General features: G+C 38.1%; 1 protein-coding gene across 1 annotated transcript; it reads left to right on the top strand.

The window, feature by feature from the left end:
* The first annotated feature begins 9,038 nt into the window (after positions 1 to 9,038).
* Positions 9,039 to 182,552, top strand: CCDC171 (coiled-coil domain containing 171). The gene is made up of 25 exons (XM_063295043.1): positions 9,039 to 9,182; positions 11,666 to 11,828; positions 14,053 to 14,182; positions 18,245 to 18,419; positions 22,386 to 22,576; positions 34,089 to 34,235; positions 37,663 to 37,755; positions 39,185 to 39,345; positions 41,605 to 41,743; positions 62,363 to 62,465; positions 70,240 to 70,346; positions 72,455 to 72,544; positions 72,961 to 73,161; positions 75,514 to 75,681; positions 77,770 to 77,958; positions 89,977 to 90,484; positions 92,799 to 92,915; positions 98,384 to 98,610; positions 99,180 to 99,362; positions 101,185 to 101,370; positions 115,346 to 115,491; positions 116,977 to 117,031; positions 129,942 to 130,073; positions 156,166 to 156,318; positions 182,278 to 182,552. The coding sequence occupies exons 2-25, from the start codon at positions 11,788 to 11,790 to the stop codon at positions 182,491 to 182,493; spliced, it is 3,858 nt and encodes a 1,285-aa protein (XP_063151113.1). The 5' UTR covers positions 9,039 to 9,182; positions 11,666 to 11,787; the 3' UTR covers positions 182,494 to 182,552.
* The last annotated feature ends 46,891 nt before the right edge of the window (positions 182,553 to 229,443 follow it).

Below are 229,443 nucleotides of genomic sequence, written 5' to 3'. Positions count from 1 at the left end.
AGGTTTTAGTGTGGCGTACTTGACCCTGTTGAAAAAAAAACACCTTGTCATATTTATTGGGTTGCACATAAGGCTCTGTGGACAGAACATAAAATGTTTGCATTCAGCCGGATCCTGGGTATACTTCGTGAATAAGTCACACTGCCTTTGATGGAACTTGCTCCAGATGAAGGTTTGCAGAGTACAATATGAGTAGGTTTCCACTAGGAGCCCTGCTCAATTTTTTACAGTTTTACCATTTTCTCCTGAGGTCTCCTGTAAAATAAAGCAGTGAAATGTATCAACTCTTGCATGAGATCTAGGGGAAATGCTGTCAGTCTAAATAAGGCAGGTTTCTTATAATTTTGGTTAAGGACTTACCTATTTAGACCAAAAAGTAAATACATAAATAATATGGGCTTTAAATTGCACTGTACATCATGATGACCTGATTAAAGAACTGCACTTCTTGTTTATTCGTTTAGTCGCTTCCGACTCTTCATGACTTCATGGACCAGCCCACGCCAGAGCTTCCTGTCGGTCGTCAACACCCCCGGCTCCCCCAGGGACGAGTCCGTCACCTCTAGAATATCATCCATCCACCTTGCCCTTGGTCGGCCCCTCTTCCTTTTGCCCTCCACTCTCCCTAGCATCAGCATCTTCTCCAGGGTGTCCTGTCTTCTCATTATGTGGCCAAAGTATTTCAGTTTTGCCTTTAATATCATTCCCTCAAGTGAGCAGTCTGGCTTAATTTCCTGGAGGATGGACTGGTTGGATCTTCTTGCAGTCCAAGGCACTCTCAGAATTTTCCTCCAACACCACAGTTCAAAAGCATCTATCACCCTTCTCTCAGCCTTCCTTATGGTCCAGCTCTCACAGCCATATGTTACTACGGGGAACACCATTGCTTTAACTATGCGGACCTTTGTTGTCAGTGTGATGTCTCTGCTCTTAACTATTTTATCGAGATTTGTACTAGGAAACCAAATTCAGATTTCCTTTAATGTGTGTTACCAAGTGGAGTTTTAACTGATGCTGCTTGTCATGCAACGTTTGAGAAATTTCTTCTATGTAGCTTTTAATACAATAGCCATGTAGCTATTAATACAAAAAAATGACTGTTCATTCAATATGCTGTCTGATTTAAATTTATCCTTAATTCAGTTTCATAGTACAACATACGGACTCACAGTGGCTGGGTTTGCATAACACTAAGCCGAACGTATTCTACCTTGCTTGCTTGTTGATTTATTTATCAAATTTATATAGCTGCCCATCTAATGAATGTGACTCTCTTATGTGTTTATTTTAGCTAACATGGGTACTAGCTAACTGGTATGACTAAAGATACTTACTCACTTCACTTTTTTCAAACTGACTATGGAATTGTGAGTTCAAATCCTATAATATTCTGTGCCAAAATGCAGCAAGGACCTGTCTCTATGTTTGCATAAAAAGCATAATAGAATGTAGACTTTTCAATGTTTATTATTTTATATGTATTGTCTAATTTATATTTCATCTTTCCTCCAGGAGCTTGAGGCACATATATAATCCTCCTGACCCCATTTTTGCCCTACAAAACAATATGTGAGGTAGAAGGAGGAGAGTGACAGGCACAGAGTCACAGTGGGCTTCCACAGCAGCAATGGACTTGAACCAGTCCAGTATCTTAATCACTACATCACTCTGGCTCTTTACAGTAGCAAAATAACTGTAATTAAATTTTTACTGCTAGGTTTGCATAATACTCTAGGCTAAAATGTAGTCAATTTGTGGCTTTGTGTTGTAAAATGCAGCCAGTGTGGTTAGTTTTGTGTGTTTACTGAATTAATAATTGGATTAATTTGGTATCCACAGTTCATTACCTTTAGAGTATAAAGTCCATATAAAGCAACACTATGCCTCAGATAACAGCATAGGTGTGAGGGGAAGAGATGATGGCATGTGGGATGACAGAAAATAACCCAACCCTACTTCTGATTTTCCAGAAGCATTTGCTTGATTGCTGGGAGAACAGAATTATGGATTAGCCTGATCTTGATTTAATCTAAGGTAACATTTATGTATGGGACACGGTGGCACTGCGGGTTAAACCGCTGAGCTGCCGATCGGAAGGTCGGCGGTTCGAAACCGCGCGGTGGGGTGAACTCCCGTTGCTAGTCCCAGCTCCTGCTCACCTAGCAGTTCGAAAACATGCAAATGTGAGTAGATCAATAGGTACCGCTTCGGCGGGAAGGTAACGGCGTTCCGTGTCGTCATGCTGGCCACATGACCCGGAAGTGTCTACGGACAACGCCGGCTCTAAGGCTTAGAAACAGAGATGAGCACCGCCCCCTAGAGTCGGACACGACTGGACTTTACGTCAAGGGAAACCTTTACCTTTACCTTAACATTTATGTATCTGCCATAAAGTCAAATCCATATTCAGTTAGGAAACAGGTGCTTTGGAACAATTTTTTCCCCTCAGTTGAATTGGTCATAGGCTTATAATAACTTAAATACTGCTATGAGCTTCAAAAAGGGAATGGTGAATACTAAATGCAATAAATCTAGTGCCCACATCTTGTAAATAATATCAAATATTGCTCTTTCCTCATGAGTAGCTTTGTGCATATGACACTGGCTAGGTTTGCACAATACACCAAGATTAAACACAGATGCCTACTTTGTGACTTGGTGGACACTGATTTGTGATTTCAGTAAACATTGCCATATTAGATAAAATTCTATGTTCCATGTTGAAAACTACTACAAAGAACAAAAATATGTGTTACAAGAGTTCAGAGTACCATTTCATAGCCTAATTTATCTCATATACAAAGACAGTGACTGTAGTTGCATTGAATGCTAACCCATGGTATACCTAATGTGTTGTTTTAGAAAACAACTATTTGGGCTTGTACCATATAAACCTACCACACTGATTGGATCTACACAACACACACTAAATGGCAAACTAGCTAGCCATATTTTACCCTAGCATATATTGCAAATCCAGTCAGTGATAATTTGGGTGAAACCAGGAATCTTGCATTCGTTAATGAAATTGGATGTGCCTTCCAGTCAGTCTTGACTCCCTGTAACTGCTTGGTGAGTCCCTGCAGTTTTCTTGGCAAGATTTTCCGAAGTGTTTGCCATTGCCTTCTTCCTAGGGCTAAGGGGTAGTAACTGGCTCAGAGTCACCCAGCTAGCTTTGTGCCTAAGTCAGGACTACAACTTAGTCTCCTGGTTTCTTGTCCAGTGCCTTTAACCACTACACCTAACTGGGTCTCTTAATGAATTTAATTAATTAAATTAATATAGCCACCCATCTCACTACTGTGACTCTGGGCAGCTCACAAAGTTAAAAATCCAGAAAACAACACAAAATCAACCAAAAAATAACTGCAAAAATAATTAAAAACATTAAAAACAATACCACTATTAAAATATAACATGGTCAGGAGAGCACCATTCATTTTCCTAAAAGTACAACCACTTAGCAGGTTCTCCACCAACATTACCAGATCCCCAGGCCAGATGACAAAAGCCACGTTTTCAGGTTCTTCTGGAAGGCCAACAAGATTGGGGCCAATCTTACCTTGGGGCTAACGTTCCAAAGGGCAGGCTGTGAGGCAGAAAAGGTGCTATTCCTGGGTCCTGTCAGCTGACATTCCTTCATAGACCGGGCCTGCAATGTGCCCTTTCTGCCAGATCTGATGGGACTGGTAGATGTGATTGGGGTGAGGTGGTCTTTCAAATACCCCAGCCCATGCCATGTAGGGCTTTATAGGTGATCACAAGCACCTTGAATTCAACCCAGGAGCAAACTGCTAGCCAATGCAGTTTGCAGAACAGAGGTGTAATGTGTGCTGATCTAGGTGTGCTGTTTTACAGTTTTGCTAATGTTTTTATCCTGGAGGGAAAACTTTTTGATTTGAGCTAAATTGCTTTGGGTTAAAAAAAAAAAACTGTTGGTGCTATCCTTTTAAAAATGGTAAGTATTTGTGCTGTAAGGGAAACACCTCCCAGGACTAGACTGTATTTTAAAACATGTTAACAAGGGTCAGGATTATATACCAACTATGACAATAATAATAATAATAATAATAATAATAATAATAATAATAATAATAATAATAATAATACTGATGGTTTTCCTGAGCTGCTGCATTTTGCACTAGCTGAAGCTTCTGGATGCCTTCGAAAAGGAAGCCCCATGTAGAGCGCAGTACAGTAATCCATCCATCCATAAATTATGGGATACAAATATAAGAAATATATTTGGTCAAGTGGTTAAGGTGCTGGAGTAGAAACCAGGAGACTTAGAATTCTACTCCTGCCTTAGGCATGAAAGCCGGCTGGGTGACCTTCGGCCAGTTGTTCTCTCTCAGCCCAACTCACCCCACAGGGTTGCTGTTGTGGGGAAAATAGGAAGAGGAAGGAGTATTAGGTATGTTCGCCGCCTTGAGTTATTTATAAAAATAATAAAGGCAGATTAAAAATAAATAAATAAATAAATAAATACGTTTCAAAAATAAAAAATACTGCTGTCAACTATCTGGGTGTCTAGATGTCCAAATCAGATACACAAAAAGCAATATGCTTAGAACAATTTTGAATTCATGTTTTTCAGGAATGATCTTAGCAATATAAAGGGATTAGACCTGTCTCAAATCATTTGCTGGCTTCAGCGCTCTCTGCTATTCTGACTCTTTTTAGGGCAAAAAAGGTAACAGTCTCTGCATGCTTAGCTTTGAATAATAAAAGCAAGCTATCTTTCTCCTAAGCAAATTCAAATGCAGATTAAAAAGAAAGCAGGTATAATAGTATCCACTTAGCTGTTTTACAGTTTTGCTAATGTTTTTATCCTAGAGGGAAAACTTTTTGATTTGAGCTAAATTGCTTTGGGTTAAAAAACAAAACAAAACTGTTGGTGCTATCCTTTTAAAAATGGGAAGTATTTGTGCTGTAAGGAAAACACCACCCAGGACTAGACTGTATTGTGAAACATGTTAATAAGGGTCAGGATTATATACCAACTATGACAAAAAAAAAAAGAAACTGATGGTTTTTCTTCCATTTCACTGTTTTTTTCTATCCCCAACCTTGGATGCTTTCTCCTTCAGTTTCCAACAGCACCATCTTCAAAACAGGAAAAGACAAGAGTAGAAGAATATACTGTACAGTTAATTAATACAATCCAAGTAACAGTTGTTTTACAGTGCAGGAAACAAAATAATGTGTTTTAAATTATTACTAATAAAATTGGAATCTGCTGGTCATACAGAACTCCTTTGTACACCTTGAATGCTCATAAGAAAAAATCTAAAGTTTGTATTGGAGCTTATGTGTTGTATCCATAGACAAGTCCTGTTCAAATCAGTGGACTTTGTAAGAAGATCTATTTCATTGCGTTAATATTAGTGAGACAACTGTGACTAAATTTAATAAATCTATTATATAGGATTTGGGAATATTGTTTCCTAAAGCTTCATTTCATTGTGTAAACTTTTGATGGAAAATTATAGGCTGGATTAAATGAAAGTATATCGTTATTATCTTGCTTCTCAAACAATGAGATGTTTCAGCAACAATTATTTCCCTCTTGTACAAGAATGAAGTGAAAACCTACACTGTAGTGACTATTATGTTTGCTTAAAAATTAATAGTAAGGCAAAGCTGAGACAAACATTCATTTGACAAACAGCATAGTTGCATCAGATCTCCCAAAGAGACCAATTGGGAGGACCAATCAAGGATATTTCATTTCAGCCAAATTAGAGCTTCATCTTAATGCTTTCTTAATTCAAACTGCTAAGTAATTCCACCAAATGTGAAGATCTTCAGATTTTAGAAAATCATTTTATTCTAAGATAGCATTGCCTTGAACAGTTAATTGAAGTATTTTCCAGGGCACATAAAATAGCTGCTCTGAGTCAAGGACTTCTCTGTAAATGCATGAAGGTAAGTACACAACCATTCTAGGAAACACAGGACAACCACACAAAAAATGGTTACCTCAGTTCTGAAAATAATAATATGCTGGTGATGGACTCCTTTCTGCATCTACCCCTTTTAGTAATTTTTTTGTTTTCACTTAGTTTAGTGAGTCTTTCAGTTCTAGTTCTGTCAAGAATTAATATTCCTTGAGGCCCATGCAAATGCTTTCAAAGTCCATGACTGTTCAGGAATTCCTTGGTTTTTAGCAGTTGATATATGTATATATGCATTAATTTGATATGTATCTATCAAGAATGTGTTATATCATGGCCATGTAATTGGGAATCTTCTGTCTTACATAATTCCACAGTGATTCCTCTCTTCAGAGTATTTGTTCAAATATTCTGTTCTAAGGCTAATCGACTCTACCTATATAGAGAGGAAATTTGGTTCTAGCAAGGTACCAAATGCCTCTCAGCAAAAGCAACATTTTATGGCACATCTATAGGCCTCCTCCCCAACAATTGAAAGCCTCCTGGATCTTAACAGTGCTAGCAGAAGCATGGACAATCCAGCCATTCTACAACTGTTTAGAAATAGATAGGTACGGCATGCAGATTGTACTAACTCTTGGCATGGCTCTGCTTTAGTTTAGTGTATCGTGTGTACCCAGCCATTGTGATTTGTAAAACATGATTTATGGCTTAGTATGAATTCGGTCAGTTGTCATTTAGAATCATGTTTAAGCTCAAAATGTGGATCTAAACTATTATAGTCTATCATCTAAATTATAAAAGCATGAATGAGTGAGGATGCAGCCTTGTTAGAATTACTTCAGGTTCTCAATTTAAGCCACTACTTACTAAGTGGCCACAATGATACAATGATTGCCCGATCATATAACATACTGAACCAGCGCAAAACAAACCATTTTGTGACAGAGTACAGTGTGTGATGTTGGCGGTGGTTAAAACATTAGTAAGGGTGACTTTTTTTTCAAGTATTTAGGTATGAAGTTCATGAATAACCATGAAGCAATTTTATTTATTTTTTATCCCACCTTTATTATTTTTATAAACTCAAGGTGGGGAATATACCTACTACTCCTTCTTCCTCCTCTTTTCCCCACAACAACAACCTGTGAGGTGGGTTGGGCTGAGAGAGAGCAACTGGCCCAAGGACACCCAGCCCACTTTCATGCCTAAGGCAGGAGTAGAATTCTAAGTCTCCTGGTTCCTAGCCCGTTGCCTTAACCACTACACCAAACTGGCTCTCCTATGGCAAAATTGGCAAATTTGCCAATTCCTATGACAAAGTTCCTACAATATTGCTGAGCCAAAATATTGTTTGTCTATTTATGGTTTAATATATTTTGTGATCTCAGCAGCTTATGATTTATTCTACAAACCATGGTTAAATAAATCAAGGCTTAATGCTGTATTTGAACGCAGCCCTTTTTTAAATCAGACATGCTCTTAAATTTTTGTCAAGATAAAATGGGCAGGAATATCGAGAGCATGCTTGCATGCTAATCCAAGTTTAGCATTAACCAAGTTTAAGAAATTCACCAACTGAATACCCCTAGGTGACACAACAAACTACAGCAGTGCGCAATCTGGGTTTTTTTCTAGACTCACAATTCCTGCTTGAGGAGCAGGTGGCAGTCGTGGTTAGGAGGGCCTTTGCGCAGCTTCATGTTGTGCACCAGTCATGCCTTTCCTGGACATGAGGCTCTTCTATTCAGTTATTCATGCCCTGGTCACCTTCAGAGTGCATTACTGTAATATGCTCTGCATGGGGCTGTCCTTGAAGTGCATCTGGAAACTGAAGCTGGTGCAGAGTGCGGCTGCGCAGACACTTACATGAGCCCCTAGGATGGCACACATTACAACTCTGTGAACTGCATTAGCTGCCAGTCTGCTTCTGGGTGCACTTCAGTCTGGGTGCTGGTTTTGACCTTTAAAGCCCTACACGGTATGGGACCAGGTTATTTGAGGGACCACCTCTCTCCAATTACATCTACCCATCCCATTAAGTCCAGCAGGAGTGGTATGTTGTGGCTCCCATCGGCTAAAGAGTTCCATCTGACGGGACCCAGAAGACGTGCCTTTTCCGCTGTGGCTCACCCCCCGAAACATCATTTCCCCCAAGGTGAGATTAGCCTCATCCCTGTTAGCCTTCCAGAAAGTCCTTAAAACTGGGTTTATCCAGCAACCTTGGGGATCTCATAGGGAGCCTGCAAGGTGGTTATATTACATTAGGTGATTGTTTTTCTCCTGCAATCTTGCTTTAATTTTTTTTAATGTTCTATGAGTTTAATGATCGTTATATTGTTTTAATTGTTATTGTGGTTGTATGCCCCCCAGACTCTAGTGAGATGATGCTGCTCTGTAGGAAACTAGGGCTGCTTTCAGTAATCATATACAGCAGCAGATTAGGCTAGCTGTATTTTGTGAAGACAGTGCAGGACCAGAAGAGAGATATAGATGTTCCATCTGGGGTTTTGCAACATCTTGAAAACTAACAATTTATTATGGCATAAGGATTCAGTAAACAAAATCCATTTATTTAAACATTTATATCCTGTCGTAATCAAATGACGCTCAGCAGGACTGCTGTCTGGAGTTGGCAGTATATATTCTAATAAAATTTGTAACGTAAATCCGAGGTTTGTTTTTAATTTTGATTATTACAATCACTATTTAATAAAACGCAATTGTAAAATTATGTAAACCTACTTGGAAATAAATTCCACTGAATCCAGGAAGCTAACTTTTTTAGTAACCATGCATAGTACTAGACTACTTAGTACTGCAGAGACAACTCACACACCTATTTTCCTCCCCATCCATTATTAATGTCAACTCGTTAACAGCACCTATAATTTCTTAAAGCGGCAAAAAGAGCGGGAGCGAGCTAATCACTCACAACCTACTCCCTCAGCGCATGCTCTGTTTAGTCGATTGACGCAAACGGCGCGGGCGAATAATCCTCCAGTTTGGGACGCGTCACGTCACAATTTCACAGTCTTCCAATGGGAAGTCTAAGACCGGAAGACGAGACGAAGCCGCTGAGCGAGCCGCTAGTTGCTCTCTAACCGGAAGTAGCCGTTGTAAAGTCTCTCTGAAGCTAGCATGAATGTCCGGGCTTTCCCGTTATTCCCTGGGTCCTAAAGCCCGCCTGGCCAAAGCCAGGTGCCCTGAGGATTGTGGACTGCTGGTACCGGATAGCTTGGTGATCTCACGACTGCCGCTTTCAAATACAGGGGCGGCAGACAGGTATGAAGATGGGAGGCGGCAGATTTGGACCGTGGCGCTACGGAATATTGGTGGGAGGGGAGAGTTGGTAGGGAAATAATTGGAACACAGGAGGAGGGGGATGCTTTGCTTGGGCTGGAGAGAAACAGACAGGCTGAAGATGTTTTGCAGAGCTCCGTCGGTCAACCCGGGTTGACCAGGGAAGTGTGCAGCAGGGATTACAGCAGCGGTAAAGCAGGCAAATTCTCCAACGGTTGTTGTCCTTGCAAGGAGGAACACTCGTTTTACAGGAAGCGGGATGAAAGCAATGCAAATTCACTTGGTCGAGTCTTTGCTAGCCTTGAGACGGTATAGCGAGAGAACTGCCACTTGTTGGACCCTTTGCAGTTATTATAAAGCTCAGCTAGTGTCCTAGGTGTGTTGAAGTTATCTCAAGCCTTGCCCTATGTGAACTTGCTCTGTATAAACGATAGACACTTGACAACGTACAAATGACATTTCTTTCCTACCAAGTTTCACATTTCTCTTGCAAGTGTGCTTTCCTGGTAGATCATGTAAAATCTTATTCAATACCAATAGACTTAAGATGGTTCAGATTTGTCTCAACCATTTAAAAATTTATTTAAACAGTTAAATAAGGTCTGTCACTAGGCAACTTGAGCACAGGAATGAAGGTGAGAGCAGCTTGATGGCAAAAACAAAAATGATGTGATTCTTTAACTGCATATGATTTTGCCATCTGTCTATATCTAGCAAACATTAGGGAGATGGGTTGTACAATATTCAGAATTTCACCCTGTCAGCCCTTTGAGATAGGCTGGGTCTGGAAACAAGGATCCCAGGAATGCTCCTTTATCGTTGCACTGTGTAATAAATGAATCTTGAAAGTCTGACAGATTGTCTCTCACCCCTCTTCATATCAAAGAGAATCAAGGTGGAGCTGTCCTGAGTGTCTTTCTCATTCCCTTTCAGGGATAAGCTGGTGTTTACATGTATATTACATGTTTCATGTACCTTCCTCAAGGCCATCTTGTACTCCTCTACTCACACACCTTATATCAGGGTTTCCCAAACTGTCAGTTGTACCTCCCTTGGGGAGGTCCAGAGAGAGTCCAGGGGAAGTGTGAAGAACCTTTTAGTTATACATTGTTATAATAAATCCACCTTTACCAAGGTTTCATTATATTGTTTTCATGGTTCATTTGTGTTCATTTTGATATTTGGATTTTCAGGGGAGGTGTGTACATTAAGATTACACTAAAGGGAGGTGTGATGGCAAAAAGTTTAGGAACCCTGCCTTGACAATACTGATATGAGTCAGACTTCGCATATTGTCTAGAAGGCTTTTATCTGGATATAGTTTTGAGTCCTTGCCCTGTGTTTGAGTAGATTATTGTAGCAATAAGGAAGGCCAACTACATGTTTTGTCACAAATACTAGATAGTTAACAAAGAACTAGAGCTTGCATCAGTGTAATTAATTACTTATTTAGGTGAAACATAAAATGAGTTGGTTTGGTGGATTTGCTTTCCTCTAAGTGATAAGTGTCTAGGATACTGTAACATTAAGGGAGCTGTTTTTGCTGATTTCTCTGTTAAAGAATCTAAAGATATTCATCACTGAATCCTAGTTCATTGCAAAAAAATATGGACATATACTGGGCCAACGTACCCTAAATTGGAGTCCTCTAGATGTACTGGCCTTCTCGAAATCTCCAGTCAGAAGGCTGGCTGAGGATAATGGGAGCTATGCACCTGGGTGATATGAAAAGTAGGGAAAGGCTGTTTTAGGCATTAATTTTTAACAAGTGGATTGGGAACCGCTTGGTTGAAGGTGTGTGCCAATTGTGCTGCCACCATCAATTTCTTTTGTTGCTTTGTTTAAACTGAACAATGGAAATAGTATATTTATTTTATTTCCTATATTTATATCCCATATTTTCTTCAGGGCTCAGGGCAGCTTGCATTGGAATCTCCATTTTATCCCTACAACAATGACCTTGTGGTAGGTAGGGCTGAGAGAGAGTGGATGATCTGGAGTTATCCAGTGAGTTCCTGTTGCTAAGGATGGTCTCCCCAGTCCTCGTCCAACATTTTAACTGCTACAATCACATTGGCTGATTTATTGATTGTAGTGCCAAATTGAGAAATGAGTGGGCATGCAGGGAAAACACAGCCTGCTATTCCAAAAGGCACTTCTGAATGCCTCCCAAATGGCCTTTATTTTTGTGTAGTTGACAATACTGTTTTTTTTAAGCCATTACAATCTAATCTTGTAACATGCAGATAGGTGGAGGTGGGAAGAATAAAGTTAATAAAGAAAGTTAAAGTTGGTTTGGATTTTGGATTATTTTTGGATTATCACTATTGGCTTCAGTAAACTATTGTGTAATAATAATTGAATATTTTAATAATAAAGAATTCTACAATTTGTGATTAAATCCAAATAATTACTATTGCAGAAATAATGTGACTGAGATGTTTATTTAAATGTGTGTATTGCAGGTTTTAATGTGACTTCAAGAAGTGAGAGAACAAGTGATATTTGAAATCTTGTGGTGCAAACAATGTTACATATGAAAATAGCATTAATTGTTCAGAGAACATAAAGCAGAAAATTAGTTGTAATGGATTCTCAAGTGAGTTACCCAGCCTCTGAAATGAAACGGTAAGTTTAATTCCTTTCATTAACAAAAATACAGTTATGAGAATTTCTATTCTCTGAGTAGTAGTCTTGACTATGAGAATTTCTGCCATTTGCTAGTTCTGAAAAATATACCTATGAAATTTCTATTAGAATGTTTACTGCAGGAAATATATATATTTTGGATTTTTTTTTTTAACCCCAGACGACAATTTAGAATTTACAAATAATGCTGTTAATACTTCATAATTTTAGATTTCACAGTTTGCAGTAGTGTTACAATAGTCTTGTGCTACCAGATAATTAACCCATCCAATAGAGCTGGTATCTTAGTGGAAGTTCAGCTTTATGTTAGCTTACTGTTACTGCTCTTTAAAATAACTCTCCACAACCCCATCACAAAATCATTAGCAGATTTAGATTTTCATTGGATTGTGCTATAAATGCATCTAAGCCAATATCTCTTGATAAAACCTTCCTGCAATTTCTTTAATTAAGAAAAGTAAAATATTTTTAAAAGTTGCTTAATTTTTATGTACCGTATATTATTTAAAACAAAATGCTATTTTATCACTCTTCCTCAGCTGTCAATGCAAGAAAAAAAGGCTTTGTTGTTTCATGTGGGGTGGTTGCCATAGTTACCTCAGTAACAAAGGTATAAGATCTAGCTGCAATTTTGTTTCATGAACCTCTCCCTTTTATTTGAGAACCTCAGTGAGGTTTGTGAGGTAAGAATTATATGCAACTTCCAGAAAGTTTATATTTTTGGTGCATAAAAAAATAACATTGAGAGAGTTGTGTGCATACATCTTCCAGTAATAATGATTTAATAGTAATTAGAGTTGAGGCTTTGTTCGTCAGGGTAAACTTATTTTCCCTTGACATCAGGGAAACCAGTCAGCATCTTTCTCTGTTTCTCATTAACTGAATATATGCAGCTGTGACTGGCCAGATGCAAAACATCTATACCTTGAAAGTTATGCACAGGAAGAAATTTATACTGTTGTAGCTATCATGATAAGCCAACCCTCCTGGATTTTCCCCTTCTACAAAATTATTAAAGGTGGATTATTAATGATCAGTGATGCCATATTTTTCTAAGTAGAAATGGAAAAATGCTTGCTGAACAAAATAAATGTTACTTTTAATTTTATTCTATCCTATCAAGAGAGAGAAAGAAACAGATGTAAGGTTCGAAAGAGATTGACTTTTATTATGGGTGGCATCACTTGTATTTAATTAATTTCTATCCTGCCTTCATTTTTGGGGTTACCCACAACCCTTTAAAACAGCCTTTCTCAACCTTTTGACCCTGGAGGAACCCTTGAAATATTTTTCAGGCCTCGGGGAACCCCTGCACATTCAGGCTCAAATATAGGCCCAAAGTTACAAAATTATTATATTTGTTTGATGTGTAAAAGGTAAAGGTTTCCCTTGACGTAAAGTCCAGTCGAATCCGACTCTAGGGGGCGGTGCTCATCTCCGTTTCTAAGCCTTGGAGCCGGCGTTGTCATAGACACTTCCGGGTCATGTGGCCAGCATGACGACTCGGAACGCCGTTACCTTCCCGCCGAAGCGGTACCTATTGATCTACTCACATTTGCATGTTTTCGAACTGCTAGGTGAGCAGGAGCTGGGATTAACAACGGGAGCTCACCCCGCCGCGCGGTTTCGAACCGCCGACCTTCCGATCGACAGCTCAGCGGTTTAACCCGCAGCGCCACCGCGTCCCTATTGTTTGATGTGTAAGCCTGTGTATATGCATTAACAGTGTTCTTAAACTAAAAATAAAGAAGGAAACTTACCTCTTTAATGTGAAGTTGCCCAGATTTGAAATACTTTCTTAAATAAATTGTGAACTCCCAGGGAACCCCTAGTGACCTCTCGTGGAACCCTGATTGAGAAACCCTGCTTTAAAAATATAACATATAAAGCAGAACTTTTAAAATCAGTACAATTGCAATTAAATATAAAAAGTAAATAATCTTTAAAATGTCCTTCAGTGATCTGTAGATGTTGTGGGTGTAGGTAGTTTCAGATACATTCCTGAGTGCAGTGCTTGTGATCTGGGAGCAATGCAATTCCATTAATAGCCAGCTCCATAGTATATTACCTTGGAAATAAATCTTATAAATTGAATGGGACTTAGTTCTGAGTAAGAAATTTAACCTTGCTGCCTTGATTATTTGAAAATTCAGAGCTTGTCTGACTGAGACCATTGGTAGTGAAAAGTCCTCGCATTTTAAAGCAGGCACTCTGGAAAGGCAGTTTTCCACAATCGCTGTGAGGCTGATGCGGAAACAAAGGAAGATCTGAGAAGAAAGCTTCATCAAGCCAAGAAAGAGAAACTTGACATAACTACTAAACACAATGCAGAGGTAACAATTTCATCCATATGTGCAACATTCTTATACAAAGTGCTCATCCTGTTGAATGACAGCCTTCCCCAACTTGACACTCTTCTTATGTGTCTGTGAAAGACTACATCAGCCTTCCTCAATGATGCTAGTGAAGGGGTTTAACATTAGGCTTGTGCACTCCTGGACCCTGATTTAGAAGGTCTGCTCTCAACCTTGTGCAAGCCCAGCGTCTTTCTGGTATTAAAGTTAGTGAATCTCTGAAAGCAGCTGCAGCAATTTTTATTTTTTTTGCAGGCTCACATGAAAGCCAAAAAAAAGAGGGAGCTGCTTTAATAAATAGCAGAGGTGCTGTGCTTGAATGAGATCCAAAGCGCTTCTAAATCATAGTCAGAACATGGACAACCCTATTTAAGATTCTTCCCAAATGTTTCTCTTTTGCTTTGATTCTTTTCCATCTTGCTCTGCTTTTGGAATGAGAAGCCAGAGGCACGGTATATTTATCTTGGGAATAAAAGGTCATTTTTTAAAAAATGGTTTAATAATGACAGGTTGTAGGGGTTGAAAAGAACCCAATAATCTACTTTATTGGTGTCTTCTGGGTTAGATGTGTTGGGCTTCAGGGTTTAGTGACCATGCTCTAGGACAGGGCTCCTCAACTTTTGCAACTCTAAGCTGTGCGGACAACTTCACAGAGTTGCCAAGGTTGAGGAACCCTGCTCTAGAAAACAGATTTCCTGATGTTTCACCAGCAACTGTGGCTGGCATCTGCGGAGGCAAAGCAGGCCCTTTAGCCTCTGCAGATGCCCGCCACAGTTGCCAGGGAAACATTCGGAAATCTGTTTTCTAGAGCACGGTCACTAAACCCTGAAGCCCAATGCTGCCCAAACGGTATTATATCAGTATTAACTATTATTTAAGATGTTGATATTAATAAACGTGATTATTTAGCTTCTACATCCAAAGCTGAATGTAAGGGGACTGTTGTTTAAGAAATACAAGTCAAAAGTTCCCTAGGTCTCATGGAGCTAATTATGTACTCAATGAAATTCTTGCTGTAGTTTCCATTTTGCTTGTAATATAATTTTTGTTGGACGCTGAAGGAGGTTGGAGATAATGCATATCTCTTGAATGGATGAGCAGCCTGGAGGCTGCATGAAGCTTCCAGCTCAATGAGATTGTTCTGCATAAATTCAGCAGCAAAATGGCTAAATTTTGATGGCTCAATTTCTGCCTGTTTTCAAGGCTTTGGGGTAGTTCTAAAGATAGGAATGGAAGCTGTTTGCCTCCATGAGACCTCCTAGTCCTACCTTTAATCTTCCCCATGTAAAAAAAAGAAAAAATAGCTTGAAAAATTGAAGCTACCTACCTTTTCTTAATGTCGCAAATGTGACTGGATAGACTCCTGCAGTCCTTACAAAGTTGGGATGATGAGATGTACCCCTAACTTTTCAAAAGTGGAACACTTTAAAACAAAGCAATGGGGTGAGCAATTTCCAGTGTTATTTCACCCTTAATTACATTACAGTCATGACTGGAAAGTGGTCATACAATAGCAAGAGTACAGGACTGGCTTGTAAATACAGGTACCCCTCACTTTATGACTGCAGTTGGGACTAGTAACCACATCACTAAGCAGTGCGGTCATTAAGTGAAATACCACATGACCATGGCTGATTTAAGACATCAGTTCCGCTGCGGTCATTAAGCGAATCATCTGCAGTCATTCAGTGCGATGACACGTGACCACAACTTGCAACTTACTGCCAGCTTCTCCATTGACTTTGCTTGTCAGAAGCCTGCTGTGAAGATCACAAATGGCAATCATGTGACCACAGGATGTTGTGACCATTGTAAATGCGTGCCCGTTGCCAAGCACCCAAATCATGATCATGTTACTATGGAGATGCTGCGACTGTCGTAAGTTCAAGGACCAGTCGTAAACCTACCTTCTCAGCACCGTTATAAGTTTGAATGGTCACTAAACAGGGCAGTCATTAATCAAGGACTACCTGTATAAAGTGATTTAGAGCAGAAAATGAAAATAATAAAGAGGTTTGAAGGAGGGCAAAGGCTATCTTCCAATGCATATGATCTAAGTCTTGTTAATTCAACAATGAAGTAAGTACTTCAACAATGAACATGTGAAACGTTTGGCACCAAATCAGCTGTGATAACAAAGCAGCATTCAGATGAAATGAGCATTTGAGAGGAAAAAGTTACTGACATTGTGGATGGAAGACCAAATTTAAGGCTGTGTGCAATATAGCCGAATGATGATTCAAAATAAGGCTAGGCAATCTTTTTGAAAAGGGAGAGGGGAAGTATGGGGAACTTAATGCAAAGTTTGTGGTAATTTAATAGACTTAGGCAGTGCTCTAATTTTCATAATGTGAAAATGAGTTGTGAAGTTGATAGTGGTAATAGAAAAGCAGAAAGATCTGCATCCTGATGTTAAAAGAAATTATCAATGACATTGATGATACAGCACAGTAAATCCTTAGCTTTGATGGGACAGAATTGTTCTGGAAGAGAATGCCAGAAAGAATATACATTTCCAAAGAAGAAAAGACAACGTAAGGTTTTAAGGCTGTGAAAGCAAAACATACGCTTTTGTTTGGAGCTATTGTAGCAGGAGATGACAAACTAAAACTATTTATCATTGGAAAATCCTTGTGCATCAGAAAGGCATCAGAAAGACTACCCTTTCTATGCATTACTGTTCAAATCTGAAAGCTTGGAGCTCAACAGCTCTTTTTTTAGACTGGATTCATCAATTATTTTATTCCTAAGGTGGAAAAATACTGCAGAGAGGAGGGCATTCCACTCAAGATTTTGTTTGGTCAAAAGCATTATTATTATTATTATTATTATTATTATTATTTCTGCGACTGAGACAATCATCATCAAAATACTAAGCTTGTGTTTCCTCTGCCAAATATGGTATCATTCATTTGGATCATGGATCAGGAGCTTGTTGCACATTTTCCTACTGTCTTCCCACAACATTTGCTCAGGCATTAGATGCAACAGAGAGAACGACAGGTGTCATATCACACAATTTCTGGGAATAGCATAATGCCAAGTCATCAGAAACATTGCTAAGGCCTGGGCAGAGTTTTCCCAAACCTGTTTGAATGGAATATGGGGAAAAAATTGCCCTCAGTTGGTACATGGCTTTCAAGATCTTTGAGAGGGACAAAACATACAAAAAGATTACAAAATTATGAAGCTTGCTTAGCAGCTTGAACTGGAGGTTGATGCCCAAAATGTTAAAGTCCCATGGAGCTGAGTTATCAAATGAAGATCTAAAGGTGTTAAAAGCAGCAAAAGTAGTAGACAATGATTGCAGCTGAGGCTCAAGACGAACCATTTGAAGAGCCACACCATCATCAAAGAGATGGCAACTGTATTCCAGGAGAGTGCATCACCAGTGGCACAGTTTAAGAAAAAGATGGGCCCCAATGGTACATGATTCTTGAAAGTGAACAGAGGGACGAAGAGTATTCTGGTGTATAGAGAGATATGAAGAGAGGGAAAAAGTCAGTATATAGTCAAGGAAGGTTGAACAACATAGGTATTTCAACTAATCAACTCCCTCTGTAACTTTGTGAAACCCAATATTGTAATGCTTGTCTTCTCTTCTTCTTCCTTATTTAACAAGTAAGCCCTTCACTTTCCACTGTGGAAATCCCATCTTCAGGTATTATGTATGTATTGTATCTTGGTTTTGGGGTCACTTGGTCCAATTCCAACTTAACACAAAAACTGGATTAAGCAGAGATTTCTCGAACATAATGGTTGTATTGCATTTTTAATATTTTATAGTAAATGTATTAATTATCAAGTATTATGAGATTACGTAATTGCTAATAATATTAAGGCATTTTGGCATCTTACCAATGGGTGAAGGAAGAAAAAAAATTGAATGTCAAAATAATTTTCATAAACCTGTCAACCTAATTTGTTTCAAGGCATCTAATTGTAAATAATTTCAAAAATTTGCATTACATAATAGGGGTATTAAAAATATTTATGAACAAAGTTATCTGTAATTTTTTAAAAAAACCATTCCATTTATAGCTATCAAACTATGAAAGCCAGATTGCAAAACTGCGAGCAGAAGTTGAGAAAGGTGAAGCTTTCCGACAAAGCCTGGAGTATGAATTAGCTGTGGCAAGGAAAGAATATGGGATAGAACGGTATTCCTCAGAAGAAAAAATAGGTGGAGCAAACAAACAAATAGGACAGCTGCAAGGTAAAATTCAGAATATTTACAATAAAGAATGAACAGCTTTGTGAACATTTCCCATATGAATATAAGTCAATAATAGTATTTTCCTACTGCCAAAGTTTGGCCTCTGCCCTGTGGAGGTTAAAACCCTTTTTTTTTGTCAATGAAAGAAAAATCCTATGTGTGAATGGTGTGGTATATTCAGGAAGTGTATATATATTCTCTTTATTTTTTAAAATTGTATGTTGTACAGGTAGGTCTCAATTAGTGCTAATAATGAATCCCATGAAATGATTGCATTATTTGAAGTTGCACTATTTGAAGTGATACTTCTATTGAAAATAGGATAATTGGTTTTAGTTTGGTGGAAATAGGCAATGAAAATTTTTAAACATAATTTTTAAATGTTTATTAAGGAAATATAACAGTAAAAGATTAAAAGAATATACTTACAACTTAAAAATTTATTTTTAACAAAGTCACAGAGTAGTTATACAAAGCAAAATGAAAAATGAAAAAGATTCTAAGTATCATTCCTAGCTATCTTCTAGATAGATAGATCTTATAAATATTTAAAATAAATAAATCAAGTGAACAAAGGACAAGCTGGAGGATAAACCCATAACCAAAGCGTACCTGCCATCTCCTATATTCTGCTGGAGTTCTTCAAAATGAGCCTCTTCTTTTTTGAGCTTTTCTTGATCAGAATCTTCCTTTTCTCCATTCTGCACATTTAGACAGTGATTAGCATCTAAAACCCCAAATGCAGCTGTGCATGTGCTAGCCTCAACTGTGTGCACGCTAGCCTCACATTAACTGAATTTTGGCTTGCATTAAACACGACCTGGTATCAATTTATAATTCTCACTAAATCGAATATCTGACTGTTCGAACTCTCACTAATCGGGACCTAGCTGTGTTTCATTCTTACTGTATGCTTTGAAATCTGAGACAATAGTCGGCTGTGCTCCTGTGTGCGGGTGACGCAGCTGTTCTCTCTCTCAGGTCAGCCTCAGAAGAAGTCTGCAGGCCTTTGCAGATTATTTCTCAAGTACTTTTAAAAAGCTTAACTAATATGACCAAAAGATTTATGGAGAAAGGACTTGGTGTCTTTGAAACCAGATCGGACTTCCTTTCTGTTCGCTCTGCAATATGTACACTCTGATGATAGATTTTTTGTGTGTGATTAGGTAACTAAATAAAGTCATCTATCTTTTCATGTCTTGATTTGGACAAATTTATCCTCATGCTTGAACAGTAGATGATCAAAGAACAGCCTAAGAGAATTGGGCTAATACATTTTCATCTTGTCCAAACTTCCATATTTTCCATGGTTTTAAATAAGGTTTTATTGACCCACCAGCCAATTAAATTAGTGATTGCTCTGAATGGTGGACAGTCAAAAACTAATTCACTCTGTACCCTTTGTACATTTTTAGACTTCCTAATGCTATGAATTGTCTCAGTTGCAATGTGTTAAAATGATATTTCAAATTTGGTATTTTCAAACCCACCTTTCACTTAGGTTTATATTGAACAACTTGTCTAATTCTAAGGAGTTTTTTATAATAACACATAAATGACAATATTGTTCTATATAGTCCACTTAATCAATAGAAGGCACTGATATTGGGAGTATCTGAAAAAGAAAAAACATATTAGGATTAATAATTGTTTTTAACCATTGCTATTCTTATTAATAATGATAAATATTGTTGCCAAGTTTTCATTCCACCATAATTTTACATAATACAAGTTCATGATTATATTTTTAATTGTTGCCAATACTTTATTCTAATTATTCCTGACTGTTTAAATCCACCCAGTCTAATATGAATTATGTAATTCTTGTAATGCTCCATCTGTTATTGACCTTACAGATAGTTGTTCAAGATTTACTTACCACTTAATAGAATTTATCCAACCTTCAGCTGGAATATATCTCCATCCAAGATAACCCTATCATATGCAAACAAATACTGTAAATTGCATGATCTGTTATTGTCTTAAAATGCTGAACATTCTTATTGTTCTTAATATTTTGTATTAATACCTCTATAATCAAAATAATTAAAAGAAGTAAAAGAGGGTATCTTTGCTTTGTGCCCATATTAATTTCTTTAAAAAGAAATATTCAGTTGATAATTATTACCACTGCTAAGGAAAAGGTAGCTGCTCAATCATATAGTAAACTGCATCCAAATTTTGATAGCAGTTTTTAAAGAACTTTGTTTTCTACCCTATTAAATGCTTTAAAAATATCTAAGAAACCAAAACTATAGGTTTGGAGATTATCAGCAATCAAATTCATTTCCATGAAGTAGGTAGTTTTGCACCTTTAAGTATTTCATTATATAACTGGCATAAATAGGGAGTTAAATTATTTTGGGAACACCTTATAATATTCAGGTCTGAATCTCTCTATCCTGAGTCTTTCTCATTTTGCTACTGTCACTGATTGGTTAAGATCATTTTTATGTTCCTTGATTTCTCAAATTTACAGTTTTTAAACTATTTGATACTTTTCAGTGATCATGAAGATAGAATCTATTTCTATAAAATGTAATACTTTAAAAATGTACTTATATATCTTTTGGCTTGGTTAAAAAGGATTCTATTTGTATCAGTGATACATTGAATTTTTTAAATATTTTTTGTTTTCTAACAGCAGTTGTAATAATTTAGAAGAATGATTTTTAAGAATGACATTTGTAATATCTACATTTCATAAACCATATATTTGTAATACTTTCTTTATTGCCCATCACTAATACCCCTTATACTTTAATGCAATAAAAACATCAGAATTATCTGTCTTTCTTGCTTATGTTTAATAGAGTAATATGAAAAATGATTTCATAGCATCCCATGTTATACATGTTTCAATTTCTACCTGCTTATTAATTTGGAAATATTTCTGAATTTCTTAAAAGATTTTCTCTTTAATCCCATTCTTTTGTAATAACCAGAGACTCAGTAGTTATATAGACAAGTGTCTATATAAATTAAGGGGGGAAAGATATTTTATCCTAAAGTCCCAGCAAAACTGGTACATAATCTGAAATTGTTGTGGATTCTATTGGGTGCTCATCATATATGAACCTAATTGAAAAGATATTAACATAGAGATTATGTTATATATTTGGCTGAATATCAAGTTTAAACCATAGCTAGTGCATTACTTGTCTTCCAAGTATCAGTAAGTTGGTGCCATTTAAGCAACACCATAATTTACATATAACTTGAAGCGTTTTTTCCCCCTTTAAATTTACTCTTTTCCATGAATCCATTAAATACACCATTCTCATTCCTGGCCAATATTAATTGTCTCTTCCTATATTCCTTCAGTTTTATAATACTATGTAGAACAGCCATATGTCTCTTGTTGGGGCTGTAGATTGGCCCCAGCGTGTATGTGTGTATCTGTTTTCTATTGTGCTTTTAACAAGACATTGCAGGACAGTATCTCTTTAATACATCTTACTTGTGGCCTTTGCCACTTAGAGATAGACTGGTGGTATCTACAAGATTTATACATTATCTTTTTAGCTTGATTGTTTCAAGGGTTCTTAGATACTTTAAGGAGGCCATTGTGAAGATAGGCAGGAGACTGTAGAACACTGAGTTCTTGGTGTTTTAGGCTATATTTGCAAGCAATCAGCTGTTGGCAATTTCAGGGAATAATTATATTTATGGATTATTTACAAAACAATTGATACGGGGTAGCATGTTGCTGTGTATATGGTATAAGAAAACATCTTCACTGATAGATATGGCTTTAACCCTGTATCTTGTGCTGTTAGTGTAAAATGGCAAGTTTGGATGGATTGTTGTATAAATGCCTTTATTTCTAATAGAACAGTATTGCAGTGTTCATTGTAAAAAATCTGCTGTTCTGTTGTTTTTTGCATGTTTTAGGAAAAGAGCCTGTGCTATTTTGATTCCTATTTAAACTGTATTTGAGAATCACCTTGCATCTCTTCTCAACAGAAACCATCAGAGCTCTTCAGCAGAAGTTGAATGAGACAGAGAAAACATTTCACATCAGTAGATGTCAGTGGGATGAAAAGCAACGAAGACTCATCAACGAGTTATCAGAAAAAGAGTTAATTATTAATACCTGTCACACTGAATATGAATCACTTTTGAAGGAGAAGACGAAATTGGATCATATTTTGGAGGTAAACCTTTATTCAGCGGTGTCTTCAATGAGGTCCCAAAAGGCAAGATGATGGTCATGATTGGAGTCCCACCCCTTTGTGTGTGTGTCAACATAGCACATATGTACAGAGGGGTGGGGCTTTGATAACACAGTTATGATTGCCATTTTTCTTTTTCTCCCTGTGGATGTTGCTGTCTTTATTGAAGCTATAAGTTTCAGAAAAAGAATTGCAACAGTCGTAATTTTGGGCACAGTTGTAAGGCCATTTTTTCAGCACCATCGTAATTTTGAACAGTTGCTGAACAAATGGTCTTTAAGTGAAGACTACCTGTAAGCTTTTGTCTTGCTTTTGGGGGGATATCTTAAATTCAGGATCATCATCTTGGCTAAATATGGTAAGTCTTATTTTCAGGCAAGGCACAGAAGAGGGAAATAAACTCCATAAAGCTAAATGATTAAGTGGGGGGCTGATTTTTTCTTTGCCATGACAGTGTTCCTTGAAGTGAAGGGAAAGCTTTTTGATGGCTCTTGGCCAGTGAAGAGACCAGAGTGTAGTGCTCTTTAAGTTTCAATCCCTGCTTTCTCCAAGATGTTCAAGATGGAGTATGTAACCCCCTACTCATCAGAGAGTGTAGGCTGATATTCTTTTAGGAGTGGGGTGTTTTTAGCCAAGCCAGATGTTTAATGCAAATGTTTGCAGTCTGGTCTCACTAGAGAAAATACAGTGATTTGTAGCTAAATTCCACAGGGTGACCTGGAGAGACAGAAAGGGTAGGGGCTATCCACACATTAAAAATTAGTCTGATCCACAAAGCAGAGATGGGCAACGTGTGTCCTCTCAGTAGTTCTTGCTCTGCAGTTCCCATCAGCACTGCCTGTTCACTGTACAGAAAAGGCTTGATGGGAGTTGGAATTCAGTAATGTTTATAGTGACATCCATTGCTGTCCCTGCTGTAATTACTTGCTTAAAGCAGAATTTCAAACCTGGATCAAACAGAGTTTAGGATTTTGGTTTGCAAGTAGAATGGTCAGAACTGTGGTTTGTTTAGATACAATGGCAGTTCTTCCTACTGGTTAAAGAAAGATGCCTCATTTCCCCTCCCTTCAGTGCAGGAAAAAAGGGGAAGATGCAATTTTACCTTAAATTCAAGTAGTTTTGACTGCTATATCTGAATAAAGGTAGAATCCATTTGAAAAGATACACTGAGTACCTAGGGAACCCTGTCCATGAAGAAAAGGTCTTGGGTAAATTGGTTTCCTCCCCTCCCTGGTAAGGTTAGGAAATGAGAATAAAATGGATCTGCGATGCAGTGTTTGATAGTTTTAATTAATTTCAGTATTTATTTATTTATATCTATCTATATTAAGTTAATTTTAAACTGTATCTATATCAAGGAGACTTTGGAATGCCAGAAGGAACAGAAGAATGTGTTAGAGTCAGAGATCATGAAAGTGGCCGCAGAGGAGTTTAGATCTCAGGCAGAACATTGGAAATCAGAAAGAAATGAACTCCAATTTTTGTTGCAGGTATCTTTTGTTGTGTTAGGCAATGCGGCTAAACTAGAAGTAGTCGTGTCTGTATTATAAGTTAAAAATAGTATCCGATTAATTAATAAAGTAATGACAGGGCCATTATGTTCACATAAGTTTTAGCCCTTTGGAAATTGAAAGCTGATGTCTCTTCTGACTTATAACATGGTAGTCAATACTGTAAAGGCTAGACTATTTCTGCCTCCTAATTTTTTTTTGAAGGATAGCCATCTTTTCTTACAGGCATCCATCTACACCATTTTTGGCCAGGGATATCCTGGTCATAGTAATTCATGCGCTAGTAAACTCAGAGTTAAAAAGAGTGTGATACATCTTAGGTGGGAGTGCCTGTGGAATTAGAGCACAAGCTGCAGCTAGTGCAAAGTAATTAAGGAAACAGCTTACTGCAAAAATATTTTTGCAGTTCAGAAGGCTAGTATGTCATCTTCATGATGCCATATCTCTAGAAATTTGCTTTACAGTCTCCTAAGAGAAGGTATTCTTGACTCTGGTAATGGATGTCTCTCCCTGCTCAGTTATGGTTGGCATCAAATTTTGTGCCAACTGAAGACTTACTTGTGCACCCAAGTTGTGAAATGTGTGTTACTGGTACTAATGATATTTTTGTTGTTCGGTAAAATGGTTTTAATCTATATCTGACTGGTCAGACTATAACTCCCCAAGTTACCAGCCACCACACACTTACCCACACTAGTTGCAAATTCTAGATATGTTATCTAATATATCTGAAGGGTTGGGAAAGGCTGATCTGTGTGTTCAACTCTTTTGCTTCCAAATTTTTACTCTGATAGTTTCAGATCCGTTCCAAAATCCATTTGAGATTAATCTCAAATCAATTTGAGATTAAAAAAATAGAATTCAAACTTCAACTTGTCCTGAGCATTTCATAAGGGCAGGCTTTATAATAATACCAATTAATAAGAAAAAGGAAAGAGGAGAAAAGAAAGTGAGTAATGTTCAGGTAGTGGTGTTTGTATTTATTTATAGTCCTAGATGGACTGTGATGGAAAACTTTATTAAATCCATGTGATTTGCATCTATTTTCTCCTATTTGTCTTTATTGTTTCCTATGGTGCAAATGCTACTATTCCTCTGTCATTTTGTAGTACTGTGGTGGCTTGCGTGTTGCTATGATGCTGGAAGCTATGCCACCAGTAGTCTACTACCAAAAGGGTCACCCATGGTGGACAGGTTTCAGCAGAGCTTCCAGACAAAGAACAGGTTACAGAGCAAGGCCTGGCAATCTACTCCTGAAAACGTGCCAGTGAAAACCCTATGGATTACAACAGAATGTTTTGCGATATAGGGCTGGAAGATGAGCCCCTCAGGTTGGAAGGCACTCAATATGCTACTGGGGAAGAGCTGCCTTCTCAAAGTAGAGCCGAGTTTTCTGATGCAGATGGCTTAAAGCCTCCGGGACCTTCATTTGCTGATGTGGCATGACTCAAAATGAGAAGTAACAGCTACGAACATCCATTAATAATTGGGACATGGAATGTATGAAGTATGAATCAAGGAAAATTGGAAGTTGTCAAGAATGAAATGGAACGCCTAATGAGCGACATCTTAGTCATTAGTGAGCTGATGTGGACTGGCATTGGTCACTTTGAATCTGACAGTCATATGGTATATTATGCTAGGAATGAAAAATTGAAGAGGAACAGCATGGCATTCATCATTAAGAAGAATATTTCAAGATCAATTCTAAAGTACAATGCTGCCTGTGGAAGGCCTTATACCCCTACAAGGAAGACCAGTTAATATTACTATTATTCAAATTTATGCACCAACCATGAATGCTGAAGATGAAGAATTGAAAACTTTTACAAAATGCTGCAATTGGAATTGATCAAACATGCAATCAAGATGCTTTGTTTATTATTGGTGACTGGAATGCAAAAGTTGGAAACAAAGAAGGCTCAGTAGTTGGAAAATATGGCCTTGGTGACAGAAACGATGCTAGAGATTGCATGATAGAATTCTGTAAGACCAATGATTTATTTATTTGCAATACTTTTTTCCAACAAGCAGTCAATGACTGTATACATGGATCTCGCCAGGTGGATTACAGAGAAATCAAATTGATTATGTTTGTGGAAGGAGACGATGGAGAAGCTCAATACTATCAGTTAAGACAAAGCCAGGAGCTGACTGCAGGACAGGTCATCAATTGCTCATGTGCAAGTTCAAGCTGAAGCTGAAGAAAATTAAAGCAAGTCCAAGAATGCCAAAGTATGATCTAGAAAACATCCCACCTGAATTCAGAGATTACCTCAAAAATAGATTTGATGCACTAAACACACTGATGACCGAAGACCAGAAGAGTTGTGGGAAGACATTAAGAACACAGTATGTGAAGAAAGTGAAAGATCATTAAAAAGGCAGGAAAGAAAGAAAAGGTCCAAATGGATGTCAGATGAGACTGGAACTTGCTTTTAAATGCCGAGTAGCTAAAGCTAATGGAAGAAAGAACAAAGTAAGAGAGCTAAATAGAAAATTTCAAAGGGCAACTTGAAAAGTTAAAGAAAAATATTATGATGAAATATGCAAAGACCTAGATTTAGAAAATCAAAGAGGAAGAACACGATCAGCATCTCTCAAGCTGAAAGAGCTGAATAAAAAATTCAAGCCCCTAGTTGCAATCCTTAAAGATTCTATGGGCAATACATTAAATAATGCGGGTAGTATTAAGAGAAGATGGAAGGAATATACAGAATTTGTCCTGACTAAGCAAGGACCACGCGGAGACGAGGAAGAAGTTTCTAGTGTTTTATTACTGCTATTGTAGACAGAAAATCCTACCAAACTGAAGAAGCATGGGAAAACCCAGACAGATAAACCCCAAAAGTCAAGGTGGGTCTGTTCTGGGTTTCTTTGAATGACAGCTCAAATTAAACTACGCATGTGTTTTTCCCCCTGGATAGGGGCCCCCTCCTGCTCACCATCAGTACTCATGACAGAATCACTGTATAAAAAAGAGCTAGTCAATGTTCTGTTGTTTCAGGAGGTGAAATATGATCAAGAACCATTGATACTGAAGGAAGAAGTTTAAGCTGCCCTGAAGGCATTGGCGAAAAACAAGGCTCCAGGAATTGATGGATTACCAATTGAGATATTTCAACAATCAGACGCAGCAGTGGAAGCACTTACTTTTCCATGTCAAGAAGTTTGGAAGGCAACCCAGCCAACTGACTAGAAGAGATCCATATTCATACCCATTCCAAAGAAAGGAGATCAAACAGAGTGTGAAAATAACCAAACAATTTCATTAATTTCACATGCTAGCAAAATTTTGCTGAAAATAATTCAACATTTGCAGCCTTACATTGACAGAACTACCAGAAGTCCAGGCTGGATTTAGAAGAGGACACGGTACGAGAGATATAATTGCTGATGTCAGATGGATCTTGGCTGAATGTAAAGAATACCAGAAAGATGTTTACCTCTGTTTCACTGATTATGCAAAGGTGTTTGACTGTGTGGACCATAACAAGTTATGGCTAATATTACAAAGAATGGGAATTCCAGAGCACTTAATTATACTCATGCAGAACCTGTACACGGATCAAGAGGCAGTCGGTTGAACAGAAAACGGTGATACCGAGTGGTTCAAAATTGGAAAAGGTGTGCGGCAAGCTTGTATACTTTCACCCTACTTATTCAATATAATTTGAAAAGCAGGAACGTACAAAGAAGAACAGGGTATCAGAATTGGTGGAAGACTCATTAACAACCTGCGATATGCAGATGATACAACTTCACTTGCTGGAAATGAAGAAGACTTGAAGTACTTGCTGATGAAGATCAAAGATTGTAGTCAGCAATATGGACTACACCTGAATGTGAAGAAGACGAAGATTCTCACAAATGGACCAATAAACAATGTCACAATAAATGGAGAAAAAATTGAAGTTGTCAATAATTTCAGTCTATTTGGATCAACGATTAATGCCAAGGGAAGTAGTAATCAAGAAATCAAACGATGTATTGCGCTGGGAAAATCTGCCATCAAAGACCCATCTAAAGTTTTCAGAAGTAAAAATGTCAGTTTAAAAACAAAGGTGTGTCTGACTCGTGTCATGATCTTCTCAATTGCCACATATTCCTGTGAAAGTTGGACATTAAAAAAGGAAGATAGAAGAAGAATTGATGCATCTGAATTGTGTTGGCGAAGATTACTGAAAATACCCTGGACTGCCAGAAGAACAAACAAATCAGTTTTAGAAGAAGTACAACCAGAATGTTCCCTAGAGGTGAAGATAAGTAAGCTTAGACTCTCATACTTTGGGCACGTCATCAGGAAAGACCGATCGCTTGAAAAGGACATCATGTTTGGTAAAGTAGAGGGCCAGCAGAAAAGAGGAAGACCTTCAGTAGGATGGATTGACACAATTACAGTAACAGTGGATGCAAACAAACATTGGAACAGTCAGGCATATGGTGCAAGACTGAACAGCATTTTGTTCTGTTATACATAGGTTGTAAACGATTCGACGGCAACTAACAAGAACATGGTGCAAATGTAAATCTTGGTAGTCAGATTCATCTGTATACTAAAGTACGGAAGATGTGTAGTTAACTGAAAGTCTGATGAGATTTTTTTTCAAAGTAATTGACTGTTAAAAAGATAAGCAAAATCTCCTCTAATTTACAGAGAACAGTGAAAGCAAGGGAATGGAAAGCCAATATTCTGATATTCTTTCAAGAATCTTGTTTATTTGAAAATCAAAGGTATTGTGGAATGATAATGGAAAAAAAGCATTTAAAGAAGAGAGGATAGCCATAAAAGCTGGTAGCCAGTAGCATGGATAAATCTTAAAAGGAAAAAATTCTCTAAGAAATTGTTAGTGAAGAGCTTTATAACCTTACAATGTATTACATTCAAGTTGCAAGGAGTAACTTGAATGTAATAAAGTTAGTAAAGCTCTTTACTAACAGATTGTAGAAGTGGACAATCGGTTGCTGCTTTCTTTCTAAAAGAAGATTGGAGTTTCTGTAACCAATACAACAGCATCATCTTGTGGCTAATAGCACAACATTGCATGGTATACTTTTAAGTTTACTTATAACAGAGGGATCTGTACTTTAGTTAGACACACATCGCCCTATTTTAATTCCACTGGAGTTGTGAGAATAAACTACTGAAATCAAACTCCTTTCACATAGTGAGGCTGGATTGTGAGAAATAACTACATTTTATACTTGCTGTGCTTTCAAATGCCATTCTAATATAGCAGTGTCATATAATAGTCACATTTCAAGGATCATGACTTGCTTTAATAAGCTGAAATATCAATAAATCTTTGGGGAGCACATGTAATCCCTTCCTTTTTCCCCCTTTGCATAAGTAAAACATAGCTTATTTCATCTGAACTGGAAAGCTATGATTTAATAGATTTAGAATGCTATGAACCTATTGTTTGCATAATACGTTGGTTTGTTAAAGCCGTAAATCATAGTTTTCTGATTTGGATGAAATTGGCTTGCTCCTGCATAAAGGGAATAGCAATGTATCATTTATGCCTTGGCTTATTAAGCAGATATATGATCAGCTTGACATGTGCTACCAAGCCATATTGTGATTGATTCCTCTCTTCCACTTCTTAATATATCCGTAAATTTAATTTGGCAGTTATTACTTTAACTTATATTTCCATTCTTAATTGCCATTTCAGAAATTTAATATATTTTGTTACCCATCTGACTGGTGTCAGGGTACTTTGCTCTATAGGAACTGCTTGTCACTCCCATTTTTTAAAAATAAATTGTATTAAAAGTTTTAAAGAAAACATAAAAACTAACACGAACTAATACAAGGAAGGAAGGAAGGAAATAGAAGCTTCTGATTTTCTCTGCAGCAAATATAAGTATGATTACAAAATTTTGTCTTACTCTATGATTACAAAAAAACCCTCACTTTTTTCTATTATCCATTTTTCCCCTAATCATCGAAACCACAAGTCATAAGTACATTTTTTTTCCATTTCATGCAAAAATTCTATAAGGAGTTTCTAGTCAGCCATAAATGTAGACGCTGTCTTTTCTCTGATCAGGAAGCTTGTCACTCTCAATTTAGATGGGCATCAATATTTGGCCCTCTCTTCTATAATTTTGATGACTGGACATTTTAAGTGGCAAAATCTGCATCAATTTCATTGCTTAAAATTCTCAAACCACTTTCCAGAACAGGCTCTGATGCATCCTACTTTGCAGGTATGGCCTTTGACATGGAATCAAAATTTGGTGTAGTCCTTGACTGATGTCCCATACATATTTTATACTAAAGTAACATTAAATTGCAACAAAATAGAATATAATTTTACTTTAAAAAGGCTGCAGAAACTTTGGTTTAAATGCAATTAATGGTATCTGCATAAAAACAAGTATTTTCCATTAATACAACATGAAGGCATCTCCTACATGAGCTCAAGAGACTGACTGTGGCTCATGGAATTCCTTCTACCATATTTTAAATCTATCATACATATTTTATTTTTATTTACACAATACAAAATCTACGTACTTATAGCATTTGTACATTGACACATTCACAATGGGTTTCTGGCAGTTTACCTGAGAAACCATCACTATGAAACCAACATAACATTAAAGCATCCAGGGTAAAAACTAATCAGTGCATTATTATTAATAAAATGCCAATAACCATAAAACAGCAGATAATTGTTTCAGTTAAACCCTAAATGCTCTCTGGAAAAGCTCTGCCTCAGTTTGTTTCCAGAAAGGAACTGTTAAGTCCTGCATGGCAAGCAGCCTAAGGAAACAAGAACCATTTGGATGTCTGGAAAGATCTTTATTTCCAGTAGAGTAATATAACAGAATTCTCCAGCTCAACTTATACCTACCATAATTAAGCCAGTTTGGTCTAGTGGTTAAGGCTCCAGGCTAGAAACCAGGAGACTGAGAGTTCTAGTCCCACCTCAAGCCTGAAAGCCGGCTGCGTGACCTTGGGCCAGTCAGTCTCTCTCAGCCCAACTCACCTCACAGGGTTGCTGTTGTGGGGAAAATAGGAGGAGGGAGGCGTATTAGGTATGTTCGCTGCCTTGAGTTATTTGTAAAAATAATAAAGGGATAGAAAATAAAATAAATAAAAATAGTTGCTCTGAGTCTCTTTCATGCTTCCCCCTTCCCTGGACGCAGATGTGTCTTTTACAACAGTCCTGTTTCTTCCTCCACTCTGCCAGCATCTGTTAGATGTTCCAACCCACAAATAAAGGTGAGGCTAGGCAAACCTCAAGTGAGACTAAACCACAAAACAAGCAGCACAACTAAAAATTGTAGGCCTCTGTCTCCCTCACCTCATGGAGGTGGGGAACAACAGGCAGCTTCTCCCAGGATGATTAGATTAGGGAAGAAGAGTAGAACCACCGAAGAGCAGGGCAGCCCATAACAGCTGACAGGTTGTTGCACTGTGAGGCAGCAGAGAGTAAGCCAGCTCTCCTTCCCTGTGCAGCCCCTACCCCCACCAGTAAACTGCTGATCAGGTTGATCAACGTATCTGAGCTGGGGAGAGCCTGTTTTGAAAGAACCAGATGCTGGTGCTGTCAAAGTAGAATGGCCCTGAAAGACAGAGCCCAGAGACCAAAGGGGAAGCATTGGGTCTACACCTTTCTGAAGTGGCCAGTAGGTGCTTAATCGATTGCACCAACCAAATGGCAGGAAAAAAAGGTAACTGCCACAAGAAATTCATGCTGGTTTAGATGAAAGTGGGGAAAGGTCTTAACTTTGCCCACTGAGCTACATTATTACAGTGGTTTGTTTGGTTGTATGTTACATGGGAATCCAGTCACATATTATGATTAGTATTAAACCATGGTTTTGGGTGATGCGTAGATTCAGAGGTTATCTCCTAGAGTTCAGTAGGAGAGGGGCCTGGCTGAATTCAGTTAGAGGGAGAATGTATGAGGTGGCTGTTGATACTTAGTACATAATGAAGCTTGATGAAAATAAGGGGGTTCGATCCAACTTGGTTCTGGGTAGTAGATGAATAGAGGTGGTAAGATTAGAAAAGTTTTTTTAAAAAGAAATATTAGAAGATATCCTACTGTTAGGCTAACCAGCAGGGATCAAGCTGCCTTGTTCTAGTACATCAAGCTGTCACAGTGATTGGATTAGAAGGCTAGTTGTTCTACTGTAAGACTGCAGAGCTAGTTTTAATTTTGTCTTCTTTGAATAGTCTGATTTTTGTGAGCTGTGACTCCACAATCACCTTTCCTTCATTGGCCTGGAGTCTGGGATTAAGACTGCAAACAGTGCTTCAGGGAGAAGAAAATTACTAGTTTTAAATGTAGCTTTAAATACCCTGATCTTGCTGCTGAATTCTTATCAGGCAAACAAGCTAATTATATATCTTTTCTCCACTCACAGAGGAGTTGTATACATCTGTGCTAAAACAAGACCAAGAAGCTTAGAAATTAATGATGGAGAAAGCATTGTGTTGGGCAGTTAAGCAATGGCAGTAAATACATGCCCCACTGAGATCGTTTTGACTGATGTAGCAAAGGAGTATGTGGAGTACTCAGGCAGACTAATAACCAACCTGCCATGTTCCCTTTTCTAAATTGATTTAATGTGTTGCAATAAGAAGTTGCAGGTCCGAAAATCTGTAGTCTCAAGACCTTTGATTTTAATTTCCATAGTGAAGCCCTTTTTGATTATGTTTTTCAGTGGTTAAAATACAGAACTATTGAATGACTTCTGGATTGGACTTCCTTTATACCACAATATTCTCCTCCTTTCCTCCTCGTCACAAATGCCATTTTGTATAAAAATTGACCCAGAAAAGCACACAGTGTCACCAGTTAATAAGATGATGGGCTATTTACTGAAAACAAAGCCTAAAGTCAAAATATCTCATTCAAGTTTTGCAGTTGACTTTTATTAAGGTTTGACATCCTTTGTACTGAAAAACAATACACTCTGTAAATGTAGGACAGCACGCCCTCTTTCAAGCTAAGGGATATATTTGGCTGAGCATGGTGTTGGGGCAGCTGTCTAAAAACGGGCCGAATCAGGCAACAAGGAAGGTGAGACAAGGACAAAAGCAAAAATGGATAGAATGGAATGGAATTTTACATTAACTAAACGCAGCTAAGATGATTGCTCTTGTTTGCATCTTCTGCAACAATAAAAACCACTGCGTGGCGATAACTTTTTGAAGGACCCTGGGACTACAAGTCTCATGATAAGCACATTTGATCATATAGTCTGGATGACTGTGTGGATGTCTGTTGTAAGGAAATAAAGGGAGCCAGCAAGGAGTAATGGTTAAAATGTAGGATTCGTTGTGGAGATATCCAGATACAAACCCCCACTGAAACATGAAATTCTCTGGGTAATTGTGGGCTATTTTATTTGTACAGTTTGTAACTGCCCAGAGTCACTTTTATAGTGAGATGGGCAGTGTATAAATTTAATAAATAAATAAATAGTCTTCGACTCAGTGCAAACTGGCACTTACACTGAGTGGCAAACATTGGGTGGGTGGGGAGAGAAGCAGAAACACTGGCTTGAGGCCTGTGGCAGAAAGGTGGAATATAAAAGAAAGGAATAAATTAAAAAATACTACATTATGGATGGAATAATTTTGGGTCCTGTATCGTATTGTATGTAAGCCTGTAACAAATCTGAAGTTGAAACATTTAAAATGACAATGTGAGCCTCTAGATTTCATAAGTAAATGGAAGTTCCTTAGGTATTATAGAAAAAACCTAAAATATATTTACTCAGAAGCCTTATCGATAGAGCGGAACATGCCTCTAAGTAATGGTGCTTGGGGCTACTGCATAGGAAACAACAGTGGGGACCCTGACATGGACAACTATGCCAATTGATGTGTGGTTCTGAATTGTTTGAGGCCTCTTGGTCCTACTCCCAGATTTAAAGGCCAAGAGTAATTGTCTTGGAGTCTTTCTGTTTTGGGAAAATGCTGAAGTCGGAACTAATTATTACTGTTCTACCAGGAAAGCACCAGCACAGTGCAGAGCGTTCACAAAAAAGTACAAGAACTAGAACTAGAACACAGTGGCTGTTCAGAAGCCTTGAGGCGACAGGCCAGCGAAATTGAGTTCAGCGCTGAACGTGAGGCTCGACTTAAAAAAGAACTTGAGGTAAGAACTTCACCAAGAAATGATGTTGGTTTCTGATAGTTACCTACCATTCTGTTCCTGGGGTTTGTTTCATTGCAGAGAAGCTGCTAATAAGGAGAGATTGTCAAGGCTCTTTGGAGTAAAGGGTGATAGGGTAAGACCTTGGAGATACCAGTGAAAGGCCTAAAGGAAAGAAAAATGCTTTAAAAAGCAGTTTCTTCCGTAATTCAAGTAAGATAAAGGAGGCTTTTCTCTTGTTTGCACAGCTTTAGTGAAATCAGTTTATAAATCCCTGTAAGAGGCTGTGGACTTTGGCCAGAAATTTCCAGTCACATGAAAGTAGATTTTGTCAGCTCATGTTTGCTTTGCATTGTGTTATATTAATAATTGGCTTCATCCTGATCCGCCCTTGTATTGGTAATTTTTAAAGAAGGGATTTTATTTCAGAGGTTATTTGTGTAGTGCTTAAGGCGTCAGGCTAGAAACCAGGGGACCGTGAATTCTAGCCCCGCCTTAGCTACAGGGCCAGCTGGGTGACTTTATAGATATAGATACAGTTATATTCAACAAAATGACCAAGAAAGTGGTACCCATCGGCCATCTGAATGGATTCTGTTGGTTGAGTGAGGCCTCCCTTTCCCCACGTACCCTCCCAGATCTGCTCCAGAGGAAGTTGTTGCATAAGCAGAAATCGGCTCAGTAGATGTGAGCCCATAAGGCAGCCTTCTCCATTGTGATGCCTTTCAGATAGCAGCCCCCATTATCCACAATCAATGAAAATTATAATCCAATACATCCAGAGTGTGCCAGGTTGGGGAAGAGTGCCAGGAATAAAGTAGGAAGGGTGGATATAGAGATAGGATCCACCCCAAATCATTAGTATGCTGTTATTTAACATCCTTTATTTCTTAGGACACAGAGAAAAGGGGTGGCTCCTAAAGTCTGTTTGGAAATAATTTACAGAGTCCCTGGAGAGCTCTTAATGAGCACCTTGTTTGCCATGATGGCCTGTGCACCTACAGTCCAGGGATAGTTCAGACAAAAGAACAATCATTAAAAAAAACCCTTTCTTATTATGTTAATGTTGAATTAGGAAAAACTTTATAGTCTGGAATTACAAAGGAGATGAAATTAAACGGCTTGTGGTTTTAGTGAGGAGCAGAAAAGATTAACAAAGGCATTAAATAAAAATCCTAGCAGTTTGAGATATTAGTTCTCCCCCAACCTTATGTTTAGAGTGGGAAGGTCCTCTAAATTTTCTGAGAAGAGGATAATCTGAGTATTGGGTATTATTTTAAATGCTCAGTTGTTTTCCTTGTAGGTAATTAAGGTATTTTTAAACAAAGCACAGGTCATTCTGTTGCCAAAAGGAAATGTTGCTTTAGTGTTAGTGTTCCTTTAGTGCCCTCTGGTGGTTTTAAAGGTCAATTGTAGAAAATTTAACAGTAATCTCTGTATCCTTGATTCCTCAGTTTGACATTTTTTCAGCCTAAACATTTTCAGGCCTCCTATCACTGTTAGAACCAGAAAATTGGTGATATGCAATTGCATTTCTTGGTATAAAGCCAGATTTTCACACTTTCTTGGCTTAATTTTTTTTCTTGTTGGTTTTGTCCCATAGCTTTATTATGTATGGACTTAATACGTAAGAGTGATCCCAAGTATTGGGTGAAGAAAATATTTAAAAAGTCTATGGGGTAGGAGATATGAATTTATAGTCTGAATAAATTATTAGGTTATTATGTTCTCTGAATTAAGAGGCTACTAGCTCAGTTATCTGGAACTGTGGTCCATAACCTGATTTATTACCTGCCAAAATCCTATAAGTGAAATGTGCTGTAAATAGAAATACCCTGCCGGGCTCCCAGAGCTTCTTTTTATTGGAGTTAGCACATGCTGCCAAACAAATTCTACATTGGCTTTATAGGTAAGTCTTTGTTTTCTTCCAATGACTTCCTAGAAATGTTGATGGTACCAGTGGTATTGATGTTACATTAGGAGCTGGGAGAAGTAATGGGCCTTAATGTGTTTGGATGAGTATGTTTAACTAGTGTGGATGTTATCAGTGTCAGAATAATTTATTTGTTTCTTTAGAAGAGGCAGAGAATCTTAATTTTTTAAAAAAACTAGGAATAAATTTTTAAGCAGTCTATTCTGGAGATGTGGGTTTTGTAGGAAAATAATGACAAAGTTTCTTCATTCATTAGCTCATTTGTTTGTCTATTTGTCTGACTTTCTACAAGAGCACAGGTAGTCTTTGTTTAACGATGGTAATTGGGACTGACAACACCGTCGCTAAGCAACACGGTCATAAAGTGCGATGTCGCATGACCATGCCAACTTATGATGGCTGTTGTGGCAGTCCCAGTTGCTGTTGTTAGGCAGATCCAGTGCATTTGCAGCATCCCACTGTCACGTGATCACCATTTGCAACCTCCTGCAGGTTTCCCCCTTGACTTTGCTTGTTGGAAGCCAGCAGTGAAGGTCTCAAATGGTGATCACATGACTGCAGGACGCTGCAATGTCATAATTGTGAGCCAGGTCCCGAGCACCCGAGTCACGACCATGTGACCGTGGGGAATGCTGTGATGGCTGCAACTACGAGGACCCACTATAAGTCCCCCTCATTCAGCACTGTGATAACTTTGAATGGTCACTGAATGAGTGGTCATTCAATGAGGACTACCTCTATCCAATATGGATTAATTACTAAGGCTGTGTAAAATAATTTAGAGGTGTATTCCATGGAAGCAACTCTCCAAACTTACTGTTTAAAGGGTCTGAAAGCAACATCCTCTCATAGGGTCAGGGCAGCCACTACAAGGGCCGCTGCATGTGATGAGCATATAGATTCAGGGTAATTGACACGTTGACCATGATTGCTGCTGAAGTGAAGTGTGCTTCAAGCAGTGGACTGCATTTTACTGGTTCTCTGAAATGTCCCTCTGGATAGTGTTGCACAGCTATTATGTGCAAAGAATTTATATTAAAAAACGGAGAGATTTCAAAATGTGGCAACAGTAGAGAAAGTATCACAACCATGGTGATCTAGAGGCCAGAGTTAGTCAAAATAAGGCATCCTTGGCTACCTTTTAAAATGGACTTTATGAGCAGCATATTTGTATGATACTGGATTCTTGAGTATTCTACAGCTGTGGCACCACCAACTGAGAATACCTCACTCCAGGCAATAAAGTTCTTGTGAAACAAATATCTGGATACTTATATATGAGAAGACCACCTGTTTGGTACAGTATGCTGAATATGGCCCTTGTAAAACTTCACAGAACAAGATAAACTTCATGAATCAAAGTGGAACTAGTTAGGAGCCAGTGCAGTTGAGCAAAGTTTGGCTTGATATTAGATGGTACTTTTAAGCTGAGAGTTTAGAGGAGGACTTGAGATGTGTGCGTTGTTAACCTCTTATTAACTTTTTTCTTTTTTAAAGCTAGCTATGGTCAGAATAAAAAAACTGGAGGAAAACATTGAGGCAGAGAGGGCGTCACATCTGGAATCAAAATTTAATTCTGAAATAATTCAGGTAAATTGGAGAAAGGTACCATATGGAACTGATAAATGCATCTCAGGCTCTTTTTGCACCTGGATTGTTAGCACATGTTTAATTATTTTACATTTAATTTTATGTTTTTGTGTATGAAATTTAGTCATCTTTAGAGAAAGTTTCCTTGAAGGTATTTTGACAATTGGCTTGTAACCAATTAACTAACAAAATAGAATATGCTGGGCATCCAGAGGGTTTTATGCCTCAGTGGGCAGGGCATAGTGAAATTTAAACACCCCAGGTTGGTTCATAAATTGGTGCAGCATCACTGATTATCTTACTGGACTGGATCAACAGTTATTGCTCCTAAGGTTAAATCTGTAAAATTTGATTCAAGGGTGATAAACAGAGGTTGGAGTAGGCTGTAGGATTGTATTTCTCGCCATTTTCAGCATTTGTCTGTCTTCCCCTGACGATATCAAAATTCATCCTGAAGCAGATTCCTCGTATTTCAAATTCTATAACTAGCTGCACACCCTACTTTCACGTCTAGGAACTGAATTGATTCTTATGGCTGATCTGGAGAAAATGGCAAAAGAGTGCCTCTAGATGGACTATGACTTACAAATGTTAGGGCAAAATGATGCCCAAAGGATACAGTGTCACTTTTCCATTTTAGTCATGAAATGTATATGTTTCTGAGCAAGTAAATCTTAGAAGCCTGCCATGTTGATTGTACACGCTTTCTCAGTTCTCTGTCAAATTCTGAACCAAGGCCCTATGAAGAAATGTATTTAAAACCGTGTCCTAGATCATTTATATCATAAGATCTTTTGCTCTACTGCCAAGAAGCAGAACAGTGTACAAAACACTAACCTAAAGTCTAATGGGAAATCATCTGTGCACTGTTTATCCATGATACCCAAGAAAGATATATGTTTCCTGAACAAACAGCAAAGAAATGCTGGTAGACCTTTTTCCCCATCAGTTTTTTCATAGTTTGTTTGTTTGTTTTTTGTTTTCATTTAGAATCCATTGGATCCAAATGATTCCTCTGGAATCTTTTGAATCACTTGCAGTTTTGTGGACGTGCATCAGTGCTTTGATTTTTCTGTTGATCATGTTCCAGCAGAGTCATGGTTAAGGGCAGCAAAAGCTCATCCTGATTGGGCAAGTAGGACTGGAGAAGATTACACATGACCCTGAATTCACCCATGCCCTTAACCACATTGTGATTGCCTGTCAACATTAATCTGAGTTCATCATAGCCAGCATTTCTTTCGCCTAACTATGGTTACAGGGTGGGTGGAAAGGTACACTTATCCTGGCTTTATGTATATAAACTTCCCTCTGTATGTGTAGAATTATTTCTGCCTTCCCGTTTTGTCTTGCCTCATTTTAATCTGACGTAGAGCGCAGCCCTCCAGCCTCTTATAGTCCTGATTGTTGTTTTCCTGTCATTTTGCAGTTACGGATACGAGACCTTGAAGGAGCTTTACAAGTGGAGAAGGCCAGCCAAGCAGAAGCTTTCTCTGAGTTGGAAATGTTCAAAGGCAAATTTAGAGAGGTAGAAAATGCCTACGAGAGAGAGAAGCGTAGTGCTCACGACAGCTTGGAAAAACTCAGCGTGTGAGTGGCTTCTTTCCTGATTGAGAACTGGTATTTCTTTAGATGAAAGGCTGGCACAGTCAATGAAATACTCATCTACCTATTGCCACATAGCACAGAACAGATTATAACTTTTAGCGGGTGGATGTGATACGGAATTAATTGACTTGCTGTGTGATTTGGCTTTTATGTGGTCATTTTTACAATCTTAGAAGAATTCCATGTCTATGAATCCCTTTAAAAACTTGGGCTGCAATCTTTTGCCAAGTGTTTTGGTAAAACTTGGACATTACTTGGTGAGCACGGTGGTGCTTAAAAGTTTGTGAACCCTTTTGAATTTTCAATATTTCTGCATAAAGATGACCTAAAACATGATCTGTTCTCCACACAAGTCCTAAAACTATATGAAGAGAAGCCAATTAAACAAAGGAGTCAAAAATACTATGCTTGTTCATTTATTTATTGAGGAAAATGGTCAAAAGCTTAATTGGATTCCCTGATCATCTCATGTACCCCTTGGAGTGCCTTTTGTAGTCACACTAAAATTAGATGGTACAGTGTTGAGCATTTTGGGTAATATTTAGCTCCCTGAAAGCATTAAATGTTAGTCAGATTCAATGTTCGAAAATATGGAACAATTTTATTAAAGCAAGATGGATGGATGGAGGGATGGTTGGTCCTGGTGGTAAAACTCTTATCCTGAGTAGGTTGGTTAATTAGCTACTCCTGGTTTAGTATAATGGGCAAAATGAGAACTCAAGACAAGCCAGTGTTAAAAAGTTTCCTTGCTTGCTTGCTTAGGAATGTTAAAACAGATTCTAGTTCTTCCTCCTGCTTGTAGGAAGAGTTAGAAGGGCTGAGCTAATTCACACTAGGCCAGAATTGGGAAACATAGCAAATAAAATCAAAATAAAAAGTGCAGTAATGTGCATTAACATACTGAGTAAATCTTCCTGAATTTTCCTGTTTTCATCTGAAAAAATGGCTTCACACCACAATAGAAATCATCTTAAAGAATTCTTTCTTTAAAATATCCAGTGTTAAAAAGATACCACAAATTTCCTCCATATTATTTTATTCTTATTACAAATAGCCTAGCTAAAATATTTCATATGTAATATCAACCATCAGTTTTTCTTACATCACTCATAAATTATGGATCAGATTGTTCTTTTCCAGGATGTTGATTTCAAGCTTCAGACAAAATATGATTTATTGATTCTTTTAGATTTCAGTGTGGGTCTGTTCATAATTTTCAGTATCTTAATCCAGTATTACCATATTATTGAATGTTCACTGAGTGATGGGTGATGGGTATGCATATTGCAGTAGAATTAAAAAAATCCCCATAAGAATTCTCCTTTATAACTATACTCCAAATGGTTGCTGTCTTTTCATCAAAATATCCATGGCATTTCACTACTGAAATACATCAAAGCAATCCCACAAGTGAAGAATATAACATTTCTTAGCCCTGCTGGATTCATGTAGGTAGTGGAGAAGGAAAGCAAAGCTGGTTATGGTTGCTGTTCTCCTCACTTTATAATTCTTATTCTTTAAACAAAATTTTCTTCAACTTTGTTCTGATATTGGAGAAGCACCACCAAGCAGAGTTTGCCATACTAGCTAGGAATAGGATGTGAGGCGAGACCTTCCTGTTGGTGAAGCCCTCCCTAAATCCACTGAAAGAGAGAGAGATCTGCCCTATTGTACAGACCCTGGGTTGCTTTCACTGTATTTGTAATTATAGCAAGACCTGGGAAAGCAGTATTAAATTTGCACATGTGATGTGTAGATGATAGTACATGAGCCTATATGCTTTTTCTTAATCCCCTCTTCATAGTTTAGAAATTTGGGTTCCTACAATTGGATTAAATTTTCTCATGTTATTTTGAACTGTATTCATTGTAAAGAACTTGAAATGAACATGAACCAAGATCATGAACAGTTTGTTATTTCAGATTCTATATTTTAGTTAGTCCAATGTCTTTGATGCAATTCAACAAGTTTAAATAACCTGAATTTGATTATTCACGGAAGTGTTCCTGGGTTATTGGAACAGATAAATGGTACCACATCTACTGACTTGTTGTGCCCAATTCACCCTATAATTTATGACTGCAGCATGTGTGTGTCTATTGGTATCTCAGCATTTCTTCAGATTTTTTTCTGGTTTTCTGGTATCATTAGTAAAATGATAGCATAGAAATATTGTTGGTTTATCAAGAAAAGTATACAGTGTACTTAAATCTTTCCAAAAATGCTGGTGTGTCTTTTCAGGTTGGAAAGGGAACATCTAACTATAAACAAACGGCTAAACGAAGAAATGGAGGAAAAGAAGAAAGTAATTAAAGACCTCTCTGAGAGACTCCAGGATAATGAAAAAAGTTACAAAGAATTACAGGCTGAACTTCTCCTGGTAAGAGAGAAACCCTGAGGCATTTCCTTTATTGGTCCAAAAATGCTTTGTTTATTGCTAGATGCTTCTCTGTTTTCTTTGGGAACACCTTCCTATAAAGAAAGCATTTAAAAGATACCCTTTGCCTATGTATATCAGACTTGTAACCAAATCTTTTCTTCAAATAAGTGAATATGTTCAAATTGTGGCCAACTTGACTGTATGAGAGTAGAGTCTGACAATGGCAGCTAATGGCCAATAAAATAGATGTTGTATCTAGGGAAGGAAAGAGTATTCTTTCTATCTATCTATCTATCTATCTATCTATCTATCTATCTATCTATCTATCTATCAAATTTGTCACTGCCCATCTCTTCCCACCGGATGTGGATGTTTTGCCTTGAGATACTGGTTTTAGAATGAGCTGTATGTTGCCCTCTGCTCTGTGTTACACAACTCTTCACATGCTATAGATATAATAAATTTGCATGATCACTAAACCTAACCTTTCAACTTGCAACTTTTATTAGACATTAAATAAATAAGAGAGTTTTTTAATGGTTGGTGGTTCCATTTTTTCACTGAGCTGCTTAGGTATTTAATATACAAGAGCAAGACAGAATTTGCTGCTTCCACATTTATACTGGCACTATGGGAAATTGGTGAGGAGTTAGTAGTGTGGGGCCCCTTTTTCTCCTTGCCCATGCAAGAAGTAACAGTGCAGAAAGTATTCTTTAGCAGATGGAGGCGATGTGTGTATTCCTCCACATGTGTGCTTCAAAGAAGTTACTTAGCAGAGCTTTGTTTTGTCAATGCTGCTTTGTATCTGTATTTTTACTTGTAACCATTAAGGTAAAGAGAACAACACCAGCTCTGTAATCTAACACCTTCCAAGGGGAAGGGGAACAATACCTGTCTAAGAGCAATGTTCTCATAAACAAAGAGTCACTTCCCAAGGTATAGAATCAGGCCATCTGCAGGTTCCGTCTGCTAGAGACCTCGTCTTCTACAGAAATATCCTTGCTGGAGGGACCACTGTCTAAAGTTGTAATCGAGTTCCTGATAGGATATTTTACCATTCCCAGGTGTTATTGTTTATTCTCCCTGTTTCTTAAGAAAAGTATAAAAAGATGGCAGAACAGTTTGAACCTTGGCATTGGGAGGGTGCTATGCACTACTGGCTTCAGGGTGTGTGTCTGCTGCTATTCTTGGGGTTCCTGGCATGCTGAAGGGATGTGGGTTACTATATATTTCTCTGTTAAGTCTCTTAATATTAATTCAATGAAATCCTTTTTGGCAATTCACCCTAGTTTGAGTCTATTGCCTTGGAATCCTAACAAATCCTGACTGGCCGCTGGGTTGCCAACGCAACATTACCCTCAAATTACAACTAGCTTTACTCCTTTTGCAGATTAGTTTTTTCACAGTTTTATCTTGCTATACTGTATGAGCAATAAAGTCTATTTTAATTTTGGATTTTGAAGAGAAAAAAATGTATTCCTTTGCTTTGTTGGAAAAAATGTTCAAACTTTAAACTGAACAATGTAAAGCTCAAGTAGATTCATTGTTGGAAAAGATTTAAATGCACTTCTCTGTTTCAAGAACCTTCTGTGGATCAAAACTTATTATGTGCTCTCTTGCTATTTTATCAGCCCCAGCTGGTATTAAACCTCTTTGCGGTCTCATTCACTGACCATAATTTGGATACTCTTTAGCTGCTTCTAGACTATTAAGTATGGAAGCAATTTAAATTCATATACTTTTAAGACCAGTTAGGGGACTATTACAATTATCTAGTCTGACCTCATATGCATACTGGCTACAAAATTCATCCTGGTTGAATTGAAGTATACCTTCCATAGAGATTTCATATTTCATTTAGAAACTCCATGTAGTAAGTTGTTTGATAAGTGGTTCGCTGTAATCATGCACAGTACTGTGAAATTGAATCTCTTTATTTATTCGTAACTTTTGCTTTCAGGGATTAAAATGTGTTTCACACTGTATTTGCATTGCCAAGGACTCCGATTCTAATGCAACCCTAAAGCATGGTTGAAAGATATAATTAGGCCACAGGATTAAATACTTGCCCACCTTTCTGTAGGTGATTTGGCCATGATTAAAGGTTATGTTTTTACTGTTGTTACTTATGCCTAACACTAAATTCAGACTCTAGTTAACAAGGTGTGATGACTATTAGTAAAGTGAATGGGAAGAACTGAAGTGGAATAAGGCATGGTTCCAAGGCCATTTTCAATTGCTTCAGTCATAGTAAAGGAATTATTATATTAAATACACTATTTAGTCTGCATGTGAGAAAAACCTAGACCTAGAAATAAGCTGACTGAGTGGTTGCAACCAACCCGGAGATACTGTCCTAACAGTTAGGAATCACGCTAAGATGAGGAGTAGGTCTCTAGTGTTTATTGCTGCTACATAAGACAGAATCCTAACAAACTGAAGAAGTGTGGGAAAACCCAGACAGATAACCCCAAAAGTTAAGGCAGTTCTGATCTGTGTCTCTTTGAATGGCTGCTTAATTCCTCAGTACTACGCATGCGTTTTCCCCCCTGGATAGAGGCCCCCTCCTGCTCGCCATCAGTACTCATGACAGATACTGTTGGAAGGCTAATTTTCTAGATCCATTTCATTCTAACTTCAGGTTCAGCTTTGGGACAGAAACGGACATGGTTGCCTTGCAGGTAGATATTTATAAATTATAAATTTATGTATTATAAAACTTATTCTGTATGGTATTTAACATCTACACAAAGCTGATGGGAAAGATAATAGAAGAATGTGGGCTGAATTTGTCATCAATATGCAGATGACACTAGCTTTACCTCTCTATTTCATCTGATTCAGGTGAGGCAAATGGATGTCCTGAATCAGTGACTGGGCATGGTAGTAGACTGGATGAGAGCTAGTAAATTAAAGCTCAATCCAATCAAAACAAAAGAATTGATATGGGTGGCTTCTCTGCCCAGGTGAGTTATTCTTGTTGGCTTAGGCTGCCCAGCTACAATAATTGCTGGACACTGATAGCCAGACATTAGAGATTCTGGCAATTGCCTGGTTGGATTCTGGACGCAGTTACCTTTGAAAATATTTCAGAAACTCCATGTAGTTAACAATTTATTCATTTAGTTAGTTAATTTTTAACCTGCGTTTCCTCCAGGAGTTCAAAATTGACAAAATCCTTTTATACCAGTGCCCTAAAAGCTGTATTGGTTGCTAGTCCCTTTGATGGTCCAATTCAAAGATTTGATGTTAGTTTTTAAAAGCTCTGAATGGCTTGGGACCAAAGTATCTCCAGAAATGTCTCTTCCCTTATGTATGTGCTAAAGCTTTTTGGTCATCTTCTGGAGATCCCCATCTGGGTATCTATCAAGTAAACTGAGGCAGGCAGGTAGGTATAAGTAGAAGGCCCTCTCAGCTGTGGGGCTTTGTCTATGGAAAACCCTTCCTTGGAAGATATATTTGGCACTAATATTAATGTTTCTTCAGACTAGGCAAAAAAAGTTCCTCTTCTTCCATATTTTTGGGAAAAAAACTATGATTTTTAAAATAGTTTTTTATATAGTTTTGCATATGATTTGATCAAACTTCCCACTCTACACTAGAATACTGTATTTTAGGTTTCTGTACAATTTAATAATTGCATTTTATTGCTTCTCTTTTTTCTTTTTAAAAGTTTTTAGAAACTTTCAGTGTTTTAATAATGTGATCCACCCAGATTACATTGGTTTATGGGCAGGCTCTAAATATAATGAAACATAAAATCTGCATTGGTCTTAAAAATCCTGGCCTAGATGACTATTAGTAGATAGTATATCAATTCTTAATCTGAGATGCTCAGTAAATTGAGCAGAATTTTTGAGGTTTCTGTATGCTGATCTTTTACTAAGCTCTCTCTCCCACCTTTATCATTACAGTTCTTCAGGGTTAGACAACTATGGTCCTAAAACTATTTGTGGCCATCAAGCTAGTTGAAAATCCCCACGTAAGAGATAATTTTAGGCTTCAGGTAAGCACTGTGTCTTCTGCTTGGAAGAGATGAAAAAGGAGAATGCAGAATTCATACCTGAGTGATACCTTTATTAGGACTGATGAACATACCAGGAAGTAAGCAGACTTTCTTCAGAAATCTTCATCAGGCAAGATATTGAAGATACTGTTTTAAAAAGAGGGTAGGGAAGAAGCAAGAAAGTCCATAAATTAGGCCTGTGTTCAATCCATGAAGTTCATAGCAGATCAAAGTCATTCTCAAAATGGAATTTGCAGACTGAGTGCAGTGTTATTATATATTGTTTGTATCTGATTATACCTAATATTCAGGAACACAAGAAATGGTTGCCCCCACCCCAAGTTCTGGAAACACAAAGATCACAATCCCCCATCAATCCTTTTCCCCACAGATGCCTCAGCTCGGCAGAGGGCAGAGAGTAACAAGACGGGAAAAAGGGGGAGTATCAGAAAAAAAATGATGTCCTCATCAGTCTTTGATCAACCTGTGAGAAACAAATTGCCCAGAAATGTTCTCCACTGTAGAACATTAGTAGTTTGTCTCAGAATTTTAGTTTTTGGGGAGGCCCCATTTTAGTACTGACATATTCTTCTCAAACTACTATCCATCCCCCGTGTAAATACTATTTGAGTAGAAGGCTGGATTTCTTTTTCTTCTTTTCCCATGTTCATCCCATGAATTGCTGGGAGCTTATGTTAAGGCCATTACCAACTGTGATCTCTAAAGTGTTGTCCAGAAAGCAGCTTTCTCATGTCTGACTTAGTTCAGTATTGAAAGTGACAGCTAGAAAGGGAGGATTATCCCATGCAGCATGGGAGTTTTGCACAACAGTTGCTGTTCTTGATTATATTGCTTGCACTTATCCTGATAGTTCCCAGATTGCTGCGTGGGCTAGTAGGGATCAGCACTGGGAATTGGCACTGTCCCCACACAGCCTCCAGATCATGTATGTATGTGTGTGTCTGTGTGTGTATCTGTATAGCCAATGACACTTGAAAACCCTTCCATCTGGAAGTATTTAAACACTTTTCTGAGTAGGTTTCTGCTAAAACAAGTCTTCAGAATTGTGAATGATTATGGATTCTTTGTTTTAAGGTGCATAAAGTTACATAGGCAATCACTTATTGAAGCTAGGCAAGTTTGATTGGAAGACTGGGAATCCTATTTATGCTGCTAAAAAAGAAATCAAGATGTAGATATAAATCATATCTAACTTGCATTAAAAGATTTGTTACCTGTTTTAAAGAACAAAAGTATTTCAGAGTCCTCTTTCACCCAGTTATTTATTTTATAGTTTTTTCACGTCATTTATTTCTGCATTACTGACAAACCTTACCAATTAAGATGCTATATTTTTAGCTCTAACTGGGCCAATATTTCCCTGATTACCAAAGGTCAAAATTAAACACAGCACTGCTATATTATTAGTATCTAACTGATTATTGCCCAAAGACAGTGCATTAGATCCAAATTAAGCTGAATTTAGGCCCTCCTGAAAATTTAGTCATGGCTAAACTTTCATTACAGTAGTTTCAATAGGAACTAAATTCAAAGTTTGTGCAGATTTAATTGTTTGTGTATTCTCTTCCCTTTTGGAAATTTATACTAATCAATGTAACTTTGCTGTCATGTTTTGGAAGATGCCTCTTCTGCCCAGTTTTAATGCCATTCCTCCTGGCTGATCTGATAGTCCAACTTCAATAGTGTTTGTCTTGTTAATCCATAACAACAGAAATATTATTGAGGCATTTTTCAAGGTCGGAATGAACTGCTATAAATTTTAAGCATGAATAGATTCAATATTTTCTGGAAATTATCTGGACTAGATAACCACAGTGGTTCAAGAAAATGTCATTTAGGTATAGATGGTGCCCAAGAAACTGATTTAATAAATGCAATATTTTGGATAAAACACTGATTGGTGGGATTCAGCTAGATCAGAACACTTTGGATAGAGATAACCTTGTCATATATTCAGCCTCAAATAATAAATTATGTAGATGAATGTTATTTTGTCTATCCTTTTTAAAACCTTTCTCTTAAAAATGTTTTCTTGCTTTCTTGAATGCAAGCTATGCTCAGTGAAAGGTGCATGTTTCTCTTGCTTTTTATGGTCTCTGGTGGGCTGGCTAATTTGTATGTGTGCAAAGAAATAGTAAGCTGAACAAATATTCTCTGTACTATTATGAAAATTTAAAATCCCCTAGTGAGCTTTCACACATGATAATTTATATTTTAAGACTCATTCATTGACACTGCAACTGCCTTCTATTTTCCTAGTAGTCATATAAGAAGTGGAGATGGAAATAATTTGGTGTATGCATGTTGCAATGACTTGCTTTTATTTTTGTTACTTGCCAATGAGGGGTAAGTAGGTGATTTCCTATTGCTTTCTGAAGTGATGTGTTTTGCTTGTCCCCCCCCCAACTCATCTGTTTGCTTTGATCTGCACAAAGGCGTACAAAGAAAGCTGGGATTATAGACAGTTTTTTAATCACTTATTAGTTTTGCACAGTGAAAAATGTCTGCTTTTTCTTTCCCAAACAACTAGAGGAAAAAAATACGAATGAAACAGAAAAGGTCAATCTCCTTTCTTTTATGGCTGGAATAAAACAATTGCTTTTGACATCCCACCTTATGAGTGTAATTCAGCTACCCAAAGCAAGGCAAATGCCTTAGACCAGCCTTTCTCAACCTTTTGACCCTGGAGGAACCCTGGAAATATTTTTCAAGCCTCAGGGAACCCCTGCACAATCAGGTTCAAATAGAGGCCAGAAGTTACAAAATTATTGTATTTGTTTCATGTGTAGGCTTGTGTATATGCATTAACAGTGTCCTTAAACTAAAAATAAAGCATGAAACTTACCTCTTTAATATGAAGTTGCCTGAATTTGAAATAATTTTTTAAATAACTCATGATCTCCCAGGGAACCCCTAGTGACCCCTCGCGGAACCTTAGGGTTCCATGGAACCCTGGTGGAGAAACCCTGTCTTAGAGGTATAGGTTATATGCCTTGGGAAGTAAATAATAATTTAAAAATCATTGGGAAGGGAAATTGGGCATTCAGGAGTCAGTGAGTAGGGCTAATGTTATGCAGGACAATTTTTTTTATGTGAGTCATGTAAACATTTGAAGGCTTGTAAAGTTACTTAATCTTTAAGACAACTATCTATCTATCCATCTAGTTAGTTTACCATTTATTTATTTATCTATCTATAGGGTGTATAACCTCCCTTTCCTCTAGGAACTCCAGGAAGCGTACATATCATTCCCTCCTCCAATTTTGCCCCACAACAACAACCTGCGAGGCACATTGAGCTGTGAGAGGATGGCCTTGAACTTGAGTCTCCCCAATTCCAGTCCAACACTTCAACCCCTACACCATGCTGGCATTGTGTTCTGTGAACCTGCAAAACACGTATACCTGCCTTAACATAAAAAAAACACACACACACACCTTTGCCAGCACCTTTACCATTTTAGGTAGCTAAGTGAACAAAAATGGAAATAGGTAAAAATCTCTGATTAGGACTAGAGTCACAGTGGTTTAATGGTCCACCAGAATTCTTGGTTGGACTTAGGAAGCAGATTGATCTTGAGGTAGGGAGGCAGAGTCAGGGCTGAATTGCACAGTGGCAGAGACCTGGAATGGGAATGCAAGCAAGCAAAGAAAATGTCAGGTTGTTAGTCACTCTTTGAGTGAGATGGGCGGTGACTAAATGTGAAATATAAATAAATAAATAAGTAAATAAATAGATAGATAAATAAGGAAAGTGGTAGATGAGGGAGTCTAAATAGAGAGGGGAGATGAAAGGACATGTTGGCAGCTAGCAGCATTGAGGTCCAGAGTAGGGAGCCATTCGGACAAGACCAGATTCTAGCTTCTGAGTGTGGAAAAGCCAGATTAAACCCAGAAATATTTCTCTCCAAGTCACACCAAAAGAATCCACCAGGAACTACGCAGGAGCCTCAGAACAAAATATTATCCAATCCCCTTTCCTTGCTACAGTATAAATGGCCCAGTTTATGCAGCATTAGATGGACTCATAGGAAGACAGGCAGCTGCTATATACCAGATGAGTTCAGTAAATTAACACTTTGTGAATGGCTGCCTGTCATTCATTCACCAGGCGACTCTTTCAGTATTGTAAATGAGCAAGTTCGTTGATACCTGTGTTAGAAATACCAGCAGTCTTTCTGTAATGCCACCCTGTGGCCAAAGGACCACACAGCTTTTCTTGCCAATCACAGCCAGTCAGCACTCATCTGTGCTAAAAAGTGCCTGTGTCAATAAAAATACATGTACTGCATCTTCAAATGCATTGCTAAATATTCATAGATGCTTATATTAAAAAGTAGTAACTTATTTTTATATCATGCTTGGCACTTTTGTTTTGACTCAAAGTGCTTGGTAAAATTGAGTTGATTTATACAATTCTAATAATGCTAATAAGCTCATCTTCCAGAATAAATAACATCTCCAATTTAAATCTGGTATATAAATTAAAAGACTGGGGACAGCAGGGAGGGTTGATGGCAAGATTGCTCCATGCTTTAGAAAGTGCTTAAGTTTTTATCAGAACTAAAGCCCATGTTTGCAAGTGAAGCTAGATATCCCAACCATTCTGGGGGAATACTTATTCGCTAAGATATATGTTACATAGCTAACTTTTGTACTGATATCTAGGGCAATAAGCAATCTTGTTTTTGTGAACTGTTTTACTACTACAGTGGTCTCTTCTGAGCCTATAACTTTTTAAAAAACTTTATCCTGTTTGGGCAGCTGGTCCAAAATGATGGTGAAATATCTGTGAAAGTTTTGAGAAAATTAAGATAAACTGGGCTTGTGGCAATTTTATTGCTGTCTGCAGATGTAAAAGATAAACATATGGGAGCAGGCAGCTTATGTATGAGCTAATTTAGCCATCCAAAAGGAAGAGATTGCTTCATGGAAAAGGCATACCTCTAGATATAGAGGTATTGCTTCTATCTTTTATCAGCAGTGGGTAGCTTGCTTCAAGGCGTTTGTGATGTTTTGTGTTTTACTTACCTGTCTTGTGTGGGTTTTTTTTTAAGCTTTCCATAAGGTATTTGACTGGATAATTGCATACGAAGGTATAGCAGCCTCCCCTAATCTGGGATCCTTTGGGAGTTGTTGGTACTAACTCCAAGAATACCCTAGCTACAGCTTAGGAGTATTGAAGTCCTAAGATACATGGAAGGCTATAGGACAACAATAGAAAGGAAAAAAATATTGTAGTACAGGTAGTCCTCGCTTAATGACCATTTGTTTAGTGATGGTTCAGACTTATGACGGTGCTGAGAAAACCGACTTACGACCGATACTCACACTTATGACTGTTGCAGGGTCCCCCCAGTCACGTGATCACAATTTGGGTGCTTGGCAACTGATTCACATTTATGACCGTCACAGCATCCCATGGTCATGTGATTGCCATTTTCGACCTTCCTAGCCAGCTTCAGGCAAGTAAAATCAATGGGGGAACCTCATGATTCGCTTGACCATGCGATTCGCTTAACGACCATGTTGATTCACTTAACAGCCGCTGCAAAAAAGTTGTAAAATCGGGTCAGATTCACTTAATGACCACTTCACTTAGCAACTGAAATTCTGGTCCCAATTGTGGTTTTTAAGCGAGGACTACCTGTATAGCTCTTTGTTTTTCTTTCCCAGTTTCCTTTCCACTTGTATATAGTAGGCTTGAATCTGGGATTGCATTGCCTTAAAGCTGAGTGAGAGAAGGCCCTGAAGAGTGAGGTAACAAATTGTGGAGTTCTTGGTGCTTTCTGAGCTTGGTTGTTTGCTTGCAGATGTTTCATTACCCAGCTAGGTAACTAGATAGCATCATCAACCAAATGGCACAAACAACCAAGCTCAGAGAGCACCAAGAACTCCATAGCTCAACTCTGAGCTACAGATACTCTTTTCTATTGGAGATTAAAGATGGCTTCCCCTTATACTGGACAGCAAGTAGAGATCTTTATCTCAACATATGCAGCACTCCTTTGACTCTGAAACCGTTGCTGCTTTTTAATTATTTAATTTTCTTTTCCATAAAGTTTATTTTCTATTTTTGCAATAGTATGGGCTGCAGCAATAAAATAATCTCTAAGACTAACATCAAATTTAGTCATGACAGAGGGAGATCAAGTATAGTACAAACAGAGGTAAGTCTAACAAGTGTTTGTTTGTAACACAAATAGATCAAAATCAAACCCAGGGCACCACTTCAGACACTGGGCTTCCTTACAGATCACCTTATTTTTGGATTTAAAATATGGGAAGGGTTTGTGAGTTTAGAGACCTGCCTACATTTGGAATCTCTGCAAATGTTCAAAGCTCTCCAAGCAGCTGATTGGGCAAGAACATTTGGGGTACAGCTTGCATGCACGTCTACATCCCACCCTTGGTAGACTGAATGGTAGCAGTGAAATCTTGATGAATCGCAAACAGTTGAAAAACCCTGCTAAAACTAACGCATTTCAATACACACCTAAAAACCTAAGTTGGAAGGCTGTTTTGCATCTTTGGCTGTCACTACTGAAGGATATACTTTGAATGGCTGGGGAACACGAAGAACACGATTCAAAACCCCACGTTTTTGTCAGGTTTTCAAATTGGAAATAAATACAATTCTGCTACTGGAGAAGACCTTCAAATTTGCTGAAACTGCAGCTTTACTTACTTTGATTTCTGTTCTAAATCAGTGGGTGTGGGAGTCACCCATACTTGGTATTATTAACAATGAAGTGATGATTGGTTAGCAACTTGGTGCAGCGAATTGCTTTTTATATCCCCTATCCCAGCGGTTCCCAACCTTTTTGGCACCAGGGACTGGTTTCATGGAAGACAGTTTTTCCATGGGCCAGTGGGGGCGGGATGGTTTTGGGATGATTTGAGCTCTTCCTCTTTTTCACAACCTTTTTTTCTTTTTCCTTTGCGCCGTTTGGAGATAGCAGCCAATGGGCTTGCTTTCTCTGACAGGAGGTGGAGCTCAGGTGGTAATGCGAGTGATGGGGAGCGGCTGTAAATACTCAGGCTGTAAATTTGCTTGCTCGCCCACTACTTACCTCCCGCTGTGCGGCCTGGTTCCGGGGGATTGGGGACCCCTGCCCTGTCCCTTTTTTTCACCCTTTTGGAAGTGGGATTCTTTTGAGGGGACATAGCTATGCCACCATGTTTAGCCCTGTCTTGGAGTTGACACTCCTAGTATTTTGGGGTTCACATTCCCAGAATTTCCCAGCTAGTCTGTTTTATGTCTCCCCAGCACATTTCAGGAAAGGCTACAGGATTCCTTTTCGTTTGTTACACTGAAGGTTATCAATGCTGTTGTTGCCAAGTGCGTCACCCTCGTCTTTCTATTTATTGGTACAGGACATGATGCTTAAGAACCATATAACAATCAAGGATTCCAATAGGGAAATAAATTACTTTTTAAGTGGGTGGCAGGCAAGACGTTTAATGAGCTACCGACTTTGAAAGTCACTTTGCAACAGAATGAAGATCACCGAGGGAAACTTTACAGTAAAATAAGGATCACTGACTGTGCTTTTATTGAAATGGCTTCCCTTGTAGTGCTGTGTTTTCATATGGAGAAATCTCTGAAGGTTAGAAAGAACAGGAAGCGTTGGGATTAATGTGGCTTTCTGTCTACTTAGTTTCTGCAGCAGTTCAATTGTTCTGTTATTAGTATGCTTGGTCTTTAAGATTAACTAGTACTGTCTTCTCTGATAGAAGTTCCACTTCAGTCTGTGGCATTTTTATTTGCAAAATAAACCTTTGATGTGAGTAATCTCAGATCCAGAAAACATAGCCTATTTTATATGTGTATCATGGCCCCAATAATTTTTTAAAAGATATAAAAGTTGGTGGGACAATGACGTGGCTCAAAAAAAATTATATATATTGTATATAGTTCTTCTTTGTCATTACGCATCCTTGAGTTGGATGTGTTTACAGTTTTACCCATCCTTTCTCAACCTTTTGACCCCAGAGGAACCCTTGAAATATTTTCCAGGCCTCAAGAACCCCTGCACATTCAGGCTCAAATATAGGCCAGAGGTTACAAAATTATTGTATTTTCTTTTCATGGGTAGGCCTGTATATATGCATTAACAGTGTTCTTGAACTAAAAATGCAGGGCAGCCCTCTGGGAAGACATATAGCTCCTCAGTGGTTGCATGCATGTGCTCCTATCTTGGTGCATGTTGGATAGGGTTATGATAGGGATTAACCCCATTGTTACGCTCACCTCTGTTCTGAACTCACGCCTTAGGTATTTTAATTTTTTCCTATTCCACTGTATTTCAGAATAATTTTACATGGGATCATAGTTATTTCATAGGAGTAACATCTATTTGAGCATCAAAATAGGACTTTCTAGTTGTTAAAAATTCTAGTCATATCTTTGCTGATGATTATCTTTGGTTATTCAGAGATCACTCATTGGAATATCCAAGAGATCACAAGCTTGCTGCTATATACTGTAGTTTACATGGTTGCTAGTTTCCCAGATATTGCTCCAAAAGATTTCTGTTTCTGTTTCCCTCTGTTTCATCTCCAGCTTAAACATTTGAACATACAACAAATCATAGGGCGAAATGAGTTCACATCTGAACTCATTGGAAGAAAGACTGAAAAGAACTTTCTAAATTTATAATTTATCCTCCCACCACATTGTGTAGCCTTTCTCAGTCTACATTCCTCTAGGTATGATGAAACTCAAAATTTCCAGAAAATAATAAAAAATAAAAAGGACAAAAACCTTAAAAGCAAGCAAAAGAAGAAACAACATATATGAAATCATTCTGGTCAATCTTTAAATACATCTTTAAACTGTGCCATACAGAATAATATTGATTAGTCTTTTTATTGCTTTGGTAAAGAGACATTATTAAACAAAAAGCGAACACATCAGTTTTCTAAGATGGTAAATGTAAGATTACACTGTCTTTCAACTTTGAAGAGAAATCTTTTTGGCTGCCTTCCCCATACTCGATAAATACAAAATACTTCATATAGTGATAAATTCCACTTTTTGTTATATAATTCAAGAGTACATCCACATGTTTAAACTATATTGATCTTTGTAAGATCATGATAACAACTTTATTGTTATTTAAACAAGATGGAGCAATAGTGGGATAACCTTTTGAGCTAACATTTTTTAACATTCTATGGAATGTCCAGTATATGTGATTTTTCTGCTGTTGTTGAATTAACTTTAACAGGATCATAAGAAACATGCCTAATATTCTTTGAGGCCATTGATTTTTTAAATAGGAGATATTTGACTTCTTTATTCCAAAGTCCTGGCAAATAACTAATACTCACTTTAGCAAAATTATTTGTTTATTAAATTTTAATTTAACAATTTAAATAAAATTAATAAACATTTATTGTTTATTTAAAAATGTACTCTTAGAATGCTCCAAAACAAATGTCCAGTCCTGACAATAATTTAAGAACTTTAGACTGTTATAATGCCTCTGGACCAAATTGTGAAATAATGTTTTAATTGAATGTTATTTATTTATTGATTGCCTCTGTATCCCACTGTGACTCTTTCAGTTCTTGGTGGCCATTTTGCAATTTTAGGCATTTCAAATTGCTCAAATGATTTAAAAACCTGATTTCAATAAGATGATTCGAAGTACTAATGCCCCTTATCTAAGTACCAGTTTAATATTTTTGTCTTTCAATTTTAGGGCTACTGTATCTGGGCTGCAAAAAACTAGATGACTATAACAGCAAAAGGACACAGAAATACCTAACATTCTGCCATCTTATGTCATTGAGATTTTTGCAGCCCAGAAATAGAAACACTAATCATTTATTACAGTATTTCTATTTTACCTTTCCTCCAGGAGCTCAAGGTGGGGTACACAGCCCTCAGACCCCCAACCCTGCAAAATAGGCTAGGCTGTGAAAGACTGGCCCAAAGTCACCCAGCCAGCTTCCATTGCGAAGGCTGGGCTTGAACCTGGTTTCCTTTATTGTAGTTCAGCACCTTAACCACTAGACCAGAATTGATAGGGATTTTACTATCAATTGGATTCCAGATAATATCATTTTGGGTTCTTAGTCTAGGGCATGGGATCATTTTGAGGACAAAGCGAACATCTGAATAGGGAGTGGCATGCTAGGCAAACAGGCAAGTTTAAAGAAAAAAAAACAATTCAGTGTTATGTCATTTAACTAAGTATGGTTAATACCTCCAAGACTTTGAGGGACTAGTGGTTTGGCAGGTGTGTTTTAGGTTGGCCCATTTCAAGGCACACTCCTGGACTCTTGGTAGTTAGGAAGGCATTTCCATACAAATTGAGTTCCCAAGCTTGACAGGCTGCAACAGAGCAGCTCTTTGATTAAGTAACAGTAGAGAAACCCAGGGCTCAGCTGCAAATTACACCGAAGTCAGGCACTCTCATCTGTATGTTCCTCTTGCACCTTGCTGTCAGGAATCTCTTGCTCATATACCCTTTTTTCAGAGGATCAATATATGTTGGACAAGGGGCCAGAGTGCTGCCAAGAAGAACCAAGCATAGGCAGCTCAGTCTGAGTTTCTCATTGACATTGTCAGGAAGCTCAGATATGAGGAACCGCTTTTCTTAGTGTTCTTCTATGTCTATGTTATTTTAAGTTGCTCTCAAATCTCCTCCAAATGGAAGGGAGATTTGGGACAGCCCCTTGCCATTGGCAGGGCTTGGAGGAGAAAAAAATGGGCAGGCAAGTAGTTGGCTGGAGCTAGACTGTAACAGGACTGCTGGGAAATCTGAATGTATATATAAGTGTATGTCCTGTGCATGTCTGTATACATGTGTGTGTATGTGTGTGTGTTTGTATACACACACACACACATAGAGAGAGAGAGAGAATTTGGAAAAACCAAGTGGCCAAATGTGTCTAAGAAATGGCAAACATGAATGAAACATGTAAATGCAGAAAAGTAACATCAGCATAAATATTGGTTGATAATATTTATGGTACATAAATATTATGAACCAATATATTACAACATAATATATGGTAGATTAAAAATGAAATGAGAGCCAGTTTGGTGTAGTGGCTAAGGCACCAGGCTAGAAACTGGGAGACCATGAGTTCTAGTCCCACCTTAGGCATGGAGCCAGCTGGGTGACCTTGGGCCAGTCACTTTCCCTCAGCCCTAGGAAGCAGGCAATGGCAAACCACTTCTGAAAAACCTTGCCAAGAAAACTGCAGAGATTTGTCCAGTCAGTTTCCAGGAATCGGACACGATTGAACGGATTAAAAAAAAAATCTGCATGAGAAGATAAGCTACTCTGAGCCATTGAGCAGCTTGCCCAAATCTTTTGTGCAGGAAGAGATTCTACAATTTGAGTATCTGCTGCTTCAAATGCTTACACATGCATGAAAATATTTACCTTATTGGTGTGACATTGCTTTCTATGCTATTCTGTGGCATATGCTTTTTCTGTGGGCATGGCAAAGTAAGGTTGACAGAATTGTAGCTCAGCATTCTAGTCTATTTATATCCTGTAAAAATTGCATACATTTTTATAATTCTTTTTGGAATACCGATGTTTTAGGAAGAAAAATCTCGGCATGAGAATTCCATTGGCACTGGAAATTCTTTGTGATGTATAGTACTAACCATCACACAGGGAAGACCATGTAAATGCTACTGGGGATCAAACGCTGAAATGTATATGAATAATATATTAGTAGATATACAGAACATATAATTAAAATTGAAATGGTAGAGCAAATTTATAAAATATTTAAGCAGAATGGTGGGGAACACAGAAGAGATCCGCATACATTGCTTGTCTTTGAGTCAGTCATGATCCACTGTTGGCTCATAATAGAGTTCAGTTAACAGAAAAAATATGTTTCTCACCATAAAAACCCTGAATCCTTAAATCTTCAGGCTGACTTGTTGTTATGGGAAGTGCTGATAACTCAAAAGTTAAGATGGCTGTTACCCAAAGTTAGATTGCAGATCACTAAAGAAGAGAAAAGGGGAGTTTTCCCATATAGAGGTTTTAAAAGGTTGATATAAATTTAATTTACATATTTTTCTGTCCCATTTAGAACAAAAGTTGATGACCTATTTTCTTTCTTTTTTTGCAACTGGAAATAAGTTGCCTATTAATAAATTTTATTTATTAAAATAATAATAAAATAAATACACTTTATTTCCAGTCAAAGAGAAAAATAGTTAAAATACAATCTAGTTAAAGAAATGTACATAACAAAAAGGAGAGGTCTAACAACAAGTATAAAATGCTACCAGACCTTTTGATAATTAATTAGCACTTCCAATCATAAACCAAACGGAGACCGAGTATCTTCTAATATCAGTGACAACTGACACATTTTGGCAACTTTCCTGGAGATTACCGTAGGCTAATCTGCAAATAAAAAAGTGTTCCCTTCGTTATAGACCATCCCACATAGTTAGTTAAAATGAGAGTTATTAAATTGTAACGATAGGTATAGTATAGGTGCAGCATAAGAAAATGTGGGAGACCATCTTAATGTTCTTGTCCAGATTGCTCACATGCTGTAAGTTATGTTCTGGTTTTGAGAAACAGTCTTATGTGTCAGTGCCTAGCCAACCTCAACTATCTCAAAAAGCTCAACAGCTTCAGGCCTAAGTAGTACTGAGATAGGATACCACCAGAAATCACCAAGTCTGTAGTCTCTAGGTGTGAGCCCCACCAGACAGGCCACAGGAAAGCTAAGACTATTTTTATTGAGAGTGATGTTGCAAGTCTGATTGTGTTGAGCATCTTCCTCCTTATACCCACGTGAATTAGAGAGGTGTCTGTCTAAACTGCTTAAGTATACTTTCTGCTTGTTCTGGACTTAAGATATTTAAGAGGAAGTGGACAGTGTTCTCATGACAGCGAGCTCGGCTACTTGCTCCTAAGATCCATGCCACTCCTCGCTAACTAAGACTGCCTGGCAGGGTGGGCGGTGATGTGTGGTTGGATTTTAGCGGTGGTTAAAGTATCCTTGAGAGAGGGGATTGTTCCTCTACCTCTTAAGGAGGCTTTGGTTCGCCCACTCCTCAAGCCATTGCTAGATCCCATCATACCGGACAACTTTTGTTCCCTTTTTTAGGGAAGGTTGTTGAGAAGGTGGCCATGCAGCAGCTTCAGCAGACCCTGGATGAAGCGGATTATCTGAACCCCTTTCAGTCAGGATTCAGGCCAGGATATGGGACTGAGACAGCATTGATCTCACCCTTGGATGACCTCTGGGGGTAGCGGGATGGGGTAGTGTGTCCATCCTGGCTCTATTTGATCTCTCAGTGGCTTTCGATACCATTGACCATGGTGTAAGAACTGACACCATGAGTCCCAATAATGACCTGACTCATGCACAGTTGAAATATGTAGAATTCAGATTTATTGAGATTAGTGTACAGATCAAGAGAAAAGCTGTGATTGAAAGCTTCCCACCTAAACTAGCTAATTACAGTAAAACGTTCCAGTCACCCCACTCCCCCTCTCCTATCTCTTCCCACCTAATTCTAACGGTCAGCCATACCGGGCACATATGTCTTCTGGCAGTATGATCTTGACTTCCACCTTTCCAGCCCAAACAAAAAAGATTCACACTCCTTGCAATTCCCCCCTCCCATCTGGTTCTTGACACACGTTGACTCATCATGGCAGATGAACACGATCAGACGATTCAGCAGTTATTTGATTGTGGAGTCTGACACATGGTATCCTTCTGGATCAGATCTGGGGATTGGGAGCAGGCAGCACAGTATTGTGGAGGTTTTCTTCCTTCCCTAAGGGGCTGATACCAGTCACTGTTGATTGAGAGTGAGAGATCCTGCCCTTGGCCCCTACTATGTGCTCTCTCCACTCCTATTTAACATCTTCATGAAACCACTGGGGGAGATCATCTGTTGCCATGGGATGAGGTATCTATTTGATCTCAAGAGCAGCCTCAGGACCATGCTGCTTAGTTTGCCAGGGGCAGAGAGATATAATTGAGTATCATCAGCATACTGATGATACTCAATTATATCTCTCTGCCCCTGGCAAACTAAGCAATGCTGTGGATGTCCTGTCTTGGTGCCTGGAGGCTATGGGGACCTGGATGGGGAACAACAGGCTTCAACTGAACCCTGACAAGACTGAGTGGCTCTGGGTTTTAGGCCTTCTGCACAATCTGGGGGTCCTTCTGGACTCACGGAGCAGGTGGGAGTCGTGACCAGGAAGGCCTTTGCACAACTTTGTGTTGTGCACCAGTTATGCCTGTTCCTGGATTGTGAAGCTCTGCTCAAAATTACTCGTGTCCTGGTCACATCCCAAATGGACTATTACAATGTGCTCTACATGGGGCTGCTCTTGAAGAGTATCTGAAAGCTTCAGCTGGTGCAGAATGCAGTGGCACAGGCAGTTATGTGTGCCCCTAGAAGGGGAAGCCTTACACCTCTGCTCTGTGAGCTGCATTGGCTGCCGGTTTACTTCTGGGTCCAATTCAAGGTGCTGGTTTTGACCTTTAAAGCCCTACGTGGCCTGAAGGACTGCCTCTTCCTGATTACATCTACCCGTCCTATCAGGTCTGGCAGGAAGGGCATGTTGTGGGTCCTGTCTGTGAGGGAGTTCCATCTGACAGGACCCAGGAGATGAGCCTTTTCTGCTGTGGCACCTGCCCTCTGGAACATCATCTCTCCTGAGGTGAGGTTGGCCCCAACCCTTGTGACCTTCCGGAGAGCTCTTAAAACCTATTTTTTTCAACAAGCCTGGGGATCCCCTGGTGAGAGGGAGCCTGCACACTGGTTATATTATATGTAATATCTCCCCGCTTGCTTTATTTATTTTGTTTTTATCCATGTTTATTGTTTAACTGAGTGTATTGAATATTTTAATCTCTGGTTTCATTGTACTTCACCCAAAGTCACTTTGCGTAAAATGGGCTGCTATACAAATTTGATAAAATAAAATAAAATAAAAGATATGCTTTTCCCCTTGTGACTTTGGTAAAGTACTTCACCTATCTCTGTCATGGTAATCTTCCTTACTCTCTATACTAAGAGTAGAATTTAACTTAAGGGAACGCTATCTTTTAACCTGTGTAATGACCCTCCAATGGCTTCAATAATGTGGTCTTATTTTGGGGTGATGAAATGGAAGTGACCACAGATTCTCTCTTGCAATCTGCTTTTGCACTGAATTCTGTTCTCCTCTGATTAAGCTGCTTTAATTCCTCCAATGTTCAAATATGTGCTTATGAACTAAATATGATTCTGAAACAATGGGATGGGTAAAAGCAGTTGTATTTACCAGGTGAGTGTGGGGAGAAAACAGTTGATGCTTCCTGTGACAAAGCAGGAAGGAGGATATTTTAAAACTCCCCTTGTGGAGCCCTTCTTTAGAGGGGTCCCCAGAAAAAGACTGGACCTGCTTAGTCTGCCCAGCTGGTTTGCCTTCTCTGAAAATTCTATTCTATTTGGCCCTTCTCTAAGATGCTTTGGATCTTCCTACCCAAAGCACCACATTATAGAACTTAACCGTGTGCCAATTGTGAAGCACAAGGGGTAGCTACAGTATACACCTGCATAGTTTTGCATGTAGAAATGGGAAATATAAAGAAAAAAATCAATAAGGAATTTTATTCTAAAACCAATGAAGCCAAATCTCTAGATATGAAAAGGTAAAATTAGGGAAAACAGGGAAGGAAACAGCCGCACACAGAGAATTATGGGTAAAATCAATACAGCCAGTTACTTGCTATGTCCTTGAGTGAGATCTTGGGCTTCACATGTGTTCATTGCAGAGAAACTGGTTGAAGAAAAATCTTCTGGGTTTCATGTTTGGATGTCTGTAGGCAAGACCTTTTGGTTCCTCTTCCTTCCTTCTTTCTTGCCTTGTTCTTTTTCTGAATACTTATCCCTAATCTTCTAGAATATGAGTGAAAGCCAGCAGCCTCTTTGGAGAGACTTGTTGCTTTGCCCAGTCAAGGACTACACTTCATCTTTGTTGTCCTTCATCTGGACAGTAAATCAGAAATTACCTAGAGGCTACTTTCCTAATTATAAAAGCACAATCTGGTTTTCACCAGCTGTAGCTTCCTATAGGTGAAATTACACAAAAGAAGCTATTTTGGAAAATCAAAGCTGAATTCCATCTACCAGGCCTCTCAGCATACGACCAATTTATCAGATTTCTTGAGGGGCACCCTGGTGCCATGCCAAAATTAGGGATTTGTCACACTTCCCAACCAGGATACATTTTGCAATAGAGGAGAAAAATATGAATGGCTCCTGGGTAAATTTTAGTTCGTTCCTGATGGGTTACTGTTACTTGAGTACTGCTCTAGCAGGAGAAAATTAAAATGATGCAAAATCCATCATTTATAGTAACCTGGAAATGCAATCATGATGGGATTACTTGCTTGAAATACTTTCAACTTCTCTCTTTAATTGTGTTATTTTGCTAATAAGAAATTCTTCAGATTTGATTTTGTTTTACTTAAATATTAGTCCATTGTGTGCCCTCCAGCAGCATTGGTGGTTATGAGTTACTCTTCTATGCCTTTAATATCTGTATTTTTTTGCTTTCTTCTCCCTCCTGCCAAATGAAGGCCAAGAAACGCCAGACCTTCCTAACAGAGACATGTGAAAACAATGTGAGAGAGTTGGAGTCACTTCTGGATAGCTTTACTATGTCAAACCAGTGGACAGCAGGTTAGTTCAAGCTATGAAATGACAGATGCATCTGTCAATGTTCCAATGTCGCTAAGTAGGGGAATTCTGCAGATGCCTCATACATTCCCTCTTCTCAACAGGCTTTGATTTGATGACATGATAAGAGCAGCTCTCACAGCAGTTGAGTGGCCTCTCTGGCTGAGATGGCGTGACTGAATGCAGACCTGCTGTTGCCAGCCCAAAACTTGATTTACAAGCGTTGGGTTGTTTGTGATTGGTCAGGAAAGGGCTAGCTAGCTGTGCGCTAAAGCCAAATGAGAAAAACGTCCTGACAGTGGACTTACCAGGGGAACAGATGTTTTTGATTGAACTGAGCCAAATTCAAAGGCAACCTTCAGCTACTTAAAGGTTATGCATTTAAAAAAACTCATGTAGGACACAGAGTTTAACACGTTACTCTTTACAGTGTTAGTTTAAAGTCAGCTCAGGGGTAATCATTGCAGTTATGCCAAGGCAAATTCCACCCCAACCAAAGTGCAGAAATGGCTTTTTTCTCCTCATTGTCTGCCCTGTGTCATCAATGATGTTAATTCCAAATGGAGGAAAGTGCTGAAAGAACTTTCAGAGATGAAAGGTCTTTTTTCCTCATTCTTTTGAGATTTGTTGTTGAGCCCCTATAATTCCATCTCTACACATACAGTATCTGACTTCCTTTCCAGTTGGTCTGCTTCTGGTAGCCAGAAAGGTAACCAAACTCACAAAGGAGAGCTTAACCCTATTTTACTTTGTGCAAGCACTTGCATTTTACAGAAGCAGACAATATGCATTAAAATGATCTCATAAAACTATATCAAGCAGTCTTAAGCATAGCCCTCCCCTGCTCTTTCTCCAAAAGTGAAAAACAACCAAACTGAATTCCCCCCTTCCTCTCTTTCTGCATAAATCTGTCCTATCACTTGTATTATTTTTCAAGACTTTGCTGCCAGCTGGCCACCCACATAAAGTCAGAGGGGAAGTAATTCTAGACAGAAATGATCCTGATAATACACATTTTACAATGACAGAAGTGGCATGGAAGACTTCCTAAGCTAGTTCTGTCTCAGTTCCATGGTGATACAGCCACAGTTTGTATTAATCACAGTTTGGAAGCTGGGACTTTCCCACTACATACTTGAGATTTGTTTTCTTCTTTCACACAGCAGGGCTTTACTTGCCATTCCCTCTTGCATTTCAGCTTTCTCCATAAATGAGTATTGATGTAATTGCCATGGATTTTTCATGGTTCTAATCCAACCCAGCCAAAGATTTGGAACCAAAATCCGATCTGCATCTGGGGAGATAGGGAGATACAGGACAAAGCTTAGAGAAACCAGGGAACTGAGACTATTGAAATTGGCTAGGAGCACTCTTCCTCTTTTTCAGAAGCACTGAGTAAATTTCTGAACTGAGCAATCTGGAACAACTTGGTTAGTGCAGAGGTTTTGGCAAGGGAGACTGAGCGGCCTGGGAAAAAGAACCAAGGCAATAGAAGTTGAAAATATTTATTCACATGAAACATATGCTTTTTGTGTGTAGGTGTTATTTTTAGTTTTAATGGTAGAGTGGTCTTTGTCTTCTTGGGGAAAAAGATGACAGTGGAAAATATGCCATATCCTAGTTTCTGGGACGATTCCTTTCTTTTCTCCTTTCTACAGGCTTAACATTTTTGTACAATGCCACCACATCAAGCCAGACTCAGACTAGAGCATGCCTTGAGGCTGAACAGAAGAATAGGCTGATATTCTGCCCTGCTTCCTTAAGTTGCTTGAACAGGGTCATGTCTTGTTTTCAGCACATGGAGACTAGAGAGATCAAATGAATGATTATGGCCAAATATAATAAAAAAAGGTGACCCAGTTTTTCTGTAAAGTGATTCCCAAATTAAATAAATAGTAGCCCTCTTCAGAGCTACTCACAGTAAAGTCTCCTTGGGTGTAGCTGGACTGTACGGCTTCATGTTTGAAGGGCTGAGCATTTGGCTGTACAGTCTTCTCTGGGTAATATTGAAAGGCTACTAGTATGGTAACTACTGTGTTTGGGAATAGTTTGGCTTTAGGACTACAAACCAGCAGGAGTGTAGCACTGGGGGAGGCAGAAATGCAGGCCAGTGTTTGTGCCATAGACAGATCAGTGGATTTGTTCTCTAAGGAGACCACAAAACGCTCACCATCCTAACTGCACGATGATTAACCATGGGCAATACAGAGTAAAGGAAAACTGCCTTACCAGAACATAGGAATCACAGAACTGGAATGGAATTCATACATAAGCTGCCTCGCTTATGAGCTGAGAAGGTTTGTTGAAGATTTAAACAATTAGAAAGAAATATACAGTGTAAGAGGCGAGCTGATAGCCATCAGTTTAGCCACTCTATGCATCTGATGAAGTGAGCTGCAGCTCATGAAAGCTTATGCCTTTTATTAAAATTGGTTAGGTGGAGGAGGTGCTACCAGACTGCTTCTAAACAGATATGTAGGACATGCAGTTCCTTTTTACATCCTGTATCTTTTTTCGCATCTTTTAACGTCTTACCTATTACGTTTATTACTCCCTCTGAGGACCCTAGAAAGCCTCTCATCCCAGATAAAATATTATTACATTTTAATATCAAGTGACTTAGTTCAGGTTATCCTCTCTATCCAATATCTTTCTTGTAAAATACCTCTGCTTGACACATTTATTTAACATTTCTTAGTGTGTTACTTTTTCTTGAGACAGAGGTTAATTTAAAGACTAATTATTGGTTTGCTACTGATCCACTGGAAATGTGTACAGAGGGCTTTCCCACACTAACAACACAGACCCAGGCTGCAATGCATGCACGTGAGTGTACACACACACACACACACACACACCTCTATGAATTTATATCTGGGCTCCTAAAACAGCGTCTGTGAACACCAATGTGTCCTCCTTCAGCCCCTGCCAAGTTGCTTGCCCCACCTGAGTCTTTAAATGTTTTGGAAAATAAATATGGTGGTAGTGGGTGTGAGAGGCTGCAGCCCAGTAATTTGTTTGAAAGTATTCCTATCTGCCCTGAAAAAAACCCCAAAGCTGGGCTAGAATATGAGTGGGAGACTCCTCGTATTTCGATTCCTAGTACATTTTGTCATTAACAAAATGCTAGCATTGGAGCTATTTGAAGGTAGTCATTTTGAGAGAACGCCATAGCATGTTCTTGACATTTTAGTTGTGACTTTAGTTCCCAGTGGTGAGAGACCCTGGGCTATAATGACTGGTAATGGCTTTTAGGGATTCACACAGAAGTCTCCTTCAATCTTATCTGGAGAGACCAAGATATAAACTGAAACTGTCCATGTACAGGGCATGTCTTCTATCACTGAATAGTAAGTAAGTATCCTTATTGTGGTCAAAGACCAGTACATAATGAAACTCAGTAGTCTAAAATGGGATATACTCTGTGTGTGTGTGTGAATAAACAGATTGTAAAATTTATTGGGCACATCAATGTGGTTGCACATTTCACATATGACATTGCAGATTTAGCTGCACTTAGGGTAGCTCTATCATTAAGCCATTCCTCAAATTCTAGCTTTCATATGTTGGGGTCTCTGCCTCTGCTATGGTTGCTTCTAGCAATATTAAAAATGTCTACCTGTGGCTGTGCTTTCTTGAATGTTTATGTAACAGGGAAACAGTTAAAGCTTAGTTTTTGGGCAAAGATAGTTATCTAAACACCTCAGCCTGGTGGTAGGAAATGCCTGTGATTAAAATAGATATGAGCTTTAAAGTTTTATTGGGGTTGAGCTCTTCTGGAGATACTTTGGAAGCTAGAGTTTCTTAGAGCAACAGTGTCAAAAATGTCAACAACCATCACTTAGCTCTAAGGCTGAGAAGCACAAGGCAAAATGTCCATTTAACTATGGAAAGATTGAAAAAAGCAGTGCTGTAATTAAACCATTGTGAGCATAAGAAGAGTTTCCCCTTCATGTTGACAGAGAGCAATCGACTCTTCAAACTGGTATACAGCAGCCCTGCTATATTGAGTGTTTGGATAGCTTCTGCCCAGTTCAAGTCAGGGAGCCTGACACTGGGCAGAAGTGTTCACCTCTGGTAGAGGATGAGTCTTCTCTAAGTAAAGGGCTTAGCATGCTTTAGAAGATGTCAACCCTGTTACAGTCCTGAGAATAAAAGATGATAATGTAGTTGCCTCAGGACTTTGAGGTATTCAGAAACTTCCATCCCAGTTGTATCATACAGGATCAGTTTTGAGACAAATCCCCTTTCTTCCTTTGATGATCCTCCTGAATCTATAGCCTCATCTTCCAATGAAACTCAGGACCATGACCATACCAAAGAAGGAGATTCTTGTAACATACAGATCCAGCCAGCTGTAGGCCCTACTAAACCTGCAACTTTGTCTTCACATATGAGAATATAGTATGAGATAGGTAACCTCCTTGGGTTTGCACAGGGAATGGGGAGTGGGAAAACCTTGTTCCTTGGATAGTTTATGTTTTGTTCATAAAACTGATGATATAAACTGTGTAGGAAAGTTTTTGGGGCAGAACTCATATCCCCCAGTTGTATACAGCAAGCTAGGGTTGAAGTTTGAGGAAATGGAGTGACTGGCCTGTAAAAATTTCATCTCATTTACCAGATACTTTATGCAGTAGTTTGCCAGTTTTGAGTGCATGTTGCTCTCCCAGGTGGCTGGGACAGTGTGAGGATACTGTTGTGTACCATCTACTTCACTACCTAATAGTCCCTGAGACTATTATGAGATTATTATTATATGAACCAGGCTGATTTCAGTCATGGAATTGAATTATCCTAGCCTTTTATTCTGGGGAAATTTAGTGTCCATGCTTAGTTGCTAGCCAGGAGTGGCTGAGGACTTGATGTCCTCCATGACAACCATGGACTGGAAGCAACTGGTCCTAGCTAGTATATAGCCTAGTGTATGCAGCAGATCACATGTTGGATTTGGTGGAGGAATTCTGTATGGCCGTATTGTAATTGACAGATCATTCCCTTGTTAGTTTTACACTGATCCTGCTCTTGAAGGCATAGTTTTATCTTGGTTTTGTTGCTTTCATTGGTCTGTGTTCAGAAAATGGGGTTGGAAGATGATTGTTCTATATCAAGGCTCTTTGCTTCTGGTCTCCTTAGGGTCTTATCTTGTTGCCCAGTGTTCAACATTTGCATGAAACCACTGTGGAGAATTATCTGGAATTTTGGAGAAGTACCCTTGAATGTTGCTTATATAATGGGCTAGATAAAGGAGAATGAGTTGAAATTAAATCAAAACAATTTGAAGGTGTTGTTGATGAAGACAAAACTGAACTCAAGGATTGAAATTCATCTGGTTTTGAGTTTTGTGAACTCCCCCTGAAGTGCAGGTTTGCAGTGATTCTTGATCCTTAGCTGTCACTGAATTTGATGGCTATAGTGAAGAACAGTTTGTAAGTTATTTGTACAGTTACCTGTGAACTCCCCCTGAAGTGCAGGTTTGCAGTGATTCTTGATCCTTAGCTGTCACTGAATTTGATGGCTATAGTGAAGAACAGTTTGTAAGTTATTTGTACAGTTACCTGTGCCAGCTGTCTCTCTTCATGAGCTGGTTGGGTTCAGTAATGGTTACATCCTGTCTCAGTTATACCCTTCTTGATTATTGCAGAGCACTATATAAGACTATCCAGAAACTCCAGTTGTTACAAAACACAGCATCTAGGCTGCTAACCAGTGCAAGGTAAAGGGATGATATGATGGCTATACTGAGAAAGATCTGTACTGGTTGCCAGTTGCTTGTTAACACACTATTTAAAGTATTGGAATTTATCTTTAAAGTCATAAACAGCTTTGGGCCTGATGCTCTTAGGGACTACATCTTTTGTTACAAATTGATCCACCAGGCTTTAATTTATTATATGGTGTTTATTTCATTGTTAATTTTAATTTCTAACTTATCTTTTATTTTTTGTTTGAAATTTTGTTAACAGCCTTGAACGCTTGCCAATGCTGTAATGCAGGATAGAAATCAAATAAATAAAATCAAAATGTTCTTGAGTTAAGCCCTCTCATCATTCTCTCATTTCAGTAGCTTTATTTTACTTTAGTTTTTGTACTTAAGTTTTCATGGCAAAGAGATTGGAGACATCCAAGGAAAAAGGCATTAGAATATTCTTTGCCACAAGTTGTTAAAGTATCTGACTTTCATGGTTATTATCAAAAATAATTGTGGCTATGGCAAGCAGAAATTTTGGTTGCAATAACAACTATGAGTGGATGAGAAACAAGAGAGGGTTCAATTTAGACAGAGAGCACATTTTGGGCTGAAGCTCCTTGGAGCTGCTTTTCCTTCAGAATAAAATTGGCCAATTTAAGAGGTTTGTTTGTTTGAGAAAAGAAATGTGAATAAAGTGGTATGTCCTTGGCTTGTAGGGTCTTTAGTCTTTAGAATGAAGAATTGTGCGGGCATCATATTTATTTATTTCTCAAGTATTATTTTTATAGATTCCTTTTTTTTATATGAGAATAGGCTTTGAAATGTGAGATGCAGAACTGATGGCATCCAAATCCAATATCCAAGGAACAGCTCTCTTAATAAAGGGTATACCTTTAATATCTCGAAGAAACTCAAGAAATCACAGTGGTCTTGAATCATCTTCAGGAAGTTATTTGCATATTCTTTTAGATACCGTTCAAAAATATAAATTTATATAGAAGCTAACAGTGGCTCAGTTTTGGAAAGTTGTTATAGAATTGGAGATTTTGGAAACATCACTTTTGCCATCATGTGGCATAAGACCTTTGCCATATTTTCAAATCATTTGCACCCATGCCTTTTGGAAAGTGCAATAAAAGGACAATGGCTAAAAGTACATCCCAATCTTGCTGCTTCCAGTAACTTCTGAAACTTGTTTTTAAAATGAATAACACCCATTCATCCTACACATGTGTATGCTGTGTACAATTTCATTTTGAGTGCCAGTTTTCAGAATTAAATCAGTTACGATAGGCTGAACTCAGACATTTTGCTTCCAATGAAGTGGCCACTGTTTTAAGTATTAATTTTATATTTGGTTGCAAATCTTCAGAAAGCATCTTGGCTAATGGCATGTTGAACCATGATTTGAACTCTTGATTCAGGTCTGCCATGACCACTTAATTAATGAATAGTCAAGAGGCTGGATTTGAGGAAAGAGGATTGAGGAAATGCCATGATTGACAAATGTGGCCATCAGTTAAAATGGGTTAGATAATCATTTGGGATTTATTTTTTATTTTTTTCTATACAGGGTATGAAAAGAAATAATATTTTGAGGTTTCAAGTGCTTTAACTTGCACCCAGGGAAAATAGGAAGCCCTGTGGTCCTTGGCATAGAAAGAAAGTTTCTTTCCAAAATGTATGGCAGAACATGAATCACTGAAGGCACGAATGCTCTGCCCCTGAAAGCCAATGTTTGTTTCATTTGGAGGACGATCATTTTTGAACGACACGTAGACTTGCAATCCTTAGATACCTTTAAACAAGATTGGAGGTAGGCCTCAAGATGTGTAGGAAAACAAGCTAGAGTTCATATTTTTTCATGTGGTGAACTGTAGCCACAGTGCAAAAATTTTTCTTCAGCTTTATTTGATATTAAAGAACAGATTCACCAGCTTGCCTTGGAGAAAACACAGTGGTTGTTCAACATTCTGTATTGTCACTGGAGCCCAACTGATTTAAATACCTCTGTTGCTCTTGGAGAAGTTTTTCTGTCTCTGTTCAACTCTAAGGGCTTTGTTTTGATTCTGTATTTTACTTCAGGCATTCACAAGGACAAAGATAAACCTCCAAGCTTCACTCTTGTCCTTGAGACTTTGAGGCATACCTTGACAGATTACCAGAACAAGCTAGAAGATGCATCTAATGAGGTAACAGTTGCACTGTTCAGCTCCATATATATAGCCTTCAGCCCCCAATACTAGAGATTCCTTGCTTGTTACAGAGGTCAAAACGCTGGGAATGTTGAGTTGACAGCTTTGCAGATAAGAAGAAGAAATAATTTTTTGTCACAGTTCTTCCTTTAAGCTTGCCCTATGGTCATGATTCACTTAAACTAAGAATGTGTTTAGCTCTGTGTATGTATCTGTGTGATTTTTTTTACACTGAAATGCTGTAATACCCAATTATTTTTAGTTAAGATATGTGTGTGACTGATTTTTATTATCCATTTAAGATTTAGCATACATTTTAAAATATACAATTATGTTTACATAGTTTACTACATGTGTTTCTATCCAGTACAAATTGATAACTGGTGAATAAATGTATATATTTAAACATGAAGAAGAAAAAGTGTTAGAATTTGAGTTCTTGCTGTCGTGATATATGTAAAATGTATGCATTTTAAGAAAGATGTTTGTGGTGCATTTTTGTTAACATCCTGAAAGTAGAAATAGTTAAATCTGGTTTTAAGTTTGTTCTTAGTGTTTAAAATTAATTAAATAGATCCTTGTCCCTCCACAGTGTACATTTGCAGGCATTCTTGGATTTATGTCAGTTTGGATTGCAATGTTATATTCACTACTCAAGAGTAAACCTAATTAAACTTTATAAGACTTCTCACAGCACCATGCGTCTCATTACCTTCTCAGGGTGTTAAGTTTAACTGGGCTATTGCTCAGTTAAGTAGTTCAGTTTAACGGGATTATTTCTAGAGCTATAAAACATGTGAGTTGTATACAACTTAAATACATGAAAAAGATTGTTAGCTTTTTAGCTGTTACAATTTTGACTTAAATATAAGTTTAAAATATCAAATTCTTACAAGGACTTTAGAATGTGTTTGATCCGTTATAATACTGAAAACAACAGTTAAAATTTAAATCTTTTTGCAGTCAAGTCTTTTGTGCTGAGGGCCACCAAATAAGTTACGAGGAAAGCAGTTATATGTCCTGGTACACTACCACCCTTACTTAGTCTCTTTTGTTAATAACCCAACTGTTTAGTGGCCTTTTGAGACTAGGCCCTTAATATCCACTGTGAATTGTTATTTGGGAGGATGAACATCACCTGATCTTCAGCACAACTAAAAAGCCAACTCAGCAGGCTTTGGCTTAGGAGCATGTTTTGTTGTGAACTGATGCCAGAGACAGCAGTGGGAGAGACCAAAGGGGTGACTGTTAAAAAAAGCAGAAAGAATATTCTGTCAGCAAGAAGAATGAACTGTCAAGAAAATAAATCGGAAGCAGTCCTGGGCCAAAACAGATGACCTGCCACAAGGCTTCCCAGTAGGGCTGAATGGGCCTAACCCTGAAGTTGTCATATAGCCAGAGACCACAGCATATCCTTCTGATAGGCAGATGGGTAACTCTGTGCCCTTTCTTTGCTTCATTGATAGCATTCCTGTCTTCTGATGTCCTGTTTTTCTTTGCACTGTAATTGATAACTAAACTTTTTTGAGCAATTAAATAATGAGATAATCAGAGCCATATTCAGAAAAAAAAATTCTGTCTTCATTTTGCTTGTAAACTTTCTTCAGCCATTTAAAAAATATATACATATCATAACCTTTTTCTATTAATTTGTTCAGTCAGAGCAACTTAGTAGGTATTTACATGTTTTACCATATAATCCAAGTCAGGCTGAGACTGTGAGGCTAAACACAGTTATCTATATGCCCCATTGTACTTAATATAATGACTTGCAAGTAAATATACACGCAACTGCTGCATTGAATTGATAATTTATTTGGGGGAATCCAGGCCTTGTGGATGGAAAATATACATAAGGCAGCTGTAGATATTGATATATAGCAGACAGGGACACCACAATGAAATAAAAGCAGCAACCTCTTAAATTTGAAGAATGTCTAGTGTCAAGTTGCCCATTGCAATAATATTTGCCAGTGTGTTCCCTGCGTTTTACTCCCAGGAAAATCAGTCTGCATCAAATTTTGGCTTTAGCCTGTAGGCAATTAGGCTGAAATTTCATTGCTCTTGAATCTGATACATTGTTTACTACATATTTTTTTTACTAGCTAAAGAAAATGACAGTTATTTCTGAGAAGATGGTGAAAGAACTTGAGGCTTCCCAGCACCAGCTAAGATCTCAAACTCAAGAACTTCAGGTATCTCTGTGTTTAACATGTCTGTTAACTTCAACCCAAATGTCTATTCTTCTAATAGGTTTAGCTTTTGATTGTAGCTATAACACTGAAAAGTTCTTATGCAGGGATTTTGTTAGCTGCAGCAGGATTCCTCCAGAATAAATGGTTTAAGACTAGTAATCTGTGATGATGGTTTTGAAAAATGCTAGCGTGACAAGCCTAAAAGTAAAACAACAGTTCCACCTGACTCATTCTAGTGGCATTTTTTAATAGTAAATTCTGCAGTTTTGTTATTGTAGTTAACCATTGGAGTAAACGGCTTGTTTGTGGAGCATTCAGACACATACAGTATATCTGAAAATAGTTATCAGATAAAGAACGTTGTGCTTTATTGCATGAAGCCTTTATCTTTCCTTTTGTTTATGTACTGTTTTTAGGAAGCACACGATAATCTTACTGATGCCAGCAAGGAGTTAAATAATCTGCAAACTAAGTATACAGACAGAGAATCTTTAATAGCCACATTAAAAATCGAACTACAAAACGTACTGCATTGCTGGGAGAAAGAAAAAGTGTGTTGTACAGAATATAAAAATGAAATTCAGAAGCTTACACAGGCTTATGAGAAGGATACAGAGGTATTACCAAAAACAAGATGACTGTCAAAAATAATAATCTTTGCCTTTCATATTTTATATATCAGATCATTAGTTTGTAGATTCAGATTTATGCTACCACAATAAGAAGTCTAAATGATTGCTTTCCAATGTCTGTGTGAACTTTTATTTCTGGCATTATATTTTTATTTTATTTTTCCACTTAAAATATAAGAGTAACCTGGGTTACTCCTTTTAATCTGGCTTGTTTTCCAGTTTGGTCATCCTGCCATCTTTACCCTTTTTTTGTTTGCTTTCTCATTTTTAACGTTTGAATCAATTTGTAAACCGCCTAGAATTGCTGGGAGTTGGGTGGCATATAGATTTAATAAATTATGATGATGATGATGATTTAAAAGTATTAACTGCTGAACTGCTGAAATGTAAATGATTATTTACATTTAGAGAATATCATTGTTCTCTTGAGATGAGAAATGTAAATGTTATTTAAAGAAAGATGCCTAAGGATTTTTTGGAAGTTAATGTTCAGCTGAATGCAAATGCATACATTTGAAATCTGTCTGCATTTGGAATAGATTAGCTGTTTAATCCCTTGGCACCAATTCCTATTAACTGTTTCAAATGTCAAGTCCAAGAGACGAGTAGGATCTCAGTCATTTTACCCACCCGTCAACAAAGTCAACTTAGCTTGCCTATTCTTGGGATAGCAGCTGATTATAATATTGTGTACAGTAACTGTTTCATGAAGTGTTATTTTGAAACATGCCTTCCACCATGTTTATCCTATTTTAAAAATACATAGTTTGCTTGTGTTTAGAGTTTCATTTTGTTTTGCACTCACAGCTTTTCTTCACTAGGTACATTAAATGTATTCTTTATTTCAATTGTGCTGCATATTGAGCTCATTATTCTAACAAATATGAGAAGGAATGCCAAGCGAGTAAAAAGGAAACATTCTTTCCACCCTTCTTACAGTCTGGGATTTAAATTGTGTCCATATGAATCAGCTGGAATTGTTCTGCTCATCAGATAGTGATTAAAGTAGAGGAAACTAGAAGCCTGACTATATTGTAAAGTCAGCATGTCTACAGTATTGTGGTTGGGTTCAACATGTGTGAATTGATTCTAGGTCTTTGGATTCCTTTTCCAGGCCAAATGGATGATTACTATGCTTGGTTTATCACAGCCCAAGCAAAAAGGACACAATGGCGACAGATTAAATTAACAAGAAGTGAAAGATTGGATGGAGATGCTTTTGTTACTATTTCACTCTGTGTTGTTGGTGTTTTCTTCTGAGTGATTTAATCACCAAAATATGGTTGGAAAAATCACAACAGTAATTCCAGTTTTAATGCCTTTATAAAGCTTGTTTGGAAATGTCTTGGGTTGTACTGCATCTAAGGCATGCTAAAAGCTGGGGAAATCTTTTCATTGAAGACAGTGTGTTTTGGATCACATCCTCAAGTTTTGGTTTGGGATTTGTAGAAAAGTTCTAAAGCCCTCTGCATTAAGCAAACGATGCACAATGGGACTCTTTTCCCACTTACATTAATGAAAAATGTTTCAGTGTCCAAAGTCAGTAGTATACATATTAAATGAACTATTTTATTTTCCAGATATATTTCTACTTCATTTAAGGAGTTGGATACATGTAGTTTTTAAACAGATAAAACAATACAATTTTCCTACATAACTATATTTAATTACTCCTGGCTCAAAGAATTTAATGAAGTTGTAAATAAGGATGAAGGAGACACTGAACCAAGCATGAAACACTCTCAGAAAACAGAGATTCTATTCTATGTCATGAAGTCAAAATATTTTTACATAGCCCTGCTCATATTCCAAATTAATCGTTGCATATGGTATAGAAAAAGATGGCAGATAATAACACAAGGAAAAACCCTGTGTGTGAAAGAGGGGAGAAGTAGAGCTGAACAAGCAGTTGCTTTTTCAAGAGCTGCCCCACATATATCACTTAGTTTACTCCCTGTGTAAAATGTTAGTATGATCTTTTTTATTCATTAAAAAATTACAGCCAGCATTCTATTAATAGATACAATAATAAAAATAGTGCAAGGTCTGATTCTCCATATCTTTAGTAAGCTACTCATTCTACTAAAGAAGGTGAAATCCCTCACTGGTTAAATAAAATGTCTGCAGGATCAGTCCAAGTGAAAATATAACAGGCAATTATCTATTTTATGATTTTGATTAATTATTTGAGCATAGGTTATTCCTTTGGAAGACTCATTTGTTTTTATTTATGGCATTTCAATGAGTTTTAGAAATATTTGCAATTAACTCTTTCTTCCCTCTCCCCTTCCTTTCCCTTTCTTTTCTTTTTTTCAAAAATTGAACTGCATTTTGTAGGAGAAGCTAACTTTCCTTCATACTTTATACCAGCACTTGGTAGCAGGCTGTGTTCTTATAAAGAAATCAGAAGGCATCCTGGATAAATTCTCTTGGCCGGAGCTTTGCACCATCTTGCAGGAGAATGTTGATACCCTGATCTTAGACCTCAACAAGGCTAATGAGAAGGTACTGTCCTAAGGCACCAGACGCCTCTATTAAATTCAGTGACATTTGTCCACATCACAATATTGTTAAAAAGGACTGACATTCATCTTATTTCAAAAAGAATTTGGATGTTAATAATTCAGCACCGTTAATTATGGCTTGTCTACAGCTCAGTTTGATTCCATTGCTGTGGGCATGTAAATGTGACTGAAGTCTGTATGAAATCTCTAAGCTCCAGCTTCTGTTCAGGACTTGCTAATACTATTAGCCAGTGTTAGCCACAGGGACCTAATTAAAAGAAAATAAATTAATCTTACTGATGAAGCTATTCAAAGGACTGAGTCATTTACACTAATAAACCAACTCTTTATCTCAGCGTAAAACAGAAACAAAATGCACTTGTTCAAGGAACATCATCTTTAAAATATTTGCTTGTGAGTAGGAGGAATTATTTGAGGAAGAAAAAAATGTTTCCATGAAATGCCAGATGCTCTTTGATAGTTTTGGATTTGTAAATACAATATAGAAGTTGTAAATCTATACATCATGACTTTAAAGAAGATAATATTTTTCTTTAAGGAAGGCTTAACAAAGAAGTCCATGCATACGTTTATGGGAATTGACTCGTTAGCTGAAGATAATCTTGACTTTTTAAAGAAGCATTCTGTGATGTACAAATAGTTCTGCAGCCTGTATTTTAATACTTCCATACATCCCCATTCCTGGCTTGTTCACTGAATTACTGGTTTTCTGTGACCTAGGAGAATTCCAGAGTTTGGTCCTCACTCACATTAGGCTCTCCAAGGATAATGAAATTTTTTTCATATGAAAAGCATTTCATATGAGCTGAGCTATTCATCTCACATTCAGGATTAAGGCAAGCCATAGGAAGTGAACTCTAAGGAACTTTATTTTTAAAGTTTAAGATCTCGTTAATGCAAAATGATAACAGAGAGTGCAATCAGAAATTCTACCAATGCCTTAACCTAGAAGAAACCTGATGATATGAGCTTCTGGGCAAATTCCTCAGTGGGCTAGAGCAAGCTTCTAGGAGTTGATGGGAGGGTTTAACTAGAATTGTGTTATTACCTAACTTAAAGCAAGTTCAGTTATTTTATTTCTAGTCTGCTTTTTAGTCCTGTTAGATTAATAAAGTAGAGTTCAATTCAGTTTTTAACAGTGGAAATAAAATTAGAGGCACAAAGGCAAAATGAAATCAAGGACTTATATTAAACCAGCAAGCCTTAAAAAAGCCTGCTAAAATAATATGGTATTGATTCCCTGCTTAAAAGTGACTAGGTCTTTGTTTTGAAGGCCTCTGAATTATCTATATGAAAACTGCTTTTGATACCTTTTAAAAATTGATATTAGCACATTAGTTATTAGCACCATTTTGTATGAAAAGTTTCTTCTGTTCCCAGTACAAGCAATTTGTATAGTTTAGCTGACTGCCAGTTCTTTCTCCACGAAAACTTTTTGCTGCTGCTGCTGCTGCTGCTTCTGCAGCAGCATCTAGCTTTGGAACAAATTTTAAACAACGTTATTATCTATAAAAATGTGATATTTAAGACAAACAACCACCCAGCAACAACCCTTCATCAGCTGGGCTGCTTTACTACACAAATGTATTACTGTTTGGATAACATCTGCTTTATATAGTTTCTGTTTTAAAAAAACATTACTAATTGGCTTGGTTTTTTTTTTTTAACCTGAGACACAACTCTTTTAAAGCTGTAGCAGGAGTTACCAACAACAAAACCAATAACTCACACAGAAATAGGTCAAGAATTGCATCCTGGGAAAAGCCAACTGCTGTGCTCACTTTCAGATTCATGTTCCATTAAAAATAGCTGGACTGGTACAGAAACTTGGTACTGGAACTTCCAGTGTTAGAAGGGTTAGTCAGGTATAGATAGTAGATGATCCAGGTCACAGGCTATAGAATTTGACTGGTGGTTTTCATTGTTAAGAAGTGGTACTTAATTCCTTGTGGGGTATGGGGTCAGTTATAGCATCCTGAATGTATTATTAAGCATCCCATTTTAAAATAGAACTGTGTATATGCATTAAGAGGATTGAAGGATTTTTTTTTTAATGCCAATCATGCAGATATCACACCTTGAATATGTTTGTAAAAATAAGTCAGATACAATGAGGGAGATTCAACAGACTCAGGAAGACACTTTGAACAAAGTTGCCAAACAGATGAAAGCTCAAGAAAGCTGTTGGTTAAAGCAGAAGAAGGACTTGGAACAGCAATATTCTGGACTCCTTGGGGAAGTTCACACAAGGGCACAGGTACAATATGTCTGTCAGGAAACTATAAACTTTTAAATGTATTCTTTAAATGTGTAGGATATTATTTCAGTGGTTTTGGTTCCGATGCATTTTTATATTGCTTGGGAATTTTACTGTGCTTTGAGAGTTTTTTTTTAACAATTAACTTCTACTTTCTTTAGGATGTGCATGGATTTATGTGAAGGCATTCTAGAACTTACACAGCTTAATGGAATCCTGCAGTTGTATTTCCCATTTAGTTACCATGCAAAAGTTACCTACAGAGTAAAAGCATTGCTTCTTTGTATTATTACACTGAATACCAGATGCTTTCCCCCCATGATGACTACTTTTTCTATGGTTTCTAGCAATAGTTACTGAAATTCACTTTAAGGTGAACAGTGTCTCAGGGATAAGCTTGTAGGCAAGATAGTAACAATAATAAAAAGATATTCAAAGACAAATCTTCCCAATTAGACAGGAAAATAAATTAAACTGATGGTGTCCCAGATAATCTAATATCTAGTTCACTTTCTTCCTGAACTTTACAAAGGCCAAAGGCCACTGCCTTATATTTTTTGTGTAAAGAAAAGTCCTTCTAGGTTGGATATTGTAAAAGTCTACAACAAGTGTTCCTTTTTAAATCCTCATTATTCTTTGCATTCGTTTAAGACTCGGAATAAAATGGATCACTAAACCAGTTAATTATGTAAGACCTCACACATTATGGATCAAAAAGAACAGATGTATCTTGTCTTTAACATCATCATGGGCAAGTGCCTCTTTCAAATGGACTCCCACTTATTTCTGACCTTGGGACAAGAAAACTTAAATAGGCACAGAGTTACTTGGGAGTGGCAAGGTGGATGGACTAAATTACAATGGGGATGGCTACACCATTGGAAGTTCAGAAAGACCAAGTTGGGGACAGATTGTAGTGGAGAAAATATATCTATTTGATTACTAGGAGTCGACAACCTGATGGCACATAATAAATCAATACTCGTGGGTGGAAGAGGGGAAGAAAAGGATAAAGGGGAGTGTTAAGAGAAGAACAATCCCATCTCTCATTTTTCCTCTCACCATTCTTCTTTCTACTCACTCTCCAAATAATAGTCACCCGCATGAGAACAGGTACTGTGTTTTCGAGTGCCACAAGCTTTTTCATTGTTGTAATTGTAAAAAAAAAATTCCTTCTGGAAAAAAGTACCTTGTTGTTATTGACACTTCGTTTATGATCTAAATCAATTCTGCCTCTTTTTTAATCTCCCCTTTTACCAGTCTCTTCACTTCTTTTTTTAATATAATTTTATTGAAGATTTTAATTACAGTAGTAAAAGCAAATTCAAACTAAACTCAGAGAGAGAAGGGGAGCTAGAAAGCTAGAACAAAAAATGTAAAAATAGAAAAAGAAAAGAAATATATAAAGAAGTGACTTCTGATCTTCATCACAAGTATAAACAACCATAATAACTCTTCACCCCCTATAAGAAGAGATACAAACAGATATCTCTTCTTCCCATAACCCATCCCTTATCTATATGCAAATCCATATATCATCAACTTTTCAGTCCTAGTGTCAGCAAAAAGTCTGAAAAGGATTACCAGAGCTTTATAGAAACATGTCTTATTTTAACAGTGGTCAAACAAACCAACTTTTTATTCCTTCCTTTTACTTCTGATAATTTTGATCTTTAATTCATTCAGATGTTGTTGTAGGATTTGGTCCTTCAATTTTTTTCCCCTCACCCCAAAGGATTCTTCGAGGCTTTGGCAAATCTCTTTTGTAAATCCAGTAAAAGTCATTATCCAGGTCATTTTCTTGGTTTATCATTTGTATTTCCACTTTATCTTCCTTCTCTGTCTTATAATCCATACTTTTTTTATTATCCAGTATTTCTGGTTCTAATATTTCTGCATCAGGCAAAATTTGTTTCACATCTGTCATTCCTTCATTTACATCTTTTGGACATAGTCTATCCATAGAAGCAGACATCGTTTCTGACATTACTGACGTTGTAGCTGCCAATTTCTGGCCCCATTCTTTGAAAATCTCCTGGAGTTTACACTTTTTCCCTTTTTCTTTTCTGTCTGAAGTCTTTAGTCCCCTCTAGTGCCCAATTTCTGAAATCATAAGGTCTCCAATCTCTGTTATGACTTGAGATAGACAAAATAATTTGGTTCCCACGAAAAGCTGTTTATTTTATATAATTATTTCCAAAATCTTTTAGTAAAGGTCTCAATATTCCAAATTTGTCTGGACCTTAATTTGTTTATAACTTTCTTAGATCAAAGTCTTATTTAGCTTTTTGCCATTTATTTCCAATTATTTAAATTGATAAACTTTTGGTTGATTTTTCTTTTGTTCAAGAATGAAGGCAAATTCATCAGGTGGCTTTTCAAACTTGTTGTTCCAAAGGTCTTTAATAGCCTTAAGATAGCTGAACAGGCAATTTCCGAAAGTGATTAGCAAGTGAGGTTAGCGAACCCAATGTCCTTGGAAAGACTACGCTGCGGTTGCAGTCATGATGGATTGATCCTTTTGTCTTCCGGCACTCAAATCCACTGGAGACTGCTTTTCTTTGGTCTCCTTGTGAGGAGCAGCTGTCCAGAGCACATGTGGGTAATTTTCTGTCCTCTCCTTGTCCCGAGAGGTTCCAAATAACCAGTCTACTTGCCTGTTCTTTGGTCTTTGCCACGGTCATCATCTCCGCTCTTTCAGAGATGTGCTTATTTCTCCATGCCTCTCCTGAAAGTCACAGTCTCTTCACTTCTTTTCCTGGTTCCAAATTCTCCCTCCCTTAAAACAACTGCTTTTGTTTCCTCTCTCAGGATTTTCACTTCATATACCTAATGGAATGAACTGAGATTCATGGAAGCTGATGTGATAATAAGCTGGCTGGCTATCTGATTGATATACTTCTGATTCTTACGAGACATGGGGGTTAAGATGCCCCATAGCTACACCTCTAGAAATTTAACAGGATGGCAAATTACTTGAGAGGGAAGTTTGACACACACCCTTTTCTCAAATAATTAATTCCTAAATTAGTTTAGCTTATTTACAGTGCTAGAATCTTTTCTTGGGCCATGGGCCTAATACAGGCCAAATGATATCATGGTGAGTACCATGGATAAAATTTCCTGATACCTGGCATTGGGAAACCTTTTTATTTAATCTAAAAGGGTAATTATATTAATGACTGAGGCTGTCCAGAGCTCAGAAATGATTTTCAAAAAGTGCTCTGGACCTCATGCAAGCACTGCTATTCGTAAAAGCAGCTCAACCTTTTAAAGGCTTTCCTACAACCCTGAAAAAAAGTTTTGGCTGTTCTAAGAATCAGATTAATTTGAGTTGCCTCCTTAAAGCAGCACCCTCTGTCTCTCAGATTTGCATGGAAATCTGTGGGAAAAAACAGACTGCTTTCTGAATAACACTGCTTTTGTACCAGTTCCAAAGCATTTCTTCTGAATCATTTTTTTAGTAATCACAGTCCTACCGATAACTAATACATCTGAAGTTACCTGAGAAATTGTGACAAGTATTTAATCTATACAAAGAATAATTTCATTATTAGCACAAATCATATTTTTGCATCAAGAAACAAGAACAAAGAAGATAGAAATCTATGTATAAACATGTTAAAGTGAGTAAGTCCATTAAGGAATGTAAATAACAAAAGTTAACCAAAAAGAAAGGCAGAAAAATTCTCTACAGCCAGGAATGTCACCTCCTTTGAAGTACTGACTTGTTCTATTAAGGAGCAGCACTGATATCAGAACAGGTGAATTAGCTGAAACCTGGATTCTTCAGTGTTATCAACAAGAGGGTTGTAAGAGACAAAAATAAAATATAGTTGGAATAAAGTGAAGTCTTTCAAAGTCCAAATGTCATTAATTCACAGTTTGTAGTCCTGTCTTCTTGCCAACCTATAGATACAGACCCAGCAAGAAACAGGATAAAATAGAGTTGTACTTTCTGGGGGAGTGACTAATTTTTTAAAACAGGTCTTGAAGTACACAAAGCCCTCTAACCCAGCAAGCCACTCCTCAGGGCTTCTCCATTCCAGACAATCTGGCTGACTGTCTTTTAAGGCAAGAATCTTGCTGTTCTTTTCAAGAAATTGTGCTTTCAAGGTTTAACAGAAACATTTAGTACAATATAGGCTGGGACAGATTTCAGAATAGGAAATAAAAGCTGGAAAAGTGCAATCAAGTCAACCAGGATAATTTTAGGTGCAGTTTGTGGAACAAATCCTGAATTACTGGCATCAAATAAATTAGTCGAACTATCGGAAATTTTAAAAATGGGAAGAGAGAAGAGATATTATAAAATGACATGGACATGGAAAAAGATAGTCCCAAAATTTCAAAGAGGAAAAGATCCATGTGGCTTTCAGAATCAGCTATCGTGTTAGTCAGAGAAAGACCTGATTAAAGCCTTGGGCAACAAGAAGGATGTAGCTGACTGAATGCAGAATTTAACTGTCAAACAGGAAAAGACAAGAAAAGATATCTCAATCATATAGAGGAATATTACAAGAAAAGGAAAATGAGAATCTTTTAAAGAAGATCAGATAAATCATAGGCAAATTTACAGCTACGATAGTACTTAACAGTAAAAGAGACCAGATAGAAGAAATGAGATTAAAGGAAGATGGAAAGGCTGTCCTGAAACCCTTTACAAGTGGGATTATGGAGCGATAGAAACATTTGTAGGGAGATTATATTCAGGAACCAACCTGACTAGAATGTAAGGTATGACAGAGAGCAGACCACCAGCCACAGATGATATACCCACTGAACTTCTAAAGCTGCAGGGAAAGAGGTTCTTTAAAGTTTTAACAGCTCTACGTAACAAATACGAACCAGGGACATGCAGTTGAGAGATTGGAAAACAGCATCTGCAGAAGCTTGTTGTTTTTGCTAGTGTCATACCATAGCAGCAGAAGCTCCATCCCGTTTGTATAGGCATACAAACCGCATGCTTGTGTTGCGATGCTGCAACACTGTTTTTTGTCATTCTGCCCTCCCTTTGTCCTTCACCTTATGGACACCTGTTGGAAAATATAGGCACATATACCCATGCTAAAAAGGAAAATGTAAGAGAATGTGCAAATTAGTGAATCACTACTAATTTCTTATGCAAACAACACTTTGGTTAAGATTTTCAAAAATGAATATCGTTTATGGAGAGAGAAATGCCAAATGAACAGGCTGCTTTCAGAAAAAGGCAGCAGGCAATGAGATCAGATAGCTAACGTTAGATGATAATAGATAGGGCAAGAGAAATATAAAGAAGAAACTTATCTTCATTCATTATAGCAACACCCTCAATAGTGTAGATCATGCTGTAATGTGGAACATACTATATTAAGGGTAATGGTTATGACAGAACACGTAATTTCTTCTGAGGAATCTTCAGAGTAAACGAGAAGCTACTGTAGGAATGGAGTTTGGAGAAAGACTGGATTAGGCAAGGAGGTAAGAAAAGGATGCTTGTTGTCCCCATATTTGTTTAACCTACACAGTAAAGAATGGCAGCATTAGAATTGTGATAGCTGGAATCAAAATTGGAGGCTGAAACATTAACAGTTTGAGGTAATGCAGATGGCACCACTTTGTTAACTGAAAGTAAAGCAGATTTAGAAGAGCCACTTATGAAACTAAAAAAAAAAAAAAGATCTGAGTTAATGTTAAATATTAAGATGTCATTGAAATGGTTTTAAATTTTAACTGCATTTTATTGTAAACCGCCCAGAGTCCCCCATGAGGTGGGGATGGGCGGTGAATAAATTTATAAATAAATACATAAAAATAAATAAACCTCAACCAGCATGCTTAGTGAACTGATGAAGTGACAAAGTGAAGATGGTAGATAGTTTTGTTCATTAGGCCCAAGAATAGATAAAGATGGACAGTGTGCTGAAGTAGTAAAGAACAGCTTAATCCTAGGGAGGAAGTCAATAACAAAGTTAAACAGGATCATAAAAGGATGAAGGATATTCCAATAGCAATAAATATTAGAATAGTTAAAGCAGTAATTTTTTTCAGTGATACTTGGAGTGGGGAGAGGAAGAGCCATTCCTGGGGCTGGTTAGTTCCCTAGCCCTGCAGGGAGCAGCCTTATCCCTTATGGGCTGAATTGATCTGCCCTTATTTGGATTTTATTGTATTTTATATTTATTGGAATATTAGTATTATTTATAGTTTTGTTGAATTTTGGATTGTTTTTACTGTGAACCGCCCAGGGTCCCCCATGTGGGGGAGATGGGCGGTGATAAAAACCTGATAAACAAACAAACAAATAAATAAATAAAACTATATGGTTGTGAAAGCTGGAATCTGAGAAAGAAGGAGAGAAAAAAAATATAGATGCCTTTGAATTATGGATTTGGAGATGGTTACTAAGAGTAACATAAACTATAAGAAGAATCAGTCAACTGGTCCTGGATGAAACAAAGACTGACTGCCCTCTTGAGACAATGATCAGCAAGCAGAAACTTTCACACTTTGAGCATGTGATGTGAGAAGATGAACTGGAAAAATAAAGATTGGCAAATTGACAGAAGTAAAGGAAGGGAAAGGCAATGGATAAAGTAGATGAACAGAACCAAAATGAATGCTCTTGGAAGAGCTACAGGTTGTTCTAGAGACAGGTCAAGATGCTGAACATTTCTTTATGGAGAAACCAGGAGTCAAACCCAACTTGATGTCACCTAATTAGTTAAACTTGGGGCAGAAAATAGTTAACAAAAGTACTGGACAGGAAAACATTCATCTCATCTGCTCATATGGCAGTGGGAGGATTGTTGTATTTATTTATTAAAAAAAGAATATTGGGCCTTCTTTCTTTTAAGTACAAAATCAGGTTTTGTGCCCTGTCCTGGAATCTATATTTACTTCCTAACTTTTTGAAGGTTTTTTTTTCCTAACTATATTGTGCTTTTTGAAATAGAATTTAGGAAAGGTATGTAATATAGTACATTTACAGAATCCTAAGTATAAATGAGAGGGACGCGGTGGCGCTGCGGGTTAAACCGCTGAGCTGTCGATCGGAAGGTCGGCGGTTCGAAACCGCGCGGCGGGGTGAGCTCCCGTTGTTAATCCCAGCTCCTGCTCACCTAGCAGTTCGAAAACATGCAAATGTGAGTAGATCAATAGGTACCGCTTCGGCGGGAAGGTAACGGCGTTCCGAGTCGTCATGCTGGCCACATGACCCGGAAGTGTCTATGACAACGCCGGCTCCAAGGCTTAGAAACGGAGATGAGCACTGCCCCCTAGAGTCGGATTCGACTGGACTTTACGTCAAGGGAAACCTTTACCTTTACCTTAAGTATAAATGAGAATACATTAATGTAAAATTAGACCTTGGATTTCTGTCTAATAGGAAATACTAATATCCAATCTGTTTGCAGTTTATGTATTCATTAGGTTTGTGTGATTGTGGATTGTCCTCATTCCTGATACAGCTTTTTTACTTGTTTTATTATACATACAACCCAGATCATATTTCACACATTTCTGCAAAGTTGTTCTTCTTAATAGTCAGCCTCCTTCCGTCTTCTTTATTCTTTTTCTTTTTACAAAGCATACTTGTTTTTCTTACAAAAACCACAGCAATGCTCAAGCATGCTCTCCTGAATGGAACGTTTGCTAGTACAATTACGGAGAGTTGCAGTCAAAATTTCATTTTATGCTACAAACTATTTTGCTCCACTTTGTGTATTTTTTTTCCGGTCTTGTTTAAGAGTAGCTGTTCTTGCTTAGGAATTAAAAGCGGTTTTTAGAAATAGGAAATAGGAATACTTTTAAGGCTTTAATGGAGGCAAACCATGTAGTCTTTAGGAGGGACCATTGACTTTTTTTTCTCCCCCAAACAGCTCTTAAGTTTTGGAGAATAGCACATTTCAAGTTGGTTAGAAGTGGATGATACAGAAATGAATTTGGAGATATGATCTTAGAGTCACATGTGGCCTCCAGAATCTTTCCAAAACTCTCTCTGAATTGTAATATTGAATGTAACAGAAGATGAAAATTATTGATATGGGAAATCATTAATAAGTTTAATTAATATGTAAATCCAAACAAATTTTGTTTTTGTTCTTCATCCACTTTTTCACTTCTCAAAGGGGTTCAGTTGTGGACTCCACTTGCATTTCTTCTGGTTGAGTATTTAACTGTGTTGTAAAATCCCAGTCTGTACCTACTCTTCCAAGCAGAAAACGAAAAGTTTTGACCCAGGAGAGGATTTATTTACAGTGCTTGAATCTTGCAGGACTTCATCAGTTTCTTCTATAACAGGTGAACAGGGAAAGTAGAAACTACCTCTGTTCCTCCATCATACTTCTACCATTTATTTCCAAAATGCAAGCACACTATGTAACAAAGGGAGAAATAATAAAGGGGTTTACATTCCACCTTAAGAGAGTGTCAGCCCAAATTTAATTTTTTATGGTTGATTTAAAAAAAAAGTGAAAAATCACTCATACAAATTCAAGAGGCAATCCTCAGCCAACTAACTGGTATTTAATAAAAGAGGAAATCCTGTTTCTATAGGCCCTGTTTACAGCAAGCTATAGGTGATAGTATAAAGGTTGGAATGTTGGTTTTGGTTTTGGTTAATAAAGATCCAAATCCCAGTGTTAGTTATAAAAATGACTAAATAGTCATGTCATGATTTCAAAGTTCATGTTGTGTCCCAAGTTGTTAAAATAACAGGAGGAAATCTTATCTACACCGTCACACTTTCCTTGGAGTCTAGCTAATGAGAGAAACAGTCAGCAGGTGTACCCTAACATTCAGCAGTTGTCATTATTCTGCTCCTTATCAATTAGAAGCAGGGACTGCCGACATAGCAATGATTTATGATGGAGGACAAAGGAATGGGCCAATGCAAATCAACCTTGGACATTAATGCTCAACATTTTAAATTGTGAAGAACTGTAGTGTTAAGCAGTCATCATATCCAGAGCTACATAGTCTTGCCTGGCAGCCAGAATAGTTTTTTGATGGTTTATGATGGTTACGCAATTGCCATTTTTTGGTTTGGCTAGTGTCATCATGAAAATAATCCTATGCAGTGAGCTGCTGCATAGTCAGCACAAGCAGATGCACTTGGATTTCATTTATATTAACTATTTGTACAATTTTAAATGCTTCTTTTGACTATTCGCATACGATAGCTGAAATCTGCCCAGGTTTTGCCCGCATGGCAGACATGTTCATTTAAATGGAGGGAGGCTTTTTGGTTTACTCTCTGACACTCTATTTCATAACCATTTCTATGCTGATTTTAGTTGTAAGAGCTAAAATCTGGTAAAATCTGAAAATTGACATGCTCTGGGTCCCATCTATTAATTATGACACTTTTGGGGATCAAGGAGGTGTGCCTTCAGTGTTGTGGCACCTGCCCTCTGGAATAGCATTTTTCCAGAGCAGTAGTTCCTAAACTGAGGGTAATCTGGGCATATCCTGGTGTTAATGGGGCAATCTGTTCATTTGTGAGCCAAGGATCCAGTTTGGGACTGCCAGTGCCAAGACCCTTGCGTAAAACAACATAGTCTGATTTTGGGGGGGGGGGGTAATGACATTATTCAAGACCAGAAAAAGGGCTAATTGAGTCAAACAGCTTCAGAACCACTTCTCCAGAGGTTTAAGCAGTCCTGTCTCTGCTTTCCTTCAAGCGAGCCCTGCAAATCTAGCTGTTTCCCCAGGCCATGGGCCTGGGGTGTGTCTCCACTAAGGGACTGATTTTGCATGCAATTTTAGCATTATGGCTATTCCTCCTGTTATGACCATCTTTTGTGGGGAGGGGTTTCTTGTTCTGAACTGGATTGTTTTTAACTTTGTACGCTACCCAGGATCAGTGATGAGTTGGGTGGCCCTAAAAATCTGAATTAACAATTTTTTAAAATATAACAACTAGGCAGCAACCATAGTCCCCCAAGATCGTGCCCCCCCCATTCTGTAGCAAATTCCCAAACGTGGTCACCATTCTCTGTGGGAGAACAAAACAAAACAACCAAGTGCTTGAGGACTTCAGAAAGGCAAAATGCACTTTAAACAGCCTCTAATCCCTTACAGCTCTGGAGCAAGATTAAATAACAAAAAAAAACCCCCTGTAGTTGTGTCATGGGGTCTTTACCTCCAGCTACTGAATGTAACAGGGAATAAAAGGAGAAAACCCTGATCCCTAACTAAACGGTTACTATTCCATACCTTCTCTTCCCTTGAATGTAGAAAGTAAGAAGCAGTATTTTATAACTTTACTGGGGAATTCTTAAGAGCTCCTCCCAATAGGAAGTTCCACTATGATTCCAACAGGGGTAATAATAGTGAGGACCATGGGGTTTACATGGTTACAGCCAATTAAGATTTCATTTGGATCTTGAAGAGTATTCCTTTGAGCAATTCTTGGATTGGAACTGATCTATGCTTTGCAGTTGTGATCAGCTCCCACCTACATGGATTGAATTGAGAAGGTGATTTGGGGCATTAATAGGGCTGTAGTTTTGAATAAAGTCATCCATTTGGTATTCCTTGAAAGATATATCTGTAAAATATGTTCTCTCTCTCGTGCTTGAAATTAATATTGTCTTTACAGTTAACATGCTTTAAGGCTTGATTATATTCATTTTTCAGCTTGTGGGAGTAGCAGGTTTATATTTATGAAAAGTAAAGCAATGTGTGATTGATAAAATAAAACAAAGAAGAAGGTTCTCTTGAAAATAAAATTCTTCCTGAGACATAATTAATCTGTGAATATATAAGTAGGGGGTTGATTACAAAGTAATTAAAAGATCACCTTTACTTTCCTCTTTCCAGCTGTTACCTATCTATTTCTGTCTCTGCAGGTTTTCCCTAGCTTACTATTCTGTTTTGCTAAACTAACTTATCCCAGCTATGTGTCATCTTTGAAAAGCAGAATAATTGTTCTTCTGAATCATAGATCTTGCTATTCTGTACAGACAACATGGTTAAAGGTGCTGCACTCTTTGATTTTACTAGTCAAAAAGTTTAGCAGGAAGGAATAATGGACACTTTCTTGTAATAAGCCAGGCCATAGCTTTAACTGAGTTAAGTTTTGGCTACATTTTTCTGATTGTGGCTTTCTAATATTGCATATAGCGGCTTTTTCAGTGCTACATGGAGATGCTAAAGATTAAATTTAGTAGACGTCTTTGTATACAAAACAGGTGCTTGATCACTGAACAACAAGCCTTTTCCATTTATTTGCAAAGGCTCTAAATGGGAGTCTTATGGGCTGGTTTATGTGAAGGCTTCCCCTTACATCGCTTGAACCAAAGTTCTGTTTCTGAACAAAAGGTAGCAGTGGCCAAGTCTCCAATGCAGAGGGGAGAAAAGAGCAACAGAAGTTTAATTTGGTCTCTGTAGGATGGATGGGATTTCAAGCATCATGTTCCTTCTTTTAAGAACTGTCTCCTTCAGGTCTGTTTTGACCACCTGTTCAGGGAATGGTGGGTCAATATTGAGTTCGGTCTTCTTCTTTGAGCACTCTCCTGCTTGAAATAGCTTCAGAACCAGGATTCATTATCATATCACTAGGTACAAATAAGTTTCTTTATTGGAGAAGGAGAAGAGACTGTGGTATACATTAAATATTATAGCAACAAAACAAGTTATTGTTGCCGTAATGTTTAAGGTCTGTTTTGTTTCACAGATGTGCATCTTGACCATTGCAGCTTAGGACAACTATGTGATTTTTCCAGGAGATGGGATTTATGGATAGTTTACTGATTGTTATGTTGGCCTTGAGGCTGAATATCAAGATCTCAGTCATCTATTGGTAGAAATATGTTTTGATACAGCCGATGTGATATAGAATGTTAGACCTATTTTCAAAATATTGCTTGGCTATGAGAATCACTGGGTGACTTTGGCCTATTCAACCAACTCTCAGCCTAATATATTTTACAGAATAAATGTAAGGAAAGTAGGTCAGCTTCATTTACTGTAGACTGGTCAGTAGTTCATTTTCATTCTGTAGTTAAAATCTTTTTCTTTCATCCAATACAGAAATATCAAGAAATGGCAGAAAAAGCCAAAGAGAAGTTCTCTGCTATTGAAAATATTCAAGAGCAATTACTCCTTGAGAATTCACACCTTAAAGCTTTGTTGACACAGACTCAGAAAGAACATACATCTCTTCTAGCAGCGTGTGCACTGTTGTCTGGGGCGCTGTATCCCCTCTACTGTCGGTCGTGTGCTCTATCTACCCAGAGAGACGTTCTTCAGGATCAGGTCAACACCTGTGACATTTTCAAGCAGGAGATCAGGATACTGGCCAGTGCATTGTGTGAAACTGAGGAAAGGAAGCTAAGCAACAGCAAGGTGAAGAAGAAAAGACATTCCAGAGGCTGGATACACCTTTTCCGCAAAACTGTTATTGCAGTGCTGGCTGTCAACAGGCTTCAGATTTTAGGCCAGTCATGCAACTCCCTTTTCTCCTGGGTAGATGGCGTCAGAGAAGGCATAGGAATCTTAGTCTGCATTGGAGATTCCAAGGATGTGCATAATCTGTCAAGTAAGATAACTAGCTAATGATTTACATATTTTGTGTCAAACTGCACTTTTAGTACTTAAATAACTATCATATTAGGCAAAGGCAATGGGAGGCAGAAACATCACAATTTGAGGGGAGAAATTATGTTTAAACTGTCAAACAAAGTTTAGTGCATTAATTAAAACAGCTAATGCCCCCAATGGTGACGTTATGTACAGGAACGTCTGTTATTGAATTGACAGTAAACTGGATCTGAATTAAACTGCATTTGGCTGGAATCACATACTAAGTAAGAAATCATGGTTCATAAACCATGGTGCTTGGGTTCAAATGTCACACTAAACCACAAACAAGCAAATCACTTTGTTTTTTTAATAGTAATTTTATTAAAAGTTACAATTAAAAAGATAAAAACTAATACAAACTAAAAGAAAAGCGAGAAAAGAAAAAAAGAACGAAAAATAGAAAAGAATATAGCAAAGAAAAAGAAAAGAAATATATAAAACTGACCTCCCTCTTCACCACAAGTATAAACAATTTTAGTAACTTATCACCTTCTCTTAGTATACAACAAATGATATCTTCCCATATCTACAAACAAATCCTTAAAGCCTCATCATTTCGGTCCTGATCAGCAAAAGTCCATTAAGGGTTACTAGAGATAACAACATATCTATTTTAAACTTGATCGAATAAACCACATTTTATATTCCTTCCTTTTACTTTTAACAGTCTTGATCTTTACTTCCTTCAAATAATGTCCTACAACTTGATTTCTTTTCCTTTTTTCTTTGTCCCGTCTCACAAAATTCTTCAAAGCTTTAACAAGCCTCTTTTGTAAATCCAATGTAGGAAAATTATCCAAGTCACTCTCTTGGTTTGTTATTTGTATATCCCTTTTCATTATTAAGACATCAGCTGGTTTGTTTTGTATGTCCTGTATAGCATCTTTTTCCATATCATTCCTGTAGCCTATCATTTTTAAATCCACTTTCAGATCAGCCTCAATCTTGTCAGGTGAAACTTGTTCCTCTTTCATAACATCTTTTAGACGTAGTCTGTCTATAGAGGCAGACACTCTTAAAATTAACTTCTGGGTCCATTGTTCAAAAACATCCTTCAGTATGTCCAGTGTTAGAAAATTTTGCTTCATTCTGTATTAGTAGCTAAAATTTAAGTGTTCTTCTCCTTTAATTGTAATCTTCAGTTCCTTCTGATTCCTCTAGTGTCCAACCTTCAAGGTCTCACTCTATCATGTTTCTTTTAAACAGAATTCAAAACAAAAGCATTTTTCCATGGGAAGTTTATAATTAATTCCAAAATCTTATTTCAAATCCATCTGGATCCTTAGTCCATTTGTAACTTTCCAAAATCAAAGTTCTAATCACCCTTTTTCTGTTTATTCCAAAAGAAAAAAAAAAGCCCTTAAATTTGTATTTAAAACCTTTTTTCGCTAAGGATTGAAGGAAACTCATCTGGTGCTGTAAAACTTGTCAATCCAAAGGTTCCTAATGGCTGAAAAGCAACTATTAAGAAGCAATTTCCTTTTTTCCCCAAATAATTTTATTAAGAATTATAAATGAAAAGGATAAAAGCCAATACAAAAAAAAATACAAAGGAAAAGAAAAAAGTTTGAAAAAGAAAAAAGAAAAGGAAGAGAAAAAAAAGAAGTAACTTCCCTCTTCATTCTAGCAAGTAAAAACAATCTTAATAGCTTATCACTATCTCTAAATACAACATAATCTCTCTTCATCCCATATCTCATCTATTGAATAAAAAAAGCAAAATCCAAATGCCTTGTCAGTTGTTCTTTGTCAGCAAAATTCCAGTAAGGCCATCCAGCTGTCACTATTTTTCTCCTTTCGCCCTGGTCGAATAAGCCAACCTTGTATTACTTCAGTTGTTAAAAATATCTTTTAACCCCTTCAAAAAGAGTCCCAGAGTCCCTCGTTTTCTGTTCATCTGTGTTTCAAGCCAGAACTTTAACAGATTTCTTTTGTAGATCCAATAAGTAAAGTTTGTCCTTTTGTTTGTCACTTCTAATAAAGTCCTTCAGAACCTTAATAGAGCTCTTTTGTATATCCAATAAAAAAAATTATCCAAGTTAATTTCGTGGTTCAGTATTTGTACATCTCCTTTTGGGAATAGGTCATCCATCAGTTCCATTTGTGTGCCCAGAGATTTTAAAGTATATGCAAATTTATTATATTAAAAACAGAATTAAATGTGTTCAGTTCTGATTTTATACCAAGCTATAATGAATTATCTAAATAATAGATATTTATTTCTATAGGATGAATTGGATTCAATTTTTTCCCTCTCTTTTGTGATGCAGGACATCAAAAGGAGCAGTTTCGCTGCCTTCAAGCACTCAGTTGGTTTACTAGTTCTGACCTTCTTGCTGCAGTTCTTAGTTCTATGGTTGAGCTACAAGAAGTAATTAATAAGGCAGGTAATGTCTTTCAGTTTCTTTGTTGGTCTGGTCTTGAGAAATCAATTCCTTTAAAAAAAATGGTCCTTGGAGAAACTGTTGGTAGCACAGACCACTGTTACCTATAAATAAGTGAACTGGCCATAGTTGCAGCCTGATTTTCTTATGGGTATTTTGAAGAACCAGAGTGCCCAAGTCAGTGCAGAGTTCTACCAATAGCTACAAGGAGAAGGTGAGTGAAAACTGATCCTAGCCTAACTCATATCAACTCATAGCTTGGTTCCCCCTTTCTGTTTAGGCTAGGATCAGTTTTCAGTTATGACCACTGTAGCTTAAGAGGAAAATTGGAGGAAAATTCTGAGACTGCAAGAAGGTCAAACCAGTCCATCCTCCAGGAAATAAAGCCAGACTGCTCACTTGAGGGAATGGTATTAAAGGCAAAACTGAAATACTTTGGCCACATAATGAGAAGACAGGACACCCTGGAGAAGATGCTGATGCTAGGGAGAGTGGAGGGCAAAAGGAAGAGGGGCCGACCAAGGGCAAGATGGATAGATGATATTCTAGAGGTGACGGATTCGTCCCTGGGGGAGCTGGGGGTGTTGACAACCGACAGGAAGCTCTGGCGTGGGCTGGTCCATGAGGTCACGAAGAGTCGGAAGCAACTAAACGAATAAACAACAACAACAAGCTTAAGAAAGGGGTTCTCAGACTGTCATTTAGGACTCCCTGACAGGTTGTGAGTAACTTAGAGTGGGAGACACTTTTTTTTTTTTAAATCAGGCTTGCGCAGGAAGAATGGAAGTGCTGCCAAAATTGCTTGGACTTTGCTTACCCCATTGCCTGTGCAAGCCAGCTGCAGACGTGCCTAAGCAACATGGTTCATTTTGACAGTGCTCCTACTTTGCTGGCACAGGCAAAGCAGGAAGGCTTTGGAAACTCATTCAAGCTTTGCCTGTGCAGATGTGCGGTCAGTAAGTTATGTTATAGTACCACAATGTTTGAGAATCCCTGGCTTAAACCATTATGTCACATGTAGGCATAAAGTCCATTTACAGAGTCCTGCACTGACTTGTTTAAGAGATTGTCAATATTCTTTTTTCAAATGCATTTTAAAACTGAGGGTTTGAAAAGTAAGGAGTTGCAAGAGAAGATGTGACCATCATGGTTCCTGTTTCAATGTTCTTGTGAACATCATAACCAGTTCCCATGCCATGCTGGTGCTGACACATGTTACTGTGCAGGAGGGCGCTGCTCTTGTTCTTTGTACCAGGCACTGATGTAGAGACTTTGGAATGTCTATTTGGGTTATCTCACCTGTTCAGGGACACTTTCCCAAAGACCGGCAGGAACCGTTAGGAACACCTGCAGGCTGCAGGGAGTGGACTCTTTCGGACTCTGGGGGGAGGGATTGGAACTGTCTAAGCTTTAATTGATTGAAAGACCCGCGTTTTTGCCATTCTCAGCTTTGCTCTTGAACTTGCATACTATCCAGTAATAAATCAGATATCCATAAGCTTCTTGTGTGAGTCTGGTTGGAAGCTTGGGTAGGCGTCCATCACAGTGACTTACTTTAGAAATATGTCTGGTTTTAATAAAAGAGCTGTATAGAAAGCGTTGGTACATAACTTTGCTCAACTACTGCATGTAAAAGTAGTTGTGATAAGTGCAGTGAGAGTAATCATGCAAGAATGTTCTACGCTGCTTTCATTCAGCATCTGAGCACCACTGTGCATTACAACTGGCAACTTTTAAAGGCAGATACAGCAATGGTATACATGACATCTTGTGCTCATTCACACTTTCACACTATACTTACGATCCATGAATGAGCTGGGAAATGAATGTCCCATATGCCCAAGCTTGAGGGATGTAAGAGAGAAAGAGATGAATTTGATGTGAAATTAGAAAAGCAGATACTGAATAAGGCAGTAAGTGCTAAAAATTCCAGACTAGCAGTAAAGGCCATAGTCCGCTATAGGTGCTGAGCATCTAGCAACATCTCAAGAATGTCTTGTTTGGGCCAAAGGCCTGTGGACTAGAGGTGGTGTCTCAGAGGCTGCTGACAAATATTCACATATATTAATCTGCATAGAACTCTTTCTGCCCACTTGGCCTGTTCTTTCAGTTCACTCCTGGAAGCCATATTTTAGGTGACTATGATCTTACTGCTTAAGAAATGTTGTGTCTTGGCATGCTGGTGCAAGGTGAAAAGTGTTTACGCCCTGCATTAGCTTTATTTGGTCAGAATGCATTCCTTGATCAGCTTGTGGGGGGTTCTGCAATTTGTTCAAGCAAATTTGTGGGCTCTAGATGGCACATCTTCAAAACCATCTTCAGTAAGGCAAGGAACAAACCTTACTATCTTAAGTTAACACATACAACAAAAGCCATGATTTGAAGAACACCGCAAGTAGTTTCAAGCATCAAAGGGTACTTGGGGCTGGTTTTTAAACCTCAGCCAACTGTGTTTGACCACAGCTTTTGAAACTGAGAGTGATTGCAAACTAGCTAGATATGATGTTGAGGCCTGCTGTTCAAAGACACACATAAACATACAACCCCACTGGGCATGTGCAACCTCTAGAGTGCACATAAAGTAGCTTTTTGGAACCAGGCCATGGAATTTATTCTTACATGAGGGCTATTTTTTAACACTACGGTAGAGTTTAGAGGGAAGCCAGCATTACGTTGATTTGACAGAGTGATTCTGAACATTTGCAGTTCTGAGTTTCAAAGGTCCACAGTGATCTTTTTGGCATGTAAATATCAAAAAGGAATTTTATCCTCCTCCTTATTCTCCTTTGTGAAGAAGAGGAAGAAAAATGCATGCCATTCTCCTGTCACTGGAGTAATATTTGTCACTTTTCATTGGGTTTTGCTTCACTTGCTTTATTTGTTTGTTGCTCTTTGTATTGTAGCTGTTTGTATAAGACATTTCTCACACGCTCATCATAACATAAATTATTTAGTGCTTTTACTGTAATTCCTTGATATTTGTGGCCAGGTACTTAAAGTGTATATATTCTTTTCCCTCTGGTTATAGATATAGCAGAATACAGTACCTTCTGGAATTGTGTTGTATTCTCATTTCACCCCTCAAAGCCATGAATGATTCTAACTCATACATTTCTTTGTTTTAGTCAAAACCATTATTCATTAAAAATTAACTAGAGGTGATGCTTTGCTTTTAGATGGTATATGCTTTTCTGTTCTCGATAAGTTTTCTTTTTTTCCCTGTCTCTTTTTCCCCCCCTCCAAATCTGTCTGGCAAGCCTTAAATATAAGATTTTCATGATATTAACTCGAAAATTGTGTTTATCACAGTCTGAGCTTCTAATTTTAAACAGAATGATACAGTTCAGTACTACAGTATTTCAACTAGTGTGATTCTAGTGTTTGACCAGCTGATAATTTTATTTAAAACTCTTGCCAAAAGAAAATGGAAAAACATTTAAAACATTGTCATAGTTTATTATTTAATTCAATCAAACTCCCAATCTCTGATTCCATACAATGGCAAAAAAACTAGCAATTTTACATAACTGTTTTGACATTTCTATTTGGTATTTAAGGTCACCTTCCAGCAGTTGCTGCTTTCCAGATGCATTTGGGCCATGTCTTACAGAATTCTAGAAGTTGTATTTCCAGAGTGTCTGAGGACCACAGCTTCATAAAAGCTTATGGACTCAGAGAAGAACCCCTTCCATGTCACCTTGACCACCATTTTTGAAAAGAAGATGACTTTTGAAACCCAACTTGTAATGAAGCACTAAGGGTCCATAATTAAAAGGAGATTTCTCCCACAAACAAATGAATAAGTAATTCCATCCTTCCCCCTGAGTAAGCCAGCCAGGACCCTTTGGATCCCTGCCAAGGTGACATGAAATTGGAAGAGATTATTTTCTGTGAACAAGTTTTATACATACTAAGATTAAAAAATGAATGCTGCTCTTATTGTTTCATAGAAAATACATTGATTCAGCAGCACCTACTTTATTTAGATGATTCTTTGGTAACAGATGGAAAGAATTTTCTGGGAGTCATATTTCTGTTCTATTTTGCCTAGAAAATCAAAACGTCTTCATTTTCATTCTTAGCAGTGTGTGCGTATGAGTGTGTATGCCTGCAGGAAGCTGGCTTGCTCTGAAAATATGCCTTGAGAGGATTTCTACTTTAAACTTCAGAACAAATATTTTAATTCTCTACAGCAACAAGAGATCTGGTATTCTCCTGAATGAAAATAAGATCTGCCATGGTTGTCATCTTACCCTGATAATATCACAAGACAAGTAATGACAAATTAAGACCTGACTTGCAGGGGGAAACTAAATTACAAGACTTTTATTAAGGATAAATAAACCTATTAACCGTTATCTAGAATACCAATTAGTAGAAGGAGCACTGACAATTTTATTTATCAACATTAAACACAATTATTAATTACAGACCTGATGAATCTAGCAGTAAGCAGAACATGTTGGGTGTGCTGGAGGCTTAAGCCCATTATATGAGAAGGATGATTACCAGAATCCTATGGGGAAATAAGTAATTGTAGTTGTAAAATTTTAATTGCCTTGGAATAAGGTAAATTATATTCTCTTGTCTTAGAATATAAATAGTATGGCATTAAGGTACAAGCCTCAGTAGTTTTAAGCAGCAAATGATTTAGACATCTAAGCTATAAGGAAAGAAAAAGAAACACACACACACACACACACACATATATATATATATTTGTAGCAGTTACTTACCTTCTGTTTTGAATTAGTAAATTCACTGATACTGATAAGCAGCTTTGAGTCTGCTTCCCCAGCAGGTCTTGGGTGTCATATATTGTTACCTTTGGATTAATGAAAGAAAAAAAAATGCTGCAGGGTTGCAAAAGAGCATACAATTGTTTCATCCAGTCCATTGTTTCTCCTGAACCAATGTCTGTTACTGCATATGAATGTGCACTTTGGCTGTTAACAGGAATTTAATATCTCTGTCTGTGAAGCTGAATGAGATGGAGCAGCCTTTTCACCATCAGCACTACCTTGTTGCAGATTGCTGCTGGTCAAGGTGACATAGCTCCAAAGTGACATGAACCTCCTATTCTAAGAATGTTTGTGTCACACCTTTTAACAGGTTTATCTAGAAAGTTATGTTAGGCCTTTTCCAAAATTCAAATACTTCCATGAAAAATATTCTGCAGTGAGTACCTGGTTTAGTAGATTAAACTGCTTGAAACTTCTTCTCTAGAAGAGATTCTGAGAAGTCAGCTATGGGGTAAACAATCCTGCTTTCTTTTCACCCCTGAGTTCAGTCAGACCTTAATCAGCTTTCAGTGAAATTGCTTAGAACGGGAGCTTTAAGAAGGCTCTACCCTATGCAGGAACTTGTCATTCTATTATTTTCTCCATTAGATATTTCCAAACTTTTTTTTTAATGTATCCACAGATACAAACCAACTGTATTAATAGACTCTAGTTCTTTTTCTTTCAAAGATCTGAAATCCTGGCTTTCAGGACATTTGCTCACCAACGCAGCAAGAAATTCATTTTCAAAACTCATGGACAAACTTTGCATCGTGATGGAAGTTACTCCAGTGGACCACAGCAGGAATATGACTTATGTAGAGAAAGACTCCTTGGTTCAAAGACTGGCTCGTGGGCTCCATAAAATAAATGCACAGACACTCGAAGCAGGCATAACTAACCGGACCCCTGCTATGGTTGGTATAAGTATGAACAGATACATTACAGTCGCTTTCCCATTGTTTCAGATTTTAAAACGTTAATCCTTTCTTAGTTTCTGTAGCGCTCATCAAACTGCTCAGCTTTCTAAACAGAAATTGAGGAGGTGCAAGAAAAGAGGCAATATTTTTCAAGCTTTGCCTAAAATTGATGTTATTTCAGTAATTCTTTTCTAAAACCTTTTAGCCTCCTTTCTGTCATTTGCCGCTCAAGGCAATGTGCAGTGTTCTCTTAAAATACCGCTGTAAGGTAATGGATGATTTTAATTTCAAAAACACTATGATTACCCACTGCATGTTCAGGATGCATGCTGTTACCAAAAACATTTTCCAAAAATACAGTAACAGCTTCTCTTGCTTATTTTCATTTTCAGAAAATACCCTCTGTGTATACTTTTTTAGAATTGCTTTTAGGATACTTTACACTTATGTGTGAATTTAGGAAAGGGGAACTTAATCTTAATTTGCTCAGGTATTAAAAGCTATTGATTTATTGCCCAACCAGCACATTTTTTAGCTAACGATATTGTTCCTGTTTTTAATACTAGAAAAACATAGCAACCTTGCAGAAGCAGATATTTGAATTTACACAAAGGCTGCACACAGCAGAAGTAGAACGGCGGTCATTGCGCTTGGAGCTCGCAGAATTTAAACGGAATTTGGATGAGACAAAGAAAGAGGCTGACAAAGCCCATAGTTTGCAAGAGCAATTAAATGTGTTTAAGCAATCTGTAAGTATATTTGATTAGAAAGAGGGGGGAAAATAATCAGATTTAAAGGAGGGAATTATATTCTATTTAGTGTTCTTTAAAAAATCAGTGAAAAACCTCTACGTTCTTAGGTAGGATTCTTACATTCTTTCTTCCCCTAACACATGCACAAAACCACTCTCTATGTCTTGTAAATCTGTCCCAACTGTGAGTCAGGTATATTAAAAAGGAAGGCAAAAGTGACTTCTTGTACAATTAGTCCATTGTGTTGCAGAATAAGGTAGATTGGGTAAATAATCAGTTCAGATATTCAGAAAAGCTGAATTCTTAGTCTGTTAAATTATGTAGTTTGTGCTGTGGGAGAACTGGAATTTGAAAACTCAAATGGTGTATTGACAACATAACTCAGATGGTATGTTTTATATATACATTCTACTTATATTGCATGCTGTATTTTGCAACCAGCCTCTTGTTGAACAAAGCAAGTCTTCTGTGCATGTTGCAAAAGATCCACATTTCTGCCCATGTCCACATTAGATTAAACAGGTGATCTAATGGGGAGTATTATGTGGCAGCTGCACAGGAGGGAGAGTATTTGCAGTGGTCAGTATTTGCTGCTACTTCATGCAACTGGAGGTGATCACCATTCACAAAACCCCACATCTACTGTTGTCACATATAGCAGCTTGGGCTTCTAAAGCCTTTTCATTTGCATGTCAAAATTGTTTGCATCCAGGAATTCTGTAAAGGCCACATGTCTTCCAGAAATAGTCTAAATTTCTGGGAAAGGAAGAATTAATTTGACAAACACTAAAAAGGATAGAATATGTATAGAATAATTAAGTCCTTTCAACCTGTTTCAAAATATGACTTCCTCTAAGTAGTCATTACTATGCGTAGAAGAATTTAGCTCATGCCTTGAGAAGAAAGGAGAAGTGAAATAGTTACTCAGCCCTGAGAAAGTAGAAAGTGAGAGGAAGAGACTCAGAACAGCCCCACCTTGACTTTAAAAGGATCCATAAAAAGGGGCAATGAAGGTCCTTAAAAAGAGTCCAGCTTTCCAGATTCTGTTAATAAAGTACAGCAGAATAAAGTAGCGTTCCTGGAATCCCTGCCATGTCTGTTCCTTGATGAAGACTACCTTGAAGGGCTGACACTTCTGTGATGTCATCCAATGCTTTGCTTGGGATTTCTCCGTTCCTTTTTATCTGTGGTTGGTACAGATGTAAATATCCCTCCCTGCAGAAGATGGAGATGGGCAAGTACCATTTCATAAAATCACCTCAGAGCTTGGATGCTGCCCCAGTAAAACTGTAGTTTGATCTCCTGAATTAGCTGTTTTAGCTTTTATCTATTTCATTTTGTTTTGTAACATGCAACCAGAATGAATAAATAAGAACTAGGGTTCTCTAGATTGGTATTCAGTTTTTCCAGAATATTTTATGTACTGCAAAATAAGGCATTAGGTAAAATCTGTGTGGCTCTGTGGTTAAACACAAAAAACAGTGTGGAAGTTCTGTTCAAATTAACTCCTTTTGCATAATCATAATCATAATCATAATAAGTTATATAACCTCTTTCTTGGGATAATTTGAAAGAAAAGCTTTCTTTATGTGTGTGCTTATGCTTCAGCTTTTTGAGGAAATCTTGTGAATAAAAATCACCTGGCACTAACATTGTCTAATGGCCCTGGCTTGGAGAGGAGAGCCCCCAGGGCAAATATATTGAGCGTTTTAAAACTTTTACATTAGAATGTTGCATATTGGCAAGTGGGATACTGAAAATCAAGTGTATAAACAATGCTGCTGCTTCATGACAGAACACAATTTATTTCCTTTATCAGAAATTGATCACCCACGAGAGGTTTGAAAGTGCATGTGAAGAACTAAATAATGCATTACTCCGGGAGCAGCAGGCACAAATGCTTTTGAACGAACAGGCGCAGCAGCTCCAGGAATTGCAATATAAACTGGAATTGCATTCTTCCGAGGAGGCAGACAAAAACCAAACTCTCAACGATGCTGTAAAGGTAGGATGGTGTTTGTTCAAGAGTAAAAAATAAATAAAAAATCCGATTTTCACCTGAAAGCAATGTTTGGGTTTGGTGGTCCATGGAAGCGTTATAAAGAACAGCACTTCAAGGCCACTCAGGTAAACCAAGACTTCTGGTGGAAAAGCCACTTTGATAAAAAGAAGAAAATGGCCCACGTGGATATCTATCAAAATGGAGGGCAACTACTGTTCTTTCTTAACATTAAAAGAAGTATAAAGATACAGCCTCTGCTGGTTGTTGAGAAAGCAAAACGACAGAGGTCCTCTGCATTCCCCCCCACCCCCCAGCATGTTGAATTAAAAATGCATTTAATAATTTATTTCCTCCTCCTGACATTGTTCCAAAGAATTAGTCTGGACAGAGGGAAGTTCATAACCAGAGAGGAGAGAGGCTCATATTCTTGTGGTCATTCCAGATCCCTAAACCTTGGTTATTTTTCTTTTTGGTTCTGCAGAAGGCCAGGGATACAGTTAATTGGCCAGTTGCTCTACAATTTTACAGCATTTATTACATATGCATGTTTTCCTCTGGAAAGCTGTGCAAGCCATGTAATCAGTGCATATTCATATCTAGCCTATGCTGTTCCCTTACTTCTTCCTGAAAAAGGAGATATAACAATATTTAACAATATTAAAGGAGATGTAACAATATTTAAAAAACCCATTTGTTTACATTCTCGAAGCACTAATTTTAATATTCAAGCAAAGCTAATCTCCTCTGGTGATCTACCCAGGTGCATCAGCAATGGACACCCTGGGTTTTCCTCTGAATTATAATATATGTGGGGGCCAATGGTGGCTTTATTGCTGCAGCTCATGATAGTTCCTTCCCATATGGTCTTTTTCTCTTGTCAAGATGGAAAGGGGGTGGGGGGAAGGAAATAGGGCTACTTGTATTGCTTAAACAGTTTTAGTATGGCAAGATGGTTTCATTTCAGGAGTACCAAAATCTCTGCAGTTTTGTAATGCCATTGCAAGAGTTCTGCTTGGAAATAAAGTTGATGCCTACAGGATGGCAAACTAGTTTCCTGGCAGAAGTGGGGAACACCTCACTATCTTTGAATGGTCACACTCTGTAAAGTGGGTGAGTCAGAACTAAGACAAGATGAGGCCACAAGAAAAATGTAATTTGATTTATCGAATAAGTTTAAGCGGGGAAAACAGATTTGATTAAATTAAATCTTAATTAAAGTTAATCTAATTAGATACAGTTAATAAGGTTCATCTCTTCATAATTTGATACTTTCCCCTTCTGTTACTTTGTCCTGGTTACCATTCCTAGTTTCAACAGGGTGTCAATTGCAGATGCACCTGGGTAGATCACCAGGGAGATTAGCTTTGCTTGGATATTGAAATTAGTGCTTCAAGAATATAAACAAATGGGTTTTTTAAATATTTCTCTATATAAACAGGATCAATGAATGACCTATCCAAGATTCATAGAATTTTTCTATGCAAAGCAGAATATAAATAAATAAAGAATAATTAGCAATAACATTCAAAACTTTATCCAGTTTTTTTCTAGAAAAATGAGCTATAGATACTAATAAGATTGTTCAAAGATGACAAGCACATAAAAGCACATAACTTCCAATAGATGTACAAAATATATTGATTCATAAAACAATGTTTGGAGGAACAAAATAAAACTTGCTAATTTATTCATTGAAGTAGTTTTTAAGAACCTTTAATATTAATGATAATAAAGGCATCAAAGAATAAAGTCAATAATTATACACTGTATACTTTGGTTTGGAAGATATATAACATGTGTTAGTAATTAGGCAATATTACATCATTCTGTTATTTTCATCCAGTAGTTTAAAAACTCTGTTGATTAATTTTGCAGCTTTATCGGTTTTAATTATAATCCCATATATTTTTTTTATCTACGCAATGGTATATCCCATAGAGACAGGCATGCTTGCCAATTATGTTTCAAGGTCAGTCAGCGCTAAGCATAGTTCTTAGATTATTTCTTATATTAGGCAAGAAAAGATAGTAGCCTAGCTTTCCCATTTTGCAACAAAAATTTATTCTTACAGGAGCAGAATATATATTGTTTTGCACAATAAAACTATCTGGTAATTTCAAACAATAAAACATACTGTTCGAAACATTTTCTATGTCCACAAATACTAGAAACACCTAGGGTTTTTTTGGTGGGTTTTTTAATGCATGGTCATTCATCTCCTCTAAAAAGTATGGCTGAAAATATTTCAAGAGAGAATTTTTGGAAAGTTTTATATATTGATCTTAAGCATATATCATCCATGCAGACACTCAAGGCTCATAGTCATAAAAATAGCAGGTGCATACATCAAAATTACAAATCAAACAGCAAATAGCAACATTCAAAAACAGGAGCAACCCAGCCAGAAGAAATCATGATAAGAGGACTAGTAATCTACTGACCCAACAAAAAGCATGCTGAAATGACAGCATCTTCACATCTGTTAAGACGACTTGCTGGATATTTGGGGACAAAGAATTCCCCAAAGTTGGTTGAAACAATCTTTGGTTCTATTGCTCATTCTAATATGCTCCATGAATTTTTGCAGCAGTGTCTAGGGGATTGAGCCCATCAAGCATTACCATTTGATTTTCTTCTGGGAGGCTTTGTGCCCATCACGATTAGAATTGTGCTTTACGTTATAATCTACAAGATCACCTGCTCCATTACAATCTAGAAGAGAACTGGGAAGGCATTATTAAATGCCTGTCACCATCCTCAATGTCAACCCTTTGAGTCCAGTCAAGAGGCACAAACCATGAGTACTAACACTACCTTTATTGTAAGGTTACATTAACAGAATCTTTTAAGTCTGAAAGTACATCTCTTCCCCCCCACCCCTCACCTTTACGGTCCAAGAAACTAGAGAGGGTCCCTTCTGAGATGCTTCCCAGGTCCCCATTGCTTCTGTGGGCTCAGCTGCCTCTTATCTGACCGTTGCCTAGTCTGTGGCTCCTCCTCCTGTCTCTCAAGGATATTCTCACAGACCATTATACTCAGCCAGCATGGCCAATGATAAGAAGAGCTGGGAGCTGAAGTTTGGCAGCTGCTGGAGAGCTATAGTTTCCATGCTCCTGACCATAAGATCAGTTGAAAGTGCTATTCTTAAAATAATCATAAATGCATCATGGTAAGATTGCAAGATTGTATTGGGAAGTATTCTGAGTGATTACCCCATAATTGTGGGATTCTCAATGAACAAGGTAGAGGAATATGTCACTACAGCTTTTATCTATTATCTTTATGTGCAAGGACTATGAATGGATATGTGTAATTTGGTACTAAACATATGATAAACCGAAACATCAGCATCTATAAATTTGGAGAGAGATGGTAAAGCATGCATAATCTCAAACTAGTGCCTATCTATATTACATTGCTTTCCCCTTCTCCACCCAGTTGATTGAAATACTTTCAAGCACTGTGAGTATAACAATAACGTAACATAATACTGAACTCTGTATATGCCAAATGTATTTGCTATGAAAGCTGTCTTAAGAATTATCAATCTTATTGTCAAGCGTAATCAATATTTGCTAGGTGTGGCTGTCTAGATTGTTGTAGTGTTCATTTGTGATTTTCTTTTTTTCATCCTTTTAAAAAGAGTTGATGAAAGGCTGAGATGAAAGTAAAATACTTGTGGATATGTTTGCTGTAAACTCAGAAAATAAATTTGGGGGTTTCATTTAGCAATTCACAGAAGTGTTTCTTTTTCTTTTGCCTCTAGAGAAACAGGCTAGATTTAGATTGCTCAAAGGAGCCTTGATGATTGCCAGTAACTGTGTTGTCACTTTGGCAAGAAAGAGCAATTCTAAACACTATCTATTAAATTAAAAGCTGTTGTTCATTAAAGAACATAATGCAACTGATTATTCATTAGTGTACAAGTTAATAGTAGACTGTTAATCAAATGTATCATGTTAAAGCAAGCTAGAGAGAGGACAAGAGATCCCCTCTGAATTGTTTGGAGACTAAATTTCATAATTCATTAATTAGTTAAAGGTTCTAGTTGTTTAAAAGTTTTGTATAATGTGTATGCTCAGCACCTAAATAATTAATAAAAACTGGAATTAAACAGAAATTTCCACCTGCCCTTCTGTGAGTAACACAGATTCTTATTGATCCTGTGTTCTGCATTCATAAGAAACAGCCGTTCTCATGTAACATGGCAGTGTCTTTGGTAGATAATGTATGTGTAATTATCTCTCTCTCCAAACATTTGGATGAGAGGGGAAAAAGATGTATTATCTGATGTTTTATCTGTGTTCACAATCCAGAGTTTTGCTTTCTCCCCATTGCTATCTCCATGCTGGAATTCCTGGAGAACCTTTATCAGAGAATTGAGCTTGATGAAGTAGCTCACTTGTATCCTGCAGCATCCTAAGTTTATATTGGTTGGGGTGAAGATTTCTAATAGAATCTACCATACCATATGAAAAGAAAACATATACCAGTGTATGAATAGAACATAACAAATGAAAATGTGCTTTGATGGCCTTCCATGTTTTTCTTAAATTAAAAAATATTTTCTGTTCCTATGTTTTTCCTTTTCCACTTCAATTTTTTTTTAAAGCCTGTCACTGAAGGCTTAATGGAATTGCTGCTTTTTGGTAATTATACTAATAAACACCTCTGTCCATGACCTTGAGATGTAGAGTGCACTGGAAAAGGTTTATTGATATGGATATTTCAGGGGAGGGTGGGTGAGATGAGATTATTTCATGAGTAAAATGCCAAGGTGTACTTTTGTATAATTTATCTCAGATATTTGAGAATGTTTATGTACCTTTAAGATTTTATTCAGAATACAAGAAGGCTTGTTAAATCCAGTTTCCTGAGAGATTTTTGTTAGAGTACTGAATGAACTACAAAGCAACTATATTAGCTTGAGATGTACAGAGGGAATCAATAGACCTATAAAGTTGTATAGAAGGTTTTTTTTAATGGCTTAAACCCTATTTTTTCTAGTAGCTTGAATATCAATACCCAGGACTTTTCTTTGGCTTCTGATACTGAAGTCCTTTACACTTAACAGATCTTGTTATTCTTTGAAACTGGAGTGTTAATGCATCATGCAGCTATTTCTGTGGATGTCTTTATTAATCTTAAGCAACTTTTCCCATGATCTCCTTTCCTTTTGTATGGAGCTTGAGTTTATAAAGATATTTTTAAAGTTCCTATAAAACCATAATGACTGTTCAGATAGAACTGGGGTTGTGGAATCCTTGGTGCTTTCTGAACTTGGTTGCTTGCTTACAGACACTTCACTACCCAATTATGTAACATCATCAGTGCGAGCGAATATGGAGTTTGCTCCCTGTTTATAAAGAATAGCTTGCCCTGCCAGTTTTGGTGGAGGTGTGGTTTTCTCCTTAATAGTTCCTTGATTAGGGTATTGTTTTCTGCTTGATTGTTTGCCTGGTATTAATCCCTGCTTATCTGGGTGTTGGCTGCTGGAGAGGATGTGTTCCAGTCTTTTTGTTTCCTTCTTAGCTTTTTTATTGTCTTGTTTGAATGGTGCGTAAATATGATTTATTTCTACGTGTCTATTGATGGCTGATTTGTCTGAATGCCAGGCTTCCAGGAATTCCTTAGGAAGCTTGGCATTCAGAGGAACTACCAAGGAGAAAACTACACCCCCACTACCATGAGAAACTTCCCCACTACCAAGAGGAACTAAGAACTCCACAGTTCAATCCCGAGCTACATATATTGGAGTGGCTTTGGATGTCTCAATAGTATGAAGCTAACAATAAACTCTATACTAATTTGTATTTGACCTTGTTCTTTTAAACATTCTACCCTGGTTAAGACAGACTGTGGAAGCTTGAATTTCTTCCACTGTTGCCCCATTCTAATTAATTATTCCATTGAATATGTAATTATTACAGTTTATATCAGGATTACTTCTAACCATAGATTTTGTAACATCTGAGTATCGTATAATTCAGATCTTGACTAGTTCATGGTCCGTGAATGGTGATATTTCTGCAAATTCATTAACTCTTTGCACAGTGATTCCATGTTGACTTGGATTTTGAGTTTGAATTTCCCTGTGTCCACCCTTAGAAGCCTTCCTGGAGGATGGATAAATCATCTAAAACTAGATGAAGAATTAATTGGTGTTTCTGATTTAAGTTGATTCTCAGTTGTTCAGCAGCATCCATACTGTATTTCAGATGTGGACAACGTATTTTGAGGCTCTGCCTGGTTGCCTGTGATCCAAGCTATTGTGTTATACTATATGAACAGTGCAATTTTTAATGTGATATTTAGAATGTTGTTGAAATGTTGTGACAAAAGAACTTCCAGAGAAAGATGGGACAATGGGAAATGCAAGTTATTACAGTAACTTTAGGTCAACTAGATTACCTACAGTGGCATTGGCTGAATTCACAAGCCATAATGTGTCTTATAAACTATGGCTTATTCCTTGTTCAGCAAAGTGTGGTTAAAATAATCTATGGCTTAGGACTCTGTGTGAGCTAACCATTGAGATGTATTCTAAACTGCTCCATTATGTTTCAGAAAAGGAAGTCAAGTAATAGTTATAGTATTATCATTTATAGACTTTCCAATTGCTTTTATCAACCTAAGTTGCAAAAATTTTTGATAGAATTTATACTTCAAAAGATAAACGTATTGTACATTTCAGCAGCTATTTACAGGTGTAAACACACTGCATTAGTCCCTAGGTTGAGCTGCAGAGGTGGTAGACCTTCTTTGGCTTTCTTTGATCAGCCTTTGAGGTAGGCCAGGTCAGGAAACAGACTCCACAAGGACTACTGGAACTCTATTGTTGCAGGACAACCTTGTCTTTCTTTCTCGCTCCCTCTTCCCTTCCAGGACTAAGCTGGTGTTTACCTAATGGCTGTTGAATACCTTCTTCAAGGCCATCCCCGTAGTTCTCTATAGATTGCTTCAAATGAATGGATATTTAGGATTGTTATGCTTTGATTTAAACTTTTTGAGAGCCCTGTTTGCATCACCAGAACGATGGGTGGGAATGGAATCAGTGTAAAATATCCAAAGATGCCTGTCAGAACAGCCTGCTGATAGTTGTGCTACAGGAACATGATCAAGTAGAGCAGTCAAAGCAATATACGCATGGGAAGAGACACCTGGACTAAGTCTGTTTGGACTCCTCTCCCTCTGGCTGGAAGAAACTATTTCCCAACCTTTAATGGTACCTGACAAGCTGCCCTCAAAAGTGCCTGGCTCATGCTTGAGGAGAACTTAGTTGCCTGGCCCAATCTCATTTTGCTTAGCATTAAGATCTCTAAACTGTGCCAGTCCTGTACAGTACTTTTCAAAAGGAATAGCAAGAAATTTTGCTGGGGCAGGGCAGGGCTGGGTTTTTCCAGCGCTGTGCTCAAGGGTATGGATAGTTGTTTTGTGCCAGCTGCTTTTCTTTTGTGTAGAAAATTATTTATCAACATGCGGTTGATAAGTATTAAGGCAAGGTCTCCTTTAAGTCCATCTCTACTCTGGAGAGTTCACGAACTCGTCCACGTAGTTTTCTTGGTAGCAGTACAGATTTTGCCATTGCCTTTGTGCAGGATTTTTTCATTATTATTATTATTATTATTATTATTATTTCCTAGTTTGCCCTACGGCACTGGGATTTCCTGATGATCTTCTTTCCACGTATAAACGAAGTCTGATCCTGCTTAATTTTTTTAATTAGGTGGATAAATGTAAGAGTAGTGTTAGCAAGGTGTTTGGGTTGCTGTCATTCCTTGTATTTTGCTTCCTACAGTATTCTTCTAAAGATTTCTTGGCAGAACGTACCTCATGCATCGGAGTTTGGTGAGACTGTAAACGTTCGTAACTAACCATATTGCAAGTGGCCATGGCGATTGTGATGGTCGAAATATCAGCTGTGTCTAACAATAGAATAATTGGGCTTGCGTAATTAAAACGAGTTTTAAAAGTTCTTCACACTGTCCAAAAGAGCGCTCTGCATTTCAGCTATACCGCAGGCAAGCAATCTGGAATGGGGTTTTGTTTTCTTTGGTTTTCAGGCTCCTTATTCATCTTCAACTTTTGAACAGTTTGAACTTGTCTGTTGCTGTGTTTCACGATAAATGTGTTATCAAGCTTTGAAATTTTCTTCTTTTTGTAAATATTAAGGCCCAGGGAGCAAAATAAAGGCTATATTGTGGATTAAGTGAAATATCTCAAGGCTGTTCTTTTCTGATAAGTGAACCTGAAGTGACCTTTCTCAGACACAATTACAGAGCTGTATGTTTTGCCTTTAATTTCATCAGGGGTTTAATTAGTATACAAATAAAACTTCTCTTATCTTCTTTTCTACCTAATTGGCTTGTCTTCGCTTCTGTATGAAGCATGTGAGAGTGGGCTGTAATTAGGGTGACTGGGTTAACCTTTTTTCCTCAAACGCACTCCTGCCTCCAGGCCTCCAGGCCCAAAAACAGTGCTTCGGATTTATTGCTTTGCAATCTCGGTGATTCTCCCATAGGCTTTCTCATGAGCAGAAGGGCTCTGGGTGCTGCCAGTTCCCACTGCTTAACGGGGATCTTCATTCGTCTCCCCTCTAAATGTTTATTGATTATCTCACTGTTCCGCATGCGGCCTCCAACAACTTAATATCAGGTGACAGTCAGGAGAGTTCTCCAAGTAATTAGAGTTGAGCATTGGGGGAACAATTAGGACCAGAGTTATTAAACTTGATTTATCCTATTCTCTCCTGAACACTTTCTGGGATAGCAGAACATCACACTTCCACAATCTACCCTGGTTGAGAAATTAGTGGCTAACCTGCTGCTTATCATTGTTTCCTTGCTGCCTTGAGGCACACCCTCTTGGTTTCAGCCGTTCAGCTGGAAATATTCGAGTCCATAAAGTTTATCAGGGGTTTTAATTAGATCAATCTGAAGAAAATGGTGGTGGAGGGAAGGAGGAGGAAGATTTAGCAACAGAAAATATATTACTTTAAAACACTCCAGACTGTGGTTCAGCAGTTTTAATGGCTTATCTTTAACCCCTGAAGATCAAGACTTAAAAGTAAAGAGGAAACTTTCTTCTGAAAACATTCATGGAGCAGTATGTGTGACCAGAAAGAATTTGAGGCCAGGAAATTATTCTCTGTTTATATCACAGAAGCTGTAGTTGCTCTTATGTTCTCACTTGGTGGCCTTTTAACAGCTTGTGTTGATGCCCTGTTTTCAAAAGCAGTTAACACTTCATAGAAGACCAATGATGAAAATAAATATCTGATGCCTCTGTATCTTGTCAGATGCAACTTGGTACACTAATGGCAAAAATTGGGTGCAACAATAGCAAGAAATTGTTGGCAGTGACTAATAGGAGTCCTTCAAAGAGGCAAACAGTGATTAATGTGTAATACTAAGTGTGGTTTAATTTGTATTATATGGCCTCAGGTTTACACATCTCCTGGAAGTTTCTGCTTGTTCAAGTGAGACTACAAATCATGGCTGGATTATGATATATAATTCTGATTTGGAGCTATGTACCATAAGCTAGAGTTTGCCAGTTTGATTGTAATACTTTGCTATGGTTCTTTCAAGACCTGAGAATTCTAATCATTAAAGCTTACACTGCTGTATATTTTCTTGGATCATATATTAGATTGAGTCAGAATTACCCGGGCCCAGTATTAAACTACTTTTAGATCTGGCTTTATACTTGCTTTTAGTAGAAAGACTCTACTTGGTTTCCCTTTTTTAAAGAACAGTGAGAAAGTTCAATTTTGCTAATTTCCTTGACACTCTTCATGTTTTCAAAATTATTTACCATGGAGCATTTCTGAATAGATCCTCTGGATTTCAGCTTGAGTCATGGTGATTAAGGTAGCCCTTTTTATTCTTCTCAAACCAGGAGAATGTTGGAAAGAAATTTTGTAAAAGGGCTCAAGACTCAGGATAACTTTAAAAACAGAATGGAATGGGACCAAATTTGGTATTGTGGGAGAAGCTGTCAAAAAAAAAAAAGACTGAATTCAAAAACAGTCCAGATTTTATTTGGGGCTGTGAAGAAAAATACCAGTGCATCTCTGTGGGAGAGAGAGATGGGCAGTGGCTTGGAATGCTCAATTCTAAGCCTCCTCCTTTCTGCCTCTGGTTACATGACCCAGAGCAGAGTGTATGCAATCTGTCCTGTGTTTCCCAGTGTGTGTGTGTGTGTGTGTGTGTGTACACACACATGCATGCACATGCAACAGAAAACATACACATAGACACTATGTGTTCCTTTCTTACACAGAATTAAATACAGATGCCTCCAATGGCCATTGCTCATGAAGGGATTAGAAAGAATTCAAGAAGCCATGCTCTGCATCCTTTCCCTAGCTTGTTTCTGTTTGGAAAGCGATTCGCAGGAGGTGGTGCTGTGGGATTTGTGGTCAAACCCTATATCACTATGCTTTAGAATCCCACTGGTTTAAAGTCTGTCTCCTGTACTTTACATGATATCTCTTGATGATATGTTTGGAGTTTTGGAGTGAGTTCAGTTTGGATTGAGATGCAGAAGTGTATTTTTTTCAAAATCAGTCCCACTGAATAAGTAGAAATACTAAAGTGCTGTCACATGCATCTGCAGAAGAGACAAAGGGGCAAGTGTTGAAATGTGTGCCATGCCACAAAAGTTGCAAGATACATACTTGTGTCAGATGCTGGGACACAAGTATGCAAGGGGGGAATTTGTGTCATGATATCATTCTATAATTGTCTCAATTTTTAAGAAAGGTGATAAGATGGATTTGTCTTAATTTTTAGCAGTTAACCTCTTAAGTTTTATTGGTAAATTATATGCTAGGGATCTACATGGGAAATTTGTTTATTGGCTAATTCAAGTTAAGGTGAATTTTACAAATACTCGTACTGCATCATTTGGCTGAAACATATTCTAGTCGACCATGAGAAACTCTTTACACTGTCTTCATTGACTTGAAGGCAGTCTTCACCTTGATATCTCAGGAGAGTCTATGAGCTAAATTGGGGTACACAATTATTGATGGCTGTCTTCTCTGATTAATTATGACACTGGAGGTAAGCACTTATATGCAGGTTAGGTGCTTCACTTTAGGAAATCTCTGCTTCAATACCTATGTTAAAAGAAGTTATGCAAGGATGCATACTTGCTCCTTTAATTTTCCATTTTTATATCAATTTCATCATTCCAGCTCTGTCTAAAAGTTTCACCCAGCAAAGGTGGCTAATAAACCCATATCCATCCTCTTCTTTGTCAGTGATGCAGTCACTGTATCCGTGACACAGTGTCTACAAGGCAGAACTTACAATCCTAAAATATTTTGCAGTGAAGAAAAATTGGCTGTTAACTATTCCAAAACAAAAGTGGTTCTACTTACTAAGAGGCATGCTAACTATTCTCACAATTGGCACATAAATGGTTTCTGTATTGAATAAGTCAAGGATTTTAAATATCTAGGTGTTTTCTTCTAATCCTCTACAGTTTTGAAGAAACGAAGTCCAAGCTGAAAAGATCTCTAATTGGCAATAAATTTGTCCCAATAATAATTCAGGGATAAGATGTTGAGGTTTGTACTTTATTGTCACTGTCTGTATAGTGACAATGACACAGGAGCCTCAGAGGTAATGTAATCCAAATTCTTAAGAGCTATACCATACATTCCCTGATGTGTGTCAAATGCTCTTTTGCATTTGGAATCTGGCCTTCCCTCATATGAGACCTTGCTGATTAAAGTCCTGGATAAAATTAACCTTTATGAAAGGATTTTTGGCCCAATTAGTCCTAGCAGTTAACTTTGTTTAGTCTTGGAAGAAAGGTGTAACTGCAGAGAGCCAATCTGGCCTAGTGGTTAAGGTGCTGGGCTAGAAACCAGGAGACTGAGAGTTCTAGTCCCACCTTAGGCATGAAAGCCAGCTGGGTGACCTTGGGCCAGTCACTCCCTCTCAGCCCAGTTCACCTCACAGGGTTGTTGTTGTGGGGAAAATAGGAGGAGGAAGGAGAATTAAGTATGTTTGCTGCCTTGAGTTATTTATAAAAATAATAAAGGCAGGATAGAAAATAAAATAAATAAATTAGTGTGGTCTGTTACTCCAGTTCTTGTTGTTGTGATTGAAGACATCCACTTTAGAGACATAGTGAGTCCTTGACGTGGACCTACAGTACATAGAGATAAAAGTAAAGCTTCTCACTACTCTAATTGTGGCTTCTATAGTAAACTTTTTATATTCTCTAACCACCTTAATAACATCCCCTCTATCTCACATAGGAGAGCATTCTCCCTGGCTAGATTGGCAGTGTTCTGCAATTCGTGCTTCTGGAAGGAGGTTTAATAAAATTCCATCCCAAGATTGCTAAACCTCTGTTGAGTTGGGACAATCAAGAAAGTATCACATGAACTGCTGTCCTTCCCTCTATATAAGGCACCAATCTAGAACACCTCTGCCTTATCAGGACTCATTCTTGGTATATTGGCCCTTTCTTCAGCCCATCCAAAGACTGATCCAATACTTGCATAATGTGTCACTTGACTCATAGAACAGGAAGAAGGAGAGCTGGTTATCATCTGCATACCAGAGGTACCCAACCTCAACCCCAACTGCAAATCTTTGTTGCTTCTAGTCTACAGAAAGATTGCCTGCAGATGCAGTATCCCCTCAGATATGTACTCACGTCTTTCAAATGGAAAATGGGAATGGTCCTTACAATCTCCATAATCTGAATAGGGCTTTTGGGCTTCCACTGACCTGTTGAATTTTGGAAATGAATGCTTGCTCAGCCTTTCTGAAAATCATTATCCCAAATTTCTTTTTGCTTTTTGACATTTCAGATTCTCAGATGGAAGTTGTTAGGAGGAGTTACAAAGCATCATAAATATATATACAATTCCTGGCTCCATTATGAAGGTTATACAGTAGCTTTTTAATTTGTCAACAAAGCATACAGGAAACTACTTCTGCAATAGAAATACTTTAGTAATAAACATTGTAGTAAAAAACAAAAAAACAAAATTCATTTGTGAAAAAGTATCTTTAGAAATTAGCTTTACGCGCAGGTAAGTATAAATGCAATGCAGAAAAAGTATCTTGCCGAGAAGCAGATATAGTGCTGACATTAGAAGAATGTCTGTAACAATTGTCAGATCTTCCAGTAGTTGAGAAAGCCAAATAAAAAAAAGAGCTGGATTGAATTGAAATTGCACCATAGCAGCTCAGAAGCCTTTGGAAATGTGACCGTAAAGCAAATCATATAAAAGATTGTTTGTATTTTGCAGGCAAGTAGTTTTAGCTGTTCCTCATTTGGGGAATTGTTTGCATTTTTATCCATCTGAACTACTTTTCTACTTGAAGCTTGACCATTAGTGACTATCTTGGAGCAACCTTGAAGGAATAGAAATTATGTAATTCATTTTGGAAACCACAAGACGCTGTATGACATAATGTTTACAATTCGAACTTTACTGAACAGTTAAAAGAGCTGTAGGATAGGTGCTTTTTGCTATGGCATCTTCTACTCCCTTTTCAAACAGCAGTTTTCTTTCTACCTACGGATCCAGGTGCTCTGGGTTCCTTTCTGTGAGGGAGTGCTGTTCTCCTCATGATCAACTTGTAAGCTTCCCACAGCAATCTGGCTGTTGCTCTTGCACCAAAATGTTGGGCTAGACAGGCCTTTGGTGTAACCCAGCATAGCTCTTCCTATATGCTTACCCAGCCCACTTTAATGAATCCTAAGATAATGTATATTTATCATATATGATTGTGTACAGATCAAGATGGTTTTTATTTGTTATAAAGCAGTTAAATCTGCAATGTACTGTATGTTTAAGAGGAAATAAGTACTATTTTTCTTCGAAAATAGCCCCAATCTATTTCACAGTCAGTCTGTATTCCTCTTTGTTTAATAGCCTATGGCATAAATTGAAGTTAATTATCAGAGCTGACAAGTAACTCTGTTTTCTGTCTGCTCTCAGAGTCTCTCCGAGGCAAAGATGGAGCTGAGAAGAAAAGATCAATCTCTGCGTCAGCTCAATAGACATCTTACCCAGCTGGAGCAGGACAAGCGTCGACTGGAAGAGAGCATCCACGATGCAGAGAGTGCCCTCCGCATGGCAGCAAAGTGAGCACGGGGGCCTTGGGGAGATCACTTGAAACAGACAAAAGATCAATTCTTACTTTCATGCAAAGGGTTTTAGTCCTGGATAATGCAGCACTGGAAAACAAAAGTACAGCTGCCTCTCTTTGAAATGGTAGTAAAAGATCCTCTTGAAGAAAAAGAACTTAGTTGAACATACTAATGGTCCATTTCAATCATTTCAATGTCCATGGACAGGCATGATTAACAGACGCAGCGTACATATCTCGAGTTTTACCCCTAATATCCACCTGAGTTGAGCCAACTATATGACCAAAGAGCAAAGTGGCTTTGATGGGAAGAGATACTAGTATATGGTGGTATATGATAGTTGAGCAGTAGAGCACATATATCAGATGTACAGGAATAAAGAAGCAAAATACACATGGCACATTGGCCATGAGGCTGTAACAGCACACAAGTATAGTCATTCATGTATCTCTTGACTAAAAGCTCAGGACTTGGCAAGTAATAAATGCATAGAAAATCAAGTAGTCAGCCCACCACATAAAATTCTTCTAAGGTAGCCAAGACAGCATATGCCCAGAATACACACCTACAAAACTTTTACATGTGACAAAACAAGCAACTTTTCAGCTGCATTCACACCAACAAAATAGCCTTTTAGATACTGTCCTCAAAGCAAGCTTTTCTTCAGATTTAAATGGATAAAAAGACATATTCCTAGAGATTAGTGTAGCTGAAAACTGCATGAGGTAATCACCATGAATCACCATGTAGAAAGGTAGGTGTTATATAGATGTACCAACATGCTAGCACCCAGAAGATGCTACACAGTTTCCAGAGGCTTTCAAACATAGATCTCTGTGTGCTGCCAAATATCCTATGAGTGAAAAACATTCAAAGTTAGAAAGGTTTCTTCATCTGGACAAAATGGATTGTTTTCTTCTTTGACCACCTTGCTGTCCCCAGGCTGCTCCAGTTCTTTCAGTGGTGCCAAGAAAATTGAGGTTACACAGCCATTGCTATATCTGCCAGTTTTTTTAAAAATGTATTTAATTTGTGGATTGTGATGATGAAACAACGGCATTTTTTATTCTCAAAATTTCTTACTGATTTGTACTTGTGGATAATTCTAGAATTTTCTCAACCATATTCTGAACTTGTGGAAACATATGCAAAAGTTCAGTAACAAAACATAGAAAGACACTAATCCCTTCTAGTACCATCTCTGATACCTTTGGTAGATGAGACCTGTTATCGTCCCTCACATGGAGAAGTTTCATTGGTCAACTGTATACAAGGAACATTATAGAGCTGACTCAAAAGCAGCAGAAAAAGAATGGAAAGTATTGCTTATGCTAGTCACTTTATTGTTAACTTGGCTAAAAATTTTTGTATATGACATTGGAATTACCCAAGGACAACAAATCTTGGGGCAACAAAATAAAATAAACCTTTAAAAATAACAAAGTAAAAGAATTTGATTTTTTTTAATTCATTCAACAGAGACAAAGAATTAATTGCTAGTCATATGAAATCAGTGGAATCTACCTTTCAAAATGTAAGTAATATTTTTTGATAATGCTTTACCATCTAAAGCTGTAATTCAAGGAATTGTACTTTGGTATTGCTTTTTCTGCTGGAAATGCTGGTGGAACTTGAGAAATATAATAATCTATAAGATAATAACCAGTCAAAATATATACACAAAAGATCTCAATATTATATCCTAGCAAATATAGGTCTGTTTCCACAATTAAAAATCTAGAAAATAAACTCTTTCTGAATTTTTGTGGCAATGCTCTCTCACTGTTATACTGTAGAAAGACCCCAAAATAATAGTATGCATTAATATTTTAGTCAGTTACTACTCTGGCCTGATTTTCCAGATTGCTTGCAAGAAAGTGTGTGTGTGTGTGTGTGTATGACGTTATAGATAATGTTTCATTTTAAAAAACCTTCCAATCATAGATTCTGTGTGCTTTGATAAGTCATTTCCCAGCCATATTAAAAACAAAAATGAATAAATGAATGGAATGGAACAGAATGGAAGGGAATAGTAATAGTAATAGTAATATAACTTTATTGATTAGTCAGTTGACCATATCAAAGGAAGGGAATAATATAATACAAATGTTGTACATATAGGCTTGCGTTTGCATATGGAGAAACACTGACCTAGTGAAGGTAGAAGCAAAAGCAAAGGAATGAACTAATCTAATCTGCAGTAATAGTTGACACTGAGCTTTTGACTGTGCTGCTTCCCCCCCTCCTCACAATGGATATACAGTACAACAGATATTCTTCAAATGAAAGTACTTTAAACTGCTCCATCCTTTAAATGAAATTATCAAATATGTGGTACCTCTGGTTTCTGACCTCTGATGTTGCTGTCAGTTTCCTCACATCATTGGTGATAGTGGTGAAATTATTTTCAGTCTTAGTGTTCAGAAAATAATTTGTGGTTCTTTCCAATAAAGGAACATGTATTTATGCACATGCTCACAAGCACATACTGAGGGATATGATGGAATACCTCCCCCGCCAGCTATCCCAAAGATTGTGGTGGAAGGGCTTAGGGATTCCACCTTGAAGAAGCCAGAGGAGCCAACCTACCATGTCCCTGTGCATGAATGCACTAGCACGTGCTCCACTGTATATTGTAATATTTACTTGTCATAAATTCTATGTTATGGAAAGCCAAAAGAGAACAATAAGAAGGCATACTTCAGAAATAATCTCAAACCAAATCTTTAATCATTTGCCCTATCAGATGAGTTGTACTATAATTTGGGAAGCTCAAATAAGTATTTAAAATGTCTTAGCAAGCTTAGCAGAATCTTACAATGCTTATTTACCAAAGTAGCTTATATTTTATATTTTAGAATGAAATGAAAATCTGTTTTGCCAAACTATTCAACTGAAGGAGGAGTTTCTCATTCGTTTCGGATTTAGTGCTTTTTCCCTTCTTCCCTGGTTCTAATCTAGCCTTCAGTCTACCATTCTCTGAATTCCTGCTACTGCAGCCAAAAAATCATGCTGGCTGGGAATTCTGGGAGTTGAAATTCCAGTACATCTGGAGGTTACTACATTGGGGTACGCTGTTGGAATCCTTTATGCAGTTCCTTGCCAATGGCTAGTATGTTGCTGACACATCATATATATATATATATATATATATATGTATATGTATATGTATATGTATATGTATATGTATATGTATATGTACATTCATTCATTCATTCATTCATTCCTCTTGACGCAGTTCCTTGCCAATGGCTAGTATATTGCTGACACATCATATATATACATATATATATATATATATATATATATACATATATATATATATATATATATATATATATTCCTCTTGACCAGAAATATGGTACCGCAAACAGATATAACTAGAATTAATAATGTTGGTCCTTGAGAGAAGACTCCCACCAGTCAGTAACTGACTTGTAGAGTCTTCCATCTAAGAACTTTTGTATGTTCTATATTTTTTGCTGCTTTTTGAGCTTGGCTACACAATATACCCATTACATAAAAACATGCTGTAATGGGTAAGAGAGTTCATTATCTGCCATTGCCAGCACTTTCCAACTTTGGAAGTCCCTTGCCTACTAATATACTAGATCCTACCCACTGAGTCCAAAGTGTTTCCACCCACTTGGCATAATTTGGCTTGGGGATAATTGCCATCTCTACACCATCAGTCATCTCACGTCTTGTCTTGTCTGCTGTTTTTCATCCATCATCGATAGGTAGAGGTAGAGGTACAGATAGATACAGATACAAATACAGAGATACAGATGAAAAATAATTGTTCTGTTCGTTTGTCTGTTTATTGAAATGATTTATATGGCCACCCATCTCAAGATGGTGACTCGGGGGGGGCGTTAATAATACATAAAAATGTAACAAAACATAATATAAAATAAACATAGTAATTTAAATATCAATAATAATAAACACACATAAACAGTAGAATACCATTGAAACTTCTAACAAATTGTCTAAAAACAAAGCCCAAATCAACCTTACATACAGGACTCAACAGACTCTTCTTTTTCCAAGAAGACTCTTTGTTTTTCAAGTCTCTTCCCCTTTTTCATTCTATCCAAGCAACTTCCTTTTCAAATGTACTGACAACAAGCATGTTTAAATTCCCCCCTAAAGAAAGGTGTTCCAAATTTCTGGTTTTGAGGTTTGCCCTTCAGAACGTATGGATTTCAGACACTTGTTCTTCATGTTGTTACAAGTGTGTCTACTTGGAAGGATGTTTAATTGAAACCAATAGACCTACTCAAAAGTAAGTGTACATAACCTTACAATGTTTGATTAATGTTCAACAAGTAACTAGTTGAATGGGAGAACAAGGTTAGTCTTCTAAAGTTGATCAGTACATATGTGATTTCTTAACAATATCTTAATGGTTTAATGGTCTATACAGCAAACTGAGGTTCTGTTTCAGTTCTCACTGTTGACATAATTTGGAATAACTGCTGAAAACACCTGTTTTGCCCAAGGGCCATGTCATTTTTCCTAATATAAAACTTCGTAGTGTATCACTAAGAGAAGGAAGGTATGAAAAGTAAAGCAGAGGTATGTGATGGATATTATATGTGTTGGGAACCAGCTTCCTCATGCATGTATTAGGATGGAAATAAATTCAAGAACAATGCCCCCCACATTACATTTGATCTACTTTCCTGAAGAGAGTTTTTATTTGCCTATATTTGAAAAAGTTATTTGCTACATAGTCTGAAGCCAGGAGGCACTGCCCATTCACATATCTAAGCATGGAGAAGAATATGACACATGTATTTGTCTTTCCCGGTTAAGCCTTGTATCTACTTAAGATGGGGATTTGTTTCTATCTGAAGAATCATAGGTATAATAACCCATTTAAAAACCCAAGGCTTCCTGTTCTCCAGCAGAGAATATTCAGAGAATTCTGATTTCCACACTGTATAATGCAGCCTAGTTTATCTTAATGCCATAAGGACAGCACCAAATGTAGCTGTATCAACAGAAATGCTGTTTGGGGGTACTTCTGGAGCTCAGAATGGAGGCACTACTGTGTTATTTTAGTATTCATTTTGTGCCACTAGTGTCTTCAGCAGTGTATTGAACCTTGAAGCAGTGTTGAGGACTTGAATTATCCACAGCGAATACAGATAAATCAGAACATCCAGATCAATCAAATTTTCTAGTAAATTAAAATGTTTAAATAAAAGGGCCAGGGAACTTTATTTCTTTTGGATTAGGCACAGATGTACTTATTGTTATTCACTGTTTGTTGGTACAGCATACTAGCTTAGTGACCTTGTACTTAAGTATTCCTCTTATTATACCTTATTTTTTTTAGAGTTATGACCTTGTTTTTACTTGGGCTGGAAATACAGAATGCAGTGCTCAAACAGCACTAGCAGGAGAGTAACAGGATTTGGAGGCTGCTCTTAGGTGATTGAACCCATTCTTGGCTTTTGTCTATCAACCTGGCACCTGTCACAAGTGTAATGGACCAGTAGGCACAGAAACCAACAGGAAAACAGCAAACATTTTTCCAACAGTTTGAAAGCATGTTTTGTTGTTGTTATTAATTTTTAAGTTCATCCCATGGAAAAAAAATATTTGTATCACTTTTTTTTATCTTAATAGATTAATGCTGATTACATTGAGAGATTCTTTCTCCCCCTTTCCTTTGAATAATCCTTTCTGATGTTTAGACTGCTATTTTGCAAATACTTTAAGCGTCTTCTTTGTTTGGATCCCCTAATAACCTGATTTTCTTGATCTGTGTTCCTAAGGATCAATTGTGCAGGACATACAGGTGTTAGCACAGCTGGCTTGCTGATGACATCTCTGTCCAGATAGCTGTCTAGTGTGTCATCACTCATATTGTTCAGTGTCATTCTGACCTAGCCAAGCTAAAAATGGCACTCTAGCTCAAGAGGGATTTAAAAACCTTGACAAACTAAAGATAAAGATATTGCAGAATGTCATATCCATGTGTTTAACTGTTTTAGCTGACACATATCTAAGAAACTAATGGCAGAGCCCGTCTGTCTTTTTTTTGTTTTGGAAACCTGAAGGGTTTTTTGTTTTGTTTTGTTTTTAATGCATGTATATTGTATACTTTGCCTTAAGTGAGGAAACATCCTTGTGTGGAGTACTGTGAAATTAGTTAATGCGTTATTTTCTCCAGACATGGGTTCACTTCCAGCTCAAGGTCAATGAAATCTGTTCATCAGGGACAAATTATTGTGCACATCCCACAGATACAGAATAGCTTTGGCATAGTATGTACTGTTGCTTAAAAGGGCCTGGATCAAATTATTCTTTCATCCAACTGATCTCAGGCTTTCGTGTGTTCTGTTTTACATGCTAGGAAAATGTTCACAACATTATATTATACTGAATTTTCTGTTGATGAATAATAGAAAACTACCTCCTTTTTATTTTGGCTGAAAAAAGTTGACACTGCAGGCATACATACTGTATGTCTACTCAGAAGTAAATCTAATCAGTTGCAGTTAGACCTATGTCCACAAAGATTTGCACAGGATTGCATTATTATTCTTGTAAAATCTTTTTTTTTTAAGCAGCCTATTGACTGAATCATGCAGTGATATTGCTTTCTCACTGCAATCCTATACTTCCTTACCAGGGAATAAGTCTTACTGAACACATTGGGATATTTCTGAATTAATGAAAGCTGGACTGGATTGGACTGGTGTGTAAATGCCTGTATACTGAGGAATTGGAAGTTTGGAAGAAATTTGAGGTCACTCAGTTCACGCCATCTCCCTGGGGTAACATCCTCCAGGTACCAAATAAATTCTCTACCATACATCAAATCTGTTACAGATGAATTTGTCATTATCTGGAGGCAAACTTAAAAAAAGGATGACAAAAGTGCCTCTTCGATGCAAAGATGAGTTCAGCAAAATACCCAGGAAATTTCAGGCAGTGTTTTTGCCTAAGCACATTTAATTAAAAGAGAGGATAATAATAATCCAGCAGACTTGTAGCTGATTTGTTCTAAAGAACAATTCCTTCCTAATTTCAGCAGTGGTCATCAGATGCCAAATGTGAATCAAGGTAATTGTTTTAGACTTTGCACAATGTTATCTCTAGATACGGTTACTACGTTAACTCACATGAATTGGAAATACTTACAAAATAGAAGTGTGGCAAAATTGTTTTGCAGTAAGTGGAATGAAATATAGCAATAGATTAAAAACATAAAATACATGGCAAAATCCAGCCAAATTTAAGCACTTTCATGAGTGACCACTTGAAGTGGAAGAGTTAAGCATGTGCTTAAAGCTCTCCTGTTTAATTCAGGGAGACATGGACTCTCTTTAGTGTGTGCATGTGTGTGCGTGTGTGTGTATTTAAAAATCTACTTTTTTCCATCCTTGTCTATGAGGAACACTATTGTGATGAGTTTACAGAAATAAACATCTAAAAATTAATTTGGATTTCCAACTTTAAGTTATTATGGATAGTTTAGACTTTAAACTTGTCTTCAATATGCAAAATTCACCTTTTCTAAAATACTAAAATCTGTTTATAAAGTAATGGCATTTATTTTCATCTCCTCTTTCAGAGAGACTACAATAAAACAAATGAAAACAAAAGCATTTTAAAAGGTGCTATAAAACAGCAGTAATATTAAACAAAAGCTTCTGAAGTAAAAATAATACTTCAAACTGAGCTCAGAAATTAACTGAAAGCCAATTTTGTTGGCAAACAGAAGAATAATAGTCTAATTTGTATATTTTGAAATAATTGCTATTTCTGAAGAGCTTTTTGGTAACATTGGACTTTGGCATCTGAAACCACTGGAAAAACCTTTATATGTTGACTTGAACAATTGACTGAACAGGAAGTTAATGAAAGCTCTCCCTCTCTTGATCCACCATTCTTCTACTTAGTTGAGCAAAAGAAATCAAGAGTATGTCTTCAATATATGCTGGGTCAGTAACATATTGGAATATTGTCATGATTGTTACAGTAGTTAAAGAGTCTGTACTGCTTCTGGAAGGGGCCTTAGCCTTCCATAAATTTTCTTAATTTGGGTCACAATATTTAACATATTTTGGCATTTAATCATTGTAATAGCTAGCCATTCCTCCCCATCAGCAGATTTTCCCTAAGTCCAATATTTTGAGTTTTTTCTCACTTTAGCTCTTATATGTGAAATAGGCCATGTTGATCTTTCTGATGAGTTCTCTAAAGCTGATTTTAGAGATTACTGATGATTACATTTTTATCCTGCCAAACAGATCTGGCCATTATATATGAAAATCTTCCCTCACTCTCTTCTTTCTTTCCAGCAACTCTGTGAGGGTAAGTTGAACTGAAAGATGGTAATTAGACCAAGTCACCCAGTGAACTTTTTAGTTGAACGAATACATGAATCTGATTTTTATGAGCTTCCATTATAGCAATGCTTTATTCATATTGGTTAATTTTCAGCACCTCTTGTACTAAATACCAAATCTGCATTTGAAATTTGTTAACTGCTTGGGAATGTGGTACAATAAATGCCTGATCTCAGAGTTTTGGTTTAGAAAACTCCAACTTCACTCGGGCAAGCAAAGATAGCATTGCAGAACATTGTGTCATATTTTTAAAAAAAGTTCTACCTCCTTCCTTCCATTTACAAGGAACAGTTCTTTCTTCTAAATGAAATATACAAGGGTGGAAAACAGAGACACTTATAATTTATAAGGGTGGAAAACACAGATACACTTATTATTTCCAAAGCACATAAAATATGAACAAATATATTAATACATTATAGTACCTAAAGGTCAACATGCGTGCCCAGGAAATGTCAACAATTTTCTACATTACAGTGGATATAGCTATAATCAACAGATTTTAACTAAGCATTGGAATCAACTTTATCAGTTATAAGCAAAGAAATTAGTTGGTGTTAAGCAAACAGAACAAGTTAGAGTCCTTGGACCATTTTCAAAAAGCTGGAATTAAGAGCTGTTAGCTCCTACAATGTGTCTTGTAGTCTGTAAACAGAGAAACAAATTCCCCCAATGGATGAGTTAAACACTAAATAATTAGACGTAAACTTATAAACATGTTACTAATTCTAGATGTTCATTTGCCTAGTTAATCAATTCCAATGTACAACTGAGACATCAGCCTAATTGGATCTAGGCCCTTTGGTCAAATGTATAATGTTTATATCCTTTCCTGATTTTGCTTGCTCTAAAGGCTTTAATAACATTTCTTTTCAATTTATGGGAATTTACATTGTATGTGTTATTCAAATTCAGTTAAAAAATGAGAGAGTATTGAAACAGCCCATTTTTAAAACTGCAGCCACTGCATATTTATTGCTTTGTTTTGTAGCATCACGGAGTGTCAGTGATTTCTAATCCATAGAAGTGTATCATGTCTTCCAAGTTAGCCTGTGATCCCCAGGGCCTTCAGTGGAATGTCCTTAGTCTTTAGTTTTCCTTATGAAAATCCCATTTTTATACATAGTTTAAAAACTTCCTTGGGAGTTTATAGAATAACCTTGTCTTTCTCTTTTCTTTCTGGCACTCAGGATGCCCCATCATTCAGCTGGGAAAGCTCCCATAAAGGAGCTAAAGATTGATAAAATAGAATGATAAAACCCAGATTCCTTGCCTTCAGGTTATAGCCTTAAAAGAATGACAGAAGAGGGTGAAGGAAAGCAAGATAATTCCAGCACCTGCTTTTAAGGTTTCGTCATTCTTAGAGTGGCCTGCTATGAGGAAAATGGCCTGCTCACCATGGCCCCCATGTCCTGCTGCTGTGTTGCATTGGGCAGTACCTTTTGAGGAGGGAGGAGGGGTCTCAGCCCAGCTGGCCACAGTAACAGCAGTGTGAGATGGCAGTTCCTTATTGTTTGCTTCATATAAAAATATTTTATATTTTTATAGCATATGTATAATTTTTTTTGAATTACAGTGAAAAGAAAGGATTTTAGCAATGGCTGCATATGCAAAATTCCCATGCCTATCATAACTACTGCAGACAAATCTGCCTTTATTGTATCTGTATACATAAATCATCTGGAAAATGTTCCCAGATGCACCATCAAATAGAAAATTTTAATTACAAGCTAACTTTTGACACCTTTATTCCCCTCCTTTTCTCACCAAGAGTCTCATCTCTGTTTCCACAGAAAACTGCCTCTATTTCCAAAATGTAGAAATTAGAAGCAAATAAACATACATAGTCTTTACACTTTTGAGACTTTCTCCAGTGTTACCTTTGAATATATTTACACACACACACACAATTATTTTCCACATGTGTGACCTGATTTATCAATAAAAAATATCTGTGTCACACCTAACAACTGGTTTGTGAATAACCACTGTGTATGTTTAGTTGCTGTCACTTTTTTTTCCCAATTACCTTTCACCACCACCAAAACCAAGGGTGTCTATATACTGTCTCAGGATAATACACTTTGTACAACAGATATAAAATAGTAGGTGAGTTTTTAAATACATGTACCTATGTTTGGATGCATGAAAAATAAAGAATCTCAGATTTAGTTCTTTTCAGATGGAAAATAGAACCTTCAGATAGGACATAATAAGCTTTGGTCTTCTACATATTAGAATATATTTGCAGATTTTAGAAATACTTTTACAGTTTGTACAGATAGAGATGGCAGTTTGGCACTGTATTGATCACATCCATGTTCTGGAAATCCTAAAGAAAGCCTGGATTAAGTTGAGCAATTTCCACAACAGCATATTCCTATCAAAGTAGGGAGATGTCTTGTCTTCTTTAGAGGAAAATAGATTTCTTTGTATAGACAAAAAAAATTCAGTGCTTTAATGGGATATACATTATGTAGAGTTACCATAGCCCATTCATTCCATATTTTCTTTCTTACAGTTCTGTTTTGTTAAACAGTTGCTTTTAGTTTTGAGGGATTCTTCTGCGCCTCAGACAGAAAGGACATTTGTACAATGTCCTATCTTCTTCCCACAGCTATGAAGTCCTTGAAAACCTACAGTTTATATGTGGCATACCAGACTTTAATCATACACTTAGGTGCTTTCTTTTTTGCTACAGATCAACATTGTGGGAAAATGTGTGAATAAAAACAACTGAGGAGGATGTTCTTTTGTAAGTACACTGAATTAGTGGGCATTAGTGGAATTGTAAAACCTCAAATATCTACTTTTCCCTGAGCTGTGCTATTACATTGCAGACTGCAGTAAAGAATGCTCACACAATGGAAATGTATCTTCCTATTAAAAAAACAAACATACAAATTTCACATGGGTACTTAGCATGTCAGGAAGGAAAGCAGGGTAAAATCCTTCTCCTTTACATGCTAGTTGTCCACGTCAGTTGATTTTATGTTATAATAGCAGTATTCAAAGATGTTAGTCCCTAACTGCAATCTGAAATTGCACACTCAATGAGAGCTGGGGAAAAAGTGAAAAAGGAGCATTATGTATAAAGCATTTCTCTTTCTCTTGTCCATATAATGTTTGAGCTTAATAAATAACTTTGAAAATAATCAGGACAACCTCCCCCTTTTTTAAGTAGTTAAACAAAAAAAGAAAAATAAATGACTAACAACAACAACAACAAAATGCAGCCCTTTCTATCTAAAATAATTAAAATACTAGGATAAATGCTTGGAACTTACGTTATCTAGAGCTTTACGTCTAAGGAATGTTTACATTCCTTTCTGATGATGGCCTAGCCATATACTGCATTTTGAGGATATGTTCTTTCTTTTACTGCCCAAATTATGTTATAGCATAATGGCAAAGGACAGAAGCAGAAATAAATGGAGGTGAAAGGACTTGGCTCTGCCAATGTTGTATCTCTACCGCATCTGTATTGTTTATCTCTGACTCTCTCGCCTCACCCCCTCTTTTCCTTTGCGCTGTTCCTCCCCTCCTCCTTCAGTATTAGCAATCTGCTTTGGTACTTTGACATCAGGGGTTTCCCTGGTGAATTTTGTCACAGAAAAAAGAGAATCATCAATATCACAGTTAAACTTGACTTTCAAAGCTAATAGTATCTCATTTGGGGGCTCAAATTTAATAAATTTTCTTTGATTCTGGGTGCGTTTTTAAACATCAAACAATGAATTGGCCAGGGTGCCGTAAAATATTTAGATCTATTGACTATGGTTCAGAAGGGTAGAAGGCAAAACACTGGTGGTTTGATGTTGATAAATTCTTAGTACCTTAATCCACATTAACACTTTCTTTTATCTGGGTGCACATTCGCTACAATGAGAAACTGAAAACTTAACATATATAGTCTATAACAAATCAAGTGAAATATGCATTATTATAGATATAGTAAAATGACATTTGTATTACATTAGACAAGATGACTATCTGAACAAAATTACACATACCACAGAAAGCTTAAGAGATGGCTTTTGTTCCTCTGGACTCTCTACCCTAAACCTAGAATAGTACAGATAGAAGTGTGTGGAGGGCCCATACTGTTATAAAAATTGCATTATAGTGCATATGTTTGACAGCTACAGGTATTGACAGGAATTCTTTATGTCAACTAGGGAAATGTAAGACTCCCTATTCCCACAGACTAGAGTGCAGAGTATATAGATCTCCATCATTTCATTTAACACTTGCACTTCATATCTTCAGGAATGAATATATAGGCATTAGTAAAGAATTGTAAAAGGAATACATTTTTAAACATTTTTCACAACTTACAAGGTAAATGTATAGGCACTTAATCTTTAATACGAAAGACTCTTCTTAAAAACTTTTGGAATGCAGTGATAGTTTTTATGGTTGTGTTAATGTTTGTGTAGTAAACTATTATATCAATTACTAGCAGGGCAGGAGAATGTGCCTGGAACTATTTATATGTCTGTTTCTGTTCTAAAACATTTCTACTGTATATTGCCTCTGAGATACAGGATGATACAGTTCAGTTTAATTCATGCGATATTAGAGTTTGCGAACTAAGAAGACAGAATCAGATGTGCACCAACCGTTCTCTCCCCAATAAAATTAAAAGATCACATTTATGTATAGCACAAGGCTGCCTGCTTGGAAGGAAGCCTTATTCTTTGTGTTCCAAAGTCGTCATAAGTTATGGTCCTTTGTACTCTGCCTCTTTCTCCTCTAGGACGACAGAGATGAGGAATTTCTATGCTTCTGTGTCCATTCTTAAAAATCTTGTGCAGTTTTGTTCAAATCCATCAAAATCCAATTTCAGTGATTAGTTCAAAACACACTAATAAGCTGTGGGTAATAATGCTAAAGTATATTAAATCAGTTTAACCTAACCCATATTTTAGAATTCACATGTAATACTAACACTTGTTCCTTAAAAGTAGAAGCAAATGCTTCCAGTCTTCTAACTGCCAGAGATGAGCATGCCTAAGCTCAAGGCGTAGTTGTGTTTTTCCTGGTATGGTTACAGATCTACTGCGACAGGTACCCTGTCTAATGGGCTTATTCTCTAGTATTTATGTATAGAGTCAGATTTTGTATAGATAGAAACTAACAATTAAAAACTATTTATAAGTATTGCCTGTTGTGTTTTTATAGAAGGCATAACGAGTGAAGGTATTGTTCATCTTAACAGAAGGTGGCAGTACAATACCAACTGCATAAGATTATAGTTGTCCACAGGAGTATATGGATCTCTCTCATTTATGGTGCTCTGTGTTTTGTTGTTCCTTAAACATTGTGCCATCTGAAATACTTTTAAATACCAATTTATTTATTTATTTAATTTTTATCCTGCCTTTATTATTTTTATAAACAGCTCAAGGCTGCAAACATACCTAATATGCATTTTTTTTTCTCCTTTCAGATTTTTTTTTATTTGTCCAGCTAGTCCTTAACACTAAAATACTTGATATTTGAACTTAGTCTTTTCACAGGCACTTACGATCACTTCTAATTAGCGGCTTTTGCAGCTGAAGTTTTAAGAACATTTCCATTATCTGATCTAATTTTGCTACTTCACAGCTTAATTAACTTAAAAGTGTTTTCTTTTATGAGAATAAGATATTTATGTGAAGGTAAGAGCTTTATTTAAAGGGAAAAAAAACAAGAGGTCCACTAGTGGCACATTTGCTGAAATTAATGTGGTGATGGTGTCCATCTTACATCTGAATTTCTTGAACATAGACCTTCTGCATAGTGTGTAGAATTGTGTGCTGCCCCACTTGGACAAGGAGCCTTAAGTGACTTTCTTTCCTATCTCATTTCAGTCTAGAGAGGAGGAAGCTTTTTCTTCTTAACATTCTCTCCCAGCACTCTGAATTAGAGATTTATTTGCAACGAAAAATCAATTAGTCCTAAATTTATTCATGGATTTCAGGTCCAGCGATCAATGCAAGTCCACTCAGTGGACTCAAGGGGACCCACTTCATCCCAGTTAATGTGTCTGAAGGGGAATTACCATTGATACTGTTTTTTCCCTTTTAGGTCAGAGATCAGATCTCACTGTCATGGACTGCGGCAGGCAGGAATGACTTCGCCCTGCAGCTGCCTAAGCTGCACCTGGAGACCTTTGCAATGGAAGGGCTGAAAGGAGGGCCAGAGGTTATAGCGTTCCAGGTCAGAGTCTTCCGTAACCTTTCTTTGCCACCAAATGTCCCTAAACATTAGCCAATGCTAGAAATGAAGGTTTCCGTAAGGTAGCTGTCAGTGATTGAGAAATGCCATTTCTAACTACTGCTTAAACCAAATCATTTTGCTAGAAAAAAAATATATTTGTGTGTTCTAAATGGACTATTGAGGAACTGAAGAAATGATTCAGCAAAGAAAAGTATGCATAATATGTATTCAAGTGTGGCTACAAGGAAGAGACTCTGCCTTGGACTCCTTTTTTGTTTTTATTTTGGAAGAAAAATTCCAAAACTATTCCAAAGGGGTCAGAAATAGGAACAATTGCTCTTATCAGCGTCGCGGGATGTCATCGGCATTGTTTCACATAGGAGAAACAAAATGAGAGCAAGGTGCATCACAGTGACTGATTGTTATGCCAACTAGAGTTGTTCAACTGCTGACAAAGATTCTAGGGTTTGTTTTAATCTTTTTAGGCCCTTTGTGAATGACACTTTCTGGCACTGGCTGATGACAGAGAGTATTCTGACATATGAAATGGACAATGAATGTAGATGCTAAGGTGCTTAATCAGAAAACAGTGCTCCTAAAATTCAAGTTCCTTCTTCTTTTCCTGTTTATTCAGAATGATCCAGCAGAATGTGTGTTTTAAATGTCCGTGTGAAAGGATTCATCTTTCCATAGGCATAGTACTGCTGTTTAATAAAACGCTGCATGTTGCGCCCAAGCAAACATCCATTCTGTGGGCATCAGTGGGGTGGGGTGGAGGGTAAGGGATATCACAAGTGTCATGGCATCATTGCACAAATGATGTCAATTACATAATTCATTTGCACAATTATGTCCTGATGCATGTGAAGTTATGCTGCCTTGTTCTGGACGCCTATGTCCATTTCCTAACACAAATTGTGGTTTCAGCAGAAAAATCATGGTGCAAAAGTATTCCTTTGGGAAGAGGCCTAATGTGGGATGTGTATATGTGTGACATTTCTGGGCCTCTTGTCTGGATAATACTGAAGTGCATGTATTTGTTTTGGAAATGGGTATCATAAATTTAGATCCAAACTAGGTCTGGCAACAGGATATCCACAGTATCAGGCACAGGGAGAAAGGAGTAAACACCATCCAACTATTACAGAAGAGTCACACCTGTCCTGGGTCTGCTTCTAGCATTGTTAAAACAAACATTTGTATTTGTACCATCTTTTAAAAATATCTTTATTTGGAGGTGGAGAATGCCTGAGTATCTTCACGTCTGTACAACCTTATAAACAGTTAGGTTCCCTTTCTGCTAGCACATTGGTTCAAACTTTGAATATTTGCTTCAGTTTCCAGCAGCTGATTCCATACTTAATAATGGCCACATTGCTAAGGAATATGTGCAACGTTTCTTTTTTGAGGTGACAGCATATATATTGACCCTATCACTTCTGGTATTTTTCCAATGTATGTGTGTATATGATTGACATCTAAATTGTATAAACAAGAGAAAGCAATCGTTATAATGTTGATTACATTTGGTTGCTTGTTATTTATGTACAGTGCATTAGTTATCACATGGCTGGCTGGCTGGCTGGCTGGCTTGATTTCTATCCCACCTTTCCTCCAGGAACTGAAGGTGGCATACATAGCGCTCCCTCCTTCTGTTTTTACCGTAACAACTACCTTCAGGTTGGGTTAAGAATGAGAGACTGTCCCAAAGTCTCCTTAGTCCTAGGCTAACACCTTCGCCCACATTGTAGCTATTCAAATTTCTTTCTGAAATTCATATTTACTGTTTATTGTATTGCATTTCATTTGTCTCCATGTTCAGAAATTACAGAAATTCTCATTTTTTTGATAAGCACTCTCAAGGGGTTGGGGGTGAAAAAAAAGGCATTACCTATCAAAATAAAATGAAGGCACCCTATTATGGTGCAACTAGGCTTGAAGAACTATCCGCCAGTTTCCATTGATATGGAGCAAACTCTTCCTCTGCTTTCCCAGCCAGTCTTCCCATTCCCCAAGTTCCTCTTCACTCCTGCCAACTTTTTGTTAGTTGTTCTCTGTTCCCCCTACCGTACCAACAGTGGAAAGGAAGTTGTAGTTATTGCTTAGTCAAGGAACAGGCTCACATGGCTGAAGGAGCCAGCTGAACTGGTACCTTAAATGGAAAAAGTTGTACTTGATAAGGGGAAGACAGCAAATGCTAGGACACCACGGTCATGCTTTTGATCCTCTGAGAAACAGTATTAGGAACAGCTTTATTTTTATACTAAAATAAACCTTTTTTAATGGTAGATATGCTGGAACAAGTCTGGCTAATGCTTAGCTGTAGAATTTACTACCACTGCCATTTATTAAAAAGAAGAAAAAGAAATCCTTTCTTATCCAAATGTTACCTGGGGAACTGGGAAGGTGAAATGGTGAGATGAAGGACAGAACAACTTTGGTCATTTTGTTCTCTCACTTTTGAGTATTAAGTGGGATACAGAACAGGGAAGAGTTTGTTTTATCTTTTCCTTGAAAATAAAAATAGAAGTGTTTGGCAGGCATTGTGCTCAGAAAAACACTTCTGAACACAACTGTAGTTGTGTGCATCCAACGTCACTATTGTTCCTCAGAATGCTTCTGAGGCCTACCTAGAAACAGACATGTGCTTGGCCTAGTAGATGCTTGGGTACATAGTCTTCTTTCCACTGCTAAACTATTTTTCTTCCTTTCAGTGGTTGGGGGTTAATAGTATGAGTGAACCCCTAATACAGAAGCAGTCATAACTGAACAAGACAACATCAAAAAGAAAAAAAGATATTCCTATTTCACTCTCCCCCAACACATACTTGCACTGAGATTGGACTGTAGTGGTGTTTTGATTATAAACTGTGGCATGACAAATGATCTCCAATGGCCAACTACTAGTATAGTCTCACTGAACTCATTTTTACATACTATCCATTTCCTGTCTCATTTGCCCAATACTCCATTATACTGTAGAGCAAGAGTGGCCTTCCAGATACCCTTTGGCCTTCCAGATACTATTAAATTACAACTTCCATCAACACCAGCCAACACAAGTGGTCAGGATTATGGGATTTCTCACCCAACAACATTTGAAGGGCTACAGTTCCCTGACCCTGCTGTGATGTGACCACAAAACAGAAACTTGCTGTGCACATTGGGAACAGCTTCATTTTTAAAAGCTGGAAGTCATCAGAAAATGGGAGAGCTTTTTGCTTTTAGGCAATGGGTTTTACTTTCTGCTGTAATTGAAGAGTTATCATTTATTCCTGTGAACCATGTCAGCCTCCCCAGTTATGAGTAGGGTGAACAGGTATGTAGAGTGTAGCTGGGATTCACTGAAGAAAAGGTTCCTGCATACTCAAAAAAGGCCTCTGACTTGTATAATCATTACACACTCCATGACTCATAGACCATTTCCCCCCCACTGCAATACTTATTTATTTTCCTTGGGATTTAAATGTAATTTTACAATTGTTCCCATTGTTTATCTTATCAAACCTTTTGAAAAACAACTACACTAAGGACATCTCTCAATCCCAAACTACTGTCTATAGGGCTGAATTATCATACTGAAGCAGAGCCAAGTTTGGGTTTAGAAGTTCCAGGGCTAAGCTTTCTTGTTACACAAAGTTAATGTACATATTTACTTCATAGAAATTCCCAAATAAGTGTGGACAGAGGTACAGTTGGGAATCTTACTCTTTCCTGCTCTAGGAGATAGCCTACTGGCTGTGACAGTTGTAAAATGCTTTTTATGGTGAAAAGTTCATAATATAATCAGTCATTCAGCAATGCTGAAAATACTGCTGCTCAAGAATAATTAAAAATTTGGTGTCACTGCACAACAAAGTAACTGCCATGTGGGATGATGGAATGTTGTCACATATACAGTATATGTAACAGAGAATCCTAACTTTTTAAAATTTATTTTTATTGCTTTTAAAATAATAACAAAAAAAGAGAAAAATGGAAAGGAACAAAACACAAAGATATGTACACTGTCAAAGAAATACATTACAGGTGCTTAAAAAATAAGTGAAAAAATACAACAAAAAAAATATAAAGTATGATAAAGTATGATAATATACTGATATTATAACAGCAAACAGTTACAATTCTATATATAGTTATATAATCAAATATTATGCAAGTATATGTATATATATTTATTTCTAATACACTTACAAACTATCGTGCTTTTTTTAATGTATAAATGAGTCCCATATTTCATTATACTTACCTATACAAAGTCTACATCTATAGGCAATCCACTCATAGGTGGCAAGTATAATCAGGTCTTCAATCCATTGAGTAAATGGGGCCATACATTTATCTTTCCAATGCTGCAATATCAGAGAATCCATTTACGTTGTCTGGTTGTTAAATTCCCTGTACTAGGTATGTAATTCAAGAGAATATTATTCTCTGAAAATTTTAGCTTTTGTTGCACAGTCACATTTATATGGTTCACTACTTTCTCCCAAAATTGAGTAAGTATATGACATTGTAAAAACATGTGTTTTAAAGAAGCATTGTCCTTATTATATCTCCAACAAAATACTATCTTAGACAATCCTTTTTTATACAAACGTAATGGAGTTCAATAAATTCTAAATTTATTTTTTGTTGTATAAATCATAGTTTAAGGTCCATTGATACTCTTGCTATAGAAGTTAGGATACTCTCCCCTTGTCTAGGCAACATAGGAACCTCTGATTCTTTATTCCACTCATCTCTTAGCATCTGCATATCAAATTGATTTATTGATAACAAATATCTATAAAACTAATAGTAGGTTTTTTAGTTTTAAAGGATTTAACAAGTTGTTCTAGTATCTCAGGTGTCTCAGAAGCTAAAAATGCTGCTGGTCCAAACAATGTTGTTAACAAATGTAGCTACAAATACTGCCATTGGGTTACATCTGATAGATAATATTTATCTCTTAATACAGCATACAGTATGTTAAAAATTCATCTTCAACATCTATCAATTGGTCCAAAGTCAATATCCCCGTTTCCATCCAATTTTTCTATATCGCCATCTTTTTTCCAATTTTTAATGTTGGGTTTCCCCAAAAAGTAAATTTAGTATGGGAAAAAGGATCGAATCTTTTTTTATTAGATATTACATTTCATAGCTTTCTGACTGATAATTGTTTCCAGAGATACTACAGTTCTATTGTATTTAGATCCCAATACTGTCAATCCAACCAAAGGTGCCAAAGGTGCCCAAATCAGAGTCCCTCTTTTGGGGGAGATGGGCAGTAATTAAATTTGAATAATAAATAAATAAAATTAACACCAATTATTGGCTTCCAGTATTTAATACTTGATAATAGGTAAGCTTGATGATATAGTTCCAGATTCGGAAAACTGAATCCTCCTTCATTAATTAGAAATTGCATTTTCTGTAAAGATATTTTCAGAATTGAAGAATCCTGTAGAAATTTTCTAAAGAAAGAGTTTATTTTCTGAAAATATTTTCCAGATATTTGAACTGGAATTCCTCTCAGAATATAAATTAATCTGGGAATAATATTCCAGAGAATCTTCAAATTAATAGAATATTGATAAATGACATTGTGAATGATTCAATTATTTTGTTATTAGCATGTCATATTATGAAAACTGAACAAAGTGCAAAGACATACAGACCTCTGTGATCATCATCAGATGCAATCAACAAAACAAATCAAAGGTCATTTTCACCATATACCATGTATGACACCAGTTATTCTTTGTGTCATCTTCTTTTACTGTTTGCTGTCCTTGAGTGATGGAACAGCCAGATGATTATGATCAAGGACCTTCTCCTGTCTCATGTCCCATGGAAGCAAAGCAGCACTGTGGACAGGGAGTAGAGGATGGGAAAAGGCAGAGATAAGGGAATGCCTAATCTACTAAATTTAGTTTTTCACTTCCCAGGTGTCAGTTGAACTTAATGAAATTTACCCTGGGGATAGTCATCACCAGAGCCTGTCAGTGCATTTGTGGAATTAGGGTATTGTGCCCCCACACAAACCACTCTGCCCTCACACTGAACTTTGTCAACAGAACGTCAAATAAGATTCAACTGAACATAAGTCAGCAATGTTATGAACACTTGGCAAAGCCTTCATGCACACAAACATGCATGCACATCTCACTTTCGCAAAATAAATGTAAACTATATGGGATGTAAGTGAATGGTGAATAACCAGAAAGAATCTTAGGATTGTGGAAGATAATTCATTGAAAATGTAATCTTATGCTGTGGTAGTGAAAAGGAAAAATAATCCACAGTAAAGGTTATTAATGATAGGATAGAAAATATATAAACTGAATTATATACACATATTGAGCTGCCAATAATTTGAACAGTTTTAGGCATCCCACTTAGAAAGCATATCAGTGATAGAAAAATTTCAGAAAAGGGCATCTTTTTCTTCAAAGAAAACATCTTTCTCATGAGGAACCACTGGAAAAACAATTAGATAAAAGATGATGAAGTGGGGTGGCAATACAGGAAAGAATTTTATAACATTCAGCGGGGTGGGAAGGTAGAAAGTATTTTTTTCCCCTCCTACATTGAACTTCAGGGTTGATTAGTAGAAGATTCAATTAGAAAGTACATATTCATAGAACATAATATTAACTAAGAGAATCTATTAATTGAGACCTCCCCCAAGATGTAGGGATGAGAAATCTCTTATAAGCTGCATTAATAAATTGGTTTCTGGATTGTGTTTTTGGGTGGGGGGAAGAATTACTGCCTTGATGCATGTAAGCTGATTGTAAACTTCTTTCATCTATGTTGATCAATCATGCTCCATTGGTGCCCTTACTATGCATATATTTATTCAGGTTTTTAATAGCCAACAATTTGAGCTCAAACTGTTTTGAGCTAGGAACAGTCATTTAGTGTATTCTATGCTTGAAACAAAACAGCTGGGAGATTAGTTTCAAGCACATAACAATGCATCAAAGCAAAACCCTAGTAGCCACTTCTGGTGACACTTCCTTCAAGTGCTCCTAAAGTTCTGGGTAACTGAGTGTTCTCTCTCTCTCTCTCTCTCTCTCTCTCTCTCTCGTTCCTGGACCATTATAGCAGCAGTACCCATTACCATTCCTGATGCTAATCCCAGTGGGGTGATGTGGGGTGCGGAGTGCTGGAGCAAAGCAGTGGGCTTTTAAGCAGCATATGTAAGTTAGTGTGGAGCCATTCTGGGAATGTAGTGAGTGGGTCATTAGAGGACAGAGAGAGAGAGAGATTCTGCATTCCCACCCCATTCATCTTAACCCTAACCGTTCCCAAATAAGTCCTGCTTGCTTTGGATGGGGGGGGAATAATTCTTTCAATTAAGTGTTATGTATATACTTGCGATGAAGCACTTCAGTGTTGCTTACTGTTTCCAGATATGCATGAAATAACCCCTCATATCTTTTAAATAGCTGTCCTTTTCCAGTTTAAGACACATTAATAGCTATATTGATACTATTCCCCCACCTTTCTAATAAAACTCCACTCCCAAACAAGCCATGACTGAAGGCAGAAAGGGATAGTCAGACTGAAGGCCGTGTTAAGATCAGCTGAATGAGGAAAGAAGGTGATGACTGCTTCAAAGAGTCTTGATTTTAGTAAAATGCTTGCTTCCTGTGTGGTAGCAGTGACACCATCATCTGGCATCATAGAAGGGGGCTTTTTCTTGGCACAGGAAATAGTATGCGGCCTTGTTGCTTCTTCATCCAGCTCCCCCCTCTTGAATCTGACTCTGAAGTTCAGGCCCGGATATGGAACGGAAACAGCATTGGTCGCACTTATGGATGATCTCTGGCGGGAGCGGGATGGTGGCAATGCATCCATCCTAGCTCTCCTTGATCTCTCAGTGGCCTTCGATAACATTGACCATGGTATCCTGTTGGGTCAGCTCAGGGAGTTGGGGATGGACGGCGTAGTTTTATGCTGGTTCACCTCCTTTCTCCAGGGCCAGTCCCATCGGTGTTAGTACAGGAGGAGAGGTCGGGCCCATGGCCCCTCCTCTGTGGGGTGCCGCAGGGTTCAGTACTCTCTCCCCTCCTATTTAACATCTACATCAAACAGCTGGGTGAGATCATCCATCCCCGTGGGGTGAGGTATCATCAGTATGCTGATGATACTCAGTTATACATCTCCATCCCGGGGGAAGTAAGTGATGCTGTGGCTGCCCTTTCCAGGTGCCTGGGGGCTATTGGGGTCTGGATGGGGAACAACAGGATTCAGCTGAACCCTGGTAAGACGGAGTGGCTGTGGGTTAATGGCCCCTCAGCTCCTAGGAATTTGCCATCTTTAGTTCTGGATGGGGTTGCACTGCCCTAGACAGACTCCGTGCGTAACTTGGGGGTCCTCTTGGACTCACGACTCCTGCTCAAAGAGCAGGTAGCAGTCGTGGCCAGAAGGGTCTTTGCACAACTTCGTGTTTTGTGCCAGTTACGCCCCTTCCTGGAGCGAGAGGCCCTTCGAATGGTCACTCACACCCTGGTCATCTCCCATATAGACTACTGCAATGCGCTCTACATTGGGCTACCCTTGAAGAGTATCCAAAAGCTTCAAAATGCGGCCGCGTGAACAGTGATGAGTGCTCCAAGATCAGCACACATAACACCCTTACTGTGCGAGCTGCATTGGGTTCCAGTTTGCTTCCGGGTCCATGTTGGTTATCACCTTTAAAGCCCTACATGGCATGGGTCCAGGTTACCTACGGGACTGTCTCACCCCCATTACATCAGCCCATCCCACCTGATCGTGCAGAGAGGGCATGTTGCGGACCCTGTCTGTAAGAGAATTCCATCTGGCGGGGTCCAGGAGGCGGGCCTTCTCTGCAACAGCTCCCACCCTTTGGAACATCCTTCCCCCAGAAGTGAGGTTAGCCCCCTCCCTCCTGGACTTCAGAAAACAGCCGAAGACCTGGTTTTGTCACCTTGCCTGGCATAGGGAGGGGAAGAGTCATTCTTAGGGTTGGTTTATTCCCTAGTTCTGCGGGGACCAGTTTTATGCCCTTATGGTTTGAATTAGATCCGCCATGGCTTGGATTTTATTGCATTTTATGCTAACTGATGTATTGGTGGTATTTATGATTTTATTGAAATTTTAATTCTTTTTATTGTGAACCGCCCAGGGTCCCCCGTGTGGGGGAGATGGGCAGTGATAAAAATTTGATAAATAAATAAAAATAAAGTTGGTGGTGCTGGTGGTGATCCACAGGAACCAATAAATAACTTGACCCTCCACCTAAGTGGACACGTTAAAGCACCATAATGATCCAGCATTCTACTGCCTGCAGCCATTGCAAGGTATCCGTCAGCAAGGAAAGGTCACTAAGTGTTTTTCAATTTCAGCAATGCATAAGTATCTGTTTAGGCACTGTCTCATTGCCTCTAACTAGTGACAACAACCTTGATCTCAAACACTCTTGCAGAAGTTGAAGCAGCTATCAGTGAGCAAGCAGCAGGATGGTACAAAAAGAAGTGAAACTTAATGTGTGCTATTGCACAGATTACAGTATATACATGGAGGATGCTGGACTCCTGGGGTCTCCTCTGTCTGATTGCCCCCTGACCACCAGATTCATTTGCATCTAGTTCAGTCAAAATGGCATGCCTTACTTCTTTGCACTTACTTCTTCCTCATCCCTTTGTGATGAGGGAGATCACAAACTGGGGAGGGTGAGGAGAAACTCCATTTTGCGTATGCTCAGGAGCCGTAGTGGCACATGTGCAAGCGTAGACAGGTAACACTCGAAGTATCTACAGTGTACCATTGTGGTACCACTCTGATTTTCTTTTGTCTGAAAACTGCTACACCACTGGAAGGCGGGTGTTACTCGTTTTATAGTAGCAGAGGGGAGTGTTGACAGTGCTTCTGAGTGATAGAGTATAATCATTATAAATTTATAAAGGCCTTACGTCCTCCATTTATTTTATGTAAATTATGCATCCATGTATGATGTAGTCATGGCTTATCATATCGTATTGTACAGAGAAGCAAAAGATTGCTCTTCTAATCAATTGGGCAAAGATAAATGTAACATAAAATGTTACATTCCTGCTGCATTTTCTGCTTCTTTCAATAGCACTAGTAGGTCTGCGAAAATAAGCATTCCGGACCCAGGGGGAAATATCTATCTACAAATACAAAGATAATTATGTTGTTTCTTGTCTGTTCAGAACATTGTGGCAAATGCTGCATCTTAGAAAATGTACTCTACAAGACTTTTGAAGGCAAATAGAAGTGCTTTTTCCAGGTGGTAGCACTCATTATTTTCCATTCAAACCGATGGCGTGCAGACATGTAAAATACACAGATTTCCACCATCAACACTATAGAGCCGTTCTGAAGCCCATATACTGGCTCACCCTGGACAGTTTTAACACAATTTATTCTTGCTGAAGATATAAATACAATATTGTTAGGTCCCAAAACATTCGTGATTTATATATATCTCTTGCGCATTCTAAACCGATCTACAATGAGATTGTTAACTGGTCTCTGGCACCAAGAGGAGGCTATTCCCGTGCAAATTAATCTGCATGAATTCCCACTCTTTCCAAGCACAATTATAGGTATTGACCCATAAAGCCCTAAATAACCTAGGACCAATATACTTGAAGGGTCCTCCTGCCCTGTACAAAACTGCCTCCTTGCCAAAGCCTGTTTTCTGGCCTTCCTGGAGCGTTTTAAAACAGGGTAATTTAGGGGAGAATTTGGGGTGGAAGTGTGTTTAGTCTAGCTTTGTTGTTTTTTTCTTCTATGAGATTTTAGTGGTTTGATCATATGGTGTTTCACTGTTTTTCTAAATTGTGCTGGGCTTTTGGAAAGGGATACAATGTTTATTTAATATATATTTGGGGAAGGACTGGGAAGGGACATACTTTATGTGTAGACAGATTGCAAGTCCAGTTCTTGGCAACAAATTAGAAGAAGTAGAAGAAGAAGAGGAAGGAGGAGGAGGAGGAGGAGGAAGGTAGCAACTAAGGTGATGGACAAATAGTGTAATTTGATACAAGGCAAATTTTTATTACCCAGTTTCATGTTTATGTTTCTCCCCAAAAGGTAAAGTCCCCTAGAGTCAAACTCAGCTCTTGCTGGCTTTGTGGACATATTCATGTTGTTTTCTGGGCCACAATATGGGAATGGTTGTCCACTGTCTTTTTCCAGGACGTTACCCTTTTTCCCCATCTTCTCAGTCTAGTCTTGCTTAGCTTTTTGAGATCTGCCAAGGTCAGCGAGGTGCTGCTGCTATCCAGCTAGGCTTGTCTGCAAAATGAACTATAATTTTGGCTGGTGCTTTGAGGGTGAAGGTACTAGTTTAGGGGAGGGCATGTACCTTCCTTTTTAAATCACTTATTTACATCCCCTTTGATTTTTTCCTGCATTTAAAATGTAAAGCTGTCAAGGACAAAATAAGATCTCCAGGCAAGGTGGCATGTCAAAAGTTTGGAAAAAAGGGGAAATTTTCTGATGTAGCACATCTTCTGTATGTCTTTAGTTTATTGGTTATTTTATTTTATTTTATCCCACCTTTATTATTTTTACAAATAACTCAAGGCGGGGAACATACCTAATACTCCTTCCTCCTCCTGTTTTCCCCACAACAACAACCCTGTGAGGTGAGTTGGGCTGAGAGAGAGTGACTGGCCCAAGGTCACCCAGCCGGCTTTCAGGCCTAAGGCGGGACTAGAACTCACAGTCTCCTGGTTTCTAGCCTGGAGCCTTAACCACTAGACCAAATTTAGTTTATTGGTTAAAAAACAGTTATGTTGGTAAATACAAATACAAAGGATGTATGAACTCCTAGCCTTAATGTGAAAAAAGATTGAGCTAAAATAAAATGTTTGCTTTCCAAGTGTAAATAGCAACCATGAATAGGAAAAAAATAAAATAAAAATCCAGCAGTATAGATACTAACTAAAGAATTCTGATTTCTTTTGACTTTTGTTCTTTAATGTTAAGAAAAGGCAAACAAATAGTTTTTACGGAAGGAAAAATAAAAGCGGCTCTGAAGAAGCTGCAGAATGCTATCAGGAAGCTGAATGTTTATATACCACTAATTGCTCTGAGGTATCAAAAATCTTTATTATCTCTATAACTTCTCCCTTTTTTGTTCCATTTCCTTCCAATGGCATATTTTCTTTCTTTTTATCCAAAAGGTATTTGTTTCTATATGTTCTTCATTTTGTTTTGAGCTGCTCCTTGATACTCACATTTCCATACAAAATTTCTCTCCACATCTCCTCAAGTGTGTGAAAATAACTTTCCCATTTCCCTGGGAAAACATTTTTTTTATTTTTGATGTTTTATACATTGCTATTCATAATACTGTGTACAGTACCATGCACATTATAGATGGACAGGAAAAGATATATATGAATATAGTCACATACACTGCAAATATTTTATGGAGATGAACTAGTCTTAAATACTGTATATATATATTGTACCATGTGTTACTGTTAATATATTGAATCAACTAACTGAATATATTGAATTGCATTGTAGCAGTGATCAGGGCCGCAACTAGGGGGGGCAACCGGGGCATGTGCCCCGGGCGCCGCGCTGGTGGGGCACCAAAATGAGCACTGGGGGGCACCAAAATGGGCGCAGAATCCATGTTTGCCCCGGGTGACACAGACCCTAGTTGCAGTCCTGGCAGTGATACTACACATTTTTTTCCAGAGATTTATTTTATATAGAGATAGAAATAGAAATAGAGATAAAGAGAAAGAGAAAGAGATATAGAGATTTAAAGTGACCAAAATCATACAGATGAAAGTTACATTACACTTTGACATAAGCAGCAAGTTACATTAAATACTTCCATGTAGAGAAAAGTCAAACGTTCCCACATTAGTTCTGAAAGCTTTCTTTTGAGGCTTAAATGGGGAAAGAGTCTATTTTGACAGAAAGTTTTGCATGTGAAAATGAGCAACTAAGGTCACCATTGAAGCTCCTTAAAAATCAATGTGAGAATATTGACTAACAGACTTGAAAAGGTTGAGGAATGAACTTTTTCAGTCTTGCCTTTGACTAAGGACAGATCCAGTTGTGTTTGCGTCCTAACTGCATATTCAGATGCCTGCTTTTTAAGGCTACCTGTCTCAAGCAGCCTTCATTGATACTGGATTTCTTTTCTTGTCCTTATAAATACTTTTGAAAGTCAAAAGTTTATATGAAATTTTATAATGTAGTAATAGTGGACTTGGCAATGGAACTGTCAGCTTTTTTGGAGAAGAATATAATTTGATGGGATGCTGAGGTGGAGGTCTGGAGAAGGAAGGGTTATCTGCAACTTGAGCGAGTTTATTATGGCTTAGTGATTTAGTGATTGATTTCATTTGCTGTCAGTTAAGGCTCTCTTAATGTCAAGTTTTTTTGCATAATGCATTGAAATAAAGACTGATGAAGTTCTTCAGAATGATACCGCTTACATAAACTGACCCTGATTTGCCCTGTTCTGCATGACAATGTAAGTGACAGCAGTTAAAGGAGAATATAGCAATGAATATGCAACTATAGTATTAAGGAAAATGCAGGGTAAATGGCTGAGAATATAAAACTGCATCAGAAACTGGCTAGACTGCTAATACCATAATTCTTCTATATTGAGGAAATAGACTGTTACGGGTCAAGTGATATAGGGTGTTACGATACCACAAGAAAGGGGGGAAAAGTTTAGGGGGAATTTAATACCAGCCTGTATTCAAGATGTCTGCTAAATGTTTGCCTTGCTTGGCAGTGTAGATTTTAAAAGTGTACTAATTTTAAATCTGTGAGCCTTTTGAGTTTTTTTCCCCCCCTTTTAGGCTGTCACAGTGTGTATATAAGTGCATGTGTTGTTTCTGGTCTGCAGAATGGATTGGTGATCTAGTGGAAATAAATGGTTGATAAGATCAATGATTGAACCCTAGTACAGTTTATTAGTAGCTTGCAGCATCGGTCTTCAGGAGGCATAAATTTTGCTACTTTTATGGCTTCAGTAGAGGCATATGTTAAGAGTGTCACGTTCTTTGTTCCACAGAGTTTGGATAACAGACTCGAGACTGGTTGATTCCATTTCGGTCCTTTACCATACCACTGGTGTGTACTGTATCACAAAAATGGGAATAGTTGGGAAGATAGTGATTAAAGAGGCTAGTTCAAAAATGGCTGGTGTCTGAAATAGAGTCAAGAAATCTTCAACCTTTGCACAGTATGATAATGTGACCTGTTCTGGTGAAAGCAGGACTAGTTTAGAAGGAATGTTTAAAGTATTAGCCTTACACAGAGAGGAACAGAAGCTGACGTTTGTTTCAGGCTGCAATCTGCTGACTTTATAACTATAAGACAAAGGTATTGACATTAAGAACATTAAAATGACATGTATATAAGAGTTTTCAAAAAAATATGAAGAATACTGTGGTTAGCTTTAACTGTTATCCTTTGTGCATGAGTATGAGTGTATGCCTGAACGTTTTAGGAAGATGTAAGCTTTTGTCCTTTTTTTCAAATTAATAAAAGTTGTATTTTTAATATATTCCCTTTTACATGAAACTTGCAGTGATAGTTGGACATTATATTTTAAATTGCACTTTTTCTGTGATATATTGCTTACTCCCAAAGCTGAAATGATTCCATGTTTTTAGCCAATAGCATAAATTACTTTAATAGAGAGCTCTGATCTTCTTAATGCCGTCATTTCTTATCAAAGTGAATGGAAGAGAGGTGTGTCATGGCAGTAATATAGTCAGAGATATGGTTAACTTGTAGTAATATAGTCAGAGATATCGTTAACTTGTACTACAGTTTAGAGAACAATTCCCAAGATTTTTAGAAGTATGCTTGGCTTATTTTGCTTATAATTTGTATATTCTTAAAAGCAATTAAAAGCACAAGGATACTTTTCAGGGACATAATTGTGACCTATGGTCAGACCATTACCTAATTTTAGTGCACAAAACAGTATTTGAACTTCCAAAGGTAAAAGAAATCTTGGATTAGGACACCTACTCAAAACCATCTTTAGTTTGATGATGAACAGTTGATGAACATTTTCTCAGTATCATTTTCAAACCCACTGTGTATTGATTTCTCATGCAATCCAGCCCACACTTAACAATTTGGATTTCCTTCCCCCCACTTCCCCCCAAGGCAGAGACATTTGCCCTTTTCCAGTCTTCTAGTACTTCACCTGTACTCCAGTATTTCCTGAAGATTAAAGTTTGGCTAAACTATAAAAAAAAAGTTCTGAAAGATTTGGTCAGAGCATCAGCAAGTTTGCAAATTCCTTAAAAACCGTAGAGTGCAATCTAATGGTCCTGGAGATCTAATCTGCTTCAAAATAAATAGGTAACCCCTGTCAAGATTAAAGATAGACATTTTGGGCACAGTGAACTGAAATGGACTGGAATGGGCCACTTCACATCAAATGACCACCAGATCTACTACTGTGGACAAGAGGACCACAGAAGAAATGGAATAGCCTTCATAATTAGTAGTAAAGTGGCTAAAGCAGTGCTTGGATACAATCCAAAAAACGATAGAATGATCTCAGTTTGAATTCAGGGCAAGCCATCTAACATCACAGTAATCCAAATATACGCCCCAACCACAGATGCTGAAGTAGAGCAGTTCTATGAGGATCTGCAGCACCTACTGGACAACACGCCTAAAAGAGATGTTATTTTCATCATGGGAGACTGGAATGCTAAGGGCACCTGTAATTCCAGGTGTCATTTGGGCAGTCAAATGACACCTGGAATTACAGGTAAGCATGGCCTGGGAAAACAAAACGAAGCAGGACATAGGCTGATAGAATTTTGCCAAGACAACTCACTCTGCATAACAAACACTCTCTTCCAACAACCTAAGAGACGGCTTTATACATGGACTTCACCAGATGGACAACACCGAAATCAGATTGACTACATCCTTTGCAGCCAAAGGTGGCAGACATCTATACAGTCAGTAAAAAAAAGACCTGGAGCTGACTGTAGTTCAGATCACAAACTTCTTATGGCACAAAGGATCAGACTAAAGAGATTAGGGAAGACCCACAGATCAGCTAGGTATGAGCTCACTAATATTCCTAAGGAATATGCAGTGGAGGTGAAGAATCGATTTAAGGGACTGGACTTAATAGATAGGGTCCCGGAAGAACTCTGGACAGAAGTTCGCAACATTGTTCAGGAGGCGGCAACAAAATACATCCCAAAGAAAGAGAAAACCAAGAAGGCAAAATGGCTGTCTGCTGAGACACTAGAAGTAGCCCAAGAAAGAAGGAAAGCAAAAGGCAACAGTGATAGGGGGAGACATGCCCAATTAAATGCAAAATTCCAGAGATTAGCCAGAAGAGATAAGGAATTATTTTTAAACAAGCAATGCGCGGAAGCGGAAGAAGACAATAGAATAGGAAGGACAAGAGACCTCTTCCAGAAAATTAGAACCATCGGAGGTAAATTCGAGGCCAAAACGGGTATGATCAAAAACAAAGATGGCAAGGACCTAACAGAAGAAGAAGAGATCAAGAAAAGGTGACAAGAATATACAGAAGACCTGTATAGGAAGGATAACAATATTGGGGATAACTGTGACGGTGTGGTCAGTGAGCTAGAGCCAGACATCCTGAAGAGTGAGGTTGAATGGGCCTTAAGAAGCATTGCTAATAACAAGGCAGCAGGAGACGACGGCATCCCAGCTGAACTGTTCAAAATCTTGCAAGATGATGCTGTCAAGGTAATGCATGCTATATGCCAGCAAATTTGGAAAACACAAGAATGGCCATCAGATTGGAAAAAATCAACTTATATCCCCATACCAAAAAAGGGAAACACTAAAGAATGTTCAAACTATCGAACAGTGGCACTCATTTCACATGCCAGTAAGGTAATGCTCAAGGTCCTGCAAGGGAGACTTCAGCAGTTCATGGAGCGAGAATTGCCAGATGTACAAGCTGGGTTTAGAAAAGGCAGAGGAACTAGGGACCAAATTGCCAGTATCCGCTGGATAATGGAAAAAGCCAGGGAGTTTCAGAAAAACATCTATTTCTGTTTGATTGACTATTCTAAAGCCTTTGACTGTGTGGACCATAACAAATTGTGGCAAGTTCTTAGCGGTATGGGGATACCAAATCATCTTGTCTGCCTCCTGAAGAATCTGTATAACAACGAAGTAGCAACAGTAAGAACAGACCACGGAACAACGGACTGGTTTAAGATTGGGAAAGGAGTACAGCAGGGCTGTATCCTCTCACCCTACCTATTCAACTTGTATGCAGAACACATCATGCGACATGCTGGGCTTGAGGAATCCAAGGCTGGAGTTAAAATCTCTGGAAGAAACATTAATCATCTCAGATATGCAGATGATACCACTTTGATGGCTGAAAGCGAAGAGGAACTGAGGAGCCTTATGAGGAAGGTGAAAGGAGAAAGTGCAAAAGCTGCCTTGCAGCTAAACCTCAAAAAAACCAAGATTATGGCAACCAGCTTGATTGATAACTGGCAAATAGAGGGAGAAAATGTAGAGGCAGTGAAAGACTTTGTATTTCTAGGTGCGAAGATTACTGCAGATGCTGACTGCAGTCAGGAAATCAGAAGACGCTTAATCCTTGGGAGAAGAGCAATGACCAATCTCGATAAAATAGTTAAGAGCAGAGACATCACACTGACAACAAAGGTCCGCATAGTCAAAGCAATGGTGTTCCCCGTAGTAACATATGGCTGCGAGAGCTGGACCATAAGGAAGGCTGAGAGAAGGAAGATCGATGCTTTTGAACTGTGGTGTTGGAGGAAAATTCTGAGAGTGCCTTGGACTGCAAGAAGATCCAACCAGTCCATCCTCCAGGAAAATTAGCCTTGAAAAAAGCTGGAGGGTAGAATGTGATAGCCTCTTCAAACATCTGAAAGGATGTCACTCAGAGGAAGTTTTTCATTGTTCCAGAATGCAGAACATGAAACAATGAATTTATATGACAGAAAGGCAGATTCTAAGTTAATGCTAGAAAACATTCCTAGCAGTAAGAGCAGTTTGAGTGAGAGTAGAACCAATTAACCAGAGACTTGGAGTTCAGTGAAATGAACTGTCTGAAGGCAAAATAGTAGTTAACCATCTGAGAACTCTTTCCTCCGTGTATACCACCTACACAGAGAGAGTGCTAATAGTTAAGCTCAGCTGGCCTACCCAGAGAAGTAGTGTGTCTCTCCCCCTGCCCCCCAGTAGATTTTTACAGTCCATTGGTAGGGATGCTGTAGATCGACTTTCCACATCAAACAGGCAGACTCAATGGCCCAGATGCCCCTTTCCAGGGAAAAACCTATTGTTGCAGTGAGTAACTCTGCCAGTAATACTACCTTCTAAAAGCGATTGCTAGGCCTTATTTAATTATTGAAAATATATCCACTTCGACTATTGCCTAATCATAATAAAGCATGGGCTAGATCCCTTTACTCACAAACTGTGTGTGTGTGTGTATGTGTATCCATTCCCTGGTAAGATATTTAGAATTGGAGGGAGGCAGTGTCAAGCCACTAAGCCCAGCCCTCTGCTCAAAGCAGAAATTCAATTTAAAGTGTTCCCATCAGGTGGACTGTAAGTTTAATTTTAGAATGTAGTATTACTCTTAGGACAGCTATGCTTGGCAATAAATGCCATGATGGCTTTTATATGCCAGTCTGTTGTGATTTCCAGTAGAAGCACTTTCCGTCCCATCTGTCAATTTTCAACGATTGCTCCTTCAGGTTTTTTTCCCCCATAGAAAATCCTGTCGTTACTGAGAGCTTCATCTCCTTGGGGTGTCCACCAACATCTTATTGTGGGGGGAGGGGGGGAGAAGAGAGACAGAACTGATACTGAAAATAAAATGGCTGGTTGAGCCTAGTTCTCACAGTCTCAGAATGGGAGACTAATCTAGTGCCACGTTGTTCTCTGTTCTGGTGTCTTCAGATTGCTTTTTGCATATTTAAATGTAGCCTAGAACAGAGTTGGGATCAGAAAAAATCTGTCAAGTGGGGAATACCAGATAACAGCAAAGAACAGTTTTGTCAGATGAGGTTCCCTTGAGACCCCCAAGCATTTTTTGCCTGAAAACACACAAGACATTATAGCCTGTTCTGTAGCCACTACAAGGCTGAAACCTGAAAGGATTTTTACAAATACATTTATGGGGAAATTAAAATTCTGCGGCTCACCTACAGATTCTTTCTCTCGTACCTTAACAATAAAATGATGCATGGAACCTTCATTTCCTTTGTGTGTTAGCTTCATCTGTTAGCTTCATCTCTGTTGGTTGGGGAAAAGTTTCACATAACTTTGCACACTATTCAAGAAAACTGCCGAAGAGGGGGGAACAAGTGGCTTTGAAAAAAAAAGAAGCTAACGAACACTTCCATTTAAAATGGCAATGAAAGCCAGATGCCTTCTATTGGCATTATTCTCTGACATGTTATATTAAGCATTACTAACTGCACTTCAAGCATGGTGGGTACTTTACACAGAGCAAATAAAGCAAAAGACCCAAATTGCAAAGAAAATGCTTGATGGTGCCCTGTTGAAGGAATATACAATTTTCTACCAAATACCCAATTTAAGTGGGTATTTTATTTTGAATATATCTACATTAAACGTTATTTGCCTGTTTCACCTTTTGGACCAATTTCATACTGACTTTAGTATCTGTAGTCCCTTCATATTGTCATCCAACTATTTTACTGCACTTTCATATACTTTTGAAGTCCATGTATTTGGCTCTTTTGTTCTTTTTCATTTCTTCATATACTTCATATAAGTTATATTCTTCATATAAATTAACCCTTGGGTTAATTTATTATCTAGTAATATTCATTTTTGTTCAGGAATTTCCTGAACGCTGAAAGCCTAACAGACAAATATTAATTTGGATATTTCTTCTTTTTTCCTTACAAAGAAACCAAAGGTTTTTAATGGAAGATTTTTTTAAAAAATCTATATATTATCTTTAATTTCTGCATTGCCTTCTTATTCTTCCTTTCCTGCTATAATTTTATAAGAACCAGCTAGCTTGGAGATTTTGTATTTGGGCTTCATTTTTTATTTTATTTTTTTGCTTCCTTATATGGATACAACTGTATCTGGACAAAAATATAAATACTCATATAAAAAAAAATTCCCCTCTCACCCCAAGGGTGGTATGTGTCTTCTTCAACCTCCGGTCCTCTACTAGAGGCCTGGGAGTTTGAGGGTTCTGCACAGTATCCTAGCTATTCCTAGCACTGCACTCTTCTAGACAGAGGGCTCTGATATTGTTCCTGGGATCTGTTGGAGCCACTCTCCCAGCTTAGGACTCACAGCCCCGAGTGCTCCTACCATCACTGGGACCACTTTGGCCTTCACTTTCCACATCCTCAGTTCCTCCTTCACCCTAGTTCCTCCTTCAGGCCCTGGTACTTCTCCAGCTTCTCATATTCCTTCTTCCTTATGTTGCTGTCACTTGGCACCGCTACATCTATTACCAGTACTGTCTTCTGGTCCTTGTCTATTACCACGATGTCGGGTTGATTGGCCAGTACTTTCTTGTCTGTCTGGATCTGGAAGTCCCATAGGACCGTAGCCCTGTCAATCTCCATGACCTTGTGTGGAATCTCCCATCTGAATTTGGGATGGTCTAGCCGTACACTGTGCAGATGTTCCTGTAAATATACTGTATATCTAGTTCTAGATCTAGATCTAGATATCTTCAAATTTCTTGACCTGTGTCACAAACTATAATAGAATCAACTTTTAACATGACACATTTATATTAAGTGCTTGCTCTTTTTTCTCTCTCATCGATACACACAGGCACACATACTCATATACACATTACACAAATATTTGGAGAACAGACTTTCATAAAAGACTGGAAACCTCTTATGGACTTTTTGCTGAAAATGGAAAAAAAATGAATTGGTGATTTATGGATTTGCTTATTAAAAAGGGTTGAATGTGGGAAGAAGGAAACGGTGTAATATAATTGTAAAAGGAAGGAAAGATAATAGATTTGCTTGTAACTGCTGTAAAAAAGATTGGAAGTCACTTCTTTATATAACTTTTTCTTTTTTCTTTTTCTATCTGTACCGTTTCTTGCACTTTTTCTTTTTTCTTTTTCTTAATTTCTTTTTATATATTTTCATGTATATCTTTTACTTATGTAAAAATTTCTCATGAAACTTATATATATAAAAAAACAAATGTTTGGAGAACAGCTCCAGCAGCATTTGGGAACCATGATTCCTTCTTCCCTGCTTAAGACGTTTCTATTGCAAGTTCCCATGCTCACATGAATTCCTCTGATATTTATTTTCTTTTGCAATTTGAAACTACCTATATTATTGTATATATTTGGCAAGCGATTGCGTTTGGAAGTTGGTTTTGCTAATGGGCATTTTCTTCAGTTGGCAAATTCTCTAGGAATCAGTTGTGCTACCACCACACTAACTGTGGTTATATATTCTTAACCAATGTATAATAGGAAGGTAAGAAGGCTAAAAAGACAGGAAGCAGGTCACTCTGGAAATAGATGTTTTTTCTCTTCATTTTCTGTATTTGGTTTCTCCTGAATAGTGTGTTATGTTTCTACTGTAAAATTGGCAGCCGTATGTATGTTTTAGATGTTATTAATGTACATCCTGCATTTCAATTTAAAGTGGCTTCTTAATGCTTAAAATTAAAATTCTTCAGCCTTCAAAATGGCTGTGGCTGTATTTCCAGCTCCAATGGCAATCTTAGAACAGTCTCTTGTCTGGAAAGGATCTTGGTTTTAAAATGTACGTGCTATATGAATGTTTGTGGGTTGTAAAAACTGCTTGCCATGTAATAGCTGGTAAGACTCAACTGCTTTTTAATAAAGAATACTATAACTAGTATATCTGTTCTTTTCCTGTTATTTATAATGATGTGGGCTAGTATCACATGTCCTTTTGTTAGTTTTCCTGTCACCATATTGCTTGTTCAGAAAAAAAAATCAAGATATTGCATACTTATGACATTACATTCCTTTTCAGACATCTGTTTCAGTTAAACTGTGATATCAGTATCATGGTGGTATGTTCCAAAGAAGATATCCCACCTCAGCCTTCTTGCTATATACCCTTGGGGTTCCTGAAAAGTTGTTCCTAAAGATTATTGTATTCAGAATGTCACAGCACTTGGAAGAAGAATTCAGTAAAAATCAGTAGAGTCAGGCAGAAATTAAAATCATCATCATCATCATCATCATCATCCAACACAGACCTGGAAGGCCATGGAAAGGCCATGCAAGGCAAACAAGAAGAAGTTTTTTGAATAGGTCATGCTTATTTATTTTATTTTATTTTATTTATTTTTATCCCACCTTTATTATTTTTTTATAAATAACTCAAGGTGACGAACATACCTAATCCTCCTTCCTCCTCCTATTTTCCCCACAACAATAACCCTGTGAGGTGAGTTGGGCTGAGAGAGAGTGACTGATCCAAGGTTACCCAGCCGGCTTTCAGGCCTAAGGCAGGACTAGAACTCACAGCCTCCTGGTTTCTAGCCCATTGCCTTAACCACTAGACCAAAGGTGAATTGATGCTGTGCTGGCTGTGGATCTCTTTGTAGCCTAAAACCTAAGCCATGATCCATACAGAAATAAATTCAGTGCAGAAGTATCTGAAGATATCTGTAGAGAGAATAGAGAGTTCCTTTTATTTGCAATCCTGGACAGTTTGTGAGCTATCCCTCTCTCCTCTCCATTGTTCAGTAGAATCAGGAATTTGTGTAGTATTTATTTTAGATAAAATATAAGCTGAATTTGAACATGGAAAGCCAAGAATCTTTCTTTGCTACTTTTGGTGGCTCTCCACTTGCAAACATGGAATGTCAAGACAGTGTAATAAAATGGGCTAAAAAATTTGGTTGTAACATACAAATGGAACAATGGGAGAATATGTGGATGAAAGGACTGAAATTTACATTATGTTATAATCTTAAAGAGAATTTTTATAAAATGTTGTATCGTTGGTATTTGTCGCTGGAAATTGTCTAAATGTATAAAGATACTTTGAATTTATGCTGGAAATGTGAACAAGAGACATTTTATCATGCTTGGTGGACATGTAAAAAAAGCTAAAAAAATTGGGATCCAAATACATACATTAATCAGAAGTTTTCAAATATTAAGATACTGTACAACTGAAGCCTGAGATGTTTTCTTTTGGGACTGATTTACAAAAAGCTGGAAAAAAAACTCATGGAACTTTGTTTTTATATATGATAACAGCAGTGAGACTTTTATATGTACAATGGTGGAAAGATTTGACATGATCCGCAATGGAAGAGTAGATGGTGAAGATGATGGAGCTTGCTGAGATGGCTAAATTGATAGCCTTGATTAGAGAAAGTTTAATGCTGATTGGAAACCTCTTTTACACTTTTTGCTTGAAACAAAAAAAAATGAAATTATGATATATGGGTTTGATGATTAGAAAAAATAGTAGATGATAGAAAAAATGAAAGTTACGTTGTAACCATAGGGTAAGAGTTCAATTTAAATTTATACCTATAACTGTTGTAAACTAAAATCTGAAGTCATTCTTTATATTTCTTTTTTCTTTTTTTTCTGCACTTTTGGCTTCCTTCCTTCCCTCCCTCCCTCCCTCATCTTAAATATTCGTTTCTGTTAGTTTTTATCTATCTTAAAAAAATTAATAAAGTTGTTATTAAAAATTTAAAAAAACAGTAATTTTATTTCTCTTTTGTGCAGATGATAGAAATTAGCAGTACATTGTTTGGGATTCTTTCATTTTTTTCCCCCTCAGACACAAGTTTAATACTTTTTAGATAGAGCACTGTATGACTCCTAGGAAAACATTTTTTCCATTACATATAGAACTATCCACACATAGAATTATTCTTGCCACTAAACTCCACATCAGAATTATGTTCCACTATTTAATTCCATATAATACTAGTTCTAAATAATGTGGTAAAAATATTAATCTCTGTAGATTGGAGAGAATGGCCCAGTGAACCTCAAAACAGAGAGACTCTGGGCTGTTTTTTCATCATCATGAAGAACTACATGCTGTAAAGATATGTCTTCTTCATTGTACAATTAATGGACATCTAAAATTTTCACAAGCTTGTTGTGTGGTATTTACAGAACAAAAGTAGAGCTTTGTATTACAAGTTCTATACACTCTTTGACCCATAGTCTGTAGTAAAGCGCTTCTCTCTTTTTCCTAAACAGGAACCTTGATTTTTCTTAATTATCCCATAGGATATTTTATGCTGAGTCAGCAATAAATCAGTTCTTGGCAGCACACTAATAAATACAGTGGACTACTGGAAATACCATCTTTCCATTGAGATTTAAATATGAGGCTCTGAGCACTTGATACTGAAAATTCCATGGTTCCTTTTGGGAAACTAGGAAATGTTACCTCAAAGAACTTGTCCAAATTAAAATGTATATAGCCCTGTTGAAATTTCACTTGGGAGATTAAACTGGATTATAACAAGATTCATAATAGCTATAGGGTTTTTTAAAATTATTATTGCATTAAGATGTTGCGCCTAGTGCTTTATACTTTTGCATAACTTTTTGCTTTTTGCATAGTGTAAAACACTAATTTTAACCTTTTATGTATAAAAAGGAAGATTCACCTCCTGGGGGGGGGGGAAATATATGACAAATGTTTATTTTTTCCATGATACATGAATGTACTTAACCCTTGACATAAAGTATTTTAGATTATTTATTGCTCTTTTGGTAAGGGTTCAGCTTTTTCCACGAGCATTTTTGTAAACTGGTGAAAACAATACACGTGCTATATTGTTGACTACAGTCAACTTAATTACGGCTTTTTGCCATGCATTGACATCATGCACAAGTGATGCATTTCAAATGCAAGCTCATTATTGGTACCATGTGTGAAAACTGTGAGGTCTATTAACATTTAGTAGCAATGGCAGAATCTGTGCAAACTGCTTTCATTTTGTCTGTGCAAACTGCTTTCATTTCAGCTTTAGCAAGAATAACACGTTGTGGCCTTTTGGTTATAATTGGGCACAAAAGGGCTTGGAGAAGTAAAAATGGCAGTAATGCATAAATACTGCAATCTGTTGATATACATCTGCAGGAATGAATATTCTTCTGTTTGTTTTTTGAATTTTGTCCACATATGAGTGAAATACTGAATCTTAAAACTATTTCAGGAATATGTATGGATGAACTTGGTATCTTAAACAGGAGCATTTATGTTAACCAGCCTGATTATTCTCAAACCCTGAGTTGCTTTATTTGAGAAAACATGGCTAACAGTCTTCACTTATTCAGTGAAGTTTTTTAATCAGCCTTAATGCTGTTCTTACATTTGAGAAATCACTGCAGGTCACTTCAGAAGGAAACTATAACCTACAAAAGTGATTAACCAGTTGTAAAGAACTCCAATAATCCCAGCACTGTTAGACTATTTGGGTCAGATATCAAGTTACCAACACTGCCGGATCATTTATACTCAATTGTGCTGTTAACTTTATTATCATTCAGATCAATATTACACTGCTGGGACATTCTTCTTCTGTATACCTGAAGAGAATTATTTTCCCAGCTATATTGTAATCAGATTATTTATTTTCAGAGGTCTGTTACTTTCTTTAGGTTCCATGCCAAATTAAATCCAATTCCTTTTAAAGGTGAGCTGGGAGAATTAGCAACTCCATTCATTTTCAAAATGTTCATAGTTACCTCTGATGGTATTCTCAGCTTGGCTGAATAAAATTAACTGAGAGATGAGTTTAAATAGAAGCAATAAAGCTCTATTTACAAATCAAAATGCAGTGTTTATTTAAACAATTTAGTAACAAACTACCATTTATAATATTGGCACAAAAGCATACAGTAAGGTATATTTTAAGATAATAATTTTCTGTTTAAGACTGAGTTTAAGGTTTTGTGCATGTGTGTGTGTTTATATATATATATATTCTATTTACATATATAAAGAGAAACATACATATGCTAAAAGATTACATTTTCAGAAATGTGTAACTCAGCAAAGATGGTACATCTTTTATACAGAAGTATAATCATTCCTTTTGCTTTTCCTTTAAGGCTATGATTATAAGTTTCATAGATGTCTATCATCTTGCATGCTCCAGAGTCTCCACATTAGAAAGAGAAATAACATCCCATCGGCATCACATTGCAGCTCTGAAATCAGAACTCCAAACAGCTTGTCTTCGTGAAAATGAAAGCTTACACTCAGTAAGTGTCTGATTTACTTGTTTTCATGTAATCTTTTTTTTTTAATGTACATTGACACATAATTCTCTGGAACCCTCCATTTGCTTACATACTGTAACTGGGTCAGTAAAAGATATGTTATTGGGTCACAACATATTTTCTGATTAAAAAAAACATTTTTAATATTTTCTTCCCTATACTATAAGCCTATATCCAGTTTAAAGATAATGTCAGGTCTGCACAGTATTGCTCATTAGTAAATTTGGACTCATACAAGCCTAATAAATTACTTTTCAGATATTTCAAGGGGACTCAATATTAAGGTGATTAGTTTAACACACACTTCCTTTCTCTGTTTCTAATATATGAACAAAAAGAAGAAAGACATTAAGCAAATACAAGATTTTTTTTAATGTCCAGAAAAAATAGAAAATTCACAATAATACATATTGGAATAAATGTATATGAAACAAAAATCCCAGATCCTAAACAGCAAATTAAGCCTTGGCCAAATCAAGCAACACTGATCAAAAACCAGTTCATATACAGGGGTCATTTGTGACATCACAGCACATGCTCTGCCTCTTAGTACTTGCATGCAATGTTGCAATGCAAGTATGAAAGGGGTGGAGTTTGCACTGCAACTTTGCAGTGCACATTTTGTCATCCCCCCCAACATTTTCATATTTAGACAATAAGTGAACACATGACTTCAGTCCAGGGATTTAAATCAGGCATAGCAGACTTTTCCCACTGAAATAAAACTTTTTTTGCCATAGACCACACACAAGAAATCCAAAGTTCTGCCATTTAATGGATTCCAAATTTGTGGTATATAATTTAATAATACATTCACATCTTTAAACCTTGTATGTCTTCCCAATACCATATTAACAAACCTATAAATATTAAGCTAAAATACATTTCTAAATCTACTTAAAGTTACATATGTATGTGTGTTTGGTTTTTTTTTTAATACAAGGTTATATCTAAAAGTGGGATGAATCCTGCTGCCAGGAACTTACTTAGAATTCATTCCAAAAAAAAAAAAATCATGTTTTTTCTCATGATTTTTGGGCAAAAGCATCTTGAAAAATATGTCACCTGGACAAATCAGTATGGGAACTTTACTTCCTCATACTTTTTTAAAGAATTACCTACCTGGTCAACATTGCACAGTCATCTGATCATTCTCTGAAAAAATAAAATGAAGAAATAAAGTCCCCATGAAGAAAAAGTAAGATAAGGCTTGTGTAGAGGGCATAGCGAATGGCAGTGAAGAACAGGAGGAAGAGTTGCTACCAAGGTAGCAGTCAGATAAGAGGGGCTTGAGTCCAAGCCAAGAAAATAACTTGAGAAAACATCTCAGACTAGCCTCTCCCTGGTTCACATGAAGATAAAGTGGGGGGGGGGGACACATACAGGCTTGCAAGATTCTCTTCTTATAGCTGTTACAATAAAAGTAGTCCTGACCTAAATGGCATTGGTTTCTTAATCTGGTGTACCTTGTGGGCTGACAATTTCTCTCCTCTCTCCAGGCCTCGTGATTTTTATCCACACATAAAGTTTCTATTTGTTTCCCTTTCATCCATTTGCCCAGCTTGACAATCAGGAGAATAAAAAGGAAGTGAAGAGTTTGAATGTTATGTGCCCCTCCTGTGTTTTGCAAAATTGTTATCATACTGGTAACAGGAAGTGAATTGTCATTAAGGCAACAAAGCTCACACACCTAGGACCAAATAAAAATATGCTTTCATGTTTTTGATTTGCTACTTCTAAATTCTCATCCCAGATTTTGAGTAATAAGAGTATGTTGTTGTTGTTGTTGTTTTGCAGTGATTAACTTTTTATAAGTTTCTGAGGTCTTAAGACTAATGGAACATGTTTAAATACATTTTTCAATAGTTGTAATCTTTGAATGAAGGTATTTGGCTCTGAAAAATTCTATGATCCATTCCTGCTTGATTGATTTGGAAATAAGAAATCAACCCATAACCAGCTAACTTGAACTATGACCTTCACGCTACTAACTCTGTATGTAACTTCAGAGGACTTAATTTCTACTGCATGAAAGTCTGGCCTAATGGCTAATCAATAATCAACTATACCACTACTGCCTGAAAGTCAGCTGCGGTGCCAGCTTAAAACAACTGACTCTAACTTCATAGCCATAACTTTGTAAACTATGATGTGACATTGATATAGTCTAAAGTATTTTAGTTGAAACACTGCTTTTCTGAGCTTTGACAAAGTGGAAAGCTGTGGTTAATCTACAAATGGAAGCAAAAGCTTCTAAAGTTCTCATAGTGACACCTTAGGAGCATGGATTGTCACAAATTCAGTAATTGTGACTAATCATTCTCATAAAGCTAAACTGCCAATTCACCACACACAATTGTATCAGTTCACACCAAAAAAGGTCACCATTTTCCTTCTTTCCATTCCAACATTGCAATGATATGCTTATTTATATTCATTTATCCAGGAATAAGTCACCGCTGGACTTATGTTTGCATAAGTTTATGCTACTTACCCATTCCTTCTGTATCTGCTTTTCTGCTACTTCAAACATGCATGCTCACATGCAGGCCCATCTCTCAGTAAGCTTGTGCTGTGCTACTCTGTCTTGTCACTTACCTTCTCCAGTTGCCTAGAGGAATAGAAGGTTGAAATAGAACAAAGCATGTGCTCACTTTTAACTTGGAGGGGAAAGGAAACCATGGGAGTTAGAGTGGTTTGAGAGAAGAGCAACAAGGAGAGAGCTTATATTATTTTGTGATGCATTATTTTCTTGAGGACCAAAAGGCAAGACTGAGCCTACTCCTCTTTTCAGCAGCTATCAAGCAAAGACAAACTTTCTGGATTAACAGGTACTCTCATACCTTGGGGATAGCAGCTGCTCCTCATCTTGTTTGTTCTTCTCTTTCAAACACACCAATATATTTTTATTGTCTCAGTCAGTGAATTGTCACTCTATATCTTCCACTGTTTTCAATCCACTAGCTGCTAGCTCCAAAACTATTCAGAGGGCTTACCTATATTCAGTTTGGAGTTTATTTTTGTTTAGTTAGGTTGGAGTACAGGTCCCAGTGTCACTAAGAAGACTCCTTATGTGTAGCTCATGAATGAAGGAACCATCATGATTAGTATAAAAAAATAGCGGAAGTTGGAAGAAGAGTGATTGAGCTGCACACAAAGAATATTCAATATACCTGCTATCATTTCACTTCCTTGTGTCTGAGGAAGGCTTGTTTCCTTTAGAGGTATGTGACTTGATTTTCTCCTATCCTTTAAATGGCTTTTGACTTGGAACAGTTGCAAAGGACTAAAAAGTGGGGAGGACCAGCTAGGGCTTGGCCTAAGAGAGGTCCAGCTATAGACAGACTGTAAGTAGTAAGGAACTAGTCTGTTTGAGGAGAACAACAAGTTATGGCATAACTTCCTCTGCATTCAAGCCTAACGTGGAACATTCTTATTTTTTTATCTTTGCTAGTCAAAACTGAGATCCCACTGTACACCATAATTTGAGCTTCCACATATAAAACAGGTGAGTCTTGATGCAGGAGTCATTATCTGCTTGTTTCCCATCTGTTCAAAGCTTAGAATCATAGGTTCATAATTTTATGTTGATCTCCATGATGCAACAGCTTTTTGAGATAGAACAATGGTCCTAACTGTCAATGGCCTGAATTTAGACAGAGTGAAATATACAAACCTCCCTCAGATTACATATCCAGATTGTGGTTTGTTGCCTCCTGTGGTGTCCATATATTTAAATAAGCCATGGTTTCATTCAATAAAGCATCATTTAAGACATGGTAGCCTTGTTTGGACAGACCACTAGTACACACTGTTGGCACTCTTGTAGTTTCTGATTCTGAGTTTTGCTAAGAATAACAAAACAGAGTTTTTGGTTGGTGCTATCTGGCTTTGTTAGTTATATCCACTAAGAGGAGGACTGATTACTTTATGTGCCATCAAGTTGTTGCCGACTCTTAATGACCACATAGATTTTCTCTATGATGATCTGTCCCTAACCTGGTCTTTCAGGTCTTCCAGTGGGGCACTCATTGCCACAGTAACTGAGTCCATCCACCCTGCTGCTGGTCATCCTCTTCTACTCTTTCCTTCCACCTTTACCAGCTTTAAACCCTTCTCCAGAAAGCTATGTCTTCAGATAACATATCCAAAACAGGATAATTTGAAGCCTCATTTGGTCATTTGTGCCTCGAGTGAGAACTCAGAGTTGATTTTTTCAATGGTCCATTCAATGTTTTCTTGGCTGTCCGTGTTATTCTCAGGAGTCTTCTCCAACACCAAGGTTTAAAAGCATCAATACTCTTCCTGTCCTGCTTCTTCAAAGCCCAGAAAGGAGGAGCTAGGGTAGTATTCAGAGCAGAGTGCAGCAGCATGCTGCTCACTTTCTAGTAGCTTACCATTTTGTGCAAATGCAGCACCATTATTTTGATAGCAGGATGCAAGTTAGGGTGCTGCCAAAAATATGAACCAGGGGAAATAGCATGCAGTACATGTACAAAGTTTAGGATCAGAATCTTAATCTACTTCAATCCAATTAAATCCAGCCCCTTAAGTTTTTATAAAGTGTTTTAGTTATCTTGCTCAGTTCACATGTTTATTCTAATTTCTATGAGTTACTCCTTTGATTCAGGTTTTCTTCTTCCTACTACCAGTGTTTATCTAGGGAGCTGGTTTTCTTTGGTCAGAGAGTGCTCTGAATAAAGTTCATTGTAACAAATCCTTTTGAGATATTGTTTGGATCTGCTTATATAAATACTTCTAATTAAGCATATTAATACTTCCAATATGTAAATAGCCACAGTGTGTAAAAAGTGCATTACTGTAGCTGCGGGTTTTTGAATATAAGTGTATTGAAACTGAAAACACTGAACTATGTTATCCACCTTTTAAAATTAAATCCAACACTTTATGGATTAATGCCTAAATTATTCCTAAATATAGGGTTTTTTTTATTTCTTGGTATCATATAAATGTGTTGAATTGAGTCAAAATGTGGTGCTTGAAATTAGTTTCATAACAAAGGTTATTCCAGCACAGAGCACATGATGGGTTGTGAAGGTTTCAGTGCCTTTTCAAAAATAATTTGGTATTCATATCCAGCTACAGCAAGGAACCTACAATGAACTTGCATTTTAGAGACGTAATTGTCTGTGTGTGTGTGTCCATGTGTATGTGTGTAAAGACAATAGGCTTGTCAAAGTCATGTAAGTATTTTAAAAAGTTGGGGTAGTGACTTTCTGATTGTTACAAAAGTCCAAAAGAGAACCTTTATTTATTTATTTAAAAACAAAAACAAAAAACTAGTCTGCTTTTCATCAGAAGATGCATGAAGGAAATTATGTTTAAATGTTAGGGGAAAAAAACCCTTCCTAACAATAAGAACAGTTTGATAATAGAACCAATTATCCAGAGAATGGTAGACTCCCTTCACTAGATGCATTCAAGTTCAGGCCAGAGAGCCATCTGCCTGAGGTACTTTTAGTTCCTCCACTGAGCAGATGATTAGTCTCTTTGACCTAAACTGTGCCTTCCAACTGCTTAGTTCTGTGAAAAGTAATCCCAAAGCAGGATACAATAAAATAAACCAGTGAAACTATACAACATTCAGAAGTTGGAATCATCTCCTGGGAGTCTAGATTGGTATACAGTCTGGGACTCCAGATTGGTATATACAGAGCCACGCAAATGTAATTTGGTGGCCCAAGGGACCACTGAAAAGTAGGAAAATATTTTTCTGATTAGAAATACTGGGAATTTTGATCTCGTATTCTGAGATCAGAAAGAAACACAGGATGGACCAGTCAGAAGTGCAGAATTCTGAGCTTTGGGTGACTTGTTCTAATGTGAACTATGCTGAATTGAGACCTTTTAACCTTCTGTATTATCCTTCTAAGTTTATTTATTTATTTATAAATTTATTCACCACCCATCTCCACCTCATGGGGGACTCTGGGCGAGTTTACAACAAAATGCTGTTAAAATTTAAAACCATTTACAATAAAATAAAAATATAATAAAATCTAAATGGCAAAAGATTTTGATCAGTCCGTGAGTGTAACAGGCCCCTCAAAATCACTTAGGGTACTAGCCATCCCCAGGTATAACTATTCCCCCTCCCATTCCAAGCCTGCTGACAAAACCAGGTCTTTAGTCTTTTTCGGAAGTCCAGGAGCGAGGGGGCCTGTCTGACCTCTGGGGGGAGGATGTTCCAAAGTTCTTTGTCTCCCACAAGTACTGTAAAACCCTAAAGCAGCAGATCATTGATTTGGATCCTATCCCAAGATTCCTTGCTTACCTTCAGGGGCAGGCTTGGGCTTGCTGGCGGGGTATGTTTTTGATGTAGACAACATGTGTTCAACATCTACCGTCAATCATGGAAGCTCACTGAGTGACACTGGGCTATTCATTATCTCTCAGCCCAATGATTTTTTAGGATTATTAAGGAAAAAAGATGAAAGGCAGGAGTGCTAAGTATATTGCCTTGAACTCCTAGAGAAAATATAAAATATATTCTGCCTTTTAACCATATTTGAGTAAATAGAATGTGCAAGCTGCTTAAAGTCAGTTTTGATTGTAGATGTCATGAGTACTGATGGTGAGCAGGAGGGGGCCCCTATCCAGGGGGGAAAATGCATGCGAAGTACTGAGGAGTTAAGCAGCCATTCAAAGAGACACAGATCAGACCCACCTTGACTTTTGGGGTTTATCTGTCTGGGTTTTTCCCACGCTTCTTCAGTTTGTTAGGATTTTCTGTCTAAAGTAGCAGTAATAAAACACTAGAGACCTATTCCTTGTCTCAGCGTGGTTCCTGACTGTTAGGACAGTAGCAGCATATAAGCCCAGCAGATAAATAAATAAAATGGTAAGGCATAAATTGATATGAACTAGCCCTCTAGTTCTGCTTTGCTTACCTCTTCACGTGGTTTCAAGTCAATGATTGAACTGCTGCTCAGCTGAAGTTATGAGTAGTGCCATTACTTTGGGGGTGAGGTTCAGGGTCTCATAAAACTGAATGGACAGAAGGGCTTTCAAAGATAGTAGAAATATCCAATATTATTTAAAGAGGGCATTCTAAAATGATGAATTCCAGAATCTAATCTAGCTTAGATGTTATACTCACATTTTGTCCATTTTAATAGTAGAGCATCATTAAGTTTCCTGAAGTTCAGTTCAGAGAATTGCTGTTTGATTCAGAACGCTGTTGTTGCACTACAGTTCCATGCAAAAGTTGAGGCATCCCTGGTCAAATTATGTTTCAGTTAAGTGAACAGAACCTGACACAATCTCTTCATGGTAAAAAAAAAAATTAAACACAACACCTCTGCAAATTTGAATGCATGCTTACTATATGTGCAATTGTTTAGAAATTCTGAATAAGGAAAAAGTGGATATGATAGGTGCAGAAATGTTTGACTGGGTTGCCTGAATATTTGCATATAACCATTTTATTCTAAAAATAAGAAACAATAAACTTCCTTGATGAAACTACTGTATATATTGGCTATCTGCATAAAAAGTTGTTTTATCTAGAGGAGATTCCCTTGTCATGCCTTAAGTGTTGTTCTCTTGAGGATAAATTTAATGTATTCAGAGCTCTAAGAACAAGTTGGAACACCTTGGATCCTAATCTTCATTCCTTAGAAAGTCTTGTTCCCTCTTTGTTTTACTCCTGCTCTTAGCACAGATAATGGGGCTTATTGTAAACTCTAGGCAATTTTAGTTATAAATATCTGTATGAGCCCAAAGAGAAGAAGCAGAACACTGAAACCTTTTAGCAATTATTAGAAAGGAACCCACCTGGTGCTAGAACTATGTAAGTATATTGGGAGAAATTCCCAGTAGTTACTCAGTCCTTTGGAATTTAGATTGTATTAGAAAAGAGAGGCAAGGGGAAATAGACAAAAAAGAAGAGTTGGGGGAATGCCTGAGAGGGAGAACCTGAAGAGATGGGGGATCACATGAATACACAGAGATGGAAATTTGCTAAGGTCAGGAGGACATATGGCTTCAGATGAAGGAGGGAGAAAGAATAATGAACCTCAGGGGAGGCTGCAAGTGAGATAACAGCTGGAGAAAGAGTTGGGCTGTCAACTACCTCAGAAAATACCAAGAGCTGTTGTTTTTGGATGAATGTATTCACTGATGCTGTAATCCAATGTAAGTTTCTGTCATTAATACATTTATGTGGTTTTGTGTCCGATATTTCATTTGTTTCAGTGATATGTCTTTGTGTTGAAATACCACATGTTGAGCAATGAGTGGGGTAGAGATGACATGAGTCAGTAAACTTTTAGATAGACAGTTCAGAATAGTCTGAGAATATTTCATCTTTGGAAGCAATTCCAAAGAATACATCTGTGGGTCTTCCCAGATCATTATAAATACAGCAAATGTAGTTCTTACTCATTTGTTGGAGGGGTCCTGACACATGTCTTCCAGACAGTTCTGATTGTGGGGCACTGTATTTTCCCAGCATTCAAATGATACAACTTTCTTGCTGGAAATTTTGTTTACTAGCTATGTCCTGCATATGGTGTGGTTTTTCAGGCGAAGGGTCTAAAATTTACAGCAAAGTCAGTGAACAGTTCAATTAGTTGGGTTAGCAACAAGTAGAATCAGAATCCACAAGCTATGTTTAGTCCAAAACATAAAGGCAAGTAAAGGATGCAGGAAAATTCAGGTAATGAAACTATACAGTCAAGAGCAGCTGGGAGAAAACTGAGGGCTTACAAAGCAAGCCCATAGAACTCTACTCATGTTCCACCTTCCAGTTATTAAGCTTGTCAAAAGAAGCTACTATTCAAGAGTATGGCTTTACTTCTGCATAAGTCTTTGTTCTGTGAAGCCTGTTCTTCAAGTGTGCATTATATCTCTAGATGTATACCTGCAACACCATCACTTGTTTCTCTTAAGATTTGGCAGGGCTTCAATCCCTCCCTCTGACTCAAGCCCAAGCTCCCCAAATCTGGAGCTGATAAAGCTGGTGCTGAGTTTCCTAAGCCACTCCCTTCTGAATCTAGGCAGATAGGACTTCTGTTCTATTTGGGGGTTCATCTTAATTCTCTGATGAGGAGTTTTTCCCAGGAACGTGACAAGCTATTTCAGTTTGGACTGCTATATGAGGAATGCTTGAGTGAGTGCTGGATACTTACGTGTTGACACTGAATCAGCCAATGTACTTCCTATATCAGTGTCCAATTATTTTAAAAAAATCTTTCCCAACTTGGCTATCTCTAAATCTATTGAAATACAACTCCCATCGGCACTGGCCATGCTAGAATAAAATACATCTCTACAACATTAATATGGGAAGGACCAGGACTTAGACTGGTCCTACACTGGGGCTCTTCTGAACAGAATGCTAATCTGCAAAATCTCCTACAAAGAATCTTGAATTTAGAACTAGATGGACAGTGCGTTCAGAGAATGCAATGAACTGGTGGCAATAAGCCCTACTAATAGGTTAGTTAATTGAAGGGTGCCTCTTGAAAAAGAAGATGTTCTTTGTATTACTGCAGTTATTTTGACTCGATGTTCATTTCTATGGGGGTATTGTTTCTCTGGTCTCTGCTGTCCTCTTTACTAACCAGGGAAAAGCAAAGTCCTCCTCAAATTGAGATCAACTCCTGGTGACCTCAAGGACATTACCTTCTTCTGGGATTGTTTTTTCAACTAGCGTACGAAATAATTTCAATTAAACAAAGCCAGAGAGTACTATGCAGGGTAGTATAGAATACGTCACTTTCTTAAACTCCCTAGTGCATGGTTGGATGAGTACAGTTTTGCAACTAATATGCTGTTGTGGTTTTACAGGACCATAGGCATTTGATATAATGCCTTGCCAAAGTGATTTGTCCATTGCCAATGTTTTTATCTTGCTTCAAACCCAGTCTACAATGGGCTAGTAAGTTTCAGTTTGCCTTATCAGAGTTTCCTGCACTGAACTTTCCATCCATGGGGTTGTGTTCTTCAGAGTAGACATGATAATTCCACTCTATGCACTGGTCAGACCATACCTGGCATACTGTGTTCAGTTTTGGTCACTGTAATATAAGAATGATGCTGAGGAACTAGTAAAAATGCAGTGAAGAGCAAAAAAGATGGTGAGGCGTTAGGAGACTAAATCCAATGAAGAACAATTAAAAGAACCATTGTATTTGTCCTAAAGAAGAGAAGGCTAAGGGGAGACGTGATACCAGTTTTAATGGTATGTGGGAATGACCTTGTTAGACAGGGCAAAGAGACTCAGCCAAGGGAATGGTCGGATAAAAGGCAGGAATGTGGGCAGGGCAAGAGGCTCAGAAGAGACCCTCCTTAGTTTCTTGGGCTGTAAAGGAGATGGGGGGAGATATACTTTCAGACTTGCAAGATTCTGTTAATCTAGCATTAGAATGAAGTAGAATAGCTCATCTGGTCAATTTTCCTGTCTGGTCTACCTGGTAAGACTGACACCAGTCTTCCAATAATTGAAGGGCTGTCACAGGGAAGATGGTGTGGATTTATTTTCTGTAGTGCCCAAGGGTAGGACAAGAACCAGTTGGTGGAAGCTTTACAGAGAGGGGTCCAAACTTGAAATAAGGAGGAATTTCCTGATCATGAGAGCTATTAAGCAGTGGAACAGCCTGCCTCCTGGACGGGTGGTCCATCACTGGGGATTTTCAAAGATTGGACAGACATTTGGGGTGGTCTGAGGATTCCTGCCTTGAGTAGGAGGTTGGACCAGAAGACCTCCAAGATCCCTTCCAACCCTATGATTCTGTGTGATGCAAAGGATCCTATCAAGACAGTGAATTTGGAAGGTTTCCAGTTTTTGGATCTCTGGCTGTAGAAGTGTCTATGATTTGGCCCCATAGGGTAGCATTGGTAATATCATTGACGAAAAGATTTGCATTTTGGTATATGTAGTAATGTTAAATTTCCACCATAAGCACCTGATGTATGAACTAAAAGCTGTAGTGGTGGCAGCATCAATTTGTTTTTTCACCTCAGCTATCGAACAACTTTCTTTTCTTTTATGATGGAGCTGAGATATTTCAATTCATGAATTTCTTCTAATTATACTCTGTTTACCTATATGACCACTAATGAGCCCATGAGTAGTCAATACTCTCATCTTTTCCACACTGACTAGTCCCAAATGGCTGTGTTGTATCCTGTGAGGATATCAGTACCTTCCACTTCATTATCAGCAGAAATAATGTCATTTGCATACATGAAGTCAGCGATGAACTGTCCTTAGCCAAAATCACACATCTGTTTGTAAAGACTTTTCTCATGATGGCATCTACTACAGTAGTGAATAGCAATGGGGAGAAGATGCATCCTTGGCATACCTCAGTGCATGCAGATTTGGAAGCCTTCTGATAGTCCCCTGCTAATTAAGCCATCACAAGTGTGCTGTAGGAGCCATATGATCTTACTTGGCATTCTCTTAGTGGCAAGTGTTTTCCAAAGGGTGGGTTAAAGGCAGCTGCAAAACCAATGAATACTATGACTCACTCATCTCCTTGGATTTATTCTTCCATGATTTGTGTAGTGTAAATATCTGGTCACAGCAATCTTGGATTGGATGGAAACCAGCCCATACTTTGTGGACCATTTGTTCTCTTTGTTTGTGTGTTCAGGGTTGGATTATTCACATGAATATTTTATTGATCATGGAGAGTAGACTGAACAGTACGATGTACAGACATTCCACAAGTATTGCAAAAATTATCACTGATGCTATGCATACGCCCTCCAAGATGCCACAACATGGTGCACGGTGTCTGGTATTCTCGGTTTGCAGCTTCTTATAATTCTGCAGCAATATTATCCTATACTGTCTTCATTCCAATTTCAATTGACAGCAGATGGCATGGTGGAGTTGTCAGTATTGGGATTCAATGACTAATTTGCATCTCTTCCTTTGGTCATTCGTGTCCAAACGTTCATCTGATATCCAGGCCTGGGTGCATTTACGGGGAAAAGGGCAAGAGACTTGGTGCATTCGCTTACAGTTGTAGCAAAGCAATCTGCAGCTTCCTCAGAATTTTCTGGTTCTGTAACCATTTTGAAGTGGTTGGATAGGGCCAGTTGAATTGTTGCTTGAAGGTAGGGTCAGTCAGTCAAGACCATTCTGTACGGTGTGAGAGTTCTTTAATTATATGCTTCACATATGGTTGTATAGATACATTCTATGCATATGAATCTAAATTTTCTCCTGGTACTACAAAATAGCACAATGATTTAAAAGATGATGGTTTTATTCATAAAGGTAGGAATTTAGATAATAACTAGCAATTAGCCACCGGCTCCATGCTTAAAAATACGCTCAGTATTCAATAGTTGAATAAGACCTTGCTGTGTTTACTGCAAAACTAATTATTCTAATCAAGAATTATATAAAACATGTAATTTAAAATACTTCGGATACACTCTAGTTCCAGCTGATTTAGATTCAGAGAAATATTAGAATTATTCTTAGAGAAAAGGGTTTGCTTGCTTCTTCCCTTCAGACCTTCCCAATTTGGGGGCCTCCAATTACATATCTTATGGTTAGAGATGTAGTCCAGTCTTCTTCACCTGGAAGAAAGAAACTAACAGCAGCTGAAAGTGTCTCCTACTTGTGGAAGAATTTCCTTGGCTTAATATCAATTACTATAAAACAAAATTCATATCACAAATGATATAATTGTTATCTGCAAAAGCTTGCAGAACAGTATAGTTAATTTTGTATGGCAAAGATGACCAGGAAGACCTGTGCCAAACCAGGAAGATGGAAAAAGAAAGAAATATGGTGCAAATATACCTCAGATGACTGTTGTACGCCTGCATCATACTTTTTCCTTTTTCATCCTCTTAATTGTTAAGATGCCACAATATGACTACCACTTTGACAGTTAAAAAAACAGAGAAATGTAATCAGATAATGAATCTGCATCCTTGATTTATATATACACAATATTTCCTTTTCTATAGAAAACATTTTAAAAAGCAGAAAAGCATGTGAACTTTTACCTTGTCAAGCTATTGAAACATATTTGAAAATTACAGTAATTTGATTTAAATGTTGCCTATAAGGCAAAAGGAGGGTTTAATGGGATCCATGTGCAATTAAAATGCAGAACTAAATGTAATCAGACCCCAGTGACTAGGGCCTTCCTACTGATAGCCTTATGGTGGCCTCAGAGGCTGAAAGTTTATGTTAAAGTTACCAAATCCACTTGAATGAGATGGTAATTTAGTGGTTATTTAATTTAAACAACATACTTTAAGTGTTAGAAGCAGTAACCAGTTTCTAGACTTTGAAGATTACACAGATATCCTCCTTAACAGATGGTAAGAGCATGTATCTTATGCTCTTCTCACATTGTGCCAATTGAAGAACAGGACTCATAAGTTTCTTGAATAAACACTTAAGGATGAAGGGGCCTCCTGTAGGAATGTTTTCAGGGTCTTTTAGATCAGTATTTGTCTATATCTCTGTATATGTGTATAAAAATATGAATGATTATTTCAGAATTCATATTAGAAGACTCATCTGAAAGTCATAGATAGAACTCTGTGCACCAAGTCACCAAAATGTATGCTTTTAAAATTATCATTGTAATCATCACTATCATCATCATCATCATCATCATCCTGAATTTAAAAGAAAATAACCCCAAACCTATTTTCTCTGGACAGTCTTAAGAGTCAACATCCTGTGTTGGAGTTCTCTAATCATCACAGCACAATTTACAAGCGGAACACACAGAGAGCCAGTTCAGACCAGCTCATCTGTTGATCTTGGCAAAAGTCCGTATTCTCACTGCGCGCAGCTGCCACTCAAGAGATGGGGACTCGGCACAGAGCTGAAGGAGGGTGGGTTACAGAGTTAGTGAAGGCATGAACACATAGTACTGCTTCTTTTCAACAGTTAAGAGCTATTTTCCATTCCCCTCTCCACCACCAAAGAGCATTTTTCCTCCTGCCTCTTTAAATGTACATACACAGAAATTAAATGAGGACTTCTTACAAGCCACTGTGCTCCAAGTGTAAGAAATTGCAGTGTCTGGCTTCCAGAAACTCTGCCATCAAAATGTGCTTCTGATTAGGTGGCTTAATTACAGCTGTGAAAACAGTGTTGATTTAGGGCTCCAGATTCCAGAGCATGTCAGCCGTTATTAGCTAGCCTTGGACTGAAGCCACCATTCTCTGACTTTGCACTGGGAAAGTTACACGCTACCTTGACAATTTTTTGTGAAGGTAGAAAAGTTGCCAAAAGGAAGACACTTTTGTGATTCTTGGGGTGGGGTGGAGTGGATGCTTGTGTGTGTGCAGATTTCAGAATACAACCCAAATGATAGTGATGAGGTAGACAGATCTTATTGGGCGTTGTTGAATTCCTACATTTTTCCTACCAAATCTCGCAACTTTAAAATAGTTTTTGAAAAGTTTGTCTGACATGGCATAATACTTAACTTTAATTGATTTAGCTCACTTTTAGTTGAAATCCAGTGTGTTGATTTAATAGGATAGCTTTATTACATCTAATTTTCCTGACAGTTTCATTTGCCGTCAGGAGATAAAATTGCCATATTTGCAGCATGGGAAAAATAGCTAGTTTCAAATCCAGTAAGTTTAACCTTCCTTTGCCTCAGCAGGGTAAGATACCTTGAACTTATTTTGGGGGGAGTAGAGAGGGTTAGGTCATTTATTTAAATATTTAAATATAAATAATTTTCAATTCAGTGGGTGATGTAATTAAACTCACGCATTTACATCTGCAGAGAATTAGTACATTGTAGGAACATTTCCCTATTTAAATCTTTCAGTCCATTTTCAGTATCACAAGGAAATATCTGAGATGCTGAAACTTCTCCTTTGGATGTCATACTTGAGGAAGTTCTCTATTAAATGCTTTTGTGAGAGCTCTTTAGAAAAAGTAAATGCCCATAATTACTTCAGTTGAAACAAATAATATTGAATAATCAGACATTTGGATTTTTGTCTGAAAGAAAGAATTGGCAGTAGGTTGATTTATTTCAGAAGGCTTGGGTGAATCCTGCTCTCTGGTTCATGATACAGTAAAAGCTCGAGGAAGAAAGTGATTAACAGCAAAGTTCCAGAAAGATAATTAGGTCTTACCAGGACACTGAAGACAGAGGTGACAGAGAAATCTTGAAATCTTAGTTTATTTTTCAATTACTGTTATAAAAATGTAATTTATGACATCTTGGCCAACATATGTCTTTGGAACTAACAGTTCATAACAAAACTACAAGTATTAGCGAAGTAAGCAAGTAAATGCTTAGTCAGACCACCATGATGATGATAAAGGATTGTACTGCTATTTTTTTCTGGAAGTCAATGTCAAAAATACGTTTGGCTTCACCTCCAAAAAGGCTCTCTTGACACCAACTGGGATCAAAAATGGAGCAGGAAGATAACTGAATCCCTTTCTTCAAAGAATATTAAAAATTGTCTATCAATATCAAAGGATCCCTCATAAAAATAGTATTAACCAAAATCTTAAGCAGCACAGTTTCATATTGCCCACTAAAGAGACCAGCCCAGATTCCAGGCACAAAAGGCAATTGTAGATACACTAGGGAACACAGAGCAAGATTCTGTAAAATTCAGATTGCATCACTTCTAGCACTCTTATTAGTTATAATCTGGACGTCCATTGGCACAATTGGGGTACCATCATTAAGAAGGCCCTTTCCTTCATGCTAACCCTCTGCACCTCACTTAGTAGAAATATACAGAGAGGGATCTTTGATTAAGATTTTCAGGACAAGGTGTGTGTGTATACTACTAAAACTCATGTCTGTTTGATACTTTTTAACCTTGAACTGAGTGAAAAGGTACATCATGGGGCAACAATTTTTGAACTAAGGTACCTCAGATAGGCCAACTTACAGAATTTGTCCAAAATCCGGGACCCATGGCTTCTGTGAAATAGAAATTTGGCAAATTTTATAAAACATTTTATGACATAAAAAGTATCATAAAACATTTTATGACTTAATACAAAATGTAATGAAACATTTCCTATGGTCAGCTTCTGATGTTTGACTGAGCTACAGCTATACAGTAGTTCAACATTGGCTACTTTCAAGGCAGATACGTCTCTGAATGTCTCCCTGAATTTTTAAGAACATTTCCAGTATATTATAAGCTCTGCCATTGCTGAAGGCATTGAGGAATCTGGTAAGGAAATATCTCTGAAACAATGACCCAACGGGTCACAGGTTGTCTAATGTGTGTGTGTGTGTGTGTGTGAAATTATACACAATCCTTAACAATATTTTTAAGTATACTGTACACTTAAAAATACATGTATACTGCCCTTTAAAACCAGGTTTTCCCAGGGTTGTTTTTAATAGACTAAAATCAACCAATAAATTCTAGACAACTAAAATATACAATAAAAGACAATAATTAAAATACATCATATCAATAAAATAATAAAAGCAGAGATAATAGAAATAATAGCAATTTCAGCAGAGTGATCTGACTATAGAGTGTCAAAGAAATATTCTTAAACAGATTATCTCCTTGTCTATCTGAGAATATGAAGACAAGAGTTTATCTTATCCCACGTGATTGATCAGTGTCAGGCTGGAAATCCATTAAGTCCTGAGTAGCCTTGGAGAAAGTAACCTCCACTAGAACATTGAACATAGGCATCCATTGAGTTATTTGTTCATTCAGACTCCCTTTATGTGTGAGTAGGACCACATGAACTTCTGATCACATTCCTTGGCACAGATGCAAACATTGAGAAAATCCAAAAGGAACAACAACTGCATTTCTCTGAAGTAAGCATAGTATGTAAACATTCACTCCCTAAGCATGGTTATCAGAATTCAGATTAATTTGTTAAATTCTGGGGATTCACTGATGAGCACTGTATAGTATCAATATGTGATTCTATCTGATATCAAGCAGTCTGGACCCAGTTCACCAGTTCCCACACTAAGCTTCTGCAGGAATTCTTAGCATTTTGTGGATTGTGCTGAATTGTACAATGAAATGGAAAAAAAAATACCCTGTACTGTATACTTTGAGAGAAAAGTTATTTTCAGCTAACAGAGGCCTAACTTTAATCAAATCTTGAATATAAAAAGAATGATATGTGGTGCAATTAACAGGCATGCAACCATAACTTAGTTTTCTGTTTTCATTCGTTATATTCCCTTTCCTCAATCTGCCTTCATCCCATTTGTTTCCAAGTGACAGTGTCAGACACATTGTTATACAAGGATTCAACAATACCGCCTCGATTGCAGTAGGAAGAGTGGAAAAGCTGCTGTGTTGAAAACTAGATCAGGATGTTTAACCTTGAGCAGAATTTTTTTTTTTACAAAGAATAGAGCTCAGAATATAATTGAACAGGCTTTGCAGAAGAAAAGAACAATTCTATACAAAGGTAGATACATTTACTTCTTTCCAGACTCAGACACTTTTATTTAGGTATTTCCCCCTTCCTTCTGAAGTAACTGTTTCAAGATAAAGAACATCCATTATTCAGTGCTAAACTGGAGGTTAAACACAAAAGGATGGCAGATTTGTTCTGAGGTTATGAATCAGCTGAGACTTTTGGAAAGAGATTTTAAAAAACCTATATTGAGTTTTTCTACTCAGGTGACACCTGAATCAAGGGAATCCAAGTAGCCTATTCATGCTAATGCTACTTTGACTTTTCCTTCCCCCCCCTTATGTCCCAACAAAGCAGCTGCATATAAAACCAAGCACTCCCTTATTTGTAAAAGTACTGTTTCTGAGATTCCGCAGTACCGTATATAGATGTGGAAAGGCCACTTTACATCCCACAGCAGAAGAGAGAGCTCTGAATTTCACTACCGCTTGGCCATACTACAAAAATGTGATAGTAATTGACATGTTTCGTATTACGGAATAAATGTATCCTCATGATCAATATTCATCTGTACCTCTTGGCATATGCATATTCTTGGCTGTCTACAAATGGCCTTTGATCCTAGTCTGGATCAGATAGAAATGCTGCTGATTGATCCAGGTAGTAAGAAGGGGTTTCAACTTTTTTCATTTGTTAAACATATGGCCTCAAATCTCTTCTGGACTTAGATGTCAGAGGTCAGCTCTGGCCACAAGTGCTTCAACTCAGGTCTAGCTGGTTGCTCATCTGGTTGCTGGTTGCTCATCTGCAGCCACTTCCAGTACAGACTCTGCCTTTGATGCAGTTGGTACTACCTTGGCGGAAACTATTTTCTTATGCCAGAGATAAGTCTGCCCTTGAAAACCATTCAGAGATTTCAGCTAGTACAGAATGTCTCAACTAGAATTTAGAGTGGAGCAAAGTGCTGGAATCGGTGAGCAGAGAGGTCTCACTAGAACCCACAGTTGCTTTAAACAAGCAACCCAGCCACAGGGGTGAAGGACTAAAACTCAAGGAGGAACACCTGGCAATCTACCTGACTATTCCAGTTAGGAGGATCAGATAGCAACATGACAGAGTCACAGAAGCTTTACCTCAGGAAGAGACATACCTAAGATGTGTGGTTTCTCTCTCTCTCTCTCTCTCTCTCTCTCTCTTTTCCCTCCTTAGCTGGAAAGAAACACCTTCCTGTAATTTCAGTTGGTTTACAGTTTTAATGTCAGGTCCTTTATTGTTTATGGTATTGTTTGTTAGATTTTTTAAAAACTATACATTACAGTATGAACTTTAGTTTGGAGAAGTGGTATGAAATTATTATTATTATTATTATTATTATTATTATTATATGTTTAAAGTTTATTCTGTACACGCAGTCATGAAAAAGTAAGCTTCCACACAGCTCTATCCTGCATAAAATAGTTTGAGCAGGGATTCTCCCATGTTTCAGGCCCAGCAGGACGTGTGGAATTTTGATGGTAGGTCATGGGCACGCTCACAAAATAGTTGGTGTGTCCAGTCACAAAATATCTAGATACCAGGAGGCAAACTAAGCCCTGAGTTGCAGCCATTCACCTTTTCTTATTTTCTAAGAATTTCTCAAGGGTTTATAGGGAGCTACATTTGGTGGGCTCTAGGTGGCCGGCCTTTTCTGCTGTGGCGCCCGCATTGTAGAAATTTCTCTCCCTGAGGTAAGGTTGGCCTCATCAAGTCTGAGCTTCTGACGGTCCCTCAAGACTTGGTTATGCCAGCAGGCCTGGGGACCCTAGGGGACAGGTGAACTAGTGAGGTGGCTCTGTTATTATTAACATCCCTTCATCTACTCTTTTGTTTGTTTGTTTTTAGTTCTAATGGTTTTTAGTTCTAATGGTTTTTAATAATAATGATACTGGTTTAGGTGTTTATTGATTGTTTTAGCTTTATTGTAGGCCACCCAGAGTCGCTTGTTTTGTGAGGGGGCACCTGTATAAATTCAATCAATCATCAATCAATAAAGGGCTCTGAGAGATTATTGGAAAGAGAGGATAAGCTTCAGGGCGTGTCTTGACTTCACAGCATGCTAGTTCCTCATTCATTTTTTTTTTATTAAAAAGACCTTTAAAAAATGAAATTAGGTGAGGCAGGGAATTTGGCAGGAGCCAAGGAATGTGTTGTGGTCACATCGCCACTCCTGGGCATAATGTTGGGGACCCAGAGCTAGAGGTTGGCCTGGGACCCAGAAGGCCTGAGTCCAGAGCCCCACTTAGCCAATCTTATTTTCAGACGGACATACCACCCAAGATGGTTGTGAGGTTAAAGTTATAGGAACATGAAGAGCCACCTAAGTTACTTCAAGCTCTGTAAAAGAGAAGTATATTATAACTGTAATAAATTCAATGTAAATATAAATCAATAAGATTTGTTTCCTGGAACTCTTATCTGTTTTTAAAAAGATTTTCCCTCATGAATACTCTGAGCAGATTGTACATTTATACCAAAGGACAACAGTCCATTAATTTCTCTTTAAAACATAAGTTCAACTTAGCAAGCTGTAGGAATGTAGAAAATATTGATTTCTACTTGTTTAGGGGCTTTTGGTTTATATGACAATTTCAGGAAAAAAAATGATCTTCTGGTCCTGATAGCTGTCTTTAGTGACTGAGTGTATATACAGTTTTTCCTGAATTATTATCCTTTTTATTTAGATGCAACCAGAAGTATAACCATAGATATGAATGAGGCCAGAAACAATAGAAGCTGTAACCTTAGCTCACCCACATTCAAGTTGTTTAGAACTGATAAGCTTGGTTTCTTGCCTAGTTAGCATAATTTGAAGCTTGCAGGCATGTTAGACATCAACTGAAATTGAGCCTAAAGTATGACCTTTTCACCTCCTGGCCATATCAACGAAGGTGAATTCCCCCCCTCCCCAATGCAAGGTCTTTGAAAAATAAATTTATTTTTCTGGCTAATATCTGGTTTTATAAAAATGCACATGGAGGGTTTTCTGTTTGTTTAGGTTTTGGCTTTTTTGGTTTTTTTCCCCTTTGGACCACTTATATCAGGAAAAAGCTGGATCAAGGTCAGTACTGTTACACTTATCCAAAATTTGTAGTATGTGTAAAATCTGAACCAGGCCGAAAGACATTTGAATGCATCCAGGTTTAATTCTTGAAACATTCTCAAGTATACTTCACAAAATTAGAAATTCCAGCTTCTCCTTCTCCTATCATTTTGGATGAGACCTCTTATCTTTGAGTAGTTCCTATTTGGATCATACGTAATAGAATAAAATGTTGAATGGCCTGCTTGCTGTTTCTATGACAGAGAAATTCACTGAACATAGCATGTTATCTGATGGATTAGAAAACAAGGCTAAGTGTTTTAATTTTTGTATCCAACAAAATGCAAGACACATTTCAAAAAAATAAGAATGAGTGATCTTCAAACATACTTAGTTTAAACATTACATTCAGTATCTCAAAAGTATCTGGAAGAGTATCTGAAATCCCAATATTTGATTTCAGAATAAATTTCATATAGCCATCCCATCAAAAAAGGTTGTCTACGTACACAGCAGTTTATCAAAGGTCTAGCCTAAGTGCTATTGTTTCTTTTCTGCAGAGACAACATTTCCCAGGGTAGCATAGTTCTATTATGAAAGTGTTAAATACTGCTAGTTTGAACAAAGGAGCTAGATTTGCTGGCTTATGTGAGCATGGGATGATAACCTATAGATAATCTACAGCAGGGTCAGAAAAGTGTTTTGAATATGTCCGCAACTCAGAACCCACTTACTGTGGAACCAATTCATTGACTAGAATCAAAGTTTTCAGAAAGAACTAAGCTGTATATTGCAGTTTGGGTCTACTATACTTTATACACACCCTGACATTTATTTTTGTTTTGGAGGGATGGATGCAGTAGAGTTATGTTTGTGAGATAGGTGGCCATATAAATTTGATAAATAAACAAACAAACAAAAATAGGTTTGCTCTTTTTGACTCCCTCACTAGAACTCTGTGGCATAGGTATCTTCACTATCAGAAAAACCCCAGCTACACAGGTGCCCCCACAGAGATGATAGGTGTGCATCCATGCTGATTGATTATAATTTGGGTGAATATACAATTCTTGCCCTTCCTTCTCCCCCTCTCCAACCCCTAAATCACTCAGCAGCTCAAATCTTTTTAAGATGTCATCCTACTAAAACTCTCAGAATATGTATTTTTAATTTGTTCAATAAAATACTTATTTTTAATATCTTGTTCAACTACAATCTTATGTGTATCATACTGCCATAGGTATATGTTATCTCTATCTTATAGCTTTCTTAATGTATGGATCTGTACTTCAGTTCACAGCATTCCATACGATACAAAATTATTTGCATGAATCTGAATTTTTTTTAAAAAGTGTGTGTGTTGGGGGGGAGAGGGAGAATTATCTAGGCAATTGAAAAAATAAATATCTTAATGATAACCATTTAAAATATGCTATTTCAGTTATTGAATGTTATATATTTTCCCAATGTTCTGCATTTACTTTCTTTGATACATATTTTAGTGATGCATATTATTTTTACTTAAAATGGCACATGTAATAACATTCATTATTCAAATGCCTACTGATTTTTCCAGTGAAAGAAGGCTGAAACATAAAGGTATAAATACATCTGACTTTTTTTTCACTAACCCAAAACATTACTATGGTAAATAATTATTTTGATCCTTCTCCCCATCCCCCCATGTCTTTTTCTAATTTTCAGCAAAGCTTTCAATAAGCTTTATTTTTAATGAAATTTCTCTGATGGTTTAGGGTTCCTGTTGTTTGGGGGGGGGAGCTTTCTTTACAATGAAGCTTGAACAATGTGGCTTTGAAGCCACCCTGCTTTGCTTGCCCACTTTAGTACGCTTATCACTGTCATATTGCTTCTGAGCAAACTGGCAAAAAGGAAGATAGTTAAACATCTTGCCGTTTATGAACAGGGAGAGGGCAAGCAGGCACCGTTGCACCTTGACCACCTATTATGAAGCTCTTTGCTGCAATGTCAAGTGAAAGCAAGTTAATTGGGTGAAGCTGTAGAGCATGTTAGGGGCATAGTAAAGGGATGCTATCTGACAGCTGAGTGTCAGCAAGAGCTATTCAACTGTGGCTGAGAGACAGAGACCTGTCACAAAGTTCACGCATGCTGCAGCACAGTTAGGGAGTTGAAATGTGGTTCAGTATCACTTTCTCCCTCATTGCATTCCGGCACCTTAAGATTTCACACTGGATGTGTCAACCCTTGTTCTCTAAGCTGTTTTCTCCTAACCCTTCTGAATTCAAATGATTGGACAAAAAGATGCTAATGTTTGGCAAAGTGAATGTAAATATCATATTTCGCTTTCACTCCACTCTCCCCCTTCCTCTTCCTTCCAAAGCGGGGATCTACACCAGGCTCCAAGACTCTGACAAAAATTAGACTGCTGGAAGGGCAGTAGACGGACACACATCTCCATAAAGGGATCTGGAGCCTGGCTATTAAAGCTGCTGATTAATGGTCTGGGCAGCAAAACTTTTCCTCTTCAGATCCTTCACAAATGAATCTCTTACCAGAGGTTCTGCAAGCAGGCCACTGTTGGCCACACAGTCTCTCTTCGTTCAAATATACTCCTTGCTCCAGCCCTAGCAGTTGAAATAAAGGTAGCAAGTGGGAAAACAGCTCTGGGAGTGAAGTAGCAGAAAGCTGTGAGAAAGGATGTTCATTAGAAGGAAGTTTAGGGCTAGCTTAACCCAAGCAATGCAAAGCAAACCTGTAAAAAAGAGGAAGAAAACCCCCTGTCAACAGCATTTCAGTTGTAACTTTTAGAGCTATATTACAGTGCACTCACTTGGAATTATTACTCTATGAAACAAGGAAATGCCTGTGATCTTGAACAGATGCTTAATGAGAATGATATATTGCAACACATGCATGCCCTAAACAAAAACAAAACACAGAATATTCAAGATGATGTGCCAGCGTTCTTAATCTGGTTCCTCCAGATGTCTTGAGACCAACTCCTAAAATTCCCTTTGGTTACAATGGCAGAGAAGTCTGGGAATTGCAGTCTCAAGCCAGCAAATGCAGAGAAGGTTCTAAGGATCTGTTAAAAACAAGTTCCCTCCATGCTCCTTTCAGGCAATCTTTTTAAGAACCCTAGAAATTCTTTTACAAGCCAGGGTAAGTTAATCAACATAGGTTTGGCATTATTTTTTTAAAGGGGCTGCTCTACAGTATTTGCTGTAATATTATCCTTGGAGGCTGTTTCAGTAAAGGCAATTGTCTCTCCGAAAGTTGTTTACCATCCCGGCATATTAACCATTTGGACTGTCCCAGTACTTCTCTACAGCTAAGTGCACCAGTCCTGTCCAGTGCCAAATAGCAAAGGAAAATGGGAATACTGAAGAAATAATCCATTTTAATCCAAAGTTGTATTTCTTGAGTTATTCCAATGTAGGCAACATTTTTTAGAGATTGCACTGTCCACCAACCCACAGTTTTGCTTTATATATGGCAGTTGAGGACTAATAGCAGTCAAGGCCATGCTAGGCCTGATTTCCATTCCATTTGTTGGTTGTTATTCTACCTGAGCTACCTAGGAGAAGCAACTTGGCCAGAGAATGGAAACTTAGCTACCCACCCACCCCCAGCACCTCCACCGAACACTGAAGCCTTTTCACAGTCTATTGACTAGCTGCCAATCCTTACATTTCATACTTCTGTTGAGTGTGGCTCTCCAAGGAAACTAGATTTTTTTTTAATCTCTTCCCTCCTTCTTTGGGCTTTCGAGGTTGTTTTCTTCCTTCTTGTGTTCTTTTTTATTTTTCATTTCTTAAAAAATGGCTGGTTTTTGAGGTGAAGAAAATGTGAGCAACAAAAATGTCTTAACTAGGAAGAAGTAAGCAGGTTGATTTGGAGAGAGATAATAGTGCTAAAAAAACATGCAAATTTAGCTGCCCTTTAGCTTCCACTATTTATTGATGTCATTTACTTAAGCAAGACATTTAGCTTGATTCTTGTTCTGCAACATCATTTAAAATACAGCGCACATTTGTACAAAAGATTGTACTTCACTTGAAGTAAATGAAGACATCCCGATCTTTTTATTGTTTCTATGATATTGTGTTTAAATATTCTGATAAATGTATAACTTGCTAATTAAAATAATAGATGTGCAAATACTTGATTTTAATGAGAGTAGCACAGCTGGGCGCTGCTGGATTAAAATCCAGTAGTCCTGAAGAATACATGTTTCTGTCTACAAATTCTTTTTTAGAACCGAAGCTCATTGCAGAACTGAAAGTATGACTACTTCTAAAATATCTCCTGGGGGTGACCTTTTGAAATTGCTGCCATATGGGTGGTTCTTAAAGGTCCAACGTTTCACCGAGCTCCAAGATGCCTTGTGCAATACCAGGAAATCAAAGAGCCAACATCAAAGAAAATTGCTGAACTGTGTGTCAGATATAGCCATTGATTCCCCCCCTTCCCACTACCAGTAATAGAGCTGGGGAGGGAAAGCTCTAAAAAAAGATCCCCCAGAGTTCACAGTAGCGGAATTCCAAATACTGCCTTATACATAGCGACTTTACTTATTTATTTACCCACCAAATGTATGCCATGGCATTTTGACAATAGTGCATTGTGACTGGCCTATTTTAAATCCTTCTGTGTGTATATTTGATTGAGATTATGTGTTTTAAAGCCCTCCTGTGTTCAAAAAGCCTTAATATACAATTTGGAAAATTTGCCTGGGTTTCTCGATATTTCTAAACAAGAATTAAGTTTGCAAATAATTTCTTTTAGTGTGCATGGACCATTAGTTTACCGATCCTCAGAACTGTTCTTGTGGAAGGCAAAAGATAGTGATTGACCACTTTTAAAATAATCCAGACAAAGGATGGTATAAATAATATTAACTGATAAGTATTTAAAGCTCAGGGCCATCTCCTCTTCTTCTCAAGGTTTTAGTGAACACTTTTGTTTTTTTTAATGTTTGTAAGACTTACTTTAAATTTAAGAAATCCATGTAGTCAGATGTGCAAATAATTGTAAACTTATGCATGAAAGGAGACTTTGTAACTATATTCAAATCTTTAAAGAAGAAGGGGTGATCCAAAATATGTCCTCAAAGCATCATACAAGCCAAATAATTAACTGCACTTTTAGAAGTTGTTATTAATGGGTGCAATCGATGCATACAGTATACTTAAATCTCTTTGAAATCAGTGGAGCTTAAAGTTATGTATATTACATGTAGTCTTCATTTAGCGACCACAGTTGGGACCGGCAGCTCGGTCATTAAGCAAAGTGGTTGCTAAATGAAACTGCAGCTGTGCTTATGATCATACTTCAGCGTTCCTTTGCTTTACAGACCTGTAAATGCGAGAATTGGTCATAAAGTTACTTTTTTATCACTGTCATAACTGCCTAAGATCGCTAAACAAGGCAGCTGCTAAACAAGGACCACCTGTATACATTCTAGAATATCTGCTGTTTTTATGAACTGATTCATGGCAAATGTGTTTATTCTCTTATTATTATTTTCCAGGGTTCACGAAACACTTCAAGCATCATTACGGTCTCAAGTTCTTTACCCCAGCTAGATCAAGGCTGTGTTCCAGGTTTTTTGCCACTGAAGGCTGAATCAGATTATGATCCATCTTTTACCTTGGCACATAATACACCCTATTCTCAAATTTCATCATCCTTTTCCTCAAACCTACATGCCACCTCTGCCAAAAGAGCAATGCCAAATGGATGCTAGAATCTAGTCATTTTGTAAGCAGCTGAAAGAGAATTAATTAAAGTCCGATTTTATTAGGATGTTTTTAGCCTTTGAATTGAAGTTTGTTCTCTGTGCATTTCTATGGCATTACTTTTACATTCTTCACTGCAGGGAAGGAGGGGGGGGGGCGTGTTCATACATGCTGCACATCACATGCCCAGCATACTAGAAGGGTCATTTAAAAAAAACAACAACCAAAAACTTTTATTTATCATGGTAGCTCATTTTTATGTAATATATTTTTAAATGTTAAAGAATGACACATTTGGGGTAATTTTCCTCAGACTTAAAAAAATCAATAAGCCATTTTAGTCTCTATCTATCAAAGTTGTTTCATACTTGTCTATTTTAAAACAGGGCTGCAATACTTTAATAGGATTGAGAGAGCTATTTGAAATGTATGCCAATGATTCCTGTCATTTCATGGCAGCCCTGCCATGGTTCACTGAGCCCCCTCTTCTCTCTTGTCAGCTCAACTGAAGACAAGCATTTAGTTGCAAACTTTAAGCAGGTTGTGCAAAACAGGAATGATGTGACTGCTTCTCCTCCTGCACAATAATGTCACTCCTGGTCAATGTGAGAAGGTCAGGTTGCGCCTTGTAAAGCTACATGATACCATTTGCCCATTTGAACAAGTTAAGTGCAGAATCCAGTCCCTAACGGCCTCTTTTTATCAAGTCGGCATTTGATAAGAAAGTAGAAACAATTGTGTAGGGAGATTTGGAGATGATATGTTTATGTGCAGTTTTATAAGGGCAGTTCTCAAACAAGCATCGCAGGTAATAAATTTAGTCTGAGTTTCAAGACTTTAAAGTAATGGCTGCTCTGACCTTCAAAATAGGTTCCTTTCTTTGTTGTTGTTGTTGGTAGGACCCAAGAGTGACGCCCATCTTTGATGCTGACAGAATTTAAAACAAGGCCATTGCCCTGCATTTTCTGCCTTGTAGCACACAAAAGTAAAATTGTATGTCAGGCCGAGATGTCGGGGAGCTGACAAGATGCCCCAGTGACATTTCAGCTGGAAAGAGCAAGTGTCTTGCAACCAAGTGGTCAAATATCAAATAATAGGTCAAGCAGGAAGGAGCTGAGTTCTAACCACAAAGAGGTTTCTGGTAACTTACTTGACAAGCTTTTGGGCGCTTTGTGGCTTGACAAAGTGATGTTCTGTTGGGTATCGCTAGACAGTCTGTTCTTTATTGCCTTCAGAAGATCAGACATTGACATTGATTAAACTCTTTAACCCTTAAAGGTTAAATTCTGGCTGTATGCATCATTATGAGGAAAGAACAAAAGAAATTTTATAATATATACCATTTGTTATGGTATTAATCACCCCAACTCCCCAGCGCCATTAACATTTGATGTGTGATGTAGTTTTTGACAGGGTTATTGAATGCAAAATCTATATGTTAGATTGCTTCTCATTATAGATCAGAGATACATTAGAAAAATAACATTGTGCTTTGTGGAATTTGTAATTTCTCATGCTTTGATAAGAGTAGGGTTTGATTCCACAATCCTGACTGCTAATGTTTGTCTTTGTCCTATCATCCCAGAAGATATAAATTTGCATATGTAATACACCGACCGCTATAAGTAAAATCATGTAAATTCCTGACTGATGTATTCCAAAGCCGCTCTGAAGAACTTTGAAAATTTTCAAGTATTTCTTATTTTAAATTTTCAGGAGGGTTTTCATGCCTGCAGTTGCCACCGTATCCATTTAAATGTGAGCAAATAATTTCTTAAAAGGTCTCTTTTTGTAGCATGTTATCTCTAGATTACTTAAGACAACATTTTTTCCCCTCTGACTATTTCTTTCAAGAGAAAAACTGAAAAAAGAAGCATTCATTATTCCAGTCATGGATTGCTTATCCTTTCCATGTGGATTTTAACTGTTTTGTGCTATATTCCTTTTTTTAAAAAAATTACTACAGCACATGCTTAGGCTTTTTTTAAAGAGGTATAATATGCAAGTCTGATAAGACTTTCTTATCACCAGTGTGACAAGTCACATTTTGGGATTAAAATCATAAAATTATAATATAAACATTATTGGTTTTGGAGAATTGGAACAGATTAGAATTGCCTTTCCTGCTGAGCACCTAGAAGTCCATAAGGGTGTATAGATATACCTTTCACAGGCAATGAGTCTTAATATTTTTAAACTGAGAGTTTACAAAGCAGGGTGATCACAGCTAGTATTCTCTGTAAGTATTTACGGCTACATCTTTGAGGAGATGTTAGAGCAGCAATCTTAGATCATTTTATTGCAGCATTTCCCAAGGAAATAGTATATACTCAGTAAAATTTGTTCCCATTGCTTTATTCCCTGCTGCTCACAGCAGTGTTTTCTTATCTAATTATAGATTTGCACAGTTCTGCTTATATTTGATATTTATATGAAATACATCAGTATCCATGAATTCATATATAAAATTCTCCCTCCCAATATTTTTCCTATTTTCTGATCTCAGTCATTCAAATGCACCATTCAGGAGTTGCGTGTGCGTGGAGATGTCAGGTTTTATTAGCTCCACATTTAGAAGTCTAATTATTATAACTGCACCTAATGTAATGAAATGACGGTTCTATCATCAAACTTTCTTTAATCCATGACATGCTTAGGCATTTATACAGTCAATGATAATATTCGGAATTTATCAACCACGTGATTAGAAAGCACATGCAAAACTATTAAATGAATTCACCACTAAATCTTAGTACACCCAGAAATATTCAGCCAGGTAGATGAATCAGATCCACAGAATCTGACAATCTGGTGAAAATGACAACACGAGTGTCACAGCAGCATGTCATAAACTCCACCCCTTTTCCACCATGACATCAGGGTGCATGTGCAAAAGTGGCAGAGCCTACAGTGTGGCATTATTTTGTCATTTCCCCTGCACACACACCCCCAATGCCTTCAGGATAAATATGGGTATATACTTAGTCCTGCTTGTGGAGATTTTGATGCTTTCTTAAATCCTTGCATCACATTGTCCTTAATTACTACAAGGGAAGTCTCTCCGTTGTTGTTTCAAGAGCTCTTGCTAACCAATAGTAAATTGCATGTTGTTTTTTCATTGCCCAAGTCAGCTTGTACAGTGTATCAGTTGAATGGCACAGTATAATGATTAGGAATATCCCTGTATTTGCATTGGCTGTTTGATTCTGAGATAAAACCTAAATGAAAATACTCATCCAGTCTTTTTGCCAAGAAAAGTGTTTCATTGTCTTGTCAGCTTTTTTCTTCCTTTGTGACAGTAGCATAGTTGATATACACTATCATCCAAAGATTGGTTACATCTAAAAAAGTGTGTAAGATAAAACAGATTTAGAAACACCTCCTAATGAAGTTTTGTTTTGTCAGTTTCAGTGGACAATTTTTCTTCATAGTTTATTTGATCATTACTACTTAGTACATTAGTTTATTTCAGAAAAACCAATGTTACAATTTTTATAAAGAAGCATCAAGATGGCCACATAAAAAAATAGATACTATTTCACTATGTTCAAAGATTCTCATAGCCACAGTGTGCAAAAGATCCCACCCTTACAGCTCCATCCTTCCATTCTCATCCAACCCTTGACTAAACACAGGACAAGCAGATAAGGGTGGTAAGGAAGAAAGAGGGATTGATTCCACCAGTCCACCAGTTCCAGTGATGGATGGACACCATTAGATGAAACACTTAATTTCTCATATTACTTGGTTGAACATATTAGTAAATGTATATAAAATTGTATCACTTCAACATCTTTAACATACGTTTTTCATGCAGTCCATAACTTAAATATAATGAAAGATTGTAGTACTTTTCAAGATGGGGAACATTATCCATGTCCTTACAGGATGGGATGGTTTCCTCTTCTTTCATAGAGAAAATTTGCTAGCATTTCTTAATACAAATAAGAATTGCAATCCTAAATGTAATTTCTTATTTATTTTTCAAATTTTTACTTACATGCTCCAGCAAAGCAAGCCCAGACCAGTTTTTTGTTGTTTATTCGTTTAGTCGCTTCCGACTCTTCGTGACCTCATGGACCAGCCCACGCCAGAGCTTCCTGTCGGTCGTCAACACCCCCAGCTCCCCCAGGGACGAGTCCGTCACCTCTAGAATACCATCCATCCACCTTGCCCTTGGCCGGCCCCTCTTCCTCTTGCCCTCCACTCTCCCTAGCATCAGCATCTTCTCCAGGGTGTCCTGTCTTCTCATTATGTGGCCAATGTATTTCAGTTTGGCCTTTAATATCATTCCCTCAAGTGAGCAGTCTGGCTTTATTTCCTGGAGGATGGACTGGTTGGATCTTCTTGCAGTCCAAGGCACTCTCAGAATTTTCCTCCAACACCACAGTTCCAAAGCATCGATCTTCCTTCTCTCAGCCTTCCTTATGGTCCAGCTCTCGCAGCCATATGTTACTACGGGGAACACCATTGCTTTGACTATGCGGACCTTTGTTGTCAGTGTGATGTCTCTGCTCTTAATTATTTTATCGAGATTTGTCATTGCTCTTCTCCCAAGGATTAAGCGTCTTCTGATTTCCTGACTGCAGTCAGCATCTGCAGTAATCTTCGCACCTAGAAATACAAAATCTTTCACTGCCTCTACATTTTCTCCCTCTATTTGCCAGTTATCAATCAAGCTGGTTGCCATAATCTTGGTTTTTTTGAGGTTTAGCTGCAAGCCAGCTCTTGCACTTTCTTCTTTCACCTTCATCATAAGGCTCCTCAGTTCCTCTTCGCTTTCAGCCATCAAAGTGGTATCATCTGCATATCTGAGATAGTTAATGTTTCTTCCAGCAATTTTAACTCCAGCCTTGGATTCCTCAAGCCCAGCATGTCGCATGATGTGTTCTGCGTACAAGTTGAATAGGTAGGGTGAGAGTATACAGCCCTGCCGTACTCCTTTCCCAATCTTAAACCAGTCCGTTGTTCCGTGGTCTGTTCTTACTGTTGCTACTTGGTTGTTATACAGATTCTTCAGGAGGCAGACAAGATGACTTGGTATCCCCATACCGCTAAGAACTTGCCACAATTTGTTATGGTCCACACAGTCAAAGGCTTTAGAATAGTCAATCAAACAGAAATAGATGTTTTTCTGAAACTCCCTGGCTTTTTCCATTATCCAGCGGATATTGGCAATTTGGTCCCGAGTTCCTCTGCCTTTTCTAAACCCAGCTTGCACATCTGCCAATTCTCGCTCCATGAATTGCTGAAGTCTACCTTGCAGGATCTTGAGCATTACCTTACTGGCATGTGAAATGAGTGCCACTGTTCGATAGTTTGAACATTCTTTAGTGTTTCCCTTTTTTGGTATGGGGATATAAGTTGATTTTTTCCAATCTGATGGCCATTCTTGTGTTTTCCAAATTTGCTGGCATATAGCATGCATTACCTTGACAGCATCATCTTGCAAGATTTTGAACAGTTCAGCTGGGATGCCGTCGTCTCCTGCTGCCTTGTTATTAGCAATGCTTCTTAAGGCCCATTCAACCTCACTCTTCAGGATGTCTGGCTCTAGCTCACTGACCACACCGTCACAGTTATCCCCAATATTGTTATCCTTCCTATACAGGTCTTCCATATATTCTTGTCACCTTTTCTTGATCTCTTCTTCTTCTGTTAGGTCCTTGCCATCTTTGTTTTTGATCATACCCATTTTGGCCTGGAATTTACCTCCGATGGTTCTAATTTTCTGGAAGAGGTCTCTTGTCCTTCCTATTCTATTGTCTTCTTCCGCTTCCGCGCATTGCTTGTTTAAAAATAATTCCTTATCTCTTCTGGCTAACCTCTGGAATTTTGCATTTAATTGGGCATATCTCCCCCTATCACTGTTGCCTTTTGCTTTCCTTCTTTCTTGGGCTACTTCTAGTGTCTCAGCAGACAGCCATTTTGCCTTCTTGGTTTTCTCTTTCTTTGGGATGTATTTTGTTGCCGCCTCTTGAACAATGTTGCGGACTTCTGTCCATAGTTCTTCTGGGACCCTATCTACTAAGTCCAGTCCCTTAAATCTATTCTTCACCTCCACTGCATATTCCTTAGGAATATTAGTGAGCTCATATCTAGCTGATCTGTGGGTCTTCCCTAATCTCTTTAGTCTGATCCTAAATTGTGCAAGAAGAAGTTTGTGATCGGAACTACACTCAGCTCCAGGTCTTGTTTTTACCAACTGTATAGATGTCCGTCACCTTTGGCTGCAAAGGATGTAGTCAATCTGATTTCGGTGTTGTCCATCTGGGGAAGTCCATGTATAAAGCCATCTCTTAGGTTGCTGGAAGAGAGTGTTTGTTATGCACATTGAGTTGTCTTGGCAAAATTCTATCAGCCTATGTCCTGCTTCGTTTTGTTTTCCCAGGCCATGCTTACCTGTAATTCCAGGTGTCATTTGACTGCCCACCTTAGCATTCCAGTCTCCCGTGATGAAAATAACATCTCTTTTAGGCGTGTTGTCCAGTAGGTGCTGCAGATCCTCATAGAACTGCTCTACTCCAGCTTCTTCAGCATCTGTGGTTGGGGCGTATATTTGGATCACTGTGATGTTAGATGGCTTGCCCTGAATTCGAATTGAGATCATTCTATCGTTTTTTGGATTGTATCCAAGCACTGCTTTAGCCACTTTACTATTAATTATGAAGGCTACTCCATTTCTTCTGTGGTCCTCTTGTCCACAGTAGTAGATCTGGTGGTCATTTGATGTGAAGTGGCCCATTCCAGTCCATTTCAGTTCACTGACGCCCAGAATGTCTATCTTTAATCTTGACATCTCACCAATAACCACATCCAATTTGCCCTGGCTCATAGATCTGACATTCCAGGTTCCAGTGGTGTGTTGATCCTTAGAACGTCGGATTCGCCGTTCACCACCAGCACCGTCGGCCGCTAGCCGTCCTTTCGGCTTTGAGCTAGCTGTGTCATCATGTCTGGGGCTAGTTGAACTCATCCTCTGTTCCTCCCCAGTAGCATTTTGACCATCTTCCGACCTGGGGGTCTCATCTTCCGATGGTATACCGACATATCTCTGGTTGTACTGATCCATTTAGTTTTCACGGCAAGAATACTGGGGTGGGTTGCCATTACCTTCCCCAGGGATCGCATTTAGTCTGACCTCTCATGACCTTCCTGTCTTGGGTGGCCCTTCACGGTTTAGCTCATGGCATCATTGAGGTGCTCAAGCTCCAGCACCACGACAAGGTAACGATCCTTTGCTGAAGCCAGAAGCCAGACCAGTTACGTTTGAATAATAACTGAAATTGGATAAGATCCATCTTCAGTGTCTAAGCTCATTCTATGTCTAGACAAATGATAGAAGGTGTTTTTTTGAAGCCTTCTCAGCCACTTTTTCCATAGAACCTGTTAATATCATGGGGCTATTTTATGTGAATGACATGGCCTAATTGGTATCACAGTAATAAAGTTTATATTTAATTTTTATCCCGTCTTTATTATTTTTATAAATAACTCAAGGCAGTGAACATACCTAATACTCCTTCCTCCTCCTATTTTCCCCACAACAACAACCCTGTGAGGTGAGCTGGGCTGGGAGAGAGTGACTGGCCCAAGGTCACCCAGCCGGCTTTCATGCCTGAGGCAGGACTAGAACGCACAGTCTCCTTGTTTCTAGCCTGGTGCTTTAAACCACTAGACCAAACTGGTCTATTACTAATTATTACTTATTACTACTTATTATAATAATTACTAGAATTTTCAGAACATTTTAAAAAAATTATCTTCTTGAAATGGGTATCCCTATTTTAGTTGACAACAACCTCTCCACACCTTTATTTGGATGTTAGGTTGGGCTGCATAAGATAGTAGCCTAAAAGGCTTTGCATTCCAAGGAGCTCCATATCTTTCTGCTGAAATTACAAATGTACAAAATAGAAAACGATTAGTATGTTCCAGTGTGGTGATGTTATCAGCACCATGTGAATTGTACATTTGGGGGCTGATGAAGGATGGTAAGCAGAAGGAAGAGCATTTCAAGGAAGTGGACTTGACCATATTATACCTCTACCAATCTTAGCAATGCAGTAGGTTGGATTTGGCACAAAAGTAAGCTTCTATTAAATTAAGCTTCATTCTAAGAAAATACTTCGGTTTCCAGGCTTAGTTCCAAATCTTGCCAGAGAGGTTTTGCCATAACACTAACATATTTTTTCTTATCTATATCGTTTACTTATAGTCATCTAAGGGTCCACATATCCTTTTCAGAAACACAGCTTCTTGCTAAAGGAAATACTTGTGTACATCTGTTTTTGATATGTGAAGCTGTCCTTGACAGTGCACTGAAAAAAGGCAGCCTTGAAGGAATGCAAGATTTCTATTGGCATCTCAGTTTATGTGCATCCAAAGAAACTTCTACTGGAGCTAGTAGGCTCCACTTTTATATGCTCTTACCTGGATATAAGCTCCCATTCAACCCAGTTCAAATGATTTCTCAGTAGACAAGCGTAGGATTAGTTAAGGTATTAGAAGAGCATTCAATTTGTGATTGCTCACCTTAGGCTCAGGGATGTACATATTTTCTACAAAAATAAATGAATGCAAGAAAGTCCCTTTAGTTTTTGTGATACGTCTTAGGTTACGCCTGCAGTTTTTAAAAAACCGTTTTCATGCTTTTCTTATAGAAAATATCTTCTCTGTCTCTCTGTCAGTTTTTTTAAAAAGCAATTTACGTTTGATTATGATAAATTGTGGAAGTCATGAGAAGATTTGACAACAAGCAATGGTGATGGCAGAAGCCATCACCTCTATTTAAATCAGGGATACACAACTGGGAAACAGAGCTGCAGTCGTCTTTGCAAGAGTAAGTCCCATTGAAGTCAATGGAATTTACTTCTGAGTTAGCTTTCATAGAATCACACTGAACAACTTGGTCTTAAGTAGGTCTCAAATGCTCAGTTGTGGATTTGATGAGTGCAAGCCATAAATAAAAGGCTGGAACAAATATAAGCACCATATTAAGAACAGAATTGGTAACCTTAAGCAAAAGTGTTATTTTTTGTCTCTGAGTTGAGATAAAATGATACGCTGAAATGATAGGTAACAAAACTTCTATATAAATGAAGGACAATGAATTCACATATCAATATTGTCAAAAAATAGTTTGTTTGATTTCTACTTACGTGATCTGTGAAACTAGCCACTGTGGTTTATAAAACAAAGTTTATGATTTATCACATAATGGAAATCCAGCCTTTGTGACTTAATAAACCATAATAAAAAAATAGCTTATTGTGATGTGAGAATGCAGTCATTCTGTGTTATTCATTTGGTGATAGAGCTCTCTTCAACCCAGCTACATTTTTATTGTGATTTCACATAGTTGGTAACACTTAGTACTATTTCAAATGAGACCAAATCAAAGGAGCAATAAAACAAAATACAGTAGCTACATTTTCAGACAACATATTCTTTATGTTGATGAAGGTATAATGAAATGTTTAAAGATGAAAGCCTCTTAATTTTAAGTCAAAGATTCTAAAATAATGTAGTCTGAGCTATTGTCTAACAAAATTTATGATGTTTTAGACAACCCAGTAATGAAGCTTCTGTTTGGTAGGACAACAATCCCTTTTCTTTCCCTATTTCCAAGCAATTTGAAATGATAAATGTGATTATGCGAAGAATCCCTTCATGTTCCCCAAGTGATAACCCACTGAAGTTTAAAAAAAAAAAAACTGGGAGATTCCTGAAACCTGATCATCAGCAGGGGAGGCAGAGATTATCTGTGCTTTCAGGTATTCTGAGAAAAAGGAGAGAAAGAAGGGGCATTTGACCTCTGTTCCTGTATGGATTTCCTGGCATGCAGAAGTGACAGTAATCAGCACTAAGAGAAGTGAAAAATCAGGAAGTGGCAGCTCTATTATCTGAGCTCTGTGACAAAGCAGCCTTTGATTCCAGTCTTCACGTAGGTATTGAATTTTCTGAACTGTGTGCAGAAGCCATCTCTGTGAGAGTGGCTTTAAAAAGTAGAAAACAAGATGCAAGGATTTTTAAAAATACTGTTCAGTTGGTCTCTCCTCACACCCCTGAGACTCTGCCATTTAAATAGGAAAGGGAATTTGTGTGATTTGAATCAGTCTCTTCTAGCCTAGTGCCCTTCAGATGTGTGGATTTCAACATGACCAGCCTTCCTAGCTAGCTTGACCACTGCTGCGGATTCTGGATGCTGGGGGAATGTATCTCTGGGAGTGGGATGCTCAGTTGGAAGAGGGCCAGGTTAGATAGCCAAATAGGAAGTGTCATTCTTAATCACCTATGTTATAAAAGTCACTGTATTTTAACAATAAGCAAAATGGATTCCAAAAATTGGAAAGACAGTTGTATTGCAGACTTTCCTCAATGAAATAGCCCAACATGCTATCATGGCAGGAGAGAGAGTGTGATCATGAAACAGCTTTCCCAGCGGAAGGTTCATAATTGCACTCTGGATATACTGACTCCTGTGATTTTCCCTAATGTGAGAAAGTAAATCATTAGTAGATCTGATTCTGTGTTGCAGAGTATTTGTGTAGCAAAGTAACTCTTTTGCTGTGATGTACTGAAAATCAGCACTGGCCACCCAATCCTTTTCTGGATTAAAATTACATAGCCCTTTTCATTTGAAAACATACAAGTATTGCCCTGATCAAGTTCCAGGTCAGCTGGGAGAGGCACCTTTTTAGCAATTGTGAGATAACCTTGTTTATATCCCCTCGGCCTCCAACTCTCCCCTTTGTTCAGTTCAATGTGTCTTCTAAATAATGGCAATGCTTGTGGGACATGTTGTTCCCATCAGCTGCAGTGTAAACTATAGAGCTCCATGAATTCTTAATTTCTTAGCATAATGAGATTATATGTGAATTTCTAGGAATGAGAAACTTGTCCAATTCATATTTTAAGTGGCACCCAGCTAATTTAGCAGTATTGATCCAACCTTGCATATAGTGTGATGGAGGTGGGCAAGGGTAAAATGTTTAAGTAAAAGAAACATGCAAATAAGCTTTAGGAAACTGTGCTTACAAAAATGTGGGTTGGGTAAAACTGCAGAGAGTACAAAGCAATTCAAGCCATACCCAGGAACTTTTAACTTTTTAAAAGACTCAAATCGTTGAGGAAAACAGGTTATTCAAATTTAAGCTGGGGAAATTGTCCAACCCAAACAGGTGTGTGTAGTTTTTTGGAATGGGGATGCTTCACTTCAAGGAACAAGCATTAATTTCTCAGCCATATTTCAGTCTCTCACCAAACACAGTTTAAGCATCACCACTTTGCCAAGCGTGTTCTTTTCCAAAAATGGAGAACTTTTGGGCTTCCAAAGAATCAGAACCTCACTTCCTAGCACTTGTCAACACAGAAGATGTAGTTCAAAACATCTGGAGGGCTACCGGTGTTTTCAGTATGATGCAGATTCTGCACGAACAGCAGCATAACCAAATCCCACACTTTAAACATATCTCTTAAATTTTTACATACTGTATACAATTAAAGAAGCAATAGTAACATGTCAGCTCACAATCATAACATTTTTTTTCCTTTTTATAAACAAAGGTAACAGAAGGCAAGCCTGGGGATATATTAAGAAATTTGGAAAATTTTAATCTATTTTGACGCATGCATATTTTCATGGGCATAAAGGATTTTCTCTGTAATAGCATTGATTCTTCCATACTGTCTTCTGAGTATTTGTGCAATTTGGGGTTTATGCATGTATACTTGACTGATTGGTTAGTCACCACACTGGAAAAGGTAGTGAGATCAATGAACATTACTATTGGGATATTAGATTTGTTGGGATTCCAAACAAATTACTTAAAACCTAAGGGAGAACACCCTGACTGATCTGGTTTGAGATTGTCACTAAGAGTAAATTTTAAAAGGAGGTGATGAATAAGACCTTTCAAGAAAAGCCCAGGCTGATCTATTTGCTATAAATTAAAATCAACTCTGCCACTTTGCAACATAAGTAAAGTTAAATAGCCACGTTAGCAGATCTCATTTTGCAAAAGGAGTTTGTGTGCATTTTCATCTGAGAGTCCCCATCGAGAAAGACATTTCTGTCTAAGTTAAGAAAGAATAAAGGTTCATGATCCCTGCAATACCATTTTCTATAAAGAAAATTCCACATCTTCTGCTACTTTTAAAGAGAAGGCCAAGATGAACCCAGAGATTGTTCCAGCTTCAATCACAATGTTTCTCTCTCATCTAATACACACAGCAGGACTCCTTGAAGGGTACAGATTAAACTGTTAGGGTTATTTGAAAAAGTGTCTGAAGGTTTTCTACTAGCCATAAAGAATTGCATTATAAAGATTTATAAGTTGTAAGGGCAGGAGATGGTCCCTTCTCCTTTTGGTGCTGGACCCCATAAAAGGAAGTGTCTTTTAATCACTGAAAGGTTCTTCCTATTGTCAGCCTGCAAGAACTTTTCCTTATAAAGTTAAGCACGGTGTTCTCATTCAACATGTGGTCTATGAGAATACAAACTTACTTCTTTCCAGCTACTTTTAGTCATTTTGTGCATCAAAAGAGACAAACATTTTAAGGGCAAGACAATAATGTCATAAACTTTGGCTAAGACAGCACTAAGGGAATTAGGATGACCTTTCTTTGTAGAAATAAATTAAGAAACTCCCATAGATAGCAGGTGCTCCAGAAATTCAACATGTTTCATTTCTGTGGCTCACTTACTCCTATTTAGTTTTTGTTTTTCTTCTTTTATGGCTGCTACTTTCCTTTCCTGTGGTATGTATTTCTTTTAAATTTAATAGGGTTGTGGAAAAACATCTCACAGAGGAGAGTCTGGAAAATGCAAACTCTTCCTTCCCATGTATGTCTATAGAGGTATATAGCTGTGATAGGTTTAGAAGTAGGAACCTTCTCATTTCACTCCCCACCACTTGGTATTTGGCTTAAAGCCAAGGCAGAACTTCTGAAAGATTCAAGTTCTTCCTTGTACAATAGATGCACAACTGTTGTAGAAGGGACAGAAATCTCTGGGCTTTCTCCACCTCCTGCTAGCCAGCCAACTGATACACAGTATGCAGTCAGAAGGGTGTATGGTGGAAAGCCATGCTGAAGCTGGCATATATGTCTAGAGACTACATTCTTTGGAAGGAAGGAAGAAGCCACAAGTGCAGGAATTGATGTGGGACAGCCAGGAAGAGTGACTGAATGTGATGGGACAGAGAAGGCCACAAGCAGAGATAGCTGAGAACATCCTGAAGGAAAGGAGAAGCAGTCTTGCCACAAAAGAAGTCTGAGACATAGATGAAGCTTGCTGTTAAATGATTCATCAGGTCTGGAACTTCTGAAAAGAGAGAAATAGAACAACCACCCAGATTTTGTGTAAAGAAAGATTATATTAAAAGTGAAAGCAGGCAAGAGAGACTGAAGAAATCTCTTCAAGAAGCAGTCTCAGATATTGACAGAGGCTATGTCACAACTGGGCTCAGTCCACAAAGCTAAGAAAAATACCAAAAAGCTCAGTAAATAAGTAAATAGGCTGACAGGAAACTACTTGGGCTGTAGGAGTAAGGCTTAGGTTAGCAGCACTGAAGTGCTACCTGTTGAGAAATAGAACCCTTTGAGAACGAAACTTGTTCCTGCTTGTTGTCTTGCTTATCCTTGAGCCATGCAAAACAAACCCAAGACAGCTGTGGGATGATATATCAAGGAGGATGGCGTCAATAAAAAAGAGAACTGCACGCAGGAAGAGGCTTTACCAAAAATTAATAAGATGTTAATGAACTTTAGTGGGAATGAATGTAATTAAATGTGTTTCATGTATCCATTCACTCATCTGCTTCACCTTGACCTTGAGGTAAGTTAACAATTCCTAAAAGCAAAATCAGATATAACAACTATTAAAGCCAAAGTAGGCTACGATCATCTTTGCATTAACATTATAAGCCAAGTTGTGGTTTGTGTCCACTGGTTATGTCCAAACAGTCACCATTTTCAAACGACAGAATAAATTTGACGTGTAGATTCCAGTTCACACTACAGCTTATCATGAGATTGAACCCCATTCATGGTTTATGCCTAGGTTTCTTCATTCCATTCAAGCCATCCATCCACCAAAACCCAGAGACAGGCAAGGGTGATGGGAAATAACTCTGCTCAGTTTCAGCAGAATTTTTCTCAAACCAACTTTACCAACTCTGATCTGCCTGGACACTGGAGTTGTTCTGTACCTCATCCCTTCAAGGCTGAACATCCTGCCTCCATGCTGATAAAACAAAAGGAAGTGAAAGGAACCACAAGATGGTGTAACTGCCTTGATGTGTGGAAGAACAGTCAAAGCATCATTCAGATCCAGGATCCCTTTAATTTTACAACAGCAGGAAAAGTGATTCGTGTTGTATAACATGCAGAGACTCTTTGGTTCACATTGCCCTTTCTTCATAAATTCTTTTGAAATAATTTTTTTTCATGGATCAGCTATTCTTGTCCTAAAGTCCATATTACTTCATTATTATTATTTCATTTGCAAAACCGCAGCCAGAGCAATAGTTGTGAATTTTTGCAGTCCTACTCTAAGAGCTTCCCAGTGATCTTTTAAGGTTAAATTCCCAACTTACAACTTCAAAGCAAATATATCATTGTTGATTCTTTTGTGACACCACTGTGGCATCTCCTAGTTGTCATGTGCTCTCCAGGTATAGATGCTTCCTGCTGTCCAACCATCACTGCTCCGTGGAAATGGTATTGTATGCACTACACTACAGCCACAGTTGAAATGCACAGAAAACACATCCCATCTTCTTTTACCCACCTCACAAAGTTTGACTTCACTCTACTTTAGGACTGGCTAAAATATTCTGCACATTTGTCCCACTTAGGCCTATCTACTAGATGTTCCAGTTCTCCATTAGGCACCTTCTCTGACCTATACATTCTCTTTCACATTGACCATATTTGGGGAAGCAGCTGTTTTTCAAGAGTAAATAGGAGTCCCTGATTTTTACCTCAAAGCTTTCTACTTTTGAGGATACCCAGCATTTAAGATTCCAGAGATAACTTTTATCACAGTCTTCCCTGATGCCCACCAGATGTGTTGGCTGAGTATTCTGGGAACTGTAATCTGAACCACCTAGGAAGTACCATCTGGGAGAAGGGCTGATTGATCCCATTTGTATCCCATTCTTCAAAGAATTCAGGGCAGCTGATATAAGGGTTTCCCACTGTATCTTCACAATTACTGTGTGAAAGAGCAGATTGGGCTGAAAGAAATACATTGATTGGCCCAAGATCACTTAGAAGGTGTAATGGCTGAACAGGCATTGGAACCGAGAACTCCAATCAAATTATTTCTGGTTTCATTTTTACATTTTTTAAACTTCACTCCAGATCCACTGTGTACATATTTCATTGTGTTACCACCTGGATTCCTTATGATACAACAGACTTCTTTTAAGCAATGGGAAAAAAATATCTATAAAAGGTTATATTTGCCATGTTTTTGCTTAGCTGGAGGACACAAAGGCAACTTTTGTTGCTCACTGCTGAAATGTACAGTGTCCTCACTATAACATTGTAACTGGTCTGTAATAAGCATAGGAGGAAAGCTAAGTAGCCATTCCGTATTCGGGTTACAAATGAGATCCACAAGTCATGCCATAGCAATGGCTTTGGATTTCCACTCCATGCAAACACCCAACATTATGCATGATGGCAAGTTGGCATTTTTACAAGAGCAAGACTTGTCTTCATCCCACCCACAGCAAGACAGTGCAAAAACTATGTGAAATTTGTGACGGGACAGCTTTATATCTTTTCACTGTCAACATCTGGAAAATTCTATATGCAGCTGTTAAATCAGTTGCTGTGCTGGATTTAATGGACCTGCTTCTCATCTGTTACTAAGTGCCTCCAGGGCTAAGTGATGAAGAAGAACAAGGTAATTTAGCATGAAAATAAAAGTAGCATTTATAGAAACTGCTGATGTTTGGAAAACAAAAAGGGCTGATAAGAGCAATTAATGATTGTGAAATCTGCTGTCCTTATTCTATGAGACTGATAACCATGTTTAAAAGGGGCGAAAGATGAAAATACTTATTGATTGACTAATAGGTAAAAGGTAAGGTTTAAAAGCAAAGCATTGGCCAATATATATTATATTAATTAAACCTTTCCCATCATTGTGAATGGACAAGAATAGCTAAGTTGTATCTGCAGGTTCTTGAATTGATTCTAGATTGATTGCTCTTCAGAGATCTAATGCCGATGCAAGCCACACATCAGTTTTCAGAAATAATTTTTGTACTCCTGGGTGAAAGTGAAAAGATTCACCTTGTCCTCCAGGTGTACTACTTGCATGAAGTTATAAAGTCTACAGTTGTTTTAAAGGTCTTTTTGTCCACAGGGATGTGAGGACCAGCTTAAATCTTTGTGATCTGCTCTACAGAACAGCTTTTTTCACTCCAACAGATTCGTTCAGAAGTTTAACAACAAATTTAAAAATGGACATACATTTGTTGGCTATTTATGGGCAGAGTGACTGCTCAGTAAACTAACTTACAATATTGGGCCAGGCAGGGTTTGCCCATCACCAAGCAGAACTGTTATGACAGTGCTGTGACACTAAAATGAGTTAAAGTCGCTTTCAAGTCAAGCTCAGTTCCTACCAACCGCATCTGTGCAACTTTCCTGACAGTGTTGCAAATTAGTTTGCCATTGCTTTCATCTATGTTCTTTTAAAGGTTTTTCCGTTTAGCCAGAATCTCCAATGGTTCCCCCATCCAAGTACTAAACAGAGCTGACTCTGCTTAGTTTCTGAGATCCCCCAAGGTGGACTAGCTACTGCTACTTGCTAAAGAACTAAAACAAGACCTCAGCCCGATTGCCTTCATAATTTAAGCAAGCATGACAAACAGAAAAGGTGTGCAAAATGCAATGGCTACAGTGAATGATCTTTGCAGTGTGACTTTTTCATTGCTCTAGAGCAGTGTTTCTCGAACTTGGCAACTTTAAGATGTGTGGACTTCAACTCCCATCCCAAAATTCCCCTGCCAGCATGCTTGGGAGTTGAAGTCCACACATCTTAAATTTGTTGAGATACTGCTCTAGATAATGTTGAGGACACAGTTACTGGATTATATGGATTCAGCCCAGCATTTCCTGCAACAATGTTGTTGACTGGTGTGCCCATCTCCAATTATGCTGTGCAGGTGTCTAGGGCAGCTATGACTCATAAGTAGCAACACCAAGATAAACTTTAAGCAACTTCCAGCATTCTTACCAGATTTTCTGGCAACTGTACTTAGTAGTTTCAGCTTTTTTTTCACCAGTCCATTTTATACCCAGCACATCATCCAGGTGACCGCAAAATGCTTGATCCAAAGATGCCATCTGGGAAACACTCTGCAAACCATTCGGGATACCCTGTTGTTTATTTTCACACACCATTCAAGCTCACTTTATAGAGACTATGGAGAGTAAAGGCTGATCTCTACAAGCAAAGCTGCACTAGTGGAGAAATCACTATGGTGAGATTTTGTCAATCCTGACATTACTCTGTGAAATAGTGGAGGCATTGATTATCAAATTGATTTTTTTACTTATTTATCCCACCCAACTACTTCACACTAGCTCAAATGTAAATGTCTGAATATTCTTGATAAGAACCGTCTCAGAATGATATTTTCCATGGCCTTAATTCACCAGATAATATTCCAACTTTGAATGAGATATTGAATATTTTATATGGAGATTTTCAAGAGATTTACAGATTGAATCCAAGACTGATTCCCTTTCAAATACTCTTTCATTTACTCTTTATTTTATTTTGAAATTACTCACCAAATATGCTAAAAAATTAGCTGCATTAATACAGCTGTAAAAAAAAAAGTAATCCTATGAGAGATTAATTCCATGTCCTCATTGAAAAGAAAGAAACATAAAAATCCAAAGCAAAATGGTTCATTTAGGATGCTGCCCAACAAGGATATGGAAAGCATATTTACAGTACCTCCAATATTAAACATTACTATCATACATTGTTTTTTAAAATGTTAATTTAAAGAAGATAGAATGAAAAAACCTGCAATAAATAATTGATATATAAAAGTTAAAGGAAGAAAACTATGCATACAGGATAAATGTAATATATGAGCCTGAATAAAATAGATTAACATACTTTTTTTTAAAAAGGGGGGCTCTATAAGGAAAAGAGTAACCATTATTGAGTTGCTGTTGTTATAATTTATAAAACATCCAGTATTTTCTAGATGCTGTATAAAGATGAGGAAAAAATAATTTCTGCCTGCAAGCTTGTAATCTCATAGGCATGCTACGTCTAAAATTGATGAGACTGGAAAACCAACCAAACACCCCAACCGTAATTCTTTATAACTAGTCATTAATGTTTAACAGTCAGGTGGAATAGATACTGATGGAGGCAGTTTGAGGAGAGGAATATCGAAATGACAATTGATTCCAGACAAGTTAATGGAGTATGCTGTGTAATCTCCCATCTTCTGCTCTTCCCCAAAGCAGAAGGTGAGAGGGAACCATGCACTTTGCCAGGGAACAAGGATCCAGAAGTGTTTGTATTATGTTGGGGGTGGGGAAATGAAGTCTAAATTGTAGCTCATGCTTCAGCATTTGTGTAGAAACACATTTTTCTCTATCTGGGTAGCTATTGTTCAGCTCTCATAAGAATGGTTGAAGTCAATCAGAAGTGGTGTTAGGGCAGAATATGCTACCTTCTGAACAACACGTCACAGATTCTCCTCTCAAAGGGAAAAAGCTTGCATTATACCACTAAAGCTAAGACTTGTGGTTCAAAGATTAATTTTATCAGCCTCAGAGGTGGTTCTGCAGAAGGAAATACAGAAGGAAAACTGTGAAGCAGAAGGCAGCAGCATAGCAAGTACCACAGTAAGGTTGGACACATGTGGTCAGGAACTTGATCAAGCACAGTTTTAAAATAATCAGTTTTATCAGTCCGTTCCAATTTGAGAAAAAGGAAACACCAGCGGGATCATACCTGTATTGGGAATATCTCCTAAACTGCAAAAGTCAGCAAATTTACCCATGTCGGTAGATGTGACATTACAGGGAATGCTATAGAACAGTATTCTGGCTGGGGAATTCTGGGAGCTGAAGTCCACACATCTTAAGGTTGCCAAGGTTGAGAAACACTACTATAGAAGATAGGGATTGATTCAGGGGCTCCTAGGTCTGGAAGAAGCCTTCATGCTTCATCCTCAAGTCTGACACAGATGTCCTGACATTCAGAATCACAGGGATTTGGAATTAGCTATGTATGACTGCAGGGTTGGTTGGTTTGTTGAAGAACAACCACTAGTGGGAAGATGAAGAAGATGACAGGGGTGTGCTGCCAAGCTGTTAAAAAGGGACTTGTTCCCAAAACGTGGTTAGGGCCCTTGTAAATGAAATCCTGATATGACTCTCATGGAATATACATAATCATAGATAAATGCCAGTGCATGTGTGTTTGTGGGGCTTGGAGAAGGATTAAGTGGCTTGAGATGGAATAGAAATTGAGGTTGCCAACCCCAGCCTGCCAAATGTCTCCTTCTCTTTCTCTGTGTCTTTCAGCAGCAGCTGGGTGGACCTTTGCCAAGACATCTCCAGAACTTTGTTGCAGCTGCTAAGATTGGGCTTCTGGCAGCCCCAGTCTCTGCTTAGTTGCCCGCCCCCAGCCAGTGAACGGCTCGTTGGTGATCAGGCAGCGGAGCAGCCTAACCACTTTTATCCCTCCAGCCTGTTCCTGCCAAAGCCCTCACAAGGTCAGTGCAGAAGCTGCTGTGGCCAACTTCATTGCAGCTGATGCTTTTGGCTTCCCTGGCCCTTGCTGCGGGAGCCAAACAACTTGGCGCTGGTGCTCAGTTCCTCAGCAGTTTGCTATGGAACTCAGTCAGGAGGACAGGCAGAAGAGAGAGAGAGAGAGAAAGAGTCTGTGCACATGAAATCTGATCTGCAGACTGCAGGACAAACTGGAGATCATAGGCCCCACTGAGAGGGGGATTAGGCACATGGCAAATAGAGTATTGGACCTGCAGGTGGGCTTGGATAGTCTCTCAGAACTGAACAAGTGGCTTGTGAGAGATCCCTGGATCTCCCACCAGTACCCCCCTGGATTGGGGCCATGGTACTTCTACTGCTGTTACAGTATTTGCACCAGCAGAAAAGCCTGGTATATCAAGTATCTATTTGCACCAGGAGAAAAGTTCCAGATGTTGGTAGGATCCAAGCTGATGGATCTAAACTTTAAATTCTGAAGGATTAAACTACTTCATTCTACTGTGATCTCTCTTACGTACGCACACAAATCTCTATTTGCTTTTTGAAGAAAAATATACAGAAATTTCTCAGTGTGTGAATAATATGTGGAGCCCAATTGTTTTAACAACATTAACACTTTATATTCATTATATTATATTATTTTCTTCTTTTTCTTCCTGGAGAAGAAAAGGCAGGAATTGAGACAAATGGAAAGCAAGTTGTGACCAGCAGCACTCTGTTCAGCAACAGTCTGGTCAATCGAAGTGATATTGTATTGTATTGTATTGTATTGTATTGTATTGTATTGTATTGTATTGTATTGTATATTAATTATATTATATTATTCATGGAGGACATTGTTCTTTTTTCAACTAACCAAGTCCTCCCCAAATTTTCCTTGACAGATTTTCCAATTTTACCACATCAAACTGATCTTTTCTCCCCTTTTCATTAAAAAAAAAAACTTACAGGATCATTCATAATGCTGTTTAATAATGGGTTTGAAATTCTTTGCTAATGACTTGAAAAGCCAGCACTGAAAAGATTGTCTGCCCTCTGATAATCATAATTAGTTGGTTTTTGAAAAATCTGACTCACCAAGGAATGTAATAGGAAAATGCCTCTCCTTGACATGACATTACCACATAAGAGCAACTTATTTTCACCACTTGTTGCAGTTTCTCGGAACTGTCTCATGTTGATAAACAAGTCTGTCTTTACTCATTAAGAAACCACAGCAAGCCTATCAGAGTTATTAATATTTTAAAAAATAATCCAAGGAGTCATTTATCACATGGGTGAGTGAGTTTCATCAGGGTACTTTATAAATAGTAAGCTAGTACCTACTTTGCAAACTTTTATTTGGTTGGAGGGCAGTTTATTTTTTGAAAATGCTTTTCTCTATTTATCCTTCCTTCCCGCCTTCCTGCCTTCCTTCCCAGAGCTTGATGTACTTCATTGGTTGCCAGAAACATAGCAGTGACAGTGATGGTGAAGGAAACACTAGCACTGAAATTTTTACTCCACCAGCAATACAAGACATGGCTACCCACCAAATTGCCAACCTGTGTCTTGTGAAAATAATACATGGAGATTAGAGCAGATGTGAGCAATCTGGTGCTCTCAGATGTTTTGCTCTATAACTTTTAAATTCTTTTTTGTCTGAGATGGTCTGAAATTTCTGGGGACCTCCTATCCCTAAAGTACTACTGTATATTAGAGCTATTAGGAATATGCTGGTGATAGATCTCTTGGTATCTGCCAGACATCATGTTCTATCTGATTTTATTCTATTAATATTTTTAGATTCTTTTAATTAAAAAGAATGAGAAGCTAGCATGCTTTAAAGCAAAGCTGCAGTTTCAGACATCATATTTATTTCCAAGAATAACTCTAGGTTTCATATGGACCCCAAAGGCATTTGTATGGTTAGCTAACCTAGAAATAGGGAAAAATAAATTAAGGTGATAGGCAGCATCTTCGGCAGCTACAGAAAGTAGAAGGAGTGAAAACTAGTTGGTCTTCTAGTAAATGGTTGTTTTTTGACAACCATTTCATTAGAGCAGCGTTTCTCAACCTTGGCAACATGAAGATGGTGGCTGGGGAATTTTGGGTTGAAGTCCACACATCTTCAAGTTGCCAAGGTTGAGAAACACTGCATTAGAGAGCCCATGACATATGTCCAAATTCCAAATGTATCCACCAGCCCAAAAAGATTAGGGACCCCTGGAGTAGAGAAATGTGGACTCAAATCTCCATTTGGACACTGTATTACTTATTTATCAGTTAGATACATTTTGATGATTTCATATTTGAAAATAAATGTCAAAGCAGAGCTGATGTTCACTGGGGAACATGGGCTATGCAGTCTATTTACAATAATCTGCAAAGTTATGGTGAGGATAATATGGGATGGGTTATGTTAAGAAATCATGGTTTCCACACTGAGCTTGTCAAACAGGATAACAATGATATACATAAAATGAAATCTTCATGAGTTCAGAATAATTACCCCAGAAGTTACATTGTTTTCTAGCTAGTTCACATATCATGTTAAACCATGAAGTGGTTTCTTTTGTTTTAGCTTAGCGTAAGGCAAGAACCCCGTCATTGTGGTTAATTACGTAGTGTTGTGTGAACTCAGCCATTGTGGCTTATTCAACAAACCATGGTTAAAAACCCCAATAGCTTGGTGCAATGTGTCAACCCTGTCTGTCTCTGTGTGTCACCTTCAATAAATCAACCTTCATTCTTTCAATTACTCAACCTCGTAAGGAATTTGTGGTCGCTCTAGAAAAGCACAAAGGAGGAAGTTCTCATAACCCATAATCGTTTTGTGATGTCTTCTGATAGTCTCCAACTCGGCATACAACAACTGATCATGATTTTGACATTGACAAAATCACCATCAGTCAATTGCAAAAGGCAGCTTTACTTGGAACAGCTTACATCCTGCAATGATACCTTTAATATCATTAAACAACATCTGCCTATCCCAGGTCCTTGGGAAGAACTTGATAGGTGGACAAAATGCCAAATCCAGTCTAAACATTTGGCTGACTGTGTGACCAATCATGATAGTTTAGTTATTAATAAATATATTATTATACATAATAAATAATAATAAATATTATATAGTTGAAGACCACACATCGTAAAGTTGCCAAGTTTGAAAAACACTGGTTTACAGCCTGTCAGAGAAAGAATTTGGGGTTTTTTTTCTATGTGGCGGGTTGCCAGCTGGTTGTTTTTTCATCTCCCAGCCATTTACTTAGGGACTTTGTTTTAAGGGCACTACATGAGTGACTGTGGCGAGAAACCACAGAAGGATAAAAATCAGTTTGAAGTATGGAGTCTGAATCTGTAAGCCCATTTCCTACAATTTTGTAAAAATGGTTTTTTTAGCTTGTGGTGGCAGAAATTCCCTACAAGGGATACAGCCTGTAATGTTAAGGAACATGTAAACCTTTCCCTAGAAGACTCACAACTCCTTTAATGACAGATTCATGGGTGTTGAGGGAATATTTTGCCCATTTTCTGCTCTGCTGCAATGGGAAGCAGCTTTGTGTATTTTAAGGCCAAAAATATACAATTCCTGTACAGTTACACAAGTGTTTAATGGCAGGAATTCTATTTAGTATATCCTGCAGCAGCTCCTGAGTTTTGCTAGGAGGTGAAACATAAAAATGTAATACTCCTAATTTCTTGGTTGATTGTGAAGCAGGCCTCTTTTTTTTTTCTCACAGAAAAAGGCACTTCTTTCTCCTATCTTTTGAATCTCTGTTATGGTGGCCACAGCCAGCTACGTGGAATAGCCGTGAGCCTTGTAGGAGGGAAATAATTTTATATTGCGCAGAGGAAGGGGACATTTTTGTAATTAGACAACCTCATAAAACTATAAGTCAACCTTTCCCAATCTAGTGTCTTCCCCATATGCTGGGACTATTAGTCTCATGCTGGCTGGGTATTTTGGAAGTAGTAGTCCCAACACATCTAGAAGGCACGATGGTAGGAAAAGCTACAGTGAGCTTCAGAAGCATTAATAAAAATGTAGTAATATACACCTCCATGTGTTTGTTATACCCTGAGTAAGAGGCTGAGAGGGGCAAACCAAGTCATTTCACTACAAACTGTGGAGTGAATAAATTGTTCAAGGATCCTGTTGCATAAAGGTGTAAAACAAAGATAATATTAACATGAATTGGCTGGGTTCAGGCATTAAGCAAAGTGAGAAATTGACAGTCCATGATTCAGTTTTATGGCCAAAGAAGAGCAACAGATTGCGCTACCAGAATATGCAGGAAAACCACATATTTTCAGCACTGTATTTTTCTCCCTCCCCACCTCCTGAAACGTTCAAAATAGTTGTGCCAAGTTCCACAAAATTTTAACCCCACCAAATCCTGCAGAAGTATCACAGAAGCTAAACATGTACTGTACATCTCTATACCCCAGTCACTGGAAATTACCCTTGTGGCCTTGAAAGGCTAAAATTATAAGTAAAAATATAACCGTGTGCTCCCAGTACCCTTCCCCAATTGGTTAGCTGTTGCTAAGCCATAACATTGCAAGTTGTGTAACCCTGCCAAGGGGATGTACATGTGCCACGGGGTTTGGCTTAGAGCAGAAATGGGCAGTGTCTGACTTGCCGACTCCAGGTAGCTCCACCCCTACTTCTCTAGTTTCTAGAGCTTCCTTAAATGCACCATCGTAATATGGAGGCAAAACTAATGATATCTGGGGCATGATTTTTTGTGTTTTTTAGTCCCCAAGAAATGGGTTGAATGAATGCATTCAATCATACAGAGGCTTAACATGTCTATTTTGAACAATAAACTCACCCAAAACAGTTGATAAAAGAGCCGAATACAGTCAGCCTGACCTACAGTGACCAGGGAAAGGAAGGGAAGGGAAAGGAAGGTCTCAGATACCTAACCATTGTATACTACTGTCTTCAAGTGCAATGTCACTCCAACCAATTGTTGCTTATTCAGGGTTTACAATGAGTGAATTAGGACACTGAACAATTTTGTGAGAGCATTGCCCTATAATTATCTTTTATTGTCTGTGAATTCATACATGATATCTTTTATTCTCTGTGGATTCATACACCATATTTTTATTGGATATTTGAAAAGACCTTTTCTCTGTTGGTTTTACATGGATATGGATAATGGAATGGAAAAAAAGGAATGAAAACATATAAAATGTCATGTGACATAGAAAGGTAAACCAAAGAAATATCACTTGTCACAGATACAAAGTGTGAAGAAAATGCAGTAAAATCCAAAATATAAAAAGGTAATCCAAATGTACAAAGACCTAACAGAAGAATCTAAATACAGTTGTTTGTTTGTTTGTTTGTGTGTTTGTGTGTGTGTGTGTGTGTGATTATGTGCCATCAAGTCACTGTTGACTCTTAGTAACCATGTAGATAGATTTTCTCCATGACAATCTGTCCCTAACCTGGTCTTTCAGATCTTCCAACAGTGCACTTATTGCCACTGTAACTGAGTCCATCCATCCTACTGCTGGTTGTCATCTTCTTCTCTTTCCTCCATCTTTGCCAACTTTAGACCCTTCTCCAGAGAGCTACATCTTTGAGTCTGGTCGCTTGTGCCTCCAGTGAGAACTCTGGGTTGATTTGTTCGATGATCCATTTGTTTGTTTTCTTGGCTTTCCATTATATTTTCAGGACTTTTCTCCAACACCAAAGTTCAAAAGTGTTAATACTCTTTCTGTCCTGCTTCTTTAAAGTCCAAGTTTTGCTTCCATAGGGTGTCACAGGAAATGACGTGGCTTGCATGGTTCTGATCTTTTTAGGTACAGACCTAACACGACATCTGAATATCTTTTCCAAAGCCTTCATGGCTGCTCTACTGAGTGCTAGTCTGTGGCATACTTCTTGACTGCTTGTTCCTTTACTGTTAGTGGTTGATCCTTAAAGGGACAAACTATCTACTAGTTCAGTGTCTTCATTGTCAGTCCTAAGGCTGGTTGTTCTACCCGTTATCATTAGTTTGATCTTCTTTATATTTAATTTTAGTCCCATTTTTTTCATTTGCTTCTTGATTTTTATTACTGGAGCTTGCAGATTCTTTGCATTTTTGGCTATTAGAGTAGTGTCATCAGCATAGCACAGGTTACTGATGTTTCTTCCTCCAATTTTAAAACCACACTCAACTTCCAGTCCAGATACCCTTAATATATATTCAGCATATAGGCTGAATAAATGAGGGGAGAGCCTTGTCTCACTCCTTAGCCAAACTGGAGCCAGTCTGTTTCACCATGTTCTGTCTGTATTGTGGCTTCCTGACCTGTATATAGGTTTCCCATGAGCACAATGAGATGTTCTGAGATTCCCCATTTCCTAAGTGCATTCCCCAGCTTGATGTGATCAACCCAATCAAAGGCTTTTCTATAAGCAAAGAAGCACAAACTGACTTCTTTTTTGTATTCTTTGGCTTTCTCAATTATCCAGCATGCATCAGGAATAACATCAATAATGTAGATACACACAAACCTACATAAGCCTAACTGAAGAAGAATAACTGGATGTGACGGGCTTATATAATACAAAACAAGTAGGGGAAACATGGGGAGCATGGCTTCTAGAATTCTTGAAGACTCCTTCACCAGCAGTGGCCATAGGAGCTTTTTGCATTTCCTTCTATGTAATAAAGTAACAAGTTGCATCTGTATGTGCTTGAATGTATGTGCACAATAGGAAGCAGAGAGCAGGTTTTGCTGTGCTGTGGGTCATGTGACCAGGGCCAGAAGGGAGGAGGCTTAGAATGGAGCAGGGCTCAGCATTCCAAGCCACTGCCCATCTCTCTCTCCCACTGAGATGCACTGGGAAACTTTAAAAAAAAATTTTTTTTTTACTGCAGCCACCTGGCTGGATTTGTCCCATTTTCAGACTCAGTCTTTCATTTGCCAGCTTCTCCCAAATGTATTCCATACCAAAGTTATTCCTATTCTGTTTGGAGAGTTATCGATGGACAGACAAAGTCCCAAGCCCCTTCATATAATTTCTTTCCAACATTCCATTGGGTTGGAAAGAATAAAACGTGATACTCTCGAAGAATTAAAGCATGTGAGTGTGTTTCATCTTATTCATTTTATCTCTTACAATAACTGCTCCACCTCCTGTCCTTTACTGCAGTGGGCTTCAGCCCCCTAATCTTCCATGATGTAGTTCAATAGGAATCACTTAGAGGTCTGGGATTCCTAATGACAAACTCACCAAGTTCTACCGAGTACTGAATTCTCACAAAGTCATTAGTGCTATTTCTGGCCACAATATGAGAGGCTGCTGCTGAATGTTACGGGAGGGCAGTACTAATGCCGGCTGTTAGCCAAAGAGTACGACTAATGTATCCTCAGATGGATTCCCAGAATGGCTGAGTCTACAGTGGTTCTTCCACCTCTATTCTGTTTAGAGCAATAATAAATTAATATACGATCAGCTTATCTTTACATAATTCCCCCCTCCCCCATTCCCCCTTTTCATTATCACTGTGGACAGACTTCCTTGCAAACTGGTTTTTCTGCCAGCAAACTTTGTGAAAGGGACTGTAGTTTCACCCAACTGTGGATGCACCCATAGATTTTATATTCCATAATCCATTCATTTAGTTTGTTATATATTAACATAGATGTTTCATTCTTTGTATTGATGGAAGTTGTAAAACTACTGAGAATTTGTTTGACTGCACCATCAAACAATCAATCAAACAAATAAATAACTCTGCTAAAACCAACATATATATTGAAACATAGAAATATAGCAAACTGACTTAGATTAGATCAGATTATCATCCATCTAGGGATGCGGTGGTGCTGCGGGTTAAACCGCTGAGCTGCTGAGCTTGCTGATCGGAAGGTCGGCGGTTCGAATCCACATGACGGGGTGAGCTCCCGTTGCTAGTCCCAGCTCCTGCCAACCTAGCAGTTCAAAAACATGCCAATGTGAGTAGATTAATAGGTACCGCTTCGGCGGGCAGGTAACGGCGTTCTGTGACTGTCATGCTGGCCACATGACCACGGAAGTGTCTACAGACAAACGCCGGCTCTTTGGCTTTGAAACGGAGATGAGCACTGCCCCCTAGAGTCGGACACGACTGGACTTAATGTCAAATCATCCATCTAGCTCTGCGGTGGCTACTCCCTCTATAGAGGCAAACTTTGAGGGGTGACAGAGCACATGCCCCACCCCCAAAATTGCCCTGCTGGACTGAGCCCCCATTCTGGACTGGGCTGTAAAGTCAACTGGTGTCATCAGATTTCTGCAAGCACCAATGCAACAATTCAGAGGCATTGAAATACAGTAAGTTTCATTTAGATGCCATGTTCCCCAACTCTCCATTTGTTTATTTGTGCAGTCACTTCCAACTCTTCGTGACTTCATGGACCAGCCCACGCCAGAGCTTCCTGTCAGTCGTCAACACCCCCAGCTCCCCCAGGGATGAATCCATCACCTCTAGAATATCATCTATCCATCTTGCCCTTGGTCGGCCTCTCTTCCTTTTGCCTTCCACTCTCCCTAGCATCAGCATCTTCTCCAGGGTGTCCTGTCTTCTCATTATGTGGCCAAAGTATTTCAGTTTTGCCTTTAATATCATTCCCTCAAGTGAGCAGTCTGACTTTATTTCCTGGAGGATGGACTGGTTGGATCTTCTTGCAGTCCAAGGCACTCTCAGAATTTTCCTCCAACACCACAGTTCCAAAGCATCGATCTTCCTTCTCTCAGCCTTCCTTATGGTCCAGCTCTCGCAGCCATATGTACTACAGGGAACACCATTGCTTTAACTATGCGGACCTTTGTTGTCAGTGTGATGTCTCTGCTCTTAACTATTTTATCGAGATTTGTCATTGCTCTTCTCCCAAGGATTAAGCGTCTTCTGATTTCCTGACTGCAGTCAGCATCTGCAGTAATCTTCGCACCTAGAAATACAAAGTCTTTCACTGCTTCTACATTTTCTCCCTCTATTTGCCAGTTATCAATCAAGCTGGTTGCCATAATCTTGGTTTTTTTGAGGTTTAGCTGCAAGCCAGCTTTTGCACTTCCAACTCTCCATACACCACTCAAAGTAACTGAAACTCCATTTTTGTTCTTTTGTGCCTTTACTTGCTATACAAAGGGATTTGGGGACACCTATTACTGGGTGCAGCCCATCCCAACTCCTTTTTGGCAATGTCTCTCCAGAGTCTGAGATTGTCTTCACATGAAGCGTAAGTGATATGCTAAAGCCTGAAATAATGGAGAAATATTCACATGGAAAAGGCAGCATTGGTGCCATTCAAACACAATTACCACAAAGATCTGGTGATAAAAAAATAAAAAATAAGACATCACTGAGCACAGGTGGCAAGGCTGATACAGGTAGTCCTCGGATTAGAACCATTTGTTCAGCGACTGTTCGAAGTTACAACAGCACTGAACAAATAGTAGTTATGACAGGTCCTCGAAGTTCTGCCTGTTGCAGCATCCCCACAGCCATGTGATAAAAATTTGGGTGAATTTATGACCAGCCACAGCATCCCACAGTCACATTACCCTGCCCTGCATGAACCGCCTCTGCTTCAACTCCCCCCACCTGCCTATTTCCCCCCCATCTCTGCCCTTTTGGCCACTCTGGACTCTGCTGCCTACCCCCACTGCCCCCACCACCCCCAGCTGACCTTCTCTGTCTTCTTCCTCCCACTGCTGGCCTGGGATCCAGGCACTGGGTGAGGCTGAAGCCCCAGGACACATGCGGCGAGCACGGCAAGGTGTCAGAATCTTGTCTGCCAAAGGGAGCTCGCTGTACCCGGCTGGGGAGAAGGCAGCGGGGCAGAGTCAATGGAGAAGGGGAAGGGCATTCTAGATTGTAGAACTAACTGCTCTTTATTAGGTTGTCAAAATTAGTTGCAACACTTAAAAGGGAATGAAAGACCGATTGTGAACTCAATTGTTTGATACAGAACCCCAAGATGATTTTGTTAAACCTTCTTAATATACAATCTTCATGGCATTTGAAACTACCACGGAAGGAAACATTCTCCATACTGTGACCATAACATTTCCGGTAATGCTTCCATGTGGAATCACATATTTCCAGAGTCCTGTCCTACTGATGGCATCTGGACAAATATGGTAATATATTCCACACAAAGAGGAATCAGGACACCTATTGTAACTGGACTAGTATCGTGATGTGGAAGGGCCTCTTAATACTATGGGAAGACACCATCATGATTTGGCTGCTCCAAGGAGCATCTGCAGGATAAAGTTAACATGTATGTCAGATCTAACTCAGACTGGAGTTTTGCAGGAACACTGTTGATGTGCTGAACTGGGTTTTTCCCCATTAAAAAGCCACCTATGGATGTAGTTATGCTATCTGGAGCAGAAGTTAGCAAAAATAATGTTCTCAGCTTCCTTTCTGAGTTCAGCTCCCTCAGAAAACCATGTAATATGAACACCGAAGCCTAGTATTTCTCAAATGTCAAGCAAAGGTATAACCTGATTCCTCCCAATGTGTTTTGATTGGACCATCTCAGCATCTCCTAATCTGTACAATCCTAGTCAATATGTTGATTCATGTTCACCAGGATGTTACAATTCTCAAGGGAGCCTGTTCTTTTACTGCCCTCTCCCCTCCCTTCTGTTCCTTGGCTGAACCTGCAGTATATCTAATCCAGCCATTCGTTGACATGTTGCTCATATCACAGCAGATCTGTATAAATGTCTGGGCTTCTGCTAGAGTGAAACTTCAGCACAAGCTGGAAATGTTGCCAACCAGTGTGGTTTAATGTTTAGCCTGTTAGACTAGGACTGGAAAACTGTCATGTTCACATTTTTATCCATCTAAGAAACTTACTGGACATTCTGGGCTTGTCATTATCTCTCAGCCTAACCTACTTTATAGGGTTGTTGTGAAGATCCAAGTGCACTGCTTGAGCTCTCGGAAAGTAGTAATCATAGCATGTATGGATTTATTTAAATTTTCTCAAGTGCCCAATAACTGAAGCTCTCTGGGCAGTTTACAGTAAAACACATTAAAAGATACTGTTTGAATGAAAACAGGTACAATAAAATCAAAGGAAATGCAAAATGAAAACACCATACAAACAAGGCAGCAGCAAGGCAGTCATTCAAAGTCTAAAAGAATATGGACTGAGGAGTCCTTGGTGCTCTCTGAGCCTTGTTGTTTTCTTGCAGACGTTTCATTGCCCAACTAGGCAACATCTTCAGTGCAAATATGGATTAAAATACAGTTAAAAGCCAATTAAAAAGCCTGGGAAAATAGAATGGTTTTCACCTGCTGCTGAAATGATGTTAAGCTTCCCTGGGGACAGAATTCCATAAATGAGGTGCTACCACAGAAAAAGCTGTCTCCCCTGTAGAGACCCACCTCACTTCCTATTAGTAGCAGTAGTTTTATTTATCATGCCCTTGCGACTAAGTACAGTACCAACATAGAATAAAACAATTGATACAATAATACATTACAGTCAATTACCATATAACATAAGGAGCCTCTAAACAGTGCTTCCCAAATCTGGATAAATGACCCAGAATTGGGTAAAAGTGGTTTTTCTTTGGGTAACAACACACAAACCCATTAAACTGACAAATCCACCCTCAGCTAAGGAAGTTTATTGTGACTTTGGGCCAGTCATTCCTTCTCAGCCTAATCTACTTTGCAGAGTTGTTGTTCTGGGGAAAAGTGGAGAAGGAAATGTTGTGTCTTCTGCTATGAGCCCTTGGACAAAAGGTGGATATCAATCAAACAGTTTTTTTTTAAGTCTATACTCTTTGTGGTAGATAAAAGCATTCCAGTAGTCCAGACATTTGTGCTATTCAGCAGCACATCTGATAAAACATCAGAGGTGATGGAATCAGCAGAGGCTTCTTTTTAGGGCCAAATGGGATCAGGACCTCCCAAGAAAAAAAGGAAGACATCAAATATTTAATAGCATTCAATGAATTAAACGAAGACTTTGTGTGACCTTAATCACTGCTGACTAATCCTAATTTATTCCGGTTTTTCTGTTGCTTCTGTCAAGTCTGTATCATGTGCCTAGGCTCCAGCTGTCAGAGGAACCTTCATTACAAGGTCTTCTCTATTATTTTGGCCCCCTGAAAAGCCATGTGGAAGCTACTGAGTTGGCAAATCACCAGCCAATAGAAATGTTCAGCAAAAGGAATTTTCAGCCAATCATGGAAAGTAATCTAGGGCACAGCCAGCCCCTCAGGCACAGCTCCAGCTTCTCTATGATTAGGGAACTTCCTCCTGGGAGGGCTGGCCCACATCCCCAGAGATCAGCTGGAGTATTGTGAAGAGGATCACTTCTAAAAATCCAGTCAGTCCCCTCTCTTTATGGTTTGCTTCTTCTGGGTAGATTCGAAACACCTGGCTCCAGGGAGTGGAATTTCCAATAAAGGAGGCCTTGAGTCATAGGCCTTCATTTTCACATCTGTGTGTCTCAATTACCGCTGGCAACTTCTGCTGAAGCTGTTCCTACAGAATTCCTCCCCCACTAGTATTTTTCACAATATTAACCAAGCAAAAGAGCCTACTTGGATCCTGTAACAGGAAGCCTGTTCCAGACCTCTAAGCCCCTCATCTCCAGAGTCATGTTTTTATTATTAAACTAGATAGTAATGAATTGAAAACAAGAGGTAGGAAAAGTCATGAATACTGTATATAAACTCTAGATAATCCCATTTGCAAGACTGACTTCCTAGGAAAAGCTGCATATCAAATTAATGGAACCTCCCTGGCCTGATTCTATGGATCACACAAAAAGATATTGGATGCATATATTGGTTTTCAAATATTAAAATCGAAATGTTAAAATTAAAATTAATATTAAAAGGTCTTCCTTGCTTTCTTGCTTTCCATGGCTTCTTTCTGGAAATGAAACTGTTTGGACATATTGATTGATTGATTGACTGATTATGTGCTGTCCAGTCAGTGTTGACTCTTAGTGACCACAGAGAAGGATTTTTTCCGGGAACATCTCTCCCCATCTTGGTCCTTCAAGTCTTCCAATGGTGCACCCATTGCTGCTGTAATTGAATCCATCTACCTTGTTGCTGATCATCCTCTCCTCTTTCCTTCCACCTTTTTGGACATAATAGGGATGACCAACTTGAAGGATCTGAATGAAAAAATTAAAAGACATGAGCAAAGTGCAAACCTTCTAGACAGTACAATTCAGTTGAGAGTTTGGGGGTGATTGAACACTGAACAGTCAGTAGATGAATAATGCCTACTGTACCTACCATACTAAAATTCAGAAATATAATCCAAAAAGTAGATAGGAACTGCCGTGTCTTGTTCCAACTAATTGAGTGTGTTAAATTCTCTAATATTGTTGGTGGAACAGAAACATCCTCAAACTGAGGTATATTTTGTGGACTAATAGATTTGACAGCCAGTCTAGAAACTGTGATGAAAAGAGCAACTATGCTGAAAGGTACAGTACATCCCAAAGAATTCACAACAAACATCTGGACTGCATACTCAGAGTTGCAATAGATGCAATTAAGGAGCAGATAAAAGCAGAATTTGTAGCCATGGCAATGTGGTCATTGGAAAAACAAATGATACAGTGCATGGACAGTTTTAATAAAAAGTCAGTAGAAAAATAGCATCTCTTCAGCTTGAAGTTGGTGGCATGAAAAAAAATTGGTCCACCAACTTCAACCTTCACCAGCTGTCATTGGATAAAAGAGCAAAAGTGATAAATTTAAATGATAAAAATATATAAGCAGATCTTTCTATGGAAATGCTCATTGTGAGAAAATAAGTTCCAATTTCTCCTGCTACTACACAAGGTGGGAGCAGGAACAGTACAAGGCATCCATCTGTATGGTTGGTCATCCCTATGTTCTATGAATATGCGTAGAGAGTAAGGAAGATGACCTTGATGGAAATATTCAGGAACCATTACCTAGGCTAAAGCATTTTTAAAGTCCAGAACAACAAGATAATATTTGGAAGCAACTCAGGCAGACACCTCCCTAATTCAGTGGAGTATAAGAGGGAGGAGAAGGCACAGCACAATCAGACTTGCAAGATTCTGTTACTATAGCCAATATCAATAAGTTTTAGCCTTCCCGTGGAGTTGATTTCATGGTCTGGTCCACCTAGTGGGGCTGACAATATGCCAGGCCAATGCTGGATGGTTGAGTGCCCATTGTGATGATCAAGACTCAAGGCAAGAGAGTTTCCAATTCTGCTAGTTTCAGAGGAACATGCTTCCAGATTAGCTTAGTTATACACCAGGAAGGACAAAAAAGTCCTTTTCTTGAACAGCCCAGTTCAAATAAGAGAAGTCTTCTAAAGTGTAATTTAAATACAGGTTGATCTTTGTTTGTTTCTTCATTCAGCATAGATAAAACCTTTTAAAGGAAGCACCTGATTATTGAAGGCTAAGTTAAAAAGGGAAATTGTGTCTAAAGAAGGTGTGGGTCTTTGACATAACCTCCCCCCCAGGGGGTGGGGTATGTCAAAGTCAGAAGAAAGAAAAGCAACGTGATACTTTTTCTATCCTCAGGGAGTGGTTCGATGCAAGCAGTTCAGATCGTTCTGGGTACCACATCAGACAATGAATAAAACACTACAATGGATTTGTAGGAAGCAACATAAATAATTAGTACAGTCCAAATCCTTTTCAACATTAACTTCCTTCTTACTTTCACAAGCCAGCATGGGAAACGTTTTAACAGGTCAGGGACTGAATTTAATAGTATTTCCCCAAACGTTCTATTGAATTAATTTTTGGCTGGGTAAAAAGATCTTCCCTTCCCTTCCCTTCCCTTCCCTTCTCTTCTCTTCTCTTCTGAACACTCTGTCCCAGCCTTGTAGCCCAGCACGCCTGGGAAGTACCAGATAAGATGAGGCTGCCCTACCCAGCAGAAGCCATGAATTTCTCTGTACTTCACAACTTGCCTTCTTTATTTCTCCATGCATGGGTGCCTCCACTGATTTAGGGTTGCATCAGGCTTGCAAATGCCCTCCAGCTCACTTTCTCAGTCTGTTGACTAGGATCTAACCTGATGACACAAACATATTTCTCTTGGATGTGATTAATCTATTTAGCAATCTATTCCCCAATTTTCCAGAGAATGAAAAACACGTATATCCCGGAATCTATGAGTCCCAAGAGACACTGTGACAAAAGGAATGCAGTCTCAGCCCTGACTCATCTAACAAGTCAATGTTTTTCTTTGGAGCTCACTTTATTTTTCCTATTTTTTTGAAACTTCCCTTTGCTGGGAAATGGAATAAAATCTATTCTGCAGGTTGGCATATTCATGTGTGTTCATGCTGCCTCTAGGCAACTGCTTCTCTGAGAAAGAGCACAGCAGCCTTTTTAAAAGCATTTCCCCTCCTATCCTTCCCCTGCATCATTTTTTTAAAAATACATTTTGGATTGACTGGAAGATGTAAGAAGCACACCACTCTGCATTAGCTTTCAAGGAACCTGGTCCTCTAAGATTGGCAGAATGTCTCTCTCTGCACTTTGGCTTAACATATGCTAAGGCAGCGGTAGGGCAGGAGCACAGCCTTAGGTAGGGAACCAGATGTGCTATGACCACATCCACTGAGTACAGCTGCAGCCTTAGAAAGGGAAGGGGTTAGAAAGAGCCAGTTCTGCTCCTTCTTTCCAACAGGGACAGGGGTGGGGTGGGTGAAGAAGACATGGGCTTCACTCAACCATTGGATGGTACCAGCACCAAATCACACACTGAACATGTATGCAGAGTTGGAGGACCCCCTGCCCTCCAGACATTTCTGAATTTGGCCAGGCTGATGGGTTCTGCTCCGAGTTGTTCTCCAAAACTCAACCCATAACCATACAAGGCAAGTTTTTAAAGAGTAACCTAGGTGAATTATGTCCCCAAATAAATGTTATAAGCCTCTTGTATTCATCATTGATTTTCTTGCAGCATATACATTCATTGCAGCATATACGTTCTTTGGGGAGATCAGATAAAACATACTCTTGACCCAAAAGAAATGTTGATCAAAAGACAGAGAGTAAAAGCAAAGTGGGGTTTGAAAAGATGGAGATGCCATTACAAAATTGCTTCATGGAATTTAATTTAGTTTTGCTGCTGCCAACATTTACTCACACCAGTTCACATAAAAGAGGTAACACAAGTCTTTGGTAAACTATAGTAAGAGAATGCAACTTTGGTTGCTAAATATGGCTTGGAAACCAGATAGAGCAGTGGTGTATTTTAAGGGATCTATAGGGAAATTTTAGGATGCCTTTTAGTAATTACATACAATAGGAATCCAGGTCAGTTATCTTCCAGATCATTTGCTAACTGGAATACCATAAATCTTATATTTGTTTTCCTAGGGAATCAAAGTAATGGCAAAAAGAAAAGTTGTAAAGGACAAGCATTTTGTTGCATAGTCTTTAGAACTTAGGTTAGGTGTGTTCCTATCCTGATGATATTCCAGGAAATGGAAAAATAGCTGTCTTTCAAAGAGCATTCAGATGCCATTGATGGCAGCCATTGGTTTACTTACAGTTTTTAATAGTTCTGCTTTTATTCATGATTTTTTTAAAAACAGATTTTATGATTTTACTGTTGTTTTATCTTATACATTGTAAGTTGCCTAGTATACCAGAGTTAAATTAAATATGAAAATGCTAGATAAATTAGTCATCAAGGTTACTGGTACCAAAACTCACTACTGAAGACACACCTCAGTTTGTTGGGCAAAACATCCATGAAGGATCACCCTGTGGTGGCTTGTCCCAGTTAAAAATGAACCCTAAAAAAATAACGTATTTCCTGTCTATTGTGGCTAGGTAATAAGAGTTTGCGATGTTACTTTTACCCCCTAGAAAAATCAAATAAAAGAGATAAAGATGCACACTGCACACATTTTTAAGGATAGCATTATGATTGAGTGCAGTTTTGTGATTTGTAAAAGTTTAATGACTTGGAGATAAGTATTGATGTTTTTGGAGATGTGGAGAATGAGGAATAATCAACAGATGGGTGTAAAAGGTCAAGGATCAAAGCACAAAGTCATACCCCAAAATGTTATTTCATCCTTCCATGAGAAAAGCTACAGTTGGACAGCAAATTGGAAACAGGATTTATCAACATTTTCAGCTCTTAACTTCAAATTTTATTTATCGTAGTGACTACTCTCCCATTTTTTCTCTTTGCTTACTGCCACCCAAAGAGTGGAGATGTTCTGTTTTCTCCTTACTTGGTAAGTGGAATTTACTGGAACTGAACGTAAATTGTTCTTTTAACACAGTTCTCTGTGTTGGTTATTTTTATGCAGATAGTAGCATTATGATTAGACCACCTGCCTTCATTGTTGCCAGGCTTCATTTTCTTGTATATCAATAAGAATGTGAAAGAGAGAGAGAGAATGATCACAGTCATCCTGATCACAGATTATTTATCACATTCATGAATGTGTGTCACAATTTTCTTAGGTAGCTTACCTTTTAAGTATATAAGAGCAAAGATCCCAGTAGTTTTCTTCCTCACTTTTTTCTGCTCTGGGTCTATGCTATTTCTAATCTTCCAGAGATCAAGAAAAGCAGTAAGTCTGGGAGTGTAGTTAGAATGTTGAGATCATGTAGTAGGTGCACTCATGCATGGCTGCCATAATGGGCATGTCCAATCATGGATCACCAAGCAATCAGAAGAATGTTAACTATCAGGCTTCCGGTGGGGCCATGGTGGACTAAACAGCTATGCCCACCAGCTCAGCGGGTAGAACTGATGTGGCAGTTTTTCTGGGCTCAGGCAGGTTTTTCCTGAAGCCCAGGAGAGCTTTTCCAGAAAAAAGGAAAACACCTGGAATCACCTCATCTGTCCTCTGGATGGCTGCTTGCAGCCAGAAGATTGCAAACAGCATTTGTGTTCGACTGGTAAGAGTAGCCGGGAGGCTGGGATGTCACCATTTCCAAGTTGTGCTGTAGCCTTAAAGGGACACTAAGACCAGCCACCCTATTTCTAAATCACCCAATTTATATTTCTTTTAAGTATGCGTACCCTAAGAGAGGCTTTGTACAGCAAGGAGAAGTGGGTTTTCTTGATGCTTATCGTTACTTTTGGGATAATTTTTTTAAAAAAAAATCTTTTTAACTTTTGGACTTTGTTTTCCATCCAAATATTAAGGAGGATTGAGAGTAAATAATTGTCTCCCTGTTATTATTTTTGTACTAAATTTGAAGATATTAGCATTTTCCTACATGTTGAATCAGCTGTTTTGAACTTTCAGTTTTCTGCTTCTACTTTCCCTGGGGAACTGTCTGCATATCTCACTTTCACTTTTGTAAACACATTTTGGAATTCTTTCATATCTTCGACTTTCACTGGTTAAGCTCCTAGGGGGTGCCATAATCTACTGCGTGAGACATGGAGGATTTTAAACAGACTTTCTCTGATTTCCACTGAGTTTTTAAACAGATTGTTTCTGATTCCTACCAAGTTTTTATGCAAGGCATTTAGGACATTGTGGAAAACATGAAGTCTAAAATGTGTCATCTGGTTGGGGATGTTGTAGATGAAACTGAGGAATTTAACAGTGACAGAAGTGTCTCTTCTAAGAGTGAGATCAGGACTTCTGTTGAAATGCTGGATGAAGATCAGACAGTTGAGTTGAAGAAATTAAAGGGAGAGATAGAGTAGCAAGCCATAAGTGAAATTGATCTTCTGATGGAACGCAATGGAGAAGAAGGGGCTATTGTGTATGGGAGGTCTCCTGAAGAGAAGTCAGAGTTTTTGAGGGGGGCAGTTGGGCTGTTCATTTTTTAAAGAAAAAAGCTCTGTGCGCATTGTGGGGATATTTAAATGCTCTGGTTTATTTTGAAGTGGGATAAGGGTTTAAGAATATTTATCTGGATTGCTTTTAGGGTCTGGCTGATTTCATTTATCTTTAACAATTTGGATTAAGATTATTAAGGTATAATAAAAAAATAATAAATGTCTGGTTTGGGGTGTAATATGATTAAGATTATTAAAGAGAGGAATGTATAGAATAGTAGTAGGAAGGAAATAATTAAATAAATGTTATCTTTGTAGGGGGAGTTGATTAGGAAATTTATATTTTTTCTTTTCTTTTAATATAAGGGGAGGGAGCAACTGTATTTAGTGATTTTTATAATGTGCCAATGGAATGATTTATAGAAATAATGTGATTTTGGTTTAATATAGAGTAAGGGATTGATTATGGAATTGTTGTATATCCTTGCTGTTAAAAGTTGGAAGTCACCTCTTTTTGTAATTTTGAAAAAAAAATTTCTTGTGTTTCTACACTTTTTTAGTTTTTTCTTTTTTTTCTTTGTAGGTTTTTTTTTTCCTGTAGCTTTTATCTTTGCTTAAAACATAATAAAATTCTTATATAAAAAAAGAATGTTTACTATCATCCCAGTGAAACCTTTGTGGGTCTCAAAGGATTGGGTCCATGGGGTCCAAGGGGGATAAATGATGAGCGTGTGACGGCATAATACAAGTGCTGCAACTGAGATTTGTGCATCAGATGTTGCAACACAAGTCTGTAAAGGTAGCAGTTGCGTGGCATTACTACATGAGTGCCATTTTGGTGCTATTGCGGTTTTCTTCAGATGCAAGCACGATCTCAAGGCATTCTTGCAAGTAAACATATGGAGCCTTGCATTCTGTTCTGCAGCTTTCCAGCTTCCTGATTCTTTTATTTTCTGAAAAGAACTGTTGACAAAATCAGGTGGGGCTGGGCATCTAATAGATACCAGTGGACATAGCTGGGGGCACACTGGTTGATTGCTGCCGCCATAGAGATAACCATAAGAGCTCTCCCAAAGCTTGTTGCTGGAAAGAAGCAGCAAACAAATGCTAGTAATCAATCTGGCTATGAAGTTCTTGTCAAGTGGGAGTAGTGGTTCAGGTGTTGGTCTAGGAGCAGGAAGGCCCAGGTTCTAGCCTGCCGTCAGCCACAGAAACTCACTGGGACAGTTATTCCCTCTCAGCCCAGCTTACATCATAGGGTTGTTTTATGGGGCTGGAAGGAGGAGGCCTGGCTGAGCTCCTGAAGGAAAGACAGAACATACATGACATCAGTCACATACATACATGTGCAATCTGCCATTGATGGAGGTTGTTCCCTAGTTGTATGGTTTTAAAAACTTCGTTAAGGATGATTTTTCAGTGATGGGGAGAGGCATCCCTTCCATTCCCAGTGCTAACCCTCCCCTTCGAAAATGCTCTGCTGCCACACCTAACTAGGCTGCACAACGCATGTAGCAATATCTGCGGAAGCTACTTTAAAACCATGCAGGCAGGGGACCTCTTAGCAGCGAAGCTTTTTTAAGGAACAGGGGGCCTCGAGAGAAGGGGAGACTCTGGAAGAAACCATTGGCCCAAATGAAGAACCCCGGTAGGCCATAGAGTTAGGGCTAGCTACATGCTGACTTTCAAGGCAAAATCCAATCTTATTTTGAATGTAAAGGAAAGTAAGAAAGATGCCCTGCCCGTTGGAATGCTTCTTAGAACTGGAACCCTAAGTTGGCGAGGTGGGGTGGATGGAGCAAATGGCTAGTGGCTACTTCCAATAATTTCATTTGCTGAGATTGGTGTGAACTTGATCTTGAGTATTTCTTGCAAGAACGAGTGCTCCAAATTCCCCCTGGCCATTTTGCAAACAAGAACAGGATATTTTTGAGGAAGCCGGATGGCTGGCCTTTCTTCGTCGCAGTGCAATTCCCCAACCTTGAGCTGGTAAAGCAGAGAAGAGGAAATGAATAGCACCCCTCCCTAGTCAAGTAGCAGTTTAGCTTCCCCAGCAAAAGGTCTCTTATCCTTCTCCTTGAGCTGCTGCTGCTCATCTCGTTCCTTTTGGTGAATGATCTCTGTGTCATTGTTATCGCAAAGAGAACTCAGAAAGAATTTCCTCGCTGGTTACTTGATACACTATTATTCACCTCTCATTGTTTTAGCCAGGGAGTTTGCTGCTGTCAGAGGTAATGGAGACTGTACCACTGCGAAAATTGGCTGTAATTTATTTATCAATTGTTTTCCTGCCTCCCACAAAATAGGCCATCTCCTTTATGGCCGGTCCTCAGGTATTTGAGAGGCCCTGAAGTTCATGGTTTTCCGGTATTCCAAGTTCTACTTATGGCTTTTCCTGTATATGACACGCAACACCACCCCTGTGGTCTTGAAGGCTGTTTTCTTCTTTGCTTTCTTTAGTCACAAATCATCCTGAGGCATCCCTTAAGTGCATTTGTATTGTTAAGTGCATCGGCCTGATTTGGTGTTAATTCAATTTGAGTGCCCTTAATATCTTGTGGGAGGGCGGGAGGCAATGGTTGTTCGCGGTACCTTGTAAAAAAGAAAAGAAGAAGAAGAAGAAAAAGTTCCAGGTCTGCCTGAGTGCTGAGCACCTTTCCCACAGCAATTTGCCTGAGCTGCTGATAAAATTTTCATAAGGAAATCTTTTTAGTCTGACCCTATTGTCTTATCCCACCATTAAGGCCCAGGGAATTGAGACCATCTCCTGGTGACAGTTTATCACATTTCCCATTACTGCTGCGTGCACAGAATCAGATGGATCGTCTCTGAAATGGTCTTCTGCTTTCACCACTGGCACCTCTCATCAGGCCAGGACCTTGGAGCTTTATGTGCGGCCCATTTCCCTCCCCTGTTTCTGGTCAATAAATCCGAGCTGCCCTCTTTATAAACCAGTCACCTCTAGCCGTGTGCATGATGGGAGATGTGAAGGACATCTGGGGCCAGGAGGAAGGGAAGGAGAGGGAGGCTGGGGGAATGCTGCAGAGTGAGAGCTACGCTGGGTAGCTCTTATTGATGGGAAGAAAACTCTTCAATACAAATGTAATGTGGAAAAAAAAGGATAATCAATCTTGTCTCTCCGTTGCTAAAGGAAGTGGATTAGGGAAATATTGACTTCCTTCTGACAGTGAGCAGAGGGGCAAAATCACAATGGGAAAAATCAGAGTAATAGATGATGGCTTGCATCATGGTCAAAGCTATTGACTACATCTCTGGGAAATCCACCCATGCGTGGATTTTCCTACCATCATTTCTCAAAGAATGTACAATCCAGGACAGACTTAAATATGTCAGTCCTTTAAAACCTTGGGCCAAAACTTTGATGGTGTTGCTACTGCTTATAACTATGGAGTGCAGTAGAAGTTTTATATCTTATCTATAACTTGCAGGGGAAACTGGGATCTTGCTAAAGATTAGGGTGTCTGGACTTAACAGGATTAAACATAGTAGAAAGTATCAACCAGAGCAGTGTTTCTTCAACCTTTTTCTCTCAGGACCCCTTCCCACTTTTAAAAATTATGGAGGGCCCCAAAAGAGCTTTTGTTTGTATGAGTTATATTTATCAATATTTACCATATTAAAAATTAAAATTAACGCATTCACTGTTACTACCACTTCTCACAATTGTTCGATGGGATTTCAATATTGTATTATTTTTCAGCATAGACTGGCAAATAATTCTGATTCTACAGACCCCTGAGAGGGTCTTGGGGACCCCCAGGGGTCCTAGGACAACACTTCAAGAAATAATGAACTACCAGAGAAAAGGGTCCATGAACAGCAGTTTACAAATACAAAGAATTATGGGTTTTAAAAAAAAAAGAAAAAGCTTACAACCTTCTCCAAATTATTACTATTGATTAAGAGAACTTTCAGCCCTATCGACATTTATGGACTCTTGGAGCTTAGTGATGGAATCTTATTTATTTCAAATGACATATATAAGACCTCTGCTTTTGCCAACTTTTAAGTCACACTTGCACAACCTTCGAGCCTTATAACTATGACTCTGCTTCTCATATAGTGAATAGGAATAAGATCAATTATTTATAATATCACAACCCAAGTTGAGCACTGATGGTTAGTAGATCCTCAAAGCTTCAGGCAACTTTTTCTCCTAGTTTCAAAATCCCTGTTACTTGTATACCCTCCAGTCTTTCATAGATTATAGCAACTCATATTCTTCTAAAATCAGAATTGTCGTAACAGCTATGTTTGCCTCAGAACTTTTTTTTCCCCACTGTAACGTATTGTAGAAACTGGTGGATTTTTTTTTTTTTTTGGTCTCTTGCATGATCTCTTATTTAAAGCTGGGTGGACCCATTTGTTAAAGATTACCTGGATATTTTCCAGGCAGGCTTTCAGTCTTGGTATGGGACTGAGATATGTTAATTACTTTTGTTGATGACCTGTGGTACAACTAAAATAGGAGAGTGCAGTGCTTCTGGTCTTGGTGCTGTTTTGCATTGGTTCTCCCCTCTGTGAGGGGATGCTTCCATTGGTGAGGGGGAGACATCAAGTCCTCTGTTGTGGGATGTCACAGCATTCAACCCTCTTCCCTTTAAATCTACATGAAGCCACTGGGAGAGGTCATTCACTAGCATAGGATCAGGTGTCATCAGTATGCTGATGATACCTAGGTAATATCTCCTCTCTGAATTAGACAGGCGATACAGCTGAGGTTCTCTCTTGATCCTTGGAGTCTGCTAGGATCTGGATGGAAGGAACAGACACAGACTCAATCCCAGCAAAATAGAATAGCCATTGGGACAAAAGCCAGCCGATAACATACTTGGTCTCAGTTGGGGTTGTGCTCCCCCACATAGAACAGGTCCACAATCAGATGGCTCTCGAACTCAAGTGCCCATTAGAAAAGCAAGTAGAGCCCATAGCCAGTACTTTGCACTGGTAAATCTTGTGCATAGTTGATTGGGAGCTGTTGTTGATAGTCACTCATGCCTTTGTTACCTCTCATTTGGGGTATTAATTTGTTCTACCTGGAGCTGCCCTTGAAGACCATTCAGTTGCTACAACTGGTCCAGAAAGCAGCAGCTGAAATAGTAATGGCCAACTTACTTGTTCGCCCATGTAAAACCATACTCTGGGAGCTGCACTGGCTACCAGTTGGCTTTCAGGTAAAATACAAGGGGCTGGTTGTCACCTTTAAATCTCTTCATGGCTCAGGACCTGGGTATCTCCAAGATGGCCTTCTCTGAGTGGAATCTGCTGTTCCATTAAGATCTGGTAGGGAAGATTTGTGGCAAGTCCTGATTCTGTCGTGAAAGGGTATACTTCTGCAGGTGCTAGTGTTCCAGAAGGTAAGACTTGGTTCTTCCAGAGAGCTTTTGGGGATGGTGGGAATTATTGAGTTCTTCCTGAAAAGGTGGCACTGAGTAACTGTGGTTACACTGAGGAATCCTTTTCATTTTGGCTGAGTTATATTTTGGATTATTACTGTATTTTAATTCTGTTACAGTAACATGGAGTATAAGGTACTCAGAATCAGTTTCAACTGAAGCAGCATTTAAACCCAAGCAAGTGAGCAAATAAGTAGACAAATAGCTGTTACAGGCTCAGTTTGAACAATTTGTGGGAGATCTTATCTTTTGAACATCTTTCTATCCAAAACCTTACCATTATATCAAGTAATGGCTTTTCCCCCCATGCCATGTCATTCCCAGAGACATTCTTGGGGAAAACCTGGTACCCCTCTTCATCTGATTGCTGTGAGCAACCAAGTGGTCTTTTGACACAAAGGGAAGCCTGTAGTAAGGCTACCAAACTAAAAAAAAAAAAAAGGATAACCATTAGACTGCAGCAAAAATTACAGAGAATTGTAACTATTTGCTTCCATTGTCTGATTGTCTAGATCAGCTTGAAGAAGTGTGGACTTCAACTCCCAGAATTCCCCAGCCAGCCTCTGAGAGTTGAAGTCCACACATCTTACTTCCTTGTACAACTTAACTCAGACCATACCACTCTTCACTCCATACCACTCTTCACTCAGTTGTCATGTTCACTGTTTCAATGTGCACTGTACATCGTAACCTTTCACATGCCATGGTGCTGATGCGCGTTTATGGTGGGAGGGAGCTGCTGTGAAACATTGTGCCAAGCTCTGTATTTGTGGAATGTGTTTGGGTTATGTGGTCTACTCAAGGACTTTCCCTGCGGACCATCAGGAGCCGTTAGGAGCGCCTGGGAAGATTCTATGGAGGAGGGATCTTGTTTGTACCGAGGGTTTTTTAGTTTGCATTTGGCACGCTTTTCCCATTCTCAGCTTTCTTTGTGATCCTGCATACTATTCTTTAATAAATCAGATACCTTTATGAACCTGTTCATGAGTCTGATGGTGTTTTAGGATAGGCAATCATTACATCAGTCCACTCAAAAGTTTGCCCGGGCTATCCTCATCACTCTTCCTGGACAAAACCCTTTTGCTCCAGACTGTTATACCCCACTAACTGGTACCATCTCATCTCATATCTGACCCTGACTCTGAATGTCCTTTTGCTTTCAATATATTGTTTGTTTTACTTTCAAAGGATGTCTACACAAATTCACTGAGCCACAAAGTAGCCTACCATATTTTAGCATAACGTGTTATGTGAATCCGGATAATTTATGGTTCAGGCTGTTGGGCAAACCAGGCAATTGGATTGAGTAAATCATGGTTAAATTAAACACAGATAAAAAAATTGTATAAACTCAGCCAATGGCACTGTAAGATGATGAGGATCAATGGCAATGAGAATTTTAGCTCTTTGGACTTGCAGGAAATAAGGATTTCCTGGCTAGGATTCTGCATTGCTGTTGATCACACTGCCTGCATTGGGATGCATCATCAAAACAATTATTCTGAAAGATCAATTAGCCCCAACCTAGGCTAATTATTTAGCGGAACAATCAGAGGTGCCTCCTTGCAGCTCTTTCATCAGTATCATTTCTTTGGGTTCCTCTGAGTTTGGCAACCTGGTGCTCTCCAGATGTTCTGGACTTCCATAATCCCTTGCTACTGACAGGGACAGATGGGACGTCCTGAAGGTTCTTCCTAAAGAGAGAAGCTGCATATAATCTAATAAATGAACATTGTTGAACTCCAGCTACCACAAACCCTAGCCAGCATAATTTGCAGTGAGGGATGATGGGAATAATAACTGGAAGGAATCTACCAGCTACCAGTCATAATACCACTCTTGTCTAGACAAACTGCATGGCTTTGTGAGGTTACCACCCAGCATTCTGGAAAGTGGAATCTCATTCTGACTTTTTGAATATTTAAATGCCCAGTTTGTGGCTTGTTTAGGCCTCCTCTCCAAAAGCACAATTCAATGACAAGTGCTCTTGGCCAAGCAATGATTGGCTGTTTCACAGTCCAGGGTGTTGTAATCACCATTATATGCCTGAATGATTTCTCCAACCTACTCCCCACTCCAATTAGTATCATCTCTTAGGTTTGCTACTTGGGCAAAAAGTTGCACAGTGTACTCTTTGCATTTTGTATGTGATTGTTTTCTTCCCATAAATGTAGTATGAATGCAGTAATCAGGTTGAAGTGTTGCATTTGTGACACAGAACTACTTGGATCCCCCTAAATTTGATGAACATGGCTAAAATCACTGTATTGGGAGCATTAACTCAATCATAACAACCAAGACAAGAGTCAGATATTTAAAAAATGTAATTTTGTCAGGGAACACTCTGCAGTTTTAAAAAAGTGCTGAATTCCAAGTTATAGGGAACTTTATAATCAAAGTCCTTGGGTTAGTCTTAAGTTGTCTTTTCTTTTAGAAGAATCTCAGCTGTATTGATTATGCTTCACAAACATTCGCCTAACACGAAAGGCCTGTATTTGCACTTCATGCTGCTGCCATCCGTCACAGCAGGACCCAAGAGTTTGTGTGGAACATCTTTCCCTGAAAGCAGGGGCAGCTACTGAAAGGAGATCCAGCAACATCACCCACAGACCCAGTCTAGAAGGCCTTAGGGCTGAAGTCCGGGGTGCCTGCTTTCCTTACTGCAAGCCCCATTGAAAACAAGAGCAGTCGGCTTGGAGTGGTTGTGCAATATGTTATAAGGACATAAGGTACTCAGGACTCTAAAAATAAATAATTGGCTTTTTCCAAAGGAGAAACATACCACTCTACCTGAGGTCATGTTGTTATTATTATTAGATTTTTATCTCACCTTTTTTATCTTTGGTCAACAAAAGGCAGCGAACATACCTCGTATTCCTTCCTCGTCCTTTCTCCACAGCAACAATCCTGTAAGGTGGTTTGGGCTGAGAGAGGCTGCCTGTCCCAAAGTCACCCAGCCAGTTTTTGTGTCTAAGGGAGGACTAGAACTCACAATCTCCTGGTTTATAGACCAGCACCTT

This window comes from Candoia aspera, chromosome 2 (assembly GCF_035149785.1).
Source record: "Candoia aspera isolate rCanAsp1 chromosome 2, rCanAsp1.hap2, whole genome shotgun sequence".
In the NCBI taxonomy this organism is placed as follows: Eukaryota; Metazoa; Chordata; class Lepidosauria; order Squamata; family Boidae; genus Candoia; species Candoia aspera.
Note: the sequence above shows the minus strand (reverse complement) of the source record. Positions and strands in the feature narration are given on the sequence as shown.

Excerpts from the sequence above, each read along its gene's own strand:
- CCDC171 (XM_063295043.1), top strand. The coding sequence starts at position 11,788 with ATGGATTCTCAAGTGAGTTACCCAGCCTCTGAAATGAAACG. Across the intron at positions 18,420-22,385 it reads ACAAATAGGACAGCTGCAAG|AAACCATCAGAGCTCTTCAG; the intron begins GTAAAATTCAGA and ends TCTTCTCAACAG. Across the intron at positions 62,466-70,239 it reads GTCAAACCAGTGGACAGCAG|GCATTCACAAGGACAAAGAT; the intron begins GTTAGTTCAAGC and ends ATTTTACTTCAG.